At 42.8% G+C, this 263,929-nt stretch overlaps 2 protein-coding genes and 2 long non-coding RNA genes across 4 annotated transcripts; 3 read left to right on the top strand and 1 right to left on the bottom strand.

Moving 5' to 3' along the window:
* Nucleotides 1-26,755: 26,755 nt before the first annotated feature.
* On the top strand, nucleotides 26,756-34,106 carry LOC141417351 (uncharacterized). Its single transcript, XR_012441884.1, has 2 exons — nucleotides 26,756-30,570; nucleotides 33,663-34,106. It is a non-coding gene; the product is annotated as an uncharacterized lncRNA (long non-coding RNA).
* Nucleotides 34,107-37,842: 3,736 nt separating this feature from the next.
* On the top strand, nucleotides 37,843-191,483 carry Vat1l (vesicle amine transport 1 like). Its single transcript, XM_020162448.2, has 9 exons — nucleotides 37,843-38,189; nucleotides 58,691-58,820; nucleotides 65,966-66,181; nucleotides 101,457-101,599; nucleotides 114,577-114,680; nucleotides 116,955-117,010; nucleotides 121,157-121,351; nucleotides 186,745-186,828; nucleotides 188,930-191,483. Exons 1-9 carry the CDS (start codon nucleotides 37,957-37,959, stop codon nucleotides 189,026-189,028), a joined length of 1,260 nt encoding a protein of 419 aa, XP_020018037.1. The 5' UTR covers nucleotides 37,843-37,956; the 3' UTR covers nucleotides 189,029-191,483.
* Nucleotides 136,434-159,703, bottom strand: LOC141417350 (uncharacterized). The gene is made up of 4 exons (XR_012441883.1): nucleotides 159,621-159,703; nucleotides 159,414-159,508; nucleotides 155,850-156,436; nucleotides 136,434-136,810 (listed from the first exon to the last, which is right to left on the bottom strand). It is a non-coding gene; the product is annotated as an uncharacterized lncRNA (long non-coding RNA).
* A 35,498-nt stretch (nucleotides 191,484-226,981) lies between the features above and the next one.
* Nucleotides 226,982-235,954, top strand: Clec3a (C-type lectin domain family 3 member A). The gene is made up of 3 exons (XM_020162449.2): nucleotides 226,982-227,160; nucleotides 231,671-231,754; nucleotides 233,420-235,954. The coding sequence occupies exons 1-3, from the start codon at nucleotides 227,046-227,048 to the stop codon at nucleotides 233,809-233,811; spliced, it is 591 nt and encodes a 196-aa protein (XP_020018038.2). The 5' UTR covers nucleotides 226,982-227,045; the 3' UTR covers nucleotides 233,812-235,954.
* The last annotated feature ends 27,975 nt before the right edge of the window (nucleotides 235,955-263,929 follow it).

Below are 263,929 nucleotides of genomic sequence, written 5' to 3'. Positions count from 1 at the left end.
TGTAACTAGCCCTGCATGAACAGGCCTGAACTGTTTCTGAACAATTACAGAGGTATTTGTAAATGTGTATTTATAATCTGTCAGCAGTGTAATTGCTGGGTAGATAGCTGACCTCTCTGGCAGTGCAGAAAGCCGCCCTTTGAACTGTTTGTTTACGTGAACTGCACAGACCTGCCTGGTTTCTCAGAGGAGCGGACCCAGTTGAAATCCACAGCCTGAGGACACCCAATTTAGAGTACCAGATACTTACTGATGGAGATACTACCCTCTTCTCCCTTTCTTTCTGTGGCAGGTTTTATGGCACTCATGTCTTGGGCTCTACTTAAACGTCAGATCTAAATCAAGTAAGAAGAAAAGTTATTGGCAAGGTATTAATCTCACAGAACCTACAAAATGACTGAAATCAGTGAGAAGCCCAGCAGTGGGGGACAACAGAAACTCAGAGCCTTAGTCCCCAGTTCCTTAGTCTCCATTTGGCCTATGGTGGATCTCTTGGCAGGATTGCAGTAACCTGGACTATGTTCAACAGAAGGAAGCAGTGTGGTCAGACATCAAAACATCTGACACCATCCAGACAGCTTAACTCTTGTCTTCCTTGCAGCACTGCAGTGTTGGTAAAGGAGCAGCTAAGAGCCCTGAGTGTGCATCAGGAGGCTCAGATGTGAACAGCAGCTCCAGCATCATGTATTCTGTGCCCTCAGCAGCTCATCTCTTCTCTGTAGGCCTGAGTTTCCTCATCTGTAACAGGGAAGGGTAAATTTTCTCTATTAGGGCTGCTGGAGGATTAAATGAGTGAATGTTCTACTTAAAGCACACTGCTTTCAGAACAGTAGATGGGAATGAGTGCTCAGTTTCCTGTTAGCTCACACAGCTATAAGATAACATTAAGTCATAACATTTCTCTAGTTCAAAGATTTATCATTTTCCTACACTAAGAGTTGCAGAATCTTCTCTGTTAACAAAGCCCTTCACATTAGAGTGATTTTTTTCAAGGTTAAAAGAGACACCTAACGATTTTGTTTATTATGTGATGAAGTCCAAGCAACTTAATAAGTGTTTATGTTCTAACTTGGTAGACAAGTTAGACTAAAATGTTAATCTATAATACACTGGAAGAAAAATACTATTTTCATTTAACTGGAAGAAAAATACTGTTTTCATTTATCTTAACCACAATTGCCTACTAATGGGACATGTGCCTAGCTGGGCTTACAAGTAATAGAGGACTCAAATAAATCCAGTCATCTGATAGGGATGCGCCCGCAAGGAGGAAAGGGACGCTAACTCAGGGAAAACAGCCAGGGGGTGATGACGGAGCTGAGCCCCAGGGCTCAGGGGATGCCATGCAGGGGAGTCAGATAGTGGTGCTGATGATGGGGACTAACATTTATTAAGCACCTGTTATATGCCTAGAACTTCACCTTGATTATTTCATTTAAGTCTTGCACCAATTCTCTGTAGTGATTACTGTTATTATTCCTATTTTTATACAGGAGAACTAGAAGGCTAGAGAAGGTAAATAGTTGTTCATGGTCACAGTTCATAAATGACAGAGCCTACATCTGAATCCAAATGTATGGGTTTCAAAGCCCAGACTCCCTCTGCTCCACCCATTTACTCCAAGATGAGGCAAGAAGAACGTTAAATCTCCATTTCTCTTGCATCTCCATGTGTGCAAGGGAAGCAGGGAGAAGTTAATGAAGTGGAGGGAAGGCAGAGTTTATTTTTGCCTTAATCATGTCCTCCAGCTTATTCAGCTGGCATCACAAACAGTGAGATGAATAATTAGCTAGGATGACTTTAATTAAAATGGAACATACCAATTAATAAATGACAGTGCTGGCATACTTGCTAATTTAACAACTCACTCATGGTGCCAGATTTCTAGTTAAAGAACTGACATGGGAAAAAATTTCTCCACCCCTTAGACAAGGTGATTAAATTTAACTCAAGTTGGTTTTCCCCTCAATCTCAGTTGGTTTCTTGAGAATTACATAAAGTTTTGAAGAACCCACTGAAGTGATCAGCAGGTGTCTTAATGTAGCATACCTGGGTCCCTAGACTGTGTATGTATCTCTTGTTCAGAATTCCTGATTGCCTTCTCATCTGTATCTACAACATGTGATCATCCCATAGTTGAGTATGGCTCAAATTTTGTGGGTCACTTCTCCAACCAACCCCACTTTATAGTGCAAACACTACTTTATTTGTACTCCATTGAACATCTATATAAAATGTGTACCTTTGCATCCCTGACCCTGGAAGGAACATAGCCACATACCACAAGACCCCTCCATCTAACTTCCTCTGGCCTTAGGTGAGCTGAGCAAGGATCAATGGCTAACCCAAAGGTAGCCTCTCATTTGATGGCCAATAATCTATGACTTGTTTGATCTAACTTAAATAGCTCGCCTAGGTCTACTAGATTTTCCAAAGACTTAGAATTATGCCAAAAGATAATACATGCTTGGGAAATACTTTGGAATATGTTCTGAAAGTCAGAATTTAAAGGTTAGTTGTTCAGTAATTGGTGGAAATACGTCTTTGCTCTAAGTACTGGTTACTATGTCAAGGATTCTACCAGATAAAACTAGAAAAGAAATCCTTGCTGAAGCAACTTAAAAGTCCTGTTTACAAAGTCTTATATTCAAGTCTAAGTTGTTGTTTTATAGATGTGAACTTGGTTTGGTATTCCCTTGACTACTTAAGTTTCCTTCTTATTTCCATTTTACATGTTCAAGTCTTTATTCCCTACTCTAGCATAGTTATCAATGGCATTTCTGTGTCATTTTTCTTTTCATTTTTTATTAATATTAAACTTTAAGTTTTTCTCTGATTATTTTCTTCTACTCACTTAATTTATGTATATTCTGGGCTCATTTCATCTCTTTCCACCAGCCTTAAGTTTCTCTTCTAATTCTGACACATTTCACGGACCCCAAAAGGCAATCTAAGCAGTTGCCTACATTTTTATTCAGACTATAACTCTATATGGCCCAACATCAGATGAAAGAATAAATTGAAAGTAGTAGAAATTTCTTGATAGAACTCCAAATCCTAACCTTAGTACTTATGAATGTGATCCTATTTGAAAACAGTCTTTGAAGATGTAATTAAATTAAGGATCTTGAAAGGAGATCATTCTGGATTTAGGGTAATGACTGGCATCTTTATAAATGAAAGGAGTGAGACATTAGAGACATGAAGATGCAGAGACACAGGGAGGAAGGCTACCTGAAGGCAGAAGCAGAAATCTGAATGACGAGTCACAGGCTGGGGGTCAATAGGAGCAACCAGAACCTGGAAGAGGCATAAAGGAGCCTCTCCTAGGGCATGCGGAAGGGAGTGTGGCCTTGCCAATGCCTTCCTGTCTGATTTCTGCCCGCTGGAATAGTGAGATAATACACTTCTGTTGTTTTACACCAGAGTTTGCAGGAATTTGTTGAGACAGTCCTAGGAAACTATTCACCCTGCTCCTGAAACAGTGCCTCATTTTTAGGTATAGCTGTCCCCTCTGTTTCAGGATTAACACGGGAACAACATTGTTGACTGTCCAGGGATTGGAACCCAGCCCAAACTCAATCAGATTTAATCCCTCAGAAATCCCCTTGGATTTAGGACCAAGTGGCACCAGGGTCTGCTGGCCTCTAGGAGGGAGTGCATTCAGGCTTTCACAGGTCACTCTGCCCTGTGAAGCAGAGAAAGCCAGTATGCAATGGGAGAGAACAAAGTCAACATACAGTATGGGACAGTAATGAAAGTCATCCCTGGATTTTTGCTCTTGAGGCTTGGGTGTCACCATGGTTTTCAGCTAATGCTTAGAATAGCACTTCCTCAATTCAAGGTAACATTCTGTAACATTCCTCTGCACATCACAGTATACAACTTTACATTCTTTCACCCTCTCCCCTTCTCTTTCCTCATATCCTTTCATACAATGGGAACCTTTAGTTTCACTCCTTCGGAACTCAGACTAAATCTACCTGCTTGTAGAATTTTCTGGAAGCAATATGGTATGGTAGGAAAGGCTTTTAAGACAGAAAACCCAGAGTTAAGAGTCATGCCACCATCACTGTATGATCCATGAGATAGGTCAGGCCTGTAACCAACTAAAAGAAAAATGGCCACCTGGCATTTTTCTCTTCTGTTTTGAGAGGCACGCCAGCCAACAAGGAAGAGGGAAATGATGGGTAACCCAGTGCTGGCCACCTATGGAGGTAGAGCTGCTCTGACAGATGAGCAAATGGAGAGGAAAGATTTCTGCCTGCTTGGGTCTTTTCAACCTTTCTCCACCAGTTAGTCCAGTGACTCTGTAGACTTCCTTTAGGTTCTATGAGGAACACTGGAGACCCAAGTCACATAAGTCTTTGATAACCTATGTATCACATGCATCTCTTTTTTTTTTTTTTTTTTTTTTGCTGGTTTCATAAACTGAAGCCAAAGTAAACATATCAAAGGCTGAATTGACATTTTGCTGGTCCCTCAACCTGGATCAGCCATCAGATTTGGCTCGCCAACATGAATGACTTTAGATCTGTGCTCTTCAACATGGCAGCCATTAGGTAGGTATGGCTACAGAACCTTTGCAATGTGGCTAATCTGATTTGAAACTTTATTACTTACTTATTTATTTGTTTATTTTATTTTTAATTTATTTTGGTGGTACAAGGGTATGAACTCAGGGCCTTGTGCTTGCTCAGCCGGTGCTCTACCACTTGAGCTACACCACTTGATTTAGTTATTTTTCACATAGGGTCTTTCTTTATGGACCATGATCTTCCTATTTACATTTCCACAAAGCTGGGGTGGCAGGTGTGCACCACTATGTCCAGCTTTTACTGATGGAGATGGTGTAAACATTTTGCCTGGCCTGGCAAAATGACACCAAGGTTCTCCAGATCTCTGCCCCTTGAGTAGCTAGGATCACAGACATGAGTCACCGCACCTGGCCTGGTCTTAGATTTTGTAAGAGTAAAATACACACCATATTTCAAAGACTTACTGTTGACTACATGTTGAAATGGTAACAATTTGAAGATTTGGGGTTAAATAAAATACAGAATTAAAATTAATTTATCTTGTTGCTTCATACTTTCTTGAATATGAGTAGTAGACATTTTTAAATTACACACAATACAATGTATTTCTATTGGACACCACTGGTCTGGGTGACTTATCTATGTCTGGGGCACCAGAAAGTAGTGGTCACCTCTTATGGAACCAAAAGTATTGTATACATCTAATTGTATATATGTGTACATATACGAACACTCACACCAATTCTTCTTGGTCTTTCATTTTCCATTCTGTTCACCTTTCTGTTGATTTATCCTTGGGTGTCCTCACTCAAGAGCTTAGTTGCTAGACTGTAAGTTCAATGAGGGTAGGGACTGTACCTCATTGCCATTCCTATGGTCTGTCAGAGTCTAGCATGCAACATTTTCCAATGTTTCTTATCTCAGTGGCTCAGCTCAGAAATCTCACTTGTCCTTGACATTGCCTGATACAGCAGTCAGTGTTCCATCCACATCCCCAGGACCCTTCCTTTGCACCAAGCTGCAAAGTGCTCCCATCAGCCAATGCTTGCATTTCTGTCCCTCAAGGCTTTTTACCAGACCCATAAGAGGAAGCTAGAAGGGCCAGGAATTAATAGCCCTATATCAGCCAAGGACTGATGGGACGTAGTATTTCAATAGACCAGCTTCTTCACATCTTGGTGGGATAATTCTAAGCCATGTATTTTGCTCTCATGCCCAAACTGAACCAAGCTCCAGTTGCCAGCTGTGGTAGCTGGCTTAATACCTCTTTGTATTGGCTGTCTCACCTTCCTTGTCTCTTTTACCCTTTCTCATACCAATGTGCCCTGTATTCCAAATCAATCACTTGCATCTTTGTCTCAAGGTTTGTTTCTAGGTAAACCCAAGTGAAGACATGCTAATATCCAGTCTGTCACCAAATCCTACTTAATTTACCTTCTGTTCTCCCAAGTCGACGTCTGCCTATGTATCATCTTTCCTCTATAGCCATCATTGTCATTGTCTTTCAACCTTTACATGTGATCATTTGAGACACCAAAATGGCTTCTCATTCCTTTTTATGAGGACGACTGCTGAAGTTTACAAAGCCTGTGCTATGGTTCCTGTCTGCCACTTCGGCTATGTGCTGTACCATGTACTATGTGCCCCAACCCTGCTCATCCCACTCCTTGAACACTGACTTTGGTTCAATTCATGGGTACCACAGGACTCTTTCACAGGCTGACCCCTCAATCTGGAATGAGTTCATATTTCCCTTTACCTTGTTAAGTCTTATCAGTCATAGAAGCTTCCTATGACAACTTAACTTGCTCAGTTCCCCTGGTTATAAGTTCTCTTGGTACCATAGGCCACTCCTTCATAACTCCTGTCCTGGCCCCTTTGTCTGTGTCTTTGACTGATGCCCCTCTCCACCTCCAAATTCCAAGTTCCTTAATAGCAGAATCATGTCTCAATTTTGGTCCATCACGGTACTCTAAGCATTTGCATAGTGTTAGCAAATAGCAGATACTTAGTGGATATTAGTTAAATGAAAAACACACCTAAGTGAATGGTAACTATTTCTAATCAAGTAGCAAGTTTGGTTAGCTATTATAACAGTAGGTTAAGAAAAATCTTTTCTCAACAGACTACCTGAAAAGGTCAACCCAAGGTGGGCCAACATTGTTGTCGATCATCCCTACCCCCTGACTATGTAAAGTACCATGCGTAAAGTGCTCTGTCAAGAGTGGAGATGAGGGAGAATTCCTACTTTTAGCCAATTTTTACCTTGTGAACTGGTTACTTTCATACCTGGCTGTCTTGAAGAGCTACTAGAAGAATTAAAGCCTCCTTAGCCTTCTATCACTAATTAATGTCTAATGGTATAGTTTGGATGTGAAGTGTCTCCCCAGGTTTCATGTATCAAAAGCTTGGTTGTCAGCCTATGGCACTATTGGGAGGTGGTGGAAACTTTAGAAGGTGAAGCCTAGTGGAAGGAAGTAAGGTCATTGGAGACATGCCCTTGAAGCAGATATTGGGACCCTGGTCCCTTCTTCTCTTTCTTTTTGCTTCCCTGCTGTCATAAGGTGAAAAATCTTCCTCCACCACATGCTCCCACCACCACTGACTGTGCTGCCACAGGCCCAAAGCAACTGGGCCAAGTGACCATGGACTGAAACCTCTGAAACCATGAGCTAAAAGAAGTCTTTCCTCCTTTTAATTTATTTTCTTGGCATTTTGTCACAGTGGTGGAAAGCTGACTGACACACCTAACGCAAGCTTGGGGCCCATCAAACTTCAGGTCCAGATGAACTTGATTTAAATCCTTATTGTCATGCTGGTGCAAAGCTCCATGTCTTCCTCAAAATTTATCCAAATCTCTAAGGGCTTATGTTTCTTCAACTCATCTTCCCCACTCCCCACCCCCACCCCAGTCTTAGAAGTTGAACTCAGGACCTGATATTTGCTAGACAGGTACTTTAAGCCTTGAGCCACACCTCCAGCCCTTTTTTGCTCTGGTTATTTTGGAGATAGGCTCTGAATTGTGACCCTCCTATTTATGCTTCCCGTGAAGCTGGGATGAAGGTGCATTCCACCATGCCCAGCTTTTTCTGTTGAGATGGAGTCTCACTAACTTTTTGCCTGGGCTGATCCAGATCAAGATCCTCCCAGCCTCCACTTCCCAGATAGCTAGGATTACAGGAGTGAACCAAAGGACCCAGCTTGTCCACTCAGCTTTGGCTCCATTTCCAGCTTCAGTGAATCTTAATTCCGCATCTTCAGGACTTAACCATCTCTCTTTTCCTTAGGGCCAGTGCACAACCCAGGATAGAAACTGCTTCTCTTGTTTTTCTTAATATGTGCTTATGTGATTCACTCAGTGACTTTAGAGACATAGGAATGTGAAGGCAAACATATCACACAATGGAGCAGAACTGAAATTTGAGCATTGCGTTTTCTCATCTTCAAAAAGTCCTGTTCATTCCTTCCAAATTACGTTCTATACTGATCCTCTATAATCTGCCCTTCCTTTTCCCTTCTCTGTTTTCTTCCACCACTAAATCTACGCACATGGCTTCTGCCATTTCATGCCTACCAGGACATTATCTAATCAGCTTAGCAGTGAGTTTTCCTAATATGAGTGTTTACTTGTGGTACACTGGTTCCAATTACATTTTTCTCTCACTCCACTGGATACTTTTTAATGAAATGACAAGGGTCAAGTGAGACCTGTCACATAGCAAAATCCACAGGCACTGGATTGGAAAGTATATTTGTGCAAAGCGCAATTTGATGTGTAAATTTATTGATCTTGCAAGAGGAGAGTTAAGCCTGAGACACCAGAAATGAGGGTGGATGATAAGATTACAGGGGAGAGAGCCTGGGGCGTTTGAGAGGTGGGTACATCACTTAAGGAAATGAGAGTGGTGAGGGAGGCTAGAATGCAAAGGATGCAGGTAAAAGAGAATAGGAAGTAAAGAATTTGTGCAAAAGGAGTAGTAAGGGTGATGTTTAGGAGGAGAATGGTAAAAGCAACAACCTTGAAACAAAAACAGCATTGGGTCATGAGCCAGGGGAAGTGGACATTGCCCTTGGTACTGGCCATTAATAAGCCATGTGACCTTGGAGAATAAATCAGCCTTGCTGAACCTCAGATTCTTTACGTGGAAAGTAGATTTAAATGAGTTGATCTCTAAACTTCTTCTGAAATCTCTCCTTGTGGACTTTACCCAGGCCTATTTGAGAATATATGGATAAGAAGTTTTGTTTAAGGCTTTATAAAAGAACAGAATCACTTCCCCACCCCCCCTACTGTTTGGAGCTAGTAGCATGCAGAGAGTTTATTGTGTGAAAATACCATTTGGGGAAGTTAATTAAAAATTCTGACATTCAGAGCAGGGATTTGGGGGCAGGCACATACAAGTCCAGAACTCTGGGTGAAGTTAGACAGGCAGCTAAATGTTCAGCCTTATTAAGTATACAGTTAGGCATTAGGAAGGGGACATTTGAGGACCAATATTCCAAACCCAAGAGCTGGTTGGCTGTGTGCATTTGCTTTGAATCATTTCATGTTTAATAGGATTTAGCTTCAGTGCCTCTGCTTGACAAACTGTTTCCTTGGCAATGCAATCCTCAGAGGTGCAAAAGCCTTATGGAAAACATGAGTTATTTGACAATTTAGTAAGTAAGGTAAAAAGGATAGAATTCAATTGGATGTTCTTATATCCCCCCATAAACAAAAGGGAAGAGAGGAACCAGTGTTAGGGACGTGATATTATAAAAGGAAAGTACTGTTATTATTATCAGGAAACTGATATTACATTATTCTTTGTATTATAATAGGTGCCCAAACATATTGTTATTCAATTTGTCCCTAAATGCTCACCAGACAAAATACTGATTCTTCTTAGTAGTTCTCTAAGCATTGTCCTTGACTCTGTTTGGCTACCACATCTCCCACTGGCACTCTTGCATCAGTGAGTTGATTCATTCTGCATCTTATTTCCCCTGGTGGCATCTAGTCCCAGCCTCCATCACCTCCCACCTTGACCTGCAAGTTTCCAAGGCTCTCTCCTTAGGCCTACACTTAGCCCTACACTTCATCCCTCCCTCAACATCCACAGTGATCTTGCAAAAATGAGCAACACCACATCTCTTTTTAGCTGAAACCCTTCTGGCACCATCCAGCTGTGCCATCATCAAGTTCCACCTTCTTCCTTAGCTGACAAGCAGGGCTTGGCTTAGCTCTTACCCAGCTCACTCTGAGTCGGAAAGTAGGCATTTAAATACTGAAACCCGAGTTTTCAGCCACTGAATTCAGCTAGGGTGATCAGATAAAGAGAATCCTTCATACGTCTTTTGTACGCATGGGTTTACCTGCCCAGGTAAGAGCATAGTAGAATATTCATGGCTTTGAGACCACTTTTCTATGTTCTCCCTCCTCCTCCATTCCCAGCATGTCCCACTCATCACCTCTCTATACCTCAGTGCATCGTATTCTGTCTCTGCAGTGCAAATAGGGCATATATAAAACATCAAGCCCGAGCTTTTCTAAGTCCTGACACAGGAATGAACCATGTCCTGGGGAAAGCAAATTGAAATTCACCAGCAGTGGGGTCAAGCAATGCCCAAGCATGTCAGAGTTTGGTGAGGACCCCACTACAAACCAGTTGCTAGGAGAACCACAGGGCCTCTAGGAAAAAAAAAAAATCCACCTGGAAGGAATCAAGTCTAGGATAATAAACTGAGTCTAGACAGAAGAACCTGAGAGTAAAAAGACATTATGGCTCAAGACAGACTGTAGGGATTGATGTTTCTCCTGCTGTGTTAGCAGTATGGCCTCAGGGGGAAGAGAAGAATCTTCATAGAGTGAAAGTATGAACCTTCTCTAGGCTCTGACATTCTTGCCCTTCACCAGTCTTAAGCAATTGTGATCTATATCCCAAGACTGTCGCCTAAGACTTGCATACTAAGAAGGGAGAAAAACTGCAACTATGCAAAATTTCAAGCCGCTTAGTAATCATGCACCCTGACCTGAAGATATGGGTTTAAATTATGGGTAATTATTGGGGGAAAAATATTATGAGTAAAAAGTCAGAACAAAGCCCTCCCTGTGCCCAAGGCACTTGGCCCTCACGCTGGAGACTGTCAACACAAAGCTAAGAATGGCTGTTTTTATAGGACACAGATTTTGAAAACTTTCAATCTCTGCTTACATCAGTCAGACAACTCTTCCCTATGATTTCCTCTTCCACCCACTCCTACTGGAAACAGTTGGGTCTAAAAGGAACCAAAGAACAAATGAAATGAACAATTATGTGCATTTGCACAGTGCTTCTCTCTGCTTCTTATTTAGTTGTCCTTATAATCCTATGTGGAAGACCATAACAGTTAGCTCTGTTACAGGATGTAAAGAGAATCACTGAAGTTCGATGCTTGACCAAGAACACAAGGCTATTCAATGAGGACTGCTGTTGTAGAACCTAACAATTGTCCTCTGGTATCCATTAACGGGTTGGTCCAGGACCCTTTCTGAATACCAAAGTCCACAGATGCTCAAGGCCCTTATCTAAAGTATGTAATATTTGCATATAACCTATTCAATCATCGCCTACACTTTATATTAGATTACATATAATACCAAATACAATGCAAATACTGTGTAAATACCTGTTGTACTGTATTGTTTAGGGAATAAAGACAACAAAAAAGGCCTATGTTCAGTACACACACAATACTTCTTAAATATCTTCAATCTGTAGTTAGTTGAATCCATAGATGGTGAGCCCATGGATGCAGAGTACCAACTGTATTCCTGTGTCATCTGTGTCAAATTCATGCAGCCAAAGGAGCCCTAATATCAACTGCATGGAACCCTAACATCAAATGCCTTTACTACCATCATCTTCAACTTCTCGCAATCACTCCTTTGAAGGCTCTTTTCATAGAACCCAGTGTTGCTTTTCCAGCCCAACCTGCAGATTTGTACACATTTTAAAGGACAGCTTTAAAGGAGGGAGGGAAGGAGGGAAGGGAAGGGAGGGAGGGAGGGAGGGAAGAAGGGAGGAAGGGAGGAAGTCTATGCCATACTAAATTCCTAAGACCCCTAGAAGTGATGTTAAAAACAAAGGAAAACAATAAACAGGCAAGAGAATGGAAATTGACTAGCAAAGAGTTTTACTCTATTTTTACTAGAGGCAATCTCACAAAATTCATTAATTTTGGTTTCCAGCTAATAACACATCAGGAGAGAAGTTCACTAATGAATTTTTCATCTGGAACAGCATACCATTCATGTTTGTAGGGCATACGACCCTGTTAAATTGATGCTTATGCTCAGCTAGTAGGGAGAAAATAAAGTTGTGGTTCTTGGACTAATCTCATCAAATCAATTCTCTTGGCTGTAAGTTCTCGGACCTCAGGGATAGCTAAAAGTAAACAATTAAATTATCTTAATCTACTCACATTTCACAGCTAATTGTTCCCATATACAATTTCCGCTCTCTTACTCTGTAGCTGATTTTGGCTGAACTTAATGAGAAATGAATCATGCTATGTATTATTTATTTCTCAGATTATCCTCTAATGCCCTAATGTTTGATCAATAAAAATTACATCTTCAAGGGGCCAACATTTTTTTAAAGCAATACCAAAACACATGAGTCATAAAATTCTGTTGACAGGTTTAAAGTCTGAAGAAAAGAATCCACCTCCTCCCCACAAGCATAGCCACAAAAAAAAACAAAAACCAATTTTCCAAAGAAGACAAAAATGAACATTATCAATCTCTGTTTTTGAGAATCTGTGAGCTAGAAGAATAAGGATTAGATTGCACAACAATGTTCTAACAAAAATAATATAGGATCAGAATTACTACCACCATTTTTTAAGGCTTACTAGTATTCTTCCAAATCAGAGATGTTGGCAGGAAGGAGCAGAGAATCTCTGCTCTTTTTGAAAAATCCTATAGCACATGTATATTGTCAATGATGGAGAAAAGGCTACACAGAAAACTAGAACATCTCCGGCATACTTAGAGTAAGCCAATTCTGCCCTGTGTGGGTGTGGTCAGTGCCACTGAATCCTCCAGGCCTCCATGACCTTATCTGTCAACAGCACCTTATTTGTAGGCTTGTTGGGAGTAACAGAGTAAAATGAGAGGCACTGAGTCATCACTGGGAGCATGGCCCATCCTGGGAGCACCACTGCAGCCTCCTCCCATCTGATGTCTGTCTCTAAGACTTTGTGCACACAGCCACCACTCCCAAACCTCCTCTGGCTGGTCTAGGTAACCTTTGTCCACTGCTCTCGATTCTCTTGCTGCCCATGGACAAGTTGCCTGATCCTCCCTTGGGAGTTTACAAGGAAGTAGGACGTCGGCCTCTTCCCCAGACCTAGTACATTTTATCAAGCTCTCTGGTGTCTGTTGGGCATACTGAAGTTTGAACATTCCTCACTCTAATTTGCTCTTCCCCAGTAATTATCACCTGCCACTTTTGTCCTATTACACACTAGATGGTGTATAAGATTCCAATTACTACTGTAAGAAATTACCACAAACGTAGCAGCTTAAAACAAAATAAATGTATTCTCTTGAACTGATGGAGATCGGAGTGAAATCAATCAACTACACTAAACCCAAAGTGGTGCAAAGGCCACACTCCCTTCCCCAGCCCCCAGGCTTTGGGGTGCATCTGTTCCTTTGCCTTTTCCCCCTTCTAGAGTACGTTCCTTGGCTCATGGCTCCTTCCTGCATCTACAAAACCAGCAGTGTAGCATCTTGCTTCAGTCTGCTCACGGCCTTGTGTGGCTCCTTCTATGGCCTCTTGTAAGAGCACCTGTGAATTCACTGAGGACTCACCAGCATGCTCCCGAATGACATCTCAACTGGAAGGTCCTCAACTTAATCACATCTGCAGAGTTCCTTTTAAACAAACAGTCACAGGTCCAGGGTTGCAGAAGTAGACATATGAGGGGCCATTATACAGCCTACTATATCTGAGTTTCTAATTTGACACCCAGTAGGTCTTTAATAAAAGTGGGTTGAAATTTTTATTTATTTGGTGCATGTCACTTTTAATGTATGCCGTCTGGAGATGACTTCATGTAGAAAGACAAGCAAATAAATCGACTATAATCTATCATGATCCAGTAAGCATGAGTGTATCCCCTAGGTTTAAATGTTTCCAATGGAAGGAAGTAATTAACCTTGAAGACTTCACAAAAGAGGTGAGCTAAGTCCTGAAAAATGATTATAAATGCAGCCAGTGACTTCAACCGGGAAAGCAATTCCAAGCAGTGAGAGCAGCATTTGAAAAAGCATGAAAGAATGGGAAACACGCAGAGTCCATTTAAAGAGCGGATGGTATTGGGGAAAACAGAGCACAAATATGAAGCCAGGAAGATCAGAAGACCAAGCAAAGGGTCTCAGTGAGAATCACTTTGGGAAGGGCTTTGAATGACTCACCAAGGAAACTGATGTTTATTTTGTAGAAAATAGGAGAACATCAAAGGGTTAAAGTCAGGACACTGGCAAAACCAGAGCCACATGGAGGGAAGGTAGTTCTGGTGTGAGAGTGTGGAGGCTATTTTTGCAAAAGCACAATTAAATTAATTTTTCAGTTCATGGTAGGTGTTTGAATACGTATCTGCTCAATGTCGCTCATATGCACCATCACACTTGAACTGCTGGAGAAAGAAGGGCCCAGAATAACAAGATGTTCTGTTCTGAGCAGAGGCCGCTCTGATCTGAGCTTGAGGTACAGCTGTTCAGTGGTAATCGACATGTCAGTTGCTCTTTCAATGCTTTATAAATAGAACGGGGATGCCAGGTATTAACTGGCAAGAAAGCTCTTAGCCCAGCATGCCTAGAAGGCACTTCAATTCCTTCAAGACTATTTCAGTCTGTTGATTGCTGAGTCCTGCTCAGATCCAGGGTTGTGTTGCTGGTGATTGTCTTCCCTTCTTTCAGTTCTGATGGTCAGCAGATGAAAGATCCCTCACCTGTCCATTTGAGCCATTCTGCAGTTGTCTGAGCTTAGTGGACCATTGAGTTCACTGTAGACAGATATCCTTAGATTCTCCTATCTTATCTGGAGATGGAGATGAGAGTGAAGGGGATGATAAGATGAAAATAACGACTACATCTCTTACTATAGGCCCAGTGCTTTTTACCTAAATTGCCTTTAATCTTTACAATAGGGTTCAGAAAATGTTTGAATGTTGATCAGAGTAAGAAATTCACTTTATATTGCAATGCAAGTTAACACACATCTACATGTATAAGTGCTCCATAAAGCTACCTCTGCCTGTAATGCACTGTGCATTTTCTTTTCTACTTTGTTCTATTTTATATTTGGGGGTATGTGTGTGTGTGCATGTGTGTGTGTGTGTGTTACATGTTGGTCATAATGCACTAAATTGATCTAGTGATTTGTAGTTTAACAGTAAAAGTTTAATTACTCAAGAGGCAGAGATTCAGAGGATCAAGGTTTGAGGCCAGCCCAGACAAAACGTTTTCAATCTCAACCCAGCCCATGGCTGGGCATGGTTGCACACAACTAAATGGGGAAGCATGAGTAGGTGGATCACAGTCCAAGCCAACCTGGGCATAAAGTGATCTCAAAAAGTAATCAATGCAAAAGGAGCTGGTGGAGTGGCTCAAGTAGCAGAACACTTGCCCAGTAAGCATGAGGCTGAGTTCCACCCCCAGTACAGCCAGAACATACAACAATGGCAACAGCAAAAAAGCTAAAGTAAAAGGTAATTATGGTTGTCTCCACTATTCTATTAAAGCAATTTAGGGTGAAAGGCATTAAGTGACACCTGAGGCAACACAAATCCCAGTATGGCCACAAACCCACCCTCTTCACAGTCTGTCACCCTGTATCCCAAGCCCAGAACCTCTGCTGATGGGACAAATGCCTCAAAACAGCCTAGAAGGAAGATGACAGACACTGCAGTGATGTAAAAAATTACAGGTAATACTTTTTAATATATACTGAAAACTAACTTGTATGTGAGGTAAAATGTATTATATTTTTGAACTTCATTAATTTAATTGTCTTGTCATATCAACATTTCATATGGGCTCCACCCTCTTCTAGTTTTGAGTGTGCAGTACAGTGTTTTTGGCTATGGGTACAGTGATCTCTTGAACTCACTGCAGAAACTCGACAGATGCCCACTGATTAATCACTTCCCATTTCCCTCCTCCAGTGGTGTGGCAACCACCATTGGATTTTGTAAAGTTGATGATTTTAGATACCACATCTAAGCTGAATCTTGAAATATTTGCCTTTCTGTGACTATGGGTTATTTTGCTTAGCATAACAACCTCAAGTTCATCTTGTCCTACATCACAGAATTTCCTTCTTTTTAAAAGGATTTTTAAAAGTATTTCACTGTATGCACGTGCCATATCTCTTTACCCATTCATCTGTTGGTGAATATTAGGTTGCATCTTGGCTATTGTGACTACTACTACAACGAACATATACCCTTCCACAGATACCCTTCCAAACCATGATTCCAATTCCGTGGCATTAGTCCTCAGAAGTGGAGTTGCTGGATCCTATGGTAGCTCTGCATGTAAATTTTTGATGTTCCTCCATCTGTTTTTCCACAGAAGCTGCACTGCTTTGCATTCCCACCAACAAGGCACTAAGTTCCCAATTTCTCCACGTCCTTGCCAGCACTTGCCTTTTTTGTAGCTCACACTTCTTAAGCCCTTGCTGTATGGTTCCCGTTGGGTCAAATGAAAACACTATGCTCCATCACTCTTACATGGTGGAGACGTGGGCCTGAGAGAACACAGGGCAGTAACACGTGCAATGATTGAGCCCTGGAAGCTTTGCACTGTGCGATTCTCATCCCTGACTCCTCCTACCCAATTTCAGTGTGTTTACACTACTGTCTGTGGAGATCACTGACTTGCTTGGTCCCATCTAATAACATCTATCCCTCTAATATAGTTATATTAAGGAGCAGAAGTGCTAAACCCTCTGTAAACTATAGAAATGTCAGTTCTTTACTTGTTTATCATTCTTGAAAGGCCCACACTGCAAAGAGGTGAGAAAAATGCAAGCCCTCGACTTCGTTCTTTCATTTAAAAAGGTAAATATCAAAGTCGTGATGTTCCTTGCGTTAGAAAAAAGGAACCCGACAGGACAGGGCATTTGGCCAACAAATGCAAATCTTGTTGCTTCCCAATGAAGCTAACTGACATGCATCTTCAAGGAGGAGTTTACTTGTCCCATCCAGGGTCACCTGGGATGCCTGTGCCAGGTCCCAGAAGCCCATTCCCACCACCATCCACCCAAGGAAAGCAGAATTCCAGGTGGAAAGTGCTCATGGCTGAAAAAGTTAGAGGCTGTAGTTATGCAAATTCTTCTGCTTTTTGACCTCCCAGCAAACCTTTGCTCATGAGAACTGATGAACAAAGAGGCAGAAAATTCTTGTGACAGGTGACTATGGAGTGAGAAATCCACAGTCCAATATCAGAGGGAAGAGCTCTACAGAATGAGCCCAAATGAACACATCCCAGAAACCCTGCCTTCAGAGGCAGTCTAGACTAACATACAGAAGCAAGGAAGAATCTAGATTGTTCTTCCATAGTGTCTCTGTAGTGTCCTTCTTGCCTGCAAACTCTGTTCACACTGTCCCTTCCCCTGTAATGCCCACCCCATACACCATCTCATCAAAATCCAGTACACCCTTGAATTCTGCCTCCTCTATGGACTCCTATCTTAGCTACCTGTACCCTTTCTCTTTTCACTTTTGCCTCTTTAGTCACATAGCATTTTGTAGTACCCAAGTCAACAGAAAGGCAGGTTCTGAGATGACTAATTGTAGAGAGGAAAGACCATGAATCTGAGGCTGATTCAACCTCTCGCCATCTGTATGAACAAATTCTTTAGCCACCATGCTGTTCAGGACTCCAATGTTAAGAGGCTGCCATCTTGGACTGCAGTGCTAGGTTTTGATCCTGGCTCTAGCCTGTGGCAGCAGTGTGATTTGGGGGACCTCACTACCCTCTCTAGGTCTCAGCATCTTTGAGATTTGATGCCAATTCTTTTGAGTAAGTACCAAAATAATGGTATCTTCTTCCCAGAGATGTTGTGAGGACCAGCGACTTAATGGAATGGGCTCTGTGGGTAATAATGCAATTGGTATCCAACCCAAATTTCTCCTTCTTGTGGCTGTCATGAGGATTGAAGGAAAGGCTGTGGGTGACGTTCCCAGGACCATCCATGGCAGGATAGGTCCTTGTTCTTGACTGGGCAAAGAGAACCCTCCATCCCTCTTGCTTATTCTGGAGCACTCGCCCTACACCTCACAGTGTGCTTTGCACACAACAGAGTTTTGGTTGACATTGGTAAGGATCAGACCCCACCCAGGAGCAAGTTAACCAAGACTCTAGAGGGCTGGGGGTCTCAGGCCAAACCACATTTCCCAAGATGGGTCCCAGGAGGGAAGAGGACTTCCCAAGAAGTCAATTTGCAGCTGATGGGAAGTGTTCAGCAGGCACAGGAATGGGGCTCTGCAGTTGAGTCCCACCTCCCACCTCCCACCTCCCACACTCATTTGTTCCTTTGTCCATTCTGTAGTGAAACAAGGCCTCTCCTTTTCTTCCTTAAGCTTACCAAGCTCAAGGAAAAGTGGCTATCTTTAACATTTGAGACACCAACTTGGCCAGATTCAAAGGCCACCTACCAAAACACCAGAGTCCTGGGGGTAGACCACTCCCTGCAGACAGCCTGCAGAGATAAAACAGCAGTTCCTCTGCATGAAAGACAACAGGACTTATGGTCCTGTGGAAAACATGGGACTCAAGGCGAAATTCCCACCCACTAGTTTCAGTTCTCAGAGTTGCTGTGTGCCCTTAAGTGAGTGGCTTCATCACTCTGAGTAGGTGACTGTGTGACTGTGTGTGTATGTGTGTTTATGTAAATAGGACACTGTAAAGAGCCAAGCCCCAACACTGCCATGTGCACGATCCCTTTCAGCCTTTTCAGTCACCCTCTGTGGTGGGGCTGTGGTTTGAACCAGAGTTGGTCTGACTCTAGAAGTCACACTTTTCATCTGTTTCTCAAAAGCTGGCTCATTTGTGAACCATCCCAATTTTTTTTTTTTGCCATAGCTATGTTCCACCTCTGCTTTTAGTTTCAATCTTAAATACTTACAGTTTTAATTTCAAAAGGAAAATGTATTTCTCTACCATGAAAAGAAAGTCAATATCACTTTCCACAGAAAGAAGAAAAACTGAAAATGAAAAGCAAAACATGATAAGCTGGATGTAGTAGATTATACCTATAATCCCAGCTACTTGGGTGGCAAAGACTAGAGGGTTTTGAGTTCCAAGCCAGCCCAAGCAAAGGTAGCAAATCCTTGTTTCAAAAACAAAATATAGGGGCTGGGTACGGTGGTTCCTACCTATAATTCCAGCTATTTGTGAGGGAGAGGAAGGAGGATTGTGGATCAAGTCCTGCCTAGGCAAGAGCATGAGATCATATCTGAAAAACTAATTGAAGCAAGAAGGGTTGGAGGCGTGGTTCAACTGGTGGAGCACTTGCCTAGCAAGTGCAAGGCCCTGGGTTCAAACCCTAGCAAAGGAAGGAAGGAAGTTAAAGAAAGAAAGTTATGAAGAGTTAAATAGATATTGGTGCTTACCAGTACAAGTTCCAGAATCATCAAATATATACATTTGAGGATATCCTCAAATAGGGAAACCAAGAAGAGTTTAAAGGAGAAACCACTAGCAGAGTTGTGAACAGGGTTAAAGGAAACTAATAAGAGGCTGGCAGCTGGGCACTGGTGGCTCACACCTATAATCATAGCTGATTGGGAGGCTGAGATCAGGAGGATGGCAGTTTGAGGTCAGCCTGGGCCAAAAGTTCATGAAACTCTACCTCCAAAATAAACCAGAGTAAAATGGACTGGAGGTGTGGCTCAAGCAGTAGAATACCTGCTTTATAAGTGTGAATCCCTGATTTCAAACCCCAGTCCCACCAAAAAAAAAATGAATAAATAAAGAAGAAGAGGCTGCAATAGTTGGGAGCAATTTTCAGTGAGACTAGGCTTCCCAGACCTACTTAAAGAAAATACCAGATGTCCAGTCAAATTCAAAATTCAGAAGAAACAAATAATTTTAAGTATGATTATATTCTATGAAATTTGTGGAACATATATAAAAAATGATTTGTCATTTATCTGAAATTCAAACTTAAGTGGACATTCTACATTGTTCTGACAACACTTGCTCAGGTGTTAAGAGCAGGAGAGGGGTCATCTCCACAGCACCCAGAGAGAAGAGCTGCCTGCTGGGAGTTACCACCCTCCTTAAATCCCACAGGGAGCGAGATGGGAAACAGGATTCTGAGTTCTCCTTCTTCCTTCCATCTCCACCTGCTTCCTGGTATTTCCAGTTGTTAGAACAACCCAGAAACTAGCAGGTGAGTGAGGCTGATGGCCCACTGAATGGTTTCCATGGAGATTGTCCTCCCAGGGCATGGAACGGGGTGCAGAGAAATGAAGAGCATGGCCCTACAGTGCAAACAAGATTCCCAAGCTCGTCTGCTCAGGCTGAAGTCTAGTCTCTTACTGTTCAGAGTTGCCACCACCCAACTTGATACTTTCTCCTTTGCCTGGTCAGAAGGTGTGGAAAGAAAGGAAAAGTAATTTCTCATGATGACCAGTGTTGGTTAATCCCATGGCAAAGTATCACCAAATTTATCTTGGGTGCGACTGATTGTAAGGGTCCCACAATTTGGAAAACACAATGCAAGAGAGTCCTCAGAGGCAGGACTAGTGTTGGGAGAAGGAGGGACTCACCACCATGCAAACTCCAAAGGTACATCCCAACTCTGAGAAAGCAAAATGAGCAGTAATCTAATGCATTATTTCTAAGCATCAAAATCAATTCAAAATCCATAATACAGAGTCATCAATATTTTTAATCAAGACCAGATCCACATCCACGTTTGTCCAGTTCTGCCTTGCTTGTCTCCTTTCACACAAGTTCTGGTACTGTTAAGGAGTCTGGCACTTGGTGGGTTTGGTGATAATAAATCTGTCACATCTGGTGAATATTCTTTAATTCCCTGAATATTATTGTCAGTAGCTCATAATCATATACAACCCATGAGAGAGCCGGGAAAGGAAAAGTCATTCCTGTTTTGCAGTCCTGGTGTGGTGGTTTTAAATCAAATTCTGTATCTGTCTCTTAGAAGTGTGTGACCTTGGGCAATTTGCAAATTTACCTTTCTTTACCCTCCAGGCATTCACCTGCCAGGTTGCCTTGTGCACTTTGCCACCATCTGCAGACCCAACTGTATTAGTTCGGGTTTTGTTACCATAACAAAATTCCCAAGGCAGGCTACTTAGGAAGAAAAAGAGGTTTATGTAACTCACTGCTTTGGAGGCTGAAAGTCCAAATAGCAGGTACAGGCTCTTGCTAGCCTCCCACCCCTTGTCTATATCAGCTCAGGGCAGATGAAGGGACCAAGAGCCAGTGTGAGAAGAAGAAATCACATCTGGAAATAAGAAGCCAGAGAGATACTGGGTTAGGTCAAACTCAGACTTTTATGACCATCTTCTAGAGAAAACCAACCATGATCTCAGTAGAAATTCTTTAATCCATTCTACCCTTCCAAAGAAATGCTCCCAGTCAATCCTACCTCTTAATGGTTTCACACCACCTCCCAAACCATCAACCTAGGACCAAGCTCCAAACACATGAACCTTTGGGGGAACCATGACACCAACCCTGAAACTGCCTAAAGGTCACTTAGAAGTTAGGAGGAAAGGCTAGCAGAGTGGCTCAAGTGGCGAGCACCTGCCTAGCAAGCATGAGGCCCTGAGTTCAAAATCCAGTACCACCAAAAAAAATGTTGGGAGGAGAAAGTCTCCTCCAGGCTCTTTGTTTCCTAGTGACTCAATTGTTCTGTTCTGCTATTAGAGGTTTCTTCTGTTGACTTCTTTCCTTTCTTGTCCATGCAAGGAGCTGAGGGACAAAACAATAATTGTCCACCATGTGCACAGAGGAGCAATGGAAAGAGGGAGAAAGAGAGCAACATCATGTCTCATTCCTTTTCCATCTAGTTGATGTCAGCTTCCCCCCTTTCCAAACAAGGAGCAAATTTGAATTGTCTAATTAACAAAATATGTCCAATAAAATCTGTCCCTGCGTTATCAACTTGCTCAAAACCACTGTGGGATATTTTCAAATTTTCTTGAATAGATTCTAAGGCACATTATCCTTTGGAACTTTGAGTAGAAGGATCACAACACACCAAAGTATGTGTATTGGGGTGTGTATTGGCAGTAGTGGGCTTTTTAATTCATATTATTGCTGTACTGGGGTGCATTGTGACATTTACAAAAGTGCTTACAATATATCTTAGTTAAACTCATCCCTCCATCTTTCTCCTTTATTTTCCCTCCCCCATTCTTAGAATAGTTTCAGCAGGTCTCATTTTTCCATTTTCACACATGAGTACATACTATTTCCATCATGTTCACACTCGTACACCCTTTCCTTACATCCTCTTCTCTCCCACTGGTGCCAACCCCCAAACCTTCCTATCCTCCATTTTTGAAAAAAGACATTTTTGTTTAAGATCGGTATATAGGGAGTTTCATTGTGACATTTCCTTCCATGTATATAAGTATTATAACCCAAATTGGTTCATCCCCTCCACTTTTCTCCTTTCTACCTTAGTCCCCTTCTTATGGTGATTCCAACAGGTTTAAATATTCTATATTCATTCTTGTATAGAAAGTACATCAACCATATTCACCTTCTTTACTTCCTTCTCTTACCCTCCCCTTCTTGTTAGTGTCCTCCCCTTAATGTGATCTGTTTTTCATTGCTGCCCTTCATTGTTTAGGCACTTGCTAGACAAGCATTTACCCCTTGAGCCACACCCACAGTCCTTTCTGATTTATTTTTCAGGTAGGGTTTTGTGCTTTTTTTCGGGGATGATTTGGATCATAATCCTCCCATTTACATCTCCTCTGTAGCAAGAATGACAGGTGTGCCACCATACCCAGCTATTAGTTGAGATGGGGTTTTTGCTAACCGTGGCTTGAACTGTGATCCTCCCAATCTCTGCCTCCCCAGTAACTAGAATTTCAGGCATGAGCCTCCATGCTTGTTCCAAAGTATATTTTTAACTCTCTGAAGGAGTATAGTTTCTGTGATCATGAACTTATTTTGGTTTTCAATATTTTGAGAAATACTACCTTTGGAAAAGATGGACAAGGGATTTTGGAGTCAGATTAAGTAAGGTACAAATTCCAGTTTTGCCACTTAGTTACTTTGTGGTCTTAAGCAAGAAAATCAGAAGGTCTGGATCTTAGAGTTGAAACCTCAAATGTTGGAATAATATCTTTCTGACAAGAGGACTGTAAGAATCAAATAAGAGCAGGAAGAAGAATGACTCTAACTCCAATATGAGGGCAGGAGATGTCCCATTTGTGTTTCTGAGTAACATCCCACCCACTAATAGCCTCTGTGTGTCAGCTATGGACACAGAAGTAAGTACAGTTGCCTCTCCATGTCATCACATTCTGTACCTGTGAATCTAACCAAGAACAAATCAAAAATGTCTAAAAGAGTTGCTTCAATACTGAACATGTTACACTTTTTTCTTGTTGTTATTCCCTGAACAATACAGGTAACTATTTACTCAGCATTGAATCGTATCAGATATTATAAGTATTTGAGAGATGATTGAAGTACATAGGAAGAGTCCCTGGTTTATATGTAAATACCACTCAATTTTGTGGAAGAGACCTTAGCATCTGCAAATTTTGGTAGCTGAGGGAGGTCCTAGAACCAATGCTCCATGGATATTGACAGATGACTGTACATAAAGAAAACAAACTTATGCTGATTCCTTGACACCCCCCCAGAATGGCAGAAATTACAATAATGGACCTCACTCTGCTTGTGACCAACCTGCAGCGTTTCCAAAGAGCATGCCAATTACTTTGGAGTCCCCCAGTCCTCATTGATGAGCTCCTTGAAGGAGGATTTTTTTTCCTGTAGTTCCCATACATGGCTTGAGGGCAGAGAAGTTGCCAAAGCTGAAGTTGCCAATACTTGGATCTTCCAAAAGCTTCCTCTCTTTCTTCTGATGCCTGATCCCTCCATAACGCACTGAGAGTAGGGTGAGGGTTCCATTCATTGGGGAACCCACAATTCATTCTCAGGTTTGGGAAAAGTTCTTAACACCCCACCTTGCACTGGTTGCTTCTGTTCCCCAGCCTCCTGGCCCTAGAGCCCTCTCCTTCCCTTGGTGACATTTTCTTCCCAATCAAACGCCCAGACCACTGATCATGAACTCACGACTCCCTGATGTGATTTATTCTATTTTAAAAATTGAATTCATTGTCAAGATGTAAAAGCTAAGTTAGAATAAACTTTGGTACATACACATTTGTGTTACTAGGCAGCTAACAAAGGAAATAAGGAAGGTTTCTATGAAATGATTATAGAGCAATTTCCAGGAGATATTGTTGAGTGAAAAAAAGCAAAATACAAAAAGGTATACATAGAATGCTACCTTTTGTGTTAGAAGAAGAAAAAAAGAAAACATCAAAAAGTAACACAAAGGATAAGCCAGAAAACAACAAAATTGGTTACCTACAAAGGCTGGGTAGGAGGAAGAAGGTGGAAGGGATTCAGAAAGGAATCATAGTTATCTGAGTCTACTTTTTATGTAGTTTTGACTTCCAGAAGCGTAATAATGTTCCATACTTAAAAACAGGATAAAATCATCACAGACAATAAGAGATGAGTGGAACACTACACATTAGTCAGTCCCTTACACACTCAGGGTCAATGTGAGGCACCATTTGACATGTGACTAACTGTCCAATATTTTGGACTTGAGTTATACCGCCCAATTCCCACCATGCCTAGGGTCAATGGCCCCCCTATTTCTTTAATTTGCTAGACACTAAATAGGAATAGGACCTCCCATCTAAGACTTTGAGATCATGCCTTATCACTACCCATTTTACAGTTAGAAAGTTTCTGAGTAAATTCTTTCTTTCTTTGGAAATTCTCTGAATTCCCTTGCTCCTCTGCCCTTGGTATCTTAAATCCTTAAGGTCTTAAATCCTCTAACCTGAGGGAAATGAGAGACACACTTCTCATTCATTCATCATTTTCTTCTGGGGGGGGCCCAGTGGGATAGGACCAGGTTCAATCACTTTGGTCCCTAGGCTGTACAGTGCCAAGTGTAATGCTCCCTGTGTGCTACCAAGAGAGCTTGCCTCTTTCTTCACCATATGTCCTGTTACTAAGACACTATTCTGTTAATAGTAGACGCTATTATCCCAGGAAAAGGGGCACAGGCAGAAAAATTTCACCCCGGGGTAAATGTCTATTGACTATTTAAGATACACTAAACTCTGGTCCACCCCTCTCATGAATAGGAGCCTTGGCTTCTCAAAGCCAATTTCGGGACAGAAGTCTGATAAATGAAAAATAGTGGTAGGAGAGTCCTCTGGAAGACCCTTTGGGACCTGGGTGACAGCCGCTGCAGTGAAAATAATATGGGTTTTGGAAGCAGCCAAGCTGGGTTGAACCCAAGTTCTCCAGTCTCTAGCTGTGTGCAGTCCCTCTGCCTCTCAGCTTCTTGAAACAAGAGAGAAATTAATGCAAAAGTAATATCTAGCACACAGGGGTGTGTTCATGAGACAACGTGTATAAAAACATTGTAAACCTCATAGCTATTTGCTTACTCATTAAAATTATTTGCTTCTCTCATCAATAAATCTGGAAGGGAAGAACTGAACAGGGTTTTTTTCCATAAAACACAATCATTTTAAAGGCTTAATTATAAAAAACAATGTATTTTAATTGTAGGAAAATTAGAAAATACAGAAATGCATAAAGAAAATAGTAGTTGAGGACATTCTTGAAAACATTAGCTAGAGATAATTAGCATTAAGGCTTGGATCTTTCCAAACCTTCTTAACATGCAATGTGTGTGTGCGGATATCTCAAAGATAAAATTATATTAGTGGGGGGTGCTTTTCAACCATTTAAAATATTCTTCCATTCATAATTTTTTCAAAGGTTTTATGGTTTTCAATTGTATGGACATAAAAAATAAATCCTTTACCCCAATTCCTATTGTTAGAAGTTCGGATTTCTATGTTTGGAGTATTTTAATTAATGCTGTAGTGAACACACTTAGAGCTGAGATATTTACATGCATATTTAATTATTTCTTGTGAATAAATAGCTTTCTAAAAAAAGGGGCTTGCTGAGTAAAAAGTCTTATCTTTTTAAGGGTTTTACTTAATTTATTTAAATCCCCCAAATGTTTACATCACTTGACATCTCAAAAGCATTCCTTATGGGGCCAGGTGCAGTGGTTTATGCCTATAATCCCAGCTACTCAGGAGGCAGAGATCGAAGAATCAAGATTCAAGGCCAACCCAGGAAAAAGTTAACAAGACCCCCATCTCAAACAATAAAGTATAGTGGTACATCCCTGTGATCCCAGCTACATGGGAGGCAGGGGCAGGAGGATCACAGTCTGAGGCTGGACCACAGACAAAAATGTGAGACCTTATCCAAAAAATGACTAAAAGCACAAAAGGGCTGGAGGCACAGCTCAAGTGGAATAATAGAGCACCTGCTCAACACGCACCAAGTTCAAACCCCAGTATTGCCACCAAAAAAAAGCATTCCCTGTGGGTCCTTTAACCTATCTGAACAACCATACCATTGTAGCATTCAATCTCTCTCTCTCTCTCTCTCTCTCTCTCTCTCTCTCTCTCTCTCTCTCTCTCACACACACACACACACACGCACACCTTTCAAATTTACTGCCAAAGAAATGAGGTCAGTATTTAAATTTTCATTTATTTGAACCTACTTTTTCTAGATGCTTCTTGCTCACCAGCTGGAACATCCTTCAACGACTGTCTGTTGATGTCTGTCTTGGGCAGCTTCCATGCATGCGACAATCTTCTCACTTGAGCTCTGTCTCTCTGAAAATGACTTTCACTTCTGAACATATGCTTTCCCGTGAAATCCCAAGCTTATACCCAGATGCCCCAAAATACAGATGGAGAATAATTTTAAATAGATTATACAGCCCATCTGTCTCTAATATTCTTCTTATGGGAATAATTTTCTTTTTTACATAATTGAAGAAAAGGTGGTAAAGTAAATTTACTATCAAAACATTTTCTATCAAAAATCATCAAATCTTCATCTGCTCCTCCCCTTACAAGAAGCTCCAGTGTGTTAACCAAAGTCAGTGAGAACAGCTACTCAAGGCGTCTTGGTTAATAGATTTTCCCTTCAGTTTTATTTACAGGGCAAGGCCTGGGAAAAGCCAAGTTGTCCTTTAATATTCCCCCAGCACTTTTTTCTGGAGCATTTTGGTATTTTTATAAATACCGTATCAGTCTGCCTTGCATTGCCATAACAAAATACCTAAGGCTGGGTGCTTTATGAAGAGGTTTATTTAACTCATAAGTTTCCAGGCTGAAAGCCTAAGATTGGGCAGCCCCACCTGTCAGGCTCTAGTGAGGGTCCCTCTGGCTGTGTCACAACATGGCAAACAAGTGGAAAAGGGAATGGCCACGTGCAGAAGAGGTCAAGCGTGTGAAGTGGCCTGGCTTTATGTGTATTTGTTTGTTTGTTTATTTCTACTGGAGTTTGAACTCAGGGTCTTGTGCTTGCCAGGCAAGTGCTCTACTACATGAATCACGCCCTCAGGCATTTTTGTTTATTTTATTTATTTATTTACTTATTTATTGCTTTAGTTTATTTTTCAGATAGTCTCATGCTTTTACCCAGGACTGATCTCACAACCATTATTCTCTTATCTCTGCCCCCTGAGTAGCTAGGATTAAGGGCATCTAGCCTGAGGTGGCCTGGCTTTACAACAACTCACTTCTGATAGTTAATTCACTCCATGTGATCACCATTGATCCTGTCTGAGGCAATACCCCATGGCCTAGGCCATACCTCTTAAAGACTACAACACTTCTACACCACCACACAGAAGCAGGGCCCAAGATTCTGTCACGGGGAACTGTGTGGAACACACTCAAACCATAGCAAATACCTTGGTCTTTCTTGGTTTTACAAACATGCCTTTTCTTCAAACCTTTCTGCAGACTTCTCAGGGATTCTGTGGGCTGCCTGACAACCTTTCAGATGATTTCCTTCCTCAACATACTAAATCAGCCACTTCCAATTAAGAACCTTGTCTAGTGAAAAAGTGAATACAAACTGGTGCACTTGGGTTGAGTCAAGGCAGCATGACCTCATAGCTATAGGATTCTTTTTGTAGCAGCTTGAAAATAGCTCTCACAGAATACTGTGGCCATATAGGGCTCAAAACACTGCATCTTGTTAGTCAGTACATTTTCCCTGTAAATCTTGATTTGGTTTGACCAAACAGTACCATATTTCACATCAAATTATTGTTATTTTTGACTCACATTGCATTTTGCTGCTTTAAAAATGCAATATTCACATGAGACCCCCTTTCCAAAATAACCAGAGCAAAATAAACTGGAAGCCTGACTCTAGGATAGAGTGCCTGCTTTGCAAGCATGAAGCCCTGAGTTCAAACCCTGGTCCCACTGAAAACAGAGGTAATATTCAAGCATGTTTTATTTTTCAGAGTTATCTGTAAGAGCTATAAGCATAAGGATATTGACTGCATTTATAAGATTGTATGATGATAATAACAATTTAGATCTATGTGCTTCAGTGATGCCAACCCTCACCAACCCTAGTACTCACCTCTACACTCCTAGACCTGATAGCTGACATAACCTCCTGCTCTCTGACTAAGGACCCTTGCTATGAGAGACTCCTTATTCCCAGGTTCATCCATAGCCATTTGAGACAACTCACAAACACTTTCCATACTGTCTTCTGGGATTCCCCAGTAGGGACAAGCCCCAACTACCTGCTTGCTTGAGATGTTCCCTTCTCCTATTTTCCTTTCAATCCCTGCCTAACTCCCCCACTCTACTGCCAGTGATTCCTGGGATCCTCTTCCAAATGCATAATTTGTCCTGAAGGTCTGCTTCAAGGGAGAGCTAAGTGACTCTGTACACTGCATTTCCACATGTGAGTGTGGACAGGGACTGTCTGCATTTGCTCACTCTCCTACCTTATGGGCAGACTAATTTCCCAACCTGATAAACCAAGGGTTAGGAAGCTATTGAAGACTGATCACTCCTCAGAGAAGAAGGTGTAGCTTTGGGGCTGTTCCTCTAGGTCACAGAGCCCCTAGTTGGTGCACAGGGGCAGGTAGCCCTATATACACCGGGCAGAGTTTTGCTTCACCACAGCTATCATAACCTCAGGTTTGTATTACCATTCCAGAAGAACTTAGCATACAATTTACATGCTGGTGTTAAAGAAAACACTGACAATGCCTGACTCCCTGAATGAAATTCAGCATCAGAAAAGGCCACACCTACTCTGGGAAGGGAAGTCGGTTCAGCACCCAGAAATCCCTAAACAGCATGCCTGTCTCCCCTTCCAGTGTTCCAGAAAGCCCTTTCTCCCTAGTCTACCTCAGTGTGGGAAATCCTCCAACATGTTGAGGAAAGATACGATGTTCCCAAGGGTGATATAAGGTATTGAATCCAAATTCATACAAGGAAGTCCTCAGCCTCAAGGTGATATTAGGAGGTGGGTCCTTTCGGGGGTGATTAGGTGATGGAAGCAGAGCCCTCGTGAGTGGCCTTGATGTCCTTAAGAAAGTTGACCATAAGAGAACCCTCAGCCCTTCCGTCTAAGGAGGCACACTGGAAGCCTCTCTTCTATGAACCAGGATAAAGGACTTCACCTGACATCAAATCCTCTGACATCTTGATGTTAAGACTTCTAGCTTCCAGAACTGGGAGAAACAACTCTCTTGTTCATAGGCCACTCAGTTTAAGACATTTGGTTCCAGCAGCCTAAGTGACTTACCCTGGGTGAAGATGGGCATACACAGTAATGTGATAGTTGCAAGTATTGGGGACTTCAGTCCTTGGTACCTTCATGGACTTTCTGTCCCCCTCTGTGACTGCTTGCCCTGGTCAAAGCATCATCCCTTCCCCTCCATGCACCTCATCTTGCAGCCTACCTCTGTTCCACGTCTATCCTTAAGACAAAAGAACAACTTTGGATGACCTCCTAAATAAACAGGCACATGCAATGCCAAAACTCAAACCAATATCTGAAAAGCCGTCTCTATTCAGAAAGCCAGTGGCATGTTACATTAAGTATGTCCTTTGATTCATCCTCTTAACAGAAGATTAACAGTTCTAAAACAAAATTGTCCAGAATGACTTAGTAGCTTTCTAACATCAACTTCAAGTTTATTCCAGTGTCTGGAGGGGGAACATGCATGAAACAGACCTCTGAACTCATTTGAAAGGAAAAACAGCATTCCAGGTTAGGAACATCCCCTGGTGTGTGTTCTCACATCAGTAGCTATCATTTCCAATCGATGTCATTTCTGCAAAGAGACCTTGTGCGAGGTCACTGCCAACATGAGGACTGATGTGACCTCAGCCCCTGGGCTGGAAAGTCCCTTGAGCATCAATTAGTCAAAGTACCTTCTCTGACCAACCAGAACAAGGACATTTCCAAAGTGACACAGGCAACAAGTCAAAACCACAGACCTCCTGACTCCTGACGTGTAAGGATCCAAAGCTTAGAATAGGGTTTTCAACCTTGGTGCCGCTAACATTTTGGATAGGGTAATTGTTTGCAGGGGACTGTCCTGTGAATTATGGGATGTTTTACAGTACCCCTGCCATCTAACCATTAGTTGCTTATGGTGCCAGTTGTGACAGTCAAAAATGTCCCAAGGGGCAAAATTATATCTGCCTGGGAATCAGTATCAGCAAAGATTACAAATTGGGCTAAATTTGGTTCACTAATATACTTTTCTATCCTAGGTGGCACTTGTCAGGTATATTTCAGATAAAAATGCAGACTTCTGGATCCTTATGAATACTTGGAAGACCCAGCAACCCTGAGCTCACATCCTCAGTGTCAATGGTAGGTGCTATGGTTTGAATAAGGCTTGGTCCACAGCAGATGGTGCCATTTTGGAGGTGGTGGAAACTTCAGAGGGGGAGCTAGAGGAAGTAGGTCACTGGAGACATGTCATGAAAGCTGTATTGTCCCAGGCTCCTTCCTGCATCTCTCTGTCTGCTTCCTGGATACCAGGAGGTGAGCAGCTCTGTTCCACTAGACCCATCTGCCATAATGCTTTGCCTTACCACAGATCCAGAAATAATGGAGCCAGCCATAACTTCTGAAACTGAGTCAAAACAAGTTTCCCCCTTTTAAATTGTTTCTCTCAGGTATGACACAGTGAAAGAAAAACTGAGTGAAACAATGAGTCAAAGTTGAGTTGATATCCCTCCATACTCTCTCTTGTCTACCACAGTCCTCACCACTCTCTATTGTGCCCCAGACAAGTTCCATTTCATCTGTTTCATAATATTGGTTCCCAATTTAAAGTTAAGTCTTCCCAAAACTATCTGTGGGTCTATTTTCTCTTGGCAAGCCTCAGCAATATGAAGGCAGGGTCATGCATTTTCTCCTGTTGTTTCCTTTACAGAGTCTAGCCCTGAGCAGGTACTCAGAGATACTTATCATTTATCTATAGCAGCCTTCCCCAAATGATATCCCAAAGAATGTAAGCATTGTAAAGTTCAATGGAAAAGGGATGGGAGTCAAGGAAGTCAGGATGAAGCTGTATTCTCTATCCCCAATTGGAGATTCAAAAATCATGCTAGCAAAAGGCTCTAAATCCACATTAAGGAGAAATGGTTAGTTACATTTGACCCAAGGTGTCCCAGGCTAATTTGACAATACAATCCCTTTTAACCCTGCATCAATCAACAATCCTAAGAGACCACTCTACCATTCAACAGACTTCAGAAAGGGTTGAACTAGAATGCTAACCTTTTCAAATTAAATGGTTGCTGAAGTGTTATGCCATGCGACAAGGGAAGTTACAAAATGCTATTTGTATTTCTCTAAGACATTCACTTGGATTTCCACTTTTAATCTCCCTGTAAATTTGTGGAGATGGTATAACCCATCTTTTAATCTCCCTGTAAATTTGTGGAGATGGTATAACCCATATCCACATTTTACACATTAGAAAAAGAAGCAACAGAACGATTAAGGAACTTGACCATGATTACACCGCTAAGAAGAGGTGAGTCATTCACAGCCCATCCAACCACAGGACCTGCACTTAGACACTGATTACCTTGTTATGCCTCCTTGGGACATTGCACCACCTTATTTACATGTCGGCCTCTCCATCAGGGATTTGTTCCAGGCCTTACCCATAAAAGAAGCAGAAAAGGAATTATTGTGCATCAAGCAAGTATTATACGTGAGAAATACTACTTGGAAGAGTTTGTCATGGTATCTCATGCCTGAAAATTAGGTATTCAGGTTTTCATTCAATCTGGGCAACTGTCTTACCCTTTCAGAACCTAAACTACATATAGCTGTGAAGTAGAAAAACTGGAATCTGAACAAAGCTTGGAACCAGTATGTATTCCTTTCGCTTTGCTCAGTAAGTACGTAGGAATGGACAGATAGAGTGGATGGATGGATAGATGGATGGATGAACCATACGGCTAATACTTCCCATCCACTTACTTTGTGCAAAACCCTTCTCTACTGTGAAGAGGAAGTACATACTGAAAGGAATAGGTATGATTCCTGCTACTGAAGAATGCTTCTCCATCTCCTGAGATTTAACATAAAAAGAAGAAAAGCCAAGGTGTGCCCTTCTCAAATTAAGTATTTTGAGTCACATCAAGGTCTGAAAGCATCACATGGTCATGACTTCGAGAAAGCCTTAACAAACTGGATATGGGCCAATAAAATAATAAAACACAACTCCCAAGGAAATTGTCTCTCAGCTCAAACCAGAGATGTCAGGGAAATAAGAAAGTGAGTTAGCTGGAGGGCTAGTCCATCCTAATTTATAGTGTGATGCTGGCTCAGAAGAAAGAAAAAAGAAACAGTGCAGGGAGGAGTTCTCTCTCTGCCTAGCTTCTGTTGAACTTTATCTGAGGAGTAAATGCTTTGTTTGCTTCTGAACCTGAATTTTATATCCCTTTCCCATCGCCATTACTCACAATGATCTATATCAAAGTACTTTGGGGAAAACACAGCTCTATGCAGCATTTGGAAGAAGCAGACAGCATTATTGTATGATGATTCATGCAAGGAATCATATAGCATTCCACTAGGGGAAAACCCTAGATGATATGCAAGGGAAGGGAATAAAAGAAATCACTCTGAAATTATCTTTTAGCAGGAATGAGGTTTCAAAACCATAAAGTGCTTCATTTAAATTCCTTACTCAGTCCTTTGTGGTATCTTCTTCTCCACACTTGGCCAACCATGTTTACCAAATGGTACAAAACAATCGATAAAATTCTCTCTCCATGGATAATAGCTTCTTATGAAGAAAAGGGTAAGAGTAGGTGAAACAGTTCTAATTTTATTCGTCTATGATCTGGTTAATACAGAGATAAAATGATTTCCAGTGTTTTATGGCTAGCACCTTTTGGTTGTAGAAAGGGAATTGGATTTTCTTCTTAATTTCCATTATAAAATTGCAGTTGAATCCTATGGAGAAAACTGTCTAACAGGATGGAAAGATGCCTCTGAGGAGATTTTGGGAAGGCAGCATTGAGTCCCAGGGACCAGGATCTTTGGGTAGGGTTGCGTGTTAGAGAGGGAGGCATGGGAATGCCTACTGGGACTTTCTGGTATCGCCTTACAGATAAACCATGTGTACTCAAATCTCTCAATTAAGAAAGGTTTACTTCTGGGCAACCCAACCTAAACCAATATATATATATATATATGTACTTGACTAGACTGCTGGCTCCATCAGAAACAGGATATATTTGTCTCACTCATCATTTGACCTCCAGTACTTAGCAATAGTACAAGGTCAGCATGTAACTAGAGTTTGTGCATAGGAGTGGTGCTACCAGATATAAAGAAAAAATGTGCTGTACCATCTACCTTCTACATACCTTTCCCGTCCTCCCAGAAGAATAGTGCTGTGTTTGTGGTAATCATCTCTACTACCTTCTACACAGCATCAACACGAATCATAAGAAGTTATGGCACTCATCCTTCAAGACATACTCCTGGATCTTCTATTAGACAGAAATCTTCTATCTCCTTCCATTATTGACCTTCTAAATATGGCCCCGTCCTCTTAGCACACTCTATGGCATCTTTATGACTGAAAGATAGGGCAATGTATGAAGCCATAGATATTACAGTATAAGGTTGAAGAATCCACACTTCAGAGTCAAATGGCTTCCACTTCAGTCTCAACTCTGTTACCCACTAAGTAGTCAATCTTGGAACAGCTACTCAATTTATGTCAAGATTCCTCTTCTATACGATACAGATAATAGTCCCTATGCACAGGATTATTTTGAAGATTAAATAATGTGATGTATATATAACAAATGATTCTAACTGTATTGACGAGAATGCAATAGATTAAATATCATTAAACATATTTAAACATATTGATCATTGAACGAGTAATACAGCTCCCTGAAAAATTACTAGTCCATTCCAAATTGTTTAGACAATTATTTCTAAAACCATATTAATATCTTCTTAGTCAAAGATTCCACCTCTATTATGTGACACTCCCCTCAGGTGGCCAGTACCATAGTGGGCCCCTAAATTTGTCTCTCTATACTTTCTCTCATGCATGGGTACACGTGTGCAAGTGCCCTTTCCTAAGGCTGCTAAGGAAGAGTAACAGAGGGGGTCAGACTGGTTAAGGTACAATATAGTTACTGGTCAAATACCAAGCCAAATCCACCCTGAACAATGAGTAGACACTTAAACAATGAAGGACAGGAATGCAAAACAGGTCATATTAAGGAGAGGATACTACCCAGGAAGAGGAGGGTAAACAGTAAAGGAGGGTGAATATGGTTGATGTATTTTCTACACTTGTACAAATATGGAACATTGAAACCTGTTGAAATCATTTTAAGAAGGAGAGAAGAGGGAGAATAATAGAGGGGATGAACCAAACGGGGGTACATTATATGCATATAAGGAAATATCACAACAAAATCCCCTGTACAACTACTATATACTTATAAAAACATTTTTTTAAAAAGTTCTTAGAACTGACTTGTAATACCATGTTTCACCAGCAGTGGCGGCTGTTTGACACTGTCCTGCAAGGCTCTGAGTGAAAGCCTAAGGAATCCATTTTAAAAATTAAAATCTGATTTATTGTATTTATTTGAAGATATGCATGCAGTATGGCTTTTGCTGCATTGCACCAGGGATGGGCAGAGTTGGTAATACTTAATAACAGTGTTATATAGGACTCAGAGGAGGTGCTTTTTCCCAAGCGGCACAGACTGTATGTTCCTTGTGGGTTGTTGTGGTACTCAGCTGCCTTCCAATTATAATCTGAGGTTTGTAAACTGTCAGAAGAGTTCCTAGAAGTGGATAATTATGTTGCCTAAAACACACAACATAAGACAAACACTTTCTCTTAAATATGCTGTGTGTTGACTGCAAAGCAGATTTACTTTACAAATGCCAAAGAAAAACACTCAGAACCAAGACAAGGAAACTGGATGGGGCAGAGATATTAGAAGGCCAAGAAAAGAGCATAGGACACACAAAAAAATCCCATGGAGTATTATCAATCAGGGGCAGATCTGACTTGGCCTGTCCAGGTAAACATGCCTGGTGAGAGGTTAAGACCATAAACTTGGAGTCAGTTTTGTATCTTACCACAACTAAGGGAACCTGTGTGTTCTTTTGAGCATGATAACTTACCATGTTATAACTCAATTTCCTTGTCTATACGGTGGGAATAGTGATTCTTACATCATGAGGTTATTCTGAGAATCAAATTACATAACATACCAAACATGTCTAGAACACACAGTAGACACAGTCAAAACAATAGCATGCACTGGAGGCTGAGGGTATGGCTCAGGTAGCAGAACACCTGCCTAAAAAATAGCATGCACTGCAGACAATATCAATGCCAAGATCACATCCACTTCAAAATGACAGCTTCTTGTAGAGAGCATCCAAAGTGCTCTGCCTGGATGTTCTGTCTGCCCAGGTAGCTGGGGCAGGACGGAAGTGTCAGGAAGTTAACAATTCTACAACCAGCTCTTAGCCAATCATGCACAGAGTTTAGTGATTAAATACCTACTTCCTTACTTTTTGGGTGAGACAACTGTAAGGCTTGTTTCAAAGGTCCCCTGTGGTTTGATCCCCACTTATCCACTGTGGTAACCTACTCATGAATGCACCCCATATCATTTTCTATCACTTCTCTGTCTCTCTTTCCCACTTCTTCAACCAAAGCTGCCTGACTTACCTCCAAAATAAACCACGGACACTCAAATTCTGGTTCCAGAACAGAATCCAACCTACACACTATTTCTTACAACGTAAACAGGGTTTACAATCTGGAGAAATGGGTTTATAATAAAACATTTAGCTCAAGAACAGAGCCTTATCTCCTTGCAGTCCCTGTCTCATCCCTCAGCCTTTGCCTGACTTGAAGCCTTTCTCATTCAGTTCGTTTTCTGCCTGCACTATTGTCTCTAACTGATCTCATGCTTCCACGAACTCTGTCATCTAATCCACCACCCATTTACTGCCAAAGTTATTATCCTAAAATGCAGTTCTGGTAATGCCCTCGCCGAGTTTTGTTTTGTTTTTTTTTTTAACCATTTCTGTGCCATCTGTGATTGTGTCTTCAATTTTATGATATGGTATGAAAGACCATGTTATGAAGACTGTGTTATATAGACCAGCCTTAAAAGTTGGTTCTAACTAACCCTTCAGCCTCCTCTTCAGTGACTGTGGGACACAACCAATGCTCTGCAGCGAGATCACGCCAGTATCTTCTCAAAATCACTGCTGCCCATCACCTTTCTATACTTTAATGAGCTTGGGACTCTCTGCCCACACAACCAGCCTCATCCTTCAAGATCTGGCTCAGATGTTTCCTTTTCCCTGAGGACTTCTCCAACTCCTCAAGAAGTTACCAGATTCTTCCTCTGGAGTCTCACAGAAAATCTCCATTCATTGGCTCAATCATTCATTCAACGAGCATGTTCTGAGCATATTCTATTACGTACTAATCATGTACTAAGCCTTGGAAAGCAAGGCTGGATAAATGCAGAATAGTTCCCCTTCATGAATCTCCTAGTTGAGTGAAGGAAACAGAGATGCCAAGTAAGCATATAAAATTAGTTACAAACTGACATGAGATTGTACAATAAAAGACAGATTTGAACTCCTCAATGGTAAGGACCAGGTATCACTAAAATTATATCCACCCCAGCACTTAACAGAAAACAAAATTAATCTACCCACTTCATGGATGCAGGGGTTGAGGCTCAGGCAGGCTGAATGAGTCACCCAAGATAACAAGAGTGGCAGCTCCATAGAGCTTGAATGTATATCTACTAATCCTCCCTTGAACATCTTTCCTTAAACTGCCCCAAGGCAAACCTCTCCCCTCCCCATCTTTTTATTATTTTTAAGAGAACGCAAGTTTTTCTGTGAACTCTTCTTTCAAGGGACCCATAGCAAAAAAAAAAAAAAAAAAAGCCAGTTGTGTGTGTTGGTCTTCTGGGGTTAGAGCAAGAAGAAGACTTTGTTCTAGGGCCGAATTCTTTTCTGGAGCCCGAAAGGGCGTGGGTCCTAAGAATTAGAATTCGCTGTCATAAGGAGGCCCCCGGGGGGCGAGGGGGAGGGCATCCTGGGTGACCCTGGGGTCCGGAGTGAAAAGACTGCACTGGGCTCTTCAGAGTAGCGATTAAGATATCTCATTTCCCTCTTCCCAAACCTCCTTGTCCTTCCACTCAGATGCAGGGGTTTGGGAAACATCCCAATTTCCCGGCTATCCCGCCGGGTTGAGGAGACAACCTTGTCTGGCAAAAGCATCCTCCAGGCCCAGACATTCATCTCTGTCCATTTCAAGGCGCCCGACCCCTGCACCGTATATAACCAAGTATTGCCACCATCGGGGTGGGGCGGGGGGGAAGACAAGGCGGCCGCTGTTGGTGGGCTTTATTCACAAGACCTGGGCAAATCCCATTTTAGGGCTGCGACCAAGAGCTTCATTTGCGGCTGGTTCAGAAACTTGGCTTGCTGAGGGCCGGGAAGGGAGGTGGGAGCGGGGGTGGGGCGGGCCGGGCGCGGCTCCTCTGAGGATTACGGCGGAGGCTGTGGACCGCGGCGCCGCTCGCAGAGGCTGCAGCCATAGCCCTGCCGAGCATCCCACATTCAACAGGAGGAACGGGCGGGAGAGGAGCCCCGACCCCCAGCGCCGCAGCCGCCGCAGCCCGTGCACCCCGCGCCCCTCGCGCCATGGCCAAGGAAGGCGTGGAGAAGGCGGAGGAGACAGAGCAAATGATCGAGAAGGAGGCGACCAAGGAGCCTGCGGAGGGTGGCGGTGGAGACGGCTCGCACCGCCTCGGGGATGCTCAGGAGATGCGCGCCGTGGTCCTGGCCGGCTTTGGGGGGCTCAACAAGCTGCGGCTCACCAGGAAGGCCATGCCAGAGCCGCAGGACGGCGAGCTCAAGATCCGCGTCAAAGCCTGGTCCAGTATCCGCGCCTTTCTCGTTTTCTATCTTTGCACTCTTGACGCTCTAAGAGGGGGTGGGAGAGCTTTGGCGGGGACCCTGTCCGGGTGGGTACCCACCGCCTGCGCCCTCTGCGCGCCCACCCCGGCTCTCAGAGCCTCCCCACGGTCCGTGGCCAGCCAGGGCAGGAGAGGATGCTGAGAGGTAGTGCGCCCCTTCACCACAGCAGATGGAGGGTGACTTGGGAGGATGGTGGCACCCAGCACTAGGGACTGGAAGACTGCGCTGTGGGGGCTTGCGCTGTAAGACTGCTCAGCTGGCTAGCCCGGGAGTGGGGGTTGATGATTAAAAAAAACAACGACAACAATTTAATAGCTGCGGGCCTACGGTGGTGTGACAGTTTTTAGTTTTACATGGGCAATCCTATTCAAGACTTCCTGGGACCCAGCAAGTTAGGCACATCAGTTCCAGGTGAGAAAACCGCCGCTCAGAGGGAACGGATGGGTGATTTGCCCAAGATCACTCTGCTACCAGTAAGTGGCCTGGCCAGGATTTGATATTTGGTCTTTTTAACCTCGACTTGTTGTCCTGAGGGGGTTGGGGGACAGGGTGCAGGGCTGGGTCCCCCTCTCCTCCATATTTCCCTCCCTGTGGCCTGTTGTGAGAAAAGGAACTGACTGGGAAGTCAGAGGATTAGGTATCCAGTAGCTAAACTGGGTGAACGGTTAAGCCTTCTTTCTCCTACATCTTCTGTTATCTGGGGGGGGTAGGGGGCATCCTGATCAATCTTGACTGAACTCCCGCTCCTATCTCAGAAGCCCAGCTCTCTAAGAGGCCCTCTATTCTCCATTTCCTGGGGAAACTTCTCCATACATACTCCTAGCCAGAATTCCCCTGGTGTGGGTAACCCTTCCTGTGTGTGCAGGCACTATACCATAATTTATTTCCCTGAACTTTCTGGGGAGGCTGATGGAAAGGAGGCTGGACCCAATGCTGCAGCAGCCTAAGAAGCTTGTAAGGGTCACTGGCTGTTTCCTCAGAGAGATGAACCTAGCCTTTTTCATCTCTGTGTTTGATGCTTCAACACACATTGCTGCCTAAAGCAGCAGCCAGCATCCATGTTCCCAGGTTAACTCAGAAACCCAGAATCTGGGACCTGACCTACAGACAAGAAAAATGCGAAGGAGATTCCCAGACCCCCTTGGCCACCTTGAGAATGGACACAGATTTCATTTGCCAATTAGGAGGCAGTTGTGGGAACCACGGGGTTGATCCTAGCTCACTCCTCATCTACAGCTGGTCTATTTGCCTTTAAACACTACTCTGATGCCTCTCTGGGGAATTCAGGGTAAGAAAAGAGACTTCTGCAAGCCCAGGGGTCCTATATAGTTCTTTCTGTTAACATTAACTGAACCAAGCTCTCTGATCCCAGAAAACAGAGTTTGTATCAGCCCATTTCTCCAGTAAGTCCCCAATGTCCAGCACAGTGCTTGGCGTACTGTGTATCTTGAATAAGTGATTGCTGGATGAATGGATTGAGGAGAAAGCTTGGAGGATGATGGATGACTCAATTTTTCTTTACTTGATGGTTGAAGAACTTCTGCCTTGTACAATTAAAACCATGTATTAATAACTCTCCTTAACCACCCCATCAAAAACATATGTGTGTACATACATAAGCATATATAATACACACAATAATATAGATTTGTGTGATTTATGAAGCTTCACCCAAATTGAGGATTGGATTCTCAGACTTCTATGTCAGAGTGTATATTCAGAGAATGAAATGTTGCCGCTACTTTTTAAAGAAAAGAATCTTATCTGTGTGCAAATAGGTCTGTTTTCTCTAACCTCTGCATTCGGTAGCCTTATGCTGACTGCATAAGTGCTCACAGGAACTGAAGCATTTTGAAATAAGAAATGTCAAGGTTGATTTTCAGAGTCATACACACATTTGTTTTTCAGTGGGGCTGCACACACACACACACACACACACACACACACACACACACACAGGAATCACTACAGATCTCCCACCTGTTCAGAAAGCCACGCAGGCCTGGAGTGCACTTGAATGCAATATTGCTAAGGGTCCCAATTGATTTTTCTTTCACCAAGCCAGAAACAGAATTAATCAGTTTTGCGAGGGAGGACTGGAATAACTTGTGAAAATGGCCCACTGGGTTCTTCCTCCTCCACTGGACTGGGATTGGCTAACTAAAGAAGTCCATTGATTATAAGTTTTAGCTTTGAGATTCAGGATGACTCATTCTGTATTTTTTATGAATCAACTGATGGCCTCAAGGATGAAGGTCCTCTTTTATCTGCTCTCTTTTTAATGAAAAGCTTTTATCGTGAAATAGGATATGCTTTTTGCTAGAAATAAAAGCATAATACCTTTGAACTAGTATTAGTAAGACCGGAACAAATGTCAATTTGGTTATCCTGTACATTATATGGAAACGAAAGAGAAGAGACAGGAAGAAATACTTATTTATGTCATTTACTCTCTTATTCATAGACTGATGTGACAGGTATTTTTCTTATAGAACAAATTGGGGTTGGGGACATGAGTAATTTGTCAAAAATATTTCAAAATACTAGAGATAGGATTTGAATCTGCCTCTACTTAAAGCTCTGGTGTTTTCATTTTATTCCATTTTCTTTTCCTTGGTGGAAATGTGAGGAAGTTGATGTGTGTAGTTTCATTCCTTTCTTTTGCCCATAAATATGGATCCATCACTGTTTTTATGAGGGGCTTAAGGGAATGTTTTTTGGCTATTCCCAGAGTAACATAGCAAGTGATTACATGCACCTCAAAAAGCCTCTGCTGAGCTAGGTGTGGTGTCCAGAAGCTGTGGTCCCAGCTACTTAGGAGGCAGAGTAGGAATCACAGTCTGAGGCCTGCTCAAGCAAAGTTAGCACAAGGCACCATCTGAAAAACAAATTAAAACCAAAAGGACTCGGGGTATGGCTCAAGTGTCTAGCAAGCATAAAGCCCTGAGTTCAACACCCAGTACTACAAAAATAAAAAAAGAATAAAAAACAAAAGAAAAAAGAAACAGACGGGGGGAAGAATAGCTGCAAGAACAGCAGAGTCTTCTGTCTAAAGAACATCAGCCCAATGGAGGACCCATCCAATTAGTCATTGACCAGTTTACAAAGCAAGAGGCTTAAGTAGCCGAGTAGAAGAGGTGTGTGGCCTTTGAAGAAAGGAGGACCTGGGTATAAGCTCAAGCCCAGTACCTCCCTATCTGTTTCACCTCACTAGGCAGTTAGTTCTCAATTTCTACAAGTTCCCTGGGCTCCATCTGCAAAACACAGATTGTTAACATATGCTTGTTGGTGGCCAAAAAACTTGGAGGCCATTTTTTTTTCAGTGCTGGGAATAGAACCTATGGCCTCAAGCACGCTAGGCAAGTACTCTACCACTGAGCTACACCCCCAGCCCAGAGGCCATCATTTTAATCATGTATGTCATATAAGCAGATTCATGCTGCACCTGCTTAGTAGTTAGGAGCCAGACTTCCTGGACATGAATCCCAGCTCTTCTACCTGCTAACTGGATGTCACAGGTCTGGGTCCTTGGAGGCAGAGCCTGGCATGGGAATCCTTTTTTCAAGTGGTTTATTGAGGGAGTATGTTCAGGACAACAAAAACACGGGAAGGAGTCTGGGGCAGAGGAGAGAGCTAACCAAGGATGAGGTCTCAGTTGGGTCCCATCAGAGTCAGTCACTCTTAGAAACAAGAAACAAGGAACTCCTTTTGTTTCAGTGGCTGGGCTGCTTCCTAAGTGGGGGCATGGTATCTCTAAAGCAGAGGTAGCTTGGATTTGAATAAACACAGTTCTCCAGAAAAGAGAACAGCTTTGAGCCATGAGCAGCCAACATTCCCAGTGGGTAAGGAATGGATAGACACCCTCTAGCTGGCACTGACCATGTTCCTTAATTCCCCTAAACCTCAGTTTCCTTGTCTATAGGATGGGGATAATAATGAAGTCTCTTTCCTTTGTGCAGTACTGGAGTTTAAATGAGGTATAGCATGTAAGACTTTTATGATGGTCTCCATTATAATGCTCAATAAATGATAACTACTGTTACGGAAACTATTATTTTTGGTTGCCATAGATACTCTAGATAGTTTAGCATTCAAATTGAATGCTTTTCAAAGTGGAAGGTATGCTATTGGTAATTACTCTTGGAAAACAGAAGCAAAGTGGAACTATCATAAGGCAAGTCAGGCTGTGTGGTCTCCCCTAACTGATAAGCATCAGATATGTACTCTTTTTGCTGTCAGTCTTGTCACGATGGTGTGTCTCTTGGAAAGGGGCAGGTAAGGTTTGAGGCTGGCCGCAGGTCTCCAGGTTGGGTGGTAGGAATGTATTTAAGTGACCATTAACAAGCCTTGTCTAGCTTGTGGCTCAAATTGGCTTGTGGTGGAAAGGCACTAATGGATTGGGGACATTTATTTTCCCAGAGTGATTTACAGTGAGAGGCCATATGAAACTGCTGGAAAGAGACCAATTGGATGAAAAATGGTTCCAGTCAGTCTTGGCTCCATTGGCTGATCTGAAAATGGGCTGAGGGCAGGCCACATAGAAGAAAGCAACAAGATTGGTGGCTTTGTTAATGTCACAAGGGTAATTTGGGGATAGGAGAGGGAAGGCTCATTTAGTGAGTAGTCATGAACCAGCAACTGAGTTGCCCGTTCTCCTTGGTTCCATTTCATCCTAATGGCAATGCAACAGCACCAGAGTTACTGTTTCTGTTTTAAAGAGAAGGAAAGGTATTGCAGAACAGGTCAGGATCCCAGACTGCCAAGCCCAAGAATGATATGAAAAACCAAGTCTGCCTTGTCCCTGGAGTTCTTATAACTGGGAACCAGAGAATCAGAAGGCATGGTGACAAAGGCACACAAGAATAGGAGAGAGATAGAGATGAGAGAGAGAAAGAAAGAGAGAGAAATGGTGAAAGACCAAGAGGCACAAGAGTAAGACAGACCCACAGTTGGAAGCACAGAGAAAGTACCACAAATGCATTTCATTGATTTGAAATAGAACTGATAAGACTCAAAATTGCAGAATGCCATCCTGCCTGTCCCCGTGGCCACTGTGGTTCTGCACTGCATCCATTTCCCCTGTATTTCTGAGGTATAGGATACCTTTGAGATCCATCTAAAATTGATTTACTGTGATTATTGACCCATAATAATCACACTGATTAAGCGCAATCACCACTCCTTACAGCCACTCAGGATAGTGGAGTCCTTTCTTATGCCTCCTTTGCTTGACTGGGCCATTACTCCATTAGCAACTTGAGTACAAGATGTCCCAGAACTGTCACTAATAAGGTTGATACAATGAAATATGGCCAATGCTGTGCCCTGTGTTTATTCAAACAAGCAAATGGTTCCATGAGGTTAAGTGACACAGATGTTTGTGAAACTGAGAAATTACTTAGAGAATCTCTAATACCCAAGCCAGGAGCCACTCTGACATGGAGATTAGAATAAAGTGTTCTGAATCACTCTGTGTTGGATGGAGGTATCAGGATTTGATGGGAAAGGATGACTCTATGCTGAGTCATGGTTGAGCGTCATTTGGTAGGTAGTTCATTTGGCTGCTAAGTCAAGGGTCTTTCTTGTTTACTGACGTTTACATTTCCTTATTAATTGTATTCTTGCTGATGAAGTCTCTTCTTTACCCGATAATTGAATGGTCATTCTTGCTTCCCAATAATTCAAGGAAGAAGGAAACTCAGATGCAGTGGTTCTTCTACCCCATAGAAAAAGAGAAATATGGTTTTACCCCAGGATTTGAACTCATTGCTTATACTTAGCCATTTTGCCCCCTGGAGAATATTTTAATCTTACTAAATCAAAAGACAGCTTTCAGTCTTTTCCTTCCTTTCTCCATCCTATATCTGTATCTCTACATATTTCTCTTTTTCTCTCAATTTTACTTTTATGCTGGCTAAAAGAAAAAAAATGTAATGACCACTAAAGAGTAAACCAATAATAGAAGCAATATTGGTAAAATTTACAGTGGAGGGAAAGAAGATTGAGAAATTAAAATTTGTTGTAATAATATTCTATGTGGAATAGGTTGCACCCAAGCAGAAATAATTTCAATGAAATAAAAATGAAGTAAATTGCAAATAGCTTAAGAATGCCATTTAGAACTTTTTAATTTGCTAAAAAGCCACTAATGTTGTCTTAATTCTGATTACTTTTTATGTAGTAGGCATGTCCTGAGGATTAAAACTTTTGAGGGTCAAAGTAATGGAATTAAAAATAGTTGGGGAATCAAGAGGAAGTATCTGAAGAGAAAGCAGAAATGAAGGTGGATGAACCATCCAGAAAAGTTCCATTCATTCAGCCATTAAAAAGGATGCCAGAAAGTTGGTGGAATGGCACAAGAGGTAGAGCTCCTGCCTAACAAGTGTGAGCCCTGAGTTCAAACCCTAGCCCTCCCCCCACCCCCGCCAAAAAAAGGATGCCAGAGATTTCTAGTCAGCCTGTTTCATTGGGAAGCAAGTGAAGATGGAGGCAAGCTGTCTATTTTTGGAAGGTGACAGGCTTTGGCTTCAGGCAGCCATAGATTAGAATTTTGCTTTGCCCTTTACTAGCCATATGTATTGCTTAGCTCTGTGTTGTTTATAGAGATGAAACTTTACACAATATCTGACATATAGTACATTGTCATAAACAGCAGGCGCTGATCAGAAACCACTGGCCGATGGTTCATGATAAAAAAAAGGAGCTAATCCCCCCCATCCCAACCTCCACTCACAACATCTTTGCAGTGACAAAGCCCACCACACACATACATCTGCTTTGCATCTGACTTCCTCCACTCTATGATGTAGGCAGCACAAGAATTACCACCAATATTTTCGAGGAGAGAAACTGTGACTCGGAGATTAAGTGGAGATAGGCAGAAGCTATAGTAGATTTGGATTCCAACCCTACCTTACTTCATTATGGCCATGTGATGGTAAGCAAATTGCTATTTCAGTTCATCTTGCCCACTTATGAAGATGAGCTGAGCGCCTGAGAACGCATTCACTGTGCCTTGCACATAGTGGGTGCTCAATAAAGGTCACTTCTCTTCCTGAGTCACTCAGGTTACAAAACACAGAGCCAAGGCTTGAATTGGCATCTCCTGTCTGTGAGTACTTCTCAGCATCTCACTGACAGCAAGGAGCAGGGTTCCGACCTTTGAATCTTGTTCCTAGGACTGGAAATAGACTTGAGCTGATCTCTTTCAACTATTACAACAGCCCTCTTCATATCCACCCTTGAGTGGCAGCAGGGATCTCAACTGTATGTGCACGGAAAATCTGGCTTTAAGAATTTGGTTCACTATTTTTCAAAGGAATCAAAATCTCATGACCTTTAGGCTCAACACTGACCACAGGCCTACTCAGGCCTGGAGAAATCACACCCCCATTACCCCAAGCTCCTAGCATGTCTCTTTCCTAAGAAGGATCCTTTTGGACATCTTGGTATTTGTCATAAAAGGGAAAGTTTAATTAGAAGCAAGAAGAGACTCTTGATAGGAAAGGGCAACAGTCATGTAATCTCAAATTAGTTTGACTCCTCTGTGTGTGATCTCATACAGGAAATCAGCTGGAGCCATGGTGTTAAAATAAGTGAATTTTATGTTTGATGGCCCAGGAGACAAAATACATGCTCCAGTGAAAGGAGCTATTTCATCTTTGAATGTGGTATTTTCTTCACTGGAGCATACAGTCAGCTTCCATCTTCAATCTCTTTCTGTTAGTGACCCCTAGCCCTTTAGCCATCCCTCATCCCCAGCATTGTCAGGGAGTCAGGGACATGCTACACAGTGCTTTCCCAAACAGAACCCCCCTGGCAAGCTAAAGCATCGGGTCTTGTTGCTCTTGACTTCTCTAAATGACTGTGGTCCCCAGAGCTCAATGCAGGATAATTGTCTTCTGTGCAGGGAATGATAATGATTCATTTCTTGGACTGCTGGTGAGTATTTACTCAAACTGTATGAGAGATTTTTGGCCATACAGTAGTTCCTGTTGGAAATGGAACAGGCCTGGATGCAAATCCTGGCTCTGATAATTCTAGTCAACTTGGTAACATGATTTGCTCTTTTGAAATCTGTTTGCTCATCTGCAATATGGAAATAAAAGTAGTACCATGAGGGTAACTTTTTTAGTGTGGGGATTAAAAAAAAGATAATGCACGAAGGTGCCTAGCAATGATATTGACATATTTCATACAAATGAATGAAGTCTGTGTCATATCTTCTGTCTGATAGACTTTATTGGTGAGGAAGAGATGCAAAGAAATAGCACATTATAAAGTATCCTCCACACTTTATAGTTTTTATAGTCTGCAATTCAGACTCCACGTGTCTCCCCCAAAGGGTGTAACACCCTAACATCAAAAGCAGCCCAGGTGGGATGTATCATCATGCTATGACATGTACAGGAAGATGAAGATTAACTCCTGAAGGAGGAACAGAGGAAATGGAACCAATATATTGTGCTCCTACTGTGTGCCAGGACCTAGGCCAAACCTAAGTTTCAAAGGGAAGACCAGTTTGTTCCTCCTGACTTCTGTCTTTCTGATTCATCCTTGCCAGCCATCTTGATGCACATGTCCCTCGACTTTTGGCCTCTCCCCACCTTACCCTTCCCCTCCACTCTTCACCCTCTGTCTTCTCATGAGTTAGCTCCCACTGCAGTCGGCTTCCAGCTGAAGACTGTAAAAGGAGGCAACCTTAAGCTCCAGCTGCCTTGTACAATTTCAGAAGCCTTTTACTTCTAATTTCCATATTTCAAGGAAGAAATCTGATTGGTCCTTTGTGAATCACATCCCAGCCTCTGGATAGCCATCTCTCCCCTAAACCCAAGCAAATGAAGAGCTGAGATTGACTATATTTGATCTCATTTTCTCCTACCTTAGCCTAACGGAATAGACACCATGATTGACAGCCCATTCAGAACACATGAAGTGTGTTTGTTCTCTCTCTCTCTCTCTCTCTCTCTGTGTGTGTGTGTGTGTGTGTGTGTGTGTGTGTGTGTGTTGAGGAAGAATGAGGGGTAGATACTTCAAAACCAGTAGAGGCAAGAGACCACAGATGGAGAAAAGAAATACCCTGGACTGATCACAATGACATCATTGTTGATAGGAGGTGCACCTCTTCACTCAGAAAGACAGAAGGACCGGAGAGGGGCTGACGAAGGAAGTTCAAATTTTCTATCCTGGGATTTCTACATTTCCTGCACATAGTTATTAAGTCCCATTAAATAACATGGATAGTTTCAACTTCCAGGTCTGTTGAGTTTTAAATCTCTTTGATAATCATGGAAATTCCAGGAACTTACCCTATTATCAGTTAACCAAGCATGGTGCGTGGGTAACAAGAGGCACTCAGTAAGTACTTATAGGATGAATAAGTATATCACTGACTTTCTCTAAATAGTAAATATGACCTGGTCATTCAGATGAGTGTGGCTTCAAGCTTCCCTCCCTCATCTCAACTTCTCCAAGAAACCTCCCAAAACCTCTAACTCACGGGTCTGAGTGAGGTGCACTCACTTCCAAGTGAGGGCTTGGAAGAATACCAGAGGAGTGATGTTTGCAGTGAGCTTTACTTCTAAACACAGCTGTTCCCATAGAGCCAGACATTCACTTTCCCTGCTCTCTAATAGCTACTTTCCCTAGCTGGGAAATGTGGGTCTCTGACTTCTTAAGATGCTCTGTAATTTTCTCCTTACTGACATTTGGCTCCATCAAGTGCTGGAGGCCAGGGTTTTCCAAGAAAATCCACTGTGCTGTTTCTGATGACTGTTATTCCAGGAGCACTTCCTCAGGTATCTCTGCAACACTTATGGACCTTGGGAACTCACATCCTGCCAGCCTAGAGGCTAAGCAAAACTATAAAACAGTATTTCCATGGTTCTGTTCCTACCTTCCTTCCTAAGCATCCAGCCCCCAACCTACACCCTTCAATCCTGCAGATAGTTGCAAGGGTTTCCTAGGGGGTGTCATACAGGTGCTCAGAAACACAGTTCTTATTCTCCTGTCAATCCTGACCCTTTTCCTTTTGCTCGGTTCTGTTCCCACTGCCATACACTAAAGCCAGTGAGTATGTCCTCATTTCTTCTTCCTTCTGGGTAGAGTTAGGTTGCCACTGTTTGAAGTTAAAATAAGGATATTTTAATCATTTACTTTATATTACCATTATAATCATAGTAGTCCTTACTGAGTATTTTCTATGTGCCACAGGCACGATGCTAAATGTTCTACAGGGATCCCTATAACATCAAACATGCTTCAAATGAAGACATGGGAGTCGTGAGGTAAAGGAACTTGCTGAAGATTACATAACTAATAAAACGGAGAGCTGGAAATTGAGCCAGAGTGTCTCTCTCCAGGGCCCACATCTCTCTTTCTGTACCTCCTTTTGCTTCTGTGTCCTAGATACAGGCAGTGGAGGGGAAGAGGCATGAGTGGTGGGAAATGCCACCTGCAGAGTCTAGTTCTTCATGTTTTGCCATTCTTTTTCACCCAGGCCTATGTTCTCCAACCCATTCTTCTCTTACTGAGAGATTTGTTGTTCCCAGAACACTTACCTGCTCTTCATGCAAATGATGCACAGTGAGCAGCCCTGGGTCCAGGTGGTCTGAGTCTTAGGATTCTGGCGAACTCAGATAAGACCCTCACAATACACTCTCTACAGCCCCCTATATTCTACCAACACAGCCACGCGCGCATGTGTGTGTGTGTGTGTGTGTGTGTGTGTGTGTGTGTGTGCGTGTGTGTGTGTGACTGGGAACTGGATTCAGGGCCTCCACTTGAGCTATGCCCCCAGTCCTTTTGCTTTTAGTTTGTTTTTGAAATAGGGTCTTACGCTTTTGCCAACACTGGCCTTGGACCACGATCATCTTACTTCTGTCTTTAAGTAGCTGAGATTATAGTCATGAACCACCATCCCAGCTTCACATATGCATCTTTTAGCAGACTGTCAAGTTACAGACTTTCTTTAAAAAAAAAAAAAGCATGCCTTGTCTCAGATCAAAAAGAATTGCTTTTCATTTATCTTTGCTACACCTAGTTCAATCAGCTAATGGGGAGCTCTTAAACCCACCATTCCTTTGATTGGTTTGAATCATTTTGCAATTGGATTCTCTTTATCCTCTCAGCTAAACTGATGAAAATTGTCCTGATTGGAGACCTCATAATAAACTCTGACTCAACATTTTGCAGCCAGAACCGGTGATATGTAATGAAGGCATTGATGCACCCACCTTCCTGAAACAGTGCCTCCAGGTTTGAGGACCTTCTCTGACTACAGAGAGACAATTGGTGCCTCTGGGACTGCTGAAAATAAATACCAAATGTGATTGTCATCCCCCGCCTCCTTTCAGCTTCAACCTCTCTATCCTCAGCCAGCACAACTCCACTCTTTCCTTGTGCTCTTTGAACAATTTTCTCTCCTTTCCTAGTCATCTCCTTTACTTTCATTTTTCTCTTTTTTTGGGGGGGTGGGGGGATGTTGGTAGTACTGGGATTTGAACTCAGGACCTTGCACTTGCTAGGCAGGTGCTCTACCTCTTAAGTCACACCCCTCACCCTTTAATTTTCTTGATACCTAGGCCTGTTTACTCTTGAATGGAGACACAGTTTCCAAAATAATTGAAAATCAGTGTCAAACCATGGAGTCCTTTAGAAATCTTGAATGCTGACTCCATTAGTGCTACAGAGAAAATGTCTCAGAAATATCCTTTCCCTGTTCACATTCCTGCAGTGTCTCCTGCTCTCTTCAAACTCTCCCAGACTTCCAAACCTTGTCCTTGCGATCTCTAGCCCTTTGCTCACCCTTCACATTTATTCTTTTACCTTCCAGAAGTGAATCTTGGCTCTTTCCAAAGTGCACCAACCAGGCATCTTCTTGGTTTCCCCCCTCACCTTGACGGCACTATACACAAAAGGCCACCAGGCAAGCCCAGCTGAGAGAAAATTTCTTTAACTAGGAGAAAGAAGGAAAGAGCCCAAATCACTCCTAGGTATTTTCTGATTTGCATTTCCAGCAGAGGAGTCATTATTTGCCAGTCTTCGATGTGCCCTGCTAAGCTTTGAACATGACAGGATGGATTTCTAGAATGGTCATAATCTATCAGGGAAAGACTAGAAGGTAGTGATTCTGCTACTGTCTTCTTCTGAGGCTAATTAAACTTAAATGTCAATTAACCAAAATTTGAAGTTCAGTTCCTCTGTCACGATGACCACATTTTAAGTGTTCAGTAACCACATTTGGTCAGTGGCTACCATATTGGATAGCACAGATACAAATAATTTCCATTATCATAGGATGCTCTAAGGACACTGATATTCTTTATGATTGCCTTTATCTCCCACCTCTCCTTTTTCCTATTGAAACAACTGTTTTACTAAACATTTTTATCAGCAGGAATGACTCAGGAAAGAACAGTAATATAATAGCAAAAATGGACTATTTCTCTATGTGGACCCTATCCCCTCTGTAGTTCAGAAATGAAGTCACAGTGGTCATTCTGGACTGTTTCTCTCCTCCACGTAGAGATTGTTTGGGGCTGGAGAAGTTGGGGATTAGGAACACCCATTCCTAAGTCATTCTTTCCTGCAAGAAGCACCTGATTCCAATGAAGTGAGTTAATAACCACCCTCTCTGTGCTAGCTGTGACCTTTGTACAACCTCCTCTGTGGAATTATCACACTGTGTAGTCATTTATTTACTGATCTCTGAACTCCTGAGAAGCACAGATGTCATTGTCAGTGTTGTAACAATATTGCCTAGCCAATCCCCAAAACACTGAGGGTCTGTTGAATTTAAATTGGATGAGATTGAATGTTCTGTGCACCCAATTACTGCCAAGCTCCTGTCTGAAGTTGATTCCTTGGTCAACATCAAACATGGAGAATAGAGATGTTAACCTTTTCGGAAACCATCCTAGAAATAAATACCTCCTGCTGTATCCCCAGGAGTAGCTGAGAATAGATAAATAACTCCTGGTCCCCACATCAAAAGGGTTAGTCTTGGCATCAGGGAGAACATGTTTTGGATCCATTTGTATCATGCTCTTCTGTTTCTGTTGAAAACTGGCTCTGAATATTTACATTCTCAGTCTGTCTCCTTGACCATTTTGTTCTATGTTGGAAATTCTACTGAAGTGTGTTTTGAATACTAATTCAGACATAGAAAGTGCGTGTATTTCCTTTCTCAGATACAATGGTAACAAAGAACTTGAACTACATGGATCTCATCATCCCTGCATATGTTATGGAGAAAGGGATCTGGGTGGAGGGACAGTAGCATCATTTGCTTAATCAGAAAGTGGTAGACCATGGAAAAAGTATCAGATAGGTCACAGAATTTTATTTGTCTCTCATGGTCATGGAGACTTGTTTAATTTAACCATAGTGGTCAGAGAAGGTAGGTGGGTTTATGTGGAGACAGATGCCAAGGACACCATTTCCAAGAGCAATGGGGAGAAGGAAGTTAGGGGTATCCATAACATGTTCTTTCCAGCCTCTGATGAAACACAGGGGGTTTCCTATGCTCTATCCAGGATAATTCTGGCTACCATCAAACACGAGGCCACTTGAGATTTGCATAAAAGGTGTCCTTGCTTTGGACACAATTTCCCTTCCAGAACTGGTTATTATTATTCTCACAGCCTTGAGCTAAAATGGGTGCTTGAACCAACCAAGAAAAGAAAAAAAAATTAGGAGCAAGATTTTCTGAGCTCGACCAGTGCATATTTTCCTAGGCTTTTTCAAGTTAGCAGTGGGGATTAAGAAATAGAAATAAAAACTTCAGTTCTTGGGAAATGAGGAAATAAATCAAACATCTGCTTCTTTGATGCCATGTGGATGGAAGTGCTTTGATGAGCATGTTATCAGCAAAGCAAGTCAGTATACAGGTTCCCCTTCCTTGGCTGCTTTTTCTTAGTCAAAGCCTCATGTTAGGACAACTTGGTTCTTTTTACAGCTGGCAGAGTCTGCCACACATCCTGGGTTCCTTAATGCCCACTGAGTAGAAGGGCTGGTGAGAGCATCCCATGTGGAATTTGATAGTGTTTTCCTTGATGCCACATCTCCTCCAGTGGTCTATGACCACAACTTCCCACAGACATACAGAAAGCCCTACCCACTGTTTTTCATGGAGTTTCCCAAATGATACACCAATCCTACATGTATTTTGCTTGTTCTTCTACCTGCTAACTCTTTTTTATTTTCTTTTTCTTAGACTCTGTTCCTTTCTTGATTCTTTGGTCAAATTTCTCCATTTCCCTTTCCTCTCACTCTATTGCATTCTTAATAAAAACTCTCATTTTCATTTCTTCCTTCCTACATGTTCATGATGAGAACATCTAGATCTTTGCTTCCTAGGGACCACCATACCAAGGGGCTCCATGAAAAATATTCACCATCAATGACAACTGCTGTGTGACAATGAGAGAATAAAGCTCTGAAAGGAGAAATCACACTGTCCCTCTTGTCATGGGTACTGGCATACACTACTAGAACATTCTTTTAGGACCTTGGTCCTTATTCCTCTATTGCGCCCTCCTGAGGAAATGTCTTCAGCTGAAGGAAACTCCCTTGGCCAAGATTGCACCCCCTCCCTGGGAGCAGCTCTTAGTCCATGACTAACTGATGCAAGGTACAATGCCCGGTTCCTTTGCCTTGGTTCAGAATTACTCAAGAGACCATACTGGTTCTGGAAGTTTCCATAGTAGCCCTGATACCTCTGAACTCATACTTCATAGTTCAACATCTTCTTTTCTCAGTCCAGCTTCCCTCACATCAGTCCAGGTGGTTGTTGTTCCCTAAAACACTTCCTATCAGACCTGCAAGAAACTCTCACTTTCTGAGTCTGTTTCCCAGTTAACTTGACCTTCTTTGTGTGATGATGGTGATCATGACAGTGGTGGTGAAACTAACAGCTCGCACTTACTGAGAACTTACTGTGTGCAAAGTACTCTGTTTTGCATATACCATCAATTCAGTCCATACCAACATCCAGTAAGGTGAGGATGTTACTACCTCATTTTTTTTTAAAACAGCAAGATGCCAGAAAGTTTAAAACTGAGGATATACCTAAACTTAGCTTTGTTGGTTGTGGTGGCCCACTAGAGTAATTCTTTGGGCAAAACTTTCTGGAGGTCAATGCTTTAACTTCATAGTTATTGTGTGACTTTGTACATCTCCTGGGAGCATGTTCCCTCAGCACACCATAGTGATTGGCTTTTATGATTCTGTTCCTATGGAAAATTTGAGTTTATTAGCTTTGGGTTCCATACCTAGTATACTGCTCAGAATATAACAAGTGTTCACTGTGCCAGTTGAGTGGGGAGGTCCAATCTTTGTTACTAGAAAAACTGAATGATAGTCTTTTCAAAGGAAAGCAAAGTGGGAAAATACAATGGTCAAGAACACAAGCTTTGAATTCTCTTTTCTTATGACCATACCTTAGCTTTGTAAACCTCCTTAGGCTTCGATTTTGTCCCCTGTAAAATGGTGATAATACCTTTAGCCTCTTAGCACTGTTTATGGATGCTATGAGTTAAATGATATATGTATAAAACACTTGCACCATGTCTGATACGACATAATAAGTACCTCATGCATGTGATCATTACTAGTCATGCAACCATTCCTTTTCTTCTCATGCTCCATCTTCAGAGAAATCAGTATGGAGGGTCCCAGAAAGCCCTCTTAGAAAAGGTACATCTCTCCTGAACATTCCTCTTCATGGGAACAGCTGACATTGGGCTTCTAGAGTGTTTGTCTGAAATCCTGATGACAATGAGAATAATTGTCTGGGCTGAAGAGACTCTCAAAGCTGGGGTTAGGACGTACAAAATTAGGAGAAAAAAAACACCACACCATGATGATCCTGATATGGATCCAAAAAATGATTGTACTCAAGGTTTACGCCCTCTACTCAGCAACTACTATTACTGTGATTGCCATCACCCAGCAAGGGTGAGAACTTGTGGTCTTCACTGAGCATTTGCTACAGGTGAATTCAAGATATCTTGAAAACATTTCATAAAATCATATGAACTCATGATTTGAAGAAATTTCAGCTAGGCTTCTGTTTTAAATATCTTCCCAGACATCCTTTATATTCTTTGTAAATGCCATTAGCAACCAAGAATACATCAGCCCATCCAGTATTTTTACCAGCAAGTTGAATGTAGATGACAATGCATGCTAACCGTGTTTTCAGAGGCTACAATACAAACTCAGGAGGGCAAGTCAGATTTTTAGATGAAAGAATGAGGATCCAAGAAGGAGATAAATTGGAATTATGAGCCTAATCTAATAAGACAGCATTTAACAAGACTAAATACAATCGTCTGGTCTAAGATCAGAAACTTCAACTGCCCTAGAGGATAATGAGAGAACTTTTCATTTTCATATCTACCTAATGATCATCTATTAATTTTTACCTGGTATCATTCCAAAAAGGAATTAAATTAGCTTAAAAAGAAACAATAGATCAGCAATTCTCTAAGCATAATTCCAAGCCAGCAGTATCCATATCATCTGGAAACTTGTTAAAAACATGCCATCTTGAGCCTCACCTCAGACCTCCAGAGTCAGGGATCAGGTTCAACAATCTGTTTTAACAAGCTTTCTTGGGAGTCCTGATACAACAGTAAAGTTTGCAAGCCACTGCAATAAAGTATAAGATACTTTTAAATGGAAATTTCATAACATTCAGAAGTTGAGATGATATTAAACCTTAAGGTAACATAGAGAATGTATGCTTCAAATTTGACTTAGAGATCCAAACAGCCAATGCAAAGGGGGAAAAAAAGCAGCTTATATACTATACTGGGCCTGTAAAACTCATACAACCAAACTTTGTGCTGAAATTTGAGGAAAGAAGTGAATACAGCTATTTCACTCTTGAACATATACCCAAAGGTATATAAGTCAGTGTACCATATAGACACCTGCACACTCATGTTTATTGAAGCACTTTTCACAACAGCCAAACCATGGCATCATTCCAGGTGGTCATCAACAGATGAACGGATAAATAAAATGTGATATATTTACATTAGGGCATTCTATTCAGCTATAAAGAATAAAATTATGTCATTTGTAGGAAAGTGGATGGAACTGGAGATCACATTGCTAAGCAAAAATAGCAAGACTCAGAATGACAAATATTGCATGTTCTCTGTTGTATGAAGAATCTAAATTTTAAAAAGAAGGCACCAAAGTAGAAGGGGAACTATTTGGGAAGAGGAAGGAGATCAGCGGAAGAGGGAGTGGTGTAAGAGAGAATAACGGGGGGGGGGTGAACACAAAGTATGGTGTATACATGTATGAAAGTAACACAATGAAACCCAGAGTTCCTTTCTTACTACTCTGCCTTCACTGTTTTAGGAGCCTATGTCTCGATAATAACCCATTATACCTAGCCTCTGACTAATAATTTAGCATGAGAGGAAAAATAAGTCTTTTATATTTATTAAAATTATACCAATCTTTGAGAAAAATAGGACTACCTAGCAGAACATTACATTAAGTACTTTCAAACACAATTTTTGCAATGATTCTAAATGTTTAAGAGCTGTAATATAAAAATTAAGTAAGAGATGTCTGAAGATTATCCCCCATGTGTGCCTGAGTCATTAGTCATTGTACCCACAAAAGTTTCCAGATAAAAATTAAATTTTCTTAGAGACCACTAGGTGCTGTAATCATGAAGGTGTATAGCTTGATATACCCCTGTATTAGACACAGACTTAACTTTAAGTCCATGGGTTTCGCCATCTGTGTGGCCTTGTGTTAATATTTCTTAACAATATAACTTTCAAGATATACCTGCTCATGAAAACAGGTGGCATTTGCCATGACCTGATGGAATCACAGAACACTTTACTGAGGATAACAGGAAACTAGACCTCTTAAAAAGTTAGTCTTAGCCTTTTTTGCTGAGATTTAAGTAGCTGGCTTTCAGCTTATAATCTCCAAGCCTCGCTCTTTCTGGATCGTGATTGACACATAATAAGAGTTTAGAATGAAGCCTTCTCCAGGGGGCTTCTGTGTTTGCAGAACTGTCGAGTAATTTCTTCAGGCATTTCTTCGTCAGGGTCTTGGGAAATCATAAGTTTTCACACAAAGGGAAACACAGTCAGATAAATATGCATGGAATGAGTTGGAGAGCTTGTTTTGGGGATGTAGAAATTCCTTTTATTCTTATACACTGATGCTTTGTTTCTTTGGTTGTGTCAGAAAATGGACCATTTCATTGGAGTAAAGTTTATAGACAGCTGAAGTTTTCCCATCTCAGCCCTAAAACTATCTTAACCCCTTTTTTTTTATTCATATGTGCATACAAGGCTTGGGTCATTTCTCCTCCCTGCCCCCACCCCCTCCCTTACTACCCACTGCCCCCTCCCTCTCCCCACCCCCTCAATACCCAGCAGAAATTATTCTGCCCTTATTTCTAATTTTGTTGTAGAGAGAGTATAAGCCATAATAGGAAGGAACAAGGGTTTTTGCTGGTTGAGATAAGGATAGCTATACAGGGAGTTGACTCACATTAATTTCCTGTGCGTGTGTGTTACCTTCTAGGTTAATTCTATTTGATCTCACCTTTTCTCTAGTTCCTGGTCCCCTTTTCCTATTGGCCTCAGTTGCTTTTAAGGTATCTGCTATTAGTTTCTCTGTGTTAAGTGCAACAAATGCTAGCTAGTTTTTTAGGTGTCTTACCTATCCTCACCCCTCCCTTGTGTGCTAAAGCTTTTATCATGTGCTCAAAGTCCAATCCCCTTGTTGTGTTTGCCCTTGATCTAATGTCCACATATGAGGGAGAATATATGGTTTTTGGTCTTTTGTGCCAGGCTAACCTCACTCAGAATGATGTTCTCCAATTCCATCCATTTACCAGCGAATGATAACATTTCGTTCTTCTTCATGGGTGCATAGAATTCCATTGTGTATAGATACCACATTTTCTTGATCCATTTGTCAGTGGTGGGGCATCTTGGCTGTTTCCATAACTTGGCTATTGTGAATAGTGCCACAATAAACATGGGTGTGCAGGTGCTTTGGAGTAACCTTCCCCAACCTCTTAAACTGCTCATGTTACTGGAGAGTATTTTGGTAAATAAATGACTTAAATAATTATTAACCATCAAAGTAGGACCTTTGGAAGTCCACACATACATTTCAGAGATGTATGCATTACTCTGATTTTTTAAAGGGATTAGTACTCAAACCAGAAACACAAAATTTGAATAGTCATGACTGTCCCCTCACTCAGTTACTTGAGTATGTGTTACTTGAGTATTGTGTGTATTACTTTGGACCAGTTTCATACCAGGTACTCTGGCAGCAAAGAAATGTGAGGCATGCAGCTGCCTTCAAGAGGGGCAACTTTAAGAAATGGACCATCTGGGGCAATATGGGAAACTTGCCTGATTTGTGATCAGGAAAGCCTTGAGAAGGTGGTGAGTTCTGAGCCCATCTTTCAAGGAAGTCATCCTCTTTGCCTTCATCCATTCTGTGTGGATGACACTAATGAGCTAGACTAGAGAACACAGGTACAAGTAGATGTATACTTGACTCCAAAGAAGCCGAGGAAGAAATAGGCAAGGTGGGCTTAAAAACACTTCAAGTCGTCTTGCTTGGAAAAGAAGCTATGGGCAGACGCTAATGAGCCTTGGGTTAGACTGAGTGTTGAATGTAATTCCCAAGTGTAGTTCCATGCACTACCAATGGACTCAAGTATGGGGTTTCCATGGAGATGATTTCAATACATTTTAATAACATTCTTATTTTTAATGTATTAACAAAAAAACCCCAGTAATTTCCTTTATCCAGAGATAACTTAGATCCAGTATTCCCGTATATATCAGGCCATCCCTTTTATTTCTCTTCTCTGAGCCATCAGTCAGCTCTTGATGGCTGGTATTCAGCATTGTGGGTGCTATTTATGTATAGTGCCAGAATAAATGTGTGCCATGATTGAGGAGAGATGTTGGTTGTTTTGAGACCTTTTTAAATTATGTCTCCTTTCTCTTTCTCCTAGATTAGCTGGTGGTTATTGTGTCTGGCTGCTTTCCATGTGTCTGCTTATACAGTCTTCAGTATAGTTTTTACCCTTGATTAAGTGCTACAATGTGTAATGACCAGGCTGTCAATATGTGTTTTCAAAGTAAGAATAAACATACCGAGAGAGGACAAAAGGGCTCTCTTGAATTAAACTAGAAACTGTGACTATTTTCTCTGCCAGAAAAGCATTACTTATCTGCATAGAAATGATTGGATTTTGCTTTATTGATGACATTTAGCTAAGTGGTGTTACTTTTAAGAACACCAAGCCAGAAAGGGAGAAAAAGGAAGAAGAAAGGAAGGGAAAGAAGGGTGGAAAGAGAAGGGAAGGGAAGGAATAAAAAAGACAGGCGAGTGGTTTTTTTGGATCTCATATTGGATTTCTTTCCATTCTTGCTGTTCACAGTGGTTTGAACTTCATTGACTTGATGGTACGACAAGGGAATATTGACAACCCTCCAAAGACCCCCCTGGTGCCGGGATTTGAGTGCTCTGGGATTGTTGAAGCTCTGGGAGACAGTGTGAAAGGATACGAGGTAATGTTTTCACTCTGATTGAAAGAGTAATACTTATCTGGAATCCATTGAGACCATAAAAGCCTCTGCAAAAATGTATTTGAAATAACCTAAGCCATGCATTATTCTCGGTCTTATTATTTGGTTTTATGAGGAACATTTGTAATGATAGGACTTTCCAAAAGACTCATGACTTCCTCATGTACTATCACGGTTGCTACTGGCAACAGGCTGGGGAACTGGGCAGGACAAATCTTGTCATCTTCTTTATTCATGTAACACAGCTATTAAGAGTATTTTGCTTCAGATTAAGTGCTCACAGTCCCTTGGCCATCCACAGTTCCCATTTTTCTCTGCCATCTCAGGTTCAAAACTCAATTACAAATTACATAAGTTTAGGGGAAATAGCATCTATATTTTATAATTTGGTTCTTTTAAAACTTTACTTAACTGAAACATTTAAGTGATCATTTATAAATCTCTGAGTGTTTTAGGATAGGGGAAGTAGAATTTTAGATGAAAAAATCTAAGTCAAAGAGTCATAAAACAGTGGGGTAGAATTGGCCATGGATTGATAGCTTTGGGTACAAGATTTATTATATTATTAGGACTACTTTTATATAGGTTTTAAATTCTCTGTAATGATACACTTTTTAATTTGTGAAAAGATGCATGACCTTCCTACCACTATAATTCAGATCAAATCAAATTTGCCTTATAAAAAACAAAACACTGTGAACCCATCAGCTGCATAAAATTCAGTCATCTGGAATCAAAAAGCCATGGTGAATCAAGTGCAAGTGCTCTCACTCATAATTTCTCTGCTTGAGAGGTCAAAGGGAGCTAGCATTTGGGAACCCACTACAACCAGGTCCACAGAGAAGCCATCTGTTTTTTCAGCCTGACGAACCCCACAAGAAACGATAATTACTATCCCTGGAGATGCAGAGGGGATCCTTCCATAAGATCAGAAGGACCATTAGAACCCAGGTTCAGGCATCAAAGCCTTTTTACTCTTACTAGAATCCCATGGTCTTTTCACTTGCTCCCAACTCCCAAATGCTGCAAAGCCCAACACAAAATGACGAAATGAAGACAAACCCTATCAAATTCAATGCCAAAGTGCCCTTCAAATTGAATTTGAGTCTGCTTGTCAGTCTCCATGCATCTAGGCCTCAGTGTACTCTGAAAATATCAATATGCTTCAAGTTCATTATGATGAATGTCTGGAAATCTCATCCCACTTAGAAGTCTTGGTGTCAGTGGTTTCCAATAATACAAAAGAAAAGACACTGAGAAAGAAGTAAAGGAGTTTTTACTTTTTCTCATACAACTGTACATTTTCTGGCTTCAGGTTAGCCTTTTAACCAGAGGCATATTGTCTCTTCATTACAAAAGTGCTGTATACAAAAAAAATCTCATCACTCCTCTGCTCGCCACGTTAACCCTGAGCATTGAACAAATCACCAACTATTCTGGAATACAGCGGCAAACAGGGATATTATTGAACTTGATATAGAGGGATAACAGTATACTTGATGACATATATTTTTCCTTTAAATTCGATTTATCTTCTAGTTAGCCCTGGCTTGTCTACTATCAAGCCCATCCTTCGATTTTAATCTCTCTCTCTATCTCTCTCTCTCTCTCTCTCTCTCTCTGTCACACACACACACACACACACACACACACACACACCCCAATGATTTCAGCTGCACAAACAAATAAAAGAAGCCACCTATGCTTTCCAGTTGGAGTGTGATATGGGAGAAAGCCAATACAGATATTTCACATACAATGTTGGCTTATGATTTTCGATCATGTTGGAGTTGGAACTCCATGAGGGTAGAGCAGAGCTGAGTCTGGAGGTAACCTGACACTAGCATTCTGTGATGTGTGCCGTGTCACACATTGGATACGGAGGCTCAGAGAGGGGCACAGAACCTGGCTTCCACAGCCCCTGGAGGTTTTCATAGGTGGGTTGCAAGAGAGTCACAGATGTTTTGATATTGGGAGCGGGTGAGGTTGCATCCTTGAGTGTGTTTTTGTCTTGTTTTCTGGGAAGGAAACTATTGTTTTCATCAGATTCTAATTTGAGAAACCCCTCTGAAAAAATTAAGAAACACTTAAATGTATGTTTGAGCCTAAAATCTGAAATAGAATCTAACTTTCAGTGCCCTTAGTGATATTCTGGGTATATTTATTTAACCAACACTAAATGAGAACCTAGAATCTATACTGCTCTAGACATAGGGACAGAAGCCTCTGCCATCCTGAGGCTGACATTCTAATTGAGGGTAAAAGGGGATAGACAAGAAAGATGGAACATGAATGGATGAGGTAACTTCAGACAGAATAAGGCCTTCCAAAAAAAATAAAAGTGGATGATGTAATAAGATAACATGGCAAGAAAGGAGCACTTCTTCATTTGGGCCATCTTTTTTATTTTCTTGTTATGTAGCTCAGGCTGGTCTCAAACTCATGGTTCTCCTTCCTCACCCTCCTGATTACTAGGATTACAGGTGTGCACCAACATGCCTGGCTCAAATTGAGGTGTCTTGTTGAAGCAATGATATAAGTGTTGAGTTCACATATATTGTATGATTCAGCCTTCACAATGAGCCCTGTTAGAGAAGTAGGACAACACCTGTTTTGCAGACGCATTGCCTGAGACAGACAGGTTGAGCACCTTAACTTTTGTTACTTTGAAGGGGCAGAACTGTATTATGGCTCGACACACTATAGCCATTTCTTATACTGTAGCAAGTGGACTAAGGCAGGCTCCCCTGCCTGGGCAGACTGAATGTCCACCTGCACCGTGGAGGAAATGACAACAGGCAGGTGACTGTAGGGGCTTCTTGGCTCTCCCTCTACACAAATATTGGCAACAAAACAATTCATATGGTCTTGGCTGGAGTTTCTGCCAACTGGAAGAACCACTGTCACCTTCGAGTCCCTCTAAGATCAGCATTTATCTGATACCCAGCACCACTGCATGGAGAGAAAGATTCAGTGATGCTCACACCTATATATTTGGACTATCTGGAGTGTTCCCCATCGCCTGTGGGTCATTTTCCAACAACATAAATGGTCAGCGAAGCCTTCCCCTAGGAACAGCTCGTCTTAGCAATGCTGAGAAAGGTAGAACAAGGAAAAGTGAGAGAGCTCTCAACTGGAATTCTTCTGGCTCTGCCTCTGTCTGTCCCAGAGAGGAAACAAGTAAGAGGAAAATTGGGAGTTCCCTCCCCATTCAGCCTCAATTTTCCCATCCATGTATATGGCATGATAATAGTTTATTGTTCTTGAAGTTCAATCACTTCATGGGGTTCCTGTGGGAGCTCTATAAGGTCAGGTAGACAAAGGCACTTAGCCCAGATTCGGGACAGATTCTTGGTAAATGTCACATAGGATTATGAATAAGGACCGCTCCTAGCATTCCCCTGGCCTGCAGTTTCCTGGAGTTCTATTCAACGCCAGACACTTGTCTTCCCCTTTCACCCTAGAGATGCTTCCTCTGAGATTACTGGAAGCTTCTCCAGAGTTGAACTTCTGCCCCTCTTTTACCCTGTGGAAAAGAAAGACCCATTTCTCACTATGCACCAAACTTTGAGCCATGCATTAAGAAGCTATAAATCAGTGAGACTCGGCCTCTCCACTCTGAGGGCTCACCGCTTAGAGGGAGAATCAATCACATGAAAAGATGACCCAGCATAATGGGTTCATCACAGTCATGAAGGGCGTATAAGGAATCAGATGGACTTTGGCCGAAGCCTTATATTCACGCTTACAACTATGTGGTCTTGGGAATGCTTTTGGGTGCAGGAGGGACAGTACCAGGGCTTGAACTCAGGGCCTCGCATTTGCTAAGCAAGTGCTGTGCCACTTGAGCCACACCCCAGGACTTTGGCTTTTAGTTTGTTTTTTCAGATAGGGTCTCGCATTTTTGTCCACGCCAAGACATGAGCCTCCTATCTCCGTCCCCGCCCCCACGGAGCTGGGATTAGAGGTGTGTACTACCATGCCCAGTCCTTAGAAATGCTTTTTAATTGCTCTGAGCTTGTCTCCAGTCTGTAAAGTGGGAACAGTAATAAAAGCTACTGCACCAGATTGTCGAGGGGACTAAATGCAATGACACTTGCTCTGTACTTAATGCCAGTGCAAAGCAAGTATGCAATAAACTGAAACACATTAACACCAAGAAGAGTGGCCGATTCTGGCTTTGTGGAAAGGGTGGTTATGCACAGGTTACTCCAGAGGCACCTGCACACCCATGTTTATTGCAGCACTATTCACAATAGCCAAGTTATGGAAACAGCCAAGATGCCCCAGCACTGACGAATGGATTAAGAAAATGTGGTATCTATACACAATGGAATTTTATGCAGCCATGAAGAAGAATGAAATGTTATCATTCGCTGGTAAATGGATGGAATTGGAGAACATCATTCTGAGTGAGGTTAGCCTGGCCCAAAAGACCAAAAATCGTATGTTCTCCCTCATATGTGGACATTAGATCAAGGGCAAACACAGCAAGGGGATTGGACTATGAGCACATGATAAAAGCGAGAGCACACAAGGGAGGGGTGAGGATAAGTAAGACACCTAAAAAACTAGCTAGCATTTGTTGCCCTTAACGCAGAGAAACTAATAGCAGATACCTTAAAAGCAACAGAGGCCAATAGGAAAAGGGGACCAGGAACTAGAGAAAAGGTGAGATCAAAAAGAATTAACCTAGAAGGTAACACGAGCGCACAGGAAATCAATGTGAGTCAATGCCCTGTATAGCTATCCTTATCTCAACCAGCAAAAACCCTTGTTCCTTCCTATTATTGCTTATACTCTCTCTACAACAAAATTAGAGATAAGAGCAAAATAGTTTCTGCTGGGTATTGAGGGGGGGGAGAGGGAGGGGGCGGAGTGGGTGGTAAGGGAGGGGGTGGGGGCAGGGGGGGAGAAATGAACCAAGCCTTGTATGCACATATGATTAATAAAAGAAAAAGGAAAAAAAAAAAAAGAAAGGGTGGTCATGGGGAATGCTCCAGAGTAAAGAGGATCTCTGAGCTGAGCTTTGAAGGAAAAATCAAAGATTTGCCAAAGGAAAGCAAAGAAATGGAATGCCATCTTCAGCACTAGCAGGCACAAAGGTCCTGGGGTATGAGTGTGCATTTCCCGAGCTTTTCCTACCAATTTTCCAGGGTGGCCATGGGGGAGACACAGGAGTTCGTACTGGACAGCATGTGAGATGATCCTCCCCATCTCCATTTCTCATGCTGTCTTAACTCCCATATTCTGCTGCCTCTTTGTTATTGAAGGCCAATTTTCCTCTTGTTTCCTCTCTGGGACAGACAGCTTACACAACCAAGGTGGAGGGCTAACCTGATCCAGTAGCCAAGGAGTTCAGGTTATTTACAGGCTTGAGAGAGGAGGAGAAAAGAAGGCAGGTGTTAACTGGAGCCACAGATAACTCACAGATGAGTCACAAGCAAGGGCTTCTCCCTGTCCAGATCTCAGGGAGGACTCAGGGAAGGAGAACCTGCTTATGTTTTGTCACACATCTCAAGGACAAAGAAAGGAGATGAGAGGAGAGATAAAGTCCTCCATGCCCACCTATCAGCTTGTCACCATGATTAGTAGCTTGCCTCTCTCTCTCTCACAGCAAGCTGGCCAGACTCTTGTGTTGCTCCTCCTACTGGGGCAGGACAATTTGCTTCTGTGATTCGGGTGTCTCTCCTGAATCAGGCAAGCTCTGACAGATGCTCTGGCAGCTGGTGTCCATGTTCACTCAGAGTATTGTTGATTCTGTCCCCATCTGTCTCATCCACTTGAACTCCTCATTATCCAGGTCTGAAAAGTGCCAGGATGGACCGTTTCTTTCTCCTTTATCATTCGCTGGATAAATGTACAAGTGGGTCCTTACAGACATTGTGTTGGCCACACACTGAGGTTATGATAACCCCATTCCAAAACATGCAGAACTGGTCAGTCTGGCGAATTCCCAAGGTTCCAAGAAGCTTACCTCCAAGCTACACTGAAATCTCTTGGCTCACCAACCCTTCCCAACACATAATTATAATGGTCTTTTTTATCTTGGACCAATGTCCGAAACATCACCATCATAGCTTCATGCTTTTGGCTTATGGTTTCATTCTCTATACAAAATATCCCTTCCAAATGGATTTGCCTTCTAAGCCCTGGTAGCACTTGCCACATGAAATTTTCAAGGAACGCAAACAATCTGAAAGCATAAGTGGTACATCATTTACAGTGGTATCTCCAGTCCCTAGAAACTAAGACTAAAAAAGGGATTAAAAATATAATCCTGGAAGGGGATCATTTGATGCTATGAAAAGATGCTTGGAATCAGACAGACCTTCTGTGCGACCTTAGGACAGAGACTTCACCTTTCTTGTCTTTATTTTATTCCATGCATGTATGGGGATAAAAATCCCATGAGGATGTCATGTAGATTAAGTAACTGACATTAAATGAAGTTTACTGAGTCTGGCTCATTATTACTGTTCAATAAATTACGGCATCTCTGTTGTGATCAAATGTGAATTTAGAAATATCTTTCATCAGGAGAAATCCATTCTCTAGCCAGGCTGTAAGTCCCAGGATGCTTTGCTATGGGGACTAAAATCCCTGAGAAGCCCTAAAAGAAGGGTACTAGGTGATCAGATGAAAGTTGGCTTTACAAGAATGGAGGAAGACTCTGAATCCTTTTTCTGATTCCATTCACTAGATGTTAATTACTACGACTACTTTTATTAACGACATGACACTGCCCTGCCCTTTTGCTACCAGCTGAACTGTGCTTAGAATTTCATAGACAGAATAGGTCCTTAGCCCCTGGATTGGGGGTGAAGGGATAGGAGATGAGATAGATAGGCAGGAAATAAGTTTTATAACTCAAGTATTTTAGTTTATTTGAATTCTTACTGAAACTGTACAAAAAGTCACTTGTTTCATCAAAGAATGATGAAACTCAGAAGAATTTGGATAGAGATTACAAGTATATGAGTTAGGAAAAGCATATACTATCTGCCAGTCTGCTATCTGTGATGCTATCTGCCAGTCTGCGTCATGGACAGCTGCCAATAATTATTGTCTCTCCTTGAACCTTTGTCAGGAGCAAATCCACTAACCTGGTGTTTCTCCACATGCAGATTGGAGAACGAGTCATGGCATTTGTCAATTACAATGCCTGGGCAGAGGTGGTCTGCACACCAGTGGAGTTTGTCTACAAGATCCCAGATGACATGACCTTCCCCGAGGCGGCTGCATTCCCTGTGAACTTCGTCACAGCCTACATGATGCTCTTTGAAGTTGCTAACCTCCGGGAAGGGATGTCCGTGCTTGTGCACTCAGCTGGTGGTGGAGTGGTAAGTTGGCTAGTCATGATTCAGCTTCCTCAAGGTCATGATAGTGGAAAAGGAGTGACATGCAATTGACAATGGGATTCTTAAGTGAACTCTGAGCACCAGGGAGAATAATCTATGACTTGGACAGTGGAGCCCTTGTAGATGATTTGCACTGGGGATAGGGTGAGCCTCAGAGATGGTTTCTCAGAGGCTTAGGAACGTCTCCAAGATGACATGTGAGAACACAGGGGTGCCAGAACTGGTTTCTGTAGAGAAGCACTCTCAGTGTTGGTATTGTGATGAAATGTGCCAGTTGTCATGAGATGCCTTACAGTCACATCTTACTAATATTCGTTGAAATGTCAAAATGGTGGGTTATTTACTTTTTCAATTAATTGCAGTGTGTCTAAGATTGTTCCTATACTAATGACATTCTTACTCCTTTCTATTCTGGTGTATTTTCTTGAGTGGGTGAAAAGTGGTCAGAGATTGTACTGGTACCCTGAAGATTACACATAAATGGAATTGCTACACATGGGTGGACTTTGTGCATAACCTTTCAGGTGTGTTTTTGCCAAGGGGGAAAGCGAAGAATTCAGAATTGCTGCTCTGGAGTTCAGGGATGGCAGACATTTCCATGGTTTGTATTCAGTGCATATTGTGTGCCCCACACATGGCAAGTACTATGTGCCCATCATAGTCCACTGGGCTTGGATAGAACTCTAGTTTTTCTGAGAGTGGGCGGTTCTATTCCCTAACTCTACAGAACAGAACACATACTGTGTTCTAGACTCTATAGATGCAGAGATCTGTAAGACAATGTCCTGACATGTCATCTAATAGGGTTTGAAAGGTTCTCTGAGTCAGTGATTCTGGGTTTTGATGACCTCTGAGATGAGTTCTTATGACTGAGTATCTCAGAGATACTTTCACCGGAGGTTTTGCTAACATTGATTTAAAAGAATTTACAACTATAACCGGGCACTGGTGGCTCACACCTGTAATCCTAGCTACTCAGGAGGCAGAGATCAGAAGGATTGCAGTTCAAAGCCAGTCTGGGCAAATAGTTCTTAATACCCTATCTCGAGACCCTATCTCCCCCATCACCAAAAACGGGGGGCTGGTGGAGTGGCTCAAGGTGTAGGCCCTGATTTCAAACCCCAGTACTGCAAAAAAAAAAAACCTTTTTTTAAATTTACAGCTATCACAACACTATGCAGGGTAACACACATTTCTGGTTTTCCTCTACAAGAAAACAAACTCACATCCAAAACCATAAAGGCAAAGACATGAAAATTTAGGGAAATCTTAAGAAGAATATATTGAATTGCTTCAGCAAATTTGCTGATGCAAATGAAAAAAGGTATAATAACAGCTAAATGCCTTTTAGAAAAGAGATAGATTTCAGTCCCAGCAATTTGCAGGCCATTTAGAATGCTGGCATTTATTGTCCTGGAGTGCTCAGCATAGAACACACCAGCATAGAGCATAGAGCAGTTAGAGATTTGTTTTCAAATTATGACATAAGCTTCAGTCTTTCCTGGGATGCTGAACTCAGTCCTGCCAAGGATCAATGTTTATACATTGACATCGATGATGTTTCTGTTCATTTTTAAAGTTTCTTTTTTTTCTTGCCTGGAACAAAGAGGAATGTGTCAGGGAAATGTGTCTCACATGAAAAAGAAAGACATAAAAAAGAAAACCTTGGGAAATAACAGAAATTTGTATGATGCCTATTCTGAGCTTGTAGACACTAACAACAAAAAGTTCTGAAACTGGGGAAAAGGGACAGTGAGGGGAGGAAAATGAGTTAGTGCATATCATGCAGGCTGTCGGTCCTGAAGCTTTGTAGGAAATGGACAACAGTTTTGTTCCTTAGCTTCCTAATGGTGGGTGAAAATAGGGGGATGATCATCCATGTGAGATAGTGTTCATTTGATGGAGACGAAGCCATTACTGGAGCTGGTTTTATATGTGTTATAACTAGTACTGGTGGAGACTAGAGAAATATTGCCATGTGGAGTCCCGTAAGAAATGTGTGCTGAAAAGCAATGAACATCCCCTTTGAAACAGTTATGGTAAATCCAAGTATTGCTATGAAACTTTTTCTTATACTGTGCTCGCAATGTTACCAAATAGCATTAAAGTAAAGCAAAATTTAGTGAAAGGAAACAGACTGGGGCCAGAGGATGTGGTCTGGCTTAATCTTTAACAGAGATTGAAGGTGTGACTGGACCACCCCGTCTCTTGGTGGGAAGGTCTCCTTAAGTAGCATTTCTCCCAACCAAGATTTGGTAGGTGGGGTTCAGCAGTTCAAAGTCACCATTAGAGAAAAGATTTTTGGCCAAGTGCAGACTCATATATGTGAGCACTCAACTAACTGAGCAGGGGTTGACACTGTCTTACAAAAATGAAAGAGTCCTAAATGTCCTTTCCACAGTGGAAAGGCCAGTGAGTTCCCCTTGCCCCCATTTAGAACTAGATTCCTCCCGAGAAGATGACTGGCCACTGTTCTCATGGTAGGGGGAGCCCCTGATGGGCACTTTAGTATGCATTACCCTTGACACCCTGGAAAGGAAGAGAGGTATATACCATCATCATTGACTAATCTGTGAAGTATAGCAGCCAACTGCATGGTTTCAACCTAACGGTCCTCTACAGATGTGTACATCTATATCCCTGGCACTTGTGAGTATGTTACCTTACATGGCAAAAGAAATTCACAAATGAGACTGAGGTAATTTCTTGAGATGAAGAGATTATTTTAGTTAATCTAGGCAGACCCAATGTAATCACAAGAGTGAGAGGGAGACTTAAAGATATTATACTACTGGATTTAGTGATGGAGGAAGGGGTTATGAGCCCAAGAACTGAGGTGGCCTCTATGGAAGAGACAGAAGATAGATTCTCCCCTGTAGACTTCTGAAGGAGCACAACCCTGCTAACACCTTGGTTTTATCCAAGTGAAACTGATTTTGGACTTCAGACCTCCAGAACTGTGATATAATAAATCCAGGTTGAGCCACTAATTTTGTGGTAATTAATGTCATAGCAGCAATGGGAAACTAATTGAGCCTCTTTCCGGGGATGCTTCCTGTCCCCTTCTCCACTGTGGAGAGCCCACAGAGGCCTGAAGAATGCACAGGTAATGAATAGCAGAGGCGGGATTTGAACCCTAATCTGCCTGATTGCAAACCTATTCTCTTTCCGCTCAGCAACCCACAGTGTTGGGAGAACACAGATCATTTATTCCTCTAATTCATTCACTTAATAAACATGTATTCAACATCTACTCAGTTAAGTGTGGACATTGTAAAATCTGAAGGACTGTGGCCCATCGATGTCATTTAACTTGATGTCAATGAGATGGCCAAGAGTAAACGTTGAGTTTCTATAAAGTCTGTGGTCCTAATGGCAGTAAGACTTCTGTCTGATTTGCATCAAAGGCTAGGATAGAGAATTTACAGACAGCATATGAGGAACACCAGCCTCAGCTGTGATTTTGAAGGAACTCTAATTTGGCATTGGAAAATAATTCAGTCCAGAGCAGGATATGCTGTCATTGGTACTGTCCAAATGCCTCCACTGCTCTGTAAATCATTGAAGGCACTGCTTTCCTCTGACTGTAGCATGACCAGATGGCTCGAGATGGTAATGCCCCTAATCAGATCTTCAGAAATGAGTTGAAAATTGACTCACAGTCCCTTAAAGGGGAAGTAACAAAATAAACTGTGAGTGGGACTTCTGTCAGAAACTTTAAGGGCTTTGTTGTCAATCCCACTTAATATGCCTCTCCAGTCAAGCTCCTGTCTGAATTGGGGTGTGCTCAGTTTCTGGAGGGTGGCATCACTGTTAATACAAGTGATGACTCTTGGCATCTACACTTGACATTGGATGCTGTCTGGTTCCTGGGGTCCTTTTCCCTTTCATCACATCATCTGAACAGTGACTACTGTAGGCAGTGAGCACCACCCCCACTTGCCATACGTGCTGATAGTTAGAGAAGTCAGAACAGTGTGAATGCCAGGGCCAGATGTGCTCCAGGCTTCCTGGCCCTGCATTTGATGCTTGTGCTGCTCCACCACCTGTCCCCTTAGCATCAGGTGAGAAGAGACAGGTCCCCCTTACATACCTCCTCAGAAAACGACTCTGGGAAGTTAAGACAAGATCCACTTCCTCCTTACCCTCCCTCCAGCCACACTGAACTGCTCAGCCTTCTCACAACATACTAAGCTTTGTGAACCTTGGTGCCTTTTCATGTCCTGTTTCTTTTTTCTAGAACAGTCTTCTCTTCTAATCTAAAGGTCACCTCCTCTGAGAAGCCATACTGTATTCTTTGTCTAGGTAACCTTTCATGAAAGCTATAAGAGAATCCTTATTTTTCATTTTTGTATGGGTTGGTCCTCTGAGCAACATTTCATGGCCCAAGCTAAAGTATTATCTACTGAAATCATGGTTGTATGGTAGGAAGAACCTGAATTCAACCCTCAGTTTTGTCATTTAATAGCTGACAGAGAGTGGCCAGCTTATTTCTGTAAAAATAGAAATGACACAGTGTACCTCATGCCACCATGTGAGGAGTAAGCGAGAAACAAAGAGATTAGCATAATAGCCTGACATATGGTCCATTAATGGTAGAATGGGTAGGGTGGAGAGAGAGAGAGAGAGAGAGAGAGATTTCTTTTTATTCATAGTACTGAGCACAACCTTGGACTCAAAACAGGGGCTGAATAAATGTTGATTGAATTATTTCTGGCCAAATATTTAATGTAAAAAATGCACTTCCATGCATACATTACGTTTCTTAAGATGATGCAGTGAGAATGGCACTTCACCTCTATGAAGTGCCATTTGCTCGACCAGAACCCCACTTTAATGATGATAAAACATCATACAGGTCAAAGTTAAAGGGAAATTCTATAAAATATCTGATCAGTACTCCTCAGATCTTCCAAGGTAATGAAAACCAAAGAAAGATAGAGAAACTGTCACAGACCAGAGGCAAAGGAGCCATGACAAGTAAATGCAATATAGTGTCCTGATAGGATCTAGCAACAGAAAAGAGACCTTAATGGACTATATGATGCAACCCAAATAGAGTCTGCAGATTAGTTAATAGTGTGGTGTTAATTCCCTAGTTTGGATAACCATATATTGGCCATGTACGGCACTGCCATTAAGGAAATCTAGGCAAAGGGTATATAGGAAGTCTAAATACCCTTTTTTACTCACCCCTCTGTAAAAAAAAAAAAAAAACAAAAACTATTCCAAGATAGAGTTGGAAGGAAGGCTGGTGGAGTGGTTCAAGAAGTAAGAGCACCTGCTTAGCAAGCATGAAGCTCTGAGTTCAAACCTCAGTACCTCCCCCGCCCCCCAAACAAAAAGAGTTGCAGGGAAAGCCAGCCAAGGGATTTATGGCTAAGGGAAATGAATATTTAAACCCTCTCACCTCCACCTGGGTATTGCTCCACCCTACCATAGCACTATCTTGATTTTCCTCACCAAGAGGATGTTTTAGGGACACAGTTCCAGTTGCAAACCATGAGCAGGACTGGAGAGGCATCTCTGAATTTCTCTGGGCTCAGATGAGGGTTCATCCACAGGCTCCCAGCTGAGACATGTGTACCAAAAGATAGACAGGCTGAGAGTTGCTGTAGTGATTGCAGCAAGCTGAGCTGGGCCACAGGTCTTGGAAAGGAAAGGACAGCTTAACTTTCAGTCAGTTAAATGGTCACCACTCAATGATTAAATTCCATTAATTATAGATGATGCGTTTCCCAATGTCATTCACACCCTGTAAATGTAGCAACCACTGAAGAGAGGGGTGGAACCTACAGAAGGGCATTGTGAGGCTCTTCCAGAACATCTGTGGGCCTGTGTGCTGGTGGTCCTTCCTGAATGACAGATTCACTATACGTCACCTTAACACTGAGCCTTAAGGAACACAGGGGAAGTGAGACTCCTCAGTGTGCTGAAAGATTTCTACATGTAGGACAGACATGCCGTGTTAGCAGAGAGACAACTCTACTATAGGAATGTATGTTTTTTTAGAGGAAGGAAAGATTTATGTTGGCCTACGGTGTCAGTCCATCATGGCAGGAAGAGAGTGGTAGTGTAGAGCAGCTCACATCATAGTGGCCAGGAAGGAAAGAGAGAGAGAGGGAGGGAGAGAGAGAGAGAGAGAATGCCTGCACTAGCTGGCTTAGGAATGTATTTTGTTGAAAACAAAACCATGATTAATCAAGAAAGGCACAAACATCTATCACGGTCATCTCTTCTCTAAAATGCTACACATTTCCAAATCCTGAGATTCATTCATTTATCCATTCATCCATTCAGCACACATGTAGTGAAGGCCTGCTCTGCTCAGGACATTGAATTAGGCAGTAGGGATTCAAGGATAAGACAGATTCTCTTCTTTCAATGAGAAGTGCTATAAATCAATGGTAGCTATATAAATCCAATAATCAAGTGGATAACTTTGCCATGTGCTACAAAAGAGAAACAAGCTGATATCCATGTCTCTAACCTGAGGATGATACCGAACAAAAGTGGAGGTGGGCAGCGGTTATTCATGAAAGAGTAAGGAGCTTCATTAGAAGAGGAGGTAGGCTGAGCTTTCCTGAGAAGTGGAGATAAGGGCTCAGCCTTCATATAAAAAATTTGATTAAAGCACATTATATGCATGTATGGAAATATCACAACGAGACCCCTTTGTAGAATTAATATACAATAACAAAAAACAGGAAAATCTTTTTTAAGTTTTAATTTTATAATATAAAAGAACATACTAGATATTTATCATAATTAAGATGTATAAGGGGGAGCAGAGAGAAAAAACATAGAAATATGAACACAGTAGATTGGAGTAAAGAAGTATATATAACTATACAGAGAATCTGAATAGAGAGACCATTTCAGGCAAAAAACATTCTGAGCTAGGTGTGGTGGTACATGCCTGTAATCACAGCTACACGGGGGGTAAAGGCAGGAGGACTGTGTTTAAGGCTAACCAAGGCAAAGCTATCCAGGGACTCTATCTGGGCAAAAAAAAACCAAAACTAAAAGCAAAGAGAATGTGGATGTGGCTCAAGTGGTAGAGCACTTGCCTTGCAAGCACAAGTCCTTGAGCTCAATTTCCAGTCCTGAGAGGAAAAAACAAAAGAATTGTGGGCAGGTAGGACATTTCCTATGTCCCATACCTCTCTGTGTCCCATCTACTGCTGTCTTACTTGTGGTCCCAGTGTCACACACTTAGGACATGCAGCAACCATTGAACTGGCTTCCTACTCATAGTTTCCCCCCTCTCTCTCTCTTTCTCTCTTTTTTTTTTTTTTTTTTGTGGTACTGGGGTTTGAACTCAGGGCTTACACCTTGAGCCACTCCACCAGCCCTTTTTTTGAAGGGATTTTTCAAAATAAGGTCTCGAGAACTATTTTCCAGGGCTGGCTTCAAACTGAAATCCTCCTGATCTCTGCCTCCTGAGTAGCTAGGATTACAGGTGTGACCACCGGCACCTGGCTCCTCTCTTTATTCCTTTAGCTCTTTGCTTGCAACCATAATAGTTTTCCAACCCACCAATCTGCTCTTGTCACCCCTTGCTTATAGTCTTCAGTGGCTCCCATTGTTCAGGGTTAAGTTAAGTTCGGTCTCCTGTTGGCACCCATGGCCCAAATTGTCTGGGTTTCCTCTGCCTGCCCTTCTCTGGTCACTTCTGCCTACTCCTCTTTACTTCTATAGTATGGAAGGATTTACAGCTTTCATAAGGAGAGAGGCCAAGATGGCTGGCTGACAACCAGACTCTGCTCTGCTTCTTATAAAAAGCTCCCTGCCCAAGGACTACATTTTAAGACCCCCCTGCTTCTAGCTGGGGCCAAAACGATGTGGACAGAGGCTATGCAATGTACAGCTATTTCCAGGACCACCCTGTCCCATGAGATACTCCTTCAGCCTTCTCCCTAGTTTCCTTCAGGGAGCCCATGCTGAATGTCACAGTTTCTACCAGCCTGAGACTCTGGATAACTGCACTTTCTTCTCCCACCTCATCCTATCCTGCTCCATTGCTATGCAGATTTCATATGAGCAAGGGGAAGGAAAAAAACTCCTAGTGAACTATTCAGATTGCATCTGTTCCAGAAGCTAGTGTTCCCTTAACTCCGTGCAGGCTGGATCAGGATCTTCTGCTTCCCAGGCTGCATCTTCCTCCTCCCTCTGCTCTCCCAGGGTCAATGACTAAGACCTGAGTACTGGAGTCAGATAGTTCAGGTGCAAAGCCCACACAACCTTGAGCAGCTACTTAACTTCTCGGTCTCCTCATTCACATAGTGGAAATAATAACAGCACAGCTATTCCTCAGATGCTGTCTATGCATAATGAACTGTTGATTAGAGGGCACAAAACAGGAGAGGATAGGCATGAAGCAAGTGTTAGTTGTTATTATTATTAAGCATTGGTTTGCTTGTTTATCCTGTCCCCTCAACCCTGAAGCCCCTCATCAGAGTATCTGAATCTTATTCATTTTGTGTTTGATCCCTGCCATATATGTTCAGTAAATATTTGTGTATCAAAAAGTTGTCATGAGGCATTTTTTAAAAATTCTAGTTAGTTATTTGCTGAGCCAAGAAAGGTTCTATCATTGAATTAATCTCAGGAGAAAAAAAATCATTCCCAGAAATTGTGCTCATCTTAGTCAGCATTCTGAGCATCCTTCCCAGCTTTTTTGGTCTGTATTTGGTGTAAAGTCCTAGGCAAGTGAGGTCCCCTATCATGACCCCTGTGCCTGTGCCAGCCAACACCCCTCCACCATCCATGGCCCAGCTATGCTGAGTCTATACCCTTCAGGGCTCCACCCAGCATGCAAATGCATGGGCTTGCAGAGCTGGAAGGAGGAGACATCACCAGCTCCTGTCAATCACCAGCTCTGCACTAGGCGCTATGGAAATGGTGTTCATTTAACTCTCATGAAATCCTCCATGATGGAGGACGTGTGACAGTGAAGAGAGCAGAGAACAAGCAATCAGGTCAGGAGCCCTGGGCTTGGTCCCAGCTCTCTCTTCTTAACCTGTAAGATTCAGTTTCCTAGCTGTAAATTCAGCATGCAACTGGAACAGTGCTTGTCACACAGACAACACCCACTGGAGGTTCACTGCTGTAATCTCCCACTTAAGAGTTTCAGTGTTGTTTTCAAGGCCATGATGTTTATCAGCCAAGGACCAAATTTGAACCCAAATATACAGAACCAGGGAGTCCCAACCCAGTGCTCTTGGCACTACCTCACATCAGGGGCCTTGGGAACACCTGCATCTTCCCTCATTTCTTCTGCTTTCCCTATTTCACACTGCAGGATAAGGGAGAGTTTGCTAAAGCGAGATTCTTGGCCTCCAAGCATCTGCAATAATAGGAAACAGAACTGCTGAAAATTTAAAGAGAACAAAGTGGCTCTATCATGTCCTTCATGAATAATGGAAAGGACGAGGATTAACTACCTCTCCACATGTCAGGAAGGGGCATGCCTGGGGAGTCAATGTGATGGTTAAGACCCTGCTTCTCTGTCAGCCCTGGGAAGCAAGCATTGGCCTTCCTAATGTCAGACATGCTCCTGAGACCTGTCACAGGACTGGGTCACATGTCACCATTCCCAGAATCCTCTGTGACACCAAAGCCAGTGACTGGATTCTGCATGCCAGCAGTATACTGCCAGGTAAAAATATTTATCTAAAAACACTTCTAAGCCCTGTCTACACCTGGCAAAGCCTCACTTGGTCTTTATCCTAGTTGCTTTTAACTCCGTCACAGTAAATCACGACTGACTTAAAGAAACTACCTGTATCATAAATATTGTAAAGGTTGAATTTGGCCTCTGAAGCAGGATTCATTCACTCAGTATTAGCTGAGTAAACACATCAGCTCTTGAAAGAAGAACTAGGTTGAGCCCAGTCATTTCCATACATTTTCTATGAGATAGATAGAAACCATGGCACCCCCATTTTAACAGCCGAAAGTTAGACACAGAGAGGTTAGGTAACTTGCTTGAGGTTACAATGTGCTATTAAGAGGAAGCCCATGTTTTTAAGTGCTGTGCTGTGCTGAAGGAAACCCTATCTCTGCTTAGCGTGAGATGGGTCTTGTTGGTGACCTTGCTTCTGCAAGACTTGAGAACCCGTGGTGTCCACGAGCCTAGGGCTGCTCAGGAGAAGGGATGAATCTTTGGTTGACTGGTGAGTGCTCAAGGAGTCAGGCAGATTCGGTGCTGGATCTGGCCTTGACCTTAACTTTGCAGCTGAAATTAACCCTGGGGGGAGAATGCAATCCTTCATCCCTGTGTCCCTACATCAAGCTACCCCAATATACTGAGCTCAGTACCCAGCACACTGGGTAGCTTGATAAGTATGTGTAGAAAGAATGAAGAAGTCAAGGAAAACAAGAGCAAAGGGGGCTGAAAGGCAGAATTTAAGTGATGTAAGTTTAAAGGCCTAGATTCGGGGCCATGGCTGGAGTTCATCCTAGCCTCTCTGGTGTCCAGGTAAGACACCTGGACACATTCTTAATACCCTCTGACCTCCTCATTCCTTTATCTGTACGAAGTGGATATGACACACATCTCATCACTTTTGTGTGATGTTTTATACAGGCAATCATGTAATTGCATTAGCATGCTCTCTGTCACATAGAAAATTCAAACGTTAGCTATTATTATTGCTATTATTACCATAACGCGATTATTCTCATTATGCAATTAGAAAATGTTTCTCAGTGACTCTTTGACATCTATAGCAGAAGCAAGAGAGCAGCAAATCACCCAGTGCATGGGTGGCTAGCTGTTGAAACCTGGCATGAGGGCAGATACAGCGAACCTTGCTTCCCCTCATGGATCTTCACTCATAGCTGCTGCCTGGTGCTCTAATGGACTCCTGAAGTCATCTGACATGTTGCTTCTCAAACATGAGTTTCCTTGAACACATAAGACATTATTAAACTTTAAGGAAAGTTTAACTCCAGAGTTCTGGCCCCTTGAATACATGCCAAGAACTCCAAACACGTGGACTAGTCTTTGCTGAGTTTATATGACCCTGGGGATCCATCCACTTCCCCAGTGACACACTCGAAAGGCTACAGTTGCTTTTCAGAATATTATTGCCATATTAAGAAGAAGGATTGACTCAACCAGGAATGAATCAGAGGTGTAGCAAGAAGCAGCCCCTTTTTCATTTGAGGTGTGTGGTCTCTGTTCCAACTGATTCCCACCAGGCTGTTGGCCCCACCCTGAGCACCCTATCTCCCAAGCTGGCCACTGGTTACCCTGATTGGATTTCCATTGCAGCCCACTCCATGATAAATTCAAGTTTCCCCTTTCCAGTCACTCACTCCCTGCTTAAAGTATGCTTGGTCCTCTCAGCTATATGACAGGAGAGGGAGAAGTAATCACAGCCCCACCTCTCCTATTGCCCTTCTCCCCACCCCACCAGCAAACATTCCTCCCTGCCACCCCCCCAGACATTTCACACTTCCTATTCCTCTTCCTTCCTTCCTGCTTTCCCCTTTCCTCCTTCCCATTCCCTCTTTCTGTCCCTTTGTCTTTCTTTCTGTCCATGTTTCTTTCTCATCTCCTTCTTTCTCTATATCTTGCTGCCTCTTTTCCTCCTCTTTCTTTCCTTCCTTCTTTCTTTATTATCTTCTTTTTTCTCTTTTCCTCTTCCTCTCCTCCCTTTCTTTTCCTCCTCCTCTTCTTCTTTTCCTCTGCCTCTTCTTTCTTCTCCTTTTTTTTCATTCCCTCTGTCTCCTCCCCCGCTTGCAGTTGGTATCCGGGACAATAGGGTAGCAAGGAGAGAAGGAAGAAGGGATACAGTGCTAGAAGAACATCACCAACCTGGGACCTGGGCATGTTGGAGGAATTGCTGGAGTATAGTGACAAGAGAATAGAGAAAAGAGTGACAGGAAGTGATGGGCTGGTACACAACCACATAGCAGCCATGTTGATGGTTTTATCCTTATCCTAAAATCCAGGTGAGTCATTAGAAGGTTTTGATCGGAGGTTTAGGTGATGGCTGACATTTTTATAAGCTCTTACCTGACAGAGCTTAGGGAAGGTGAGTAGTTGGAGCTGGCCAGTGTGGAAGCCAGGTGGTTTGGAGACAGCTGTGTTCCATAGAGTCCTCAGTCCTCTGTCTCAGAGCGATTGGAGAAAGGGCCATGTTCAGAGATTTGGACATCCATGGCTCTATCCTTTTGTCTGTTGTCATCAGAGCATTACCCCTGGTAAGTTCTTTCCCATTCTTGGACCTCAGATTTCTTCTGTAAGATGAAGTAGACCCATATGCTTCTTCTGTAAGATGAGGTAGACAAGATGATCTTTTGGTGATCCTATATTTTCTTTGTGAAGCTGTCTTTACCTCCTGGATTAAAACTTCATCTCCATTATTCTCCTCAACACCATCCTCTCCTATAACCTTTCTCCCAACCATGATCCCCCTTCTTTAAATTCTTAGAGAGCTAGAAGGCCAGTTAACAGCAGTCATCAAGCATTCAGTCTTTGGAGATTTCTTGAGACAGAATCCTGAAATCTATGACTTATTAATTAGCTTGCTTAAGTTTAGAAACACAATCACTCTTCACACTTCAGGTTTGAACAAATGAGTTTATGCAAAACACTTGAACAAACCCTGGAGCATCATAAGTGTTATTTAATAAAACAGTAGTGGTGCTGAGATGTGCAATCCAGACCACCCTTTGGTATTCATTTTCCCTAGCTGCCAGGAGTTTTGGCTACTGCCCTCTCTGAGAATAGCCCTGAAAGCAATAGACCTGCATTATTCAAGGTCTTTGTCCCTTGTTGGCAGATGTGAGGTAGTCCACACTGAGTCACTGCTACAGTAACTACACAGGCCTTGCCTCAACAGACAATTCTGAAGGGCTCCCCATCTTTAGAGATCCTTGTGGGCCAAAGCATTTCCTAAGGATAGCTCAGCTCAACTTCTCTCTCTGCCCAGTTCTTCTTCTCTCACTCCTTTACAGATGTTCTTGAGAGCACACCCCAATTTCCCCTGCATACAGATAGTCACTCAGTCCTTCCCAAGGGAAACCAGACTATAATCATTATCACGATGGTCACTATGAGTATCAGGTATCATATCTGTAGCCTATGCAATCCTGCTTGTCTGCTTGGCCCATTTTGGTGGGCTTCCCCAATCACGACCCTCATTTAGACCTTGCTACACATCCCTCATCTTGCTTAGTTCAGACAGCCTACCTTCTTTCCAAGAGTCCTCCACATTGGCCATAACTCTGCTAAGTGCCCCAAAGAAGTAATAATGGATTGGATACGTGGGTGGAGCAGAAAGCAAACGATTTCTCATTTCTTTCTAAGCCATTTGGACTTCCCAAGTGTATTAATAAAAACCCATGATATATGCCAAGAATCATTCTGTGTTGAGTAACCTTGGTCCTGACTTTATTCTTCAATTAAGGAGTTTGCTGGAAATGTCACAGAGAGAGGAGTAAAGTTTTTGTGGGCTCAGCTTAAAGAAGAGGGCTGCCAGATGTGGTGGCACACACCTGTAATGCCAGTACTAGGGAGGCTGAGGCAGGAGCATCATGAGTTCCAGGGCAGCCTGGGCTGTATATCAAGACCCTGTCTCAAAAAGGAAAGTGAAGAATGGAAAGAGTGTTAGAGTATTTCTCTTCGTCTCCCTCTCCCTCTCTTCCCTCTCCTTTCTCTCTTTCTCCCTCTCCCTCTCCCCCACCCCTCTCTGACTTTGCAAGCCTTGGTAGCTTCTCCTGGTGGATCCAGGCTTGGATGTCACTATGTCTTTCAAATCAAGGCCAAAACTTGTTTCTACACAATGTAAGGCTCCAATTTTACCACACATCCCAACCCCGTGCTGAGCTCAGGACAATAGCCTCCAGAGGAAACAAATTCCCTCTCCTCCCTCTTCTTCTCCCTCTGTATCTCAGATAGATAGACGATAGATAGATAATAGAAAACTTCAAAGTGTTGTTTCTGTACCATCATCTCACCATGAACTTGTTAGAAATGCAAGCTGTTGGGCTCCACTTCCATCTGTGTTTGATGAACCATTGAACCATCCAGCAGATTCTAATTCATACTCAAGTTCGGGAACCACAGTCATGGAGCACTCAGAGAACTAGACACGGAAGTTCAATAACAATTAATTATCAACATCAGAGTGTGGTGGTTCTTTGTAACGTGCATAGCTTAACATTAGGTGCAGATTTAAAGAATGCATTGTTATTCGTTTCAATCCCCTGATCAGTGTATGTTAGCTTATTTTATTTTATTTTTTTGACAGTTTCAAATGTTAATATTTTTTATTTTGGGTACAAAGCAAGTTGGAATGGGTTGGACAGGTGTGGACATCTCTGGTGTATTTTGATCTGAATTGTTCTTTTGAAATGTAAATCTGATCATGTTGCTACTGCTTCACACGCTCTGATGGCTTCCCCTGCTCTTAACAAGAGCCTGCATTGTCTGGCAGTTTGTTTTGCTTCTCTGTGCCTCAACTTCTTCATATTTAAAAATATGAGGCCTAAATTTGATAATATTAAAAAAAAAAAAACACTTGTCACAGTGCCTGGCACACAAGAGCACCCAATACCTGTTAGTATTTGTAATTCTGATATCACTAGACTTTATTGCCATAAGAAACCTTCCAACTCCTGGCTCTCCACCCAAACCTCAACCTTGAGTATTTCCTACTGCCACTGGACCTCTGTACATATGCTCACTTCTCCCAGATGCTCTTCTGGCCCCTTTCCTCCTACTTACCAAAGATTTTATTTTAAGTTAAGAGTCTTTGGAGGGAGACTAACCTGCATTTGCCTCCCAGGTTCAGCGCCCTCCTGGATGATCTTAAGCTGCTTCATTTCCCTAATACTCAATTTCCTTGTGTGTAAAATTGGCATAGTAACACCTCCCTCCCTAGGTTGCTGTAAAGATTGATGAAATATATAAGGAATTGTTAGCACAGGGCCAGCTCCTAGTAAATGGTGCTTGTGATTATGTTCAAGTCATACCGCACTACAGAAATAATAAGTAATTGAATTCTTGCCTTGTACACATTTTAGTGTTGGCTATGTAAGCAGATGGACAACTCAGCTCATTGTGTAAAAAGACTGGCAGACAGAGAAATCCCCGTGAAATGTGTCCTACTTGGATGGTTCTTCTGCAGTTTCCCAAAATCCAACCTATGACCTCTTCCCCTTTTGAGCTTTTCTGATGCCCACCCCGTCTGTGCTCAGCTGGTGGACATGTGGACTTTTGCTGTAGCATGAAGCCAGTAGTTAGGGATTGTTGATAATATTCCTTAGTGCAAAGTAACAAGAGAACCAATGCATTAGGAGCAGTTGTGTGCTGTTTGTCTTCAGTTTCAGTTTTTATTTTGTGGTCATAAGATCTTCCTGGCATTCAGGCCTGTGTTCTTCATCCTTGAGCACAAATAGAATGGCAGAAGAAAATACTACAGACCAGTTATATTTCTAAGATACATGGTCACTTAGCAATAAGTATGCTTACTTGTATGTTAGTTGAGGACAGTGGGTAGGGCAGATAGGTGTTCACTTCCTGTCCCCATTATTTGCTGATTAGGTACCCTTTCTTTCGGTTTACTCATTTATAAAATGAGAAAACTCTTGTAACGCATATTAAGTAGCTAGAAAAGAATTTGGCACACATTCACTTAGCTATTTTTAACTGTAGTATTGCAAGTAGTCTTGCATGGATTTGAAGAGGCAGATATTCAAATTACATAAACATGCTTATTTTATAGTTTTTTCTCCCTGTTTGTGTTTAGGTTAAAAAAATTGCATTTATAATGGCTCCAACTTCAACCCTTAAGCTACAGGAATGTAAAAGTTCACCTTTATGCCAAATGACTCTGTATGAACAACGTGTTTCTTGGGACATGCTTGTAGAACTCTGGCATTGGGCAGAGGTACCCATTTGTGATTTTCCCCATTGACCCATTGCACATGATAAATCTTCAACCCCACCGATGGTGGTCTTGGGACAATGGAGGGATAAATGATCACCTCCTATTCTTTCTTGTAAATGTTGGGCTTTGATGGGTGTACAGCGACGCCCTCTATGTCAGAGAACTGACCAGAGGGTTCACCAAGCTGTCACCCTGTCTTCTGGCGACATTTCTTTCTAGAGTTGGGTTTGGTTTTGCTCTGATAAGGTGCACTTTTCTGCACAACTGGAAGATGCTGGAATCTGTTTCCTCTGAGGGTTTTCTCCTGAGCTCAGCATGGTGTTGGGGTGTGTGGTATAATTGGAGCTTCACCTGATGTAAAGACAAGTTTTGGCTTTGCTTTGAAAGTCAGAGTGGCATCCAAGCCTAGATCCATCAAGAGAAGCTACCATGGCTTGCAAAATCAAACTGGTTGCTGTTTTCTAAGGGGAAATATTTCTGGGGCTGAACGCACCTTCAGAGATCTGTTGAAATACAGCCAATGACTGGGCCTGGGCCTAGACAAAGATGTATGGGCCTCTGCAAGACACAATTTTTGAATTCAAATGGCTCCCAGGTCTCTGGAGAAGACAAACAAGCAACTAAACATGCAAAGGGAGTGTGGACTCTGCAAAAATAGAACGAATGGAAGTAATCCATGGGGAAAAATGGTGAATTGTTTGGGGGTGCAGAGATGGATAGATGAACAGAATTCCTAAAGATTAATAGACGTTTTGCAGGGAGCCAGAAAATATGGCACAAAATCCCAGAACAGGAGGTCCTGAGAGAGCTGTACTAGGTGTGACCAGGCCTGAGGGACAGGTGATGATAAATGAGGAAGGTGGCCCCTTGGCCTCACAGCATGAGGGCCCTGAAGGTCCCTGCAATGCTGGCTTCTCCCAGCCTCTCCACTCTGCATCCACCCAGCTCCACTAATTTTATGTTCCTAACTCTTTGAAGAGTTAAACCGATGGATGGATTAAATTCAAGATAATACCAGGTAGCACTTTTTCAATTTTACTGGCTAAGTGTATGCACATAATACACATGTAAAATTAAGCATGCAATGTATTTTTCACAAGCGTGTTGCTAAGGACTTTGCATTCATTATTTTGTTCATACTCACACAATTTTATGAGCTGGAGACTATGATCATCAACCAATTTTGAGATTTTATAAACCTGAGACTAACTGACCTGATCTCAGTGTTGCAGAATTGCACAGCAAAGGCAGAGGTAAAATCTACACTTGAATGAGTTTTTCTCAAAACCAGCATTTTAAAACACAAGTATAGGTCAGGAAGGAGACAGCAGGTTTGGGTCTACCCATCTGTTCCTGACTTCTGACCACTCACCTGTTTTTGGAGCATCAACACATCCTGGTTTCAAGCTGTCTTTTCTGAAGTTATATACCTTTTTCTGAAGGTTGTGTTGGCCTCTGAGAAGCAAGTTGGGCCATGAGAAAGCAGAGGAGAAGCTCATGGGGCTAGACAAGTGGAGGGCCCCCTAGCTTAGAGGGGTGGGCACAGGATTTACCCCACCTCCAAAAACACAACTGGTTAATCCCAGTAGGGTTGCTAGATTCAGTAAATACCAATTTAACTGGCAATCCTTACTTCCCAGGGATCCCTAAGTTCTCCCACAGAAAGTTCTAAACCTTCCAAGGAATTAATTACACTAGTGAGGCTGAAAACCTGGATTAACAGTGATTAGGAGATACATCCAGTCAGGAATGGATTAAGGAAGGCAAATATTTTAAGCCTCAGGAGCAGCGACTAAGGGAGCCCTGTTATTCTGAGCCCACTACATGGTAGGAAAAGATCAAGACCTGGGTTCCCTGCATGGGGCCAAGTAGAAGTGGATCTTCCTCTCTGTTACTCTCAGGGCTGCGTGACACCATAATGCCACAGCCACATGACACTGCAGTGGGGACAGAAGATTAGAGCTGGAGACCTGTGGAGGAACAATAGGGGAAACTTTCCTCTGCTAGAAAGTGCAGTCACCGGGTTGTCCTTTATCAGCAGCATGCTAGATATCTGGAATGCAAGGACAGATAAATGGACATGGTCCTCAGGATAGGCACATGGCCAATCAACAAACATACATTTACATGTGTGTATTATGTATGCTGTAAATAATTTATCTATACATACATACACGCATATACTCATGGGTAAGCAAGCATCCATGTGGGGTTTCCCAACAGAATTAAGTCCTTGGAACTGGATCATTCTCTTGTCTTGATAACTTGCAGTTTGCTTGCAGAGATCTAGCTGTCACCCACGGAATTTGCAACAGACACACTCATAGCCCCATTCCTGAAGTCGGGGACAGTACCAGTTCATGTGTACAGACTGCTGAAGCTCTTTGCCTGAGATCAATTACTAATTTGCAGTTTAGCCCACACTCAGGGCAGGCTGGAGGGGTCCTGGATCTCACGTGCACAGAGCATCCCTCGGCTAATGCTGAGTGAGAGTCCGGGGCGGGTGTGGGTATAGGGGCCAGTGCTGAGAGAACCATAAGGTTTGTTCTAATGGTTTCTTCTCTTGGAAGGTCCCAACTAGAATCAACTTCTGCTTGTCACTTTATAGGCTTTCCTCTCTTCCCTGCCTCATTACCTTACTCCTGTATCTTACTTCCTGAGTTCAATTTCTAATTAAATTCCCCAAATTTTTATATTGGGGTTAATTGGGGGGGAAACTCAAACCCTTGAACAAATCTTTCATGATCAAAGATTAATACCAGCATCATTCCCTGTAACCTCCCACCAACCTTTTAATCTCCAGCTGTGCCTTTCCATCCTTCCCCTGTAACTATGAACTCTCCAACCTGAAAGACATTACTAGCTTTCCTTATATCTCTGCTTGGAAAATTCCTGTTGGTCATTTGAATGTTATTGCCTCCTGGAAACCTTCCAGGCCCCTCTTCCCTCAGCACCCTCTATATTGTTTTTCTAATATCTCCCTCACCAAATTCCATCCACCCATCCTTCCATGTATTAATTGACTTTATATGCCAGATACTAGTAGTATTCAATCATCCACTAGTAGTATTCAATCATCCATCCAGTCTTCCTGTGCTAGATGAGTCTTCTTGCAATTGGCATGTGGTGGGTGTCTTAGATAGCTCTGTATGTCCAACACATGGCACAGGTCTGGAGTGGGTGGTGCTTGGCAATGGTTGGATGAAATTAAATTGATGAGCTTCACCTGATCTAGGCAGCACGCATCCGTGTGATGATAATAAGGTTCCTAATTACACAGGAGAGGACACATTAACTATGTGGAATTAATAAATATGTTATCATCAAAATGGGAGCCACATGTAGATACAGTTTCATTATTTAAAACAGCTTGTAAGTCATTAAGCCAGTGCCTGTGTTTGATTTCCCACTTCCAAAGGTAGTCTTCAAAGCAAAAATTGTCCTCAATAGGTTCTACTTTATCTCATTGTGGACCACCAAGATGGAAATTCCTGCTTCAATACCCCAAATCTTCTCTTTAGAACTTAACTGAGCTTTTGGTCTCATTTCAGACAGGTAGGACTGCCATATAAAATACAGGATGAAGAGCTAAGGTTGTAGCTCAGTGATACAGCACTAGCGTGGATATGGGAGGTCCTGGGTTCAATCCCCAGCACTATAAAATAAAATAAAGGATGAAACCCTATTGGCAATGTCTTCTGAAGAAATCATTGAGTCAGACAACCAATCTCTATTAAACATTGATCATCTGCAGTTTGCCCAATAATGTACTAGATACAAAGTACACAGCAGTAGACAGAACAGATTCAGACTATGCCTTCTACAACTTACAAAGAGCTGTGTTCCCAAACAGTCACTGAAATTTGGCTTATAATAGTATAACATTGCGTCTTATCCTGTAAGACATGGATTGGTTAAGAAGAATTATAGTATAACCATACAACAGAATATTCTGCAGCCATTCAAAAATGATAGTATTAAAATTTTTCATGATCTCCCAACATATTCACAATATAAGCTTAGAAAGAAAAAACTAATCAGGATACACAGTGGTCCATTCAGTATAATTCCAATTCTGAAGATAACCAAAATACATTGATAATACACTTGGGAAAACTGGAACAAAAGAAGCAAAATTGTGCAGAGGGTTTATCTCAGAGATACGACATTATAGTTGCATTTTTATAGCCTTCCTTATTTTCTGAATTCGATGCTTTACAATGGGTATGAACGTGTGTAACATTCATGGTAATGCTTTTTAAAAAGAGCTTAGTAGAGCTTAGAGTAGATCCGTCACAGCACAATGTGGCATTTCATTCTCCAGTGCTGAAGTGTATCAGGAGAACTTATTAACATGTTCAGAGTTTGTGCCGGGCTTGGGGAAATAATTGCTTTCAGTCTTGCCAAGACCTTTTGAGGAGTAAGAATTCAACAGGAAACAGAAACTGTGAGCAATTTACCTCTAGTGCTTTTGTTCATTGTGACCTGTAAATATTTAGTGACCAATGCAGTGGGTGTGTGCAAAGAGGCAGAGAGATAAAAGCCAAACCAACCATCTCTCCCTCAGTCTCCCATGCTTCTGACATTGGATCCTGGGGTTGTGGTACCCTCATATCGTCCCAGTAGTGCATCCTAAAACCTCGGGTCCTCATTTCTTTTGTACAGTGCTAGAAATTGAAGCAAGGGCCTCACACCTGCTAGGCAAGTGCTCTGCCACTGAGCTACATTCCCCACCCTGTGAATCACCAGTGCACATTTGATGTTTGGTACAATTGAGGGGAGGGTTCATGTCTTGCCTGTCCATTGCAGAAAGAACATGATAGGCTGTAAAATGCAGGGCAGGAAGTGAGTAACAATGTGCTATGGAATAAAAAGAGAAACCTTAATAGAAGCTGTTGCCTAAGGAAGATCTCCTGCCTGCTGGACCATGCCAGAAATGGATCTTATGCACTCTGTAAAAGGCCATTCAGAACACTAAGCAGTTCTAAAGTCAGTGACAAAATCAAGGGACCGGCGAGATGACTGTCAGGGCCTTTATAGAGACTGTGAGATACCGTTATGCTGCAGTTTTGAGTGACAACATGATCCTCCTCCCACAAACATTTTTAGTGTTATTCTGATCTCTTTGATTCATGCAAAGTGTACTACTCCAAATTCTGTTGTGCAAAATGTAGGTGCAAACACAGAAGTACTGTTCACGCTCAAATGGAAGGAGGCAGTTCCACTGTGCCACATTTAAGAGGCTTGTCACCATCTAGACCATTGTTCACTGGACACAGTTCCCTTGCCAAGGAGCTTAAGGGGCTGACTGTGTCAGAGTGGAAAAGAGAAAGTCCATAATGCAGGAGTCGTTATGGCATTAGCGTATTAGTCATACACTAATGAGCGTATAAGATGCACAAGTGTACTATTTTGTGTGCCAGGTTTCCTAGAAGCAAAAATAACAGTGAACAACATAAGTAAAACTTTCTAAACAATTGGAGTTGCATCAGAAAGAATGGGTTAATTTGCAAGGCCATTAATTCTCCATCTCTTCCGCATTAGTTTTCATCCTAGAAATATTACAGGAGAAAGCCGAGTCAGGAATCTCCTTCTATACCAGGTAGGAAATTGGAGTGGATGACCTAAGTAGAAGACCCAAGGTCTTGTGAGGCTCCATATCTGTGCTTTCTATGCTAGTCAAGGCTCTCCTTGGCCCCCAGTATGGGAGCCAAGTCCAAATGTCTGGTCCAAGATCTCGCTGGATACACAGGAAAGGAGCTGAAGTCCTCAACATCAATATTGGCAGAGGCCAGGCAGTGTGTTAAGCCCTTTACAAGGACCATCTCCTTTTGTACCTACACTCACCTGGAGGAGGATACCATGGTCACACACATGTGTAAAACCGAATGTTCTGAACACTTACGCAACTTGCTCAATTCCAGCTGGTTAGTAAACATAATTGGGGTACTTACATAGGCTCTGTGTCTCCATGTCATACCATGTAGTGTACTTGGGAGCTAGTGCGGTGGGTGGCAAAAAAGTAGGTGAACAGTGCATTGTGTATCGATTTATTTGCACGGAATATAAATATTCACTGAACAGTAACCATGTAAAATTTTGTGAGACAATGAGAAAGATACCATAAAAGGAACAATGTTGGCTTACCAAGATATCAAAGAAGGAAAAATGCAAAGGGATTGTTGTTTGCTGACTGAGTCTTTAATCTTTATGAGCTGTGGTTTTGTTTTGGTGTACTGGGGTTTGAACTCAGGGCCCAGTGCTTGCTAAACAGGCTCTCTACCACTTGAGCCATGGCCCAGCCCTGTCTTGCTTCAGTTATTTTTCAGGTAGCCTCTTGCATTTTTGTCCAGGGCCAGTCTGAACTTCAGCCCTCCTACCTATGGCCTTCTGTGTAGCTATGATCACATGGGCATACCACCACACCTAGCTTATTGGTTGAGATGGGGGTCTCACTTTTACCCAGGGTGGCCTTAAACAGCTATCCTTTTGATCTCTGCCTCCTGTGCAGCTGGTATTACAGACATATGCCACTGTGCCTGACCTGTTTCTATGTTTTATGAATATATTCAATGTGCCTGGTACCAGACTGGGGATCCAGGAAAAAAAGATGACTGAAGACATGTCATTGATATCACTGTTTAAGTAAGGAACATAACTTGGTAAACAATATTAAGAGTGAAATAGAGGTGGAGGTGTAGCTCAGTGGTAGATCACTTGCCTTCAGCACCACAGAGAGAGAGAGAGAGAGAGAGAGAGAGAGAGAGAGTCAGCAAAACCGGGCACCAGTGGCTCATGCCTATAACCCTAGCTACTCAGGAGGCAGAGATCAAGAGAATCGCAGTTCAAGGCCACCTGGGCAAATAGTTCAGAAGACCCTATCTCAAAAATACCCAACATCAAAAAAGACTGGTGGAGTGGCTCAAGTGGTAGAGCACCTGCCTAGGAAGCATGAGGCCCTGAATTCAAAACCCAGTACCTCCAAAATACTAAATAAAATTAGCAAGAGTGAGATCATTTTATTCTTGCTGCATTTGCAAAGAAAACCAGTTAACTTTGAAAGTTTCTCATTATAAACGGCAGGACAAATGGCTTTGGGACACATGCCACCTGCAAAAAAAAGTACCTTAGGATGGAGAGGTAGAAAAATGAAGTGAACAGAACCAGGCATCCCAGCGGGAACCCATCATCTCAGGTCCCCACAGGACCTACCCATAAAGTATTCTGATCCAGAGTCTCCCATGTCATCTCCCAGCTGTGACAGGTCCTGGCCCGCCCAGTTCAGAACCTCAGCTGAGGGATTTGAAGTCACAGAGTCCCAATGTCTGATCTCCGAGGGTTGCAGGAACAGAGCAATGGTCGAACTTTGAGAAGTTCACTGTCAGGGCAGGTGCTTTCAGAGCAAAATGTTGATCACATCAGAAATTGTTGAAACCAAGGTCAGGCGCCAGCCAGCTCCTGTTGAGAGCCCCAGTTCATGAGGCCCCTTTATCCAGTACAGACCCTCAGAGCAGGGAATGGAGGCAGACTGCTGAGGTGTGAAACTGCCATCCCAAGGAAGGGCACCTGCTGTCTGCCAGGCACAGTCACACGTTGGCTCGCAAATGCCCTTGTTCGGGGACAGACACTGTAGTAGATGTCAGACAGGAGTAGGAGAGGTGAGCTTCCGTTACCTAAGCTTTGAACTTGATCCTGCACAAAGCTCTATACTTACAGGTCTATTTAAGTCTCATGGTAACCTGGTGAGATAGATCAGATTATCCCACCTACATAAGTATGGGCATCAGTTCAGAATAACAAGGTCAAGGTCTCCAGTGATAAGGAGACCCAAGTATCAGAATCCCAGTCTCACTGATGCTCTTCTCTTCTGGCCAACTGCAAGTTCTTTTTCTTGACTTAATTATTACAGTGAGCGTATGACCCAATTTACCTGGGACACTTGCAGTTTATTCCTATTTATTTGTCAAGGGAAATTAACGCTAGCATTGCCTTTCACACCCCAAAGCATCCCAATTTAGACAATGAAGCATCTTGTCTACATGGTCACTTTACCTCACAGTAGCTCATTTTGTGGAGGGGGAAGGGGGTTTGCAAGAGATGCATTTATGAAAAGCACAGCTCTAAACTGGGTACAAATTGTAATTTGGCTGGCAATGTGAATCTGGCATCCCACTATGCAAATGCAGCCATCCAGGAAATCTGTCCAGATGCATTGTGTGAGGGGCAGCCAGCCTGGAAGTGCTCTGACCCTGTGTGATTTACGGCCCTGCAAAGGGGAATTTGCCGTCTGCTAGGATGGACTGCTCCTTGGCCAGGATTCTAGCTACATGGTTGTTGGAATCCAACTCAGGCAGTGAGGCAGTCTGTGAGCAGTCTGTGCCATACATGGCAGCTGGGCCTTCCTTCTAAGCCTTCTCTTTTCTAGAAAGGACCTGCATTCCTGTTCCAGCCCTCTGTTACCAGCTGACATCGTGGGTCCTTTCTGATCACTTTTCTCTTTTCACCAAACTTCTGTCTCTTCTGTGATTCCTCTGCTCATCACAGTCCCTGTGATGCTCTGTACAGTGGGCCAGATGCTATGGAGGAAGAGGGAATGAGATGGTTCTTCCTTCAGAACTCGTGGCCCAGTGAGCGATACTAAAGGAAAGTGTTTTTCAAAAGGGAGAGAGCCAGAGAAGAAGGAGGGGAGGGCAAAGGAGCCAGGAAGGGAGGGCAGAAGAGAAGAATCCCAGTTCACAGAGAAGGAGGACTGGCTGCGCCGTGAGTGTGTTTGGGGGCACAGCAAAACATAGTAACTTCTGGGGAAGATAGTTTTGAAGGGAATTGGTACAGAAGCCAGACCATGGAGCACTACTTCTGGGCCGACTCTGTGTGACTCTCATGACCTCATTTAACTACTTTTACCCACACTTGACCCCGTGGGGTACACAGTGGCATCCCTGATTTAAAACACTAGCCTCCAGGCTCAACTGAGCTCCACTTGCTGAAGTCAACCATTGAGAATTCAGGACAGAGTCAGGGATGCGAGCCAGCACTCATAACTAGCATACAAATTAATTATACAAATTAATAGATTTCACAGTGATATTCCCATCCATGCATATATCATGCCTTGAAATCCACCCTCTCCTCTGTCCTCTCTTAGTTCCCTCCCCCTCCCTACCAGCAGGATCTTCACCTTGCCTTGCCACCCAGGCCTTGTTTCCTTTCCAGTTCATTATTTGGAGCTCAGTAACAAAGCACACAGAACACTTGGGTTAAATCCTGCGTCACTTTTAGGTGCTGGTTCTCAGGCTTCTGAGCCTCTATTTCCAATCCTGGTGGGACAGCCTTGAGGAAGCTCCTCTGTCCTTTCAGAGCGTGTCTTCGTGATGGGGACATGGTGGTAGGAGGCAGGAGATGTGTGGCAAGTTCCCAGCATGATACTCCTCTCTCTTCCTTCTCCCCTTCTGGCCTGAAGACCCACTACTCTCTGCTGCACAGGGCAGTGGTTAAGATTGTAGAAGCTGGAGCTAGGTGACATGGGTTCAAATTGTGTCTCTGCTGTTGCTGTGAGACTTTGGGAAGTTGCTTAACTTCTCTGTGCTTCAGCATCTTCATCTGGAAAATGAGTTTGAACTAGTGTTTGCATTGTCAAGGTCATGCTGAAGACCAAATGAGCTGTTATTTATAGAGCCCATGGTGCTGTGTGGCCCACAGCAAGCTCTGTGCAGGGGAGGTTAAATGAATCAACCTACACTCCTCACCTCTTTGCCCAGTGCTGCTGAGGGAGCTCAGAGCAGTTTGGGTAAAGAAAAAACTGAGAATCACCTTTGCAGTCACTTGATGGGACAGAGCCATGGTAACCCTGCTCATGGCACTATGGCTGTGGCCAGGGGAACAGGGAGACTGAGCACCTCAAACCTCAAGGACTTCATACCCTGCTAATGGGGCCAGGGGGTAATTTTCTCTTTCTGTATCTCTGAGTCAGAGAAGCCCATGTTAGTCATGCCTTGATTGACAGGATCCCACACACCAAACCCACGGGCTATGACGTAAACCTCCACGAGGCAAGGAGGAAGTGGAGGGTTATGGTGCCATGATCCAACAAATCAGAGGGGGGAAACCTTTACAGAGCATGGATCTCAGCCCTGGCTGCACGTTAGGGCTGCCCAGGGGACTTATTAAGTGTGTACTAGGAGCCAGGCCCTGCCCTGGTTTGAAATGAAACACCTGCTACTGAGAGACTCAGAGTGAGCCTCAGGAGGCCTCTCCTCAAATCCCCACAGAGTGCCCCCTAAGGACACTTCTCCACTTGAGCTTCATCAGAATCCCATAGAGGGTTTGTTCAACTCAGACTGTGGGGCCCCACCTTGAGACTCTCTGACACTGCAGGTCTGAGTGGAGCCTGGGTATCTGGATTTCGACATCCTTAGATGTCACACATTGAGATGCCCTGATCCACATCATGAATAAAAGAGAAAAGAATAAAAGGCACCATCTACCAAGGCTTCCCAGAGAATGTATCTACAGCTCTTCTGCATTAAAAAACAAAAAAGTTTTCCAGACTTTTTAAAAATGCAGTCCTGGGGTTTGAACTCAGGGCATTGCATTCTTGCTAAGCAGGCATTCTACCACTTGAGCCACACCTCCTGCCTAAGTCGTCCAGAATTATATCTTGAGCAATAGAAAAATGCCTGCCCCATGCATTTCACTTTTTTCCCTCTCTCCCACCTTGACCAGGCTCCCCTTACCATTGAAATTCTCAGCACCCAGGTGGTATAATGAGTGCCATGTGAAGGTCAATGGATTTGCAGGGACAAACAAGACAAAATCAATTGATTCTTAGAGCATAGTAGGTGAGAATGTCAACTATTTATTCTCTGCTGTCTTTGGTGGTGGGTCACAGGGATCAGCCCACAAGGTGGAATTTGAATTTCCTCTTCTTACAATTGAGTGAACTGAATTGTTCAGCATGCAAATGATAGCACTGATCTGAGAGATATGATTCTGACCTGGGTCAAAATCCCCATGTGGAAGTTTGAATTGCCTTAAGAAAAGCATATGGCTGGCCCAAGCATGACAGGTACTAGGTTTTATGATAAGACACAGTTGTCTTCACAAGTCTGAGTGCCTCTCTGCACTGATGAAGATAAAAAATACACCTACAATAAAAAAAAAAGACAGAAGAAAAAATATAACTGTAATTCTCCAGAAGAAAACTTCCTCCTTCTTCTTGCCATCCAGGAATCGCTTGGTACATTCATAAGCTCATTTTGCTAATTCTCTTCCATCCTTTGACCATACTAATGGTCTAGGTTACCATGAGCTGTTAAAAGTGGGAGCAAGTGTTGGAAAGGATAAACAGAATTCTGTTTTTAAAGTATGTTGGAAATGGTCAAGTTCACAATAGAAATTTCTACTCTTCTTCAAACTCAGGACAACAAGTCAACTTGCATTCTCTTTGGGAGCCTTCTTCAATCACATGACCTGTTTGAGGACAAGTAGCTTGGCCCCAGGAGAGTCGTTTGCATTTTCTATCTAGTCTCCCCCACATGCCCACACTCTCCAGTTTAATTCCTGCCTCTGGCCTTCTGCATATTTGCAAAAGCAGAGTGCACTCTTGGGGCCATACCACAGTGGCTCAGTGGTTAGAATTGGTGCTCTTACCTTTGTGGTTTAGGTTTATCATTGTACTTTTAATAGTGCATTTATTTTTATTAATATCTGTTGCCTCCATTAAAATGTGCAATCCAAGATTCAAGGGAAATACCTAGCTTGTTTACTTTTATATTCCCAACACCTCTCCTTGTATCTAAGGGACACTCATTAAGTAGAATTAGGATGATGGAATAAAGTAACAGAGTCTGAGATTCGAGGATGCTGAGGACTCAGCCAGGTGAAAAGACAGGGAAGAGGGAGAAAGGATTGCAGACAGTGATGGCTGCCTGTGCAAAGGTTCTGTGGTGAGAGGCAAAGGGTGGCCCTTTGGAAGAACTGGGTCTTTTTCTCAGAGTCAAAGCTAGAATTCTAATATATGATGAGAAACAAGACTGGGGAGGTCGACAATAGCCACGCCACAGAGTCCCTTTTAAGCTCTATTCTCTGTCTCTTGTTTAGTTGGGTTTCTGGCTCTGAATCCTGAATCTCAGTGCACTGGCAGGATCATCTATCAAATTCCCATTTAGTGGGTGCCTACTAAATTGCAGCTGGGCTCCATCCCAACTCCAAGATGGTTATAGATATAAACTGTCACAATGTGGACCAGGCCACTAAGCCCTTATATAAATGTAGCCACTCAAATCATTTGTCCATTGCACCTGACTTTTCTGCATAGAATTTTCCTTGAACTGCCTGTCTGTTATTAAGATTCCTATCTCAGGGACCTAAAATATCTCTTCTACAACAACCACTCCTAGACTTCCTGCTGTCTGTGCTCCGAAGAGATCCCAGCAGCCCTGGAATAAGGATCAGGCTGGAAGAAATCTGGCTGGAAATCTTTTCACCCACATAACCCTCAGACAAATTCCTCCAAAGATTGGACTGACAGACCTTTCCACACTGAGGCTGGGGACCTGAGATTTTCTCTAGGAAAATCAGCGTGCCTAAGGCTGTGACTCTCAACTTACCCGGATAGACAGGACGATCAATAGAAGATTATTCATGGAGTCAAGGACACTGACTCTATCATTAACAAACCAGGGGACTTCATACCAGTTCCTTTCCCTTTCTGAATTCCCATTTTAGATATAAATAGGGAAAAGAAAACCTCCTCTAAAGGCAGCTTAAGGACTTACAAGGCCCTTTCATACTGTGCCTTGTTCATGGTGGGACAAAAGGAAGCACAGCTATTACTGCTGCAATTCTTAGTCTCTAGAAGAGAAGGGCCACGTTCAGGGGAACAGAAAGCCAGTGGAAATGAGTGTGTGCGAATCTCCATCCATGCTGCTGCTTGCAGAAGGGATTGTCATGTGTTCATTTTATGTCCTGGGTCTGGAGGAAAATTGCAAAATCCTTTTTATTGGAAACTTATTCTGCTGTCCACAGATGTCTATTGAATCTGTGCAGGAGAAATGAGGATAAACCAGCTGCTGATCCCACACTTACCTAGGGAGAGGGAGCAGGGAGGGTGCAGGTTTCCTATAACTGTGAGGGAAAGTGCTTTAAATACAGAAAGCTCAGCATTATTTACTTCAAGAAAATCATTGAGGAGCTCATGAGGGTCTCATTGCCTAAGTGAGTTGATGGAGAGCTGAAAGGCTGCAAACAGACGTGTACTGAATTGTGTTTCCTCACCATTGTTATTTATCTCATACTGTGAATTATTACATTATGTATATGCATATAGCATGTGAATTATATTATTAATATGATGCTAACTGCATTACCAATTAAATATAATACCATATATTAATTACATATGTATACATAATGCTAATTGTATATAAACCTATAATACCAATATATACTCCATATACTTTATTCTACTTGTATACAATCATATATACACACAATAGTATATACATATATATTTTTTCTTTTATTATTCATATGTGCATACAATGCATGGGTCATTTCTCCTCCCTGCCCCCACCCCCTCCCTTACCACCCACTCCGCCCCCTCCCTCTCCCCCCCACCCCCTCAATACCAGCAGAAACTATTTTGCCCTTATTTCTAATTTTGTTGAAGAGAGAGTATAAGCAATAATAGGAAGGAACAAGGGTTTTTGCTGGTTGAGATAAGGATAGCTATACAGGGCATTGACTCACATTAATTTCCTGTGCGCGTGTGTTACCTTCTAGGTTAATTCTTTTTGATCTCACCTTTTCTCTAGTACCTGTTCCCCTTTTCCTATTGGCCTCAGTTGCTTTTAAGGTATCTGCTTTAGTTTCTCTGCATTAAGGGCAACAAATGCTAGCTAATTTTTTAGGTGTCTTACTTATCCTCACCCCTCCCTTGTGTGCTAAAGCTTTTATCATGTGCTCAAAGTCCAATCCCATTGTTGATATTTTTATACAGACTATTCACATGCTACATATGATAAAATTTAAGAAGCATCCTGCCTGCATAATATTTCAGTCAATAACCAGAGCACAATGGTTGGCGGAGCGGTTTAAGTGGTAAAGCAAGTGTGAGACCCTGCGTTCAAACCCTAGTCCCGCCAAGAAAAAAACGAAACAGAGCACATACACACTCATGGCCGCATAGGACCGTAATAGAGCTGAAAGTTTCCTGTCACCTGGTGATGTCATAGTCATGGAATCATCACAGCATTTTGCTCACGTGACAGTGGTGTGACAGACCCACTGCTCTGCTGGTCATGCAAAAGTGCACCACGACAGTTACATACAGGACGTGCTCCTTGATGATGAGACTAGGTGACTAGGTCACTGGTTCATGTGCTCACTACTTATGGGAAGAAAGTCTCCCACAAAACGGTGCGCCAGACACTCAGGAGCAGCCTTGTACATCTCTGTTCACCCCTCTCTTGATTGCATCGTGAGGCCTGAAGTGATTGACCTGAACCATTTAGCTTTGTAGGTATGTATAATGATGTTTGCACAGTGACAAAGTCACCTAATGACACGCCTCTCAGAACGTATCCTCTTGATTAAGTGGTGCGTGACTATGTATAAGTAACTCAGATCTCTTATGGAATCTCTTGTTTTTTAACCACATGTGTCTTTCTCTTTAAAATGGAAATGGTAAAGTTCTGCTTCAGTCAGAGATGGCATATGTTAATTAAATCAGTGCTTTAGTGGAGGGGGGAAATGTAAATTAGTGCAGTTATTATAGAAAACAGTATGGAAGTTCCTCAAAAAGCTAGAAATAGTGCATGCCACACTCCTCTGCCTAGCAACCCTCCACTTTCTCTCCTTTTAATGGCATCCTAATAAATTTTTGCTTTCTCCTAACAAAATAAAAAGAAACTAGTAATAGAATTGCCATATGATCCAGAAATCCTACTAACAGGATTGAAATGAATAGATTGAAGGAACATCTGCGTTTATTGTGGTGCTGTTCACAATATCCAAGATACAAAACCACCCTATGCATGAATGGGTAAAGAAAAAATGGTATGTATACAAAATGGAACATTATCCAGCCATAAAAAAGAGTGAAATCCTGTCATCGGCAGCAACACGGGTGGAATTGAAGGACATTATGTTAAGTGAGGTAAACCAGGCACAGAAAGACAAATACCACATGATCTCACTTACCTGCGGAAGTCTTGGGAAGGGTCTGGGTAAGGGAAGGATGGAGAGAGGACCGTCGGTGGGTCCCGCGGTGCATTTGGATATGAGGAATAATTTCCTCAGTAGGACCCTGATGGGTGACAACAATTAAGTGAGTCTTTCAAAATAGTTCTTAGAGAAGCATTTGAATATTCCCAGTATCAAAAATGAGATACTGGGACACCATGCCCCTTACCCTGTGATCTGATCATCACAGTGTCCATGTACTAAAACATCATACTGCACCACATAAACCTGTATAGTTGCTGCATATCAATTTAAAATAAGGTAATTTTTAAAACCTATGCTTTATTCCAACTCTTCAATACTAACTAATACTAAGGTTGCAAAATGATAGTGGGAAGAGGATTGCCCCAAGACACTGCCCTCTGGCAGTTTCTCATGTGGCTGGTCCACAAACTTCATCAAACCCTTGCGGTGTGTCAGGCTCTGTGCTGGGCTTGGGGTACAGAGCCAACTGAGACACAGTCACTGCTCTCCTGGAGCTCAAGGATGGGCCAGTAGGGAGCCATGAAAGGTTGTGGTGGCCATTGTCCTGGAGAAAAGACCCCACAGATCTGTGGGCCCCAAAAGAAGGCACTTGTCTCTGCCTGGGATGCTAGAAAAGATTCCTGGGGTGGGGACCGTAAGTGGGGAACTGTGCTGGTCTGAAGGAGGAAGAGGACAGAAGGATCTGGTAGGTGGGGGTGGAGGCATTGAAGATAACTGTCACTGATACTGAAACCAGCATGAGGCACTCAGGAGCAGATGGAAGAACAGTGGATGGGTGTGGTGTGCCTCTGCTGTTGATTCAACGGCAATACGGAGGAAAGTAGCTTTAGCAGTGTTTGTAGTAATGCTGGCCAAGATTTACTGAGCATTCACTGTCCTGGGGTCTTTGGTATGTTCCCTCATTTAATCCCACTGCAGTCCTAGGCTGTATGTACATATTCCTGTCCATGCATCGAAGATGGGTGAGCAGTCAGAGCAGCAGCTCTTACACTAGTGGCCGTGGACCAGGCCTTCCTCTGTCAACTTCAGCTTCCTTCTCTGTAGAGTAAGGTTAAAGGCTCATTCTAAGAATGTCGTGGGACCAGGGCTACCCAGTGCAGGGTTTATGGCAAATGTTGATCCGAGGTGTCTGAAGTTCCTGGGCTGTTAGGGAGGAGATGTTGGAAAAGCAGAGGGACATATGTGAGTGAGGCAGGCTGTGTGATAAATAAAAGGTGTGCGTTTTACTCTGAAAGCCACAACAGGCATCAGGAAGTTCTGAAACAAATTGTAAAATATTCGATATTGTTTGAGAAAATTCACTCTGGTCACAAGAGGACTGTGGAAGCAGCCAGGTCTGTTACAGGACAGTTATCAGAGGGCCAGGTGTGGTGGTTTATTCCTGTAATCCCAGATATTCGTGAGATGGAGGTAAGAGGATCATGGTCTGAGGCAGGCCCTGGCAGAAGCATGGGACCCTGTCTGAAAAAAAATTAAAGCAAAAAGAATTGGGGGCCTGGCCCTAGTGGTAGAACTTCTTGCCTAGCAAATAGAAGGCTCTGGGTTCAAATCCCAGCACAGCCAAAAAAGAAGAATGAGGAGGAGAAGTTTGTTATAATCCAGGGGACAAAATGTGACACCTCTGACAAAGGAGGGACAGTCACAAGAGATGTTGAGGAGGAGAAAGAGACAATATGCCATCTGACTAATGGCAATGGGGCCAAGGGAGGAAGAGGGGTTAAATAGCCCAGTCCAACCCACAGAAGCAGCAATGAATTAAGAACAGTGTTGTGAGTTGAGCTGTGTCCCCCCATATTCCTGCCTCACCCTCAGTACCTCAGAATGTGACCTTATTTGGGGATAGGGTCTGTCTTAGTCAGCTTTCATCACTATAACAAATAGTCTGAGACAGATCAACCTAGAAATAGAAAAGGTTTATTTCAGCTCACGGTGTTGGAGTTTCCAGCTCGTGACTGACTGGCCTAGTTGCTTTGGGCCTGTGGTGAGGCCAAACATTCAGGCTGAGAACACATGGTGAAACAAACCTGCTTACCTCAAGGCAGCAAAGAGAGAAGGAACAGCGCTAGGTTCCAATAACCCCATCAAGGACACGCCCCAGGAATCTGAAAACTCCCACTAAGTTCCGGCCCCTAAAGGCTCCACAACCTCCCAGTAGCACTGGAGACTGGGGAGAAGCCATCCACACACAGGCCTTTGGAAGATGCTTATGACCCAAACTATAGTCGGGTTTTGACAAGGGAAATCAACTTAAAGAGAAGTCACTGGAACAGGCCAGATCCAATGTGACTGGTGTCCTCAGAAAGGCGGAAATGTGGGCACAAGAAATTGGCAGAGAAAAGACAACGTGTAACGACAGAGGGAAATGACAGCCATCTACAAGCCAAGGAGAGAGGCCCTGAACCAATCTCTCCCTCTCTGCCCTCAGAATGAGCCAGCTCTACCCTTATCTTAATTTTGGTCTTTGAGTCCCCAAACTGTGAGAGAGGAAGTTTCTATTGTTTAAACAACCCAACTCTAGCACTATGTTACAGCATCCCTAGCAAACTAATTCCAGGAGTAGCCCATTTGGAGATGACCCTGGGTTATATTTGGGCCCAGTGTTGAGTTTGATGTGTTATTTTGGAGACAGCCAGATGGGGATGAATGTCAAATGGTAGCCATGTATGCAGGACCAGGATTTAGGGGGAGCCTGGGACTAGTGATAAGGACATGCCAGTCATCACCAACACTCTGGCACCTATAGCACAACAATACATAATGAGAGTTTGGAAAATAGTTGAATGAAGAAAGATCACATTTGCCTGAGGACAGAGAGCAGAAGGGACTATAAGAATATTTAGGATTGATTCCAATTTCCTATCCCCAGTTTTAACAAGATCACTCCAGTCCTATGGATACAGAGCTGTAACCATGGCTTACATAAGGGCAATGAATTTTAGGGGATTACTGCTTTGCTCGCTGGTATTTACACTCACTAGGAAGGATAGAACCCTCTTTGTTCTATAAAATCTGGGATTAAAAAATTAAACAAATATCAAAGCTATTCTTAGCACAGAGAACTCTAGCCTGGCTAGAGTTTTAAATTCACTCCCATGTTCTGAAATGTTGACCTGCTGGTGACATGTCTATTTTAGGTAGCAACTTAGAAGTATGCTGAGCTTTAAATGTCAAAATAAGTTGGCAACACAGAATAATGGAAAATGGCAATAACTGAAGCCAGAGGTCCTGCTTTTAATCCCAAATGTGCCTCTGAAAAATGAGGGGACCTTGACCTTTCTGGGTGCCCTTTCCCTCATCTATAAAACAATGAAGGAGAGGAGGCACTTGGATGATCTCCCAAGTCTGACATTCTGTGAGTCTCTCCATGTTGCCTTTAATTGCAACTGGTGATAAGATAACATTTCCATAAATTGATCTGCCAACGTGAATTATCCAGCAACATGAAGACATGGAAATAAGATGATAGGCAGAAATGCATACTGCAGATGACTTTGGTAGAATAATTTCCCTCCTTAAAATGGTAAATGGGATGCCAGAAAGAGACAGTGGTTTTGTAATGCATCTTAATTACCAATAAATTGGTTGTTACTGGAAGGTTTCAGAACACACATGGTCCCAGTATTTTGTCCAATGACTTAAATTTCTACCATATTGGAAGAGGATATGGAAAATTGCCCTCTCCTAACTACATTTGTAATTTCCCCATAGACCCTTTAATATTGAAAACTCATGTTGACCTTTCCTCTACATGCCTGGACATCTTCAGCCCTGGATATAATAAGGTCCTAAGGGGGAAAGACAATTAAGATTTATTGAGTATCTAGTCAGGATCACATTTTGTACCAGGTCCTTGACCTGTGTTGTGTAATGCCTCATTTAACATATCCCTGGAGTAAATGCTGTCAGTCCCCTACCAAAAAGACTAATTCAGCCTAAAAATGTTAATAGTTCCAGAGCTAAGAAATTCTGACCTACACCCAACATGACTGATTCTTAGATAACTGAGATTTAGGAAGTATCTATTCAGTGTGCATTTGTACCAAATCCTTGACTCTATTATGTAATACCTCATCTAAGATGGTGGCTCTCAGATGTGACTGCCTATTGTATGCCATTTCCAGGGTCAAGCTGTGACTCAGCTGTGTTCCACTATCCCCAATGTGACTGTCTTTGGAACAGCTTCTACTTTCAAGCATGAAGCCATCAAAGACTCTGTGACCCACCTCTTCGACAGAAATGCAGACTATGTGCAAGAAGTAAAAAGGTAAGGTGCTCCCTCTAAAGGGTACCGAGTGGCCCTTTCTCCTCACTTATTAATGAATGGCTAGCAGTAATAATAATGGTAAACATGTAATGAGAACTTTATGTCACTAGCTCTGTGCTGGATTCTTCACATATGTTATTAGCTCATCCAATCTCAAAACCCTATTGCTGTCCCCAAGGACCAAAGCAGTTAAGTAACTTGCAGAGCTAAGGGTTAAAGTCATGCCAGCTGCCATGCATTATCTTAACACACAGAAGTCTGTTCCCCATTCATTTACCCAACAGCTCAAGGCAAATGTTTGGTGGATGATCTGTAAGGACACTCAGGGATCCAAGTTCTTCTATTGTGGTTCCACGTTGCTTTGGGTCTTAAGGTCTTTTGCTTCGAGCTGGGAGATGGGGACAGAACACCAAAAGGTCAGGAATGGGAGGGTCTTATGCAATTGTTAGCGCTCTGGTCCGTGGTCACACCGTTCTGAAAAGCACTGGGACGCACTGTCCAGCTGCGCATGCAGGCAGATTTAGTACAGGTATTAAATGGTGAAGCCTGATTTGAACCAGGCTTTCTGATGTGGGAACTCATGCTTGTACTGTACTGAAAGCACCTTTCTGAAGAGTGAAGCATGGCCAAGGTTACCATAGGGAGGTGGCTGGGAGGGAAGGGCTAGGAAGGAAGTTATACTTATGAACACTGAGGACTGGGAGCACCTCAGAGCTTGGGGAACTGCAGGAAAGCTTTACATGGTGCAAGTCCGGGGATGTCTGGTTACCAGGTCTAATTACAGATATTGACAAAGGGGCAACTGGGTAGGAAAGGGAAGGAGAGACATGAAGAGAAGCCAGAAAAGAAGACGTAAAGACTTTATATACCAACTTGGAATGTGGGGCTCCAACCCATGTGTGACCAGGAGCTACTGAAGGACTAACACAGTGACATGATCCAGTCTGGGTTTTGAGCAGTCCCTGGTTGTGTGTGGAGGATAATGGGAAACAGGAGATCAGTCTGCTGGCTGTTTGCAGTCCCCTGGGGGATCATTGGTTTCTAAACTGATCCACATTCCACCTATGATCTGAAAGCTATTGATCATGCCATATGTATGTTGATGCAAGGAATCGGATGGAAAACCCAGCTGCCACTACTCTGTTCCAGAGGCTCTGTGTGTCTTACCCCAGCTGCTGCTCAGGGACCCAGGCTCAGTCCCAGTGTCTCCTGCTCAGAGCTCAAAGCTCATTCTCAGGTTTAGATCCACTCATGGCTCCTGAAGGGACTCAGAGATGTCCAGCAGCCATTGTTTTGTCCTGGAGTCAGTTTCTAGCACTACATTGTAAGGTACAAATGTATTAAGTCACCCAGCCAGCACCATAATAAAGACATGACTTTCTCCAAATCACAAATTAGCATACAAACATAAAAGGCCAGGGGCTGGGAGAGCTGCTAGTCTTGGAAGACCAGAGGTGGTGAAGATTGGGAAGTTTCTTGGTAAGGAATGTCTTCCAATGGTCCAAAGTTTCAGATTTATTTTTAAATTCTAAATGTACAGATTTATATGTGATTTAAGATTGTCCTGATAGTCCCAGCAGGACATGAAACGAGATCTTCAAAGCTAGACGTTACAAGTTTGCCCCTGTTCTTGGATATGTAGAGATCTCAGGCTAACTTTAAAAACTTCCATTTGTCCAGTTCTGAGTCTCGGTTAGTTCTTTCTACTTATAACTCAGTCTCTCAAAAGTCTTTTCTTGAACTGGAGGTGTGGGTCAAATGGTAGAGCATTTGCTTTGCAAGCATGAAGTATTGAGTTCAAAACCCAGTTCTACCAAAAAAGTCTTCTTTCACCCCCTTAAATGATGTTTTTGCAAGCATTATTTCATTATTCATCTACTTACTGCTGAATAAATATGTGTCAGCTGTCTGTGATGGACTAAGTACTGTGCTGGGTCCAGAAACCCAGCAATAAACACCCTAGATATTTTGCCCTTGTGGTGCTTGCAGTCCAGCTAGGGGAGAGGGAGTGAAAAATACTACTACACGGAGATTGAGTTTATTTGCACTTTTGATGTGTGCTCTGGTGGAGAAATGCAAGGTGCTGGTGAGCATACATCAGACATGTCACCAACCAGTGTAGGATTTGGACTGAGAGTGCAAGGGTGAGAAGTTGGCTAGGAGAAGAGAGTTTCATGCTAGCAGGAATGGCACATGCCAAGGTTTTGGGTAAATTCAGGAACCTAAAAGTAGGTCAGTGAAGCTGGCAGGAGGATGTGGGGAGAGGTAAGTGAAGAGAGTCAAGGGATGGCAGTTCTTCTGAAACAGTGATATCCCACAACCAGGGAACTCCTGCCTGCCCCACCCCCCACACAGCTGCTCCATCGCCTCTGCTCCTCCCTGGCCTTGACCTCCTCCTTCAGCCCCTGAATCAGTGATTTCTGCTGATATCAGGCAACAGCACCTGAGGCCCATCTCACCACTATCGTCTGTCAAGTGTAACTTCTGACAGCTCATTTTGGTTTAAAATAGAGACCCTAGGATTCAACTAAAAATGACTTGGAAGCCTTGAATATGATTAGAGCCTCAGGAAATAGCCCAGAGTAAGATAAAAGCTACAGGTACAAAGTTGCCTGTAGCAGAGCCAAGCTCTGTGACATCGTGGGCACTCAGCATATGTCAACAGTGAATTATAGCATTGTGTGGAATAGCAGAAACTCAGAGCCAGCTTCCACTGCCAACAAAAGGGAAGCAGTGCAGCAGATTTTGCTACACCCACATGCTTAAGTATTATGTAGCCCCTAAAAACAATCATTATGAAGACTGTGTCACAAAAATGAAAAAAATGCCTCTGGAGCATATTGAAAGAGAAAAGCAGAACGCCAAATTCCAGCCTCACTGTGATCACAGCTTTGTACAAAGTCTTGGTGTATACGGTGCACAAAACGAAAGGGAACAGATCCAGTCAGTAGCTAACATGCATTAGGAGCGACATACAGAGTGATTCCTCTTTATTTTTAATCACAGATATGTGTGCACAATAAAATAGAAAAACTAAATTTCTTGAGATGAAAATGCTTTTATAAACCAGTCAATCCATAAGCCTCTTTTGAATGCGTGCTCAAAATAAAGAAGAGAGAAAGATCAGAGAGAAGATGACGGGGGACAGTCCCAAGGGGGGACTGGAAGGGTGAGAAGGATTTCAGCAGGAAGAAGTGGGGGAGAGCCCCAGCCAAAGGGAGCTGGGACAAGGCAAGATTCATAAGAGCAGCCACACTCTGTTGGCCTCCTCTCGCTCTGCTAAGAGTGATGAGAACATCTTACGTAAAGAGAATCACGCAGTCCTCATGCCACAGTTGCACATTTCACAGAGACTAAGGACCGAATGTGGCCTCAGAGGCAAGTTATTCTAGGAGCTCTCTGTCCTGCCAAACTCTTCTTGGTTTGTAAGACGACCTGAAGAAACTTGGGGGCAGGAAGGATGTGTTTGGTACCTGGATGGTTGTGATGGCTTCACAGATGTGAACCTATGTCATAACTCATCAAATTGTACACTTTACATTTGTGAAGTTTAGTGTATCTCAATTCTATCCCAATAGAACTATTTAAAATACCGTTTAAGTCAAACATTTAAATTTTCATTGGGTAAAAAATGGAGCACCATATTATTTCAGATCTCATGTTTGTTCATTCATTCAAATATCACTAACGATTATGCATGTGCCACACAAACACAATGATCTGAAGTGTCCAAACTAGTACAGACAGATAGCTAAATGATCAACTGTAATACAATAGGGGTAGCACCCCATAAGGAAGTATAGGAAATTTGGGGGAAACAGGGGAGCAACGTCTAAATGGAAACCCAGGGGACAGGTAACTCGTTTTCAGTCCTTGCAAGTTTTATGAAGTTGACATTGTCCTCATTTCTTAGAGGAGTCTATTTAAGTAAGCTTCACACACTACATGTGTCAGGACTCAGCTCCACCCGGCTCTGGGTCCAGAACTTGTGGTCTTTTACCATCCGCGCTCACCCTCACACAGGAAGTGGGGCTGGCTCACCTGTGAGCCGGTGGGGAAGCCAGGCTGCCTGGATTAAAGCCTGTGGCTGTGTGGGATGCGGAGATGATAGGACTGGCTGGATCAGAGCTTCTCAACCTCAGTCCTGAGTACACTTGGGGTGGGATTGCTCTGTTGGAGGCTGGCCTGTGACTGACAGGATGTTCATCAGCAACCCCAGTCTGTCCTCATCAGATATCCCTGCAAATCCTGACAATGCAAAATGGCTCCAGATACCACCCACAGGGGCAGGGTAGCAAAACTGCTCCAGGTTAAGAACTGGAATGATAAATGTTTGAAGCGAGGGGCGTGTTCATGACCCTTTCTCATTACATTTTGGGTGCATGTATCAAAATAGTACACTGTATCCCATAATATGTACAAAATGTAAACAGTACATTTTTAAAACTTAAAACAGAACCACTGGGCTCCGTTGACAAGGCTCGTGAAAGCCCTTAAATGGAGTTCAACTTAGATTATGTCAGAAATGTGAATTCCTTTGCAAGTTTGAAGCAGTTAAGTGCTGTTAAGAGAAGAGAGTCCATGAACCGGTCTAAGTGCAGGGTGCAGGCTGAGTGGGAAGGGACCACCAAAGTCAGGGGAAGCAAGCAGCTGGGGTGAGAGGGGGACAAGGAAGGAGCAGTGGAGATTTTGAAAGAGAACATGACGTGGTGACCACGGAGGACAGCACAAGATGAGACCAAGACTTCTCCCTTTTGCTGTTGTCACACAGTGGCCATTGGAAACTGTGATGGCACCCTTTAAACAGAATAAATTCAGTGTGAGAGCAAGACCTCCAGGGAAAATGGGGACTAAAGCCAGAATGCCAGAAAGCCTACCCCTTCAAGCACTTGCTGAGTGTGTGCTCTGACTGACTCTGGGAGGTGGGGACACAGAGATTGGATACTGGGTGCTGAGGAGCACCCAGTCCCTGGGGAAAAGCACCCCACTCCAGTGGAGGGGACTTGCTACCTGACCAAGTGACCGCGGCTGCAGACCCACGTCAGAGGTGACACTGAGGGTGTGAGCTCAGAAGAGCACAGGTCATCTTTTGCTCCATCCCTGTTCTTCTGCACCGTGAGTGTCTGGCACACTGCCTGGTGCACAGTACGGACTTACTAAAATATCAGTGGAAATTAATGAGTATTGGATCACCTGGAGAAAACAGGAAGGCAGGGATCCAGAAGGGATTCCTGTAGGTAGTGTGGCTAAGTACACATGGGAGCTATCAGTAGTAAACATTTACTGAGAGGCCTACTGTGTGTCAGCATGGAGTTCAGTGCCTTGAGAGAAGTCTACTGTGCACTGGGTACTGTGTCCAACTCTGTGTGAAAAGCCTGCCTGTACTCCACACACCATGCCTGGCCTCTGTGAAGGGCCTACTATGTGCCAAAGAGGGTCAAAGCTCTGGTACAAACGAGCTCTCAGAGAACAGGGAACTCAGAAAAAGAAGGCTGAACAGAGAGTCAAGGTGTAGAATCATCACAATACAGAGGAATTCACTTCCTGGCAAGGTCAAAGCCTTTCTTTCCCCGCCATGGCTCTCTGGGAACCTCCCTCCACTCCAGAGAATTTCTTCCCTGATCTGAGTGGGTGGGAAGCAAAGGCTGCGTTCACTACTGAGGGGTCAGAAGTGGGGACAAAGGAAGGACAGACTCAAAGGGCTTGGATCCGCAATTCCAAAATATCTTGCTGTGGAATTTGGCCCAGAGCATCCTTGAGTGGGACTCTTTGCGTTTGCTTTTTCAACCTGCAGAGGCCACCAGGGAAGCCACTGCACTTGGCCCTCAGCCCCACCCTCTCCGCTTTTATGCAATAATTAGACACACACAGGCAGTGTGGACACCCCTAGAAATGGGGGGAGCTGCCTGCCCGGCTCTGCTGTTGGTTTCCATGATTGTTCTATTGAAAGTGCAGTTAGGGTGGTGTTTGCTGCCTGATAGAGGAAGCGCTTACCCTCAGGTTGCTTAGGAACCTGGGACACTTTAAATAGAACCAAGTCCAATCTGATATGATTTGTTTATTGGGCTCATATTGATGGAATGAGAGCACTTTTTGGTGGGTTGGTGCTGGGGTTTGAACTCGGCCCCATGCTTGCTAGGCAGGCGCTGTGCCACTTGAGCCATGCCTCCAGCCCTTTTGTTGCTTTAGTTATCTTTCAGCTAGGAGCTTGTTTTTTATCAGGGCTGACCTCAGAGTAAGAGCCTCCTACCTGTGTCTCCTGTGTACCTGGGATCATAGGTATGTACCACCACGCCAAGCTTGTTTATCAAGATGGGGGTCTTGCTAACTTTTTGCCTGGGATGGATTCAAACCACATTTCTCCTGATCTCTGCCCCCCAAGTAGCTGGGATTATAGGTTGAGCCACTGCGCCTAACTGAACCTGAAACATTTTAAGTAGACCTGAGCTCTGTTAGGTTTGGACTGAGTCTAATTCAGTATGATCCACTTACTGGGCTCATGATGGTGGAATAATTTTGAAGCTCTTCCCTAAGGACCATGTCTACCCTCAAAGGAGGCAATGCCTGCGTGAACAGTAGGACAGACATGGCCAAGGGTCCCCTCCACTCAACTTCTCCTCCCCCTCTCCCAGCCCCACACCACCCCTCACCTTCAGAAAGACACAGTGATGGCTGGAAGGAGGTATGTAGCTTCTTTGACAAACCCTGTCTTGTGTGGTTCTGCTGTATAAATGCCAAGAGAGAGGCCTAGGGAAGGGCAGGTGACCAGAATATGCATGCAGGAGGCCTGAGTCTCTTTCCAGCGGAGCCCAGTGGAACAAGCCCAGTTGGGAAGCTGCAAGGCCTACAAGTGACCATAGTGGTCACCTCAGAGCTGGCCATGGCTCACCTTGGAAACCCCTGCTCTGCCCCTGGGGTCTTCACCTGGCTACTAGATGTGACAGGTCAAACTAAGTCCCTCCCTTCTATTCTTTGCAGTGAGCCCTGGGATAAGCCACCTGACCTCACAGAGCCCCCGTTTCAGGTGATCTATCAGTGAGGGTAATGATGACCCTGGGGGCACAGGGTTGGCATGAGCCATGGATGGAATAAACTTGTGACATCCCGGCACTGTGCCTGGGACTTAGTGAGTGTACGCCATGCTCCTCCTGGGAAGGTCAAGGGTGTCCAGCCTCAGTTCTAAAGGTTTCTGGGCTGATGGCTCCACCAAGCCCTGAGCTGATGGTTGGGTTGTTGAGATTTTGCACACTCTTTCTTTTCATGCTCTTTTTCCAACCAAAATACCCTCTTTAAGTCAGGCCGTTCTAATAAAGGGTAATTAAAGCTACCCCAGAGCCAGTGTTTATGATGAACTAGGCTCTGGGCTCCCTGTGTCAATTCCTGCATGCTTCACAAAGTGAAGTGTAGTTAACGAGGAAATTAGGCACAGAGTGGCTAAGTAACTTACCTGAGGTCACACAGCAAGTGCCTACCACTCAGACCAAAATGCATAACCCTAAACTCAGCGCTACAGTGCTCCTTCCTACTACCCACCACTTCTATGTTGGCTGTTGGCTGTGGCAGCCCCTCTCAGGGTCCTTCTGGAAGTCTATAGTCTATATGCCAGGGCTCCCCTTAACCATGGTTGGTATCCCAAAGTCTCTGACTGCCCTAGGCCAAGCTGTTACACTATTCTCTGGAAATGCCCTCCCATAGTCACCAAGCTGATTCCTGCTCATCCGTCACATGCACAGAGGGTCGTGTTCAGAGCCCTTGAGTCGCTGTCTGGGAGCAGTGACCTGGCTCTGTCTGAGTTGTCTGCTTTTACATGTCTCCCTGTCTTAGTCTGCTTTGAGCTGTCATAAAGGAACACCACAGACAGGATCATTTATAATGAACAGAAACGTAGTGGCTGACAGTTCTGGAGTCTGGCAAGTCCACGATCCCAGTGCCAGCTGGTTCGGTGTTTAATAGAGGCCTGGCCTCCGCTTCCAAGACGGGCCCTTGGGCAGCACGTCTTCCCTAGCAGCGGAATGGGAACACTTCCACGTGTGGCAGAGGAGTGGGATGGGGAACAAGATGAGAAGGGTGAACTCATCCTGTACGGGGAACCCGCTCCCACAGAAATGAGCCCAGTCCGTGATAGCACATTGACCCACGGGGTGGTGGAGCACTTGAGGCCTAACCACCTCTTCCAAGTCTCCCTCAGAACTGTCACAGTGGTGTCTAAGTGTCCCACAGATGGCACGATCGGGGGGGCTGGGTGCTCGAATCGCAGCACTGCCCTGGTAGCCCACAGCTCCTGGATGGGGGGTGAACTTGAGCTTTTCTCTGTGCCTGCCCAGCCCAGCACACCCTTCGCCCAGAATGCAGTACACACTTGGCAGGCAAAAGGTGGTCCAGTTGAGCAGGACAGTGACCTTGACCTGTCCTATAATCTGGGGAGGGAAGAGAGAATGTGTGAAATTGAAACCTCTTGGAATAACATAATACAGCCCTGGATTTATGCATATTTACTTAAGACAAAATTTAAGCCTGAATCCCTCAAAGACTTAAATTCAACAGACTTTCCCAGAGCTGCTTGCGAACGTGACACTTCATAATTACACAGGCTCGAATGTTTGATGTAAAGTCTTAAATTCAGAGAGCGAAAAGGTCATCAGCTTTGGGTTAAAATAGAAGTAGGCTTGGATTCCAGCTGTCCTAGTAACAGAAGCTTGGGCGAGGTTGCCACAGCTCGAAGTCTCAATTTTTATCAAAAAAGTAGAATTATAGCAGGCCTGGGGGTGCACTCCATGTAATTCCAGCACTAGGGAGGCTGAGGTGGGAGGATCATGAGTTAGAGGCCAGCCTGGGCTGCACAGCAAGACTCTGTCTCAAAAAGAAACAGTGGTGGGGCGGTGGGGCAAGATTTAAATGGCTTGGCCCACAGGCTTGTTGTAGGATTAATGATGGGGTCGCTGGTATAGAGTAAAGCTCTGAAATGTGAGCTTCCTTTCCAAGAAAGCCAATGTGCAGAGATACAAGAGGCCAGTCTTACTGTCTTCTCCATACGGTCTCTCACTCGGGTCATTCAGTCAGGTGACATTTGTTGGAAACCAATGCTTTGTCCGGCAGGAGTAGACAGGCTACAGCTATCATATGTAGACCATAAAAATGGTCCCCGAATCCTGGGGCTTATATATTGGTGAAACAGTCAATCAACAAATAAGGAAACACATAAATAAAATAATTCTATCTGATGATAGATACTAAAAAAAGTAGTTCCAGATTAGGCAAGCACATAAAGGGGACTAAAGAAGAGTTTGTTAAGAGTGGGGGCTGCCGCTCCAGGTGAGGTGCTCAGTTATAGCTCCTCTGGGGAAAGTCACATGTGCGTGACATGTGACTGATGAGAGGCTGATGACAAAGCCAACTGGGGAAAGGCTCTCCAGGAAGAGATTCCAGCAAGTGCAAAGGCCCTGAGGTAGGAAAATTCTAAACAGTCAGAAGGCCAAAACGCCTGAGCAGTTGCAGGAGATGAGATGGCATCTCATCTGTAACTGGCAGGGGTTACAGGCAACCTTGGGCTGAGGGCGTGCCTTGCATTTCAGCAGAACCAGAGTCCAGATGATAGAGCAGCAGGCCAGACCAGGGCAGCTAGTCCAGGAGGTATGACTGGCAGTCTGGGGACAGAATGTGAACCCACAAGTAGAGGACAGACACTAAGAGTGTCAGGTAGGAAGAGAAAAACCAGGGCTGGGCAGATCCCCAGGATGCTGGGTGGACATCCTGCAGGTAAGACATGAGGTCTGGGGGGACATGGAGATCACATGGAAGACTCAGGGACCCAGAAGGACTGGCTGGTAAAGCAGAGCAGATTCCTCCCCCCACAGAAGTGAGAAACTTAAAAGGAAACAGACCCAAGCGGAAGTGAGGGAGACTGGAGCAGAGTTACTCAGCCCTCGGTGATATCACAGGTGTGAGGCAAAGCTAGAGCCTACCTGTCTGTCCAACCCCTCCTAGAGGCAAGTTTCTCTTTTATTCTACTGTAGCCACACTGGCTGCTTCCCAGGCTTCCACCTACCACAGGGCCTTTACACATGCTGTTTTCTGCCTGGAACATTATTCCCACCACTCCTTTCCTAGCTAACTCCTCCGCTTCCCCAGGAATGCCTTCACTGGCGTCTCCAGTTCACCAAGTGTCACAGCACTAGACTGTTACAACTTAATTTTTGTTCTTATCTTTGGTGAATGTCTGCCTAATGCAAATTCCAAAAGGAGCAGGAACTAAGACTATTTGGGCTCCCTTCCTCATCTCCCAGTACCTAGTGCAGTGTGCTCAGTGCTATATATCGAATGAAAAAATTAATGAATTTAAAAATGTCCATTTGGCTCCTGAAGTTGGCTTAGATCAGTGGTTCTGAAAGTGTGGATGTGGAGTCAGCAGCAGCTTTACCAGAGAACTTGTTAGAAGTGAAAATCCTGGCCCACAGCCCAGACCCATTGAACCAGGAACTCACAGAAGGTGAGAATGGGGGAGGGTTGCAGGCTGTGGGGTTTTGTGCAGGGTTTTTTTGTTTGGTTGGCTGGGTTTTGTTTTGTTTTGTTTTGTCTTTTTGGTTTTAAGTGGGACTAGGTTTGAACTCAGGGCTTCAGACTTTCAAAGCAGGTGCTCTATCACTTAAACCACACCTCCAGACCATTTTGACCTGGTTATTTTGGAGAAGGGGTCTCATGAACTGTTTTCCCAGGCTGCCCTTAAACTGAAATCTTCCTGATCTCAGCCTCCCAAGTAGCCAGAATTACAGGTGTGGGCCACTGGTGTCCATCTGCAGGCTGTGTTTTTATAAGATCCCCAAGATCCAGTGCACACTTAGGTTTGAGATCCACTGTTCTGATTTCCTGGCTGTGAACTTCCAAGTAAAACTTAGGAGGACACACCATGGACCAAGCGTGGCGATGCGCGCCTGCAATCCCATGACTCCAGAGACAGAGGTGGGATGATCAAGGTCTGAGGCTAGCCCAGGCAAAAAAAAGCAAAGGACTGCTGGGGATATGGCTCAAGTGGCAGAGCACTTGTCTAGCAATCGTGAGCCTCTGCGTTCAATCAGCACTGAAAAAAAAAGAGGACACACCTATGCAGGTAAGGGCTCTCTATTACTAGCCCAGAAGCAGTTAGTCACTCTAGATGAATCTTGGTGATAGAATGGACTTTGCACGTGACTTGAGGGCTTTTAAAAGGCATATCTACGTGAACACCCAGCTGTTGTGGGGTCATGTGGCAGGAGGTGCAGCTGCACTACGGAATGGGACCCAGCGGTGGATATGTGCTGTGGTACATGAACTTTGCTGGGGTGAGGATAGATAGAAAAAATGAAACATTTGCTAGGACAAAATAATCCTACATGTTCACAGAACTGAAGAATGGCACTCGTGTCTGAACAGAGCAGGGCGAGCCACCCGGGGGTCTCTGTGGTCAGGACACCCTCCCTACCATCTCCAGAACCCTCATGTTCTACAGCCTCCTCCCATGTAATATCTTAGTAGCACAATCCCAGCAAAGGTCTGTTCATTATTGAGTGAGTAGATCAATGGGTGGATAAACACATGAACAGATCCAACATTGTTTTGTCTGTCTGGTGGACTAAGATGAGGATTATCTCTACTCCACAGTCGTCCGTGCTGAAGGAAGGTCCTCTCTGTTTACTCCACTACCCCTAAGAATCAGTTTTAGCTTGTACCTAGAGACTGGACCAATGGAAGCCCACCAGTTAGATCAATGACTGATTGACTGAATGACTGTGCTACTGTAGGCCTAGATCATTTCATTTGTCACCTCATTAAATTCTTACCACAAAGAAACATGCTAGCTCCACTTTGCAAAGGAGAAAGCTAAGGCTCTAGGGAGTTGAGTGAGGCAGTGAGGTTTGAACTCAGTCTGACTCCAATGCCTGAGTTTGTTCTTCTCCCCCAGGCTCTCTCCTGGTATCAGCTACCAGTCAGAGGTTCAGCTGCCTCCAGCTTTGTGAAATTTTTGTACAGATAGTCCCTGGTTTACAATGGTTTCACTCAGGGCCTTTTTTTTTTTTTTGCGGGGTGGGGTTGTCAGGGGTTGGTATTGGGTTTTGAACTCAGAGGTGTACATTTAGTAGGCAGGTGCTCCACTGCTTAAGCCACACCTCCACCCTTTTTTGCTCTGGTTATTTTGGAGATAAGGTCTCACTTTTTTCCCAGACCTACCTGGACCACAGTCCTCCTATATTCACACCTCCTGCCATTGCTGGGATGACAGCCACACGCCATCATGCCCAGTGTGCTTCTGTTAAGATGGGGTCTCACAATCCTTTTTGCCTAGGGTTGGCCTGAAGCCATGATCCTCCCAGGATCAGCCTCCCTCATAGCTTGGGGTGACAGGCACATACCACCACATGCAGCTGCTGGTTCAAATAGCCTGAGCTATTTGCCCAGGCTAGCCTCTAACAGTGATCCTCTTGACGTTAGCTTCCCAAGCAGATAGGATTACAGGCGTGATCCACAGGTGCCCAGCTTGACTTAGGGCTTTTTGACTTTAAGTTGTCATGAAAGCAATACACATGTCGTTGCAATCATGCATCAGATTTTGAGTTTTGATCTTTCCCCAGGGGTAGCAATATGCAGGACGACCCTCTCTCCGATGCTGGGCAGCTGCAGGAAATCACAGCTCCCAGTCAGCTACACAGCCAGAAGGGGAACCACTGGCTTCTACAGTGTCATGTGTTGCTGAGCTAGGATACTTACTAGGTTAGGTGGACTCAGTGAATTTACAATCGTGATATTCAACTTACAATAGGTTTCCCAGGAGCTATCGCCACGGTGAGTCTAGGAACATCTGTGGCTAGACTCAGAGGCTCAACCCACCTTCTGGAGTGCTAGCCATTTCCATTCTGGAGTCACCCCATATGGCACAGGAAGCAAAAGCCCTCCGCAGTTTGGTCCTTGACAGGTAACAGTATTTCACTTGTTCTCTTACCATTTAGGATCTCTGCTGAAGGCGTGGACATCGTTTTGGACTGCCTCTGTGGAGACAACACTGGCAAAGGTCTCAGTCTTCTCAAACCTGTGGGGACCTACATTTTATATGGTGAGTGTGCACGGAACAAGGCACGGCGAGTGACAGGGAGAGTGACAGGGAGAGTGACAGGGAGCACTGCACTAGTGCCTATGGCAGACTCTGAAAGCTGAAATGTGCTGATGCGTTGGGCTTGGGTGGATTTAATTTTAATATGTTTAGCATATTGACACTGCTGTTAGGTGTTGTCACTTATAAAAAATAACTATGTGCCTGCTTCCCTATATCCTGTCATTTTTCAAAGGGCTAACACAAGGCCAAGCCAGTGTAGTGCTGAGATGAGTAGGAATTGACCCACGGAAGGTGGGATAGGTGGAGAATACTAAAGGCTTCAAAGGAAGTTCAGAAAGCGAAGGCGTGGAGGACCATGGCAGGGTGAAGAGTGGGGAGGTTTGGGGGATTCTTTACTGATGAAGTTACAAAGTACAGGGTCTCCTCCTTCTAAACTACAGCTGAGTGCCCCAGGCAAGACGTGAGCCCCGAACGGGTGGAGCACAGGTCTGTTCCCAGGTGCTCTGTTTCTACATCCAGTTCTGTCCTCTTTGGCGCACAGGAGGTTTGTGAAAACAACTAGGAACAAGTTTTTTCCCAGCAAAACGAGACTCTAGGACCTCCCTTCCTCTTCTCTTTCTTCTCCGCTATCCCACACGTAAAACTAATTTAAACATCAGTCCACGCTATGTCAAAAAGGTATATATGAAGCCGGATGTCACATTCCAAAGCACAATGATGCTGAGGCTACCTGATGTTTGAGACTCTTGGCACCACGTGCCTGCAGATACCATAGAAATTGAGCCTTAACCCATGTCCCTGCTGTTAGCTGAGGAGCTTATGAAAGAGATACAGTGGTACTTGAGGACTCTAAATATCTTTGGGTTGTCATGAGACCATTAGAGCAGAGATAGAGTTGAATCCGCCAGCAACAGGAAATATCCCATTGCTAAAGCCTTCTGATCATTTTTATCTTGGCTGCATACTTTTCCCCGGAAGTGAATACATAATATATTGTTATTGTTATTGAAGAGAGAAACCTCTGAGGTCAACTGACATATCAGGATGTTGGATATGACTAACAAAACACAGATGACAATTTATTCATCCTTCCTTATCATTTATTGGGAGTTCTATTTTTGCCCTAGTTCTATGATGTCATTTGGACGAACTTCAATTTGACTAACTCACCTTTATCTAATTCATTGCACTGCTTATTTGATTACTAAGTAAGAGGCCAGTGCTGTGGTGCCTGGTGGTAGTCACCTGCAGAAGCAGAAGTACTGGTTAACTAACTGGCTACTAGTTTACTGAGGTCAAATAGTTTAAAATACAATACATTGTTTTTTCATTAAACAACTGTTTCTAAGAAAAGATCATGCTTCCAAATCTCTGGTGAGAAGCCAGGAAAGTGGTTGACAAAGCACTGATGTAATATGGTCATGTTCCCGATGTTTTTGAGATTTCCCTCACCTCCCCCCACCCCAGGAACCATTAAAGGGTCTTTTCTGTCTGTCTGTGCATCTTAGGGAACTTGCCAAATCTACCTCCATCTGCTATCTGAATATTGTTTGCTCCAATTGTCAAAACCCAGTTTCTCATATCATTTATCACAAGTGGTTTACACCTCTCTTCCCAGGTGTCTTTGGGGTAACACAGTGGCAACACCATTTTCTCAGCTTCTGAACCTATTTTTACCCTCTCCTGCCTTCTTCTATAACTCATCTTTCCATCCATCCAAATTCCCCTCCTCCACTTCAGTGTCCTGTCCAGGTCTGAGCCCTAAGCCTCTCACTTGTCAGGGAATCAAATTCAGATCCATAAAGCCATTTCCCACAGGACCTCGTTTCTCGGTCTCAAAGAACAGAACCAAGACGATGCTTCAGCAACGCATCATTTTATTAACATGTTGGCCTAATCACTCTGTGTGGCATGCCCAGGTTTCCAAAATAATGAAACAGTCACCATGAGAAATGTCACTTCCTCTTAGGTTCAATGATACCTCACTAAATAGTCAACTAGATGCCCCAATCTGAGTCCTTCATTTTTCTCAGGCTGAATTTTTTTTTGGTTTGGTTTGGTTTTTTGGGTTTTGGTGGTTACTAGGATTTGAATTCAGAGCCTTGTGCTGGCCAGCCAAGTGCTCCACCACTTGAGCCATGGCTCCAGCCCTTTGTCTTGTTTTTAAGCTTTTGCCAGTTCTGTACCAAACAGTTAGTTGCCGTCCTCCCATGCATAACCAGAGATGTTGATTTTCATTAGCAATTGCCTGATTTGGGACTCTTTCATTGCCAGGTTCATCCAACATGGTAACTGGAGAAACCAAGAGCTTCTTCAGCTTTGCAAAATCAGTAAGTATCCACGCATGTCTAATGTGCTACAGTTCTGTTGATTTGCACGGTGTGTGCTGCCCATCTAGAGACCTTGGTCAAGTGTCTGTGCATCGTTTGCATCACTCATTTTCAATAAAGCCTGCATCTCCACCCTGCTCATTGCACATTGCCATGACTGGGACTTGCATTATTCATGTAAACGAAGCAGAGAGGCAGGAGTGTCAATAAAATGAAAGAAAGCTTGATTTTTATTTCAACAGAGATTGCTTGAGTGTTGGTGTTTGCAATCATCAGTCAAAAATGAACTCAGCTTCAGTGCACTATATTTGTTCCACGGAGTGCCTGGCTTTTCAGTTTGGCTGTTTTCTGGCCAAGTCTCTAGGGGCACCTGAAATTTCTGTGTCCCCATCCCACTGAGTTGGAAACAGAAATGGAGATCCCACAAACTTCAACAAGCTCTGAATTCATGGTTGTCTGTCTGCTACTGAGAAGGCTTATGTCTGGGCACTTACCCACTGTGTGCCTGCTTACATGTATACCCATCTACAGCCATGCATGCCGGAATTAACCTAACTTGGGGGACTGCTGCTTCTCACACATTCCTGCTTGTATCCCCTCCGCTCTCAGACTCCTGTGTCACCAATGCCACATTGACAGGCTTATCAATCTATCAATGCTTGCTGCACAAGCATTTTATGAGCTGTGTGTGTCACTGCACCAGGCATCACCGCGAATGAGATAGGTGCTTTTGGGGCCCTAATGGCTCTTATAGTCTACTGAGGGAGAGAAATGTAACATAAGTAAGACATTAAAGACACTAGTGTAAATTGCTGTCAAGCTTCAGAAGGTGATAGAAACAGGACACTGAAATAGAAGACAGCAGGGTGGGGTGGGGGCAGTTTGAACACAGTGGTCAGGAAGAGCTAGAGTAAGGAGATCAGAATTCATTCTCTCTGTGGTGCCACCAGGGATTCCCATGCTCCCTACATGGTAACACTGGCTACCAGAACCCCTCCCCCCCAAAAAAATGGCCCTGATTCTGGGAGGCTACTACTCCTTGCACCTGTGAGATTAGAATTAAAGGACTTCTTTTTCCCTTTGGGCTTTGAACCAAAGGCCTGCGGGAACCACAGGAGCAGGAGTGGGGCCTCTTGAGGGATGCAGTCTGCCGCGTGGCCCTGAAGACGGCCTTTGTGCCACTCACAGCTACTTCATTGGTATGACTGGCATTCATGGGATAAGAACAGACAGCACTGGAGAACCACGCTGGTCCCAGATCCCAGACGACTGTAGGAAGCATTTTCCCTTAGTGCACGATCCCAACTCACTGTGCTGATGAAATAATTGCATTGCACCCAGGCTCTGTAAAGGTGTTGATAAAAACACAGCCAAGATGTAGCTGGAGGTCATGAGTGAAAGTTATTTCCTATCAGAGGTCGATTCAAAGAAGGCATGCCAGGGACTGGGGTGTTGACTTTGCTCCAAAAAGTTCTTTTTTTAAAAAAAAAAAAAAAGGCTTTTCTGTACATTCAAGAAAGGCATATTTAGAATCCTCTATAGATTTCTCACCCAGCTGTCTCAATTATGCTCCATTTCATAACTGCCACAGAGCTTATGCTTCATTCTTTGTCAGATGTGCCATTTGCTTTGGGGCCATCATAATGATGGTGCTTATAGATGAGGCTAACATTTAGAAAGCAATCTGACTCCAAATTTGGAGCTCTTATGCTCTAAATCAAACCCATCCCTTTCACATGAAGATGATAATAAAAAACTGTTTATGTGTACAGAGCACCTAGTACATGCTAGACACTGCTGTGTGTTCCTTCTATGCCCTAGCTGTCCCAAAAGATACAGTGAGGAAACTGAGTACAGAGAGAGTTGGTGTCTAGCCTAAAGTCACACAGCTAGTAAGGGCATTCAAGTCTACAACTTTCTTAAGCACACTGTGCAGCCATTGTGGACTCAACCAACATTCATTCCACAGCCATTCACGAGCCACTGCAGGTAGGCTGTAAATCAAAGGAGGAATCACTCTTCTGCCTTTGTTTTGTGACCAGAAGTTTGTGTCCAAACATATGCTCTTCCAGAGCTGGTGCCTCCCTGCTCAGCCTTGCCCAATGTACTTTGGTAAAGAATTTTGTTTTCAGCCTGTCTTGCTCATTTGTGTTCCTCACACAGGTTTCTCCAATTTAAAAAAAAAATCAAAATCTTTGCCAGGTGCGTGGTTCATGCCTATAGTCCTAGCTACTAGAGAGACTGAAATTAGGAGGATTGTGGTTCAAGGCCAGCCTAAGTAAAAGGGTTTGTGAGACCCCATCTCAACCAATAGCTGGGTACTGTGGTTCACACTAGTCATCCCAGCTACTCAGGAAGCTGGAATCAGGAGGATTGAGGTTCCAACCCAGCCCAAGCAAAAAAAGTTGAACAGAAAAACTGGGTATGGTGATGCAGCCTGTCATCCTAGAAACTTGTCATCCTAGGAAGTGTACCTAGAGGGAAGACAGTGCAGGCTGGCCTGAGCAAAAAAACAAGACCTTATCTTTCAAATAATCAGAACAAAACAAACAAACACACGCTGGAGCTTGGCTTTGACTCAAGGAGCAGTGCCCGCCCGGTAAGCATGAAGCCCTGAGCTCAAACCCCAGTGCCACCAAAAAAAAAAAAAATCAAGATCTTTTACTTTTGTGAGCCTCTTCTCTTCCTTTGGAAAGAGGCAAACTGAAAAAAGCACCTGATAACATAAGTATCATAAGTATCATAAATGTCCATAAGAGCTCCTCACTTTCCTACTGGCATTCTAGGTTGAAAGAGACAGTAAACATTTTACCTCTCCAGAAACTGCAAGTCTGAATTTCTAACCTATAGCCAGCACCAAAGGAAAAGCCATTCATTGCAAACAGAGTGGTCTGTTGGCTGTTACTGGATTGTGTGCTGATTTTGATGTCTGTAGTGGGGAGGTGAAAGTGGGAAAGAGACAGCCACATTGACCAGTGGTGGGTCACCCACCGAAGGCATTAGTCCAGGGCTGCTCAGCTTTAGTGCTGTTGACATCGTGGGCTGGATCATTCTTTGTGGTGGAGGCTATCCTGGACAGGGTGGGAGTTCAGCATTATCCTTGGGTTCTGCCTAAGAGACCCCAGCAATGCCTCCTACTCTCAGTAACCACAACCCCAGTGCCCTCACATTCCCAAATGTCCCAAGGAGAGAGCCACCCATCTGAGAACATTCGTGCAGTCCCAGTACTTTGGCTTCATCCCTCCTTCACTCTGTTCCCTCTTCCTAAGTCACCCTTCTTTGCTCTGCCCACCTGTTCAGGTTTAGACTTGCCACTGTTCTCTACTATATATGCCCCCAAAGCAAACAGTTCCTGGAATCAAAGTGGTCACCTCCACCATGTCCCCCAACACTTTCTGAAGCTCTCCGTTCACTAAGCCATGTGCTTTGCACTGAATTCTCTCAGAAAACACTGGAGGCAGTTGTCTGCCCTTGTGGTCAGCTGAGAAAAATGAACCGCAAGGAGTAACAGTATGGAGTCAGGATTCAACTCCAGAGCTGATGACCCAACCAATACCTCATGTTTCCACTACACGTGGGCTGGTGCAGGCTGAGGACCCCTTATCCAAAATGCATGGGTTCGGAAGTATTTCAGAATTTGGATTTTTTCAGATTTTTTGTTGTTTGGCAGTACAGGGGTTGAACTCAGAGCCTTGAGCTTGCCAGGCACACGCTCTCCACTTGAGCCATGCCCCCAGCCCTGAAAGTTATTTATGTTTCATATGTGCCTTAGAAATGTAGCCTGGAGGTAACTGTGTACAGTGTTTTTACCATGCCTGAGTTTGACTGTGACCCGGGACATGGGGTCAGGAGTGTAGCATCAAGTTAGTGCTCAGAAAGTTTTGGATTTCGGATTTTTGGATTGAGGCTCTCTCTTCTCCCTAGATCCTGAGCTGGTTGTAGACAGCACTATCTATTGTATCCTGTACACTCACAGCTATGCCCAGTAAAATAGATGCTCAAAAACCCCCCACAAGAGCTGCGTCCTATCCAGCTGGGATGTGCCCAGCTGCAGCCATATACTGCCCAGCCAAATCAATAACATCAGCAGTCTGCACCTATGGCCCAGGACTGAGTCTTTGTCACCTGGCATCATCTCTCTTCCAGTGGTGGCAGGTGGAGAAGGTGAACCCCATCAAGTTGTATGAAGAGAACAAAGTCATTGCTGGCTTCTCCCTTTTGAACCTGCTCTTCAAGCAGGGCCGAGCGGGCCTCATTCGAGGCGTGGTGGACAAGCTCATAGGACTCTACAACCAGAAGAAGATCAAGCCTGTGGTGGACTCCTTGTGGGCCCTGGAGGAGGTAAGAGTGGGGCTTCTCCTCAGCAAACTACTTCTACTTCTTTTTTCGATTTTGGCAGGTTTAGGCAGCCAAGTACAATATTGAACTAAGTGATTTTTCTCCAAGTGGTTGGTTTGTTTTGAACCAGGGTCCCAAAGTCATTGCACCATAGTACAGTGCTTTGATATAAGAACCACCTTAAGTCAGTGCTCCTCAAAGCATGTATCTCGCCATACTGTTTTTGACATGAACCCATCTTTCCCAGGTGGACGGGAATTTGGACAGATGCACGTAATTCACTTCGGTTACGTTTTTATAGCCTCATGCATATCGTCATCTGATGAGTATTTAGGACATTGAGGTCAAGGTGAACTAGAGTTAAATGTTGGAAATGTTCTGTTGCTAAGCCCGGGTGTTCTGAGTCCCTGAGAGACATTTTCAGGTGTTACAATGGACATTATAATTCTTGATGAATTATTGGGTCTGGTGTGGAATTGAGTCTTTTTGTTAATGGATCTGCCAAAAGTCCTACTATTTGAAAACCTTCCTTGCTCATGGAATGAATGGAGAACTTGGGTGTAACCTTTAAGGACGCTAAGCATGAATGTATTGTATTGGTTCATGGGGGACTTGACAGGGAGGTAAGGTCTAGACAATCCTCCAGATAAAGGAATAGTTGAGCATTGGGAAGTTAGTCATAGCAGCTCCCTGGAAGGACGAATGAAGGATGTGGCCTGGGCCTCATGTGACAGCTCACTAAGAAATCTTCCTAAGTCATGAAGTCACCGAGAATATTTTAAAACATGTAGGATATGGATTTGGTTGGTTTGGCTGCATTTTTCATGGATGAAGTACCCACGGCACAGGTACTTTTGAGAGTCAAAGGCACCTTTAAAAAGTGTAGCAAATCCTAAGTTCTATGGGGCAGAAGTGAGTGTGCTTCTGAGAAGCTGTTTGTCTGATGGACTAAGCTGGCCCAAATTCAATGACTTCTCTAAGCTTATAAAACCCCTTAAAAGGCCAGGTCTGGTGACTCACGTCTGGAGTTTCAGCTACTCAAGAAGCAGAGATCAGGAGGATCACTATTTAAGATCAGCCCAGGCAAAAAGTTAGTGAGAACCCATCTGAACCAACAAGCCAAGCACAGAGGTATACACCGAAGGTCCCAGTTGTGTGGTAGGCATATAGAAGAGGATTGTAGTCCAAGGCCAGCCCTGGACAGAAACAGAAGACCCTTTCCAAAAAACAACTAAGAGCCAAAAAAGACTGGAGACATGGCTTAAATGCATGGCCCTGCTAAGCATAGGCCCTGAGTTCAAACCTTAATAATGCCAAAAAAATAGGAAACCCCCAAAAGACTTGTTGGGGTTAACTGGCACTGGACCTTTGGCCCCTATGACATCTACAAGTTTGTCTAATACTGAAGTATTTAAATACCCAGTCACCAAACTGGAGGTGTGGCTCAAGTGGTTAAAACTCCAGTCCCCCCAAATAAAGAGCAAAAGAATTGGGGGACTGGCTCAAGTGGTAGAGCACATGCCTAGCAAACATAAGGTCCTGAGTTCAAGCCCCAGTACTGCCAAAAATAAAAAAGAGGTGGAAAAACCAAGCCACCAAAAATACCTGTGTCTTATAAGATAAATACATGCTCATGACAGGAAATTCCTAAATTAACCAAAGCCACAAGGAGAAAAAAAATTGCAAGTCACATCCCGGAGGAGGATAGTGTGGTGAACATTTGGGTTGCTTCCTTCCAGTCTTTTGTCTGTTGTGACGTGTGTGTTGATTCAATTTATTGCTAAATTAAATCAAGCAATAATGCATGCTTTCTGCTGGGCAATGGCCAGGATGGTTAACCTCTTGGTATCATTTTCTTCAAAATGTTTTTAATTTAGTGAGTCAGACATCCGTATGATATTCACCATGGCATGTCATGGAACAGGGAAGAGCTGTGCCACACAGATACGGGGTTCTCGATGTTCAGGGGACAGAGGGAGACCAGCACTATGAGATTAATGCATCCAAAGGACAGAGAAGGTACTTAGGCTTAAACTCAGGGCCCAACAAATCTGGTAGCATTTAATCGAGGGTTGAAATCCAAAAGGGAGGGCCAGGCATGATGGAGCACACCTATAATACCAGCTAAAAACACTGAAGTTAACAAAAACACACAGGATAACTGACAACTGTAATAAGCTTTTGGGAGAAGAGGCTTTAGGAGAACCTTTGGTGAGTAGAGTGGGGAGACTTCATTCCCACACAGAAGGACCCCTAAGGATAATTTTAGAGACTTTTGGCCTAATCAACCTCTCCATGATATTTTAATATTGTGTATATTTACGTTCTATGGTTTATACATTAACCAAGTAAGATTTTTTTCATCCCCCAAGAACCAATTTTCACCACTTTGGCATGAGTGATATGATGTCTGTTCAGAATGCCTGTTGCTGAGTGACTCTTAAAGAGGAAGGCTTGGCTGGGTGTGGTGGCTCATGCCTGTAATCCCATCTACTTGGGAGGTGGAAATAGGAAAATCACAGTTTGAATCTAGCCTGGGAAAAAGTTTGCAAGCCCACATAAGTCATCAGGACTTAGCACCACCTTTATTGCTAGGGGATCCCCAGAATTCAGGGTACACTAGAGTTAAGTGATGATCTGTCAAAGGATGGAGTCCACTGAGGATACCAACCAAAGGTGCCCTACCAGCACTTGTCCCCACTCAGACAGCCACAATGGGCAGCTTGCTCGACTGAGCTGGGGGTCATTCTGGGACTTTACCTCGAATCCACTCTTCCTTCCCTCCACACTGTTGGTGCTAGGTCTATACGGCACTCCCTCCTATAAGGAGCCTCCTTCCTGGTCCCTCACTTCCGTCTTGCCTTCTCCCAGGTACTCTCTGCCCTGCTGCTTGAGTCGACTTTGTAATACCTAACCTGGACCACATTCCCCTGTGGCTTCCTTTGGAACTTGAAACACAGCTTAAAGCCCTTTCACAGATCAGCCACCCTTGCCCACTCTGCCACTGTCTCCTCTAGTTCACTGCCTCTACTTCCCCTCCTGTACCCCAGTTTCAAGGACTTCTGGTCCTTGAACCACACATGCCATCCCTATCTTGAGCCTCTCAACCATTTGCTTCCTCTATTTAAACACTCTTCCTCCCAGTCTTTTCAATCTGCTTGCTTCTCATTATTTGTGTCTCTGCTCCCATGTCACCTATGCAGACAGGCCTTTCCTTCCCCTACCTCTTAAAAGAAGCCTCCTCTGCCCCATTATTCTCTCACTTTCCCTCATTTGATACTGATTGCTGCTTGAAGTGACGTGCATGTATTTGTTGACTTGTTCAGAGGCTTGCCTTCCTTCCGCTCAAAGGGACACTATGTGAGGAAAACCCATGCTGTGTTGTTTCAGCCCCAAGTCCCTGGCAGAGAAGTTGCTCAAAGGTCCACATTGTGGGAATGAATTAATGAATCTGTCAGCACTCAGAAATATGACTGCCTAGATATTTCCTTTGCTTAAGAATAAATATTGGACCAGGTGCCTGTGGTTCATACCTGTAATCCTAGCTACTCAGGAGGCAGAGGTCAGGAGGATCACAGTTCGAAACCAACCTGTGGAAATAGTTTGAGAGACCCTATCTCGAAAAACCCTTCACAAAAATAGGAGTGGGTTCAAGCCCCAGTACTGCAAAAAAAAAGAATAAATATTGGGGACTGGAATTGTGACTCAAGCAGCAGAGCACTTGTCTAGTAAATGGGAAGCCCTGAGTTCAAACCCCAGTATCTCAAAAAAAAAAAAAATGAGAGAGAGAGAATAAAAATTGGGGTCAGATATGGGGATTCATATCTTTAATCCCAGCTACACAAGAATGCAGATTGGGAGAATTGTGGTCTAAACTGGCCCAGGCAAAAACAAGAGACCCTATCAGAAAAACAAACAAAACAAAAAGGGTTGAGGGTGTGGCTCAAGTGATAGAGTGCTTGCCTAGCAAGCACAAGGCCCTCAGTTTACCAGTACCATTAAAGAAAAGAGAATAAAACTTACTAAGGGGTTATGGGTAACCTGTAATCCCAGTACTTGAGAGGCTGAGGCAAGAGGACCAAAAGTTTAAGGCCAACCTAGGCTACATAGCAAGACCCTGTCTCAAAAAAAAAAAGGAAAAAAACATTGTTAAATGAATGTATGCATAAGTAAATGAATGAACAAGCTATACTAAAAAAAGATATTACTTTAAGACAGATTTATCAGGCTGGTGGAGTGGCTCAAGTGGTAGAGCACCTGCCTAGCAAGCATAAGTCCACTGAGTTCAAACCCCAGTACTACCAAAAAGAAAAAAAAAGATAGGGTTTCTCCCCCATTCCAAGAAAAAGTCATGGCTTCTCAAGTTTGTCCTGGTTGGGGGTGGGGTGCTGCCCTATGCCACCAGCATCCTTGTCCTCTCCCTGTTAGATACCAGCAGCATCCACCTACTGCCAGCTGCAGCAATGATAATAAACATGTCTGTAGACATTGTCAGATGTCCCCTGGGGATGACAAGGGTGGGGAACAAAATCGTCCCTAGTTGAGAACCACTGCTTTAAAGAAGCCACAAGAGTTAATGCAGTCACCAGCAAAACAAAGGACTTTGGATCACTAATCAGCCTGGGTTTCTCAAAAGGGGTGCAGCGGCTGCTATGTTTGCCAACAAAAGTGTCCAAGTGCTCATGAGTAACTCCCACCATCTTTCTGGGACTCCTTTCCTGCAATATTTACAGGCATCTGTTTAGAGCTACAGTTGGGCCAAACGCAGCTCTTCATCAAGCCCACACAGCTTTTCTGGGCTTAGAGTGAGTGAAGATTTAGCTTGGTTATTACTTGCGAACCTCAGAAGGAGGACTGTAATGACTTTTCTCCTCCTCTTTGGTAAACAATTGCACAAAATTGCCTTTCAGACTGACTCTATAACTCTATTTATGGAACAGAAAGCCCACAGGGGCTCAAAGAAAATTTTCCTGGGCTCTTAGAGCCCACCAACAAGAAGATTTAATAATATCAGAGATGATTAAGGTTTCTTTTAGCCATCTGTCTTTGACTTTATTGTAAATTTAATACACAAAGCAGAGCCAGGAGACTGCACCTTGGGTTTGCTTTCAGGCATGAAGGTGACACTGTACATTAAGTTGGGGGAAAAGTAACCTCATAAACAGTATAGAGGGGAAAGGGACAAAACCACGTGTTTGCCCACCAAGTTGTCATAACATTGTGCTGATATTGTTTGGGGGTGCCAAGTCCAAAGAAATCCTAGACGTGTTTCCTGCTCTTGAGTTTATGATTTAGTTTAGCTTTTTCTTGTTTTGCTTTGTGGTATTGGGGATTGAACCCAGGACCTCATTGATGATAGGCAAGTGCTATACCACTTACTTGCGCCAAACCTGGGCCTAAAATTTAGTTTTTAAGACAAAAAGTTAAAACCCATGAGAACAATTAGAGAATACACTCAAGGCCATGTTGATCATGGATTATTGGCTTTAATTACAGCTGGTTCTGAAATTAAGACAGAACAAGGTTAAGAAAGAATGAATGTTCAGAGACGGTTTTAAGAGTGAGGTCTTAGTTGACATTGGAAGGACAGAAAGTATTTGGATGATATCTGAGTTATTAAAAATGCTATTTCAAGCAAGAGGCAGTGTGAATAAAATCTCCAGTAGGGGCAGTAGGGTAGAGAGAGAGGTCTGGGCTAAACACAGCAGAGGTAATAAGGTTGGTTGGAATCAAAATGTGAAGACCTTCACTGCCAGGCAGAGAACTTTTGAGCATCCTAGGCCACCATTCCTTCCTCTCAATTCCCTGAGGTCCACCCTGGCCCCAAGTGTGAGCACAATAAAGATATGCACCCAAGCTGGGCATGACATTACAGTCTTGTAATCCCAGCTACTCAGTAGGCAGAGGTAGGAGAATCACCATCTGAGACTGGCTTGGGAAAAAACATGAGACCCTATCTGAAAAATAAACTAAGAGAAAAAGGACTGGGAGTATGGCTCAAGTAATAGAGTGCTTGCACTGAGTTCAAACCCCAATACACACACAAAATATACCTAGACTTTCACTGTGACCTCTGTTTACAATCACTGTCACCTACCAGCCAGTTTAAAGTACATAAAAGGCTGCATAAATATATTAATAATTTTTAAAATCCTCTACTTAAACTATCTCTGGTGTTTTATAGCATCATTTACATAAAAGTCTATGACTGCACTCTCCAGTATGATACCATTCTCCCTGTGTGACTCTTAATATTTAGTGAAAATTAGGTCTCATTGGAAATACAGGTTCCTGATGACACTAGCCATATGTCAAGTGCCCAGAAACCACATGTGGGACAGGGCAGGTATAGAATGCTCCTAGCACTGCAGAAAGTTGCAGTAGAGTCAGTCTGTGAGATGATGTCATTCTTCTGCTGGAAGATAGGAAGCAATTTGTCTCCACTAGCCTTCTGGCACAATTGCCTTTGAGTCAATTATGTTCATTGTGGGCTTCCTTATATATCTCTTTGCCTTGGCTGCATTGAAGGTCATTGCACAAACCTGGCCACTTGTTTGATGTAAGTGTCTCTAGTCTTTCATTATTTGTTACCCATATTTTTTTTTTTGGTGGTACTGGGGTTAGAACTCGGGGCTTCATGCTTGCTAGGCAGGTGCTGTACTGCCGCCAGCCCTTTTTGCTCTGACAAATAGCATCTCACTTTTTGCCTGGGACAGCCTAGACCAGAATCCTATTTCATGCTTCCTACCATAGCTGGGATGACAGGTGCACACCACCATGCCCAGCTTTTTGTTTGGGCTGACCTCAACTCGTGATTCTTCCTATCTCAGCCTCTCAAGTAGCTAGGATTATAGGTGTGAGCCACTAGCTCCTGGCTTATTGCCTGCATTTTTACCACGCTGGGAACAGTTATGGCTTGATTATGTCTTTCATTCACCACAGATCCTAAACAAATAGAGGTTTGTCTAAAAGAATGAATGGAGGGAGGCTGGGCATGAAGATATACAACTAAGATCCTAGCTACCTGAGAGGTAGAGATGGGGAGGACCACAGTTCAAGGTCAACCTAGGCCAAAAGTTAGGGAGAGCCCATCTCAACAATAAGCTGGGTGTGGTGGTGTGTGCCTGTCAGCTCCACTATATGGAAGGTGTAAATAGGAGGATCACAGTCCAGGCTGGCTCCAGGTGAAACCTTGAAAAATAAATCACAAAAGTACTGGAGGCATGTTTCAACTGGTAGAGGACTTACCAAGTAAGCACAAGACCTTGAGTTCAAACACCAGTACCACTACCACCCCCAAAAAAAGAATGAAGGGAAAGAAATGATATTGAATTTCATGAGTTCTCTTCTCTGCCCCTGAACAAGAGGGCAGCTGATTAAAAAGGAGATGACATGAAGTGTGGCATGACTCAGGAGAAGAGGCTGTCAGAGGGAAGACTGACTGTCCATCCTAAGGTAGTTATACACTTCAATGCCCACCCAACCCAGAAGTTAAGAGAGGATGAAACCACTCCCCCGAAACAGATGCTGTGACCCAAGCTAAGAGCAAAGACTCGAGGAGAAGCCACAGGAAGGGGGACTCAATTGTAGCAGGTGGCAACTATTTCATGTGTAACTTTCTTAGAGATTTGGAAGCAGTAACCAAAGCTGATGTGGAAAATGTGGGGCACTTAGCTGAGTTTGGTCTGAGGTAGGTTGGAGAGCAGGGAGAGATGTCCCCAGGCAGGTCAAACCCACAGCCACATGGAGGTGAGAGAAGAGGGCTGGATAACTATGACCACTAACATTTCTAGAGGATTCGTGTTGTGCCAGGTGCTATTCTAAATGCTTCATGTATTAATTCATTTTAACTCCCCACGAACCAAAGACCCAGGTCCTACTGTCCTCATCTTACAGATCATAAAGATGAGCTTTGAAGAGGTTTTTAATGTCCAGAGCCCTTGCTTATAATTGAATTTGGTGGACATTTGAGCTCCAAGGAAATCTAACACATAGAATTCGTTGGTGGGAGAAAAAGGCACCAAATGAACTCCCCCGAACAAAAGAATGAGCTAAATAATTAATTAGGAGACACTTAGCATGGTGTGTTTCTGTGCACCAAGTGCTTTGGCAAGCTCTTAACATTAATTAAGTCAATCTGCATCATTACCCTGAGTGGTGGCCTCTATTACAATCACTGTGACACAAATGAGGAAATGGCCGTACACAGAGATGAAGAAGTTGCCCAAGGTCACAGAGCTAGTATTTGGCAAACCTGACCCTCAAGTTCATTCAGGGACATTAACTTCTCCTCTGTGGAGTGAAAGACAAGAACCTAGCACCCCTCCCACCTCCCACCCACCCCACTTCCCACAGCAGGCACAGGACAAGGCAATCCACATGCAGGCAGTGTTAGGGGACCACTGCGACCATCCGATGGCCCTGACTGTTGGTTGCAGCTGACAGTTAGGAAGCACACAGAGTGGAAGTCCTTGGATTGGGCCCAGAAGTCACTGCTGATCTTTGGGACAGCAATTCCAGAAGAATGATGGGGGCAAAAGTCTGTAAGCAGAGGGCCAGGAGGGGAAAGCATGGGCAGCCTAAGCCTCCTGCTGGACCTGGAACAGTACAAGTGCCTGGAAATCAGCCAGAAGGAGCTAAGTGGGGAGGAGGCTGCTTAGAAAGTGGATTAGGGCTGTTCTGACATGGGGGATGGCATGGAACAGGGAGGGACTGCTCACAGGCAGTGAGCATCTTTTTTGGATGGATAAAATCTTCTAAAATTAATGATAGTGAGGGCTGCACAACTCTGAAATATACTAGAAACCACTGAATTGTATGCTTTGAAAGGGGTGTGAATTGTATGGTATGTGAATCATTTAAATCCAACACACAGATAGCATATATGCTCACACACACATCATACATTGAGAAAGAGTGATGGAAGAGTGGTTTAATGTTGCAATAAGGGGAGATTTGAAAGATTTAGGAGACAGGGAAGAGGCAAAGCCTGGGGAGTCTGGCCTTCTGGCCCCTATTCCCACTCGTTTATCTGTGGTAGACTGAATCATGGCTCCTGGAACATATCTACATCCCTATATGGGAAAAGAGACCTTGCTCAGGTGGTCAAATTAAGGATTTGGAGATGAGGGAATTATCCAGTTGGGCCCATATTGAAATCAAGAGTCCTTGTAAGAGGGAGGCTGGGGCCGGATTCAGGGAAGGTGCTGTGATATTAGAACACAGGAAGAAAGGTGGTGTGATATAGGGCATGTGCCAAGGAATGGGAAGAGCCTGGAGGAACCAAAAACAGCAAGGAAATGGAGCCTCCAGACAGAACAGAGCTGGCCCACCCCTTGATTTTCTCTGTACAAAAATAAATTTGTATTGTTTTAGGCCACTAAATTTGGGGTAATTTGTCATAGCAGCAAGTAGAATCTAATCCATCATCCAGTCAACAGATAATTCCAGAGTGCCTTCTTACTGCATGCCAGCCACTGGCTGGGCTTTCAAAACACAATGACAAAAGTGAGGAGGCCTGGGTCTGTGCTCAAGGGCCACCCAAGGAGGCAGAAGTGAATAGTCAAGACAATTGCATAAAAAGGAAGTGAAATGAGGAAGAGAGTTGGGCAGGGATGAGACCAGAGTCTGGGCCACAGCCTGGGCAAAGGCCAAGGAGCTGGAGAGAGGGGTGGGAGGTTGAGGAGGTGGACATATCTAAGCACAGAAAAAAAAAAGGTTCATCTGGCTGGGCCCAGTGATGAAAAGGCTAGAGAGGCTGGCCTTAGAAGAAGGGAGAAGAAATGAGGTAGTGAGAGCTCCCACCAATTGCCCAAATAGACCCATTGCTCCAACCTCACTGGACAGCTGTGGCTCTGTGTCTCTCTGCCTTGTTCGTGCTGTTAACTCTGCTCATTGTGGTCCTTCCCTGATCCTTAATCCTGCAAAATTCCTGGTCACTTCCGAGATGTGTTAGCTCCTCCGGAAAAGCACTGATTCCTCTTACCAATACCCGACCCTGAGTTGGGAACTTCTACTTTCAGAGGCCACATGCTTGCTTCCCTCAATTCCCTGTGGAAAATGGAAAGGACAGTAGGCCTCCCTTCAGTTCCTAAGCGGATGAACTAAATAGCCTAACGTACTGCTTCACAGACAGTAAGTGTTCAGTGTTAGCTATTATTATTACAGTGCATTGCAGAAGGATCCGCCATAGACTTGAGATCTTGGAGGTCAGGGACTTTCCCATATGTAGCCACACAAGAGCCCAGGGCATAGTCTGCAAGCCTTCTGGGACCCTGGGATAGACATCTTCATAGGCCTGGTGAAACATCTACCATTACGACCAGAGCCAAATGACTCCATGGACACGAGAGACCATGTACATTCCAGGGTTAGGTTGATCCACCACTCAGCACTCCTTGTTGGAAGTGTGCAAACTCAACTCTGAGTACCTTCCTCTTACAAAGAAAATGGTCATTCCTGCCCTCATGCCCGTCACTTGGGGCAAATGCATCGCAAGGCTGGATTTCCTTGTGAGCCAGAGACAGTCGATGCAGGCTGCTCCTGGCTGTGTTTTTAAAAGATCCAGAGCAGCATTCTGCCATCTCCAAAGGCTAGAAGTGCTCTCTGTGCCTGATACACCTTATTTGCAAGAAGGCAACAGAAGACCATTTTAAGTATTTTCCAAGACACCTGTAATGGTCTTACTCACAGGTTCTGGCCTGTCTGCTAGACTAGATAAAATGGCTAAGCTGCACTGCAGATTAAGAGTCCTTTGAATCCTGGAGTATACATTTGAATCAGAGAACGCAGGAAGAAAGCCCCAAGTAAACACTGCCTCTGCTCACACCTTCAGGAATGCACCAGCAACTCTGTGAATGTGTTTCCTCCATGAGAAATAGAGATAAACCAAGCATGGTGGTGCATGCCTGTAATCCTAGCTATTCAGGAGGTGGAGGCAGAAGGATCTGGAGTTCAAGGTCAACCCAGGCAAAAAGGAAGTGAGACCCTGTCTCAAAAACAAAATATAAGCCAAAAAGGACTGGGGGTATGAACTGATAGAGCACTTGCCTAGCCAGAATGAATCACTGAGTTCAAACCCCCGTACAATTTTAAAAAATAAAGGAAAAAAAATGGAGATCCTGCCATGTACCCTGTTGTCACATAGGATTTTGTGATTATTGTGCAATCCATGAGTCCATATCATGTTGAACTCTTGTAAACTACAAAGCACTTTCCCAATACTGAGCACATTCTAAGCCACAGGCACACCTCCTATTGGATTGTAGACACACTTGAACTAACAGATTGGTTTTCTTAATCTTCCCTCTTCCTAGCTGTTGACCTCTAAACACTTTACTTCCCTCTTCCTCATTTTCCTCACCTATAAATTGGGAACAACTTGATTTTATTTCCCAGATCAATTGTGTATTAGTTTGTGACAGATGCTATAACAAGTACCACAGGCTGAGTGGCTTAACCAAGTAAAATCTGTTGCAAAGCTGAAGTGCAAAGCTGAAGACAGTGGCGGGGTCGTTTCCCTCTGAGGGTTGTGAGAGGAATCTGTCCATGCCTTGCTTAGCTTCTGGTGGTTGCTGGCAATCTTTGATTCCCCTTGGCTTATGGACACATCACTCCCTTCTCTGCCTTCTCTTCACACAGGGTGTCCCTGTGTGCATCTCTCTCCAAAATTCCCCATTGTATGAGGATACAAGTCATATTGGATGAGGTCCCATCTTACTCAGTATGACTTCGTCCAAACTAATTACATCTGCAAAAGCTAATTCCAAATCAGGTCCTGGGCGTTAGGGCTTTAACATGCAGAGGTAGGAGAGGACACAGTTCAACCCATAGGACTCTGAGGCTGAGACAGTGGAAAGTAAAAATGTCTGTGAACTGTAAAGAGATGATTAAATTTAGCCTACAGGTTAAAAGTGAAGCATCCAAAAGCCGTTCCTGTCCTCCTTCCTCCAGATCCAGCTGTGAGTCCTTCACTTCTTTTCTGGGTTTCTTTCCTTCTCTGTGAAATGGGGAGAATGGTCCCCTCAATGGGAACATTGTGGAAATGCCCAGAGGCCACGTGTGGAAAGCTCTCAGGCACACAGAAGAAGCCAGCCTCTGCTGTCCCCTTGGAAGGGAGGGGTGGGGAACTATCTTTCTGTCATTATGTAGTTAGTCCTCCCAGGCTGGCTTCTCTGAGTTGCCACCACCGGCACGTGCCCAGGCTTACTGGTGCTCTTTCCTTAGGCTGTTTGTCCTGGCCAAAGGCATTTGTGGAGCCGCTTTGGGGAACAGAAGCTCCCGAAAGCACACATGATAAACACATGCTGGTGTTTGCATTCCTGTATCCACAACCAGCCTGTCTCTGATTACTAAACTGTTAGCTTGTTTGGGGAGGTGCTGCCAGGAAAGTGCCATGCTCCGGTTAGTCATTTAATAAACTCTAAGTGAGCAGCCTCCTGTGAGCCCTGGACCAGTGACAAAGGAACAGGAGCAGCTGAAGTTTAATGCTGGCCCTGAGCCAAGCACATCACCGAGCACTTACATGCATTAGCTCATCAAGATGCATGGCAGTACTATAAGGAAGGAGATATTATCTCCCATTTTACAAATGTGGAAACTGAGAGAAGATTGAGTGGCCTGAGTGAGGTCACACAGATAAGCAATGGAGGAGCCAAAGCGTCACTCTCAGGCTGGCTCTCTGCTAACTCTCCTGTTCCAAGTGTGATGGTGACTTTGTCCTAAGCCCTTCTCCCTGGTTGTCCCATCTCCCTGACTGGAAGCATTCAGTCACTTCTATAATTACAGACAGGTGGCTTTGCATCTCAAGCCTTAGCCTTCTGCATCTGTAAAGTGGAATAACCCTTGATCTTCCTGCTCTTTCCAAAATCTGTCACAAGCCATGTGTAAGCTGTCAACTGCACGTTGGATATAAATGCCACAGAAGGGGTGCTTGATACAACTTTCATCTGTTTCTTCCTTCCCATTTCTCTTCTACAGTGTGTCATTTTCATAGCTTCCCTCGCACATTCACACATATTGTCACTGAGCAAGTTTGCTCAATAAACACCCATTGGACGAGGATGGGGACAGGGAGATTAAGCCTTGTTCCCATGACAGGGAGCAAGCAGCACGTAATGCTCACCTCTGCCCTCTGCAGTTGGAAGTAGAGATGTCCACATTCCTGATGAGAACACAGAGATGAGGAGACTGAAGACATCCAGTTTAAGTGGCAGTGGAGCTGACTGGAGTGGACTCCAGGGCCAGTATTTGAGCCTCAGCATGACCCACTCTTGGCCTCACTTCAGTGATTTCAAGTTACCAGCTACTTGAGTTCTAATTTCACTGCATTTTGATTGCTTGTTAGTTGGACATACCCCAAAAGAGCACTTTGCCTTCCCAGGTACCAGGCAAGGCCGTGCAGGAGAATGCAAAGGGGACAATTCAAAGGCTACATCCTCACTGTACACCTTCCATTTGCACAGCATTTTGCTTGCATTTGTAGGGACCAAGGCTCATGGTAAACCCAAAGAGTTGGCATGACAAGAGTTGTTTTAACTCTTACACAGGTTTTTACAGCTAGACCAAGCAAGGTGATTTAATTTGTGCAAGGCGGTGGAAGAAAAATTCCAAACCAGGTTTCTTATTCTGAAGATCCTGTGTGTTTGCATGTGGCATGTGTTTGTGTCAATGTTGTGTTTGTGTATGTGCTCTGCTTATGTGTTGATTTGCCTTTTTTCTCACTGTATTTTCCTTGCAACTAGAAGAATAAATGATATAACTATCATAAAACCACAATATGTAACATTTAGAAAATAAGAAAAAAAGCAAAAAGATCTCCCATAACTGTGCTATCCTCAGCAAAACCAGTTGTTTTGTGTACCCCTTCTTGGCTTTATTCCTATGTATCTCTTTTATTCCTCCCACAGCTGCAACTGTGAGTGCCCCAGGTCTTTATTTACCTAAGTGGGCAAATCAAGAGCCTGCTATGACAGGGACATAAGGTCACAACCAAATGGAGGAGGTGTTTGCTTTGGGCCAGCATTGTTAGTAGAGCAAGGGGGAGGAACTGAATTTATTTCCAAGTTCAGGCTATGAAGTCATTGAGTTCAAAGAATTAAATGAGGACTTGAGTGAGAGAGCAAGCAGACAGCAAAGTGAAAGCCAGAAGGTCAGAGGTGAGAATGGCATTGTCATGCTGAGTCACAGAAACAAGATGGCAAGTATGAGGTGTGGTCCTGTACCTGACCTTCCATTTACAAACACCAACGCATTTTCTCTTTTTGTGCCTCTAGAGTCACAGAATCACTTAAAAGATCAAGTGCCTGTGCTTACTTATCCTCAGTGAAATAATAGCTGTTATACTGAATTGTTTGGGGAACAATGACAAGAAATGAGTGTACATGTGTGAGGAATGTACCTGTTTAAACACAATGTGGCAAGTTCCATGGCTCGCAGGCCCTCTGCCCTCCCTCCACATCCGTGGTATTCATCACCAAGCCACCTCAGTCTTTCCTACTGGAGCCATCGCAGTGTCAGGTCTCATTCAGTTCAGCATTCCAGGCAATCACTTCCACCTGGAGAGGTTGCATTCAATGAACCACATCAGCCATTCCTGCCCCTAACCATAAATCACTTGACCAATGTGCAGCCATCCTGAGTGGGCTGATGGAGAAGAGCTACGTGTTTCAAGAACAGTTCGCACTGGTGTCTTGTCTGCCACTCACACAAGGCTTGCTGAGGGAGTGGCTGCCTTAACAGCCATTTTTGAAATGCTACCAGCCATAATATTCTAATCCAAAGTCATTCACAGTTTTCCTAACTCCGCTTCATGTGCTTTCACATACCATAAGCGCAGTTATTTGAGCTCTTTGAAAATACTATGTTAAGGGCTGGCAGAGGGGCTCAAGTGGCAGAGCACCTGCCTAGCAAGTGTGAGACCTCAAGTTCAACCCCCATACCCTTAAAAAAATAAGGGGGATAAGAAGGAGTAATAGAGGGTGAATTTGACTCAAGTATGTTATATGGATCAGGGACTATCACAATGAAACCCCTTTATACGATTAACATACACTAATAATTGTAATGCTTTATTAAAAACCTCCAAATGCTTATGTACTGTTGTCCCTTGGTATCCAAGGGGATTGGTTCCAGTTGCATTTAACCTATACACATTCTGCAGTGTGCTTTAAGTCATTTCTAGATTCCTTAAAGTACCTAATGCCATATAACTACTGTATCATTTAGGGAATAATGACGAGGGGGAAAGTCAATGCATGTTCAGTACAGATGCAATTTTTTTCAAATATTTTCGATCTATGGCTGGTTGAATCCACAGATATGGAAGCCACAGCTAGAGTGGGCAGACTGTAGATGTATCATTTCTTAAAATTTTCCTTGTTAGAATTCCAAAAAGCATGTGCAACCACAGACATTACTGGCTGAAGAGTTCATCTTATTCCTTTCCTTTTGTGCTCTTTTCAGCTAAAAAAAAAGAAAAAAAAGTAGGGACCATGGATGAAATAAGAAATGTGTGCTATTATTCATTTCTCAGTAATTAACCTCACCTGTGCATGTCAGGGGACAGTGGTGATCTGAGTTATTTGTGTCATTTATCACATTTCCATAACAACATTGTGTAATTAGCTCAATAGATGCCAAGGCACTTGAAGAAATTACCAACTCTTTTTCATTCAATCACTAAGGTTGTTTTTTTTTTTCTTAACCTGATAAAGGCTTTCCAATGAAATTTAAAGCCAAAATGCTGACAACATTATATCTAGTATAAAAGTATAAGACCTTCAAGGCTAGAGGCGTGGCTCAAACTGCCATGTGAGAGGCCCTATATTCAAATCCAGTACTGGCCCCCCCCAAAAAAACAGGATAAGACTTTCCACCTGCTACAGAAGATAAAGATGGCCCTTTCCAGAAGTGCTGGCAAAGAAAAAGAAATAAAAAATAAGCACATCAAAGGAATAAAAAGGTATTCTTCATCCTTTTACATATAGCACTTTTAATGCATGGAATTTCCTTGCTTCAAAACTTCTTGAAGAATGCTGCATCTCTGTTCTTCATAGGCACCTCCTTGTTTCACCACAGATCCACCTTCTAGTAAATGACAACTTGACACAAGTAAGTTTCTTGCCAAGCAAGTTTCTCTCACTTGCGAATTTTGGATGAATTACAGCAGAAACATCCAGAGCAAGCACACAGAAAACACAACCTTCTTTCCTGCCAAATTTAAGCGCTGCCTTTGATGTGTTCTTTGTTCTTTCTTTCCCATTTTAAGTCCAAGGCTTAAAAATGCATTTGCTTTTTAAGCTAAGTGTCAAAATATACTCTTCAATAAGTAGTTAGCATATATGATAGAGTCTCTCTGAGCTTGCATTTTGTGAGAGCAAAATTAATATCTCAACACTTTCAATATATACTAAAATAATAATAGCTGTACTAGTTACTGGAGACCTTCTCCAAGTCAAGTATTGGACTGGACCAGTGTATAGAAAATGGAAGAAAAAGAAGCCAGGCATGTATATCGTGCCTACAATTCCACCTACTTGGGAGACAGAGATCAGGAGGATCGAGGTTTGAGGCATACCTCAAGTTAGTGAGACTCCATCTCAATAAGCCAGGCATGGTGGTATGAGATTGTAATCCTAGCTACATGGGAGGCATTAGTAGGAGGATCTCTGTCTGAAGCCAATCCCAGGCAAAAATGTGAGAGACTATCTGGAAAAACTGCTAAAGCAAAAAATATGGGAATCCTTGGGGTGCCGCTTCTCTGAGAGAGTGCTTGCTTAGTAAGTGCAAGTCCCTGAGTTCAAACCCAACCAAAATAAATAAATAAATAAATAAAAAGCATAGGTCCAAATGTGTCACAGAGAAATCCAGACAGCCAGTACATCTAGTCTTCACAATTCTGGTTCTTTGGAGATCAGTGTGGCACATTCTATTTTTGGAAGCAATCACACAATACCACTTTTTTAAAAATCACTGTTAGCACATAATGGAATAAGTGTATTTCCCCACCCAAATAATCCACTTATGTATATATTATTTCATACCCCTTCTTTTTATTCCTGGTGTTATTGATTTGTTCCTTCCTTTCGTTAAAGGCACCAATGATTTATCGATGTGGTTTATCTGTTCTGATGTTAATTCATTTATATTCCACTTTATTTTTAATAGCTCTTAGTTTGAACACTATTTTTGGCTTATTGCTTCATTTCCTTCCTGCTCAGGATGCCACCACAAAATACCATAGGCAGGATGTCTTAAACAGTAGCAATTTGTTTTCCACAGTTATGGAAGCTGGGAGTTCAAGATCAGGGCACTGTCAGTCGATTTGGTTCCTGGCGAGTGCTCTAAATGGCTGCCTTCTCTCTGTGTCTTCACATGGTGGGGAGAGCAAGTGGGCTCTCTGGTGTCTCTACTTAAAAGGGCACTAGTCACATCATGAAGACCCCATCTTTATGGCCTCCCATTACCTCCTGAGGCCCCATTCCTTTTGGATGGGACTTAGGGTTCAACATATGAATTGGATGGAATGAGGGGGACACAGTCATTTTATCTGTAACACTTCTCAAATTCCTTGAGGAGAGACTTAGATCAATCTTTTCTCTTTCTAACTAGTATAAGTTTGGGTAAAGAAATATGAGTAAAGATTACTTAAGAAGCATTATGGCTTCCTTCCTTGACCCACTTTTTTATTTAAGAAATTATTCTTTTTTTAATTTACATGTAATTGCACTTAATTTTTAAAATTCATTTGCAAACCAATTGTCTTCCCTACGTATCTACTATATGCTAAGGCAGAAGTAAGGCCCTGGAGAGACAAAAAAATCCTACCACCCTCAAAAAGAATGATAGTCATGTAGAAATATAAACAGATGATTCAAACATAGAGCTTTGGTTTAATATTGAGAGAGGCTCTATAGAAATACTAACACAAACAAGAGGATTTTGACCCTGCCTATGTGGTTATGAAAGACCATTTTAACCTCCTCTCCCTGTCAACGACTGGACTTTGCACACCTCACATTGGCAATTTGTAAAGACAATTGAAAGTGTTAGGCCCTGGAAATTATTCTTCTATGACTAAAACAAGGTGGAGAAGAAGAGAGAAAGGCACTGTGAAATTTGTTGGCACGGTTTCATTGTCTTTAAAGAAAAATCTAAGACAAAATCAAGAAAGAAAAAGTCACAGCTGAGAGGAGATGGCTGAAGTTATTTCTCCTGACCTTTTCTTTTGCACTTAAAATTTTGACAAGGAAGTTTCTTCAGATGTTCCCTGGAGAAAGCTTCCAAGAGCAAATATGGAGCCATCCTGCCCACCCCTGTCCAGACATTTCTCGGTTCAGGTCCATATTTATATTAGTTTTCCTGCTTCTGATTTCCACTTGGCTGACATTCGTCAGTGTCTTCTGCTGTCCTGTTATTCACAGGTCGGCTTTCTTTGTCCTGTTTTCTAGGTTGGCAGGCTTCCCTGAATCACTGTTCTTTGTGTATAGCATTGGGTGATATTATGTGTTTGTCGTGTTTTTGTTGCTTCTCAATGTTTTGCAAAATTGACATGCTCTCTCTAATTCTCTTCACTGGCATCTGAGCTTCCTCTCCCATGTCTATAAGCTTATCACAGGTCTGCAGTGTTGAGAACCATGTCTCTGTAAAAATAGTTGGTAGCAGTGCCTACTGCTTCTCCCTTGACACTGCAAACGTTTTGTTGGAGGTAGGAAATTTAGGCTTACGTTTACAAAAGGTCTAATTGGTCTACTTTTCATTGCCCACATTGTTCAATTACACCTACCATCGCTCTTGGTGAAGTTTGGGTGGCTCTGGTTCACATAAGGGATTCACTTTACCAAGGTCTACCCAATGATGAGTGCTAGATGAAGGGCTTCTTGCACTAAAGATTTCTTTAGAGTGCTTACTTCATTCACTCATCCAAAGTTTACTGATACTTTCTCTGTGCTAGGGGATGTTTTAAAGTGAGGGAAACAAAGTCCCACTGTTTTAGTGCCAGTGGAAGGAGAGAGACTCATTGCATAAAGCCTTCAGCTAATTACAATCCACAGTGATGAATTCTTCCAAAGAGTTCCCAGGGGAGCAAAGCATGACCAAATATGGGAAAACCAGGCAAAGAGAAGGTCACAGTTGGCCATGATGTAGCCATCGTGAGCCACTTCTTACTTATCACCCTGGTTAGTGAGCACAACAGGACTTCTCATGCATTTTGATGGACAGGTATCAACAGACTCAGAGAATGTCTTGGCTTGGGATCCTCTCAAAACAGCACCTGGAATACAAGCCGTGTGCAGGGAGCTGGAGAAATGATAGCAGAGAGGAAGGATGAGGGAGGAAAGCATTCGTGAAGAGAAGAAATGACACACTATCAAAAGCTGTTCCTGCTAAGAGTGATTGGTGCCTGATCCCAGGCCCTGGGGAGACTTGAGAATGTATCACAGAACTGTGTCCCTGAGACACTAAAAGGAAGAGCATCTGACATTGGTTGTCACTCCCCACTGGTCAAGTGTGGCCCCCAGAGGCACTAACTCCCAGTATTTCTGGGTTGTGCATACATGTGAGTGAGCTGCCCACTGCCACATCAGAGATACCTTAGTGTGAAGGAAAGATATCGGCCAGAACAAGGCAAGGTCAAGTTGCACCTGCATGCAGTTGGTCATAGTCTGAGTGGAACTGGTCCCAGTTGCAGTACCTGGAGTGTGAAGGGGGCTGAGAAGATTTAAACTGTATAAAAGAGGTGTCCAACAGAATGGACTCTATGTAAGAGGCATCCATCAGAGTGGATTGAAGTTTCTTTAGTGGTGTATGGAGACTTAGAAAGATGGTTACATTTTACAGGAAGCAGCAGAGAAAGCTCCCAATGTAGTATGCTGATAACTGTTTCAACAACTGGCCCTGGGAAAGAAAGCCCTGATATGTAGCCATGGCTAGTTCCCATGGTGTAACTACCACCCCATGACATCACTGACAATGCAGAGTTGGGAAGAGGTTTACACAATCAGCTCTCAGAGGTAGCACTGCTGGTACATGTTCCCTAGGCCCACGTCTACAGGGCTGACTGACAATTTGATCTCTAGGATGGTGGATTCCACCAGGCATAGAGCTCACTTTCTCTAGTCTGCTGTGTGCAGAAACCCTGAACATAAAGACCACCTGGTGCAATACAACTGGGGGAAATAATCTTAGAACATTCTAGAATGTTTACTATGATGCTCTATTTAAAAATCAGTATCAGGAAGACCCTCTCTCTCCACAGCCCCAGACTTTCTTAGATCTATTTCTGATAAATTCTCTTAGGTCTCTATTTAGCTCTCAATTCTTGGATACCCACTTCCAACCCCAGCTCTAGTCCTTCCTTTGTGTTCTGAGCACCATGTACTTCCAAACTGGAGATACAATTGAATTTTTATTATCCATGTTTTCCACCAAACTATAAGCTTCCTAAAGGCAAGAGCAGCTACCGTGTTTAGTTTTATATTCGTAACACTTCAGGTGCTAGCTCACTACCTAGAACCGCATAAAGATTCATTCTCCTCCTCCCCTGTGCCTCGGGAGTTGTGCCAAGTGGCACTGAGTGCCGTGTTGCCTCTGAGCTGCGTAATTGAAGTCTATCAAAGGCAAAAGCCCATGGATGGCTATGTTTCCCACCATCAATGATTTTAGAGAGTGGTAATAAAAGCAGAGTCGCAATAACAATTGGAAGAGAAGAGCTTAGATAACAATAGAAAAGTTATCACAATGGAACTGGAGACCACCATGTTGAACAAAGTAAGCCAAGTTCAAAAAGCCAAATATCACGTTTTCACTCATATGCAGAATCTAGACCTAAAATGATGAGATGATGATAGTACACGAGTGTAAAAGGGAGAGTTTGTTTTTGGGGAGAGTAGTGAGGGGGTGAGGAGAGGGTACTGAGGGTGAAGAGGATCAAAGTATGTTACATTGATGAAGAAACCATAATGAAACCCACCAATACTGTTTTAAAAAGGGAATGGAAGAAAGAAGATTAAGGGAATATAATAGAAGGGGTGAAGTTGTTTAAAGCACACTATATGTATATAACTATGGAATTATCACAGTGAAACCCCCTTGTACTATTAACATAGGCTAATTAAAAAATGAAAAGCCACCACAGAAATAATAATCAAGTGGAAAGCCCAGATAATAGAAGCTGCTGGCCAGGTAGGGTGGCACTTAGGAGGCTGAGGCAGGAGGCATTGCAAGTTGGAGTCCAGTCTGGACTATATAACGAGACCCTATCTCAAAAAATAGGAACTGCTGGAGCCAAAAACAGCCAAGAACACCTACCAAACCTGCAAAAGGGTGGAAGGTCATTGTCTGACAGTGACAACTTTCGTAGCTTAAAGCAAGAAGAGGGGAGTGGAATTGAGGGAGCACAGAAGGATATGGGCCAAGGATGACGATGATATTGCAATAGCCAGCACACATCGAGCTCTGACCATGTGCTGGACGTTGTTCTAAGCACTGTATATGGACCATATTTCACTTAGTCTTCACAACAGCCATAGGAAGTAGATGTTATTTATTCCTGTTGCACAAGGAAGAAAACAGGCACAGAGAAGTAACAACTTGACCAAAGTCACCGATAACATTAAAGATAAGATGATATTGGACATCTCAGAAACTGAATAAGTACGTGAAGAATGCATGTTTTGGGGTATAGGTAACAACCCCAGGAACAGTCTGTGAACCTCATGAGGACACTGCAGCCCCCTTTCTGTTGAGAGGCCACTATACAGCAACAGCACTTACAAAGAAAACAGCTGAGGGCTGTTTTATTCTCTCAAGCTCATTGCTACCTTCCTTCTTAGAAACTAAAGCCACTCACATGGCCAGCAATCAGAGGGCTTTTTCTACAGCCCAGAACCATGTGGACCCTCTGAATTACAAGAGTCACACTGGTGCCCTGGAGCTGGCTCACTCCAGCTCACAGGAACCTACCATTAAATATGCAAGAATTGTGAAAGCCAGTCATTCAACAAAGCTATTATATTAAATTATATAAAGTTATAATTCAAAATATTTATTGCAATTTATTAATCAAAAGTGATTAATATTTGAAACTCATTGCTTCTGAATTGCTTACTACACTTGACTATGTATATTCTTAAAGTTATTTGCATTTATTGTATCTGCTGGTAGAAGTGTGATATAATGGTGTGCCACCTTGCATTGTGTCCCAAGTGATTTACCAATGTCACCTCAGTAGCTTGAAAATCAGCCTTGGTGGCAGCATTAAAACCATGGAAACTGGCAGACACTACAATCAGAGCTTGATTTATTATTTTGTTGATTGTCTAGTAGACTTAGTAAGAAAGTAATGAAGAAAATATGAATAATGCAAATTAAACTTTAAAATCTTCCTGTCTAGAGCTGAAGCTGGAAGAGGTATAGTTTATTGAATGGAATTTGAGGATGAGAAATAGTTTGACCATCGATCAGATATCAATTGCAGATTGAATAGCACCAAATTTCTTGGGTAAGGAGTAATTGGATTGGGGTGTAACTCAATTTGTCAAATCATGATAGAATTGTACCCATAGGTTGGCTACAGATCAGGGAGTTTGACAAAAATGAATAGAAGCATTCTCTGAAAGCAGATCAACTATGCAGACTTGTTATCATTTATAAATTGTCTACCACAGATTCTCTGTCAGTAAAATTTATCATAAGCTGATGTGTGTACATACAGGATCCTTTTTTCCCAGGGAGTTCATTGTTGAAGTTTTAGTAGCATGTCACTGGCTTTGACTGTGATCCTGATACCCAGAAACTTAAAGGGAGAAAACAAGTGGCATGGATGAAATAGGGGCAGAGCCTAGGCACTCTCAGACATTGTTCAATGTAGGGAAATGTCACAAAAGGCCTGGTGAGTGGACCTACACAAAAGTCACCAGGAAGGGCCTCACAGAGGAGGTGGATTTAATATAGAACATGACAGGTAGAACCTAGATAGAAATAGCGCAAATAAAGGCTTAGGGGCAGAGAAGGTGTGGTTGGCAATCCACTGCTATGCAAATTCCAAAGCTGAACCAATGAGAATGGATGAATGAGGGGAGAAGTAATGGCAAGTGAAATTGGAAAGAAGAGCTAGAGCCAGGCCTGATGGTTCATACCTATAATCCAAGCTACTCAGGAGGCAGAGATAGGAGGATCAAAGCCTGGGCAAAAGCACAAGACCCTGAATGAAAAATAAGCCAAAAGCAAAAGGACTTAGGGGTGTGGCTCAAGTGTTAGAGTGCTTGCCCAGAATTGCAAGGCCTCGAGTTCAATCCCCAGTACCACCAAAAGAGAAAGAGAGCAAGATGGGCAGAGACAGAGAGAGAGATGGAGCCAGAAAGACCCTGAGACAGGGATTCAAGTGCAAGCTCTATGTCTGGGACCCCAGAACACACTGGTGGGAGGGATGTGAGCATTAGACAAGGAGACATTGTGGGGCCTATTTGGCACATCAGTTTCCTGTGGGTAACTGAAGGTGACTGGAGATCAGCCCCACTGGGGCAGCAGGAGAGGCAGGACAGTGTCACCTCAGTGTGATCCCACCTGTGACAAGGGAACAGGCATATTTAACCCTGATAGTCACTGGTTGGGAGCTGTCCCCAAAGTGGGAACATGAGAGCCCTGGTCCTTCTGTCCTGCCATGCAGGCAGCAGCAGCAGCAAGAAGAAGTCTCCTGACAAAGAGAGGGGCTGGCTGCTCTGTGGGATCAGTAAACACGAGGCCCCCAGCACAGGGCCATGACAGCATCCATAGGTCCTGGAAGTGAGTTTGGGTTCACAGTATGTTCTGGAGAACAGGTGTGTCCTTGGAAATGCCACCTCCCCATGACCCTGCAATAGCTACAACAGAAGTACAGCAGAAATGCAAGAGGCTCAGAGGTCCGAGTTCAAGTCCTACTTGTGCCATTTGGTAGCCCTGAGATTATGGCGCTCACAAGGCCCTTTCAGAAGGCATGTCTTCTGAAAACTCAAACTGCACTGCTCTCCACATGGGAGAGTTGTTCTGAACATCAAGAATATATGTGAGCTGAGCATAGTGACACACAGCTGTAATCCAAGCACCTGGCAGGCTGAGGCAGGAGGACCATGAGTCTGAGGTCAGTGTGGACTTCATAGTGAAACCCTGTCTCAAAAACAAACAAACAAACAAAAAAAAACAGTGTGCGTGTGTGAAGGTGTTTGTAAGTAGTATTTTTATCACATGTTGAAATGTCAACAAAGAATGAGGTTTTCAAAAGAACCTACAGTAATTTGTTTGGTTTTACGCCTACAGGATCTTTCTTGGGAATGCCATATTGCATTTTGCTCTTTTTTTTTTTGAAGCAGACCCATTTTCAAAGCGACCTCTGTCATTTCCCCACTTCGTTGTTAGCATCCTGGGCAAAGAGTAAAGAGTGCCCTCTGATTTGCAGTGATTGCTTCCATGGCAACATTAATCATTTTCACAGTAACAGCCATGCCACACCAGAATTCTCACAGACACTGCCTTGATGAAATAGCATCTTTACGTATTCCTCTGTGAATCAAAGTTTATTACTCACCCACCAGCACTGGAAGGATTTAGATAAGAGATATTGTTGAGTAATTTGTTTCCTTGGCCTAATGGGGACTCTGAAATATGGCCTAAGATTTTCAAGTCCCTGTGGAAGTCTCGATTCATTAATTAAGGGCCAATTTGGAAGGGTGAGAGGAGGGAGAAGGGGAAGGGATTAGAGGAAATCTAAACTCATCTTCCTAGTTAGCAGATCAGAGACAGGAAGTATGACCAGAAGGAGAAGAAAATCAGAAAAGAAAAAGAGATGAAGAGGGGTGTTAAGCCATCTTGAACTCTGACCTGTGGCTATTATGTGGGACGGCATACCTGTGTTTTATAATTTCAATGTGATTTGTTTTTATCAAAGTATTGCCTTTATCCTATCACCTTTAATATTGGAAAATAAAAATTGCTCGTGGGACTCAGGTCCCATAGCAAATTTAACAGAGATAATTAAATTCATCCTAATTCAGTCCCAGAGATGCTATTCAAGTTCAAATCATTGCAGTTATGAAGGAGTTTTTCAAAAATGCTCAGAGAACTAACCTGAATTTGTTATGTTTTGATTTGTCTGTAGCTTCCATTTATAAGCAGTGTACAGGGCTACAGATAAGAGTGTTATCTGAGCCTCAAAAAGATTGGTATAGGGTAGAGGAGGAGAGATTCCTATTTTGTCTAATCTAAGAATACCTCCACTAAGCCCCCTGGCCTTTCTAGTTGCAATGAATTTCTCATAGTAGGAGAGATTATTATCAAAGACAGGAAGGAGTAATGGAGCAGGTTTATGATTTATTCTGCCTCTGAGGGGGAGATATATAGGCTGAGAGAATTCTACATCCCCAACTTCTCCGCCTTTATGTTTGGAGGAGCCCCAGGGATAGACATCAATTGACACCAGCTGCTCAAATCCTACATACATAAGACGCTGTAGGTCTGGATGCCCCTTTCCCATCACTCTAGGAAACCATCAATTATTTGGCACCCAACTAGGCAGGGATATAGGGGAATAAAGAGCAGATGTATAAGCCTAAATCTTCTCTATCAAAAAACACGCTTTGAAGAAATTCATGTTCGTGTGTGAATGGGGAGCTTCGGGGCTGCAGAGCAAGGGCATTAAACAATTTGCTAATTGATTCAAGACACTAGAATCTTCCCTCATTGACCTCATACTGGCTAGCCCAGCACCTCATTATCCTGTGGTCTCAGAAGCCAGCAAAAGGTGACACGGGGAGCTCAATAAACTTGCACCAATTCAAACACTGAGAAACAGTCTCCTTATTATATCCCAATTAATAGTAGATACTGCTAGCTGAATCTCTCCCTTTCTGCAGACACATCTTCAAACACACAGTTCATCCATTCTTCCCTCTAAATTCCTCTGTCTTCCTTCCAGCGCCACTGGCTTAATCCCACCCACCATCTTCCCTCTGTTATACTCCTTCGCTGGCTGTTTGTCTCTCTGCTGCCTCCTATCCCTTCCCTTGACCCCTGCTCTCCTTTTCTGGCTGTGACCAACACTTGAATGTTAGGTCCCAGTGCCTGCTGAGAACGTAGGTATTACCCATGGTGCACTTAGCTGACCTGTGCTATAGGGAGGGTGTGAAATCTCTTCCAATCATTGCTCAACAGCCCTCGCCATCCCTGGGAATCTAAGTTTAAAATAGTAAGCAGATGTATCCAGCCACCACAGCTGATCATCCATAGTTCTTGCTTTGCCTTTCTCCCTCTTCCTTCCCACCCTAAGCTCCTTGAATACAAGAAATGTCCCTTACTTATCTAAGAGCTCAGAATATGTAGCCCAAGATAGGTTCCTAGTTAATGTCTTTCACTGGAATAAGCTCCTGTTCTCTCATGAGCTTGGCAATGGCTGTTAGTTAAAATTAAGTTCCTCTAAAGGCAGGAACCATCCATCATTCCTTCCTATCTAGTTTATTGTGGATTCAAGAGAACCTTGGCTAGATAAACAATGCTAAGGCCATCTTTCCTTTCACAGTACAGGCTGTGCCAATGCGGAAGAGAAAGGACATTGAATCCAACCAATTATTAGTGAAAGACTCTAAGTCTCTCTGGAGTTTTGAGGTAGGGGTGTGTGTGTGCATGTATTTTACAATGTTCCACCTGCAACTTGAGTGTCCAGGGATAAAAAAAGAAAGCCCCTGGGCTTCCCAATTTGCAAACGCCACCAAGCTCTTCAGTGATGGGTGTTGTACCTAGCCAGGAAGATGTTTTGATTGGGAAGATGCTGGGCTGAGTAGTTGAAATAAAACATTCTCCAATTAACAGAAATAGAGGCTGGAGCTAGAGTGTGAAGTGTTTAAAATTAATTGGAGACGGAGATATGTGGAACAAAAGAACACCCCTTCAGCTTAACAGATCTGGGGTAGGATGAAGCAGATATGGAAAATTGCAGGTGTCCTTATGTGGGTTTGAGCTGCCTTCTCAGAGCCCATTTTTCCAAGTGGTGGCTCTGATATAGCATGAGCTACATCTGTGTGTAAAACAGAGGGACAGTGAGTATAATCAAGAAAGAAATTATAAAATGTCCTTTACTATCTAAATCTACCCCCAGCTCCTGGGTTTGCAGAGTTGGAGTTCACAAAGTAAGAATTCAGAAAGTGAGAGACACCTGGTATTATTAAAATTAGTCCAATATATCTCATTTAACTAAAAGGCAAACCTGCTTCCAGACACAGCCAAAATTCCAAGAAAGAAGAGCAAGGTCATCGCTGTTGGGACCACAGAGTAGCCAAAACATACACTCAGTCAAGCAAGACTTTGTTCAGTACCTGGGAACTTTGACTTCACAATTCTGGCCACTGCAAGTCTTGGCAGCTTCTAATCTGATCTGGTAAGGCACAGGAAGTTTCAGAGGGTGGAGGAAACTGATAGAGGCAGTTGCCTTCCAACTTCCAGAAGTGATAGCCCATAACCCAGGAAAGGGGGGAGAAGAAGCAGGGTAGACCTCCAGAGTACCATCTTAGATACTCACCAAGACACAACTGCCATTGGTAGTGGAAGAAAAATAACTCCGTGTCTCTCTTCAATGCTTGAAAATTCCCACTGAATTCTACTCAGAAGACTGAGTGTGTAAATATATGTGCATATACACATCTCTGTCTATGTATGAGTGTACATAACATATAAGGTGTGTAGATAGTGTGCATGCATCTGTGATTCACATGCATGCGTGTGATGCAGAGTTCATGTAAATCTCACTGCCCTTGATGAGATGTGTAAGTCACTTTTATCTCATGTTATTTTCAGTGAGCTGACAGTGGCTACCTACAGATCTGTGTGAGGAAGAATGCTGAGGTGACTCTTTTCTCAGGGCTAAGGAGGGCTGGAGCTAAGCAAAGAAGCAATCCAGGTTTCTCACTCATACCTACTTGGAGCAAGTCAGAGCCCAGGAACACAGTAAATCCAGATATTATTGCTCTGACTCCTCATGGGATTGCTTTCAGTGAAGGGCATTAATGTTTCCTATCTTACACTGAGACATATTACAGTAAGAGGAATCTCTAGTGTATCTCATCGGGAAGTCTGCAAACGTTATCTATTGCACAGATTCCTCTTTTTGAGGTCTTGGGGAAGGAACACACCCAGCAGGAGAGGGAACCACGTTTCTCTTGAGAAATTGGATCGCTCTATCTCCCGGGAACCACAAATCCTCTAGTGTTTATGCCCCACCCTTTGCATTGCCTGTGGGAACCAGAAATGGTTCACCTGTGACCATATATAGGCTCTTTTCTCTGTATTTTACCTGCTATCTTACCCTTGACTTAATTTTATGTCTCCGTTAATAGTTTCTCTTTGTTCTAATTTGACCAATTCACTTGAGACTTTGGCATTTGTATTTTTCTGAGTCATCTCAAATCTACCTGAGTAAATTACCATTGGTAGTTGTGTACACTTTGGAAAAACATTTTTTCAGATTAGCACCTACTGCATCGTGTTGCTACAACCTGGTGAGTTCAAGGACATGGGATACTGTGGTAATAAGATTTTTTTGTTGCTACAACAAAGACATGAGAAAATTCACTTAAGGAGGAAAGATGCATTTTGGCTCATGCTGTCAGTCCATGCTTGGCTGACTCCTTTGCTTTTAGGCCTGTGGCATGTTGGAGTTCGTGTGGTAGAGGAGGCTGCTCACCTCAGGGTGGTCAGGAAACACCCAGGAGGGAAGAAGAGACAGGGGACAAGATACATCTTTCCAGGGCATGCCCCCAGTGACCTACTTCCCCCAGCTAGGCCCCATCTTCTCCTCTCCACCAGCTCTCAATAATGTCATCTTATTATGAATCCATCAAGGGATCAATGCATTGATTAGGTCAGAATCCTCAGGATCTAGTCACTTCCTCAAAGCCCATCTGCCAGCAGCCAAGACCCCAACACCTGAGCCACCAGGGGACATTTGCAATTCAAGCCATAGCAAATACTGCATTTAATAATCAAGGACTCTTTTCCTCTGTGTGTGTGTCTGTGTGTGTGTGTGTGTGTGTGTGTCCATGTCTATGTGTATATCTCTGTGTGTTTCTGTGTGTCTGTGTGCTTGTGTGTATCTGTGTGCATGCATGTGTGTCTAAAACCCACATTGTTCTTATTAGATCTTGGAATTAAAAAGCACTATGTTCAAGCTGAGCTGCTCAGAGTCACAGAATTACAGTAATTACCGAGGCTGGTTCCATCAAGGCAGCCGAGCTAGACACATTTCAATTGAACAGACAAAGAGCCTAAGCCACGGTAGAATGCACTGCTTATTAATGGCTGCAGGAGAGCATTCTTTCCCTGCATTGGCCTCAGAATGAGAAGGGATTAATTCTTTATGATGAAAAGACAGGCAGCTGCTGGTGGCTTGTCACAGCTGGGAACAGGAGGAAGAGGGGTGATGTGGCATGTGACAACACAGACAGGACTCATGCAGGGGACAAGGAGAAAAGAAACCTTCAAAATAGGGGCAAGGGGGGATAGGCACTAAAGGTGATGATTCTCTTACTTTGTACCAGGCAGTTTGGGGCACTTTTGAGAAATTCTCATTAAACCTGCACATCCCAAAGCAGTTCCCCTTGGTAGATGAAGAAACACAGAGGGAGCCCCTTCCCCATGGTCAGAGCTAGGCTCTGTGCAATGAAGGGCACGGGCAAAGATATCTCCCAAGGCCCCTTCTTGCTCAGTTTCAGAGAGGAACATGCAGGTTTTGAAAACAAACTGCTTTCCCTGGGGATGTGGGGTGGGGGGGAGGGGCAGGGAGGGGAGAGCACCTGGGAGACCCGTACTGGGATGGCTAATTTGAGTTCAGCAGCCTACCTGTACTCACCCATAGGGGGCCATTTGTCAAGTTTGTCCTCTCTCCACAGCCTGGTTGTGTCCTGCATGGTTTGGGGTTTTCTCTCCCACCTCCCCTTCCTTCAGCACAGACAAGGAAATCTGTTTATGCATCTCTGAAACTGGGCACAACAGTGGTTAGATCCCCACTGCCTCTTCCAGCTGTGGGACACTGGGCACTAGACTCACCCTCTTGGAACATCATTGTCTCCATGTGTGCATAGACAGATGACAGCTGGGTTTTCCTCTCCCCTAGGAAAGCTTTGTGACTCACACCCATTCCCCTCATCAATCTTGTGGTCTACAAAATTCAGAAACTCTTCCTTCATTACATGCATACATGCATGCATCAAGCATTCTGAGCTTAAGCTGAGAAGGTGGGGAGATCACAACAAGAAGCACAAAACCTGAATATTCTTTCTTTTGTTGGGGAGGGAACTGGGGTTTGAACCTAGGGTTTCACTCTTGCAAAGTAAACACTCTATTGCTTGAGCCACACCTCGAGTCCATTTTGCTCTGGTTATTTTGGAGATGGGGTCTCCTAAACTATTCGCCTGGGCTGTCACTGAACTGCAATCCTCCTGATCTCAGCCTCCCAAGTACCCTGCAATTACAAGCATGAGCCGCCACCCAACTACCTGAGCATTCTTTAAGCTTCCATGCTCTTACCCTTCTTGTGTCCCTTCATCCTAGCCTCTAAATCTTCAGATTCATTTCCCTTGATCTAGCAGAAAAATTTCTTTTCGTTAAAATCTTGTATCATCAAACACCTAAACCCTGGGCAGGAAGAGGGTCAGCTCATCCTCCGTCCTTTTTCATTTTACAAACAGTTTCTTTCCAAACATATGCCACCCCCCCAAGAGGAACCTTGATGAGTAAACATGTCTCTATCTAATCATGTACACATTGAAGGTAAATACCCTGCCTCACATGGCATTTGTGAAGATCATGATCCTGATAGAGCGTCTACCTCATAGGAGGTGCTCAAGTTAGTAACTAACTAATTTGCCTCGCATGAACCAACCAGTGGTTGCAGCCAGGGAAGACCAGGGTGAGGGGACCAAGGTACCCAGGGTGCACAATCTAAGATTTGCACTCAGATTCACAAATAGACTTGAAGACGAGCGTGCCCTTGGATTTTGCATGCTTGGTCTCTCTCTTGCCTTACCCAAGACGGTCTTGGTGATGAGGTTGACTACAACCATCTACACCTTCTGGGATTTGAATCTAACATATATGATTTTTAATCCTCTTTACCAAATAGCCACTTTTGATCTTGATCAAATTATTTGAGCTATATGCATAAAACTGGGCTAATGATACCCCTTAATGAGAAGGAATATTCAGAGGATCAATGGGTCCATATAGTACTTCATTCAGTGAACATGGCTTTTCTCTGTCCCGAATCAGTGTAAGAAAAAGAGACGAGTTTAGCTTTCCACCTTCTAGTGTTTTTTCTACTTTGTTTAATCAAATGAACTCAATGGGAGAGGAGACTAACCCAGAGCCATTTTTCAGTTTCCCTTCCTAAAATCAATTTTGCTTTTCCTTGGCCCTGAGGATGATGTACAGTCTAGAAGAGAGACTAAAGGGGATTGAAAGAATAAAATAGATTGTGGACCTGCAGAGTTGTTGCTGGGTCACAGAATGGTACCTTCTGAGAAATCTTTAAAGCAACATACAAAGCCACAAACATCATCTTTCTTTAATTTCCCTCCCTTCTTGCTTTAAAGATCCTTGACCATGAAATTGACTGGATGCTGCATTTGGTCCTTTGATGATCAATGCTACATGCTCATTTGATCCTTTCCTGCCAATGATCCACCATTTTTTATAAGGAGGGAAGGGGAAAACATCACTCAGAGATGTGGTGGCTATGGAAATGTGGCCAGATTTTTTTTTAAAGTATTTCAGAGTAAAAAAGTAAGCTCGACTTTACAGCCCTCCCTAGCCCCACCGTATTCTAAAGGACTCTTCTTACTTTGTGACTTCCCCAGCCAGACCTCTGACTAAGCCTTTGTTTTCTACCCAGAGACACACCCATGTCCTGATTCTCTTGTAGTCTCCCTGTGTGGGTACACTCTCCCACCACATGTGACCTGGAAAGAGACTTTTATTTAAAGAAATAGTTATAATCAAAGAAATAAGATTTGAAAGCAAACCCCTCCTAACTGACGTGTTTCATATGACGCACCAAACTGAGTTATAAAAACAATTGCACAGAATGTTTTGAGTGAATGGACAAGTCCAGAAAGCAAGAAATGTTCTTTTAAGTGAGTGCTGAAGGCCTTGAGATTGCTGTGGCAGGATCTTGGTTATTTTTATGATGTGCAATATTCATGTACATTGAATGCTCTTTATGTCACTTCTGCATTCTCTAGATGAATAGAATGCGACATCTTTCTTTGTCTGCAGACATTCTCCTCCCTCTCCTTCAATAATTAGACTCCTGACTCAGTACCACTTGAACAATGGGACACTCTCTTGCAAGCAGGGATCGTTGGTGAGAGAAAGATCAGCAACGTTTTTCAACATGGGTAGAAATAGAAGTTACACAAGCTCTCTGTGCCTGTGCTTGTAAATACATATATTTGTATTATTCCCTAAGGAGTTTCAAGGCATGCCAAATTTCCTTCGGTGTTTAATACTTCATAAATAAAGCCTCAGAAGCAATTTTCAGCTCCAGCAAATCATGGTTGTGTTCCAGAGAGCATTTAAAATATAAAAGTCAATTTCAAGTGGAAGGAAAGAGCCCCATTTTACCAAATAGTCAACATTTCTCAAGCCACTGACATTTTCAGAATGGAAAAGGAAGCAGATAAGGAATTAGATGGGAACTATTGGGGAGACAGAGACCTCTCTCTCAAATCTACCTTTGCTAAGTGCTTCACTACTCACAAGATGGCATGAGGAAAGAACTCTAATTATCTCCCATTTCACAGCTGAGGAAACACTTAGATGTTAAGCAAGTTGTCTGAGGATACACAGCTGGTAAACAGAAGAACTGGCAGTCAAAGTCAGCAAAGGGATTCCAAAACTGTACTCCATGCCACCGTTCTACCCACTACCATATACTCTTCTTCTTGCCTTTCCAGAAAGGTACCTCATTTCCAGATGAACCCCTAACCTACACTTACAATTCAAACTCCTTATTCTTCTTGGGATGAACCACTATCATCAACATCTGCTCAAATTCCTTATCTTCCCTGGAGTGAACACCAGCACTGCCTGCCCATTCATATTCCTCATCATTCTTGAAATGAACCACCAAATTCCATGCCCCACTGGGTTGTCCATCTTTTCTGGCCATGCCCAGTCTCAGTGGTGGTTTTCATAGCTGTTACTGTCACTGGTGTTCTTTGGGAGTCATAGCTCAGCTGTTTCCCACACAGTGGCCACTCTTTCTACCCTACTCATTAGTCCTGTCTCTCACCACAGTGTGAAAGGCCAACAAGAGTTTAATCTGACCCTGTACTTCAAATGACCTCTGCCATGGCAGATGAGGCCACCTCCTAAGGAGGTGTTGTATAGACAAATCCTTGCCATATACAACCTGAATCAAGCTCAACCACACCTCTTGACTTTGGTCCAATCTTTGAGATGGGCTCAGGGCTCTTGCCTTACTGCAAGGCATGGGTCACACTTTGGTGTTTGGACAGCCTCAACAGTTAAGAAAACCCTTTGTTCTTATTTGCAAGAGACACACAGCTCTCCACTTGGCCCACACCAATATCAGAGTCATTCAAAGGAGCATATAGATGGGCACCCTTTCCCCCTTTCCATCCCAGAGCATTTCAGTAGTTCCTTTTTATATTAGGAAGCTAAGACCGTCATTGACCAAGATCAAAGATTTTTACCTCTGGGAAGCAAAAATAGCAGCCTACATAGAGTTAACTTTTACATCAGATTTTCAGATATGCATTCCATGAAAGCATAAGGTCAGCAAGATGTTAAAAGATACTTGGGGGAAGGGCAAAGGAGCTGGTTTAGGGGTCAAATATTACATTTGCTGATGTGTGAAAATCATTGGTTGTATGTGACATAACTCAATTTTACAAAGAAATTACATGCAAGAAAGTACTCTTCATCATACTTTTTTTTTTTTTTGCAGTACTGGGGCTTGAACTCAGGGCCTACACCTTGAGCCACTCCACCAGCCCTTTATGTTAGGTATTTTTAAGATAGGGTCACACAGAATTAATTGCCTGGGGCTGGCTTCTAACCGCGATCCTCCTGATATCTGCCTCCTGAGTAGCTCAGATTACATGGTGAGCCACCGGTGCTTGGCTCCATACTTTTTTTAAAGTAATTTTATAGAAGCAAATAATTTATTCATATAAATGTAGAATGTTGTACAGTGGAAACCTGGTAGGAAATCATAGAACCTGATTCTGTGGTAATACCATATAAACCCCTGAAGGGACATGAAAATCACACAGCTAAAAGAAATATAATGGTCTTAGTGAATGCTGGCATATGGTAGGGTTAGTAGTGGTATATTTAAGTTCATATATTAGGGACAAACGCCAAATTCTATACCTACCCAGGTATGTGAACTTGAAACTTGAGCTCTAATATGAAAAGCTGTACCTTTACTGTGATATGTTCAGGTTGTTTGTCTTACCTGGTTGACTAACAGGGGCCATTGTGTATTATTGCGCCTTGGATTTTCATTCAGTCATCCATACCTGGGCATTTAGTGAAATGTTTGGATTCTCATTCTTTTGTTTTAAGGTGGAAAGAGGAAAGCAGGAAACACATCCTATAAGCTTGAAATAGAACAAATTTAAGAAACACTAGATTAATTTAATTTAAACTAACTGCCAGATTTCTTATTGATAGGGTCTACATTTTCCTACTTATTCTTTTCTTGGTAGTTTCTAAAATCATAAAATACCACATGGTACTAGAGTGTCCCATGGAACTCCATTTGGGAAACTCAGTTCCTTACAAATGAGTAACTCTGTCTCTGCCATCAGATTGCCGAATCCCAACAGTGTAGTAGTTTAATTGGAGAGCAGAGAAGGCAATCTTTCACCATTTGGAGCCAAGCACAGTGTCTGGGTAACCAATGCTGCCTCCTACCAAAGAAGCAATCCCTAAGATCTGACCACTTGTTAATTATGGTGGCCACAGCACCCTCAAGCTCCTCTTCGCTCTGCGCTGCCCACAATCCTGCATTCTTGTTTGCCTTCATGAATTCATAGGAATCTAAAGAGAAAAAACAAAGGGGGTCTTTGTTTATAGGAGTGCTGACGAGCGTGCAGGAGAGTGAACATTAGGACTCAAGTGTGTTAGAGCTTGACTCAGAGGGACAATGTGGTGTGGTTCCAAGGAGTTAGGGGAACAGTCTCCCCCACAAATCTCATTGGCTGAAACTAGTCACATGGATCCACCTAACAGCAAGTAGGCTGAGAAGTGTAGTCTTCTTGAGTGTCCAGGAAGGAAGTAGACCAGATGTAAGGACAAAAGTCTCCACCTCAAGTCCACAAGTCCTTAGTAATGTCAGTAGCCAAGAGAAGAAAAGAAAATTAATGTGACAGGTGCTTTAACTATCACACCTTGAAGTTTCATTACTGTATCTTTTTTGGAACTTACAGTAAACCCAAAGTCTATCTGAGTTCCTCATTTTCAGTTGAGAAACTGTTGCTCAGAATGGCTAAGTAACTAATTTGCCCAAGGTTCATTTAGGTAATAAATGACAGAGGTAAAACCAAACTCCTATCTGCATGACTCCAAGTACTGAATTTGCCTTACAGGGCTATTGTGATAAACTGAGGAAATCAGAAACATATTTATTCACTCAAATATTCATTAAACACAAGTGTCATTCACTAATCAGGATGTGAAGGATTGGCGGACATTGTCCTTAAGTTTTTATTGGATAAAATAATGAGCAAGAGAATAACCAACTAACTTCAATTAATGACAATTCTAAGAAGACAAAGTGAAACAAATGAAGGGAAAAGGATGAGGGAGGATGAAGATAGCAGACATTTCAGATAAGAGAGTCAAGGAAAGCTTGGAGAGGTGATTTGTGGACTGAAGGAAGGAAGAAGAAGTCCTAAGCAGAGTTGGAGGAAGAGGAAATAATAAATACAAATCTCCTGAGGTAGGAATGGGCTGGGTACATTGGAAAAAAGAACAATAAATCAAATATTGTCCTGGTAGGGAAATGAATGAGAGAAGCAGCAGTAAGGGAAGTCAGAGAAGCAGGCATATTGGGCACATCTTGGGAAAGGGCTCAGTGAGGAACATGGGAATTTTCTAGAATGGGAAGGAAACCATTAGAGTTCTTCAAGCAATTGATTGACATGGTCTGTTTTCTTTTTGGTTGTAAAGGCCATTTTGGTTCCTCTGTGAAGAATAGACTGTTCTAGAAAAGGAAGAATAAGAGTAGAAGTATCGAAAGTCATTAGTAGGCTTCCAAAGTCATTCGGCAAAAGACGGCGCTGACCTGGGTACAGTGGAGAGGAGAGGTTAAATGGAGGATGTATTTTGGATGTTGAGCCACCCAGACTAACTGGTGGATTGGAGGTGACGATGGAGGAGAAGAAGAAGATCAAGAAAAGACCTTAGATGTTTGGCCTGAAAAAATAAAAAACAGGTGAATAGTGGCTGTAGTAGACACATTGATGGCCTCCAGAGATGTCTATATTCTAATCCCTGGAACCTGTGACTGTGTTACTTTACATGACAAAATGGGACTTCACAGATGTGGTTAAGGACCTTGAGATGAGGAGGCTATCCTGGATGATGCACCTAAGCCTAATGAAATTACAAGGGTCACTGAAAGAGGGAAGTATGGGGCCAGAATCAGGAAAAGATCTGGGGATGCTGCTGTCTCTGAAGGTGGAGGAAGAGATAGAATCCCAGGAAGCTGATTGACCCACCAGACTCCTTAATTTTAAGCTAATGGTAGCCATTTTGGATTTCTGACACCCAGAATTATAAGATAACAATTTGCATTGATGTAATACACTAAGTTTGTTATTGCAGCAATAGGAAACTATACAGTTGTATGTGGAACAGCACTCTGGAGCCTGGAAAAACACTATACAGGGACTACCATGGAAACCTAGGAACTACAGCAGAGAGGACAGAGGGAGAACAAGATAGGTTAATGGTTCAACTTTAAAATGGAAAAGCATTGAACTGCATGGTTTCTTGAGTCTGCTAGTAAAGGAGGCATTATTTTGTGACAGGCCCTGTGTCAGATGATAGAAGAATGAGTCAGATGCACGACCACACCATGATGGATGAATTTGCAAATTGGGGAACAATTCCATGATGGATTAGTGGACCTTCCCCTTCCTTTGCCTCTAAAATGTAGTGTGATCTAGTTTTCATCTTTGAGTGGAAGGTGTCATGGTGCTCTGTTCCCTTGGTCACCCATGGTACATTTCTCCAGGCAGCTCTTTTCTGTCTCTTACATTTGCCCCACCAAATGTAATTTATTCCCTTTGGTTCTGACTTTCTACCAAAATACAAAGCAATTCACAGAGTATATGGCATCTCTGAAAAAAAGTAGTGAAAGATTTCCTGCAGAGTGAAGTTTCTTTGCAGTTGTATAAGACAGCTCTTCATCTAATCTGACATGATTCTAAAGTGATAATTGAGATTTTTATGGAGTGCAATTAAGAAATGGCATTACTATTTATTATGGATAATTAAGTAAATTGGCAGTGCAGGTAACAGAACTGATACTCTGCAGACTTACAACTCTTTGGGAAGTTAGAGCTGAGCAGCCTCTTTGGGGCACCAGGAATTTTCAACACCTTCTAATAAGCAGTATCTACTTCCTCTGTTCTCCATCCAATGACGTTATGGGGTGGGGGGAATACTCCCTTATCTCAACTCTCAGGGAGACAGAGAAAGATGTAGCTGGAGAGGGAGAAAGAGCTAATGAAGATAAAAAAGGAAGGACTGGGGAAAGAGATTCAGGCACTGAATTTTGTACACAGAGATTATTGGAGAAGGATTTGCTCAGGAAAATCAGTAGTGGTAGTAATGATAATATGGCCAGAATTTTAAGTCCTTCTATGGCATAAACTATCTGAAGACCATGAAAAAAATGTCCAAGTCCTGTGAGCTTCAGATTTTTCATTCATTTAATTGGAGTAATAACACCTATTTGCAGGTCTGTTGAAATTTTGATGTGATAAAGGACCCTAGATAGAACAGTTACCTTATAAATAGTGACTTCATTCTCTGGACCATCCTGCCTCTTCCCCTCTCCTCTCCATGCTCCTTATTTTCCTCTTCCACAAATCCATGATATGCCTGGGGGATGGGAAGGGAAGTAGAAAGAAACAAGAAAGCATATATAGTTGTAGAGCGATCATAGTACTAAAGATTTTTCTTACAAACCCCCTGGACTGGTTGGATTACTAACCTCAGTAAAAAAGACTCTGAATCTTCTCAAATCACCACATGGACAGTCTTTCTGTCACATTGCATCTGCCACCACCTTCATCTAAAAGACAATAGCAAAGAGAAGGATCCAACTTCTCAGAAGGACCTTGACCAAGCCAGTTGGATCTTCCCAGAGTCACACAAGGGGAAGAGACAATCTGAGCCTTAAATTAACTATGATGCTTCCATAGTGAGGATTCAAAAGAGATTTATAGTGAGTTAAAAATTACCTAAAGGAGTTGCCCAGGTACTTGAGACAGAATTGTAGTGTTCTGAAATAAGATCCAAAGTCACTGGGAAAAGGTGCAATTCTAAAAATAGAAAGCACTGCTCTGAACAGGCAAGAAGGTTACTTATTTCATTATCAGATCTATTTGATGCTGAACACAAGCACCAGAAAAGCCACCAATAGCTGAAGTGTGTTTGAACCCATCCAGGGAGAAGACCACAGCCTAGCTCACATCTGCTTGACCAAGCACCTTCTATAGGTCCACTCCTCTTCTTGCTAGTGCCCGGGAAGTGTGACTGGGAGGATACAGGGCAGAAGTCTCCCTTCTGAGCACAAGTCACTGTTGCTCACACCCTCTGACTGCTGATACTGGGCTTCTTTAAGTGGGAACCACAGGAGCCAATTCCTTAGCTCTACCATCTATCTAAGACATCAGACATTACTGGGGTTGGGGCCCAGAGTCTTCTGTCTTAATGTGCCCCCCCACCACTTAATGACTCTAATGCACACTACGAGTTGGGAACCACTGCTCCAAGCTCCTATCTTGTATCGTCCATGGATCCTGTGTCTCCTACTATCTTGTGTCCTACTGGATCCTGACTTAGTTGGTATTTATTGAATTCCAACTATTTGTCAGGCTTGGTTTTGGGCACTTAGAATATATACATAGATAAAACTGACCAAAAACATCTCTGTTTTCTAGAATTTATATTCCTACTCAGTGTGGTAGGTGAGTGAGTGGGGGAGGAAAATAATAAGCAATTAACATAATGAACAAGTAAATTAAAATTTTGACTTTATATTAGAAAGCGATCAATGCTAAGAAAAAAAAGAAGGGAAAGGAGAAGACTAGGTGTGAGTTAACTGGTCTATCTTTAGTGTCTTCCCCCATTCCTGGAAAGTGGCTTCAAAACCTTCCCACCTGCACCCACCAGAACACTACATGTGAGCTTCCTGCTTCTCTGGCTGCTTCCTGCTCTGAGAGTGCTATGGTTCTCCCTCATAGTTCCTGTGGGCTCCACCCACAGCACACATTGGAGGTGACTCTTGCATTGCTGGCGGAAATTTGTCACCACCTCTCCAAGACAACTCTGGGAAAATACCTGCCTACCTCTCTCTCTGCAGAACTGAGCACTTATCATTCCTCTGAAATGCTGGGAGGACTGAAGAGTTATTTGAGCAATACTCAGTGCTGCACGGTAACCAGCATGCACCGGCTCCTACAAGCCAATCATGTGCATCTCTGTCCAGTTCTGCATCACTGATGCTATATCATAGCTTGAAATCAGTAGGGGTGGGAGTAGTTACAAATCAGGGCTCCCCCAGAAGTCCTGTCATTATACATTTACCATTACACCAATGGTAACATGAATGTGCTAAAAAACACAGCCACACAGGAACATAATTCCAAAGCCTCACCCTTGTACTACTTACATCCAACATCTGGGATTTGATCCCTTTCTTGCTTTCTGGGTAGTAAAGACTAAAATGTTCAAGATTCTAGGCCCAAAAGATGCACAAAAAGACTTGGGATAAAACTTTTGCACTTGGTTGATCGTCTCATATCTTAGGATTTCCCCCCCAATAGTCACTACACCCTCAGTAATTGACGAGTTTCTAGAGCACTATAAATTTCAAACATTTAGCAGGACCAGCACTAACATAGCTCATAAAAGAATGAAGCTGGAAGGAAGGCTGGTTAATCTACTTTATATACAATAATCGATTACAGCACATTTCTAAGCAGTCGTTTCTGTCACTCTCCTTTAAGATGCAGTCATGGAAATGAGATCAGCAGAAGTTGTTCAGTGCATCTCAACTATGCCCACCCAAATTCTCTAAGGCAGGAGAAAGAATGGACACCCCCAGATGTCTAAGACAATTGCCTGAAGAGTTTTTTTTCAAGCTCACAAGGCACAAAAACTTTAGCCAGTGGTACATTGGCAAAACAACCAGATCTTGAGGTTTGAGGGGGAGGGAGTTGTAGCATCTTCCATTTCCGTGGTGTAAAGACTCCCACATGGCTAACTTTAAGCTACCAATGCACAATCAGTTGACTTACAAAATTCCTGAAAACTTAATGTGGCTCTTTATGAGTTAGTACAAGCCAGGGCCAACACACACTGACTTTAACTTAAAAGTTAGTATGACTTTTGCATTCAGCTCTATGGTATAATGAAACACATGCTCAAATGAAACACAATTACAGTGGCTTTCTCTCTGCCTTCAAGTCTTCCAGCATCATCTACAGTATGTTCCCAAAGAGAGCTGTAGGGCTGGTGGAGTGGCTCAAGTGTAGAGCATCTGCCTAGCAAGCATGAGGCCCTGAGTTCAAACCCCAGTACCACCAAAAAAATTAGAGAGAGAGAGAGAATGCTCTACTCTTGTAGACGATGACTTGAAGTGGTGCTCAAACAAGGAAGAGCCTCACCTTGAATCACCTAGTGAGGTAAAGTTACTTCTTTGCATTGCTTTCTGAATCCTCCTGACTATATCAAAAGCAGAGTCTCAGTGGGGTGCTGATGAGCCTTAACTACCTCTGAACATTCTTGCTCTTCTATTTTAAAAGAAGGAACGGACCTCAGGTTCCAGTCTTTAAAGGCAAAGGTATCCAGCTGGAATGTAATAAACCTTCTTTACCTATTTTGTTCAGCTATTTGTGGTATATAATACTAATTCTTCTCTGTGTGTGGAAGTAGTGCAGGGTTTTCTTTTAACTGTGTTATTAATATGTTCCTTAATGGGTTTCTTGTACTACAGTTGTACCTGGATGACACAAGTCATTTGCAATTGGGAGTCCTGAACTAAGGACCAGCTTCTGTGGGGTGTTCTCATAGAACCCTTTGGGTGCAGAAAGACCTAGAGGCAGCTTGGTTGTGTTACATGTTACTCGCTAACTATCTTTGAGCTCTCCTGTTCTAACTCACCCTGCTCACTGGCATTGGGTTCTGCCACCACTTATATTAGGTCTCAGGCTGCAGGAAAGATACCTGCACATGGCATCTCATATGAGTATCAAAAGGTATGGCTGTGAAAATGATGAGCAGTTTTTCAGAGAAGTCATTTAGACATTTAGGAAATAGAGGAGACACAACACACCCAAGATCACACAACTGGTAAGTGGTAGAGATGGGGTTTGGACCTAGGCCTAAGATCAACACAGGCATCCTAGTACATGCTAGTACAGATATTACTCCACTCAGTGCACCATCTCTTAGGATGCATAGTTCCCTTTCTTCTAACACTTGAGACCTAACACTCTCAGTGTGGCATTTGAAGCCCTGCCTGTCTGGCCTTACTTCTCTCTTGATACCCACCTTCTGCCCCAAACTCATTCATGTAGCACTGGGGTTAAAAATGAAGCAAAACATTTTTATCCACCAATTCTTTCACAAAGTCCCATTCAGCTCCCAGAAATCCCCAGTCATCTCCCTACTACTGAAGTTCACTTTCACTTTGGCCATGACATTGAGCATCCTACTTCTTTGTGCTGGAGAGGATCTATTATTTATTGAGCTCCAATCATGTGCGTGGTTTCTGCTTTTGGTGTTTTTCCCCAACCTCATTTTGTCCTTATGACCCATTGCAGGAGAGAATCAATGTCACACTGATTTACAGATGCAAAAACTAACGTTGGGAATTTGAGTGGCTCATTAGAGATCTATCAGTTTGGAGATGAGGCTGGGATTGGAGCTCCAAAATCTACCATGTCTCTACTAACCTCGCTGTGACTCAGGGCCCAGTCCAAGCCCACACATGCTAAATTCTCGCTTCCTTTTCTGTGTTAAGGTGCAGGGTCAACAGCAGTAGTGGGAGTCACATGACCTCATAGACAGAGCCTTCCAAGACAATGACTCCAGGACTCCCGCTGACAGCTTCTCTCAGGATCTATTGATATGGGCCCCTCTGGAAAACGTGTTTATTGTACCTGAACACTAATTCTTGGATTTCCATTCTGAGAAGTGACATAGCACCTGGGAACTGTAACTAACTTAAATATTACTAGACAGAGGTAGGGACTCTCTGCTTGAGGTGGCTATAATAGTTACTTCATCTGCCTACAGGAGCCCTCACTCTTCTGCTCTGTCTGCTCCCTCACTGTTCCCCTCAAAAGTGAGCTCTTAGAGGCAGGGATAAGATGGTGACGCCCTCTACATGTTTGTCCAGAAGATGGATCCATATTGGCTGGGTTAGTGTTTCTGGATCATTCTCCCAGGCACTCTGTCTCAGAAGTGAGACTGCCTTAAGGCTGTAGTTGGTTGGGGGAGGGGGTGTCATGTGTCCAGTATCTGACACTATAGCAGGTTGGCTGAACTCCTGGCGGCTTGTCCAAGCCTCTCCCAAATACAGTCATTTCTAGAAAGGTCATTGTGGCTCACTCAGTTCTAGAGTCAGGAAGAATGAAGTGCACAGAGGAAACAGCAAGTTTTCATTGTATCTTTGAAACAATCCATGAGCTATACAGGCCAGAGGTTCTTAAACATCTGTACCTGGAAGTCAAGTAGCCCTCTCATCCTATCTCAGGTGAAATTACTGAGGTCAGAAAGTGACTTGCAGAGGTCAAAATCCCTCTGTGGAGTCAGTCATAACTCTATTATTGCTCTTTTGATGACTAGGACAAGTTGTCTGTCTCCTTGATATCTCTGTAACTCAGGAAAAAGTGAGCGACTTGCATCTGAGCCATTAGGAGTCAGCCTGCCTGGACCAAAGGCCTCCACACGTATATCAGCCTTCCAGAAACACTGGAAAGAGCCTGGCTTCTCAAGTCCAACAAATGTGGACTTTAATTCAGGCTTTGCCATTTACCTGCTGTGTGTCCTTGGACAAGTTACTCACTGCTAACTTGCCTAAGTGTGTGTATGTATCTTATATCTATAAGTAGAGGCTAGGGATAGTGTGCCCATATGTGAATTGCTGGGGATCAAGCCCACAGCCTCGTGCATGCTAGGCAAGTGCTCTACCGTGAGCTACATCTCCAGCCCTATGTATTCTTTATCCTCTATCACTGCAGGATTTTCATGAGACTCAGAGAAGATGCCATGTCTTAATGGAAAAATAAGTAAGTTATTGGTGCAGGTTCTGGCTGACCCTTTCAGTGAAGTCTTATTTACGTGGTATAACCAATTCTCAACTCATTCAGTAATTAAGTAAAAAAATCACCAGGCTGTGCTAAGACCAGATCGTGGAGGATAGCTGTGCCTCCACAGGTCGCAGTGATGACAATGGAAATGGTGATAAATGTGGTAACCTTTTAAGGGAAAGAGAATTCTTTTGGAAAACAGCAATCTTGCCCTCTTTTGCCTGTTCTCCAATTAATGATTCTCTCAACTTAGGAGGATTGAGTTAAAGGAAGCCCAAGAGGTCACTAAGAGTATAAACGGAGAAGTACCGTGATTTGAATTCAAAGGCAGTCTTATATCCCCAAACCAGCCCTGCCTCTTCCTAGCACTGTGGCCTCAAGCAACTCATTTGCCTCAAGAACAGTAATATTTGAGGCTGAGCAGGAGGCAGAGGTAGGATGATTGAGGTTTAAGACCAGCCCCAGTAAAAAGTTAGCAAGAAAAACCTAGCCAAGTGTGGTGGTACATGCCTGGAATCCAAGCTACTCAAGAGGCAAGACAGGAGGATCAAGGTCCAAGACCTGCTTGTGCAAAAAGCGTGAAACCCCATCTGAAAAGCAAAGTGAAAAGCAAAAGGGCTGGGATTGTGGCTCAGGTGAGGGAGGGCAAGCACAAGCCATCTTTGGTGGAATTTTGGTGGTACGTACTTCTTCGCATTCTTTTTGTTTTTTTTAAGAGGTACTGGGGTTTGAACTCGGTGCTTCATGCTTGCTGGCATGGGCTTGAGCCATGCCTCCAACCCTTTTTTCTCTGTTTATTTTGGAGATAGGGTTTTGCTTCTCTCCTATTTATGCTTCCCATCATAGATGAATGACAGGCATGCTATACCACACCCAGCTTTTTCCATTGAGATGAGGTCTCATGAATTTTTCTCACCCAGGCTGGCCTCAAACCATGATTCTCCCAGTATCAGTCTCCTGCATAGTTTGGGATGACAGGCGCACACCACTGTGTCCAGCTATTGATTGAGATGGGTCTTACTAACTTTTTGGTTGGCTTTGAACCAATGTCAGCTCCCAAGTAGACAGGATTACAGGTGTGAGCCACTGGCACCTAGAGATGAGGCTCACTTCTTACTGACATCATAGCTCCTACCACACTGTCTTCTGGTGATGGCCACTCAAGGACATTCAAAGACACCTCCCAAGAAATTAGCTCCTAGTTTCTAGAAATCAGCTCCTAGTTTCTAGAAAAGCAAAACAAATCACTCAGATGATGAAATACTTTTTTAACTTCTGCAGTGATAAGGTGAAAGTAGATACTTGGTAAGTACTGCACAAAGGTGTCTTTAATGAGTAATTATTTTGTTTGGTGTGGGCAGATCCACCTTGAACCTTCTCGCAGTCTTGCTTGGAGTTTCTTAGCGTTTATATTCCTTAACTTCTCTTTTCAACAATTATTTTTGGTCACTTGCTCTACCAAGTCCAATGTTTAATGCCAGAAATGAAATATTTAACACGCTTTTCTCAAGTGCCAGGGCCACTGTGCTGTAGGAGGCAGAAGGAAGCAGGCTGTTAAAGTCACATGGATGCTTAGCTGAGTTTGAATCCCAGAGTTTCTGATTTCTAGCTATGTGACTTTGGAAAAATTACTCCAACCTCCCTTGGCTTCAGTTTTCTCATTTTTAAAAATTGCAGGAATGTCTTGCATTTCTCAGGGCTTGCCAGAGGCATTAAATGACCAAATGGTGGTAGGCACGACAGACTAGATTTAAGCACCAATTCCCATCTTTAAATCCTAGCTCTTCTGCTTTTTTAGCCATGTGACCCTAAGCATATGACGTTCTAGAATCTCTAATTTCCTCATCTTTAAGACAGAAGTAATGCACATGCTTGAGGAGTGAAGATTAAGGGAGATGATGCCTGTAAGCCAGCTAGCCAGCTGCTGCTGGGGTGTTGTAAGTACTCAATAAACTTCATCACTTTTATCATTACTGTGCCATTACCTGACTACTAGTCAGAGCTCAACTAGCTGCTCTCATGGACACTATTATGCTAGATCTATTTCAGCTCCTTAAACAGTTGCAGGTGGCTGAGCAGCATGTGGACTGTCTCTTCTTTGTGCCAAGACCCTGCAGACTGGTGAGGAAAGGAAAACAGTGCCAGCAGATGGGCCCCTCTCGGGGGCAGGCTTCTCCTAATCCCACCTGAGCACATGCAGAAAGAAACGAAGTGCTTGCTCTCCCTTGGTGCCTTCATCTGGGGGAGAATTTCTTTAAAGCCTGCATGGAATCCTAAGTAATGAAGAATGATGAGGCTAATTATAGACTCAGCATTGTACCAAAGCCTGGCTGTTGTGTGTTCTACAGATCATCTGGTTCTAGTCAAAGTTCATGCAAATGTTCAATGTTGGAACCATCCAGAAGCTAACAGAATAAGTTTGTTAAATTCTGGGGGCAAAGATGCTGTATCATTTGCTTTTGTAATTTGCACAATGCCCTGGCACATAGAAGAGGCCCCCCAAAAATGGCTTGGAGCATCTGTACCTAGTGAGAACATGAACCATTCACCTGGAAACATGGCTAATAAGAAAAGTAGCATATACCCAATCAAGGTATTTTTGTTTGTTTTTTAGTTTTTTGGGGAGGTTTTTTGTTTTGTTTTTTTTTTATTATTCAAATGTGCATACAATGCTTGGGTCCTTTCTCCCTCCTGCCCCCACCCCCTCCCTTACCACCCACTCCGCCCTCTCCCTCTCCCCCCCAACCCCTCGATACCTGGAAGAAACTATTTTGCCCTTATCTCTAATTTTGTTGTAGAGAGAGTATAAGCAATAATAGGAAGGAACAAGTGTTTTGCTGGTTGAGATAAGGATAGCTATACAGGGAGTTGACTCATATTAATTTCCTGTGCATGTGTGTTACCTTCTAGGTTAATTCTTTTTGATCTAACCTTTTTTCTAGTTCCTGGTCCCCTTCTCCTATTGGCCTCAGTTGCTTTTAAGGTATCTGCTTTAGTTTCTCTGTGTTGAGGGCAACAAATGCTAGCTAATTTTTTAGGTGTCTTACCTATCCTCACACCTCCCTTGTGTGCTCTCACTTTTATCTTGTGATCAAAGTTCAATCCTCTCCAATCAAGGTATTTATAACTCAAAAAGAGGAACAAAGAAAGAAACCTCCTGTATTCCCATCGCCAGAAATAACCCTTATGAGTGTTTTGTTATCATCCAGTATTTTCTCTTTGGGCATTTGGTTTTGCTTTTGTCTGGTTTGGAAATTTGACATTTTTGACAAATTCTAAACATACTGTGTAAAAAAATTGTGAACTACTTTTTATTTCTTCTTCTACCTCCTATAAGCATTTTAAACTGTAATGGCTACAACATATTCTAACCAATGGTGATATCAGCATTTAATCAACCATTCCCCTATTTCTCGACAACTAGGTTACTTTTGCATATTTATTGGTATAACTGCAAATATTTTTTAATATAAAGTTTTCTTTCTAAAAACAAAACTCTAGATGGAGAATTAGTTCTTTGGGACACATTCTCAGAAATAGAGTAACCAGGTCAGAGCATTTTCAAGTCTTCATAAGATGTTCTGAAGACTCCATAAGCATTTCCTACACTATTTGAGATGGGGAGGACTTCAGTTTCTTACTAGTGTGAGTGAAATGCCACTTACCTCCCCAACATCTACCAAATTCCTTGTCTGCTATGGAGACCTTCCTAGCTTCACCTTCTCCAGGAAGGTCTGGCCACTGTCCAATAGCTACCCCGGGGGAACAATCCAATCTGGCCACCAAGGAACCACAGTTTAGAACAAGAGCACCTGCCGTCTGTCTGTGCCTCCCCGCTCCGTGTGGAAAGTTGCTGGACAACAGTGTCTCCTTGGACCATTTGCTTTCATTTCAACCACCCTGGCTGGGTCTCATTGCCATGGCAACACAACCATTCTGTAGTACATAGAGGAAAATTTCAGCTTATGGGCAAGCGGGGAAGATACAGCAATGAAAAGGTTAGTGCTTCCTGTCTCCTCTCTTTGTCTCCACAAATAGTCAGAGATAATTAAAAATCAGAGTTTAGAGTCACGTGGGCACCGACAGAGGGAACATAAGAAAGTTCCAGGACTAACAATGTTAATTAAAGTGGGTGGAGTATCATCAAAGTACCTTAGGTTTTTGTTTCTCTTTGATGGAGAATCTTCCGAAGCGTAGGTCATTCGAGACAATCCTTCCGACCTTTGGGGAATTATATGAGAGACAAACCACCTCCACAGCCCTCTTCAGATACTGGCAGTTCCTCCTCACCCACACCCCCAACTGCAAATTCTCATTGCACTCCCAGTCTCTCCTCTTCCAGTGTCCACCTGCCACCTTTGCACTCAGCGCTGTCTTCCTGAGACACGCCTTCCATGTGAAGACCACTCCTAACTCCTACTGCCCACTGACTTAACTCACCACTGTGGCCCCAGGGCATGACATACCACCTTCACTGACTCTCAGTGTCCCAGATGAGCCGTCTTCTCCCTTCAGGACTCTGCATGATACCATGCAGCTTCTCTTCCAGAAAAACGCCTTTCCCTTCTCCCCAAAACCCAACGCAAATGACGCCTTTCTCTAAATTGAGTCATTTCCTCCCCTGCGCTCACACGCCTCCTCATTCATTCTTACAATATAGCTCTTCCCACGCTCCATAGGAACTGACTGTCTCTGTGGCCTCTCTCCCTCCCTCCCAGCCTGTAGGCTTTTGTAGGGCAGGGGCTGTATGTGTTCAACTCTTCGTGACTTGAGTAGGTAGAAGATTGCACCTTTGCAAAGATAGGCTATTTAGTTGAAAGGATACATTCTTTTATCCAGGGAAATGTGAGTAACACTCTGGACTTCTCTTGTACCAAACTTCAAAGGAACCCAAAACCCTCATTTGTAACATCATCATCAAACATTCACTGTGTTCCTGGTAATCTTATGTAACGGTTAAGCATTTGGGTGCTGGAGTTGTTATATTTGTTGTTGGGGAAAGAAAGCCCAGGGTTCAGAGTTTATAAACTTTGTGGAAAATTCCAAACACATTCAAAAGCAGTGATAACAGAATACTGACCACGCTATGTACCCAGCATTGGCTTTTCACAATGATTAATGTTTAACAATTAACATTTGTGTTTGCTTTGTTGTCTATTTTTCTGGAGTATTTTAAGGCAAATCTCGGATATAATATTATTTCATCTGTATATATTTCATAGGCAGTCTAGGTTAAAATCCTCCTAGCTCTTCTACCTACCCTCTCTATGACATAGTTTACCCTCCCTGGCCCTCCGTTTCTGTATATGTAGAGGGAGAATCAATATAGTACATCCCTCATAAGATTACAATGAGTACTGCACCATAGAAAACACTTGACACTCAGCACGAGCCCAAGTGAAGAGCTAACTGGTCAGTGTTAGCCAGCAAAATCACTGCCATCAGCCATTAGCATCCCTGAATCTAAGCTCAGTCCTAAGCATTCAGACATGAAAGACCGCATGTTTTATCTACTGGTCTTCAAGACTGGTAGAGTGGGGAAAGAGTGGAGAACCTGGGGCAGAGACCAAGTAGGAAGCTAGAGAAAGAATTCTGTGCAGAGATGATGAGGTTTGCAGTAGGCAGTAACTGAGAGTGGAGGCAACACACACAAGGAGATTAGAATGAGGACCTCTGATTGACTGCCCCAGGGGTGGTCCTTGTGCAATTAAGTTGAGGCCAAGGTTAGATTCTGGTGGTCTGGAGAGTGTAAGTCAAGAGAGGAGGTGACAAGGACAGATAGTGAGTTTCTTCTTAGACCCATTGTCTCTGCAGTATTGAGGGGCATCCTGGAGAAAGGATTCAACATGTGAGGCTGTGACAATCACAAGTGATGCTCCTTCTGCCCTTCATGAAGTATGAAGCTGCTTGTTGGTTTTGTTTTGTAGTTTCTTACACATTCTTCCTGCAATGGTTTTGTTTTGTAGTTTCTTACACATTCTTCCTGCAAAAGACTCCACACCACTTCACCACATGAGTTTCCCCTGCCCTGGCTCTGCAATGTTGCTTCATGGCTGTGGTGATCAAAATAAAATCAGTTTCTTCCCATCTCTTTTAATACCTTTGTATACAAGGAGCACCTCATAGTGGACATTTTTAAAAGAGAAATGAAAATTAGCTCTAACCTGCCACTCAGAGACAGCCAGGGTTATTAGATTGATGCATTATTTGTATTGACATGTGTTTTTCATAGATATGATCACAACGAATGTATGATGGCTTATTCTGCTTCTTGTGTCAGTAAGAAATGCAGCAAGGTGATTTCACATGGGTAAGATTACAGAGGACTGTATCCTGTGATTCAGTATCAAATAAGAGGTAGTAACTTCCAGGCACCAGTGGCTCATGCCAGTAATCTTAGCTACTTGGGAGGCTGAGATCAGGAGAATCCCAGTTCGAGGCCAGTCTGGGCAAATAGTTTGTGAGACCCCCATTTCCAAAATAACCAGAGCAAAATGGACTGAAGGACTGGAGGCATGGCTCAAGTGGTAGAGTGCCTGCTTTGCAAATGTGAAGCCCTGAGTTCAACTTCCAATCCCACCAAAAAAAAAATCGTAACTGTGCCTGCATGCTTTCCTCATAAAACTGTAGTCCATTTCTTTAATTTTTGTTCACTTAAAAGGCCATTGCTACTAGCTAACATAAGGAAAGAATCCATTCTTTATCCTGCCCTTCCTGTATAAACCGTTTATCGCTGGTAATCAAATAATGGATGAAGGGAAGTATCTCCTGATAAAATGATGACACTTCACAAATGAACACAAAGTGTTAGAATTAGACTCGCACTTTTTACAACACACTAGGCTAGTCACGTGAAAAGAGAGCCAGCCACCCTGGGTGCATCCTGGAGAGAGGACACAGCAGCACCAATGGGCTTAGTAAAGGAACATGTTAGTCTGATCATACGTCCTAACAGCCTGGAGGAAATACAGGGGACAGGCGACATGTGGGGCCAGAATGGCTGTCTGCAGCCCACAAATTCCAAAGGTAGGAAACTCCCCAGGTCAAACTACCTGAGCTCCTCGGTAGAACTTGTAGGGAACATCAGCAAAATAGAAGAATTTGTGAATTTGATAGGATTAAAGGCAGAGGTGTATGGTGTGTGCTTGTGGTGTGGTAGTTTGTGGTGTATAGCAATGGACAAAGCTGGTGCCTAGGGATGCACACTGGGTGAAAACTGAAGAAGCATGAGGCAGTGACCCCTGTCAAGTCGGGATCTTGATGATGGCCTTTGGGGAAAAGGATGAGATTGAGATGGGGCAAGGTATGGAGAGGGAGACACTGGAGTTGTTAGCAAAGCTGTATTTCTTGACCTAGGTGATTACAAAGTATGCGTTTTGAATAGCTCTCTGTATCCATGCTTTATTTTATAATGAAAAAGTTTAAAATCAAAAATCAAAAAAATAGAATAAAACTTTAAAAGCTGTCATTACCTATACTGGGTTGGGTAGTTCCCCCAAAATTCATGCTCTTCCCTCAACCTCAGAGCATGGCCTTATTCGGAAATAAGGTTGTTACAGACACACAGCAACGGTGCAACATTGCTTACTTAAGATGAGGTTGGAATGGTGTAGGGAGGCCTTTAATCCAATAGGATGATGCCCTTGTAGGAAGAAGAGAAGCAGAGAGAGGGAGACCAGTATGTGACTATGGGGACACGCAGTGGAGTAATGGAGCTCCAGGCTAAGAGTCATCAAGGGTCACTGGAAACCACCAGAACCTAGGGGAGGAGCTTGGAAACATTCCCCCTCAGAGCCTCCAGTAGGAACCAGCACTGCTGCCATCTTGATTTCCACTTCTGGCCTCCAGAATAAATAATAGAATAAATTCCTATTGTTTTAAGCCACTTAACTTGTGGTGCTTTGTGAAAGCAAGCAGCCCTGGGAAACCAATACACTTGATCATGTGCCCATATCTATAAATTGAAAAGAGCGATTGGTTTGGCTGTACCAGGAATGTAGTGTTTCAAAGTATTATTTTTAGGTCTTTGTCCATGTGCAAACAATTATTTACTTGCTTGTAGGTGTGGCCAAATACAGTTTTATTTCTATACTTTTTTTTCACTTGGAAGAACACTGATTTATGTTTCTTAATTCAAGGTTGCTGGTCTCAGCTCACACTAGCTCCTTTTGTTTCCTTCCTCTAAACGAGTCAGGCCTGCCTGCTGCGTTTCTAGCATGCAACTCTGCTTCTGATATTTCTACTCACATCAAACTCTTAATGCCTTAGGACCTGCAAGGTGGCTCACACCTGTAATCCCAACTACTTGACAAGCAGGGATCAGGCAAAAAGTCAGCTAAACACCAAGTCAGGTATGGTGGCACATGCCTGTAACACCAGCTATTCAGGAGGCCCAGGCAGGAGTATCATGGTCTGAGGCTGGCCCAAAGCAAAAAGCATGAGACCCTATCTAAAAAATATCTAAAGCAAAAAGGCCTGAAGGCATGGCTCAGGTGATAGAGTGCTTCCCCAGCAAGCGCAAGGCTGAGTTCAAAACCCAGCTCTACCAAGAAAAATATACATATTATATATATATAATCTGTGGGCTGTGGGTTGCTTTAGTAGGAACCTGCAGATTCTAACTTTTCAATCCGAGCTTGTGACCCCACCACCACTGAGCAGCCTTCAAACCATAGCAGATGAATCTCAGCTGGTTCCTTTGAGTCGCTGCAGAGAGACAGAGAGCAAGTTTAATTAATAATCAAACAATATCTTGAGGTTTCTTCATGCACTGAGCATAAACCTAACTCTCTGATGCTTGCCTAGAACCAACACTGAGATCTGATTCCTTCTCTTTGCCCTGGAGTGGAGGAACTTGTGACTGTGACTCTCTGCTGCTTTCCAACCTGGCACAATACTCAGGCCAAGCAATAAACTCAGCCTCATCCACTCAGGGGACTTGTCTTCTTGATCCTCACATGAGTTAGTCAAGCACAGTGCCTGACTCTATATTTGCTAAATGAAGCACTGCTTGAATTCAAAGTTTCTAGAACTTCAGAGTCCCGGAATCACAGGAGTGGACTTCTTGCCCAGCCTAACAAAGAGGTCCAGGGAGAAGTCAACACACCATGCAACATAACGCTAACACAGACAGTCCCCAAGTCATATTCTAAGAAAATCTAATCTAGCCAATGAGTATTTTGAAGTCAGGGATCAAAGTGTGTCGTTCTCTTACTGAGCACCTGTCAAGCTGTGTACCCTACCCTCTTCCTAGCCCTGGGGATGAAGCAGAAGCAAATCCCCTTGGGCAGATCCCTATCCAAGGTGCTGTGTGGGGATTAAAAGGAGACACACGCTGTGTGGGCTCTGTTCTTAGACATAACACTGCAGTTCTCTATCAGAGACAATTTTGCAATTGGGCAATGCCTGGAAATAGTTTTGTTTGTCACAACTGGGGAGTGTTCCTGACATCTAAAGTGTACAGGCCATGGATGCCACCAGCTGTCCCAGAATGCACAGGACAGCCCCCACCACAGAGAATTCCCTAGTCCTAAATGCCCATAATTCCTGAGATGAGCAACCCCTCCTGAGATAATGGAATAAATGTGAGGACTCAAGAAGAACCAAGGTGCACACAAAAGTCCAGAGGAACAATGCATTGCTGGTCCTGTGATGCCAGATCCAGCACACTTCAGCCTTCATTCCTCTCTGCTTCTCCTCCCCTCTCCCCTGACTGCAACCCACTCTCATATGCCAACAACACCTCAAGCTCTTCAGTTGTCCAGAGCTGCATTTGAAGTTCACTTTCTCTGTATTGCACTGATTAACCTTGGGCAAACCATTAAGTTCACTAAATCTCGTTCATATTTCAACTCCCCTCTATGAGCAACAGCCTTAAGAAGAAAAAGAAGAGCATTTTTATGCCTCTGATTGATAGCCTGACAAACTCCCACTTCCTTCATGGGGTTGGTGCAGCAAAATGACATAATGCATATAATACAAGGTGCTTTGCTTCATGGCAGCACCTGGTAAGCTCTCTTTAGCTGCTGTGATGTGATGCACTGTCCTCCACACGCCCGTGGGCTTGCAGTCCCTCCTCACCCTTCCTGCAACCTCTGGGCTGGTGGTGACTCTCATTTTACTATGTTCTCAGATTCAGAGCCCATAGCCCCTCTCCATCCTTCCTCTCTAAGTGAGAGGATCCAATAGGAAGCCCCCGTAGTGGAATTGGAAGGACCAGCTTTCTCCAGGAACACTTTGATGGCAAATGTTTCTTACACAAGCAGGATCACTCATTTCCATTCTGGGCATTAGACCATTCCACCATTCCCAGGAACTTATCCCAGTTTTGACTCCTGCCTCTGTCGGCCACCTGTAATGCTATGTCCTAGTCACCCTGGCATTTGTCTAGATGATAGTTATGTGTAAGTGACATAGTCAACGTGTCTCCATTCACTCTTAAGTACTAAAATGATCTTCAAATCCATTCCCAGCTTAAGGAAAGGTCATTTGTGACTTCCACTTGTCCTTTCCACTGTCATTACATCTGACTGTCATCCCTTCCCTCATGCACGCTGGAATCAGCATCCGTTGAGTGTTCCCTTCTACTCAAACATCCAAATCCAGCACGGTGAATCATCACTGTTAGTAAAACAAACGGTGAAGGCAACTCACTAGATTTTTTTCCATCTTTTGCTTTAGTTCAAAATACAATAGGATTAAAAATACAGACTTTGCTGGTTATAGATTAGGTAGATTTCTGGGAGCTTTTGCTTCAATGTGAAATTCATTTGAATCCTATGAGTCACCCAGTCACCCAAGACACCAGTACTCTACCCAGATTTCACCACCTTGCCTTTTAGCTTCCCTTCTTCCTTACTCTCAGAATGTCCTTAAGTCTCCCAAGTCACTGTTTCTACTAATAGCTCCTTTAAAAATCCTCTCGAAGCACCCCCTCTTGGTTGCCAAGTAGAGGCTTCCTTGTACCAGCTACCTTACTGTTTCCCTTCCTTTAAAAATAATATTATCTTGTCATTTATTTTCCACCTTTCTTGTGATTTTACTTTTGCTATGTGAAAGTGTTGAGTGTTATGTAGCCATGTCTATCAATCTTCCTAGGTCTGCTTCCTGGGTTTTCTAGCACTCTTAGAAAGCGTATCCTTGACCAGATGTGGTAGTGCATGCCTGTAATCCCAGTTACACAGAAGACATCAGTAGGAGAATTGTGGTCCAAGGTCAGCCAGAGAAAAAACATTACACCCCAACACACACACACACAAAAAGCCAGGCCATGCAAGTCAAGAGAGGCAATGAGGGTATAAAATTTAAGGTCGTGTTTGCTCCCAAGTGCTCTCCCCACTCTTGCCTGAATTTATCTGACTCTGAGAATGAGCACCCCCATAAATTTTGCACCCTAGTCACCTCTCTTGGCTCAACCTGGTCCATGCCCTGCATTACTACAAAGACTCCACATGCAGCTATCCCAAAATGAGTTCCTAGTAGGTCAAACCAAGGACCTGACACTTTACTTTCTCAGTCAGTCTTTCATCTCAGGGCTCACTCACTCACTTTGGCACTACTGCAGCTGCTTAGCAGAACTCAGAAATTCCAGATCCCAAGGGCGCTTGCGATGAATATGTTACTTTTAAACAGTCACATTAGATTTTCAACCATCATCCGTTGCTCCTAGAGATGGACCTTGAGGGCACAAATCATATTCCACAGGCAACTTTGATAGAGGTGCTTCTTAATTGCAGTATTACTCACTTCTTCATTTTCAAAGCTTTTAATTTATCATCTAATAGGCACAGTGATCCATGGAATTATCCATCTTCATTTTTCCTATTTTAGACGACCATCCTATTTACTATTCATAACACAAACCAATTGCCATGGTTATTAAATGGTATCTTTGTACCCTAATGATTTGTGCCTTTCACACCATTGAAAACTAAATTGAATATTACGAAGCATTAAATGAGACCCCAAATGAAGACTGAGCATTGTAAGTGCTCATTGTCCAACTATGAAAGAACAAACCACTCAGGTGGAGGGAGTGGAGATGCAAAATGTGTGACACTCACCCTTGGAAACCCCCAGGGAGGCAGTACCAAAAGCCACAACCTACCTGCCCAGCATTTTTGTTCTCTGGTCCTTGAAGCCGTTGGCCTTTTTAAGGTTCTTTCACATTCTGTCCCCTCTACATGGAAGAGTCCTTTCTCCTCCTCTTATAGCTAAATCCCTTTCACTTTTTTAATCCCAACTCAATTATTATTTCAGAGTAGTTCTTCCTGGTCCTCTTGATCAGGTCAATCCCCTATCCACACTCTCATAGCAGCATCTTAGCAATGATCAAGTGACAGTCTGCTATCTGTTTGAGTCATTATTTGAGCAAGCCTGTTTCCATAAGGCTGTGAACTTCTCAAGTGAATGTGGTCTGCTTTGTTCAGCATCATTTCCCAGGGTTTAACTGTGAGTATATGCCAAAATATTTGCTGGATTAATTTTTTAAAATTTGTATTTAAGAGTACCAGTAAGTGTCCTGGCAGAAAAGCAGCAGCACATTTAGCTGGCACTCCAGAATCTTTTTAATGGAGCAGTCACTGAGATGTTTCTGGGTTAAGGACACCAGAAGGAATGTTGAGATGCCCAGAAACTAGCAACTGCAGAAAGGTCTTACCCACCCTAGCATGAAGAGGCACAGGAAGAAAACACATTGCCAGATTCCAGAGATGGAGCTGGGAGCTGGCAGGAGCTGCAGTTGCAAAGGGCCATAGCCAGAGACCGGTCTCAAGGCAGGGATGAAGAAGGAAATACCTAGACTCTCGCTCCTGTCCTCTGGTTATCTGCCAGCATCTCTCATTGCTCAAATCTAACTGGAAACCATGGGACAAAGGTCTCAATAGATACAGTCCCCAGGAGAAGGTCAGAAAGGCCTACGAATGGATGAGGGATGAAACACCCTAAGAATAACCAGAACACCAACCGTTTGGCCCACGAGCCCTCCACAAGCTTCTGGAAACCCCAAGTCCACTTGTTCTGTTGCAGACAGAAATAGCGTGACCATAATCATTCTGCCCTGCATACATTCTATGAGTCAATTAAACTTCCCCTGGGGGTCATGCTCTGAGTATTGATCACCAGAGACTTCATAGAGAGCATGAACCAATGACACAAGATGAACTATGCTGGGTTACAATGCACTCGGGCTAAATAAACAAATTGAGAATTCTGCATTAAGAAGTCTAACCGCACACCATGAAATACTTTTAAATAAATTATCCTGAGAGTCTCAATTAGAAAGCTGCAACCTCTGTGCCAATGAAGGAAGCAGTGGGAACAGTTTGCAAAGATAATGGACTTGGGGAACAAGAGTCTTGGTTGGCTGTGAGTCTGTTGAGAAGCAAAATACAGGAGACAGGAGTTCTGGATGTCCACAAGGACACTGTGGTTAAGTTATCACCCATGCTACCTTGCTGACTGTTCTCTCTACATCACCATGATCCAGAAGTCAGGAACACCTGCCAGGCATTAGCCTTCCTCCCTCAGAGCTGTTCACCTTTGTTCTCTTACCTTGCCCTACTCCTGGCTCTCAGATCCCTGGCCGTGTTCCAGTTTCCAGTCTACATTTTAGGGATGAAGATGGAAGAAGAAATAGGTATCCACCAAATTTTCTGTGGCCCTCTTCTCATTGTGTGAGTCACCCACAGCTGAGTGGCACCACACTTACTCATTTGAGGTAGGATGACCCCGATGGGCCTTGTCAACCCTACTCCTCCTAAACCCCACACCCAACTGGTTCCTGCCAGACATTTCCCCCATGACATTCAGCCAGGACTAAAGACAACACTGGACTTGAATTCAGTCTCCTCTCCTTGCAGAGGAAAAAAGGTCTGGAGGGAAGCACTGGGCTTCTGACCCAACTCCAGGCTACTGTACCTGTCAGCTGTGTGACCTTATGGGAAACATGCAGTACCTTGGAGGCCGAGGTTTATTGTTCCAAAATAAAGCTCAAAGACACAACAGCAGCACCATGCAGAAATGGATGGTTTTTATCGTCACTGTCATTATCTTTGCATCCTCACCAACCCCTCACAGGGCATCCTGTTCTGACTTGCCTCAAATCTTAGGGCATCACTGTGTTCCTGGTCCCCTGTGAATTGTGTTCGGTTCTTTCTGCCTCAGTGTCCGTGTTCAGTCATCAGGTCCTGCTGCTCATACCCCATAATCACTTTAGCCCTAGCCAGGTCCACATGTCACATTTTTAGGGCCCTAGGCAAGAGTACAAATGGAGGTTCCCAGCCTATGGACAGTCCCTTCTCTCCCCACCCTCAAGTCCCCCCTACACCACCAGGACAGGTCTTGCTCACATGGTAGTGGGATGTCCCCAGGAGGTCTGGGGGTCACTTGAGCAGAGAATTCGGAAGCCCAGGAACACAGAGCATGGCACAGAGTGTGAGTATTGGTGGGTGCTGTTGACTTTAGGTGGCTGTCCCTTTGGTGTCATAGAATCCTCACCCCTTAAGTGTGGCTGCAGGCAAAGGAAGGCCGGGGTCAGGGGTGCCCAGGTTTCAGAACAGAGCCTCTCTCTGGACTTTGGAGTCAGACAAAACTCAGCTGGATCCACCTTTTATTGGATGACCGTGGACATATTGTAGGTGGGATATTCCATAAAGAAAGGAATCATGGCTCTAAGAAGAGATCGTGGATATCTTTCAGATGTCCAGTAGAGGGCGCTAGACCCTCGGGGTTTTTTTCCTCAAGAAGCTCCTGGTGAAAAACAAAATTTCTGATCTTGAGAAGACTTTATTCCAGGTCAGTCATTGTGCCAAATGCTTGATGCGTCTGCCCTTCATGACCTTTCTATGTGTCGATCTTCATGATGTTTCTATGAAGTGGATATAAACCTGTGATAGGCAGAATAATGACCCTCAAAGACACTCTCATGCCCAGAACCAGGGTCATGCGACCTCACAAAGCAAAGGGGATTTTGTGGATGAGATTAAGGTGAGGATCTGGAGATGCGAGCTTCTCCTGCATTGTCCAGCAGGCTCCACACAGGTCCTTCAAAGAGCAAGGCGAGAGTTTCAAAGTAAGGGCACTGGCTTTGAAGATGACAGGAGGGACATCCAAGCAAAAGAATGGTGCCAGAAAAGTCAAGAAAATGGATTCTTCCCTGAAGACTCTGGAAGGAAGGCAGCCCTGCAAGCACCTGGATTTTAGCCCAGAGTGACCCATGTCAGACTTTTGACCTCCAGAACTGTAGGGTAATAAATTTGCATTTCAAGCCACATTAGTGGTAATGTATTACATCAATAGTAGGAAATGTATACAAAACCTGACCTTCACTTTACAGAAAAAAAAAAAAAAAAGCAATGTCACAGATTGGTTAGTAAACTGCCCAAAGTCACACAGTGAATGCAGGAATCTGGGTTCCAACCAACACCCTAAGGCATTGCAGTGCAGGCTGGGGGCTCCCCGGGAAGCACACAGTTGGTAACCAGGAAACCCTGGTGGAGTGGTAAGGAGGCCACATTTGTTCTTCTAGGGTACCCTGAGGCGTGTGTTCTCTGCCTTTCCCAGTCATCCTGTTTAAGCAGGTACCCCTGCTCCCTGCCCCCATTTCTCCATCTTGGAATGCTATTTGCTATTCACTCCCTTCTTAGAACATTCTTTTAAGTTATGAACTGCTTTTCCTGATAATGAACCTTTAGCAAGAGAACCTGTGATTCTCTCAGGATGGACAGAGATCAACCGTTCCACCTCCCTCAGGGCGTTGGCATGATGGAATGAATGAAGGAATAAGAAGTATAGCTGATGTCATTTATCACACAGGGAAGGTGATAAAGGGAGATGAAATAATGTTATGGAGTCACAGCAGAGCCCAGGACTCAGCTCTGTAAAGCTCTCCCTGCCACCGTCTGCTTTGAGACAGCAGCAATGTCAGAAAAGTCAAGGTGGCCTCTGTGCTCCAGGTCTTAACATCTTGTGATGACTGAATGGCGTGATTCAGATTTTCTCCCTCCACTCTCCAGATGGGAAACCAGTTCCAGTGGCAATGGCCGGAGAATGTCCAGAATCTCCAGCCCTAGAAAATCCAGCTGCACAGAGCAGATCTGCCAGCCTGTCAGCGAGCAGTGGCGTCTGAGGCAGGGTGTGGGCATACAGTCTTGATTATGAACAGATTCCTCTGGGCCACCCAAGCAGCAATGAACAAGTCACCAAGAGACAGCTGCCCAGGCCATGGACTCTGGGATATGGGGTAGAGAGGACAGGCAAGGCTCAGCCACATGGCAGCTCACCCTCTCCAAGTATCCATTTGTTCATTCATTCATTCATGTGTATTATTACCAAGCCTTCCTTTGCCCTGGGGGCTCAGGTAGACACCACGGTCTTTCAATATGGCAGCCACAGCCACATAGGGCCACTGAGCACAAGAAGTGTTCCTAGTCTGAATTGAGACATGCTATACGTCTATAGTACACCCTAAATTCCAAAAACTCAGCACAAAATATATATATATATAGCATTATGACTTTTCACATTTTGAGTGTGTATTGAAATGATAATATTTTCGGTATATTTAGTGAACAAAAATACAGTATCAAAATTAATTTCATTCATTTCTTTTTGCACTTCTTCACATGACTGATCAAAAACATGTAGCCACATTTGTGGTTCACTTATTAAGTGGTGCTATTCTATTGACTTGCAATCCAAGGGAGAGGCTGATGGAGACTGTGAAGGTCAAGAGTACAGGTGCAGTGCAAGTGCCTGGAAAAGCTCACATCTAAGTTGACAGCTGTAACACAGATCCAAGTTAGCTCCAGGACCAGGGTTCTCCAGGAAGGGACCCAGGATATATGGAGGCACAGCTGAGGGCCCTGTGAGCTTCACGCATATCTGGAGTAGTGTGGGGAAAAGGGGTGTCAGAGGTGAAGGGGAACAATATAGCCACAAAGGTAACAGACATCAGTTCCTGAGACATCCAGCCCACAGCTGCCAGCACAATTGCAATACTAGCAAAGTTTTGAAATTTTCTAGTAGCATACTCAAAAAAGTATAAGAAAGTATCATTTGCCAGCCAGGCACCAGTGGCTCACACCTGTAATCCTAGCTACTTGGGAGGCTGAGATGGGGAGAATCGAGGATCAAAACCAGCCCAGGCAAATAATTTGAAAGACTCCCTCTCCCAAACATCAGAGCAAAATGGTCTCCAGGTATGGCTCAAGCAGTATAGCACCTGATTTGCAAGTGCAAGGCCCTGAGTTCAAACCCCAATCCCACCAAAAAAAGAAAATTAATTTTTCATTCATGGTTTTAATTAATATCATTTCACCATTTAGTCATTGTTGACAATTCTTACTGAGATATTTTGCCTTCCCTATTAAGATTTTTTTTTACCACTCTCCTTCTACTTTTTGTGTTGTTCTTTGTGGGTAGTGACATCATTTTTGCTCACATTCATTGCATTGGATTATATTCATATTAACAAATAAATTATTAAAATGCTGTTCACAGGATTTTTTATTTTTGAATTATTATGCATTATTTTGGTTATTAAGTCTTTGAAGTCTGGTGTGTATGTCACACTGATGGCACGTGGTAATTTGCACCACCATATCTCAAGTGCTCACTTGTCACCTGGATTAGGCAATGTAGGTCTACCAGACTCTACTCTTGAACACAATGGCAAATGTTTTTCAGCATAAAGGTGCTTCAGAAAAATCCCCCTGCAGGGGTCACAAGTCTCCCCAGGTACCACAGGGCTTTTGGAGACCATCACCTCCATCTCTGGATGATGTCACTCTCTGGGGCACCATTTATAAACCAGTAACTTGGGAGCAAAGTCTCTGTGATTTTACTTTACCTTGGCCACAGAGGTCTGCCCTGGGTTTTGCCCAGAGTCCTGAGAAAGTAAAACCTTCTCCCACCACCTTCAGATGAGGACTGGAGGCAGCCCTGGGATGTCTCTCATCTGTGAAAGGCTGATGCACTCACCCAAGAGGCTTGATGTGTGGATAAATTAAGGCAAGACACATAAAATGCTGTACAGCATGAGCAAAAATGGCAGCCTCTTCCCTTCTAAGTCATTATCAGAAGAACTCCTTCACATCTCCAAGAGCATACCTTTAAAAGGATGGAAATTCTAACAGCATGACTGTGGGTAGACTAATTAAATGATCTCTTGGAAATACTCAGATTTTTCTCCATCTTTCGCATGGGAAACTGCAAGGAGTCAATTCATTTCAGAAAGCAGTGTCCAAAAATAGGCAGATGAGAGGCAGCCCTGTAGGGGGACTTTTTTTCTTTTTTTTCCTAGCATCACAATAAGCTTTAACTGGTGAGAAAACTGCTTTTGCATTTTCCTGGGCTCTGTCTCATTAGAGAAACAGCTTAAAAAGTGATCCTAATCTCCAAAGAGTTTCCAAGTGCTTAATGACTTGCCAGGGTGACAGACAACTGAATTCTGGGAAGTCATTATGTAAGATGCTAGCCTCCACTTTCCTCTGCCTTTGAGAATCAAAGGAAGCAACTCAGTCTGGGAAAAAGTAAGAAAAAAAAGTGTTGGTTTTGCTGACTGGCCAACCTGACTTTGAGCTACAGTTCTGTCAGTAGCCATGAAAATCTTTGGGAATTTGCTTCTATTTTGTAGCATCAGGGGACTTATCTGTAAAGAGGGTGTAATGTATATCTTGCAAGCTACAAATTAAGTATTCAAGGTAAAAATATATTAAATATCTATTACTGCATTTACTCCCAAAAAACACAGTGGCTTACAATAGCACTTGTGGTCTCACGGGTTCAGTAAGGATTCAGGTACTTAACTTGGTCCTTTGGCTCTCACAAGGCTGCAGTCGAGGGGTCAGCTGGGGCTGTGATTCATTCCACGGCTCAACTGGAGAAGGGTCTGGTTCCAAGCTCTCTTGAGGGGGTAGTGGTGGGGTTCAGCTCCTCACTGACTGCTGACTGGGATCTGCCCTCATCTCCTTGCCATGTGGACCTCTCCTCAGGGCAGCTCACAGCATGGACGTGGGTATCACCACAGAGGAAGCAAGAAGAGAGAGAAAGAGACTACAGAATGGAAGGGATGGTCTTTTATAAACTAATGTTCAAAGTCAGAATTCATCATTTTTTGCTGTGTTTTGTGGTTAGAAGCAGGTTCCTAGGTCAAGGGGAGAGAGTCACACATGGACATCAGTCCCAGGAGGACAGTCACTGAGGGCCAGGCTAGAAGCTGTCTGACACCATGTACAGACTCCCAGTGAGTCCAGTTGGCCCTCTTCACGTCAGACTCTGCATCTGTTCAGCCATCCGAGCCTGACAGAAAACTGTTTAGCTATGTATAGCCTTCTACTTCCAGTCATTATTCCCTACATAGTAGAACAACACACTACATTGTATTCATTGTTGCAAGTACATAGAGATAATAAATACACAGAAAATGTATGCAGTTTATATGCAAATGCATACTGTGCCATTTTATACCAGGAACCTGAGCCTCCACAGACTTTGGTATCCATGGGGGACTCAGGAACCAACTCCCTCCTCATAGATGCCAAGGAACAACTATGGCATCCATTGCTATGACCAAAAGCACTTCAAAAAGCAATGTCACACAGAAATAGAAGAAATGGCTAGGCACAGTGGCTCACACCTGTAATCCCACCTACCAGGGAGGCAGAGATTGGAAAGATCACAGTTCAAGACCAGCCTGTGCAAAAAGTTAACAAGACCCCACCTCAACAACCAAGCCAGGTGTGGTTCCAGCTACTGGGAGGCATACGTAGAAGGATCTGAGGCTAGCTCTGGGAAAAAATGCAAAAGCCTGAAAAAAACAACTAAAGCAAAAAGGGCTCAGAGTGTGGTTCAAGTGGTAGCATACCTACCTAGCATGCACAAGGCCCTGAGTTCAAACCCCAGTACCAACAAAAGGAAGGAAGGAAGGAAAGGGAAGGGGAAAGAAGGGAAGGGAGAAAGAAAAGAAGGAAGGAAGGAGAGGAAAGGAAGAAAGAAAATAGAAAGCATCTACTGGTTATGTATTAGGGTCAAAAAATTTAACAATCGTGACACTATCAGTCTATAACAAAGAGGTTGAGCCGGGTGTGGTGCTGCACGCCTGTAATCCCAACACTCAGGAGACTTAGACAGAAGGAAAATCACAAGTTTAAGGTCAACCTGGGCTATACAATGAGACCCTGTCTCAAAAAAAAATCAAAAACATAAACAAAAATAAACCCAGAAATTGATTCTAACCAATGCTATTATCCAAAGACTGCATCTAATTTATATAAAGTTATGTTAATTTATATTAAGTATAAATTAATTTACCTTAAACATTGATTTATATTCAATATTGATTCAACACCATGTTCTCAAATAATGGCATTCATACACTAGATTTAAAAGGCACCCTTTTCCCCAGTGGCATTTCATCATCTAGCTCTACCCCTTTCTAGTTATTTTGGAATATCCGAGACGTAAATAAGGTGTGCATGCCACTTTTCTCACTTAGCAATATAACAGAAGCAGTTCATCCTTTGTGCATTCTTTCTAATTAGCTGTTTATACCGTGATGGTCTCTGACAGCTGCGTAGCATTTCCATTCTGTAAATCACTGTAAGAGCCATGGCTTACATACCATCCCCTTACTTGGTGATATAAAGTTGAGTCAGTGTTTTCCATTAAAAGCCATGCACTTATTGAGTATCTTTTATGTGGTATTTCCCACATAAATTGAGTGATGTCATTGAAATAAGTTCCCCCCAAAAAGCAATTCAAATGCAAACATTTTAATGGCCCTGTCAAGTTCGTATCAAAATGTGTAGAAGACTTTGGGTTTTATATAAGCAAACGCTACTGTCTCGGCCATTGACTGAGTTCCTCAAAGATGGCCATTGTGTCTTCTTTATTTTCCAATCCTGGCATCTAGCCTAGAAGTGACATTTACTGAATGTTTGTGGACAGAAGGAATGAACAAAAATATTTTAAAATGCGAGACGTTAAGAAAAGTATTTAGGCTAGATGTATTATGTTTTCTTTTTTAAAATAAACTGATGTTGCAGTCCATTTAGAGTCCACCAAGATGTGGAGGACACACTGACACCAAGAGCTAGACTGGAGTGTATTTTGCCGTCCTCCTTTCACTTAATCCACAGCACCCCCTACAGTTCATTGTCTACACAGCAACAGAATGAAATGCCCAGAACAAACTGGATTGTCTCACACCTTGCTTCTTTCCAAGGCTTCCAGGAGACAACCATTGGCCTGATATGCCCCCAGCTTCAAAAGGGAAACTTTAGGTCCTTTTTCTAGGGACAATATTTGCTCTGAAGAGAACTCCTGCTGGTGGAGGCAAGGTTTCCTCCCAATCATGGGAATTTTCCTGAATGCAGTTCAGCCCTGGGAAATGGGTTTCTGTAGCCAAATTATGAATCAGAGTTATAACATTTAAGCAAACATGTCTCAAATGGCTGTCAAAAATACTTTTATTGCTAAAACTTTAGTCTGACATCCTGTGGCATGTAACTCTCAGAACTACAGGGAACCTTTCTGTCTCTTCCTTTTCAAAGATTTCAAATACTTATTGCAAAAAACTACAGCCCTCATTTTTAGACACAGGTAAGATCAGAGTGTGTGAAAGGCACAACCAGAATTTATTTACACCCCAATGTCAACCAAACAGCCCAGGATTAGCCTCCAAGATTGCACTGCAGCACCCTCTGGTGGGAAGTAGATGGCTTGACTTTTCCAAGCTCCCTTTTTACCTGGGTGGCACCTGGCTAACCAGTGCTTATTTCTGGCCTTGTGTCTCAGGTGAAGGAGGCCATGCAGCGAATCCATGACCGAGGGAACATCGGGAAGTTGATTCTGGATGTAGAAAAGACCCCGACTCCACTGGTGAGTGCAAAGCAGAGGATATCCCTCAGCCCAACGTGCAAGATGAATCAAAGCTCTGTGAGGTGTAGGTACAGCTAGGGTAGAAAGAAATATAGGCAGCTCATGGATATAAAGGAGACCAGGGTGATCAAATGATCCCCAAAGTGAAGGATTGGCCACAGACTGAGATAAAGGCTAAGAAGGAAGGGTAAATGTCTCCGTGAGAGCAGGTTAAGAGCAGTCTGAGGGCAGACAGGAATGGATAGAAAAAGCAGACCTATTACAGGTGCTGCCGCCAACAGGAGGAATTCCTGGTACATTCTAAGAAACACAAATTCATGTTCCTAACAGAATGATGCCAGCTGCCTCTGAGATGTTCTGAGTGATTCTATCAATTTTGTTTTCTTTTATCAGGCAGCACAGCAGGGGTGCACCCTGTCAAATGCAATTCATTTGCTCTCCCGAAGGTCCCTTGTAGGAGCCATGCATGCTGCTCAATGCATACACAGACGACCCCACTCCAGACATTCAGAGCCCAGCTCTGAGCTCATCCGTGGCCTGGGCTGCTTGGCACTCCAGCTTTGGTCCTCTGTTTACAAACTAGAGATTGATATATCCTCCTAAGTCAGTTAGAATGATGTTCATGGTGGTACACACCTGTAATCCCAGCTACCCCGTGGGCAGAGTCAGGAGGACTATGAGTTTGAGGCCACCCTGGGCAAAGGTAGCAATGAGACCTTGTCTCAAAAACAGAAGGGCTGGGGCATAGCCCAGGTGGCAGAATGCTTGCCTGGTGTGTATCAGGACCTGGGTTTACTTCCCAGCACCACCAAAAAGAGAATGACATTCATGAAGCATTGTTGGTCCATACTGTGCCCTAAGCAAGGCTTAACAAAGAAAATACTCAGGCAGGATTTCTGTTTCTTTGTTTACACACAAGTGTTAGAGCTACATCTGCCCATCTCAAGAGACAGAGCTGGGCGATTATGTACTCATGCGTGAAAATGGAAAAATGAGACCTGTTGAAACCATTCTGCAAATGGAGGGAGGGAGAGAAAGGAGAAAGATGGAGGGGGTGAATTTAACTCAGATATATTGTGAGTACTTTTGTAAATGTCATAATGTACCCCCGTACAACAATAATATAATGAAAAAGAATCTTTTTAAAGAAAGAACTAAAGTTTCTTGTGTACCTTAGTCAAGGTATATATATTTTTTAAATATTTCCTTGACTATTATAACCCAAATGTAGCTCAATTTTAACAGCTGTTTTCCTCAGTGAAGGACAATTTAATTTTGTGATGTTTAAGTGACTGCTACTAACAAGTATATAGTTTATAAAATGCTCACAAAGTCCCAGGACTGACAAAAGGCAGATGAGAGATGAAGGCAGGGAGGGGAAGGGGACTGGGACCCCAGCTGCCCTGTGCACCGACACTGTGCCCTTTACCCAGAGAACAGCTCTCTTTCGGCCCTGTGGGTCGAAGGCAAAAGGCTCTAGAACTGGCCTGGACCACTGATTGCTTCCAAACAAAACAGATGGCACCGACCTCCCACCCAGAGGGAAGGCCTGCCTGTGCCCATGACACAGATCCTCTGGTCCTCAGGCTGGAAGAAATTGCCATTGGACCATGGAGGGCTCCCATGACAATTGCCCACCTTTCGGGCCAGGAGCTCACGTCCTGCCCTGGTTAAGTCATAGTCCTTGTTTCTGAACCTGGGGAAGATTTTTAACTCCTGAGATGCAAAGAAATGGTGGAGACACGGTGTTCTGAGTGCCTGTGTGGTGGGGAGGAAGTCACAACCCTTCTAGCTGGAGCACAAAGCCAGGCTAACTGTAGGGCATCGTGGGATCTGGCCCATGGATTCAGCAAGGTCATTTCTAGAACTAGCATCTAAGGGAAAAGGCAACAGGAGAAGCTCAAAGCTCCACAGAAATGTGTCTTTCCCTGCTCAGCTCAGCAGATATTGACTAAAGGGACTTGGTGGGCTTTCTGAGTCGCTTTCTCCTATAAGAATAACCACTTTCAAGGAAGTCCTTACCAAGTGGCTTCATTTGATGCTCAGAAAAGGTGAGGAGCAGGTTGCCGAGCCCTCTACAATAACTTCTATTGAATTTCAGATGGCCAATGACAGCACAGAGACCAGCGAGGCAGGGGAGGAGGAGGAGGACCATGAAGGTGACAGCGAGAACAAGGAGCGGATGCCATTCATCCAGTAAGCCAGGCCCCAGGCAGGAGAATGTGAAGGACGGTTTGGAAGAAGACCGGCTGCGAGAACTCTTCTGTGCCCCAGTGAACAAATGCTGTAGTCCAGTGTGTGTTGTGTTTGTCTGCAGTCAGCTGAGCTACGATGCTGTTGATCACTGTTGTTTTTTGGAATTAAGTGCCAACCCCACTACATGCAGTGTTATGTCCCTTTCCAGTCTGTGTGTCACAGTCTCTTCTCCCCTGTAGCAATCCCATCCATTTTTGGGTTCTTCTCGACAGTTCTAGGACAGCCTTGCACGTGAATACAAGCCCACAGGCCCAAGGCCTGAGAGACCAGATATGGGCAAGGCCAAGTTTGGATAGAAAGGTGTTGTCACAAAGCACTATCAAGGTCCTTGTACCCTTCAGGCCAATGACACTCTATGCTAGCCATGCCTCTGACCAGAGCACTTGCCAGTTTGGCTGGCAGCAAGAGGACAGGCCAGAAGGGGTTATGCCTGAGCCTGTAAGTGTAGAAATCTTCCAACAGTACTTTTTCTTTCTCCCTCTAAAAGGCAACTTACATTTGTTCTACCATCTTAAGGCCATATATTTGAACCTCTCTCCTCTAACCCTCTGGTGTTGGATCCTTTCCTTCATTCTTATTCACAAACACAAGGAGGTAGGTTTTTCAAGATAGAAGATGAGTCAACAGTGTGTGTTTGAAAATCAGCCATGGAGGTTTCTCCTCTGAGCCATGTCTCATAAGCAAAATCCTCCTGCTGGCCATATACATTTTCATTTTAATATTAAGAAAGTTCACCCCATGTAGGACTAACTCAGATGTCATTACTGAGACTTATCTGTATTTGCATACTGACCATAACTATTACTACTTTTTTTCAATTTCCGGCCAAGCAACTACCTTTGCCCAAGGAAGACCTCTCCTGCAGACCATATTTGGAGAAAACCAATGAGTATCTTTCATCTTGCCAAAGCATATTCCAACATATAACCAATGATAGGCATACAGAAGGTAGCTAGCTGGCCAGCATCTGAGGCCAAATGTGTGCCCCCCCAACACACACACACACAAACACCTCCACACATAAAACCATGGTGCTTATTTTGCAGGGGTCCTTGGGTTTCAGGGACTAAACCGCTCACAACATACCCTACTCAATTTTCCAGCTCCTAAACTCCTCAGATACCAACCTCCACTCCATTTGACTGGGCTTGAGAGGTGAATACAGCTACCATGTGCAAGGAGAAGTCTCGGTGTCCCTGTCTGGGGGCTCATCGCTCCCTCTTTCCAGCCCTTTTGGCCAATGGATTAACTCCATCACTCCCAAACCATGCTGTAAAATCACAAGGAGCCCATACAAGTACCACCCCAACTTATTTTGCATTATGGAAGACAGACAGGGTTCCTGCATGACCCAGATTCTTCACAACAAGCTTTAGGGTGGACCCAACTTTTCCCCCAAGGGGCAGCAATGAATGCTTTCCAACAACTACCTGCTTGATTTCCGAAGTTCTTTTGTAGTTAATGTCACTTCATTCATCGTGTTCTTTTTTTCTTCCTATCCTAAGTTTGTGATGGTGACTTAATCATGCCAAATGTTTATCTGAAGGAAGTCTCTCCTCATTGTGAATATATGTATAAAATATGAAGATGAAATAGGATGTGGCCAGTCAACAAGCTGGGATGGTTGGGGAAGGGGTAAGCAAACATATATTAAAAGAGAACACCGACCACTCTTCTCTTCCACCCCAGGACTCACTAGCATCCAGTCTGGGACCAACTAAATAGACAATGGGGTATCTGTCCCCAAAAACCTTTGCTAAACACTATATTATTGGTCATGGATCTCCCATAACCATTTGGAAAAGGAGGTCAGAGAGCCAACATCCAAACAGAGCAAAGTGTATTTTTTAAGGATGAAGGAGCCAAGAGCCGCTGGCCCTCTGAGGGACCTCTGAGGCTGTCCTTCTCCAGGGGACAGGAAACCCAACCATAGTTGGGATCCAGATGGTCCACATTATGTAGAGGAGAAGCATGGAAACTCATCCCTCCCCAAATCTGTTTTGTTTTGTTTTGAAACCAGCAGAGTTAGTCAAGTAATCCCATCCAGTCAGGTAACCCTCTCCTTTCCTCTCCTGAGAACACGGAATGAGAAACCTGGAGTATGATCAACACCACCTTCTGCCATGAAGTACGGGGTGTGGGGGAAAGGGGACATTTAACACAGTCTCGTTCTAATCACCTCTTCTCCCGTCTCATGCTTGCTTTCTGAAGGAAGGGTAAAGAAGGTCTCAGTCTGCCTTAAAAGGAACTGCGAGGGCTTCTCTGTAGGTGATGCTTTTTTGGAACGAACTGGAACATTGTCTAATGTGTTTGTGGCTTCAGAGCTTTTGTTCTATTGTGCCTACAAAGCAAATTATGTTTACATAAAAAATATAAATAAAGTATTCAGCATAGCATAACCTCCTCTGGCAGCATTTTCTCTCACAAGTCATTGTTGGATGAGAAGCCCCACAAAGAGGACACAAGGAATGGGTAACTGAAAAAAAGTTAAAATGTGGCAGGACATCCCCAAATGAAAACCAAAGACCCCATAGAGATGAGACAGGCATATAAAAAAGACATTTAGCTAGGTATGGATATGAGCTAATGCATATGGTAATTAGCTCAATTTAGCCATTCCACAATATATCCATGTTCTAAACATCTTGTTGTACATGATAAATATATACAATGTTTTGTGGATTTAAAAAATTAGTTGGGTGTGATGGTGCATGACTGCCATCCCAGTGCTTGGGAGGCTGAGGTAGGAGGACCTCGAGTTCATGGCCAACCTGGGCTACAGAGCAAAACCCTGTCTCCAAAAAAAAAAACAACAAAGCACATGCTGTTGGTAAAATAGATACAATAACGAGAGTAACAATAATGGTAATGGCAAACATTTATTAGGTGCCTTACTGTATACTGATAACAGACATAAGGACTGTCATTGTGTGCCCACACAAGGAGGCAAGACTGACACACAGGGAGCTTTCGCACTTGTCTAAGGTCACACAGCTTATGACAGAGTGACCATCCACTAAATCCAAACCAAGCCTTTGCACCAGAATTCATGCTTGTTTTCTTCTTGTTGTTTTGTTGCTTGTTTGTTTGAGAAATGGTCTTAATATGTAGCCCAGGCTGGCTCAAATTCATGACCCACATGCCTCAATTTCCTGAGTGCTGGGTTTACAGGCATGCACCTCCATAGCCAGCAGAATCCAGGCTCTTCACTACCTATCACACTGCCTGGCACTTTAAATTAAGGGTTTCAAATTACCATCCCTCACTCACTAGAAGTTCTTCAGGGATTTTGTTTCCCTCTAATTTCAAGATTATGCTTGTAATTTGTTTTGCTTTGTAGCAACTAATACGTATGTCAAATTTTCTTTTTTTTTTCTGACTATCCATCCACGTTTTCATGAAGTGCTAATTTAAAAACTCACCCATCTCAACAATTTTCATTTTCATGATCTAAAATTCTCAAGGTTATCAAAAAACATACATAAAAATACATTTCCAAGGACTAAAAATCTCACTAAAGAGGAATTTATCTTCCAGGAAACTGTGCTGCATTTTACCATATTTCTCAGTGGACAGCCAACAAACTAGAGCCAGGCCCCATATTCATAAAAATGCCACACATATAAACCTGAATTTACAAGGTAGAACTTGCCGGTCCAATTCCTATAAAGTCACTGCTCTGAGCAGGTCCTCATATATTCTTTCTTGTTTAATACTTGTGTGCTCTGTATAAATCTTGTCTCTGCACAGAGCTGGTATTGGTGCAGTGCTACATTTAAATACAATCTAGAAAAAACAAACTGGAGTCTAAATTATAGTCCACATTTTCACTCCTAACGCTGAGAATGGAAAAGAGATCTACTAGCACTTGAAAACAAAAAGATTTTTAACAATTTGGATGAGGTTAGGGCAATGATAGAGGTAAATATTTCAAAAGTTGGGGCACAGAGAAATTCAGAAGGTCATAGTTAAGGAATGCAGAGGGCAGTGTGACGGACATACAGGAGTGTAAGGATAGAGTGGAGTGGAGAAAGGCATGATGGGAGGTTGGTAATAAGTTTGAAGGTCATTGAATGCCAAGTTGATAATCTTGGATTCCCAAGAAAGGGACAAGCATATACAGGTACGACAGGAAGAACTGGGGTGTGCAGGTAATTACTGAGACCAGTTGCCCTGTTAGTGGGAGGACAGAGATGAGCCCAAGAGGGTCAAGAGTCAGATGTCAAATGCCCTGACTATATAGGGTGGCTCCTCCAAAGTCAACATTGAAATGAAGATCTGGATGGAAGTACTGCTGGGAGGCTGGTAATCTCAAGAAGTTAAACTGGAGAGTGGGACAGTAAAATGGGAAAGGGAAGAAGCCAATTTGGGGTGTGCTAGGGAGAAGTTTACCATTGCAGGAGACTGAACACCTGCCCTGGCTCTGCCCCCTTGAAGGGTAAGAAGCTGTCACACTTATCCATCAGTGCCCAGGCACCACTGGTTGAGGACAACTCCCTACAGAGGTATTGACTCTGTGTCACTCCTATCTTGTCTCTTGTATGAACCACGTGCATTGCTGTGGCCACAGTGGCCTCAGACAGAGAACCACAAGAAGCCATCAGCCTGATGGGAAGAGACCTCCCACTCTAACTTGTCTAAGGAACTCACTTTCCATTCTAACATCAAGGAAGAAGGTCTGGAGGATTTCTACAAACTACATTCCAGCCTTCGTAACAATTCTCCAGCTGCCTGTTACAGTTGTCCTTTAGCCACTGCCATCCCTTCTTTTGTGCATTTTAATCTGCTCCTTGGTCTTTTCACTTGCAGAGTAGAGTTTCTGCTCAGAGGAGACTGGCCCAAAACACTGTCCCTTTCACCTGGGTATTACTTTCCTTGGGATCTTCTTCTCATAAAATATTGAGAGTCTTATTCATTGGACCCAGAAAAAAATCTGGGGCTCTAAGTTACACAATAGCACATGCTTGCTCAACATGGTTTTAATGAAAAGTCACTTGTTCTATTCCCTAGAAACAGAAAGAAAATGAGAACAGATTTTTCCTCAAGAAATTCAGAGTTGAGAGCTGTGCTATCCAATAGAAATTCAATGAGTCAAGAAAATTTACATTCTCTAGTTGTCACCTTCAACAAGTATGGAGAAAGAAACTTAAATTATTATGTTTTATTTAGACATACAACATCGCTTCAAATATGCAGTGTTAGGAGCATAGTAGAAATGTGAAGTGTAGGGTCATCTCTGGGAAGGGAAGGAAAGGAAGGAGAGAGGAAGGGAGGGAGGAAGTGCACATGAGCAGGCAATGCTTGAGTGAAGCCTTGAAAGATGAGTGAGTGTTGTCCATAATAGCATACACTAAGCATGCAATAAACATAAGCTTCCTTTCCCTGTCCCCCATTTGCCAATGCTGGGAAGACTGGGATGTTTGGGAAATACTTGCTAGCCTTTTCCTCCCCCTTCCTTTCTTCCTTCCTTTATTCCTTCCTTTGAGACAGGGTCTTGCTATATAGCCCAGGCTGTCCTCAAATTTGTGATCCTCCTCCCTCATAGAGTAAAACTGTGTCAAGAGAAATCATGAAAAAAAAAAATCCTCACATTTACTCAAGATTTGCTATTTGTCACCCATTTTATGTACCTCCTCACTGCAATGTCACTGACCCCACTTACAAATGAGGATGCTAAATTTCAGAGAGAATAGATGGTTTGTCTATAGTCACTCAGTCAGAAAGTAGAAGAGTCTAGTTTGGAACACAGGACTCTATATGACAGAAAGGCTCTTCCCAGCAGCTGGGGAAGATGGAGGTCAGCAGCTCCTATTTATCTTCCTGGCAGTAGTATTTGTCCTTTTGTCTGAGGAACAGATGTTTCCTCTTCACTAGCTCTAATTAAATCAAGGTGTTCTCAAGAAGGCTCAGATTAGCCTAGCCTGGGTCACATGCCAACCAATGAGCAGAGGTCTGGCTATTCTGATTGGCCAATCTGGGTTACATGCCTGCTCCAGCAATTGACCATGATAGGATCAGGCACCCTCATTGACAGCTGTTTCAGAACCACATTAAGTGATGGAAGCATAGGCCTTCCTAGGAAGAGATGCCGGGCAGTTAAACCTGTGTCCACTTGGGCTATGGTATATCAAATACTCGTTGTTTGTCAGACACTGCTTTAAATTCTTTTTTTTTTTTTTTTCGGTACTGGGATTTTAAACTCAGGGCCTACACCTTGAGTCACTCCACCAGCCCTTTTTTGGATGAGGGTGGTTTTGGTTTGTTTTCTTTTTTTTTTTTTGATCTAGAATCTGGAGAACTATTTGCTGGGTCTGGCTTCAAACCTCCATCCTCCTGATCTCTGTCTCCTGAGTGGCGAGGATTATAGGCATGAGCCACCGGTGCCCAGCTGCTTTAAACTCTTGTAGCAGTCCCAGTCAATGCCCACCACAGAGATTTTGGTGCACCAGAGTTCACTTGTAACTGTTAATAGTTCCTGGCAGCTTCTCACCCAAAGCACATGCTTTGGTCTTTCTTCTTCTGCACCTGCAGGTTTGTTCCAGCACCACAGGACACAAATGCACCAGGGTAATTCAAAATGACTGCTATTGGGGGTGGAAGAGCAGTACTCCAGGCAGGGCAAGCTCAACCAGTGGAGGACCAGTGGAGGACCAGTGGAGGACCAGTGGAGGGCGGGAGCCAGTGGATGAATGCCCTAGATTCTCTGTTCTCTGGCACCATGATTCTAAGGCATGTTCCACAGAGTTCTCAAGGTCCCTTTGGTGGCATCAAGCCTAGATTGCCTGTAATGCTAACTCTCTCATTAGTAGGTCCTGTTGGCTTTTCTTCATCTCCATCTCATTCTCCAACTCCCACACTCCTACCTTCTGAGATCACCTTCCAAATAAACCACTTCCACATCTGAGATCACCTTCCAAATAAACCATTTCCGCAAGTCCTTGCCCTGAAACCTACTTTGGCAGAACACGAGATAGAATTTACCCATACTAACTTGTCAAGTACTCACAACCCTACAAAGTAAATGACGGCACTATTCCCATTTTACTGTTGATAATGATCGAAAAAGTCAAATAAAATGTTCCACACTGCACAGTTAGCAACTGAGTTTCCAGAATTTGCATCCAAGAAATAAAAACAACCTGTATCTGATGCCCACATTACTGAAAACACACATTACCACTGCACAAATTGGAAAAAATTATTCAAAAGCTAAGCGGGTGTTATAATTAAAATGGCTTCTGGGGCCAGCCCTTCCCAGCGAGTAAGAAGGGATTATTGCTGTTTTTCCAACACAGAGAACTCTATCCAAAGCCAGCAGGAGGGGCCCCAGCAGCTCTGATGAGTTAAAGGGCTGTGCTGGGCAACAGGGACTCAGACCAACACACAGAAACACAGTGTGTTTGTTCTCTCCACCCTTTGAAAAACAAGTGTAAATACCTATTTACTGAGCCCAAGCTGTTTGGGGACAGAAGTGTGGGTATTCCAATAATTCTTTAAGATTAACCAACTAGCCAGGTAGCAAGTGAACACATCATCAAATTGACACTTCGAGCATGTGATTTTTAATTAGATGAATTAGAGTATATCAAAAGCTCCCATCCTGACCAGGGACCCCTCTCTGTCTCTGTCTGTCTGCCTGTCTCTCTTTTTCTGTGTGTGCATGTGCGTGCATGTGCATTAAAGCAAATATTATGAAGGAGATTTGAGTGAATTCTGAAACTATTTATTAAGCTTTATTTGAGGGCAAGACCCTGTTTCAAGGTGTTGTGAAGGATTTAGAGATAAACAGAGCCGGGTCATTGCTGGCAAAAAGCATACTGTCTGAGTGGGACGTGAATACCAGTCATGGGAGAGAACAAGCAGGGAGAAGTGCATGGGGCTTTGGGAGGGGCAATATTGGGACAGAGAACAGGAAAATCTCCATGAACTGGAGGTGGAATGGATCCAGCTTTCCTGCCAAGAACTGACTCCATCCTATTTATAGCTCTGTGATCAGACACCGGAACTTTGAAAACAGATGGACTGGCTTTGAATCCTGACTAATAATTACCAGCTCTGTGACCTTGAAGGAGTTATTTGACCTCTGAGCCTGTGTTGCCTCTCACCCTGTGTTGCCTCTCACCATTAAAACCTTACCAAGTTGCTGTGTGCATTCAATGAGTCAATAGATGTAAAATGCTTAAGTGAGTGCCTGGCACATCAGAAATGCTTGTACATTCAAGGTGTTTCATCTATCACACCTGACTTTCCTTTGGAGCAAGACCTTCCTTGTATATTGTGTTGGAGGTTCTATGAATAAAGGTTCCCTGCCTATCACATGGGCTCATGACCCAGGAAAGGCCAAATGGATATGTTCCTAGAAATCAGAAGCTTAAGAAGAGAGCTGCAAATACAGGAAATGAGTGGAAGCCAATCATTCTGAAGATGGTACACTAATGAAATGACCCCATGATCTCTAATACCACCCCCCACAAAAGCTCTCATGGGATTTTTATTTGTTTGGTTGTTTTTTTCTTTTTGTGGTGTTGGTAATCAAACCCAGAGCCTTGAGTGTGCTAGACGAGCACTCTACCACTGAGTCATACTCCTAGCCCTCTATTTTTAACCCCAACTTAGACCTTCAGAATTGGATCCTGTGAACTTAAGTTAGCCAGACCTGATTTCTGTTGCATGCAACCAAAGAACCCTACCTGATTTAAAAAAAAAAAAAGATGGTCTTTGAGTGAGTTTTTGAATAACAGAGTAGGCTTAAAAGGGATAGCTCAGTTTCCTGGTTATGTCCACATACAGCACTTGTATTTCCAAAGGGAGGTCAGGAAAATGATTTTCACTGCACCTCACAGATAAGGAACAGCATGAGATGTGAATGCCAAATACAAGTATGTCTGAAATATTATAAATTCCAGTTGGTCGAATACTTGAAATTCAAAAAAAAAGAGCCTGCTTAACTATAACATCTTGGACCCAGGTATCATTATTATTTCTCTTAATATTATACATAGTGATACAGTATAACCATTAACATTTCTCTTTATATCACCTCTCTTTTTAAAATATAAATAGTTGGGAGGGAGCTGAGACAGGATCTTGCTATGTAGCCCAGGCTGGCCTGGAACTCATGGTCCTCCTGCTTCTGCCTCCCAAGTTCTAGGATTACCAGCCTGTGTCACACTTGGCTTTTTTTTTTTTTTAATTCTATTACTAACATAAATGGAAAGGCAAGCCAACTTGCTAGGAATAGCAGACAATCGTAAATATAAATACAAGGGATCCAGTGGAGCAACAAAATAAATCATTGAAGTAGTGGGATTGTAATCCAGGAACAAATGCAAGTCCATGAGTCCACTGGTAAATAATAAATAATTTTAGTTGAATGCACTGAAGAAATACAAATAGAAATGGCAGCGTTAGAAAATTAACTAGTTGGTAAAAGTTGCTAAGATATAGGTCATTGGCCTAGGCTCAAAATATTTCCCCTGAAATTATTTATGAATTGCAAAGTAAAAGCTGATAACTTTATCATTGAGAAACTTGGCTGGCAATACCCAACCCAAGCACTCAAAGGCAACACCCTCATATGGATAAACCTCTAATATGTGTTTCTAGTTACGACACCCCGAGGACAAGTCAATTCTGTCACAGTCCTGCCAACACAGGCATAACTAAATCCAGTCAGGAGGAAATGCCAGGCAAACCCACACTGAAGAACAGTATGAAAACAGCAAAACCTAATCTGTGCTCTTCAAAAATGGCAAGATGGAAAGAACCCAAAAAATTACTACACAACTATCACAAATTAAAGAAGACTAAGGACCTTGGAGACATGCTAACTAAGGACAATGTGTGACCCTGATTGGATGCTAGACTAAAGTGGTCACGTGGAGCAGGAAGGGTAAAGAACATTACTTAGAGGGCCAGGCTTGGTGGTAACTAGGCAGAGATAATTGCCCCAGGCCTGCCAGAGCAAAAGCACAAGACCCTACCTGAGCTATAGCTGAAGCAAAAAAAAAAAAAGGGCTGACGGAGTGGCTCAAGGGGTAGAACACCTGCCTAGCAAGCATGAGCCCCTGAGTTCAAACCCCAAATACTGCCAAACAAAGACACAAATGAACCTCATTAGTTCTATTTGTATCACCACAGGGTGACTATAGCTCACAAAAATTTATTCAATATTTTATAAACAACTAAGAGAGAAGTTAAAGTTTCCCAATGCAATGATAAGTGTTTGAGGAGACAGAAAAGATAATTACCCTGACTTGATCATTACACATTGTGTACATGTGTGATCACTCTACCCCATAAATATACAAAATTTTTAAATAAATTTACACATAAAAGCATAACATTAGAACTTCAATAAAAAATATTAGAGTGATTAGTGAAATTGGAATATGAACTACAGATAATAGAACTGGATAGATTTTTTTACCTGATTTTAATAATGGTACTATGTGTTCATAAGAGAATCTCTTAGGAAATGTGCACTTAAGTACTTAGGTATAAAGGAGAATGAAGTCTCCAGCATCCCCTCTGGATTCAAAAATAATATATATTATGTAGAGAGAGAAAAAAAAAGAGCAAATGGGGAAAAGTGTGATCAGTAGGCTAACCTGAGTTTAGAGTAGAAGGGAGTTCCTTATGCCATTTTTGCAACTTTTCTGTAAATTGGAAATTATATTAAAATTGAAAGTTACCAAGAGAACGCTAACAAAATTTATATAGTAATATATGTTATTAGTCTAGTTCAAAACTGTTGCCTGTTGAAGTTCTGAGCTTGAGGCCAGTTTCTTGTTAATCAAAGAAAGATTAGCGAGATTTAGAAAGATTTAAAAAGACATTCTACATTAAGTTAAAGCTGCCTCATTGAGCCCATAAGGAGACCTACAGAGTGTTAGAAAGGGAACAGCATTCTCCCTGTGGGATCCGGTGTTCTCTAATGTGTGTGCCTGGTGTCTAAGCACTAACCCAGGAGAAAGTGTCTCTCTGACAAAGGGAGCCTTGCAGAAGCTTTGATCTGCCAGCAGCTGGAAGCTGGAGGCCAGGGCAATCTGACTGTTCTTGGACAGGAAGACGTGCCAGTGCATATAACTTAATACCCCACTTTTCATCTGTGAGGAATCCACTTTACTCACACAATTTTGCACAGATCTCGCTTCTGGGCAGTGATGATATTTTCTGTGGCCAGCCGTTTCTAGTTAAATGCTGGCTGAACCCAGCTTCTACAGTGAATCATCAGGAGAGATATTTTGTTTCCTTTGTACCGGGAGACTCTTCTGGAATGAAACCATATGTCTACCATTCTTATGGTCCCTTTCCAGCTCCCAAGCACCTGCAGTCCCCAAATGAAGACAGAACCGTCCTCCCCAATGCCCTTCAAGGGGTCCCAGTTCTTTGAAAAGGCTAAACTGTATATATGGCACTCACTACCACAGCCTCATCCATTGAACTTTGAACTGTGGTGCCTGGAAGTGTCTTAGGGATCTCTAATAATATTGATCACTTAATACAGGGAAAGACCCCGGTTAAGTGATCATGTGGATTATTTCATTTAATTCTCTCATCATAGGTTGGGCTCTCACTTTACAGGTGAAGAGACAGAGACTAGGAGAAGTAAAGTAACTCACTCACCCAGTTCCACACCAGCAATGTGGTACCAGGATTCAGAGCCTAGCCATCTGCCTCCAGAGTCCATGTGCTCAACCATCATTAGACACAAAGTGAAACAACCCACTAGAAAATAAAAGAGGAAACCTGGCTCATAGGTTGCCCCATAAAATACAGGATTCTGTTATATTGGAATTTCAGACCAACAATGAATATTTTTTAGTACAAGTATGTCCCAAATAGTGTATGAGGCATACCAATATTAAAATGTTTAATTCCAATATAACTGGAGCTCCATATATTTTTATTTACTAAATTTTGAAAGCATATACCTGGTAAGACCCAACCCCTGGCTCAGAAGATAAGTAGCTTAACTATTAGGCTATTATGTAGGCTTAACTATTATACACCAGTGAGATCTAGATGTTCTGGAAACTTCCACAAAAGTGTACGCACCCAGCATCCTTTAGGTAACTTCAAAATTTTGGGGCAGTTGGTTGGATGAGTTCCAGGAAGCTGCTGGAGAATCCCATGAGCAATTATAAAGACTAAGAGGGGTACCTGTTGGCTCACACTGGGCCTGACAAACAAGGTAGAGAAGGATGACTCAACTCTCAAATCAAGGACAAGCCCCTGATGGAGCTGTCTGGCTGCACGACCTCCACGGTAACACCTCCCGTGCCTAGCCTCAGTCTCTCCTATGTAAAAGGAGCACATCAGGTGAGTCCAGGGCATTCTCTGGATGTGGTCCTCACTGCCTCAAAAGTCACCCAGAGAATGTGTCAAACAGGTAGATTATTGGTGACACCCAAGACCAACGAAATCAGAAGTGTGAGTTTCCCAGCAACAGCCAGGAAAACTGTATTTTAATAGATCCCCCAAAGAGATTCTGATGCCTCCTGAAGTTCAAAACTAACTAGACCAATGGACCTTGGAAACCCGATGCTAAGGAAAGAAGCCAACTACAAAAGACCACATGGAGTACAATTCCATTTGAAAGAAATGTCTAGAATAGGCAAATCTAATAGCCAAGTTATGGAAACAGCCAAGATGCCCTACCACCGACGAATGGATTAAGAAAATGTGGTATCTATACACAATGGAATTTTATGCAGCCATGAAGAAGAACGAAATGTTATCATTCGCTGGTAAATGGATGGAATTGGAGAACATCATTCTGAGTGAGGTTAGCCTGACCCAAAAGACCAAAAATCGTATGTTCTCCCTCATATGTGGACATTAGATCAAGGGCAAACACAACAATGGGATTGGACTTTGATCACAAGATAAAATCGAGAGCACACAAGGGAGGTGTGAGGATAAGTAAGACACCTAAAAAACTAGCTAGCATTTGTTGCCCTCAACACAGAGAAACTAAAGCAGATACCTTAAAAGCAACTGAGGCCAATAGGAAAAGGGGACCAGGAACTAGAGAAAAGGTGAGATCAAAAAGAATTAACCTAGAAGGTAACACACACGCACAGGAAATTAATGTGAGTCAACTCCCTGTATAGCTATCCTTATCTCAACCAGCAAAAACCCTTGTTCCTTCCTATTATTGCTTATACTCTCTCTACAACAAAATTAGAAATAAGGGCAAAATAGTTTCTGCTGGGTATTAAGGGAGTGGGGGGAGAGGGAGGGGGTCGAGTGGGTGGTAAGGGAGGGGGTGGGGGCAGGGGGGAGAAATTACCCAAGCATTGTATGCACATATGAATAATAAAACAATAAAAATAAAAAAATAAAAGAATAGGCAAATCTATAGAAATCACAGTTAGCTCAGGAGACATGGGGAGAAGAGAACAGGAATGACTGCTGAACAGGTATGGAAATGCTCTGACTTAGATAATGGTAGTGTGTATAACTATGTGAATATACTGAATATCACTGAATTATGTGCTTTAAAATTGTGAATTTTATATATGAATTATATCTCAATTTTAAAACATAATAATAAACTTAAAATGGTAATGGAAAAAAGTAACTGAGCTATATGATCCTAGGTAAGAAGTCCTCAGAGTATGACCCCAAATTATCTGATAAAAGTTTCCATGGGAATCTAGTATTAGAACTCCTTCTAGAAGGTCTCAGGGCAGCTACTATAGAAGAAAGGAAACGAGAAGGTTTTCCATTCAAAAAAGAAAATCTTGGGCTGGCAAAATGGCTCAAGTGGTAGAGCACCTAGCAAGCATGAGGCCCTGAGTTCAAACCCCAGTGCTGACAAGAAAAAAACAAATTTTGAGTCCAGTGATTGCTATACTTACCTTCACCTTAAGGAATACATAACTAAATATTCACGAAACGGCCATGAATGGTGGGTCTACAGGTGAGACTCCCATTTCCTTGGCCCAGAGTCAGTCTGTATCGTTAGTATATGGATTAGCAGCCCACTGGGTGTTAGCACTGTATCTCCACTGTCTGGGAAGTGGTCTTCATTCACACTGAGTAACCTAAATATACCCCCGTCTTGTAATCATACTGCTTCACAGCCATTTGTCTCCTCTTTTTCAAACAAATATCTATTTCGTGGCAAGCGCTATGCATTCTTTCTCTTCTTCCTCAGTGAGGCAGGGAATTTAGCCACATTCAGTAAACATTTGCAGATGTATTTATTAACAGAACATTAAGTTCAAAGGTATGCTCCAGCATAGAATATGACCAAAAATGTTAGGTCAAAAGAAAGTACGGCATGACAGAAGGGAAGAATCTGTAGAGACAGCAAGACCTGGATTCAAATCCAGGCTTTCTTTGTTCAACACATTTTGAGATCCAGTCATATGTGGGACACTAAAGTAAGAGTGGGGCGGGTTGGGTACTGGCCTCAGATTCTCGCATTGTGAGCATTCAGTATGGATTTTCTACTGTGACCTTAGGCAATTTTCAAAACATCTCCAGATTTGTTTTCTATTGCTGAAGAACAAACTAAGGGACTTAGACAACACACATTTGTTATCTCGTCATTTCTCTGGATCAGGTACCAAAATGTGGCTTTCTTGGTTCCTCTGTAAAAGATGTCAAAGCTGGAATCAAGGTATCAACAGACTGCGCTCCCTGTGGGAGCTGAGTCCTCATTCATGCCATCTTACAGGACCACCATATTTCTTTATTCATGGAAGGCCTGTACCTCTTTAGTGGGCTCACCAGATCAGGCCAGGTCCACCCAGGATAATTTTCCTGTTAACTCAAATTCAATAGATTAAATACTTTAGTTACCTCTGCAAAATCCCTTCACCCTTGACATGTTCTACTGATTTGAAGCAAATCACAGCTTCCACTCATACTCAGGGGATGAAATTATACAAGCATGTGGACATGAGGGGGCAAAATTTGGGTAGAGTTGTTGGGAAAGTACTAATTCATTTTTCTGAAAAAGAAGAAGACCGTCACCCACCTTGCAATATTGTTGAGAAAATTAAATGGGCAATTCTCTGGCTGATGGAATGGCTCAAGTGGTAGAGTGCCTGCCTTGCAAGCAGTAAGTACCTGAGTTCAAACCCCAGTACTAAAAAAAAAAAAAAGAAAGAAAGAAAAAAAGGTAATCCTATGTAATGAACAAAGTATAATCAATTCTCCCTTAGGAAGAATAATAAATATTTACCATGATGCTTCTTGGGCAGGCAGGAGAAACCACTGAATGGCCACCATATTGTACTCATCGAGAACATGGCTCTAGGGTCAAATTGCATGAATTCTCTAAGTCCTGACCCCACCTGTGGGTCCCTGGACAGGCTTGTCATAACTGCATGTATCCACACTATTTTCCTAATAAATAGAATGCAGACAATAATAGACACCCACCAGCTGAGTTGTCGCGAGAATTGAGATCACATACATAACGCACTTAGCTGAGTTTTGGCTCATAGAGGAGCTCAGACACCATCTGCTCATGCTAATATATGAGCAATTTCAGCCTCAATAAGGGAAGGAAATCTCAAAAGATCAGAGATAACTGTATATTTCACAAACTTTAAACTTCATTATCAAGCAGAAATTTGCTTCGTGAAGCTTTCAAACTCAAGGTGTTTCCCAGTAACATATGCTGATGTGATCATCAAGACACATTTGCATCTCCTTGAAAATCCTAAGAATCACAGATGCACTGACAGTCAACCTCAGGAGGGGAGAATTTGACCCAAGAATGGACCCAAACCCGACTTCTCCAAGATGGAAAAAAAAGTTCATTTGATTATAGAGAAGCCAGGAGATATTTTTTTAGATAGGGATGAACACTATTTTGCTTCTTGCAGCAATTCTGGGGAAAAAAACCCTGCTATATTTTACTTCTTAATTATATTTATTTCTGTTAGAAGCTCTGTCTACAAGAGTATAGAAGATTTCCTTTTCCTATTATTTTTATAGCCTGTGGATATGTACAATGAACATGCATCCTCATGCATGTAATCCATAAAACAAATAGCAACTTCTGTGTGTGTTTACATGCACATATGTGTAGCTGGAGATGGCTGAAGCAGCTCTGCCGTCCCCCATCAGAAAGCTGATGAGAGCCAGGAGGGCTGCCTGGAAATCCCAAAGGAGTGTCCTTAAAATTCCACTGACTTTGAAAAGCTAATGGAAATGCAGACTAATAATATACTTCCAGGGGTTCTGATGTAGGGAATCTGGGGATCACTAGGAGCCTGCTTTTTATGCACACTGGCCCTGCAAGTGCTTCTGCTGCATTTTCAAAACCTTTGTTAGGAGTCAGGCTCCTGCTGTGATGGAGCAGGAGTTGTTCCCTGAGTTGGAACAGACCAGGTGTCACTTCACAGTGTTCCACACTAGGATCTGTAAGTCAGGAATACAGGACATCTCACAGGGCCTGGGGTGTGGAAAGAGGACAGCTTGATGCTTCTGTCTTGAGATTGCCCACAAATTGTTTAAATTTGTGAAATGTTAAATTTACAAAAAATGTACAGATCTATGTTTGCATGGAGAGTTTTGTTCAATCCTGTCTGTGAATTTCTATGACAATGTAAATAAATTCATTTGAAGACAGGTAGAAAGTCTAAGTGTGAGGCCTTCGGGGAAGGAGACCTTTTGGCCTCCACCTGCATCTCCCCCTCCCTCCATCTATGACAGGCGTCAGCCTAGAAAGGCATTCAAGGCTCCCTATGAAGATTCCCCAATCAGCCTCAGGCCTGCAGCCTCCAACGAGCTTGGATTTGGCTGAAGCCTCCTGCCACCTAGTGGTCAGTCAAGGACACACTTCTAATACTTTCACCTCCACTCCTCTCAATTTCTTGACCAAACATTTGTCCAGCATCTATAGTGTTGCCAGGCCCTCTGCTGGACTTCAGATGTAAATCAGAATCAGCTAGGAGGATTTTTTGAAAATACACCCACCCAGGGACCCACTTTTGCAGTGTTATACCCAGAGAGTCTAGACTGAGTTCCAGCATGGTACATACGCTTTGTAAACTCCGCATGTAAGAGGCACTCAAACTGCTTTTGTTGAAAAGCACCTACTCCTTACGTGGGCCCATGAATTAACTAAAAACAGGAGAAGCTTGGCATCCCTGCCTCCATTTTGTATCTGTCTTTTCTAAGCCCTTCTCTTTGCAGTCACTTTGCATTCCAGAAAGGACAGAACTGATAATCATCTTTTTAACAAACTTCTCATAAGGAACAATGGAGACTTGCAGGACAGACCACTCCTCCAAATGAGGACAGTTAGCTATAATGATGAGACTGTACCTGGAGCAGGAGCGATCATCTCATGGGAACCAGATCACTCTCCTCTAGTGATGACAGCAATAAAACCTTCTCTGGGAATCCTCTGACTGAGGAAATGGTCAACCAGAACTCATCTGTGTCTGGGACTGTTTAACTATGAATACCTTTGTCCCCTGACCCCAGTTCTTGGTCTACTTAAACCTACAGCTCATGTCTGTACCCTGTAGATGGCTGAAGATGGACTGAGTGCTTACTCTGCCTCTTCCCATGGCATGTCCCAAGCCATATAATAAAATTTCTTTCTCTGCTTTCACCATACCTCTTTATTTAGCATTTAAGTGTGGGTGGCCAGACCTAGCATATGGAATCTCAGGAGTTTGGGCCTTGGGTCAAAAACTCCAGTTTCACACAGACTATTTCTTACACGTTCCCTGAAACACACGCACAGACACAAAGTTGAAAAGCACAGTTTTACATCATGAGGTTTTCCCTTAGCTTTCTATGTCTTAATGGTGTACATTTATGTAACATTTTATAGTTTATAAACTGCCTTCACATCTATTACTGCCTTTGACCTTCACACAACCATGTGCAAGTTTATCTCCACTGTGGTTGAGGAAAGTGGACTCTACAAAGGTCACATCAATTCTTCAGATCTTGTAGCCAATTTAGTAATAAGGCAGCACCTCAAATTCAGGTCTGACAGGTCCCATACCTTCCTGCTGTATCAGGACTGACCCTAGATGGTCAGTTAGCATATAGAATGCATAAGGCCAAGTTCAGAGCACTGACCCTATCCTGGGTCAGTTGTTAAAAGATCACACATTTAAAATGTTTATTTAATAAATATTTTGAGACCACATAGTGTGCAAAGCATGGGAAAAGAACAGTTTCGGAGATGAAGAAGATTCTGTTAGAAATAAAGTCAGTGGTGGTTCATTTTCAAGGCAAGGCATTTAACCCTAGCAGTTTGCTTGCATATCAGCTTGTGGACATTGGGGGGAGGGGCAACTGATATGGGAACTGGAAGGAGGTAAATCACAATAAAATGAGAAAATAGGTAAAAACTGTGTATGTGCCAGAAGGCACATATCACCGAGAGATCTTCCTGCCACAGGAAGAGGCAGATCCTACTTCTAAAACTTGACCAATCCCAAGAGAGGCATATTTTTAAAATAATCCAACAGAAATTAGTTAATGTTCCTGAAAAGAATGTGAACCCCATAGCACTCAGCCAATGAGGAACGAGGGGAGGGACCTGCACAATGGTAATAAAATGCTTATTGTAACTGCTCAGCATGTGCCTGGCTTACCAGACACCAGATCTTGCCAGATCACCATTAAAGTCTGGCTTCTGCTATACTTCACGTGTCTCTGAATCCATTCTTTGGTTTGGGCAAGTGAGCATATTTCTCATAAAACAGTCCCTCCTTCAAGGCCCTCATGTCCTACTGGAATTTTCTGTCATACCTAACCCCTCTAAGGCTCAGTTCCCTCCACACTTTAGGCCTCCCACACGTACACAACACCCACCTCCAGCAGTGTGCTGGCAAGCCAGCTCTCTGGAATTAAGAAAAGAAAACAGAAACTCTGATTGGTAAGTCTGATTTGTGTGGTGTAAATTATCTCACAGAGATGAATTTCATGCTGTCAGTAGTTAAACCATGAGCTTGCAAAATTCCCAAATACTTAAGGATTGGGGGTTTTTTTTGGTTGGTTGGCCAGGGGTTTTGTTTGTTTTGTTTTGTTTTTCAGTAATTGGGAGGCAACCCAAGCCTTGTGCATGCTAGGCAAGCACTCTACTGCTGAATCATGTCCCCAGCCCAAGAACTGACTTTCACATACAGATAGGAAAGGATTCATGCTCAATCTCCCTGACACACACATACACACACACACAGGGCCTCTGAGCATCAGACCAGCACTGGACTCATTTGCAATTGCTGCTATAATACAGTATCATAAATTTAGGACCGGAGGTGTGCCTCAAGTGGTAGATAGCCGGCTTTGCAAGCATGAAGCTCTGAGTTCAAATTCCAGCCCCACACAAAAAAGTATACCTTAAAGTAACATAAATTTAGCATCTTAATACAACACAAATTATTACGTTTTTGTTCTAGAGGTCAGAAGTTTGAAAATACTCCTTATGGACTAACATCAGGTCATCAGCAGGGCTGAGTTACTACTGAGGGCTCCATGGAGAATCAGTACCTTGCTTTTCCAGCTTTTGTATGTCACCCACAGTCCTTAGCATACAGCCCTTTCAGCACTGGCATCACTCTAACACAGCCTCAGTCATCAAGTGGTCTTTTCCAGATTTCTGCTTGTAGCTTTATAGAGGCCCTGCAATTCCACTGGGCCCACATGGGCAATCCAAGATCTCTCTCCATCTCCAGAGTCTTACCCTCTTTGCAAAGTCCCATCTGCTTTGTAACTCCACCTATACATAGGTTCCAGGGATTTCAGTGTGGGCATCTTTGGGGAGCCATTATCCCACCCACCACAAACTCTTGGGTGAAAATACGCAGAAGATTCTGAAAGGTGGAGCATTCACACAATGCAAATTCTGTGGGGCAGAGATGCTAAGACAGGGCAGAGCCCCACACTCAAGGTCTTACTCCTGGGAAGAGCCATGTACACCATCAGCTGATGTGGAAACACCCCTGAGAACTGCCACATTGGCGCTGATGTCCACGCAACATCGCCGATATTTACTTAGGTCTAAATATATTTTCATCAACATTGGCACATACGAATGGTAAAAAATAGGCCTGAAAGAGGTAAATATGCTCTTTGTTTCAAAGAGAAAGCTACATTCAGAAAGGTCAGATTGTTTACAAACAGTGGAGACAAAATAGGAGACAATTCACCCCCAAAAATCTCACCCAAAGTCTTACTGCATTCCATGATTACAGATCCAAAGAAGAGTCCCATGATAGGATCCTGGACTTCATTTGTCCCATCAGCAAAATGTCATTATGTTAGGCAGGATTCTTCCTGCTACCAAGAATTTAAACCAACTTTAAAAAAAAACAAGCAAATACCACTCTTGGCCATATACCCAAAGGAGGGTAAATCAACATACAAAAGAGATACCTGCACACCCATGTTTACTGCAGCACTATTTATAATAGCCAAGCTGTGGAATCAGCCTAGATGCCCAGCAATTCATAAATGGATGAAGAGAATGTGGTATATATACACAATGGAGTATTAGTCACTCATAAAGAAGAGTAGAATTATGTCATTTGCAGGAAAATGAATGGAACTGGAGATCATCATACTGAATAAAAAGGCCAACCTCAAAAAGCCAAATGTTGCATGTTCTCCTTATATGTGGAATGTATACCTAAAATGATAATAATAATACTACTAATGGGACATAAATGTAAATGAGAGGATGGGTGGGGGAAAACAAGAGGCGGGGGAGGAGGGGAAGGAGAGGGTAGTGGAGCGTGAAGAGGATCAAAGTATGTTATATTTTTATGAAGGTAGCATAATGAAACCCAGTAAATGCTTTTTGAAAAAGGGAGGTTAAGGGAATATAATAGACGGAGTGAACTTGTTCAGAATCCACTGTGCATATCTATGGAATTGTCACAATGAAACCCCTTTGTGCTATTAATGTATGCTAATAAATAAAATGCATTTAAAAATTAAAAATAAAAGCAAAAAAGTCAATGAGGCAAAAGAGCATTTCATTGGCTGACATCATTTATAAATTCCTAACTGGTGAGAATGTCAGCAGCAAGAAGGCAGAAGCCACACCTCTTTTGCTCTTTGGTATTGCCAGTGTGGGGTATAATGTCTGGTTCATAAAATGACCCCCAGTAAGTCACACCCTTCCCCTTGAGAGTGGGCGGAACTTGTGACTTGCTTCTACCCAGTGGAACATAGCAGACATGATGCTGCCATTCCCTGGATTAGGTTATATTATGTAACTTAATCTTTGCAACCTGGAGCAAGAGAATCTCCCCTTATGGCTTTGGAGAAATAAGTTATGGTGTTGAGTGAGCTGTAAGTGGGCTAGGAGCTGTGAAGGACCCTTCCCCAACAACCTGCACTAAAATAGGATCCTCAATCATACAGCTACAAGGAAAGAAATTCTGCCAGCAACAGTTCAACCATGGAAGAAAAGTCTTCCCCAGTCAAGTCTCCAGATGAAAACACATCCTAGCTGATACCTTGGTGTGGACTTGTAAGACCCTGAGCAGAGAACCAGCTAAACCTGGACTTCTGACTATGGAAAATGAGATAATAAATGTATGCTTATGCAATAAACAACCCTCTGAGCGTGTGCTAATTCATTATTCAGCAGTAGGAAACCAAAATAGTATTCAATAAATATTTGCTAAAAGTCAAAGACATGAAAGAGGAATACTTCCCAGAAGGGAGGGAAAAGGGAGAAACAGAGAGTAGATGGCTCTGCTCTGAAAGATATTTGACTTTAGTGCAAATGAAGCTAGGACTTTCAAAGGCATCCATCATAGTCTCACTCTCTCCATGAGCATCTCTTCAGCAACTTCACTGTGGACATGGCAGGGTGGGGATGGGGGAAGGAACCAGCCTTGCTAATTCCAGCTGCTAGGTTCCAGAGAGGACTCCAGCTCAGCCTAGAAATAAGATTTTCCAGGTGACCATAACTGGTTGACTTGACCATCTCTGGACCACTGGAACAGAAGCCATTCATCTACACCCAAACCACTAAGAATTTGTTCCTCACAGCAGAATCTTTGCAACTGGAGAAAAAACATGCTGGGCAGAGAAAAGGGCTCCATGAGACTACCCAAGGGAGATAATAAGTTATATCTACGGTCACTGGGAGCATGCACTGAGAATACTGGACTTGCTCTCAAATAGTAGGTATCAGGAAACTTTAGAACTCTCTATGGTCTGGATTTTGGTCTGTTGGTTTACTGTTATATTCTTGTACCTAGAGCACTTCCTGGCATGGAGAGGAGCCAACCTATACGTAATAGATGGACAAATTTGAAAGAGAAGTCAGGGGCCATACTCCACTCACAACGAATGGATGGCCTATTCCACTCATGGCCCCACAAAACAGGACTAACAATGTCTTCTTTTTACTTGTCTGCTTTCCTCCTGGACTTGCCAAACCTCAGGGGAATGGTGCAGTTATTATTCCTGCAGAAACAGGATGGAGCCTGATTCTAAGTTATGAAGATGAGCAAGAATTCTACCAGGCCACGTCTCCAGGGGAGTGAGATTAATATTTAATCAAGCCTTGTGAGTCACATGGAGTCAAGGAGAAATCCAATTCCCATCATGGGCATTCTCACACAGAAAGGAACGTTTCATTTGCCTAACAGCATCTTCTTGCTTTATTAAGCCCCTCAAGTCCACTGATATCCCCAGGACAGACTCACAAATAAAAAATGAATGGAAAACTGGAAATCTGACTTTCTCATGATGATTCTAGATGAGGAGAAACAACAGCACAGAATAAGAGGGGCAGAGGAAACTTTTGGAGTTGTGAGTGCCAAGGCTTGCATCCTTGGCCATAGGCCAGACTGGCAAGAGATACGGGCATTAAGTTCCAAGCTACCCTCAGCACAGTGATCAGAGTTCCAGAGAAAAAGTGCCCAGGGCTGAGGGCCCAAGCATTTCAAAGAAATTTCTGATAGGCAGAGGTGTCCTGGCAAAGTGGAGATCCAAAAATAAATAGATTTTGTCAGGTAGAGTCTGTGGTGGACCTCCAGGATGTCCATCTAGGAGCTGTCCCACGGTCTTGTCCACAAACCCTGCTTTCTTCAGGTATCTAATACTGAGTCTTTGATCTTAGAGAAAGTGAGTGCTAAGGTTGGATAAGTGTCCCCCAAAGGTTCATGGAAAGGCAGTATTAGGAAGTTATATGAACCTTTAAGAGGACCGAGTAGGAGGTCCTTAAGTCCCTGGGGGCATGGCCTCAGAGGAGGTTGTAGGACCCCAGTCTCAACCTCTCTGTTTCTTGGCTCCAGATCTGAGGTCTTGCTCCAACATGCACTTGTGCCATGATGGCCACCCTTGGCAGAGGCCAAACTAATGTATCTAACTGCCCCTTCCCAATCTTGGACTTTGAACCTCCAAATGTGAGTGAAATAAACCTTTTCTGTAATAAGTTAATTGTCTCAACTATTTTCATGTAGTAATGGAAAGCTCACCAACACCGTGGGCTTGTCCCCAGTCCAGGGATCTCTGTGGCCCAGTTCTAGCCAATGAAAATGAAGAAATCATCCAGAGAGGGGGTGTCATAAAACAGGTTTCTCTCTATAACAAAAAGGGGACATATGAGGACCATCTTCCTGTCCCATAATACTCTGTTGCCCCTGCTTTCAAAGTGATGCTTATGAAAAAAATGATGCTTGGAGACACTGCAGCCATTTTGTGAATGAGGGAGAAGCAAAGAGAATTGCAAAACAACTGACGTGATATGCAAATGTTGAGCCACTGAGCCCATGCTGGAATTGACTAGTTCCCTCTAGACTTCTTGTTGCATGAGGAAAATAGGCCACTTTTTTGTTCAATATGCTATTAGTTGGATTTTGTCATAAAAGTTAAGGGCCTAAAATGTAACCATTTCATTTGCTTACAATTTTATAGTCCTAAAGGCACTAACAAATTACCCCAAAATTTACTGACTCAATAATCAATATTTATCTTGCTTGGTTTCTGAGAGTCAGAATTGGGGAATGGTTTACCTGACTGCTTCTGGCTCATGGTGGATCTCTTTGTAGAACTGGCTGAATGTTCTCAAAACATGGCAGCTGATTTCCCTGAAAATAAGAAATCCTTATTTTCTTATTTAAGAAAATAAGAAACCAGTGGAAATCATGATGACTTTTATTATGACCTAACCTTAGAAACCATATACTACCATTTTTACACTACACATCTTGTCTATTACACAGGCCGTTCCTGCTCCACCGAGAAGAAGACAAGGTTTCACAAGTACATACATACCAAGAAATTAGGTCTCATCTTTGGGAGCTGCCTTTGCAGCTGTCCACCACCATCCATCTACTCTCTAGCTCTGTGTTGGACAGACAGACAGACTGACAGACACACACATACACAAGCAAGTGAGCATGCTTGCACTATAACGCTTATGACAGGGATCTGACCACAGGCACTTGTGGGAATTGGTTAAGCAGTCTATAGGCTGCTGTCTTCATATCTGCTTCTGGAACTGAGGTCCCTAGAGCCCTCAGGTCATGGCCTCATGAAAAAGGGAAGACAGAAGTAAAGTGGAAGAGAAGGCAGACAAGTGAAGCCCATGAGTGGGAGCTAGACCTTCATTTTTCTTTCACCGCCTTCTGCTTTGATGACACGAGTATTTGCAGGAAAAGCTGGTGCCTCACCATATGCAGAAACATTGTAGGAAAGGAATTCTGGGAAACACAGTTGAGCCGCGCTGAGCTGACATCTTCCAAAGCCACCGCAGTGGAGTTAAAATTAGGATAGGACACAAGGAAACATCTGGAGAGAGAGGGATCCTGAGAATGCCCTCCGTCTATTATCTAGGTACCAAGAGCCCAGGCATGTTCATTTTATGCAAAAAACATAAAGCCTTATGCTTAACTGGGACATGTTTCTGTGTATATTTCAATAAAATATTTAAAGGCTAGGGATGGAGTGCACAGGTAGAGCACTTACCTAGCATGTGCAAGTCCCTGGGTTCGAGCCCCCGCACTGCAAAGAAAATTTTACTTTGAAAACACTGACATGTTTAGGAAACCAAAGAGAAAAGAGTAATCTGAGCACTCAGAAGTAACATTATTATTTTAACCCGCCCTAATATACAGACCCTCAGCTGTTCACATGCACGCCTCACGCATCCATCTTTCCCTGCCTCATCCATTCTGCTTTCACTCTTTTACAGATAAAAGATATCCATCAATATTCTTCACAGCAGAGTTTTAATGACGGCCTATGAGTCCAACATATTGACTCCATTAGTAATTCCCTTTTAACTTTTAGTTGTTAGAACTCATTCTTTTGCTGATTTTTGATAAACCACCATCAATACACTTCAGACCAAGACTATGCTTCTCTTTTATTCCAATAAGGGACACTCAAGGCAAATACTGGTTTTTCTCACCCACAGTCTCAGCTATCTAGCATATATTTTAGAGGGTGGCTGAATGTCCCCGGGCTGGAATAAATTAGAAGAAGCAGCAGCCATGGTAAATGTGGGCTTTCAGATGCATCCGCCTGTCTCCACACCCAAAGGGCCAGGCTCTGGGGGCATTTCCTGTCTGGTTTCCACTTGAAGGAACCCTTTTGAAAAAGCAGCATCCAATGCAAATTGCACGGCCTGTCTGCTGATGGGGGCAAAGCAGCAGCTGAAAGAGGCTCCTGGGATGAAAACTAGACACTAACACAACTCTGGCTCCTTCTCTGTTTACCTGGAACTCAGGGTGGATGGGCCAGTGCCTTCCTAAAGGGAAAAAAAAAATGCTGGCTTCTTTCTAAATCCTAAAAGCTTTTGCCTCTGAGAAAAAGGGCAGTGTTTTCTAAATGCCAGCACAACAATCCTTCTCAGTGTCACAACTTCCTCCCCAGACTGAAGGACTCTACACACCTCTGAGAAAAAATATAAGTTGAAATCTGTCTCTAACTTTTTTTTCCTGATGGGAAAATTGGTACACTCCATTTACACACCATTTTATGTGACGATGGAATTGGGGTATTATGAGATGGTACCTGAACAGAGTCACAGCCCACCCAGCCCTCCTCCCTCATGCACAAGAGACAATGGTCGCCTGGCACCAGTAACTCATACCTATAATCCTTGCTAGTTGGGAGGCTGAGATTGGGAGCATCAAGGTTTATGAACATCCCACAAGACCCCATCTCCAAAATAACCAAAATGCGCTGGAGATGTGGCTCAACTGGTAGACTGCTTGCTTTGCAAGCATGAAGACCTGCGTTCAAATCCCAGAACCACCAAAAATTGAAAGAGAGACACAACAGTGAAAGGACACAGTGAAAGTACAGTGTTTGTGTCCTGAAAGCCACTTTTGTGAGCTGGGATAGACCACAGAGCCTCACCAAGGACTTAGGAGCCTCTGTATCTTTCTTGGACCAGGAACTTACCATTGTCTGTCTGTGTTTGCAAATCACATCCATATTTGCCTATTACGCATAGAGAGATGAGAAGCTGGTCAGCCGCTCCCATGGAGAAGACTATTGACCCTCCCTGCGATGCACGTGCTCCAACTGTGTCCTGGATCTGACCAAGTCAATCACAGCCCCTCTTCTTGGGAAGGAGACTAGAAGAGACACTCTCCTCTTTCCCATGGATATAATTGGCAATGTTCATGGAGAATCTTACATTGTTCACTCTCTTTGAACCAGTAATATTAATTATTACTTACGCATTCTGACTACAAGCTAGACATCTTTTTGTGGGGGTAGGGTACTAGGGTACTGGGGTTTGAACTCAGTTCCTCCCACTGGATAGGCAGGTGATCTACATCTTAAGCCACACCGCCAGCCCTTTTTTTGCATTAGTCATTTTTCAGATAGGGTCTCATGCATTTGCCTGGGCAGGCCATGGACCACGATTCTCCTACCCCTGCCTCTCAAGTAGCTGGTACCACCACTCCTGGCCCTACATCCCCCACAGCAGTCTGTATTTTAATTATTTCCATTGTTCCCTGTTTTATGGATGGAGAAACCAAGATGTGGAGGGGTTGAGAAAACGACCCACAATCTAACAACTGGTGGCAGAGACTGGATTTGATCCCAAAATATCCAGGCCAATGTACTGTCAAGCATTTGGTCTACTCTTTCAGTAAATCTACTTATGGAACCAGGTTTCCTAAGAAAATGACCCAGAGTATGGGGAAAACAGTTTGACACACAAAGAAGTTCATCTCCTCATTATTTATAATATAGGAAAAAGTGGAAATTGATTTAACAATTGGAGAAGGTTTATTAAATTAAGGTACATGAAATATTATGTATTTATTAAAATTATGTACAATAAGCTGGAAGGTTGACAGGTTAATAGATGCAAATTTGTGCCTAAATGCAGACCTGCCACAGGCATACGTAAAGTACAGTGCACAGAGTTTCTCTGAGCCATCAGCCAGCTCACTACTACATAACATTAGGGGACAATCAGGAGGTGAGGTTTCTGAAAGTCTCTAGGACAATGCACTAAATGGACCATTAGTTCCACGTCAAACCAGAAAGAAAAACCATGCAACACCCCCATCTATTTTAATAACCATCATTAGTGCTTACTAAGGGCGTGTTGGATGTACTCACTGATTTGATCACCACCTGGGAGGAGTTACCCATGCTTCCTATGACAGGAAACATGGTACCAGCACACAGAGGAGAAGTGGGACCACCAGGATTCAAACCAAGGAAGTCTTGTCCCAGTACCTATGACTTGAGTGCACCAAGCCTGCGGTGGAAACCACCTTGTCCCTACCTGCCCGTGGGCATGGATGTGTGTGGTCCTGTGGCCAGCCCATTCCTGGCATGGAAGTGAAGTACGTGCAAGATCCCAGGTCTGGAACTAGAACCATGTATGAAACAAGGATGTTAGCAGAGAGTGGGGCTGGAGATTGTGAGGGGCCAATCCATCCCACTTGTTCCTGACATAAAAGCAGACCTCCCTGGACAGCCATCAGAAGTTCTGAGTGTCTATATTTGCTTTACAGAGATGACGCTATACACACTTCTTTATTTTTAAGACATTATTTTAACTCTATAGTATGCCTAAACAATCTATCCAGGTTAGGACATCTAGATCTTTCCACGTCTTTGATGGCTCCAGAGACTTGTATAATCTGAATATACCAAGGTATATTTAGTCGTTCCCCATTGGTAGATACTTACACAATTTCCAGCTTCTTTGTATTTCCTCATGTTTCCATAACTACCTTTACATTTGCCTTTTTGTCGATATGCATGTGCAAATGTTTTTCTACTACCGACAGACACCTACGAGGAACAGGCCAGTGGATTCTCCAGCATGGGAGAAAACCGGTGTGTTACATCTTTATCAGGTCTCTGTGTAATTAAACTCACCACAACCACTACCACCAGATATTCATAAAAGTTATAGAGGGCTGGGGGCATGCCTGACTACAGGCACAAGGTTCAAACCCCAGTACCCCCAAAAAGTAAAAACAAATTTCTTTCTAATTATGAAGCTACTGTTTTAGTATACTTGAATGAGTGACTTCTTACTATCATTCTTCTTAACCCTTTTAGATATTGCCTTTTGTGTGCAGCCTGCTCCTACTCTTGCTCATTTTTCTTTTCTGGGATTACAGGCATAAGCCACTACACCTGGCTTGTTTTTTGAGCTAGGTCTTCCTAATTTTGCCCAGACTGGCCTCAAACCATGATCCTACTAACTCTGCCTCCCTAGTAGCTGGGATTACAGGCATGAGCCACTGTAGTGGCTCCTTATATTCTTTATGAGACATGGAGGCCCTTGGTTTACCCTTATGGACAAATTCCACAGATTTCCTATTCAGGTTTTTAGACTCAGCAGACACCTGCTGAAAAGGTGACCAGAGGCAATCTTCTTGTACGCCATTTAAACTGAAAGGAATACCTTAATGCCTTTCCTTTTTATGTGAAGCAGCTGACAGAGAACACAAGATGACCTTAGTTCCACAACTAAATTTCCACCAGTAATGTAGTTGGAACATTTGTTAATATCCAAAGAGACAAACCTGCCCAATGTTTCACTCTATAACCTGCAATCATCCCGCTATGGACAAGCAGAAGTGGCAGACATCTAAGTTCCAAGGAAGAACAGGGGCCTTGTTGCGTCACCCAAAGGTTGAGAGCTGTTTCCAACAAGTCCAACCTTAGGAGACCCACAGAGAGGGACTGTGAAGGTCTTTCCACTGTGGTCTACCCTTGCTCTGGGTGGAAGACAGGCAAATACTGATTTATTTGTATTCTTGGACGAACTTGGCAGGAGGGCCAGGCAAAACCCACAATAAATCTGAAATGTTGGTACACCTAGGAAAAACAGATCAACTGAATGTTTGTCTTCCTTTAAAAATGGGCTGTTCACTGGAGGTACTGCTTGGAGGATGGAAGGAGAGGATACCAGGCGGGGACAGGTTAGTTGGTGGGAAAGAAACAGAATTCAGGGTTGAAAGTAGCAAAATCTTAGGTGTTATTTTAGTGATAGTGATAATTAAATCGTTAGTAGCAAGTCCACATATGTCAGATAATCTCTACTGAGTGGCAGCTCGATGCTGATGGGGCAGGCCTCTTTGTAACCTTCCTGCAGTGCTAGTAAGTCATCATTATGATCCCCAGTTTCAGGAATGTGAAGACCAGAGAGGTTCATGAGCTGTCCAAGTCCAGAGTTGGCAAACAAGAGAGCCACGATTCTGTTCCAGGCCCTTGTGCTGTCATGTGTGCCCTTTCCACTGCAGCATCCAGGTGTGGCAGTAGGAAATAAGTGAAGTGTCTGGCTGTTCCTGGGCCAAGGATACAGTGGCCTTAGCCCCGTGTCTGAGAAGCCCCACAAGCAGGATGGGAAGGAGCCAGATGAACACTTGATCCTACAGAGAAAAGGGAGGAGGTTCAGATGACATCATCCATAAGAGACCAGCCTAGAGAAGTGACTGCCACATGCCACAAGCTGAACCAGAGGATATGTAACCACTGAGAACTCAGAGAACTTGGAGCGATGGTGGGAACAGAGTAAATGGGGTGTTTGTGATTAAATTATGGGCTGTAATCCTTCCTTACAGGTTGCCAAGAAAGAAGTCTAGTCATAATAAGTTTGAAAAGGAGGTGGAGGAGGAAGAGGAATGCCTTCTGGGTAAGGCAGAACTTTCTAGAAATAGAACTGGCTGCCTGACTGGGTAGTAAATTCTCCACCATAGGAAAAGTCCAGGTAGAGATGTACCATGGATGCTTCATGAGGGACTAGCATATCAGGTTGGACTTATTGACTGCCTGTCACTTCTAAACCTGAGGTTCCATTTTTCTATCCCTGCCTTACTAGAAACTTTCACACTGACAAGCCCAGGAAGCCCCAAGACCTTGTCATCACCAGGTGCACCTCATCCCTCAGCCAAGCTGTGATGTGAGAGATCTAAATTTGACCAACACCTGAAAGTTGAGAAATGTAAGAAAAGTCACTTCCCTCTCTTAAAGTTAGATCATAAAGAATTCTTTGCTGGATTTACATGAAAAAAAAGGAAAATCCTAGCACTGCACCAACAATGAATTGAATCTAAGCCGCCCATCCAAAACTTCCTCGTTGAACCTAGTTCAACCTGCTTGTACATTCAGAAGTGTGCAATACACGCTTATGAAATGTTGACTAAGCATCAGAATTTTGCCATCGAAAATGGCAGCCACTAGCTACATATGGCTGTTGAGTACTTCCACTGGTCTAGAAAATGAGAAGAGAATAAAACAAGTTTCATGTCCAAGGTCAAATATGGGGTGGGGATGGATAAAGGTATACTAATTGCATGTTTCAGTTCTATAATAGAAGCGTGTTCAATGTGGGTACACATGGGACCAAGTCTATGAGGTTGGAATCAGGGCAAGGGTGCATTTGAGAACCTTACATAGGTGTAATGTCTCATCTATGCCAGTAGAAAAAGAAAACTAAGCACCTTCTATTGATCACCTGCTATAAAAACATACTGTTCTGCACATTTATACACATGTTCTAGTTTCTCAATCATTCTGAAAGGTAGGTGAGGGCAGCTGGGCACAGGTAGCTCACATACCTATAATCCTAGCTATTTGGGAAGCTAAGATTAGGAGGATTGTAGTTTGAGGTCAGCCTGGGCAAAAATGCAAGACCCCATCTCAACCAATGGCTAGACACAGAGGCATATTTTGACACTGCAAGCTACACAAGAGGCTGAGATTGGTAGGATCACAGTTTTAGGCCAGCCCAGTCAAAAAACAGTTTCTGTGACAACAAGTCTTGTCTGGGGGGTTGGTACCAGTGGCAGGGGTAAAGGGTATAGGAGGACGAATATGGTGGAAATTTTATGTGTTCATGCATGTAAATTGAAAAATGAGACCTGTTGAAAGTATTCCAACAATGGGGAGCAGGGGGATAAAGGAGAATGATGGAGGGGGTAAATTCAACTATGATACATTATAAGAACTTTTGTAAATGTCACAGTGTACCCCCAGTACAATAATAACAAAAAATTTAATTTTTTTAAACAAAAAAAAGAAAAAACAGTTTGTGAAACTCCATCTCAGTAAAAAAAAAGTTGAATATGGTGCTGTGTGTCTGTCATTCCGGCTACAGTGGGAAGTAGATAAATTGGAGAATCACAGTACAGGCTGGCCTGTACTAAAAGCAAGACCCTATCTCCAAAATAATGAGCAAACAGGGATGGAGGCATGGCTCAAGCTGTAGAGCACCTGCTTAGCAGGCACAAAGCCTTGAATTCAAACCCCAGTACTGCAAAAAGAAAAACAGATAAGTGAAGTCACCAGGGTTCAAAGACATGGCAAAGCCTGGCTACTGTCACACAACAGTAAGGGACATCTGAAATTTTAATCTCCAACTACCAGCATTCTTGCTTGTTGTCTTATTCAATGCTGCCCCCAAAAAGCAGAGTCTCCTAACCCTGTTTCTTAAAATCTGTCACCAACTCTCCAAATCCCCTGACATTTTCAGCAGTCACAGCAAAGAGTGACAACCATAGTAGAAACAAGGCAAGTTTGCACATAAACTGTTACACCATTCCTCCATGTGTCAAAGCTCTCCAGTGCTATATCCAAGTCCAGTCCTATGACCTCCCCAAATACTGCCCTTGAACCTCTGAACACAGCCTTCAAACGTGTTCAGCCTTGAATATTAATAGACAAATAGCAATGAGGCCGGATGGATTTGCTGGTTAGAATTCTATACTCTGCAAAACAGCTTAGAGCAACTTTAAAATAGCAACTGGTAGAATAAACACACCAATTACACGGGGTGGCCAAGGGATGTGTGGCAAACAGTCATTTATCACAGAAAATAAAACCCTGTTGACAGTTTTAAAATCCTCATCAAAACACTTTTTGTCTAAAGGCAATATTTTTATAGTTCCTATTCCCTGCCTATAAATGTGGGCTTCCTCTTAAATGGTCCTTTCAGAAGCCCGGGTCTAGCCCAGGAGACAAGCTTGTAAAATTACCCTGCTTCACAAAAAAAGAACTGTTCAGCCTCCAAGAAAAGAGGCCTGCCTTCCCCAAGGACAAGGTGGGGAAGGGGCCACCCATCCTATTATCTTTGATGTGCATAGAACTTTTGAGGTGATTTTTTTTTCAGATCCTGGGGGCTTTTCCTATTGAGGTTTTGGGGGAAGGGGGATCAACTACAGGGCACCCATGTCTGCTGTCAGTCAGTATTTCTGAAGTGACAAAAATCCTTGAGAGGGGGAGAAATGACCCAAACATTGTATGCACATAAGAATAAAAGAAAAAGAAAGAAAGAAAAAACAATCCTTGAGAATGTACTGGTACCCAGCCTGGCCTCTAGATAACCATCCCTCCTCCTTCTAGTCAATCATGTCAGCCATTTCATTTACTTAGTCTCCTCTTTCTTCCTGAATGAGGATAGACTGGACTTAGAATCCTTGCAGGAGGAAAAAAAGCTAAGGGAAAGTTCCCATCTCTGCCTGGCCTCAGGGCCAAACACCTCTGAGATAAACAGAGCCTCCCGAGGGCCCAGGGGGAGGGTTTCTTAGCATCACCACAAATGCGAGCACACCATGTAGTCTCCATTTCATAGCTCTTCCATGGGTTGAGTTTCTGTTCCTTGGTTGATCAAACGTCTCATTGCTGGAGCCTTGGCTAGGAGGTAGAGTTGGAAGGAAACAAAAATCACAGCTTCCCACCACACATCTGTAAATATTTATTAAGCAAACGCTGTGTGGCTAGTACTGTATTACATGCACAGCTGAGCTCACCCAACACAGCCCCCATCCTCCAGGAGCTTACAGACCAACATCGAGCAAGTAAGTGGATTAAGCAAGTAAAGTTTTAAGTTAGTACCAGATTGTGCTAAGGACTGTCAAGGAAGTAGGGTACTTTGATAGAGAACAGAAGATAGGACCTTCCTAAATTATGCATGTAGAGAAAGTAAATCTGAGAAGGTAAACGTTAAGTTCAGATCTCAAGGACAAGGTGTCAACCATAGTCCAACTGGCATACACAAGAGTTCAAGTTTGGGAGGGATGGGGTAGAAAGAGAGAGAAAAAAGCATATCCAATGATCGAGCAGGGCTTGGAGAATTGACTTAGATATGACTCAAGCAAAGTCCTGAGTTCAAACAACAGTACTGCCAAAAAAACAAAAAAATGTAAACATTAGATACAACTCAAAAATGGCAAGCAGAGTCTGTGACCTAGAAAGCTGCCAGGGAGAACCAGGTACAGTCCCACCAAGTGGGAAGGTCTCCCAAACCATAACAAGACATCTGGGTTTCATTGTAAGTACAAAGGAAAGATGTGGGAGCTTTCAAGTAGGAGAAAGACAATCACATTTGTGATGTACGGAACGCTCATTTGAGTTGAGCAGGATCCGAGGTAAGAGGACTTAGAGCAAGAGCTCTTGGTAACTTAGGATGGGATGAGGAAAGGAGAAAGTAATAAAAGTCACCAGTCAACATGACCATAGGGGCAGGAGCCACAGCACCTGCTGCTGAGAAGGTGGTGGGGAGGGTTGTTTGAGAACGAAGGCTGGGGCTCAAAGATGACTTCCATGACTGAATTATTGGCCCCCTGAGTGAATGGAAGAGATATTTATTGCGATGGGAAAGACTTGGGAGAAATGAGACTTTTAATGGATGGGGCATCCATAGGTGAAGTATCTAGAATTTAATTTTTAACTATCATGGGTTTGAAATTTTTCTGAGACACCCAACTAAAGCATTAAGGGGGAGACCAGAAATATGAGTCCAAAGGAAGAGGAACCCAGTTGGGGTGGTCAATGGGGGTGATCCAGACAGGCTGTGAGAAGGAATCAGATCATTGAGCAGATGAGTAGAGGGGATTAGGGCACCCCCATGGAGTCCTGGGAGCACCAGGCAGAAGAGGCAAGGAAGACAGGAATCCTCAAATGTTTAATAAAGACTAAAAATGTGAGCTTCCATGAAACCGCTCTGTAGAATACTGTAATGGCAGATTCCAAACCCACAGAATGTGTACCACCACGGTGAACCCACTGCTCCTCGTGAACTTCAGTCAATACTAACGTATCAATGTCCATTCAGTAGTTCAAGATGCTGGTAATGGGAAGAATGGGGGTTGAGGGGAAGGCAAGGAGACTATGGGAACTCCTTATAGTTCCTGCTTCATATTTCCATAAATCTAAAACTACTCCAAAAAATTAATTCTGTTCATTTTCAAAGAAGAAAGCATGGACTTTAGGATCATCCTCAAAACTAAATCAAAAAGGTGTCAGAGGTCTGCAGGAAAGGAAGAAGAGCCTTAAAACAATATAGATTCTTTTTTTTAAGCAAAAATATACCTTGTCCTTATGTATCTAGTTTGAACGTAGCATAGATCAAAGATCAAAAAAAAAAAATCCTTGGCTTTCCGTCATTGTTTTGTAACTTGAAACTTTTCTCTTAGAGTAAAGGATTTGGAAAGGTGGCCAATAGCATTTTTGGTGGATCATAACATCAACATTTGACACATTGATCTTTTTCCCTGTTTGAAATAAAGCAATTTTCTCAGCCTCGGTCTCCTAGAGTCAATGAAAACTAGACCCTTGGAATCTTAGAGAAATTGGACAAGACCACGTAACTTTTGGGGTTTTTGGGTTTTGTTTTTAAGACAGGGTCTCACTATATAGCTCAAGTTGGCCTCAAGTTCACAATCCTCCTGGCTTCAACCTTCCAAGTGTTGGGATTACAGTTGTGCACCACCACACCCAGAACAACAGTTTTTTTCTTTTGTGGTACTGGAGTTTGAACTTAGGACTTTGCACTTGCTAGGCAGGCACTCTGTCACATGAGTCACTCCCTCCTTTTCTGAATTATTTTTCAAATATGGTCTGGTGGGATTTTTTTCTCCCGGCCAGTGTCAGACTATGATCTTCCTACCTCTGACTCCCACATAGCTGGGATGATAGGTGTATACCAGCACGCCTCACTTGTTGGTTGAGATAGTGTCACCCTAACTTTTTACCTGGGCTGGCCAGGAACTGTGATCTCCAACTCCCAAGTGGCTGGGATTATAGGCATGAGCTCCCATGCCTAGCCACCACTTAACCAGTCTCATTTTTAATTGCTTTTGAAATAGAGGGAATTCTTATGCCATAGGCTTGCTGTGGAGACTGAAATGACCAGGTATTCTGTAAATTGTCTATGGTAGGATTAATGGGGAGGATGTCCCTGTTATAAGGTACTGGACACTGTGCTAAACCCCTCCCCTAGTCCTGTAAAGTAAGGATTCCTGACCCCACTGCTAAGATGAGGAGAGACTCACAGAGGTGACTTTCCCGAGGTCTCACAACTGATTAACAGGTAACAGGGGTCTGTGAAGCTCAGCCAGGTTCCACAATGTTCTCACATCCCTACACATAGTCCATACAAGCACAAAGAGCCAGCATTGTGAGTGACATTCTTTAGTTTTTACTTCACACTTACAGTGGTCAATCACGGCAGATTTTCTTTATCAGTGGTCTCACCTGGACGTTAATACACAGGTCACCACTGTGTAGATTCTGCTTTTCCTCACCAAGATGCAGGAGGTGATCATTCCTGGAATCTTTCTTCATTACCATAAATAAAATAAAATAGGCTTGGGCCTTCAGACCTTCCAAGTCCGCAATACTAACCTCCATCTGTACCTGGTCATCAGGTAACAAGTGCAGTATCTAGAACCCTGTCCCTGGGTCTGACTCACTCCCTCTGATCACACCTATAAGAAAACCCACTGCTTTTGATGCAAAAGCCTGTCTAGCTCCAACATTGGTTTTTGTTTATTTGTTTGGGGGACATTTTTCTTTTTTTAGCACATATTAATTATACTAAATAATGGGTTTCTTTTTTAACATTTTTATTCTTCTATATATTGTGCCTTGGACATGTCATACTCTCCCATTACTCTCTCTTTTCCTCTCCTTCCCCCCACCTCTATTTGATCCCTTCCTGTTCCAAGACAGACCTCCTTCTGCCTTCATGGCTTTTTTTACTTCACTCTAGACCCACATGAGAGAAAATGTATGGTATCTCTCTTTCTGAGCCTGACTTATTTTGCTTAACCTGACAAGTTATTTCCATCCATTTTCCTGAAAGGAACATGATTTTCTTCTTTGTGACTGAATAACACTCCACTGTGTATCTACTACACTCTCCTTACCCACTCATCCCCTGACGGACACCTAGGCTGAGTCCGTAACTTGTCTACTGTGAGTAGCACAAGCCTGGGTGTCGGCACTGGTTCTGAAAGCCAAGGGTTAGGCTAACAGTACCTGTGCTGAGCCTTTCATTACAGTTCTCTTATTTACGTAACTCACTTGAAAGTGTGATTTAATGCATTTGGAATAGTTTCAAAGAAAAAAGTGCTGGATGGTGAGGATTTGAAAAATAGCTATTGCTGACATATTACATTAATTCTTGTGGAAATAATGCACCTCTTAAATTTTCTTTTCACTCTAAAGGTGTTTTCCAGAAATTAAAAAAAAAATTATTTTTGCAATACAGGGGCTTGAACTTGGGGCTTTGTGCTTACTTGCTAGGTGGGTGCTCTATCACTTGAGATGTAACCTCATCACTTTTTTTGCTTTAGGTATTTTTTTGGATAGGGTCTTAAATTTTTGCCCAGAGCTGACATCAGACTGTGATCCTCCTACCTTTAGCCTCCTGCATGGCTGGGATCACAGGCATGTGCCACTGTGCCTGGCTTATTAATTGAGATGGGGGTCTTCCTAACTTTTTTCCAAACTGTCCTCAAACCTCTGACTTCCCAGTCTCTGCCTCCCTACTGAGTAGCTGGCATTACAGATGTAAGCTACTGTGCATGGCTCCAGGAATATATTTCTTGATACTTGAGGGACACCTTTATATTTTAGAATGTACTATCTACTTTAGCCATCTTCAGAAATCCCATCGTGCAAACCATTCCTAAGCTGCACTTGAGCTATATAGACACATGAGTGCATGCTTTAAATGGATAGTGGAAACACACACACACACATACACACACACACACACACATACACACACACACACACACACACATCATGGTAACTTTCCTGACATTCTTGCAGATGGGTTGGCTTTCTCACTTTTTTACTCTGAAAACAGAATTGAACTGAATATTTTCCAGAAATTTTAATAAATTTCAGTGCTCCAAAATAAAAACTTAAACTCTGAGTCTTCACAGATGTTAAAATTTTTTTAAAAGTTTTTAAAAGTAAAGCAGGCAAAACCCGCAGTTACTCTGAAACCCCATGTGAAATGGCAAATGGAAAATGCAATAGAATGAAAATAAGTGAATAAAAAGCCCAACCTGAGGCCAGAGGACAAGGGCCACCTTGTGCTGTGGCTGAGGGAGGCATTCCAGCCCTTCGTCAGTGGGATGGCAGCCAATCTCCCTGTTCATTTTTATAAAGCTGGCCCCAGGCGCCCCAGAGCAAGATGTAGCCGGGTCTCTTTGCTCCCTAGGTGCTTCAGAGGAACTGGCAAAGTGGCCCGGCTGGCTTGCCCGAGCACCATGGCAAGGATTGGACTTATCATTTGCATCCTGGTGATCAGCCTGCTCCTGGACCAGACCAGCAGCCACACATCCAAGCTGAAATCCAGAAAGCACAGCAAGCGCCGAGTGAAAGGTACCAGGACTTTGCAGCAAAACTCCAGGCTTACTGGGTGTGGGCAGGCATGTGACAATGTCCCTGTCCTGGGAACAGCACAGGTCCCCATGTGTGTGTGGCTTTCCAGGGGATTGAGTGACCTTCAGATTCTCTGGGACAGTTTGATACTTAAAGGAATCGTGTAGTAGGGCTTTTTTTGGTTTTTGGTGGTGCTAGGGACTGAACCCGAGGCCTTGAGCATGCCAGGAAAGGACTCTATCACCAAGCTATATCCCCAGTCCTTATCAGGGCTTTGTTAATTGGGAAAACCAATTAATGTAATGTAAAAAATTCTGCATTGTGTATGCTTTGTCAGGTGAGCTTAGGTCTGTGGAATATTCCTAAGAGGGTGCTCGCCTGGATGGTGAGCAGGCATGATGGGCAAACAGAACATACCGACTGGCAGATTCCCTCTAGATACTGATAAGTCCGTTCAAACCTATTTGCACCTATTAAGTGTGAGGCTGAGGACAGAGCTCTGGCAATTGTGACTTCTTCCTTTCTCTCACTGGTTATCATGTAGGTGTATTTCCATATCCCTGGCAATCCCAGGACAGTCTATATCATATATGGAAACTTTTCAGATCTTACAGAGAGAACTGAACCTCTCTTTAACTTAAGAATATATCAGCCGGGCACCAGTGGCTCACACCCTCACACCTGTAATCCTAGCTACACAGGAGGCAGAGATCAGGAGGATCAAGCTTTGAAGCCAGGCGGAGGCAAATAGTTCATGAGATCCTATCTCAAAAAGACCCATCACAAAAAAAAATAAATAAAAAAGCCAATATTCAGTCATACAGTGCTTAAAGACATTTTTGACACAAAATTGATTCTCTAAGCAATTCCCAGTTTAGGTGGTTTAAATGGAGTTTGGAAGCAAAAACTAAAAGTTGCAAAGAACAAAGTTGATGCAACCTGTTTGCAATATGCTGCAACCAAAACAAAAGAAGAAAAGCAGCTGGGAATGTGGCTCAAGTGGTAGAACACCTGCCTCACAAGTGTGAGGCTTTGAGTTCGAATCCCAATACACACAAAAAAAACCCACATCAACACATGGGTAATGTTTTATCTCGGCCTCATTTTCACATCAGGATATTTCAAGCTAATTATTATGGCATGATTTCCTTACCAATTTCAATTCATTAGAAACAAAACCCCAAAAAGACCAACAAGGTTAAAGTCCTGATTTGATATGACACAAACAGCTGATGGGTACAAAGTGGGTTTGTTTTGTGTTGTGTTTCGGTTATTATAAAGGCCCTTTGCTGGAATGTTTATTTATAACATTTTGTTCTAATGCAAGCTTTCTTAAGCTAAGTCTTTTTTCCTTATAAAACCATGTAGTTCCCTATTCCGTCTTTTAATGAAAGATTAAATATCTCTCATCAGCAGATGAAGTATATTCCTGAAGAGGAGGACAGGAGAAGGAGGGAGAGAGAAGACACTAGCTGATGTGGCACTTTTTATTTTATTATTATTATATGCCCTTCTTCACCACTGGGAGGAGGGGCAAAATGATGATCACCCAGTAGGATGTGGGGAAAGGATATGAATATGTAAATTGTGTTTGTGTGTTCTCTCTCTCTCTCTCTCTCTCTCTCTCTCTCTGCACTTCCTTATCCCCCACTCCCCACCTCCAGCACACATACAATTTTTTAAACTGATTTGGTACGTAAAGTAAATATCTTCTCCCCAAAACAATTTTTGCCATTAAGTCCAGGGTGAAACCTAGGTAAGCTGAACAGTTCTTTTGGTTTTGTTTTTTCCTGCCTACTGTCCAGTGATAACAGTCCCAGACTGACTATGCAAAAATGCTTGGGATCCAAATGAATGTATTCCTTTCAGGAAATCTTGGCCAGCTATCCATGTAAGGCATATGTCACTCATGTTAACAGCTGGATATTGCTCTATTATTTGGCAGACCACAACTTAATCTCTTGTGTCTGGTAAACTTTTTTGTGGCTTCCACTGTATCTCTTTTTGGTACAATATCCACAGACTGCTTGGTACACCTATATTGATCCCCACGCTAGGACGTGATGATACAGTTCTAGAAGTAACGCTGCAGGTCATTCAGCCTGTCTCTTTGAACGATAGAACTAACCTACGCCCCACCTTCAGTGGATGAGAGTGCTCCTACCCACATATCTTGACAACCCAACAACGTATCATGGTTTTATTAGTCATTTCTCCTGGAAATTTTCTTTATTTCTATACTGTGTCTAATCCTGTATGATAACAGTCACAGAATGACAGGAAACTTCCTAAGAGATTCAAAACGGTAATTGAAGCCAAGCGCTGGTGGTGGTGGTGGCTCACACCTGTAATCCTAGCTACTTGGGAGGCAGAGATCAAGAGGATTGCAGTTCAAAGCCAGCCCTGGGCAAATAGTTCCCAAGAGCCTATCTTAAAAAAACCCATCACAAGACAGGACTGGTGGAGCGGCTTAAGTGGTAGCCTAACAAGCGTAGGGCCCTGAGTTCAAGCCCCAGTACCACAAAAAAAAGGCAATTGAGTGACTTAGCTCCAAACACAGGTGTTTTTGGTACTTACTTCATTGCATTAGTGAAAATATGTAATATGTGCAGTAAAATGGTTGTGCAGTACATTCCCTGTGTTCATCCACATTGGAAGCCAATGATAGAAGAAGGAGCCACGCCACCTAGGTAATGACTTCCATCACAATCTCCCAGGAGCCTGATATTAACTCATGTGTCTTCATGCTAATGACAATGTCTACAGTCATGGAGGTGACATTTGCCCATTGACACTTGTGACTTGGAAGCCTTTAAAAGCCTGGCCCCAAAGCTGAAGGGACTGCATTCTAATGCATCCATTTAGGTCCTGTCAAGAAAATCTTTGGGTTATTGTACTTCTAAGCTGAGTTGTGGAAACTTTAGGAATTAATGAACAGCATTTCATGAAGAGCAGAACTCCCTAACCCCCACTCCCACACACACCTCAGAAGGCAGTTTCCCAGCCCAAATGTTGGAGCCACCTGGTTTTGAAGCACATATTTAAGGGGTCAGTGAATTAACACACTTAGATTTTAGACTATCCTGAAAAATCTGGAACAACAACAAAAAAATTATTTCTATGGCATCCCTACAAAGATAAAGCTGGGGATAGTTGATATCAAGCTTTAAGAATCTTCTCTATCTATGGCTGCGTGCTAGGGACTAGGGAGGCAGAGGCAGTCACTGGCAGAAGCAGGTAGAGATGGGACAGATCAGGCTTGGAGCCAGAGAAACTCCACCCCAGCTCTGCACCTTTCCAAGTGCGTGAGCTTCGGCAGGTTAATTCAGCTCCCCGTGCCTCTGTTTCTTCTTCTGTAAAATGGTGGTGTGTAATGTCTGTCTCATGGGAATACTGAAAGAATTAACTCCCTCGCACACAGTGTATTTTTACTTGTACTGTTTATTATGGCATATTATAGGTCCTGCCAGTCTCTAAGAGAGTGACCATCCGTTCTGGAATTTTGATTTGGCCAAGGTTGCTCATTTTCTATGACTTCCTTATAGCTGAGGTCAGTCAAGGTTGTCATGAAGATGCTCCAGTCTCATCCAGGAACATTTGAGAATAAAGAAGTTGCTAATCTCTAACATAGGTGAATTTTTCCATGGTCCTTTATGGCTTAACACTGCCAGGAGCCACCATATCTGACACAGCAATTTGTAAGGATGCTGGGAAAAGGGAACGTGGGGGCCCAACAAGTCTGAGGGTGAGTCCTGGCACATACAGGCCATGTCACTTAGCTCAGTGACCTCACCCTCGTTCTTCTGTGGTGATCACTGTTTCTTCCCTTCCTAGCTATTTTTGGAGAGCACAAAATGCTATTTCATATACCATGAAGTATATGTCACAAATATTGTAAGTACCTATTTGTTATGTGCCCATCACCATCAGAATATCATCAGTAATAAGACACAGGAAACTCAGTAAAATATAGGGTAGAGAAAGTACTCTACAAAAAAGCAAATAAGGTTCAAAGGAACAGATTTACACAGAGATGCTTAGGGATAATTAGAAAAGTCTTCTCAGAAGTGGAAATGGTTAAAGTAGATTTGAAAGTCATCTGAAAGTCATTGGCCCTTTAAGGCCCAATGATGAGGGGGTGTCCCACAGAGTGGAACTGGAGAGAGAGAGAGAGAGAGAGGGGCAGGAGCTCCACATCACAGGATTTTCTGGTGTTATCCCCACCAAGTCCTATGAATCTTCTTACCCAGGTTCTTTTTTTTTTTTGCAGTACCTGAGTTTGAACTCAGTGCCTCACACTTCCTATGCTCTACCACTTGTGCCACTCCTTCAGTCCTCTTGCTTGTTTTTCTCATGCATTATAGTTCATGTACCTTGACTCAATTTCTATGGAACACCCATTTCCTTAGATTCTACATTCCAGAGCTTCATATTTTCTAAACTTTTAATTTTAATTTTAATCATATGCTTTCCATTCTACCTACCCCACCCCACCCTCAAATGCCCCCAGAAAAGGATGGGGATCTGAAGTCTCAAGTTGAGAAGCTCTGGCGAGAAGTCAACGCCCTGAAGGAAATCCAAGCCCTGCAGACAGGTGAGACTCCTCCTAAGACCAGAAGCAAACCCAACGCTGCCAATGAGTTCAACTCATTTGCACTGCCTGTTGAGTTCTGGAGACATCATTTTAAAAGAAACATCGACACACCAGAGATGCATCTAAGTGAGAGGACTCAAAAGCTGGGAGATGACTGGTAGGAAATCAGCTTGACTTGCCACCCATTCTATATATGGGAGGTATAAAAATAAGAATAGGTAATTCAAAAATACACTCTAAAAGCCAGGCCCAGTTACTCTCTAATAGGTGGAGAAGCAGAGTGAAGGAAGTAGCAAAGTGACTAAAAGGAAGCATTTACTGGGTAATAGCTGAGTACCTTTGGGAGATCCCCTGAGTGTCAACTGATATAGGCTCACTGGACTCTCCCAGCTGCACATGGCATCAGACATGTATGAAAGGACAATGGTTAAAGCCATAGCTTGCCACTGTTCCCTTTTCATGGGAGAAGAGCTCCCCCATAGCCTATAGGGCCACACACACTATGGTCCAGGAGCTGGTCTCCAAGGGGCAAATTCAGAAAAGCTTGACTTACAATGTTCCTACTCCCAGGAACCAATAAGCCATGTACCAACTCTAAAACAGAGTATGGAGGGCCCCAGGAGAGACCTGCCCAGTCACAAGCTAATGCCTTCAAGGTAGACTGAAGTTATGACTTTCCATCAAGTATTTATAACTCCCTGGCCAGGTGTATGTTACCAATCTGGGGTCACTTTTGCCATAAGCCATGCTGCCTAGGGACAAGGATGACATTATTCTCTTTTTATCAGGTTTCCAGGAGTACAGAATTGGAAAATGAAAGGAAGGTCAAATTTTCAGGCAGAGGGAAAAAGTTTTGTTAATTCTTTATACCATAAATACTTTATAAATATTAAAACGTTAATTTTCCAACAATTTATGTTGAATAATCAACTTCTGTTGATGCCTCCAAAAACTTATGCTATCTTAATTATCCTCATTCTATGGATGAGAAAACAAGGGCAGGATGGATAAATTAATTAATTTCTTTATTAGTCTAAGATTTACACAGTTAATAAATGTCAGAGTAGAGACCTAAACCCAGTTATTATGGTCATGGAGGCTGACTCTCCAGTTATAGGACCTAACACTATCTTTATGCTTGTTTTATCCTGGCTAACCTTAGCAATATTACCAGGTCTCAGTGTGTGTGTGTGTGTGTGTGTGTGTGTGTGTGTGTGTGTGTGTGTGTGTGTGTGTGTGTTAAAAAATATAAAATTCCATCTAATCCCAAAAGTCCCAAGGAAATCCAGCAGATAACAGAGCTACAAAAATTAGGATACAGGTGTTAATCAAACACCATGAGGCTTCAAGTCATGTTTTGAGGGTGATACAGACAGATTTGTTTGGGTAGCTCTACACGCCACATAAATTACATTTCGACATGCTAAATTACAAATAGCAACTTCTCTAAGCCTCAAAATCCTGATGAATAGAAGTAATAGAATTGTGGGGTTGTCACAGTTATTATAAGTTCACTGATGCAAAGTACACAGTGCCTGGCACATGCAATACCATGAGTAAATTTTATTTCATATCCACCCTTCATTTTGCAAATATTTATCAGTATTTGCTAATCCATTAGACTCAAAAGACATTTTAATATAATTAATTCCCACATCTCCACAGTCTGTCTCCGAGGCACAAAATTTCACAAGAAATGCTACCTTGCTTCTGAAGGCTTGAAGCACTTCCATGAAGCCAATGAAGACTGCATTTCCAAGGGAGGGACCTTGGTTGTCCCCAGGAACTCTGATGAGACTAACGCCCTCCGAGACTATGGTAAGAGAAGCCTGCCAGGTGTCAACGACTTTTGGCTGGGTATCAATGACATGGCCACAGAGGGCAAGTTTCTTGATGTCAATGGACTCGCCGTCTCCTTCCTCAACTGGGACCGTGCACAGCCCAATGGTGGCAAGCGAGAAAACTGTGTCCTGTTCTCCCAGTCAGCTCAGGGAAAATGGAGTGACGAGGCCTGCCGTAGTAGCAAGAGGTACATATGCGAGTTTACCATCCCTTAACAGGCCCTTAACCAACGTGTCTCCCAAACAAGAGCAGTCATGATTTATAGGCTGGTGGTCCCCAAGAAGAAGTCTAAATTGTGATAATTAATCATGAAAGTCAAACACGGGTATCACCCCACAGCAATATAAAATTTGGCTACCTTATTTCATTGCCTTTCATGGGCACAAGAGATCAGAAAATAATGACCCAGGTATGAACACACTATTAAAGTGACTTTTGCAAAATGGGTTATCAAATCTTTTTCACGTTTTCCTTGTCTCTGGCACTTACATAGTTTCCTGTCTATATATCAGCTGTCTTAAAAATACAATATCCATGCATCTCTTCAATCCAGAAAAGAAAAGCAAGCCTAGGTTACATTTCTCTGAAAGTCTAGCACAATCAGGTATGGCTCAATGACAGGGAAATATTCTGTGAAGTTTGTCTCTAGGCCATTTTGTTATTATACAAATGTCATAGTGTGTGCTTACACAAACCTAGCTAGTATATAGGTCAAACACTCAACATGGCCTCTTGGTGCAATCAAGAGATGGAGTAAACTGAGCATGTGAGCCTTCTGCTGGTGTGACATGCATACTCTTTCACAACCTGCTTACCTTTTGTAAATAAGAGTGCACAATAAAATGACAATAAAGGCCTAGAATAGTATAATATAGCATAGAAGTCAGCTTTCCATCACTATAATGAAATACCTGACTCTGACTATATACAAAACAAAGAGAGACTTGTTGAGCTCATAGTATTACTGGCTCAAAGTCCAAGATTGGAGAACACCATTGGCTTGGCCTCTGGTGAGGGTGGCCGATGGTGTCACATCATGGCAGAAGCAAATGGTCACATCTCAAGCTAGAGCAAATAGAGAGAGGATGAACAAAGTCTCTCAATTCCTTTCAAAGCACAACCCCAATGATTTCCCATATGGCCCCACCTCTTAAAGGTCCATGGTACCTCCCTGTACTGCCATTCTAGGGACCTTGGAGAAACACAGTAAACAAAGCACCTTCATACCACAGCCTATAGTAAATACATAAACCAGCAACACAGCCATTTACAATCACCAAGTGTTCTGTCCTATACCTAACTGAATGTGCTGTATTCTATGACTGACAGCTCAGTAGGTTTGTTTTTAGCAATGTCACCAAAAGCCCATGAGCAATGTCTTATACTCTAAGGTTAGGACAGCTACACTGTCACGAGGTGATAGAAGTTTTTCAGCTCCATTATTAGCTAATGGGACCGCTATCATGTATGAGGTCCCTCACTGGTCAAACCATTGTTATGCAGTGAGTAACTGTAGGTATCTGAGTGGCAAGAATTCCCTAAGTCAGAGATTCTAGATGCTATATAACCCAAAACCTGTTCAAACTGCTGCTCAGGCTGTTCCATCCTGGCAGCACACCTTGTTAGCCCATAGCCAACTGGCCATTGCTTTATGTCGCTGTGTCCCCTGGTGGGATATGTATCTTGGCTAGCACATCAGAACAAGGAAGTCTTAAGAGGTTCTGATTTGACTGTTTTCTTCAAACTCCTCCACCCTAGCTTCTTTGGAAGTTCTCAGTCAAGCTCGGAAAAGAAATGAGGCAGCAAATTTGATCAGTTTCCATCACAGCTTCCAACCTAAGCAAGTAGCCCAAGGCAGGACAAGAGCAGTACATGGTGATGGAAAGGGGAACAGAAAACAAAAGTCCTTATTAGAAAAAGTCCTTTAGCTTTTGTGTCTTCCTGTGTCCCTTTACGTATGTTACAGTTCTTTTAACTTTATATATTTACGTATTTTTTTCAACCATCACTATATTTTTTAGTCCATTAGAGACAACCTATCATCAGAAGTTGAAAGTCAGATTGAAATAACACTATTTCAGAATCATACATCTGCAATTTTTTTATTCGGCCAAATGCTATTCACGTTAAATTGCTTAACTAAATTGTATAAAATGACTTCATTGCTTAAAATGGAATTACAAAATTTAAACTTGGGGAAATGGGTTTTTTAGCAGCAATTCAAAATAGATCCTGCCCTTAAAATAAATATCTTTTCTTTCAATGTTGAATGTGTTTTTGTGAATAATGATCTGCTCTGCAAAGTTTAAAAACATGTGCTCAGAAATAAGTTTTATTTCTTTTCATTGTACAATAAAAAGCCTGAATTCTAACCAATGTGGATATATTTGGAAACTGATTACAGTTATTCAGACTATGTTGGCTTATACCAAACTTGGCAGAATTTGAGAGGAAAATACGCTGGATTTGATGAAACTGGTGATACAGACATATTGAGAGAACAGTTTTACCTGGCAATGAGGAGACAGAGTCTACTAGGGGACGGGAGACTTCAAAAATATTGTAGCTGCAATTATGTTTGGTTGAAAGTGGACTATCCCAAGCCAACCTCACCATAATAATGAAATGAGTAGACGTGAATGAACAATGTGTTTTCATCACATTCCAGGTACGTTTGACATAATTCTCTTTATCTTCTTCAGAACAATGCTGAGAATTAGGTTCTAGACTTATTTCATATTATGAAATAAGAAAGGAGAAAGAAAGATGGGGAAAGTTGTCCTAAGTCACATGCCAGCAAGTAGTGGACTTGTGAACTGGAGCCCACATTGCTGCCTTCAGCAATGATGTGGGGCTGTGACAGGGTGAAGCATGTCCTGTCAGGCAGTGAGATGGGTTCTAATGTATTGCTCCACTTCCTCATCTGGGGTTAGAATTTGGACAAACAGCTGATAGGGCTGCTGTCTCTCCCCCACCCGACCCCCATGCAAGGACTGAATAAGGACAATCAATGTTCCCACATTGGTGTCAGAGTTTGGGTCCCCAAAGATGGGGTTAGATAAGATCTTCTTTTCCAAAACACCTCAACCAGAAAGACCAAGAAATTAATTCAAAAGAAAGATTAGTTAGTAACTCAAAGGGCAGATTCTGGGAAACTGGAAGGACTAGGTTAAGAAATTAATTGGTTTGCCCTGAGGAGTCAGCCTCAGGACTGTGAGTCACTTAGCCAACAAACCAGCAAGAATCACACCCGCAAGATTCACGAAGCCTACACTTCTCTTTGGTCTATTTTGCATGTCAGGCACTCTGGCAAACAACTGGCCTTCAGGCAGAAACGACAATGGGTGTTAGCTCTTGGACCAGCTTTTTTTTTTTTTTTTTTTACCTTTTTTTCCAACTTTACTAAGGAATGATTGACAAAAAATGTATATATTTAAGGTATATGACGTGATGCTTTGCTATGTATACATTGTGAAGCGATTAACACATGAACCTAATTAGCATTTGGGTTTTTTGAGACAGGGTCTTACTATGTAGCCCAGGTTGGCCTCAAATTGGCAATCTTCCTGCCTCAGCATCCTGTACCTTAGCCCTCTAGATTTAATTTATCCTGCATAACTGAAACTTTGTACTCTTTGGTCAATGTCTCATTATAAAAGCCCTGGCAACCACCATTCTCCTCTCCTTCCGTGAGCTTGACTTCCTTTACACTTCGCATGTGAGGAACATTATCTTGTATCACAAAATCTTTTTAAAATTTTATATTAGCATAAATTAATTGTACAAGTGAGTCTCAGACCTACTCTTCTGTCTCCATGAAAGCTGCCTGCCCTATAGTATGGGGAAGCACCCTGAAGCTTGGTGCAGAAAGTGCCATAATCCACTGGCAATCTCTCTCACAGATTCATGGTGGGAGGATGTGAGCATTTGTATCACCTAAGGGTCATCTGTAGGGCAAATGTCCAGCTTCCTGTTGATATTGGTTATCTTCAAGCCCAAACAGTCAAGACCCTGTGAGCCTTATCAGGACACTGCTTTGCATCTTCAAAGCAGACTTCTCACCTTTTTACTTTACCTGCTTACAAATCACCTGAGAATCTTGTTAGATTGGAGATCCCTTAGGTCTGAGGTGCGGCTGGAGGTTTGGCATTTCTACCTGGCTTCTTTAGCAAAGGTACCAGGTAAGATGAGCAGGAGAGAGGAAATACAAGATTCCATTCTAAAACCCCAGATGGCCTATGACCTAGAAAAACAGTTAAGATAATGTCCCCATAGCCTCCCTATGGAGCCCACCTTCCATGTTGAGGTCTGGCACATGCCTTGAGGGCATAACGATACTGCATGACCTTCCACTAGAAACCACTGGTGGTGCTATGCAGGAAAGGCAAGCTCGTGCCTTCTCACACCCAGGCAGCCTCTGTACAGTCCTCAAAGCATTTGGGGAGGAGACACAAGGGAGAGAGCCTCAGTTTTGTGCCACCTAGTAACTGAACCCTACTGAATAGAAACCCAAGACCCAGTATCTTCCATGTAGTCAGCCCTAATCCAGCTGTCCACCTCACTCCTCAAGGTGCGAGCAAGTCCCTTGACCTGACGGAGGGTGACTGACAAAGACAGACATAGAGAAAGCTGGGGTCGGATGGGTCTGACATTCCTGATGAGAGATGCTGGTGACCCCCGCCACCTCCAAGCACATTTATTTATACAGCATGTATGGGAAAGCAGGGTGATATGTGGATAGAGTTCTCATGGGTCCAGTCACATAGGTGGCAGAAACAGAGCAGCTACGGTATTAGTACGCATGTTATTTAATATAGACTATCTTGCCCAGGTCAGCATGTCCTGTTTTTCTTGCAAGGCAGTCTTGCTAAACCTTGCCTCCCCTTGGCCGGGTCCATGCCTATCAGCCAAGAGGGCCTTGACAGAGCCATGCTCATGTCAAGGTCTACTTCCACTGCTTCAGTCTCCCCTCTTGCAAGGCAGCCTTGCTGAACCTTGCTCACTTCTTCGAGCCGGAGGCCTTGCCTTCTCAGCACAAAGGACCTTGAGATGGCCATGCTCGTCAAGGTTTCTCCTCAGTCTATTTAGTTACTGGTCTCCCACAAAGGTGTACTTTCATTTTGTTAATAAATTACACTTAACTCTCTTCCTACTCTTCATGATTGTTTTGCTACACCTGGAGCAGTGTCCTAATATTAAACACTGTACCTAAGAATTAAGGGACATCTGGAACATCCCAACCACTAGTAACACCTCCACTAAAGCCTCAGATTTACAGTCTCTGTCTAATTCCAGTTTTGCTTCCCCTTTACACAAAAGTCAGAGTCTGTCAGAGTGACGAATACAGAAAGCAATGTTTCTACCTCACATTAATGAGGTATAAAGCAAAAAATCATTAAGTGAGGTACAAAGTATTAAAGGAAACACTAATAATATACTCAGATTCAATTAATATATGGAAGAGCTGAGTTTTGCATAGGCTCTTTTTTCTTTCCTACCATTGCTGAACAGCGCTTCTTACCTGAAAGTAAGCTTATAAAGTCTTTCTATCTCTCAGATAAGTGAGAAATTTCAGATAATCACCAAAAAAAAGGTACATCCAATAAATCTCACACAATTTAGTCTTTGAGGCATGTGACAAATAACATTGTCAAATTTCAGCTAGTAAAGTTATTTTATTTAATCTATGCAAGAAACCCAAAGGTTATCTACTAACTGTAAAGTACTGGGTGAGGAGAGACAGAAAGCAAGTTTTAGCACACATGAGGAGTCAAGACTGTCTACTGGGGTCTCAAAAGATTAGTAGCTCTAATTCCATATGGCAGGTAAGTGGATTTGCAGTAATTACTCCCCAGTTCTTCTTCAACTGACACCCACAGAATGATCAATGATTTAAATAAATTCCTGCAAAGGAGCTGCAAATGTAGTATACACTGAAAGGCAAAACACATGTACACAGGCAACCAAAGGCAAGCATAGCCACACCACTCCTGCTGTGATTGGTTCAGCATGGCATCCAGGGCCCAAGCAAAGTCAATCAGAATCTTCTCCAGTGGTTGTCATCTGGTCACTGGGGGCTATGAAACACTTTTTCCTGGATGTGCTAAATTAGGGCAAAGTGAATTTTGGGCTTTGGGCAGAATTCTTCCTTTTAAGTGGATGCAATGTGCAGATTGGAGCTAAACAAAGATAAGCGAGATGAGAAATGAGGGGGCAAGGAAGGAAAGTGGGAGAGATGGAGGGAGAGAAGAGGGGAGGAGATAGGGAAGGAGAGAGGCAGAGAGAGAATTAGAATGTGTTCGCCGAATGCTTAGTTTATCATTTTCATCCCCTAAGCCCTGGTTTCAATTTCTATAAATTCCATGAGCCTCCCCACAATCCTTCCAAGCTACAAAGGACAAGTTCTCCTTCATAGGAAGGTTGCTTGAGCCAGCTTATCAGCCAAGCGAGGCTAGGACAATCCCAGAACCTGAGTGGTTCGAACAGCAAAACCTCGTTTCTCTGACTCACTTTCATGCCCAATGTACATTAAAGGGGCTCCACTCTGTGTGGAGCTCACAGAAATGGAAGAGTCACTGTGCAGAATGTTGTCACCCTGTACTGCAGAGGAATAAAGAGCTGGCATTGAGTGACCGATACAGAAAAGGACTCCTTACTCCTGAGACCTGAAGTGCAATTCCATGTGTGCCCAGCAGGTGGAGAACTGGACTATCTGGTGACCAGCATAATGCTGGTGAAATGGCTCAAGTGGTAGGGGAAGTGTGAGGCCCTGAGTTCAAAACCTCAGTAAGGCCCAAAAGATAATAATTCTGATTAACACAAGCAATGGAGAGGAGTGAGCCTAGAAAGACCTATAATGCAATTGGAGGAAAAAGTGGGTGAAGAGAGAGAAATTTTAAAAAGGCCTCACAGTTGGCAAATGGAAACCCAGAGGTCATCAATCCATAAACCTAGAAGTCCCTTTCTCTCTGTACAATGTTTAAGCCAGACTTCTTATATGCAATGCCAAAGGCAAACTCTAGTTGATGTGGGACGTGCATTTTGAAGTGCCTGTTGGGAAGTGATAGGTGCAAGTTGTGTCTTATAAAAGCCAGTTATTCTGTTTGTCCCATCTTTTTAATCTACCACGCCAGGTGACTTCACATCACATTCGATTTGCCCTGGAGAGCTCCAGTGAACAAGGATGGTTCTGGAAATCTTATCACTTTTTATTCACTCTGAAATTTTCCCAATTTGGATAAGATTATAGGACCATCCTAGCCATCACTCAGGCTGGCCTTGTTCTAGAGATTGGATGATTTTACCAGTGTGTACTTTTATCTATTTTTCTGGTGGTACTAGGGCTTGAACACAGGGCCTTACAGTTGGTAGGCAGGCACTTTACCACTTGAGCCACTCCTCCAGCCCTGTTTTGTGTGTGTGTGTGTGTGTGTGTGTGTGTGTGTGTGTGTGTGTGTGTTGGGATTTTTCCAGACAGGGTCTTGTGAACTATTTCCTGGTCTGGCTTCAAACTTCGATCCTCCTGATCTCTCCCCCACTCCCAAGTAGCTAGGAATATAGGCGTGAGCCACCGGCACCCTGCTCAGAGTGTACTTTATAGATTTCACCTTCTCTTCCTCCCAGGGAGGGGCCCACCCTTGCAGTACACTACAGAAGCTGTTCGGGGACGTCTAACTGTGCCATGAATTCCCCTAGCAGCTCACTAGTCATAATTCTCCTTCCTGTGTCTGGAATTCTTTTTTCCTCACTTGTGGCTGGTGACATTCACCTTGTTCTTTGGAATTCAGGACAAAAGCACTCCCCGATCTCTTGCAAGACATTTCTTCTCTGTGCACTCATCACCCTTCACATAATTTGTAGCAGTGAATGTGTCTAAGTGTCTAACAGATGGCATTTGTCTAACAGTGGACATGCGTGATACTAGCTCCCCTCCTTCAAAACTTTCAAGGATTTTTCTAGCTTTCTTAGACTAAAAATAAATCTTAACATGGCCTGCAAAGGCCACATGGCCTTTCCCTTCATCCTTCTCCAGCCCCCTTCCCTTTTCTTTGAGGGATGTAGATCTGTCCCCACCCTTTGTAGGCAACAATCTCCTAGCTAGCCACAAGAATTTGTCTGCATTTTTCTCTCTTCCTTCTTCATCTAGTTAAATCTTACTCATTTTTCATCTCTCAATTAATCAGGACTTCCCCCAGGGAAACAATTCTCTGAGTTCTTGCAATAGCACCTAGGTATACACTTGGAGAGAAGACCTCAAAATGCAAATGAAAATGGGTTGAACAAATAGGGATGTTCATTGCTTACATAAAAAGAAGTCTGAAAGTGGGTACTTGTTAGCCTTGTTTCAGCAGCTCAATAAGGCCAGGATCAATATTTCAGCATTCTGTTGACATTTCCTCATAATTACAAATTGTCTACCATAGCTCCAGACATCACATCCACATTCAAAATGAGAAGAAGCATAGAATGGCATCACTAGCCTGGTTTGTTCTCATTATGACCAACACCCTCCCCCCCAAGTCTCATAGTCTAGCACTCATCTAAATGGGTACACTAAGCTTATGAAAGGCTGAGAGAGTAAATGTTATATGTTTTTTTTTTACTCCAACCAAAATTAGGGACCTCTGTTAATGTGAAAGAAGGAATAGCAAAAATTTGTATGGAATAGACTGTGCCAGACTCAAATCTCCTTGTCACAAATATGCCATATTTATGTGCATATGCACCATTTACCTCCAACTCATTCAACTTTCTGCAGATATAATTTTATACTTACATTTGCCTTTCCGTCAGTCTATAAACTCCAAGAACTCAGAAATTGGAAACTTATCTTTTGCTTATTATTATATTTCTACAGAACTGTGTAACATTTAATAGTGGCCAATAAGAAACTGTTGACTGAATAAAGGAGTTACTGCATTCCTAGCAAACAAACGTCCCTCTTCTCCAGGGTAAGGTATAAGTTCTAGTCTCTATATCCCAGGCTCCTGCTCGATGTAGTGTTATCAAATCAATGAATTAAATAATTTGATCATTAGGTCATTTTACCAGAAACCACAAAGCTTCAAAAGGAACTTTTCTGTGCTCTCTGAAATCTATGCTTTACCTCCAAGCCTAAATGTTTTGCATTAAAAAGTTTGATTTCTTTATTAAAAACAACAACAAAAATGTATCAAAACTATACCCAGAAGAGCCAAAACTTAGTTGGAACACATTCTTGGCAATTAAGGCAAGAAAACCCAGCACTCAATGAGCACCAGCTAAGTTGAGTCCAGAAGTTCCAAGCCTTTCCAATGAATGTTTTCTGGGTTGCTCTGCCTGGGTGGCGGGAAGGAAAACCCCAAGAAAAATCCTCATAAAGGTGGTGTTTCCCACTCCTGCCTCTACCTTGGCCTCCCAAGGCCACCACTCAGATCCACTCAACCCCTGTACTTGGACGAGACATCTCCATACAACATAATCTTTGCTTGGCTTTGACTTCCAAAGCGGTTATCATGAGAACAAAAGTTGCTTCCACCACAGTTATTTGCACTCTGAATGACCTGCAACCTGCATTAGGAACCAGCTCCACGAGTTGGGGATGTCAATGCTGACACCTGTGCCTCTGTGTCAGTCTGTTTTGTGCTGCCTTAACAGAAAACCAAAAACTGTTTAATTTACCAAAAACTGAAATGCACTGCCTCACAGTTCTGGAGGCTGGGAAGTCCAAGATCACAGGCTGACACCTAGCCATCTTTCTGAGTTTTCTTCCTGCACAGTTCCACAGTGGAAGGGCAAGACAGAGCAGAGAAAGAAAGGGACTAAACTCATCCTTTTATACCAGCATAGATGGCATTAATCTCACCCTCCAGGGCCCAGCCCTTGTAGCCTAATTACCTCTTAAAGGTCCCTCCTTCTAATACTGTTAAAATGGTAACTACATTCCAATATGTATTATAGAGAGGACAAATACTCAAGATGTAACAGCCCCCAGCTCCCCATCTATCACCCACAGCAGATTTCACTAGTCTATAACACCTTCCTGGCCAAGGGTCACATCCAAGCTGCCACTTCCTGGTAAGTAGGATTGGCATAGGACAAGACAGGCACCCTCTCTTGGGGTCACACACCAAAAAAGCCTTTCCACCACCACAGGGCCACCAGGTACCTATGTCTGACACACCTTCTTACACACTAAACAAGTGAGTAGATTACCTGGGAATGACCAGTGTTCCTCTGGGCTGTGGTTTCTCTCCAGGCTTCTCATGTTTCACCCTCACTTCTGCAGAATCCATCTTCTAGAACAAAGGCCAGACCTCACCCTGGCGTTCAAGGCTCTCTGTGATCCAGTCATAGATATCTTTCTAGCCTTATTTCCCATTCTTCATACTTCCTTCACTAATACGGTGTTTAATGGTGACCCACTAAATTTTTTTCTGCTCAGACCTTCCAAATAAGGCCTTAATTGCAAGCAGGTCTTTATGGATTGCATTTGATTTCTAGCACGGTCATAACAAAGTATCATAGATGTGACTTAAGCTGTAAAAATTTATATTACTGTGGTTCTGAAAGCTAAAAGTCCAAGATCAAGGTTTTCTCAAGGTTGGTTTCCTCTGAGGCCTCTCTCCATGGCTTGTAGATGGTCAGCATCACATGGTCCATCTTCCCTCCCTGCTGTGTGTCTGTGTCCTAATTCTCTTATCTTCTAAGTCCACTAGTCATAGTAGGTTAGAGCCTGCCCACGTCAACTCTTTTCACCTTAATTACCTCTTTCAAGGCTCTCTATTCAAACAGCCATGTTCTGAGGTACGGAGAATTACAACTTCAACATCGGACATGGGGGAAGAAGCCACAATTCAGCCCATAATACAGGCATAATGAATTTAAATGAGGTTATACCAAATTAGGGTTGGCTCGAAATCCCGTGACTGGTGTCCTAATAAGAACAGGTGAAGAGAGCCAGTCATGGTGCCGTGCACCTGTAACCCCAGCTACTCAGGAAATTGAGGCAGGGTTATCATCATAAGTTTGAGGCCAGCCTGGGCATCATAGTGAGACCTCATCTCAAAAAAGAAGAAAAGAAAGGAAGGAGAAAGAGAAAGAGGGAGAGAGAAGAAAGAAAGAAAGAGGAAGGAAGAAAAGAAAGAAAAGGTAGAAGAGAGACAAATGCACACAAAGAGAAAAAAGGCCTATGAACATGGGGACAGAGGTCAGGTATGGTGGTGGACATCAGTAATCCCAGCACTTGGGATGCTGAGGCAGGAAGATCTCAAGATCTAGGCCAGACTTGGATACATAGTAAGACCATCTCAAAAAAAAAAAAAAAAAAAAGATGGGGACAGAGGTCTGAGTGATACACCTACAAACTAAGGTACCTCAGGATATCCTGTACCTACCAGAAGCTAGCAGAGAGAAATGGAATAGATTCTCCCTCCCAGTCTCCAGAAGGACCCAACCCACCACCACCTTGATTTTGGTCTCCTGAACTGTGAGAGAATAAACTTTCTGTTCTTTTAAGCCACCCAGTTTTTGGGTGATTTGTCACAGCAGTTCTTGAAGCTTGGAGTCAGCCACTTGTCATGAATAACAACCACCACTATGGAGCACACAGAATGTACCTGACCTTGGTCCCTTTACGATGAAGGAAAGAATTCACACACTTCACAAAGGATCACAGAAAAATTAGAAAAGGAGGAGTGTCTAGGAAGTCTTGAAAATTTATGCCCCATTAAACCAAGTAATATCAGACAAATATCTAGCATCTGCCAGAGAATGTCCCTGTATAAATATTTGTATGGAAAGCTGTTGTGTGGATTTCAGGCAGAATTTATTTGCAGTGTCAGGAGAGGTTGTAGAAGCAAGGCAGAGAGAAAAGAAGTAGAAAATGTACTCTTAGAGAACACTTAACCTGAAGAGCCTCCTAAAGGGTTTCTGTATTGTTTGGGTTAATGCTGAGTGAGGAGTGCTCAATTTTGGTGACATTAATTGCAAATGTCAGTCACTATTACCAGGCTCCCCATTTGTCAAGGGTGAGCTCGGTGCTGAAGAAGGATGCGACACTCTAGCTAGAAGCCAGGAGGAGGCTGGTCCCATCTTACTATACCACATTCCTCCAATAATATGTTCAGAGTCAGTGTCACATATCACACAGGCCAAACTTGACTCAAGAAGGGTCAGATGCCAGCATTTGACTGGCAAAAGAAAGGAGGAGAAAGCTTCAATTCTTATGAAATGAGGTGGATTAAAGCTAGGTAACCTAGTTCCTCCCAAACATAAAAAGTGTCCAAGAATGCTAAGCATCCCTAAAACACTTTCCTCACACAGTATTGGGACTATGTGTAAAATATGAGCAAGGTCTTTCAGTTCAATTACGGTATTGGGCTGTCCTGATTTTGATCATTGCACTATATTTATGTAAGAAAATTATTTTTAGGCCAGGCTCTGTGGCTTGTGCCTGTAATTCCAGCTATCCAGGAAGCAGAGATTGGAAGGATTGAGAGTTCGGAGGCCAGTGGGGGCAAAAAGTTAGTAAGACCCCCATCTCAATAAACAAATCATGTATGGTGGTTCACATCTGTAAGCCCAGTTACAGGGCAGGTATAGGTAGGAGGATTTCAGTCCAAGTCCAGTGCAAGCAAAAATGTGAGACTGTATCTGAAAATAAACTAAAGCAAAAAGGGGTGGAAGTGTGAGTCAAATGGTAGAGCCAGGCAAGGACAAGAACCTAGTTCAAACACCGACACTGCCAAAAATATATATATATTTTTTTTTAGGAGACACAATGAATTGTGTAGGAATCTGCAAGTTGCTATAAAATGATTCTGAAAGAAAAAATCATTGTTTATCTATGAAGAAAATAGTAAGGTAATGTAGTCAAATGTTACCAATTGGTGAAGCCCCAAGGTAGTTTTTGTTCTGCTCTTGCAACTTCTTTTACATGTTTTTATACATGTTTATATATGTGCATTGTGGGATGCTTGGCAGCCTCTGTGGCCTCTACCCACCAGACACCAGTACCATAGCCCAGTTGTGATGACCAAAAAAAAGTGTCCCCCAACATTGCCAAGTCTCCTCTGTGGTAGCAAAATTACTCTAGTTAAGAACAATGGCTCTAGCATTTGACTCCCTGGAATGGCTGAAGGAGGGGAGGGCAATAGTGACAGAACTGGAAGGATAGCTCCTCTGTCTTTAAGGACACTTTCAGTCATTCAACTCATTCAGCAACATCTAACTGAGTTAACTATAGATCTGAGGCTGACACTACAACAGGTTTTGGAGACACTGATGTGAATTAGTCAGAGAAGTCTCTCTTATGAATCTAGATAGGTAGTACATGCAATAAATAAGCAAAAAAAGCAACAGAATCATTTCTGAAAATGATACAAAAGAATGTCAACAGAAGGCTAGCATAACAAAGTGACATGGTAAAAGTGACAAGAGAAGAGAATAAAATGGAGAGGTAAGAATGACTAGTGGAGTAATGTTAGACGTGTTGACCAAGGTCCTCCTAAAACAGCCCTCTCTCCATTGGAAGAGAGGATGGAAAAGAAAGGTCCTGGACTGGTGGAGAGGCTCAAGTGGTAACTGCACCTGCCTAGCAAGTATAAGGCCCTGAGTTCAAACCCCAGTACTGCAAAAAAAAGAAAGAAAAGAAAAAGAAAGAAAGAACTTATCTGGCATCAGGTCAAGAGTCTAAGATAAAAATAAAGACCCAGAAGAGATATATTCAAAGTCACCCAGCAAGCCAGGGACAGGGCAGGGACTGGAATTTGGTTTCTAGTTTCCAATCCAGAACTGGAACACAAGAACAAACTTCAAGATCAGGTAAGGTCAAGGGACTTGGAATCAGCCTGGCACCAGTGGTCACACCTGTAATCCTAGCTACAAAGGAGGCAGAGATCAGGACAATCGTAGTTCAAAGCCAGCCCAGGCAAATAGTTCACAAGACCCTATCTCAAAACACCCATCACAAGAAAGGGCTAGTAGAGTGGCTTAAGGTATAGACCCTGAGTTCAAACACCAGTACCACAAAAAAAAAAGAGAGAGAGAGAGACTTAGAGTCAGGGGACCCACAATCTGCAGTTTCTACCTGCATAATTGCAGGTAAGAATAAACTTTTGAGTCCCCTTTTCACAGAACTGTGAGATAAGAGCTGAAGTAATGGAGCTGTGGCTCAGAGGTAGAGAGCCTCCTTTGCAAGCATGAAGCCCTAGGTTCAAACCCCATTTCCACAAAAAAAAAAAAAAATTGAAGTTACAATTTTATGAGCAAACACTCCAGATAGCACATCTATTAAAAAATAGTTTTATTCCATTTAAAAAGCAATATATCTCACTATTGAAATGTTTAAAGAGCAAGAAAAAAACATGTCATAAATTACTATTCATGTTGGTCTTTTTTCATTCATTTATCTCCTTAGCATTATTGAACATATGTATCCAACAGCTTCTAAATAATTCTACCAAATGATGGAGGGAGTGAATTCAACTATGACATATTGTAAGCACTTTTGTAAATGTCACAATGTACCCTCAGTATAACAATAATTTTAAAAAAGGAAAAATTAATTCTGCCATCACATGCATGCAGAAATTAATCATAATATATTAGACACTGTTATCGCACACATTACTTATAACCATAAGCATTTCTTTCTATCTTGTTCTAAATGTACTTCCATAGTCCCATATATTCCAGCATGTCATTCATTTAGCACTTATATGATCACAATGTTTTGAATACACTTATGGTTGCAATTTTATTGAAACACCTAAATAGAAAGATTTCTTAACTATTTAAATAAATGAAAATTTGTTTTTCATTTTTTGTAACATTGTAATCAATCATTTTAATTAACATGCTTGTGATTAATTTCAAATGTGTAATTCACTTCTTTTTGACTAAATTTTTCTCCCCTACTAGGGTAGAATTACACGAGTGAAATATTGGATCAAAGGTAGGAATAACTGTCAGGTGCCCATGGCTCACACCTGTCTTCCTAGCTATTTGGGAGGCTGAGATTAGGAGGATCAAGGTTCAAGGCCAGCCTAGGGAGATATTTACAGAAGCCCCCATCTCCAAAATAACCAGACCAAAATGGACTGGAGGTGTGGCTCAAGCAGTAGAGAGTCTGCTTTGCAAGTATGAAGCCCTGAGTTTGAAGCCCAGTCCAATCAAAAAATATAGGTAGGTAGACACTTTGTATCATGCATGATATAAATTGCTTCAAAAAAGGATCCAAAATGGGGACCAGGGTGCAGAAGCAGACAGCATGAGGTCCATAAATCAAAAATCTTGCTGAGATGCTGGAGCCACACTTGACGGAAATAAAGCACTAAGAAGAATCAAAACTCCGAGACCCTAAACCCCTAGCCCATACAAAGCTTCTCCTCACCACATTACCCTGAGAAAACAGGAGGGCTCCCATGCCACCAGATGCCAGCTCCAAACCTGCTTGGGAGACATTCAGCTTACCAACAGCAGGATGCCTGGTGGGCTACAGAGCTGATCCTGAGGACAAGCCACACCTCATTGAGGGAGGAGCTGACTAAGCAGCTGCCACTGAAAGAAGAAAAACTGGCAAGACTCCCCAAACACCTGGCAAGACTAAGACAGAGCCTCTGCTTAAATACCAACACCAGGACTGGATGCTGAAGGAGTAACACCAGAACTACCAAGACTGAAATTCTATTGTTCCTGAACCTGGAGGTTTTTTGTGTGTTTGTTTGTTGGTTGGTTTTGTTTCTTCTTTGTTTGTGTTTGTTTCTTCATCTCTCCCCATTGATTTCTCTGGTTTTTGTTTAGTTTTGTTTTGGTTTTTGTTTAGTTTTATTTTGTTAGTTTTACTATTGTGAGTTAGTTAAAACTAGCTAAATTACAACCAGAGCAGGGACAGAAATAGCATATACACACTAAGCTAAAAATCCAATACACCCACAAAACAAAAATTGACCTAGGGAAAGAAAACAGGTGACTGAAAACACCAATAGCCTATCAAGAGCATAGTTGCACAGTACCAAATGGAGCAATGGGAAGATGAAAAAGGGATGGAAAACGTTCTCCCCACCCAAAAAAAAAATTTAATACAGGATTCAGAGGGAAATAAAGAAAACAGATACTCAGTTCCAGATTCCAACAAAACAAAGATAAATGACACCAAGGAACCCAGAGATGCCCACAAGAACATCCTAAAAGAAGAAATCCTGCAAGTAATCATTGAGAATTTCATGGAGATATTACTAGACATAGTTAACCAAAACATACAAGAGGCACTCAAGAAATTTCAAGACACCAAAAATAAAGTTCATGAGAATATACAGAAACAAATAGATGAATTCATAGGAGCCCTAAATAAACACTTAACTGAAACAGAGAACAGTATAAATAGAGAGATCAATGAATAAAAGACAAAAATAGACAATATTAAAAAGGAAGTGACCCATGATATGGAAAACCTCAGAAAAAAGAATGAAACAGAAATACAAAACACAATGGAAGGCCATTCCAGCAGACTAGAATAAGAAGAAGACAGAATCTCAGAACTTGAAGATAAAATGGAAATTAAAGGAAAAGCTGAAGAGCTATTAGTCAAACTCAAGACCTGTGAAGGGAATATGCAAGAACTCACCCACTCCATCAAAAGACCAAACCTGAGAATCATGGGCACTGAAGAAGGAGAAGAGGTGCAAGCAAAAGGAATACATAATATATTCAACACAATAACAATAGAAAATTTCCCAAATCTAGAGAAAGCTATGCCCATTCAGGTACAGGAAACCTCCAGGACACCAAACAGACTTGACCAAAATAGAACTATCACATGACATATTACCATTAAAACAACAAGCACAGAGAATAGAGAAAGAATATTGAAGGCTGCAAGAGAGAAAAAAATAATATACAAAGGTAAACCCATAAAAATCACAACAGATTTTTCAATGGAGACCTTAAAAGCAAAAAGGACATGAAGTGAGGTATTCCAGGCACAGAATGAAAATAACTTCAACTCTAGGATACTCTACCCAGCAAAACTATTATTCAAAATAGATGGAGCAATAAAACTCTTCCATGATAAGCAGAAACTAAAACAATATATGACCACCAAGCCACCACTACAAAAGATGCTTCAAGGAATTCTGCACACAGAAAATGAAAGCAAACTAAACCATGAGAGGACAGGCAGTACCAAACCACAGGAGAAGAAAAAACAAGGAATCAGAGAGTAACATTGATTCAGCTGCACACAATCAAACCCTTAAACAACAAAAACAACTAAATGACAGGAATCAACACATACCTATCACTAACACTGAATGTCAACAGCCTCAACTCCCCCATCAAAAGACACCATTTGGCAAAATGGATTAAAAAGGAAGATCCAACAATCTGTTGTTTATAGGAGACCCATCTCATTGGCAGAAACGAGCACTGTCTTAGGGTGAAAGGCTGGAAGAAGATTTACCAAGCCAATGACCTCCAAAAATTGGCAGGAATAGCAATACTTATCTCAGACAAGGTAGACTTTAAACTTACACTGAGGAAATTCCAACATGGCGGCTAGAGGGAGGAAGCAGAAAGTGTGCCTCCTAAAGTGAAATCTTGGAGAGACGCTGGAGACACACCTTGCAGGCAAGGCCACAGACTCCACTTCACGTTGAATGGAGAAACCAGGAGGGCCCCCGGGCCACCAGATGCCTGCACCCGGATGGCTTGGGAGGATGCGGACAAGGTGAGCTAAGCGGTACCGTGGTACTCCCACAGACAACCCAGGCCAGAGCAACATAGCCCCTTGGACAGACCGACCCCCACCCAGGGGGAAAAAAAAGAGAGAAACTGAGCAATAAACAATAAGAATGATAAAGACATGTAGCAAAGAGGGTGGGGCATCCTGAGCGCCAAAGAGGCAGGGAGGGGAATCCCTCACAGAACTGTAAATAAACAAGCTGGGCCTGGCCGGAGAGGGTGGGAGTGTGGGCGCATGCCCAGCAACCAGGAGCAGGAAAGCTTGTAAAAGCAGTGGTGGGATGAAAACTCCACAGGAGAGGGAGGAACACCCACTTCCCACGTGAACTGTCAATAAACACACAGTCCCCAGAAAGCGGATGCAGTGTCACCTCCCCCAGTGTGCTTGGAAAGTGGAAAGTTTGTAGCAGCAGCTCGCTCACAGGAGAACTCTGAGTAAACAAAGCCTGAGGGACTAGGTAAGTGTTAAGCTCACTCCTGAGAGCTGCATAAATAAAGCCTTGAGCAACAGCAGGCTGACAGCAGCAGGCAAGTGAGCTGCAGCCTCAGATACCATTCACAGACCTGTCTCCAGACTCTTTTTTTTCTCTCTCCCTACCTTTGATGAAAAAACAACCGAACTACACCTGCATGGTGAAAAACTTACTGAAACTGTATTGCATTTGAATTTGGGACACTTTGTGGGTTTTGTTGTTGTTGTTTGTTTTTTGTTTTGTTTTGTTTTGTGCAGTTTTGTTCTATTCTATTTTTCCCCTTTGATGAGACAACTACAGAACAACATCTGAGGCACCATAACCAGGATAGGAGGCTGAGGGACGAACACCAAAATTATTTAAGACTGAAACTTCATTGCATTTGAACTTGGAGATTTTTTTTTTTAGTTTTTAGGTTTTTAGTTTTTTTATATTTTTTTCTTTCATATACTATTTTTTATTTTTCTTCTTCTTTTTTTTCTTTTTATTTTTTATTTTCAATCCTCTCTCTGTCTCTCTAATGCCTTTTCAGCTTACAGTTGCCTCTCCCTGTTTATATCTTTGAAACTTTTTTTGCTTGTTTCTTTGTTTTGTTTTTTTTTCTACTTGTTCATTTGTTTTTCCCTTTTCCTTTAACTTCTTTGCTTTCCATCCCTTCTCACCCTTCCATTCTAAATATCACTAGGGCTATTATTACAAGCCAGAAAATACTTAATTGCACACAGTACAGGGACAATAACAACACCAAGGGCAATGCTGGGAAGACAGAAAAAACAGGGAAACCAGGTTCCCCACAGCAAAAAATTAATACAGGAACCAGAGGGAAATGAAGAAAACAGATACTCAGATCCAGACTTCAACAAAATGAAGATAAACTATGCCAAAGAACCCAATGAAGCCCACAAGAATAATTTAAAAGAAGACATACTACAAGTACTCAATGAGAATTTTATAGAGATGATATTGGATAGGGTCAACCAAAATGTACAGGAGACACTCAAGAAATTCCAAGACAACAAAAATAGAGAATTTGAAAAAGCAAAAGAAGAAATAAAGGAAACCAGAGAAGCACTGTATAAACACCAAAGTGAAACAGAGAACACGATTAATAAACAGATAAATGAACTCAGGACAAAAATAGACAACATTAAAGAGGAAATGACCCAGGGTATGGAAAACCTCAGAAAAAAGAACAAAACAGAACTACAAAACAAAATGGAAGGCCAATCCAGCAGAATAGAACAAACCGAAGACAGAATCTCAGAACTTGAAGATGAAATGGTAATTAAAGGAAAAACCGAAGAACTATTAATTAAACAACTCAAGACCTGTGAAAAGAAAATGCAAGAACTCACTGACTCCATCAAAAGACCAAAACTGAGAATCATGGGCATCAAAGAAGAAGAAGAGGTGCAAGCAAAGGGAATGCGTAATATATTCAACAAAATAATAACAGAAAATTTCCCAAATCTAGAGAAAGATATGCCCATACAGATGCAACAGGCCTCCAGAATACCAAACACACCAGATCAAAATAGAACTACCCCAAGACAAATCATCATTAAAACAACAAGTTCAGAAACCAGGGAAAGAATATTGAAGACTGTAAGAGAGAAAAAACAAATAACATACAAAGGTAAACCCATCAAAATCACAGCAGACTTCTCAACAGAAGAATTAAAAACAAGAAGACCTTGGGGTGAGATCTTCTGGTCACTGAATGAAAATAACTTCAACCCCAGGTTACTCTACCCAGCAAAACTATCATTAAAAATAGATGGAGCAATAAAAGTCTTCCATGATAAGCAGAAACTAAAACAATATGTGACCACAAAGCCACCACTACAAAGGATTCTTCAAGGGATTCTGCACACAGAAAGTGAAACCCAACTTAACCATGAAAGGACAGGCAGCACCAAACCACAGGAAAAGAAAAAGCAACACAGTAGAGAGTAACCTCAACTTAGGTGAACACAATCAAACCTTCAAACAACTAAGACAACTAAATGACAGGAATCACCACATACCTATCAGTATTAACACTTAATGTTAACGGACTTAATTCACTCATCAAAAGGCACTGTTTAAAAAATGGATTAAAAAGAAAGATCCAACAATTTGTTGCTTACAGGAGATGCATCTCACTGACAGAAATAAGCACAGGCTTAGGATGAAAGGCTGCAAGAAGATTTGCCAAGCCAATGGCCCCCGAAAACAGGCAGGAGTAGCAATACTTATCTCTGACAAAGTAGACTTCAAACCTACATTGATCAAACGAGATAAAGAAGGACATTCCATACTAATAAAAGGGGAAATAGACCAAAAGGAAATAATAATCATCAATCTGTACGCACCCAATGTCAACGCACCCAATTTCATCAAACATACCCTGAAAGACCTAAAAGCATATATAAACACCAACACAGTGGTTGTGGGAGACTTTAACACCCCATTATCATCAATAGATAGGTCATCCAAATAAAAAATCAATAAAGTAATTCAAAATCTAAAATATACAATAGATCAAATGGACCTACTTGATGTCTATAGAACATTTCATCCAACTTCTACACAATATACATTCTTCTTAGCAGTCCATGGAACCTTCTCCAAAATAGATCATATCCTAGGGCACAAAGCAAGCCTCAGCAAATATAAGAAAATAGAAATTATACTGTGCATACTATCTGATCACAATGCAGTAAAACTAGAACTCAACAACAAAAGTAAAGGCAAAAAACATGCAATCAGCTGGAAACTGAATAAATCATTACTAAATGAACAATGGGTCATTGATGAAATAAAAGAGGAAATTAAAAAGTTCCTGGAAGACAATGAAAATGAAAACACAACCTACCGGAACCTATGGGACACAGCAAAGGCAGTCCTGAGAGGAAAGTTTATAGCCATGAGTGCATATATTAAAAAGACTGAAAGATCACAAATCAATGACCTAATGATACATCTCAAACTCCTAGAAAAACAAGAATAAGCAAATCCCAAAACAAATAGAAGGAGAGAAATAATAAAAATAAGAGCTGTAATCAACAAAATAGAAACCAAAAAAACCATACAAAGAAATAATGAAACAAAAAGTTGGTTCTTTGAAAAAATAAACAAGATTGACAGACCCCTGGCAAACCTCAGTAAAATGAGGAGAGAAAAAAACCCAGATTAGTAGAATCAGGAATGTGAAATGGGAGATAACAACAAACACCATGGAAGTCCAGGAAATCATCAGAGACTACCTCGAGAACCTATATTCAAATAAACTTGAAAATCTTAAAGAAATGGACAGATTTCTAGATACAAATGATCATCCAAAACTGAACCAAGAGGAAATTAATCACCTGAATAGATCTATAACACAAAATGAAATTGAAGCAGCAATCAAGAGTCTCCCCAAAAAGAAAAGTTCAGGACCTGATGGATTCTCTGCTGAATTCTATCAGACCTTTAAAGAAGAACTGACACCAACCCTCCTTAAACTGTTCCATGAAATAGAAAGGGAAGGAAAACTGCCTAACACATTTTATGAAGCCAGTATTACACTTATCCCAAAACCAGGCAAAGACATCTCCAAAAAGGAGAACTATAGGCCAATCTCCTTAATGAACATCAATGCAAAAATCCTCAATAAAATAATGGCAAACTGAATCCAACGACACATCAGAAAAATCATCCACCATGACCAAGTCAGCTTCATCCCACCGACTCAGGGGTGGCTCAACATACACAAATCTATACATGTAATACAGCACATTAATAGAAGCAAAGACAAAAACCACATGATCATCTCAATAGATGCAGAAAAAGCCTTTGATAAGATCCAACACCACATCATGATAAAAGCTCTAGGAAAACTAGGAATAGAAGGAATGTACCTCAACATTGTAAAGGCTATTTATGACAAACCTACAGCCAACATCATACTTAACAGTGAAAAACTGAAACCATTTCCCCTAAAATCAGGAACAAGACAAGGGTGCCCACTATCCCCATCCCTATTCAACATAGTACTGGAATTCCTAGCCAGAGCAATTAGGCAAGAAGAAGAAATAAAAGGAATACAAATAGGTAAAGAAACTGTCAAAATATCCCTATTTGCAGACAACATGATCCTATACCTTAAGGACCCAAAAAACTCTACTCAGAAGCTCCCAGACACCATCAATAGCTATAGCAAGGTAGCAGGATATAAAATCAACATAGAAAAATCATTAGCATTTCTATACACTAATAATGAACAAACTGAGAAAGAATATATGAAAACAATTCCATTTACAATAGCCTCAAAAAAAATCAAATACCTAGGAGTAAACTTAACAAAGGATGTGAATGACCTCTACAAGGAGAACTACAAATCCCTGAAGAAAGAGATCAAGGGAGACTACAGAAGGTTAAGAGATCTCCTGTGCTTATGGATTGGCAGAATCAACATAGTAAAACTGGCTACAGTACCAAAAGTAATCTATGTGTTTAATGCAATTCCCATCAAAATCCCAATAACATTCATCACAGAGATTGAAAAATCTACCCTTAAATGTATATGGAAACACAAGAGGCTGCGAATATCCAAGGCAATACTCAGCAAAAAAAGCAATGCTGGAGGTATCACAATACCTGACTTCAAACGATATTACTAAGCAATAGCAATAAAAACAGCATGGTGCCAGCACAAAAACAGATATGCAGACCAGTGGAACAGAATAGAGGACCCGGATATGAATCCGCACAGCTATGCCCACCTTATTTTTGACAAAGGTGCCAAGAACATACAACAGAGAAAAGACAGCCTCTTCAACAAACGTTACTGGGAAAAGTGTTTATCTGCCTGCAGAAAACTAAAACTAGATCCATGTTTATCACCCTGTACTAGTATCAATTCAAAATGGATCAAGGACCTTAATATCAGACCCGAAACTGTGAAGTTAGTACAGGAAAGAGCAGGGAATACTCTGGAAGTAATAGGTATAGGCAAGGACTTCCTCAAAAGAACCCCAGCAGCTCAGCAACTAAGTTGAGAAGAAAGATGAAAGAGATGGACAAATGGGACTACATAAAATTAAAAAGCTTGTGCACAACAAAAGAAATGGTCTCTAAACTGAAGAGACCACCCACAGAGTGGGAGAAAATATTTGCCAGCTATACATCAGACAAAAGACTGATAACCAGAATATACAGGGAACTCAATAAACTATACTCTTCTAAAAATCAATGAACAATAAAGAAATGGGCAATTGAACTAAACAGAACTTTTTCAAAAGAAGAAATTCAAATGGCCAATAAACACATGAAAAAATGCTCACCATCTCTGGCCATAAAGGAAATGCAAATCAAAACCACACCAAGATTCTACTTCACCCCTGTTAGAATAGCTAGCATCAAAAATACCACCAACAACAGGTGTTGTTGATGATGTGGGGGAAAAGGAACCCTCATACACTGCTGGTGGGAATGAAAGCTAGTGCAACCACTCTGGAAAATAATATGGAGGCTTCTTAAATATCTAAACATAGATCGTTCATATGATCCAGCAATCCTACTCCTAGGGATATACCCAAAGGAATTGTGACTCAAGTTACTCCAGAGGCACCTGCACACCCATGTTTATTGCAGTGCTATTCACTTGTTATGAAAACAGCCAAGATGCCCCACTACTGATGAATGGATTAAGAAAGTGTGGTATTCACACAAAGGAGGGGTGAGGATAGGCAAGACACCTAAAAAATTAGCTAGCATTTGTTGCCCTTAATGCAGAGAAACTAAAGCAGATACCTTAAAAGCAACTGAGGCCAATAGGAAAAGGGGACCAGGAACTAGAGAAAAGGTTAGATCAAAAAGAATTAACCTAGAAGGTAACACCCACGCACAGGAAATCAATGTGAGTCAACTCCCTGTATAGCTATCCTTATCTCAACCAGCAAAAACCCTTGTTCCTTCCTATTATTGCTTATACTCTCTCTTCAACAAAATTAGAGATAAGGGCAAAATAGTTTCTGCCGGGTATTGAGGGAGTGGGGGGGAGAGAGAGGGGGCGGAGTGGGTGGTAAGGGAGGGGGTGGGGGCAGGGGGGAAAAATGACCCAAGCCTTGTATGCACATATGAATAATAAAACAATAATAAAAAAAAGAAAGTGTGGTATTTATATACAATGGAGTTTTATTCAGCCATGAAGAAGAATGAAATCTTATCATTCGGAATTAAATGGATGGAGCTGGAGAACATCATCCTGAGTGAGGTTAGCCAGGCTCAGAAGACCAAAAATCGTATGTTCTCCCTCATATGCAGACTTTAGATCTAGGGCAAATGCAGCAATATTGTTGGACTTGGGTCACACGCTAAGGGGAGAGCATGTACAGGAGGAATTGGGATAGGTAGGAAACCCAAAACTTAAAAGTGTTTGGTGTCCCCACTGCAGAGGAGCTAATACAGTAACTTTAAAATGACAGAGGTCAATATGGGAAGGTGACTGGGAAGTAGTGAAGAGGTCTGGTAGTGATGAATCAATTTGAGTTGTAATACACTTGTGCATGGAAGCAAAGACAGGAATTTCTCTGCATAGCTATCCTTATCTCAACTAGCAAAAACGCTTTGTCTTTCTTATTATTGCTTATGTCTAGTCTTCAACAAAATTGTAGAAAAGTGCAGAACAGGTTCTGCCTGGAAGCGAGGGAGGTAGGGGGGAGAGGGATGGGAAAGGGGGCAGGGGGTAGATATGGCCCAAACAATGTACGTACATATGAATAAATGGATAAATAAATAAATAAATAAATTGCTTCAAGGATTACATACTGAAGTGGCAGCTGACCCTGAAGGACACTAATTTTGGAAATAGCCAGTCATTGATGTGAATTCCAGCATTCATGCTCATTAGCTCTGTGACCTACAACAAGTCATTTTACCTCCCTGAATTTGCAAACAAGTAGGTAAATAAAAGTATAACAATAACCAGAGTTATTTATTTATTTATTCATTTTTTTAGTGCTGAAGATCAAACACAGGTCTTCAGCATGCCAGGCAAATGCTCTATATCTCTATGTCCCCAGCTCCAGAGTTAATTTTCTTTGGCAATAGTTGACCTGACAAATTATAATTATTCATTTAATATAAATTTTTTTAAAAACTGGGATGGGGGTGGGGGCTTGAAGCAGCCTCACAGGTAACATTACTGAGTCTGCACTTTCTCCCCTATCAGTGAATTAAGGTAATGATAAACATTATTGTGTAAGATAAGGTAATATTGTTATGATATCTGGTATATTCATGTAGATTACACGAATTCAACATGGTAAGAAGTGGGATTACAGTAAAGAAGAAGAAGAATGAGGAGAAGGAGGAGGAGGAGGAGAAGGAGAAAATTAAAGTTACCAAAAGCTGAGTGTGGCGAGGCACATCTGTAATTCTAGCTACTGGGAAGACTGAAATAGGAGGAGCCCAAGTTCAGGATAAAGTCAGGAGACTCTGTCTCAAAACAAAAAACAAAACAAAATGGGCCGGGGTATGGTTCAAGTGGTAGAGTGCTTTCCTACCGGGTGAGGAACCCTGCGTTCCATCTCCAGTACCCGGGAGGGAAAAAGAGAAAGGGAAGCAAGAAAGGAAGGAAAGGAGGGAGGGAGGTTGGGAGGAGGGAAGGGAGGTTGGGAAGGAAAGAAGGGAGAGAGAGAGGGAGGAAGGGAGGGAAGTTGATAGGGTGGAAAGACGGGAAGAAATGAGGGAGGGAGGTTGGGAGAGTGGAAGGAAGGGGGGGGGGGAGGTTAGGAGAGGGAGGGAGTGCTGGGTGCTGTCCGCCCAGGCTGGTGCTGAAGCAGATCTTAAAGGATACACTGGATCCCTGCAGCTCCCACCGTCTGCTACAGGTGGACTGGGACCACCTGGATGGGTGCTGGCGCCACACCAGTTTTTCACTGGGGTCAGTGTCTTCCAGTACTACCTGCTGGGCTTCTTGGAGATGAAGGGGCAGGGTCTTGACTTTCACCTCCTGCTAGACACCAAGGTGAGAAAGGATCTAGAGGGACAGACTTTCCCCAACTTAGCCTCTGACATTCACCTCCGGATCTGTGATAAGTGGTGGACACGACTCTCTTGTGTCCCTCCCTGTAACGGCAACACCAGAGATACTAAAACAGCTTCAAGGGCGGGTAATGGATGAGAACATGTAGAAAGAAGAAAAATAGTTCCATTTTGCTTAGAGAAAGAACATTATCACCAGCTGCATACTGGTTCCTAAGAACTAGAAAAGGGCCCTCATCTTTTAGAAACAATCACGTAAAAAATAAATATTTCCCAGAGGCAGCTCTGGGAAAAGAAAATAAATTTCCTGAGTACTCAAAGAACAATGGGAAGAAAATTTAAATGAAAGTCATTTTCCAAAGTGTGAATTAAGCCAGAACGGTGTTCCCTTGGAAGAGTAAACAATCTCAATTTTAATATTTGTCAACTTCTAATATGATATCATTAGAGGAAAAACAAACAGCATTTTTAACCTGATAAGAGTATTTTCACTTGTGAAAACTTACATCGCATGTTATGCGTTTGATTTTATTTTTTAAAAGAATTTTCTAAATCCCACACTGAAATAACTCAAATTTATCTAGTGATTTTTCCTTGAATAGTCACATTTTAATCTGGCAACAACCCCACATTGTGAGTTTTTACCATCTCGTTTTAAAGATAAGGACAGGGAGCATATTATTAGTTAATATTAATTGTACAAAAGGGTTACTCTGTGGTGTTTCACACATGCATATATTGTAAATTGATCAGATTGTCTCCCTGATGTGCTCTTCCCCCTTACCCTCTATTTTTCAACAGCTTTCAGTGACTTGCCTGAGGCTCACTGAGATTTGAGGTTGGAGATTTGCTTCAGCTTACAGAGGTAGCAGTCAGGACTGGAACCCAGATCTGGACAACTCCAGGGTCAACGCTCTTTTGGCAGCATCCTGAAAATTAAAATTAACATGTGGTTATACTTGCACAACTAACATGAGCGATCAAATTTATGTAGGTAAGTGTAGAGAGCAAGTTCTCAAGGTCAAAGATAAACACTCAAAGGAAAACAAGAAGGAGAAATTTGCAAAAGCAGATTAATGTTAGTTCTAGCTGTGAACTTGCAGAACCTTTGCAGTAATCAAAAACAAAACAAGCTCCAGTCAAATGAAAAGCATAAATCATTTAGTTCAGGTACCATAGGTATTTATTATTGCTAGCTGTTACCCCTGGGTGATGGGGTTTTATGGGCAAATTTCATTTTTTCTTTGTTTTTTTCCTATTCTATATACTTTCTACAATGAGCATCTATTACTTTTAAATAAAAAAAAATGTAGTATAACTGTAACTGAGTTTCAATGGACCAACTTATTTTGATACTTTAGTGCTTGTCAGGGACATCCTACAGTCACTCCCACAGATTAATTGTGAGTTCAAAAGTTCTGTAAGATTTGTACAGTTTCACTTCATCTTGTAAGAAAAACAGAGATTTTTAACAGGTGTAGTGCATCCTTCACAAACTAACAAAAGGGGAGACTGAGGAAATAAAAAGAAAGGTTATGGGAATAGAGACCAAGTTCTAAGAAAGTTCTTATTTTCTAGAGGAATGGTGCTTGTTTTGGTTTGGATCAGAAATGCCTCCCCCTGCCCCCAGTCCCAGCTTATTGTGCTACTCGGGGGGGGGGGGGGTGATGGAAACTTCAGGAGGTGGCCCTACTTGGAGGAACTAAATCACGAAGGGCATGACCTTGGAGGCAAATTTCAACCCCAGACCTTTCCTCTCTCTGTTTTCACTGCCCGGCTGTCATGAGGTAGGTCTGCAGCTCTGCTCTGCTTGTGTTCCCCACCATGATGTTCAGCCCATAGTGATGGGGACAAGCAACCATGGACTATAACCTCTAAATTATTTTGATGAGTCAAAATAATTTTTTCCTCCTTTTAAGTTGCTTACCTCAGGTACTTGTCACAGTGATAGACTCAATCTATTACCCAGGCAGACTTCCATCCCAAATTACCCTCTAGGAAGTAGATGATGACTGTGAATACTCAGCCTCAGAATGGTGGAATAAAAAAAGCTGTTCTCACATGTACAAATTTGGCAGGGATTTCTGACTGGAAGCAAAATAAATTCATGCCTGTACTTTCATCCTTTCATTTTTTTTCAACTATTTTTCACCAAGTTACTTTTACCTAGTAATCCAGTATGATACCATAGATAAAAGCTCAAAGTAAAGATATAGAAGGAAAACTTAAAAATTTATAAGACTCTTTCCCTAGGAATCCAAAAATCATTAGAGAAGAAACGAAAACTACTCACAGGCAACGTCAAGGAGTGCCATTCTGGGCAAATGACTTCTTTCAACTTGGAGAGAGGACTCTCCTCTAAGATAATGTGCATTCTTGCTGCTGTCTTTGAAATTTCCTTGCCCTGTGCCCTGTGGAAGTTTTCTGTTGCAGTCTATATTAAAATACAGGATATAAAATACACTAAAGAGTATTGTTTATATTTTTTAGCTTTCAAGCCTACTCTGCTGAGAAAGTCTCTCTCTCTGTCTCTCTCTGTCTCTGTCTCTCTCTCTCTCTCAATGTCTGTGTGTGTAATGGGGTGAGTTCTGTGTATACCAAAAATGCAGAATATGTGAATGCCAAATTTTTCTTTTGCCAGAGGAGAAAAATCAAAGTTGATGGTCAAGTTAGGATTGTTATGTGAGTAATAACCCAGTGATAGCAAAGGCTGTATTGGAGTCATAAATGTCTTTTTACAAATGACAAGGGCACAGGCAGACATTTTATGAACCCTGTAGATATTTATTCAAGCATGTCTGTCTTGGTTGATCCAGAGCTTTTGGTATTTACTATGGCAATTTCCTATGCTATGAAAATAATTTTTAATCAGATGAACTTTATAGTGGTCAAAGGTCAGACAACTAATTAAAATTAACAGCAGCTTGAATGAATGAATAATCACCAGCAAACTAGAGAGGGGGTTATCTCAGGTTAGCAGCTCTCTAATTAAATGAGTTCTGTGGGGCTGGGGATGTGGTTTAGTGGTATAGCACCTGCCTAGTGTGTGCAAGGCCCTGAATTCCATCCGCAGCACTGAAAACAAAAGGGGGGTGGGTGGGAGGGGGCTCTGTCATTAGGTAATAATTTCCTTGCCTAAGCCACCCATAAATAAAAGTTTTCTGTGGTGGGTTTTTCAGTTGGTGGGTTATTGGGGACAGAGAGAATAATCTTTTTTTTTTTTCCATAATGGGTCTACACCTTGAGCCACTCCACTAGCTCTTTTTTGTGATGGTTTTTTTTTTTTTTTGAGATAGAGGCTCATAAACTATTTGCCAGAGCTGGTTTTGAACCTTGATCCTCCTGATCTCTGCCTCCTGAGTAGCTAGGATTACAGGGGTGAGCCACCAGCACCTGGCTGAATAATAAAGCTTGACATCAGTGCAATGCAGCAAAGCAGCTAAAGCTCCAAGGTCAGGCAGACCCAGAAGTGAGTCAAGGATCCTTTGCTCACTAGATGACTAGACACTTGTCCACGTTCACCTTCTTGTCTGTAGATGGGAATGATCCTGGTTATTGTGGAAACTGAAGAAGACCATGTCTGCAGACTCCTTAGAGGATGCAGAAATGTCCCAGATGGACACGAGCTATTCTTGTTCTTTGCCTTTTCCCATTGTGAGCACATTTGCCCAATTGTAAAGATAATGACTCCTCACCCGGATCCTCCTCTCCAGGAATCCACTGAGTTCTCCAATGGGGACAGGATCTGAGAGGGCCAGGTCCTGGAGATGAGATGCTCAGATCCCACACCCTATGCACTTGCCTTCCAGTGCTTGTCATGGAAAAGAGCTGTAGAGGAACAGAACAGGAATTAGTCAACCTGCTTTCACATCTGGACTCCACCAGTGACTGGTGGCTGGTGAAATTAGGCAAACTAAAAAGAGGAACTTTAGTCTCCACACAGAGCTTGTTTCCAAAATTGTGGATCCTTGAAGTCCCAGTGCAAGATTTCTTCCCCCAAAGACTTAAGCTGAGGCACTTTAGAATTTCCAAGTTCAATGTTAGGGCATCTGGAGTGCTGCTGAGGATGTCGGTGAATTTCTAGAACTGAATGAATTTAGCGTCTGTGTGAAAAGTAAGGAGGCTG

Source organism: Castor canadensis, chromosome 15 (genome assembly GCF_047511655.1).
Source record: "Castor canadensis chromosome 15, mCasCan1.hap1v2, whole genome shotgun sequence".
Classification (NCBI taxonomy): domain Eukaryota; kingdom Metazoa; phylum Chordata; class Mammalia; order Rodentia; family Castoridae; genus Castor; species Castor canadensis.
The sequence above is the reverse complement of the archived record's forward strand: the minus strand, read 5'-3'. Positions and strand labels throughout refer to the sequence as shown.

What these genes read in the sequence shown, in the direction of transcription:
- Vat1l (XM_020162448.2), top strand. Translation starts at nt 37,957, where the DNA reads ATGGCCAAGGAAGGCGTGGAGAAGGCGGAGGAGACAGAGCAAATGATC. An exon ending in AAGATCCGCGTCAAAGCCTG is followed by an intron (nt 38,190 to 58,690) that starts GTCCAGTATCCG and finishes TGCTGTTCACAG; the next exon opens with TGGTTTGAACTTCATTGACT. An exon ending in ACAGTGTGAAAGGATACGAG is followed by an intron (nt 58,821 to 65,965) that starts GTAATGTTTTCA and finishes CTCCACATGCAG; the next exon opens with ATTGGAGAACGAGTCATGGC.
- Clec3a (XM_020162449.2), top strand. Translation starts at nt 227,046, where the DNA reads ATGGCAAGGATTGGACTTATCATTTGCATCCTGGTGATCAGCCTGCTC. An exon ending in CAGCAAGCGCCGAGTGAAAG is followed by an intron (nt 227,161 to 231,670) that starts GTACCAGGACTT and finishes AAATGCCCCCAG; the next exon opens with AAAAGGATGGGGATCTGAAG. An exon ending in AATCCAAGCCCTGCAGACAG is followed by an intron (nt 231,755 to 233,419) that starts GTGAGACTCCTC and finishes ACATCTCCACAG; the next exon opens with TCTGTCTCCGAGGCACAAAA.